This window comes from Cervus elaphus, chromosome 5 (genome assembly GCF_910594005.1).
Source record: "Cervus elaphus chromosome 5, mCerEla1.1, whole genome shotgun sequence".
NCBI lineage: Eukaryota > Metazoa > Chordata > Mammalia > Artiodactyla > Cervidae > Cervus > Cervus elaphus.
The window spans coordinates 55,601,054-55,856,277 of NC_057819.1; the positions used below are offsets into that span (position 1 = coordinate 55,601,054).

The window sequence follows — 255,224 nt, forward strand, 5'->3', positions numbered from 1 at the left end:
TTTCTATCTTTAAGAATGTTAGTTAAATCCGGAGGTTTTAATTAAGTCATCCCTAAAAGCAGGCGTTCCTGGTCGCTCAGACGGTAAAGAATCGGCCTGCAATGCAGGAGATGTGGGTTTGATCCCTGGGTCAGGAAGATCCCCTGGAGAAGGGAATGGCCACCCACTCCAGTATTCTTGCCTGAGAAATCCCATGGACAGAGGCGCCTGGTGGGCTACAGTCCATGGGATTGCAAAGAGTCAGACATGACTTAGCCACTGAACAATAACAACAATATATAGAAAAGCACTAAATTCCTTAACTTGAGATATCTGCTTTTCTTTTAATAGTAATCTTTTGGATTCTGACTACCTGGTCTTTTGTTGCAAAAAATCCTTATATATCCTGGCTTCCATTTTTCTTCTACAGCACAGTCTTCCAGAATTATCTGAGATGCTTAAGTTCTGAGTTTTTTCCACCAAATAAAACGTAACTCTCAGCTTTCAGGTTGGGCACTATTTTTTCAATGGACAATACCAAGGAAGTATACTTAATCTGGATAAATGAATCCTGAAACTAGATTCAAAATTTCACATTTTTGTTTGTGCAGTTTTCCATGGGGACACTAACAGCTTTCTTTGGATTTCCAGTGGGGTCTGTAATACAGTTAAGATAAACTTTGACTTGATACTAGTCTCTGGATCAGCAGCAGCATCACCTGGGATCTTGTTAAAATTCCAAGTGCTCAAGCCTCACCTGGACCTGCTAAATCAGAAACTTTAAGAGTGGGGCCCAGTGATGCACTTCTTTTTTAGTTTTACCAGTTTATTGCTACCAACCCATCTGCCCCCACCCTCATGCACACGTGCTCAGTCATGTAACCCCATGGACTGCATGCAGCCCACCAGGCTCCTCTGTCCATGGACTTTTTCAGGCAAGAATACTGGAGTGGGTTGCCAATTCCTTCTCCACAGCAATGCATATTTTAACAATCACTCCAAGAGGCATCACTTTGCTGACAAAGGTGCGTATAGTCAAAGCTATGGTTTTTGCAGTGGTCATGCATGGATGTGACAGGCCATAAAGAAGGCTAAGTGCCGAAGAATTGATGCTTTCCCATTGTGGTACTGGGGAAAACTCTTGAGAGTCCCTTTGACAGCAAGGAGATCAAACCAGCCAATCCTAAAGGAAATCAACTCTGAATATTCATTGGAAGGACTGATGCTGAAGCTCCAATACTTTGGCCACCTGATGTGAAGAGCCCACTCACTGGAAAAGACCCTGATGCTGGGAAAGAGTGAAGGCAAAAGAAGGCAGTGGCAGAGTATGAGATGGTTAGACAGCACCACTGACTCAATGGACATGAATTGGAGCAAACTCTGGGAGATTGTGGAGGACAGAGGAGCCTGGCATGCTGCAGTCCATGGGGTTGTAAAGAGTCAGACATGATTTAGCGACTGAACACCACCACCAGGTGACTCTGATGCATACTCAAGTTCAAGTACACGGCTTTCTACTTCCCTTGGATTTGCCTCTAAACCCCACTAGTTCTCATCCTGCTGAAAAAGTTTCCCTTATCTCCTCAGAGAACTCCTCTTTTTTTTGACCTTGTTCAAGCTCATCTTTAATTCTACTTAATGCTGGATGCTTTCCAAGCCTGGAAGAACTAAATTTGATTTCTTTCGTCATCTGAAAAATAGCCACCTCCCCCCACTCCCAGCCTAGCCCAGCACAGGATATTCACATTGTTTCTTCAAAGAAAAATAAATAAATACAGAAAACCAGTATCAAAACTTCAAACAAACCACAAAAAGTACTTGGTATGTGTTTAGATAACATGTGCATAAATATGTGACATGTTTATTTTATTGTTTTAGAACTTAAACTTCTGGACAAAAGGAACTCTCACTTGTATATACTCTTGGGCAACTGAGCAGCTAAATACATTTTTAAAATACTGGAGAATAGCAAAACTGGCCCCAAATCATGACTCTGTCTGATTATCTGCTGTAAACTCAAAGGGCTGGACTGAATCAGTGTTCATGTAATTGCCTGCATTTAAAATGTTCATCAGAGGTTGTGTCCCCATGGTGCGCTAGCTACCGCATGGAATATATGACAGCTCTGACCCTTCTTTCCATGGTCGCTTCCCTGTGGCATTCTGGCTTCTGACTTAGCTTTCCTGGGAAGAAAAACTAAAAACTTTCTTGGTCCTGAGCCATGCTCTCATCTGGGATAAAGATTAAGAAAGAGGAAGGGAGCTTTGTTCAGATTATAAATGCCAGATGCTGCCACATTAATAGCCCGACACATCCCCACATTTGCTTTCTTTAAACATTTGGTTCTCAAATCCTCCTCTCTAAAGAATGTGCTGGTAACTATCACACGTCATGGAGGAGTGACCCCCTGAACGTGTGAACACTTACTCTAAGACTGTCCCCGATAGAACACGGGGAAATCTTCCAGCCTTATTGTGTTCTATCAGCTTTCACGTAGCTCCGGGTTTCCCAGATTGGAGACTTTTATACCCCAGGGAACCAGGAGAACTGTGAAAGGGGCCACCATGGCAACTTCAAGCCAAGAGGACATAAACCACCATCAAGAAAGGCATTTTGCCTCAGAGTGAGTATTGATGATAGGAAACTACCCAGTTATTACAAACGAAAGAGCTCTTGGATTGTTTTCCCTCCAAAAACTGAGGAAGAGTAAATGGGTCAAAGCTGATGTGCAGAAAGAAAGTAACAAAGAGAAATGTGAGTGAGTGATAACAAAACAAAAAAGAGAAAAAAAAAAAAACAGTCCAAGGAGAGAATGTGCAGGAAGTAGGCAACGAAGAAAGGAAAATAGTACAACAGAACCAACTCAGTTGCTAAACCACTGTTTTTAACTACAGGAACAATTTTAGGCATGGCTCCAAGGGAGAAATAGTTTATCAAGGAGTCCAAGTAAGACTTATTGGGTCAGTATTACTGATCTTTCCTTTGGCCTTAAGCTCAAATACAGTTTGGCCAGCACTGTTTCTGATTCTGTCTCTAGGTAAAACTTTGAACTTTTGTTCAGTTGGATTTTGTTCAGATGGATTTTAATTTTTAAAAAAAATATTACATTAAAGTATCATTTATCTTGAGTACTAAGATTTTGGTGCCCTTTAAATTTTTCACCCAAAGCCAGTGTCCTATGTATCTTTCCCTAATGCTGGCCCCATAGGTCACACTGTTCTTCAAAATTTGATTTGATACCATAAAAGAAGAGATAAAGAAACAGAGATACTTCTTTCAAGTGGAAAATCTAATTAAAAAATGTTCCGGGTTCAGGAAAATATAGACCTTGGGAAGGTATTTTCACAAATTATACGGTTGGAGAAACGCTGGTACCTTGAAGAATTAGATGTGATGGCTTATCTGAATAAAGTTTCTTCTGAAGTTTCACTTACAGCATCGAGCGAAAGCCAGGCAAACACTCTTCTCATGGCTCTCTTGCTCTGTCACAAATATGAGGCCCTAAAGTGAAACCAAAGACGCTTGTCCTGCCAAGTCTAATGAGAAAGGCAAACCAGGATGTAGCAACTCCCAGGTTTAAACTGCAATGTGAAGCTGACAAGCTTCTCTCAGAAGCCATATAAGAAGGTTCAAGAAAAACATGCTTTGAGTGTTTGTTTATCTGTTCATGTGAGACAGGAGCTATAGATGTGGTGGGGGGGCATTCATACATACTGAGTCTGGATCTATAGACTGCAGGAGGAGACCACAGAAATGCATTTGGATGAAGAAAATCCCTGTAGAGTTAGAGTGACCAACTTGAAGAACTCTGATCTCATGCTCCCTTTAAAGAAATGTACAATATTATGTTCAAATTGCAAAGACGGGTGACTGAATTTGAGTACATACAATTAACAATAATAGTGTTTATTATCTTGTTATCATTTGTCAAGGGAACAATGACAGAGTATCAAGCATTTTACTTATGTTATTTTTTTATACTCATAATAACCATGAATGAGAGACTAGACTATCTTCATTTTCCACGTGAGGAAACTGAAGCTTAGAAAAGTGATCTGCCTGCAGTCAAATCAAGCAGTGTGTGAACTGTAGGTGGAGCCAGATTTTTAACCAGAGTCAATCTAATTCCAAAGTCACCGTTGTTGTTGTTGTTCAGTCGCCCAGTCGTACCTGAGTGTTTGCAACCCCATAGACTGCAGCATGCCAGGCCTCCCTGTCCCTCACCATCTCTAGAAGTTTGCCCAAGTTCAAGTCCATTTTGTTTCCCTCTAAACCAGGGGTCTGCAGAGTATAGACCACATGTCAAGTCTGCTATGCCACCTCAGTCTGCAAACTAAGAATGGTTTTTACATCTTTAAATGGTTGACAATAATCAGAAGAAGTTTATTTTGTAAAATGTGGAAAATTACATGAAATTCAAATTTCAGCATCCATAAATAAACTTTCATTGGAACACAGCCATACTCATTCATTTTCCTGTTCTCTGTGCCGCATGTAGACTACAATGGCCGAGTTAACTAGTTGCCAAAATATGTACTATCAGGTCCTTTAAGATAGCATCATCCTAATTTAGTAGTAGCATTTTTTTAAAGGTCTTTTTTAAAAAATCCCAGCCCTCCCCCCCCAAAAAAACCCCATCGAAAAATGGACTGAAGAACTAAACAGACATTTCTCCAGTGAAGACATACAGATGGCTAGGCACATGAAAAGAGGTTCATCATTATTAGAGAAATGCCAGTCGAAACTACAATAAGGTACCACTTCACACTGGTCAGAGTGGTCATCAAGAAAAAGTCTGCAAATAATAAATGCTGCAGAAGGTGTGGAGAAAAGGAAACCTCCTACATGGTTGATGGGAATGTAAACTGGTGCAGCCACTATGGAAAACAGTATGGAGTTTCCTTAAAAAAACAAAAAAAATAGAGCTACCATATGATTTAGCAATCCCACTCCTGGGTATATATTTAGATGAACCTATAATTCAAAAAGATACATACACCCGTATGTTCACAGCAACACTATTCAGGATAGCCAAGACATGGAAGCAGCCTAAATGTCTATCAACAGATGAATGAGCAGAGAAGATGTGGTACATAAATACAAAGGAATACTACTCAGCCATAAAAGAGAATGAAATAATGCCATTTGCAGCAACAAGGATGCAACTATCCTACTAAGTGAAGTAAGTCAGAAAGAGAAAGATAAATACCATATGACATCACGTACATGTGGAATCCAAAATATGACACAAATGACCTTATCTATGAAACAGACATAGAGAGCAGACTTGTGGCTGTCAAGGCAGAGGGAGAGCAGGGAAGGAGTGGATTGGGAGTGTGGGGTTAGCAGACCCTTTCTTTCCTCATCATAGAGATAACCACATCCCTGTTCTGCTCCTATAAGAGTTAAACCTCCCTGCTCACACCTCTAGCCTGCAAGGGAAATTTCATTCCTGCTTAATTATTCTACCTATCAAGTTTCTTACTTTCTTCTTTAATTCCAGTCTACACAGAAGAGAAAAATCTAAACAAGCACATAGATGTGACCGCTGGTTTCTTGATAAGTCGTGAATTTTTGCCAATCCCGTGACTGATTATAGGAATTATAATGAAGCCAAGAGCAATCACACTTAAGTAGCAGTGAGAGAATATTTTTTTCAAGCTATATAGTTCTATGAATAAAAAATAACAAAATTAAGGCAAGGTAAACACTACCACACCACAACGCAAACGAGACGAAGATGCTATTGCAAAATTCTGTTTAAATACCTAGTCTTGAACATCTTCTTCCAATGGATTTCTGCTGCTTACATTTCTTATGACAGTCACTCTGCTGACATGGCATCCCAGACATTGTGCAAAATGTTCGGGGAAACCAAGAGTCAGTTCTCAGCATCCTAGGTCTAGCCCCTAAGCATTATTCATAATGCTAGTGTCATCATCAGGAGCCAATTGTCTTCCCATAATCCCCTTCAAAGAGTGGAATGAAGGAAAGCAGAGAAATGTGGATCCCAGGGACATCAAAGGCAAGGCTGCGAGCAAAGCTGCAGTCCACAATGACCACCGCGAGGGAATCTGTTTCTCTCGCTCTTTCCCTGACTCTCAGAGCATCCTCCTTGGATCTTCCTTCACTTCTTTCCAGTGCTGCCCTCCAGCTCACATTTTTTTTTTAATGATTCTTGCCATACACTAAAGGAACTGACTGAACAATAATGAAGTATTATTAACAGAGCTGGTAGAATGCTCCTCCTTGGATAATGAAATAGAAGTTTATGGGCCAAAATAAGTTTTCTTAGGTAGAAATTCTACTCGTTTGCCTAATCTTCAGTGGTTTAATTTTTTCCCCTAATCTGCAGCCTTCATTCAAATCATCGTTTCGCAGGGAAAATATTCTCAGCAACCTAAGTACACAACCAACTTTCCATGAAAAAAAACTCCATTTCTCCATTCCCCTGGCCTCCCCAGATTTCTGACACATTTGATGTTTTCTAGAGTCTGCCAAAGTCCAGGGAGTGCCAAAAATACCTCATGTGCCAGTCTGGTTTTCAGACTGACCTGATAGGATGCAGCTGAATTTTGACAGGCTAGCAGAAAGGAAATGACTTAAATCAGAAGCAGGCTTGGTTTAAAATTGTCTTGTCTGGCTGTTTTCTTTTTTTCCTAGATGGTTCCAGAAAAAATAAATACGATTCTTGTGACCGTCTACTCTGGAAATTGTTTTTTCCCTTCTTTGTCATTCTCTATGTGAATCCCACCGGACCGCTGAAGAGAATTTTCCAGGAGTGAAGGGAAGAGAAGAGCCAATGAAAAGACTCAGTTTGCTCTTACTAACCTAACTGTTTGGCTGTTGGGTTAGACAGTAATAGGATCATTGTTGAAGGCTCACTAGGTTCCTTGACCTCAGGAAAAGAAGTCTCTTTTCGTCTAGAACCAAGACCAGTTTGCAAAGTTCTCATTAAGGCTCTTCAGGACCAATCCTTTAAAAGTTAAAGGACTTAGGAAGAAAAACGAGCTTTTAAAAAAAAGACAAATCCCAATGAGAGCAAAGATAACCCTTTAAAATGTTGAGAAGGAGCTGAGTCAGGCCCTGTCAGCAAGCTTCACGGAGGCCTAGGGACTTGTAACAACACGATTTCTTTCTTTTTTTTTTTTTTTTAACTTACACAGCAACTTTGATCCAAGGATCTCAAAGTCTTCTACAAATCGCCTAACGCTGCATGGGGTAGGGGTTGTGGTTCAAGGGGCTTGTTTCTCTAAAGTGGGGTTTCTCCTTCTTGGCACTACTAACATTTTGAACTGGATAATTCTTTGCTGTGGGGGCCACCCTAGGCTATAAGGGTTGTTTAGCAACCTCTCTGACCTCTACCCACTAGATGTCAGGAGTACCACTATCCTTCCCCTGCTGGTGCCAACCGAAAAACTGTCTCCACTCATTGCCATGTGGTCTGCAGGGGGGCAAAACGGTCCCAGTTGAGAACCACTGTCCCAAGCGAACAAACCAAGGCATAAAGCAGTCAATGAGCTTACATAATAGTGTCCAGCCACAGTGAGAGTGTTAATTGCTCAGTTGTATCTGACTATTTTGGGACCCCATGGACTACAAGCTTCTCTGTCCATGGAATTCTCCAGGCAAAAATACTGGAGTGGGTTGCCATTGCCTTCTCCAGAGGAGCCTTCTGACCCAGGGATTGAACCTGGGTCTCCAGCATTGCAGGCAGATTCTTTACCTTCTGAGCCACCAGGGAACACCTAAAAAAGCAGTCGCTAAACTGCAAAAAGAAAATGATGACTCCCGAGTGCCAAGCCTGTGACCCTGACTGCCACTGTGCCCACCTCGGTGGAAACTTCACAAGTCCCTAACTTATTCCCCTGAGACCCTAATTTATTCCTCGAATTGGTTAGTTCTGAAAATACATCCACTAAGACTGAATTATCATGATCAATTTTCCCTTGTGCTGCGCTAAATCCCTGAGTGGACTGCTTCTGTCTGATTGGTCTTCTCCTCCCTGGTGTCACTAAGTCATTTCTGAAACTAACTCACACTCAAAGAGAGCAAGTCTGTACAGCATGAAATGAACCAGAAACAACCCTATAACTGAACATGCAAAATCACTGATAGTTTAAATCCATCATTAAGAGCAGAGCTGCTTGCGCACAGGATCAGGTGGGATGAGGAGCCTGCAGGATGACTGAGCCGAGCAGACAAGTACTTTTCAATGTTATTATCTGATAAGTCCCACAACTTCATTAATTTTTGCCACAGCACTGCTTGAAAATGATTGCAACATGGACTTCTGTTAACTGATTTATTAAACAGAACATATTTGCATAGACGTCCTTTGCTGTGTCAGTGCCTGTGTCTTGATAATTTACAAAAAGCCTGTCCCCTCCCTCTTCCTCACTCACATTGGTGTGTGAACTTGTTGCTCTCCCCAGGTGAGTCAGCGAAGTCAGGTACAGATTAATTGGAGCAATAAACCACCTCAAGCAGTTTGATACCAGAGACAGGTGTAAGAAATTATTTTTAAACCAAACTCTGCAAGACACGCAAGAGAAACAGGCTGGCAAGCTGGTGTAACTATTACACAAAGCTGGGTGTAAGTCTCCATCACTCAGCTCGATATTATTCAGTGAATATACATTGAGGACACACTGGCTCCAAGGTCCTGTGTTGATTCTATGGAGAATACGAGACCACCCACAGTTAGGCTCTGCTTCGACTTTTTTTTTTTTTTTTTTGCATAGGCTAACAGATAAGCTATTGCATATGCATAAGTAATTATCCTGTGAGGCAGAAGGTAATCAGTGCTTTAAAGAGGCACATGCATCTGTTTTTGGCATTCACAATTTTGGGTCTCATTGTACCACAGAGAATTAAGTTTTTATCATGAGAGGGCAGCTGGGATGGTGTAAAAGGAGCTGTAAATTTAGGGTCCCAAAAAATCTGGGCTGAATCCTGGTTTTTTTTCTCTCTAGATTCACACCTCTGATCATATTACTTCACCTCTCTGGGCCTCCATTCCTTGTGTACAAAAGGAGAAGAATGCCTCAAGGGTAATGGTGAAGCTGTTCAGTCACTCAGTCATGTCCAACTCTTTGGACTGCAGCATGCCAGATTTCCCTGTAATCCACCATCTCCCAGAGTTTGCTCAAATTCATGTCCATTGGGTCGACGATGCCATCCAACCATCTCGTCCTCTGTCATCTCCTTCTCCTGCCTTCTCTCTTTCCCAGCATCAGGGTCGTTCCAATCAATCAGCTCTTTCACATCAGGTGGCCGAAGTATTGGAGCTTCAACATCAGTCCTTCCAATGAATATTCAGGGTTGATTTCCTTTAGGACTGACTGGTGAAGAGCTCAACTTTTGTTAAAATTTCAGCGGAGACTTCCCGGGTGGCTGAGTGGATAAGAATCTGTCTATCAATGCAGGGGACATGGGTTCAAACCCTGGTCCGGAAAGATTCCATATTCCACAGAGCAAGTAAGACCGTGGACCACAATTACTGAACTTGTGCTTAGAGCCCACTGGCTGCAACTACTGAGCCCCTGTGCCCAACTATAGAAGCCCGCGCGCCGAGAGCCTGTGCCCTGCAACGAGAGAAGCCACGGCAACGAGTAGCTCCCGCTCACAAGTAAAGAAAGCCCACGTGAAGCAACCAAGAACTAGCAATGAAAAATAAATAAAAATTTAAAAAACTTTCAGAGGAATGTTATCATCTCCAGGGCTAGGATTTCGTCACAGCTATCCTGTTTATTGCTCACCTTGTGCAAAGTCCTTTAGCCATCTTAACAGAGACAACGTCCTATGAAATAGGCGTCCTTTATTTTCTTCCTTTTATAGATAAGGGAATTAAAGGTCAGAGAGGTTAAGTGATTTGTCTGAAATCACAGGTAACATTCAGACTTTTGAGTCAACTGAACCCAGGCCTACTGAACTTGAGAGCATGTGGAATTTCCTCATCACCATGCTGCCATTTCACCATAGTCTCTAGTTTGTGTGAAAGAACAGAAAGTATAAAGAAGCAAGTTAACATGGCACTGGCTGAAAAACAACCATCAAGGAAAATCTTGATTTAATATGTTTTAAGAAAAAAAAAAACAAAGTTACCCTCAACAAAATTAAGAGAATGACTGAGAAAAAAAAAACAAAAAACAGGTGTGAGGATGTTTGCAGAGGTCCTGATGCTACCCTTTCTCTGTTTCAACACTGGAGCAGAATGAGGGCCTGAAAACCTTGGGAGTTTTCCTGGGTTCATGACTGTATTCAGAATCTAGCATGCCTCAAAAGAATGAGAGAGAGAAACAGAGAAAGAAAGGGAGAGAGAAAGAGAGAGAAAGGAAGACCAGGCTATTGCTGTGCTCTGGAGTATGAAGATGAGAAAGTATTTAGCTAGTTCCCCTAGCCAATAAAGATATTTTCTTTTTGGCAGATCATAGTGTGACATATCAGATGGAAATCACCTATTCTTACGCTTTACAGATTGAAAATGGTGCTTTTCTGGGAGAAAATAGGGAGACACCAAATCATGAAAAATACTGAAGGCCAGTAGGATTGAGAGACTCTGGTAGAAAGTAGTCTATCATGGGCTGGCTATATAAATTCATCTCATTTAATTCTCAGGGCAATGTGATGCAAGGCCCAGGCTATATCACTATTTTGCAGATGAAAAAATCAAGGTGCAACAACCCTTGTGTTTTACCCAAGGTGTCTCTGGAGTAGTCACTGGTGTAGCTTTATCAGAACCAGCCTCCATCAAGGCAAGGGAGTCCTCTCTGCCCCACCTCCCAAGCTGGGCCTGCCTTGTTGCCTGAGCACAGACTTATCTCCCAGTCACTCTGCGTTGCTCTGCTTGCCCTCCATCAAGTACGCAGAGTGCACCTAGAACTGGTACATAAACAAGTATACACATGATTTCCAGCTTCCCAGGTGGCTCAGTGGTAAAGAATCCTCCTGCCAATGCAGGAGATGTGGCTTCAAACTCTGGATCAGGAAGATTCCCTGGAGGAGGAAATGGCAACCCTGTCCAGTATTCTTGCCTGGGAAATTCCATGGACGGTGGGCTACAGTCCATGGGGTCGAAAAGAATCAGACGTCACTGAGCACACATGCGCAGTATTTCCAATGACTTATGACCTTGGAACAGACCAACATTTAGCAGCCAACTCCCTGCTGCTGCTGCTGCTAAGTCGCTTCAGTCGTGTCCGACTCCATGCGACCCCATAGACAGTAGCCCACCAGGCTCCTCTGTCCCTGGGATTCTCCAGGCAAAAACACTAGAGTGGGTTGCCATTTCCTTCTCTAATGCATGAAAGTGAAAAGTAAAAGTGAAGTCGCACAGTCGTATCTGACTCTTTGTGACCCCATGAACTGCAGCCTACCAGGTTCCTCTGTCCATGGGATTCTCCAGGCGAGAATACTGGAGTGGGGTGCCATGTCCTTCTCCAAGCCAACTCCCAGTCATCTGCAAAAGGCTGGCATGTCTCCTTGGCAAACTCCAGCCACAAAGGTTCATTCCCACATACAACGGAATCCTTCCTACCATAGAAGGGAATCTTCATCTCGGTTTAAGCAAAGAATTAGGAAGATGAATCTTTAAGAAGAAAGGAAACACAGGATGCCTCCAAAGCCAAAGAGAAATCCATTCTTTCTGGGTGATCTATTGACCCGCCTTCATTAAGGCATATCAGTGGGGTTACCTGGAATCTCTAACCTTATACCAGTGCTGAGAACTCTGTATTAATCTATTTCATACACAATGAAAATAAGTCTCAGAGGTTAAGCAACTTGCTTCAGGCCATATAGATGGTAGGTGCCAGCACTGAGTCCCTTCAACCTCGCTTACCTTTGTAGGCCTCCCCGCCCCATAAAACAAACAACAGCGTGCAATGAACAAGAAATACTCCTTCTCTTTGAAAACACGACTAAAAATAATGAAAACTTTGGCCTCCATTATCCAGCCTTATCCCTTGTTGGCTACCTATGGTGAATGTTACATTTTATTTAGGCCTATTTATCCAGTAACTTTCAGGCCCTGTCAATGTACCAGCTCATTAACTAATATTAGCTCCAATATTCAAGAAGCAGGTTGATTCAAAAACCTGATTCCTCAAAGGTACTTACAGTTGCTGCAGGTCCAACAGGACAGAGTCATTCGGACCCACGTGCTCTATAAGCTACGGGGCTTCTGACTCCGGATCTGTCCTTCTCCATGAGCCCGGCAGGCAAAGCCCCTTCCAGCTGTGCCTAGTTAAGACTTAGCCTGGAAATAGGCTTTCCAAGGCCAGCAGTCTCCAATTTTAATCTGAACTAGGAAAACCTTGAGGGCTTTTTACGACCTGGGTTACTGGGCTCTTATTGTTGTTGTTTAGTCGCTCAGCTGTATACGACTCTTTGCGACCCCATGGACTGTAGCCCGCCAGGCTCCTCTGTTCATAGGATTTCCCAGGCAAGAATACGGGAGTGGGTTGCCATTTCCTTCTCCAAGGGATCTTCCCGACCCAAGGATCGAACCCACGTCTCCTGCGTTGGCAGGCAGGTTCTTTACCACTGAGCCACATGGGAAACCCTCCTGGGCTCTACGCACGTAGATTCTGATTCAGCAGATCTGGGGGCGGGGGGTGGGGGGCCTGAGGACTCTGGCCTTTCTTTCAAGCTCCCAAGTGATGCTGAGGTACCTGGTCTGGACACCACATTTTGAGGATCACTCTGATAGACCCCCTCAAACCTTGTCCCCAGGATTCTCCATTTCCAGAACAGGAGGAGACAAGATAAATTTGAGGCAAGAGTGTGTTTTTGCACCAGAACAAGAACCAGGCCTGTGCCTCCCTTTCCCAGGGACTTTTATCCCAGAACTTCCAAAGGCCCAAGGGGCCTTTCCAATGACCGGCTAACTCAGTCCCATCTCTTTAAACACGCCACACAGGGGGAGAAAAGGAAAATAAAATTGAAAAGACCATCTGAAGAGCAGAGTAAGTCCTCCTTGCCTCTTAAAGGGGACTCTGCAAGTGTTAATTGCTCAGTCATGTCCTACGCTTTATAATCCCATGGACTGTAGCCTCTGTCCATGGGATTCTCCAGGCAAGGGAGGATTGCCATTCCCTTCTTGAGTGGATCTTCTCCAAGTGGATCTTCTCCGAATCTTCCCAATTCAGGTATCGAATCTATGTCTCCTGCATTGCAGGCAGATTCTTTACCATCTGAGCCACCAGGGAAATCCTAAGGGGACTTTGAGCAGTAAGAAGAAAATGCTAACCTCCTAGCCCCTCCCCCAGAAACTCCACTCCTTAGCGTGAAGGCCCAGTGACTGTTCTTCCTTTTTGTGGGGGAGCCAGATTAAGTTTAGATGTGTCACTCTCAAGGTTCATAGTCTCCTATGTCAGACAAACTACATTTTGCAAATTACCATAAACTATTCTTTCAGAAGTTTTATTTCACCCTTCCAGAGAATCAGGCACAAAAACAAATCAACACACGCACACATGGTACCTCCCCAGTTATTTTTTCTCTTTAGGCCTACAGTTTCCGAAAGTACTTTCACCACGCAGATAAGAGAGGCTGGGGTTAATTCTACAACTTAGTGGATGGTTGCTGGGCTAATGATTGATTTTTTTCACCTCAAATGACATTCAATTAAGAAACATGTATAAATTATCAACTGTTTCCAGCTTGAACAGTAATTTATAAAGTTGTAGGGACGAGAACTTGTAAAATATTTTGAGCCTGGAAGATGTGTTCCAGGCTGGAATGTCTGTGGGAAACAGCCTCTCCATGAAGATTTCCTGCTCCAAAATGCCTTGATTAATTACCGTAAACAGCTTTGAGGGAAAAGGGTGCAGCATCTCATGTCTGGCAGGACACTGGTAGGGTTCGTTGGAAACTCGAATGCAAGCCAAACGCAGCAAAGCCAGGCCCCTTCCATTCAGCGCTGGTCCGGCTCCAGGGAAACGCCTTGGGCTTGGGACAGCTCTGGAAAGGCTCTGCTCTAGTTGGCACTGAACCCAAGTCCATTTCTTCTTCTGCTCCCAGGTCCCCTGAGAGAATGAGTCAGCTTCAGCCTGGGAGGTGTGGGCTGTAGCTGAGAGCTGGAGGACCCTATCAAGAATAACCCAGTGCAAGGATTTCCCTGGTGGCCCAGGGGTTAAGATGCCAATGCAGGGGGCACAGGTGAGATCCTTGGTCGGGGAACTAAGATCCCACATGCTCCTCAGCACAGCAAAAAAAAAAAAAAGACATTAAAAAAAGAATAACCCAGTGCCCTGCCAGCTCTTCACTGAGAGACTGTCCTTCCAGAATTCCAAAATGAAATGAAGCACTATGGAAAAGAAATATAGTATGTATATAGTATGTACTGACAGTATCCTGCACAGATTTTTTTAACATATATTTTCTTATTTAGTTCTCATGTTAAACCTGCAAGACAGAGACTATTGCCTCTTCTGTTACACATAGGGGAAAAGGGTGCTCAGAGAGGTCAAGTAATATGCCCAGCATTTCACAGCACATGATTGACAGAACTAGGATAAGGACCAGAGACTGTTTCACTCCAAAGTAATGAGTTGCCTACTAGATCCCTCTAATTATCTACAGGGAGAGGAAAAATTCAAAACAGGTCTACAATATTTATTTAAAGCAATTCATACATTGAGTAGAAAACAGGCAGTAAGCAGGTTTTTATCAATGTCAAGGAGTGATTCCTACTACTAGGTCCTTGGGCAATATTTTGAAGTAGGTAATATTAGGTTTACAACCTTCCCATCTCCCAGCCTCCCTCTCCTTCCACCCAGGGCCTGCATCATCTCCTCTACCAGAGCTCCCTTCCAGCTCCTGGAGTTTTCCAGAACTCTGATGAGGTCTCACATTCAGTCATAAAGACCAGGAAATACTACTAGGGTCTCCTCTACAAGAAAAACAGAACAAAATCATCTAGGGACTTTGCTGGTGGTCCAGTGGCTAAGACTGTGCTCCCAATGCAGGGAGCCCAGGTTGAATCCCTGGTCAGGGAACTAGACCCCCACATGCCACAACTAAGACTTCATGTGCCCCAACTAAAAACTCACCTGCTGCAACTAGAAAAGGTTTCTCATCCTGCAACTAAAACCAGGCTCAGCCAAGTACGTACATAAGAGAGGCCAACATCTCAGAGAGACAAACATCTTAAAAATGAATCCTTCCCTTCCAAACATCAACCTCTTACCAATATTTCCAATGCCTCCACATACCCTGGCTCAACTTGTGAAATGAGAGTACAATGCATCTGAGCAATTTGTACCGCTTGAATGACAAATGAGGTCAACTCTTCCAAGAGAGATCTGTATTTTAGAGCTTTCGGTGAATTTCTAATGTTACATGGGGAATTCTATGAGCTGGGAGAGATTTTCCTTCCCGACTCACCCACTTTTCACATTTCCCAAGCAGTTAGGGGACTGCTTGCCCAGACATCAACCATATGAAAGTCTGTCAAATCTGGTTAATGTGACCAGGTTTTGACTCAGTGAACCTTCCCGCTGCTGTTGTTTTCACTCAAATAAACAGATTAAATCTTTTCATGAACACTTCCACCTAGGAATGACATCATGCCAAGTAAACCCTCTGGAGTCAGGATAGCCATGAGACTTCCTCAAATTCTAGAAGAGTTGAATGGTGTTGTTTCTGCCCCCAAATATTTCATTAAATATCAATATTTATGTAACCAAAATATTAGGTCACCAAACTTTTAATTTTTTATGCAAAGTAGTCAAAATATGTTCTGTTCAGACATGTTACTTGCTTGGGATTGTTGAATAGCTGGTAAGACCTGTCTTGCTTATTAGCATCAGAGCACACACAGCTAGACAGCCAGAGCAATTTTGAGAAACTGAAATGTTAAACTGAGTGTTTACTTGTGAAGCCAAAGCTACACCAGGTTTTCTTTCACTTATTATTAAGGAAAAATTGCCTGTGTGTTTAAAAATTCAATGCTATATCTTCTGAAGCAGAATGGATGCCTTTACTGTTGTGGAAGGCCAAATTTGCTTCCTATAATAGCTGGGAATAAAAGGAGGGAGAAATATAAATAGTGGGAAGAGGAAACATAGATATATGTTGGTAGAACATAGGAAACACAGATAGGAAACTCTGCCATTTGCCCTTTATCACCTAATATATATTCTGTTCAATCACTGGTTCTGAAAGACCTCTGCTCTAGGGATGTGGTATGCTGTTGTTGTTGTTGTTGTTGAGTTGCTGAGTCATGTCTGACTCTTTGCGACCCCGTGGATTGCAGCACACTAGGCTTCCCTGCCCTTCACCATCTCCCGGAGTTTACTCAAACTCATGTGCATTGAGTCAGTGATGCCATCCAACCATCTCATCCTTTGTCACCCCCTTCCCCTCCTGTCCTCAATCTTTCACAGCATCAGGGTCTTTTCCAATGAGTTGACTCTTTGTATCAGATGGTCAAAGTATTGAAGCTTCAGTACTATATCAGTGATATCAGAAGAACAGAGTATTGCTCCTAGGCCTCTTCTGTACATGTCATACACTTTAGCACATGCACGCACACGCGCTCGCGCACACACACACACACCCACACACACACACCATGCTCCTACCTACCTACCTCTGAGTCCTTACCAGGTCCCCTGTCCTTGGGCCTTTGCTCGACTGTTTCCTCCTCCAGATACACTCATCCAACCCTCAATTTTCCTCCCACTAATTAAATGCTACTCATTTCTCAGGGCCCATTGCAAATGTTGCTTTCTTCAAAATGTCTTTCCTGACCCTTCTCAAGGGGGACACATTTCTCCCTATTTGAGCCACTCAAGCACTATCTTTGGATTTACCAAATGGGCCTTCTATCACAGTTATTTGTGTCAAGAACTGTCATTGGCCCCCTCCTAGAACTCCCACCAGAAAGGGATCTATGGCTCACCCATCCTTGCATCTGTAGTGATGCTTGGCACAATGTCTTGAGCACAGAAGCTATTCAACTGGTGTGATACTGAATGAAAGTGAGAAGAAAACTGAGGAAGGGTGAAGATGAGACATAAACCTGGAATATTCTCTAATTTCCCCCTTAGAAAAGAGGAGCCTTTTATTTTTAGGCTTTTTTTTTCTTTTTTAATTGGAGGATAATTGCTTTACAATGTTGTGTTGGTTTCTGCCATACATCAACATGAATCAGCTGCACGTAAACACACGTCCCCTCCTTCGAGAACCGCCCTCCCACCTCCCACTCCAACCCTTCTAGGTTGTCTCAGAGCACAGGGTTTAGGCACCCTGCATCATACAGAAAATTCCCACTGGCTATCCATTTTACAGATGATAATGTATATGTTTCAATGCTACTCTCTCAGTTCATCCCACTCTCTCCTTCCCCCACTGTGTCCACAGGTCTGCATCTCCATTGCCGCCCTGCAAATAGGTTCATCAGTACCATCCTAAAGAAGGATCCTTTTTAAATACTTCCCATCTTCCAGGGCCTTTCCAGCCTTGCTTTGAGTATGAAATTCAGCGGATCATTCTTACCCATTCCCTGTAGTTATTTGTGATCCTGAATAGAGGTGAGAATGCTGGTCTAGAGAAGTAAGAGTGGGCAGAGGCCACTGCTCACCATGCAGAACAAGAAGTACCAGGAGGCTAGAATTTCAATAACTGGAACTGTTTGCTCATCCCCCACATATACTTGCATTGTGGCCTTGAAGGTCAATCTCTACATCATGTCTTTATGTCTAGTCCAAAACAATGACAGTTCATTTGTGACTTTTTCACAGTGGGGAGCTCCAGCAACAGACTCTAGTATCCTGTGGCTTTGTAGTCTCCTCTAAGCAATGGTATATAGACAGACCTAATTTTTTAACCCCAATCTGGGCTCGACTCCACAGAGCAGCATCTCAGACATGTTGGGAAAGATGTTTTGATCCCTAAAATAATGAGGGAAAAGGCCTGAGAGATGTTCTGAACAAGTTTAATATTTCACTAAATGTTGCAAGGTCTCTGGAATCCTTATGGCAGTAAAACGCCAGAAAGAAAATTCTGCATTGCAAGAATGTCTAACCGCTAATGGCTGATCCAGCCATTTATGAAGAGTGCAAAATGGAATACCTGAAAGAAAGGGAAGAATTTAGAAAAACTGGACTTACTACCAAGAAAAGGCTACAGAAGCTTCCCACAAGCATGCAGGCAAATATTCAAATGATACTCAGGATTTCCAATGTTCATGGAAATCATAATCACCTAAAATAATGGACCCAAGGAAATATGTTTGCTTTACCCTTAATTATGGAAATAATTTAATCCGAAATAAAGATTAAAAAAACAAACAAACATTGACTTAGGTAGCAATCAGGAAAGATTCTCTTTGTTCAGCTTATTAACAGTGCCTGATTACCCTTGGGACATTTTAATTCTACTGAGTAACTTGTTATTTATGACATGACTTATTGCTAAGTCTTATCCGATCAAGACCCCATGGACTGGGCTCCATCAGGCTCCTCTGGTCATGGAATTCTCCAGGCAAGAATACTGGAGTGGGTTGCCATTCCCTCCTCCAGGGGACCTTCCCAGCCCAGGAATGGAGCCCAGGTCTCCTGCATTGGCAGGCGAATTCTTTACCACTGAGCCAATTTAGAAGCTCTGGTTGCAATGCAGACATTCCCCTACCAGGCAGCCTCACCCAAGTCCTGCTGCTGTGGCTGTTCTTCCCACAAGTACCACTGCCCAGCGGGGGTCAGGGGCCAAGCCTGCTGTACCCAGAGGGCGAGAGCTCCCAAATGGCCTGACCCACGGAGCAGGAGGAGAAGTCAGCGCGAGGCTTCCAGCAGACTTCGGCCCCTGTCCAGGAGCGATGTGAGGTTAAGGAAAGGCTCACCCTTGGCTTCCCTGCTTCTATCCTGGACATTTCTGTGTAGTGTGTTCCAACCCTACCACCCTTCTCTTCCTTCACCCCCCTCCCACCATCCTGTGAGCTTCACCAACCTTGGCTCCAGCCAAGTAACTCTCTTCCAGTCCCCCTCTTTGTTAAGGCATAAATGCTAGGGTCGTTGGGCTTCCCTGGTAGCTCAATGGGTAAAGAATCCGCCTGCAATGCAGGACACCCTGGTTTGATTCCTTGGTCGGGAAGATCTGCCGGAGAAGGGATAGGCTACCCACGCCAGTATTCTTGGGCTTCCCCTGTGGTTCAGCTGGTAAAGAATCCGCCTGCAATGCGGGAGACCTGGGTTCCATCCCTGGAATTGAACCCAGAGAAATGTTCTTAAATGATACAAAGGGAAAGGCTATCCACTCTAGTATCCTGGCCTGAAGAATTCCATGGATTATGTAGTCCATGAGTTCACAAAGAGTGGGACCCGACTGAGCGATTTTCACTTTTTCACTTCGATTTCATTATCTAAGATCTAGCTTGGAAATAGAGAATTGGATGGTATCTATTTCTTCTTCTTCAGCTTCTCTAATTGGTCCAGATTTTGGTAGAATCACAACTTGTTAGTTTTCCCAGGGAAAAGGTCAACTAGAGGTTTAGGATGCAGACCTGGGAGACCCCCACAACAGGGTCAGTGCTCTCAGACCAGAGGAAGAATCTTTATCCAACCAGGCATCCTCAGGGGCGGCTTCTAGATAAATCAAACCCAAGAGAGGAGAAATCATTTTCTTTTTAGCTAGTCCACAGGTGTGCCCCTCTGGCAGCCCTGCACCCTCACCCCACAACACCATCTGGCTCAGGACTGAATTTCCCAACCTCAACATGAGCCCCTCTTCCCATGCGCCCCCTGCCTTTGTTACCTGGCAACAAACGCCTGTACAGCATCATGGACCTACTAAACAGCACAGGAAACTCTGCTCAAGACTCTGTAAGAATCTCAATGGGAAAAGAATTTAAAGAACAGACACATGTATATGGATAGCTCAATCACTCTGCTGTGTACCTGAAACTAACACAACACTGTTAATCAGCTAAGTTCCAATATAAAATAAGACTTTTTAAAAAAGCCTTTACAACACACTCTGCCACTTTCTTACCATGAGTGAGAAAATGCCCCAGCCCCCCCACATCAATGTGCTTTCACCTATGAAAAAGGGGGTGTTCCCCAAGTGATAGTGGCTGGAAGAGAAGCCAAAGGGCCCCAAGACCATGTTAAGTTGCTTCAGTTTCCCCAGGGGCCACCCTATACGATCCTTAGTTCTTCCAAAGTACCTTCAGTTCTTCTCCAATAATAAGAGCTGTTCACAAAGGTACCATGCCCACACATCACACCCCATGGCAGGCGGCATGCTGGCTGGTACGCCTGGAAGTGTCAATGCCCAGAAGCTCCTCAGACACATCTGGGAATTCTTCCCTAGGATGGGAGGAAGGATAATAGACCTTGTCCCCATCTGTTCCCCTACCCTGATCTTCTTTGGCAAATTAGCGAGTTGCTTAGTCACTGCTGCTGCTGCTGCTAAGTCACTTCAGTCGTATCCAACTCTGTGCGACCCCATAGACGGCAGCCCACCAGGCTCCCCCGTCCCTGGGATTCTCCAGGCAGGAACACTGGAGTGGGTTGCCATTTCCTTCTCCAATGCATGAAAGTGAAAAGTGAAAGTGAAGTTGCTCAGTCGTGTCCAACTCTTAGCGACCCCATGGACTGCAGCCTACCAGGCTCCTCCATCCATGGGATTTTCCCGGCAAGAGGACTGGAGTGGGGTGGCACTGCCTTCTCCGGTTTAGTCACTAAGTCATATCTAACTCTTTTGAGAGCCCTTAGACTGTGACTGCCAGGTTCCTCTGTCCATGGAATTTCCCAGACTAAGAATACTGGAGTGGGTTGCCATTTCCTTCTCCAGGGGATCTTCTCCACCCAGGGATCGAACCCACATTTCCTGTGTCGGCAGGCAGATTCTTTCCCACTGAGCCACCTGGGAAGCCCAAATTAGCAAGTACAAAGGAAAAAAGACAAGTGCAGTAGTTAAGGGCAGGGTCTTGAAGTCAGGAAAGCCTGAGCTCAAACTGACAGTGAGAACTCAACAGTGGCGGTCATTACCACTATCGTATGAGGACTCCGCTCAGCGTTGTCATATGTGTGCGTGGCGCCCCCTGGAGCTGCTCACATCAGTGCCTGCAAGGACATTTTACCCCATAGCTCTGGAGAGGCTATGGAGAGGCTCCTTAATTTAAAAGTCCACATGAAGAAGGTAGACAGCTAGTGGGCAATTCTCAGCAGCAGCAATTCCATTTCCAATTTTGCCCATGTATAAATTTGTTTCAGAGCAATTTTAGAGCTACAGAGGAAGTAATTCTCCTTTATAATTTTTTTCTGTATCAAGGGAATATAATGACACTTTCCAGAACTTACTTAAAAGGAGACTTGCATTTTAATTTTTATTTATTATTCATTTTTTAGCTACACTGCCGGGGCATGTGGGATATTAGTTCTGCAACCATGGATTGAACCCACACCCCTTGCAGTGGAAGCATGAAGTCTTAACCACTGGACCACCAGGGAAGTCCCAAGATTTGTATTTTTAATCTAATAAATACTTCGTATGTTTTCAATGAATACTGTAAAAAATAGAAAGGAGCTTTATTACTGTAAGTTCATGTCAGGAGACACTAACTAGAATTTCTGAGTATGAAACGGGGTGTTAGGCATGAATAGAAGAGATGTTATGCAGATTAGATATAATTAGACATAACGATTAGACATAATCGTTATCATCAAGGAGCTTCTAGTGTCAAAAGCAGAGATTCTTAACTGAGGGTTATGGATGAACCTCGGAGGACCCATAAAGCTTCTGAAATTGTATATATAATTGTGTGTGTGTTTGTGGACAATTTCTGGTCAGAAGGCCCAAAGCTTTCTTTAGATTCTCAAAGGGATCCACAAAAAAATGTATGTCTAAAAAAATAAAAAGGTTAAGAACCACAGACCAAGACAAAAGAATCATTAAACTGGAGGAACGTTTCTATGGAATGACACAAAAATAGACTATTCACAGTCATCTAATTTTGGGTTTTGCCTACTGGTATAGATAAAAGACAAGCTTAATTCTTGGCTTGCTGAATTTAAAGATAGCCTGAGTCTTTCATTCCTCTGTAAACATGTGATTTTTCAATACATTTGGATTTCTCAGAATTTGTTCACAAAACCTGTGCCAAGATCTATGGCCCCCTTGGTATCCCATTTGGGCTGCCCTGAGCCTCACAATAATTTATGACACAGCCCGCTGTGTTGAGCCCTCCTCCCTGGATGACTAACAGGAAGAGAACTTTGGCAGCAACACAGCCTTAATGAATGAAAAATGCAAACCTTGCAAATCCCTTTGCATTGAAATCCCCTGGAGTCTGGATGCAGACACAGTTCCAAAAAGCCTGCCTTTCCAAAGATGCAATTTACCGCCCTTAGAGGTTTGCTGTGGGCCACCCAAAGCACATAGGCCTGATTCAAACAGATTTTATCAGCCAAGCAGATATGGGGCTCTTTATGGTCAAATGGGGAGATCTGTTGACATGAGAAGTTTCATGATAAGTCGCATATTATCACTACACACTTCAGTTTGATTTGCACAGGGTCAGCGACAGAACTGATCTCTGCCTCCACATAGCTCCAGTGCATTCCTCCACCATATGTTGAAGAAGGAAGGAGACTTTTAGCTAGTTATACCCTTGTATGGGGTTTTCTTCATAAAAACAAATGTATATTGAGGAAGAAGCCACCACTGAATTCTCACGGGGAGTAGCCAGGAATTTCCTTCCTTTCATAGACTTGAGCTCAGTGAGGTGAAGACTCTGGGGAGATGCTGCAAACAGAAAGGCTGCCTCTTTGTTAGCATATGAAAAATAGGCTTTCCTGGGGCGTGGGGGTACTACTCACCCTAGAAATGGGATTTTTATTTCCCCATGCAGGATAGAGATTATAGTGCAGGTATGGAATCTATTATCCAAAACCCTTGAGGCCAGATGTCTTTCAGGATTTGGAATCATTTAGATTTTCTAAAAGTTAATAGGGAGGAATATACATAGACTAGATAAACAATAAGGTCCTACTGTATAGCACAGGGAACTATAGTCAATATTCTGTGATAAACTATAATGGAAAAGAATATATATATGTATATATATATATATATATATGGATAACTGAATCACTTTCTTGTATAGCAGAAATTAACACAATGCTGTAAATCAATTATACTTCAATAAAATAAAATTTTTAAAAAGTTAATATGGAGGATATACTCTACACCACAGGATGGGACAGCACCCCATAATCAGATAAACTTCAGTTTTTCTTTCTGCCACCATCAAAATATTGATCATGTCTCCCCTCGTGCTACCAGGATGGGTACAAGAACTATAAAAATATTATTCTTGTACAAGGACAAACAAGAGAGGGAAGAGAAGGAAACTGATTTCTCCTCATGTCTCTCTTTCTTACCATGGAGAAAAAGTCTTTCCTAAATGCCCCAAGATGACTTTGTCCAAACACTACTGCCCAGAACTGGGTCTGAGATGTCATCTAGTACAAATTCTTGGTAAAAATTCATTCCCTACATTTTGAAGGGATTATATCCTCCCTAAGTATGCTGCAGCTATAGCTGAAGCTACTCGGGGAATACGTCAGGAATAGTATTGGAGACCCTGATGCTGGGAAAGATTGAAGGCAGGAGGAGAAGGGGATGACAGAAGATGAGATGGTTGGGTGGCATCACTGACACAACGGACATGAGTTTGAGTAGGCTCCGGGAGTTGGTGATGGACAGGGAGGCCTGGCATGCTGCAGTCCATGGGGCTGCAGAGAGTCAGACACGACTGAGCGACTGAACTGAACTGAACTGAATATTATTAGTAGATATTGGACAACACTGGATATTATTAGTGACTAATATTAGTCACTTAGAAGAGTGACTAAGATCACTAATGGTACTACCACCCAGATTATATAAGATAAGCAAAGGCACGGTCCTAGTTCCTAGAAAAGGAACAGCAGAAACTGCCTAAACAGCATCTGATTAAAGTATGAACCATCTCTGACCCTAATCTATGTGCCTCCTCTAAGAAGCATCTGTGGACACTGAAATTTAGACTTGCTACTCAAGTACACAAACTAATTTTTATTTATATAACCAGTGGCAAATAGAGTCCTATCTTAGAACTTGATATTAAGGCATGGTGCTCTACTTGCAACAATATAAGGGAGGAGGAGGATGGTACAGGAAAAAGGGGAAAGAAAGTGGAAAATGAGGTAATAAAGAGACAAGCTATAGACCAGACTAGGTGATCAGCAAACTATGCCCCTTGGGCCAAATCCAACCCATTACCTGTTCTTATAAATAAAGATTTATTGGTATACAATCATGCCCATTGGTTCACAACAGTAGAGTTGAGTGATTGCAACAGAAACCATACAGCTTGCAAAGCCTAAACATTTGCTATATAGTCTTTCCCAGAAAAAGTTTGATAATCCTTGAGCTGGATCAACTCACCAAAGCCAGGTATAAGAGAACAAATATAAGAAGAAGATGCTCTCCATTCTCAGATCAAGAACAAGTCCTGGAGGAACTAACAGGAATTCCAATAGATGAGGTCACACGGCAACAGGGAATCTAGGTTAAGTGCCCTAAACTAGTCACAGCATAGCCACAGATGCCATAGCATCTTAGAACTCACATGGCCCTGGTCATTAGGAAGAGGGAAATAGCCAGGAAAAAGCTGGGTCCCAGAGTTGACTACAGGACCAAAGGATTAAATAAATGACTTGGGTAGGAACTCACAGTGAAAGCCAAGATAGATGCATCGTTCTTCCAAATGGGTTTATAAAGGAGGGAGGAGTGGGAAGCATATGTGTGTGTTGTGGGGGGCGGGGAGGGGCATAAATTCAACTCTGAAGGCAATATCCCCATACTGAGGGTGAGAGCCCCTTGGATGAGCAACTACAAACCAGGAAAATGAGTGGTCAGCTCAGATGTGCAGCGCAGAGCCGGAGCTTGGATATTATATTTGCAATAAACCTGCAAGAGAGCTGAATCGCAATCCTTCGCTGGTTACAGGGAAATCTGGGGCTATTGAAATGATTCCTGCCTCAAGTTAGAACCATTCTGGGGAGTATCTGGGACCGAGTGAGCCACATGGGGAGAGCTCAGCAGCTCAGCTGAGAGTCACTGGGAGCAGAAGCGGCAGGGACACTGGGAAGAATAAACCTAACTACTTCCATTGGGGGCAATGACTTGACACTGTTGACCTAGAAATACCACCCTCTACTTAGACAGCATTAAAGAAAAACCAATTATTTTTCAACTCTGTATTTTCAAGATTCCCTTCTACTCGTGCAAGTACAAATCCATCAGCTATATTGTTCTTCCCAACTCTGTATTTTAATGATGTTGTTGTAACACGATGCAAAATGATATTTAGCTTAATGTTTCCTGGTGGCAGCTGGAAAGGCACCTTAACATCAATATTAAAAAAAAAATACTTGGAAATTGCATTGTGAGATGGGCTTCCGGCACACAGAGAATCCACCCTATGGGGTGAGGATTCTTACAGCTCCATCAAAGAGGGTGTTCCCTTCCGGCAGGCAGTGTCCTTGACTCTTCCTGTTCTTCTGCAGTCCAGATCTCATAGGAAAGCTGCCCTAATCCTTGGAGATTTAGGTAAACTTGGTTTGAACTCCCAGAGTTATAGCTTGTATGAGTTCAGGGCCTCCGAAAGTTTTCCCGAGAATTCCTGGCCTTTTAACCTTCTGGTTCCTTCTGTCTTTGCTCCTACATCTGTTTCTCTAATCTGAATTCCATCCTGTTGTGGGTTGAATTATGTCTCCCAAAAAAATGTGTTAAAGTTCTAACTTCCAGTAACTCAGAATGTGACCTTGTTTGGAGAAAGTCTTTGCAGAAGTAGTCAAGTTAAGATGAAGCCATAAAGGTGGACATTAATCCAATATGACTGGTGTCCTTCTAAAAAGGGGAAATTTGGACACAGGGGCAGACCATCAGAGAGGGTTAATGAAGTGGAGAGATTCAAGGAAAAGATGGCCATTCTCAAGACAAGGAATACCTAAGGTACCAGAAGCCAGGAGAGAGCCTTCTCCAGAGACTTCAGAGGGCGAAAAGCCCTGCTGACAATTTAATCTCCAACTCCTGGCCTCCATATCTGTGAGACAATGCAATTCTGCTGTTTTAAGCAGTCTGACGTGTGGTCCTGTTTTACAGGAGCCAGAGGAACCCAACGGGGATCTTCCCGACCCAGGGATGGAACCCAGGCTTCTTGTGTTACAGGCAGATTCTCTATTGTCTGAGCCACCAGGGAAGTCCAGAAAACTAAAACACATGTCTTATATGCCTGGACTCAGAGCTCTGCCCCTTGCCTTGAGGCGCCAGCAAATCTGCTCAGACAGGCCTCTCTTGGATTTACCACTGAGGTTCCCCAGAACACTGCAGCCTGTCCCTCACACTCCTTCAGAGACATTTCACTCTACAGGAAACCTCCTGGGAACTAGGCGGTTTGGGACCCTGACCAGGCCCATCTGCCATCTCAAAAACTCCTAGAGGGACCTGGTGGGCTGGTGGTTAACAAACTACCTTGCAATGCAGGGGATGTGGATTTGATCACTTCTCAGGGAAATAAGATCCCACATGTCTCTGGGCAACTAGACCCAAGAGCCGTAACTAGGGAGCCTGTGCGCCTCAACTACTGAGTCCACGTGCTCTAGAGCCCATACTCCACAACTAGTGAAGACCACGTACACATACCACATCCCCCGCCACCCCCCCGCAAAAAAACCTCCTGGAGTTTTAGAAAAGAAAACCTCTCCCTTTCATTTCAGTATCATAAGGTTTAATCCTAGGGTTTAGGTTTCTGTTTAGATTTGCACCTACAAGCTGTTGTCACTCTCAAAACAATGGTGCAGCAAGATCTCAGTGTTCTAGTGAGGAGGTGGAAAGGGAAGAAAGTCTAGGACCTTTCCTTTAACTCAGACTTGGACTGACCAGATGGAGGAGCTGGTCCTCAGCTCTCTTTACAATAAACTCTCAGCATGATCAGGAGGGCATAAACCAAGTGGCTAATCAAAAGGGTCTACTTAATCTGTATGAAATACAATGGTCAAACATGCCGGGTCATCTCTTAAGACAAGTTGTCTTTTCTTCTCCTTGATCTAGATTAATGATAAATATCAAAGCAAGATCTTTGACGGTAGCACACCCCTGGTTATAGAGATCAAAGCATGAGCTCTAGGGATTTCCCTGGTGGTCCAGTCTGTTAAAATCCACCTTCCAATGAAGGGGACATGAGTTTAATCCTGGTTGGGGAACTAAGATCCCACATGCCACAGGGCACCTAAGCCCGAGCACCACAACTAGAGAAGCCTGTGTGCTGCAGTGAAGACCTAGTACAGCCAAATTTTTTTTAAAGTAATACAATTTAAAATTAAAAACACAAAAACAAAAACATGAGCTCTAGGAGCAGACAGAACTGATTTTGAATCACAGCTCTACCACTTTTTGACTCTATAACCTTGGACAAGTTCCACAGCCTCTGTTTCTTTATCTGTAAAATGAAAATAATAATAAAAATCATAGGATTATTACAAAAATTACACAAGCTAATCATGCCACATAATATGCAACAAAGGTACATCTAGTCAAAGCTATGGTTTTTCCAGTGGTCATGTATGGATGTGAGAGTTGGACCATAAAGAAGGCTGAGTGCCAAAGAGTTGATACTTTTGAATTGTGGTGCTGGAGAAGACTCTTGAGAGTACCTTGGACTGCAAGGAGATCAAATCAGTCAATCCTAAAAGAAATCAGTCCTGAATATTCATTGGAAGGACTGATGCTGAAGTTGAAGCTCCAATATTTTGGCCACCTGATGCGAACAGCCCACTCATTGGAATAAACTCTGATGCTGGGAAAGACTGAGGATGAGGGAAGAAGGGGGCAAGAGAGGATGAGATGGTTGGATGGCATCACTGACTCAGTGGACATGAGTCTGAGCAAACTCATGGAGACAGTGAAGGACAGGGAAGCCTGGCGTGCTGCTGTTCACGGGGTCCCAAAGAGTTGGACACAGCTTAGTGACTGAACGACAACAACAATCATGCCAAGGGTTTAGCAGAGTGCCTGCCTAATCCTTCCAGAAGTTGTCTCTTACATATTTAAAAGGGCCATCTTGGGACTTCCCTGGTGGTCCAGTGGTTAAGACTTCATGCTTCCACATAGAGGGCACAAGTTCCATACCTGGTCAAGGAATTAAGATCCCACAGGCCTCAAGGCAAAAAAAAAAAAAAAAAGGCCATCTCTCTAGGCTAAGTGGTTGGAGGCTTGGGGGAGGCCTCCTAACTGTTGTTAGGAATTTTGTTTGGTTGTTGATAATAGGGATTTGAAATAATGGTTTAAACAAAATAGAAGATATATCCTCTTTGTTTTTCTTGCTCCATCTCTCACTTCCTCTCCCCTTTCCCCTCCCTATTTCCCTCCCTCTCCCTTTCAGAGAAATAGAGGGCAGCCCAGGGCAAATATGGAGGCTCACAATCACCAGGGAATCAGGATCTCTACTCCTCTCCTCTTTGCTTGGTCCTCCTCATCACATTGTTTCCTTCCTCATGGTCACTTCGTAAGAAAAGATGGAACTCAGCCATTATATGCGCATCACAGACAGCTGTCTGTCTTCTGGAAGGAATCTTCTCAGAGTCTCAACTAACAATTTCTGTTCACACTTCATTAGCTGAACCATCAGTCACATGATCACAGCCAGGTGCCAAATGCGCTAGGAAAGGTAGGCTTTTAGCCAGGCACTTTGCCTTTCCAAATAAAATCAGAATTCTCTTTCTAAGGAGGATGAGGGGAATGGATTTCTACAAGCTGCTCTGGTCTCTGGAGCCCTTGTTCCCTAATTTAACCTTCACACAGGCTTGAAGATGGAAAGGACCTAGGGCTCAGAGAAAAAGAACAATCACCCAGAGGGGCCAAGAGATGTCAGATCTTAGTTCCCCAACCAGGGAGTGAACCTGTGCCTCCTGCAGTGGCAGGGCGGAGTCTAACCATTGGGCTGCCAGGGAAAGCCCCTACTGTTCCTCATATTAAAACTGTTCTCCTTACCTGGGATTCAAAGCTCTGCAGAATCTTTCCAGACTTCCTTGTCAATGGTCCCTATCCTCATCTTCCTGCATCTGGGCCTTGAGGATAATTATTCTCTCCACCTAGAATGTAGGATTCTGATCTCTTATCTGCCCACATTGTAACCATCCATCAAAGTCCAGCTTAGATTCTACCTCTTCCATGAAGCCTATGCCCACTCTATGGAAAATGTTAGTCGCTCAGTTGTATCTGACTCTTTGTAACCCCATGGACCATAGACCCCCAGGCTTCTCTGTCCATGGAATTCTCCAGGCAAGAATACTGGAGTGGGTAGCCATTCCCTTCTCCAGGGAATCTTCCCGACCCAGGGATCGAACCCAGGTCTCACACGGCAGGCAGATTCTTTACCATCTGAGCCACCCGGGGAGCCCACACCCCCTCTATAGTTAATACTAATTTCTCCCTTTCTCTGAACACTTCTTAGAACATAAAAGCTTGTCCTGGTCTTTCTGCAGTTGGTCTTTATGGCCTTCCTGTCTTACAGTTGCAGTTTTCAAACCTCAACTACTATTTTACCTCTGGGTTTTCCTACTTCTTTCCTCCCCCCACCTCATTTAAGCACACAGTCAGACCTGGCCACAGGAAAGGAAGCAGAAACAAAAGAAATCTCTGGTTTTGTGTCCCACTGATGAAATTTCCAGAGTGATTTTTAAAATGAGATCAAAGTGAGGAAAGACTAACAGAGGATCCCCCGGGACTGGGTGGGGAGAGGAGGAGGAAGCAGTCCTCAGCCAAAAGACATCAGGCAAGTCAGAGTGTTTCTCCACCTGTTTTCAGGCAGAAGCCTGGGGAGGGAGCGAGACCTCTGAGAGGTGTGGGGTCTGGAAGCCACAGGCATCTGTGGTATGCTCACTGCACAGGGCTCCAGGGAGAAGTAAGCCCCCAGAGAAGCTCTCTGAAGACGGGCCTGAGTGGATAAGGACCAGAACATCACACTTTTAATCTCAGGTTGGCAAGAAGGAAGCTAAATAATTCCAGGGCTTTCCAGGCACAGCATGGGAGTATCCAAGAGATTTACAGGACCTAAAGGAACCAGGCAGACCTTTAGAAATGAAGGACATCTTAGTGGCCATCTCTATGCAAAAGCGACAAGCATGGTGGACACCACATGAACACATCACTCAAGGAGCAGATGGACCTCTCCCAACACTTGCCCACTATTTATACCCTTTAAATCTTAGATGACTTACAGATGAACTCTACTGGACTCTAAGCTTCTGCATGGCAGAGATAGCAAAAGCTAAACTGTGTTTCCTAGAAATTTGAGTTGGAATCTCCAAGTGGTATATTCCTCTAAACCAACCCACTAATAACCTGAAGCCTGGGCTACTACACTTTGAACTTGGGAGAAAAATAAAAACTACCTTATCCCCTGCAGGCAATGGCCTGCCGCAGGGTCTAGCAATGCCTGCATGGGACTTTATGAAGGAGGTCGCCATTATGTCATTAACTCCACCAAAATTTGGCCCCAGGTAAACAACAGGGAGGGAACATAGCTCCACCCTTCAACAGAAAATTGGATTGAAGATTTACTGAGCATGGCTCCGCCCATCAGAACAAAACCAGTTTCCCCCTCAGTCAGTCTTTCCCATCAGGAAGCTTCCATAAGCTTCTTAATCCTTCTCCATCAGAGGGCAAACACACTGAAAACTCAGTCACGGAAAACTAACCAGTTTGATCACATGGATCACAGCCTTGTCTAACTCAATGAAACTATGAGCCATGCCTTGTAGGGCCAACCAGGACAGACGGGTCATGGTGGAGAATTCTGACAAAACATGGTCCACAGGAGAAGGGAATGGCAAACCACTGCAGTATTCTTGCCTTGAGAATCCCATGAACAGTATGAAAAGACAAAAAGATAGGACACTGAAAGATGAACTCCCCAGGTCGGTAGGTGCCCAATATGCTACTGGAAATCAGTGGAGAAATAACTCCAGAAAGAATGAAGAGACGGAGCCAAAGCAAAAACAACACCCAGCTGTGGATGTGACTGGTGATGGAAGTAAAGTCCGATGCTGTAAAGAGCAATACTGCATAGGAAACTGGAATGTTAGGTCGAGGAATCAAGGCAAATTGGAAGTGGTCAAACTGGAGATGGCAAGAGTAAACGTCAACGTTTTAAGAATCAGTGAACTAAAATGGACTGGAATGGGTGAATTTAACTCAGATGACCATTATATCTAATACTGTGGGCAAGAATCCCTTAGAAGAAATGAAGTAGCCATCATAGTCAACAAAAATGAGTCTGAAATGCAATACTTGGGTGCAATCTCAAAAACGACAGAATTATCTCTGTTCGTTTCCAAGGCAAACCATTCAATATCACAGTAATCCAAGTCTATGCCCCAACCAGTAATGATGAAGGAGCTGAAGTTGAACAGTTCTATCAAGACCTACAAGACCTTCTAGAACTAACACCCTAAAAAGATGTTCTTTTCATTATAGGGGACTGGGATGCAAAAGTAGGAAGTCAAGAAATACCTGGAGTGCATGCTTAGTCACTCCAGTCGTGTCCAATTCTCTGCGACCCCATGGACCATGGCCCACCAGGCTGCTCTGTCCATGGGATTCTCCAGGCAAGAATACTGGAGTGGGTTGCCATTTCCTTCTCCAGTGAAAAAATATGAAGTGAGTGAAGTCGCTCAGTTGTGTCTGACTCTTTGCGACCCCATAGACTGTAGCCTACCAGGCTCCTCTGTCCATGGGATTTTCGAGGCAAGAGTACTGGAGTGGGTTGCCATTTCTTTCTCCAAATACCTGGAGTAACAGGCAAATTTGGCCTTGGAGTACAAAACGAAGCAGGGCAAAGGCTAACAGAGCTTTGCCAGGAGAACGCACTGCTCATAGCAAACACCCTCTTCCAATAACACAAAAGAAGACTCTACACATGGACATCACCAGATGGTCAATACCGAAATCAGATTGACTACATTATTTCCAGAAAAATACAGAGAAGCTCTATACAGTCAGCAAAAACAAGACCAGGAGCTGACTGTGGCTCAGATCATGAATTCCTTATTGCCAAATTCAGATTTAAATTGAAGAAAGTACAGAAAACCACTAGACCATTCAGGTATGACTTAAATCAAATCTCTATACAATGGAACTGAGAAAGATTCAAGGGATTAGATCTGATAGACAGAATGCCTGAAGAACTATGGACGGAGGTTCATGACATTGTACAGGAGACAGGGATGAAGATCATCCCCAAGAAAAAGAAGTGCAAAAAGGCAAAGTGGTTGTCTGAGAAGACCTTACAAATAGCTGTGAAAAGAAGAGAAGCTAAAGGCAAAGGAGAAAAGGAAAGATATTCCCATTTGAATGCAGAGTTCCAAAGAATAGCAAGAAGAGATAAGAAAGCCTTCCTCAGTGATCAGTGCAAAGAAATAGAGGAAAACAATAGCATGGGAAAGACTAGAGATCTCTTCAAGAAAATTAGAGATACCAAGGGAAGATTTCATGCAAAGATGGGTTCAATAAAGGACAGAAATGGTATGGACCTAACAGAAGCAGAGGATATTAAGAAGAGGTGGCAAGAACACACAGAAGAACTATACAAAAAAGATCTTCACAACACAGATAATCACGATGGTGTGATCACTCACCTAGAGCCAGACATCCTGGAATGTGAAGCCAAATGGGCCTTAGGAAGCATCACTATGAACAAAGCTAGTGGGGGTGATGGAATTCCAGTTGAGCTACTTCAAATCCTAAAAGATGATGCTGTGAAAGTGCTGCACTCAACATGCCAGCAAATTTGGAAAACTCAGCAGTGGCCACAGGACTGGAGAAGGTCGGTTTTCATTCCAATCTCAAAGAAAGGCAATGCCAAAGAACGCTCAAAGTATTTCACAATTACACTCATCTCACATGTTAGTAAAGTAATGCTCAAAATTCTCCAAGCCAGTGCAATCAAAAAGTCTACAAACAATAAATGCTGGAGAGGGTGCAGAGGAAAAGGAACCCTCTTACACTGTTGGTGGGAATGCAAACTAGTACAGCCACTATGGAGAACAGTGTGGAGATTCCTTAAAAAACTGGAAATAGAACTGCCATATGACCCAGCAATCCCTCTGCTGGGCATACACACCGAGGAAACCAGATCTGAAAGAGACACGTGCACCCCGTTGTTCATCGTAGCACTGTTTATAATAGCCAGGACGTGGAAGCAACCTAGATGTCCATCGGCAGATGAATGGATAAGAAAGCCGTGGTACATATACACAATGGAATATTACTCAACTATTAAAAAGAATGCATTTGAATCAGTTCTAATGAGGTGGATGAAACTGGAGCCTATTATACAGAGTGAAGTAAGTCAGAAAGAAAAATACCAATACAGTATATTTACGCATATATATGGAATTTAGAAAGATGGTAACGATGACCCTATATGCGAGACAGCAAAAGAGACACAAATGTAAAGAACAGACTTTTGGACTCAGTGGGAGAACGCGAGGATGGGATGATTTGAGAGAATAGCATTGAAACATGTATATTATCATATGTGAAATAGATCACCAGTCCAGGTTTGATGCATGAGACAGGGTGCTCAGGGCTGGTACACTGGAATGACCCTGACGGATGGGACAGGGAGGGAGGGGGAGGAGGGTTCAGGATGGGGGACACATGTACAACCATGACTGATTCATGTGAATGTATGGCAATAACCACCACAATACTGTAAAGTAATTAGCCTACAATTAAAATAAATTTTAAAAAAAAGAAATTAAAAAAAATTCTCCAAGCCAGGCTTCAACAGTATGTGAACCATGAACTTCCAGATGTTCAAGCCAGATTTAGAAAAGGCAAAGGAATCAGAGAACAAATTGCCAGCATCCACTGGATCACTGAAAAAGCAAGGGAGTTCCAGAAAAACATCTACTTCTGCTTTATTGACTGTGCCAAAGTCTTTGACTGTGTGGATCACAACAAACTGTGGAAAATTTTTTAAGAGATGGGAATACCAGACCACCTTACCTGCCTCCTGAGAAATCTGTATGCAGGTCAGGAAACAACAGTTAGAACTGGACATGGAACAACAAACTGGTTCCAAATCAGGAAAGGAGTACGTGAAGGATGTATATTGTCACCCTGATTATTTAACTTATATGCAGAGTACATCATAAGAAATGCTCAGCTGGATGAAGCACAAGCTGGAATCAAGATTGTCGGGAGAAGTATCAATAACCTCAGATATGCAGATGACACCACCCTTATGGCAGAAAGTGAAGAAGAGCTAAAGTGCCTCTTGATGAAAGTGAAAGAGGAGAGTGAAAAAGTTGGCTTAAAACTCAACATTCCGAAAACGAAGATCATGGCATTTGGTCCCATCACTTCATGGCAAATAGATGGGGCAACAATGGAAACAGTGACAGGCTTTATTTTGGGGGGCTCCAAGATCACTGCAGCTGGTGACTGCAACCATGAAATTAAAAGACGCTTACTCCTTGGAAGAAAAGTCATGACCAACCTAGACAGCATATTAAAAAGCAGAGACATTACTTTGACAGCAAATGTCCATCTAGTCAAAGGTATGGTTTTCCCAGTAATCATGTACAGATGTGAGGGTTGGACTGTAAAGAGAGCTGAGAGCAGAAGAATTGATGCTTTTGAACTGTGGTGTTGGAGAAGACTCTTTTGAGTATCCCTTGGACTGCAAGGAAATCCAACCAGTCCATCCTAAAGGAAATCAGTCCTGAATATTCATTGGAAGAACTGATGCTGAAGCTGAAACTCCAATAATTTGCCCATCTGATGGGAAGAACTGACTCATCTGGGAAGACCCTGATGCTGGGAAAGATTGAAGGTGGGAGGAGAAGGGGACAACAGAGGATGAGATGGTTGGCTGGAATCACTGACTCAATGGACATGAGTCTGAGTATGCTCCAGGAGTTGGTGATTGACAGGGAGGCCTGGCGTACTGCAGTCCATGGGGTTGCAAAGAGTTGGACATGACTGAGCGACTGAACTGAACAATCCCACTGCAGGGAGAGAAAATGATGTCAGCACTGTAAAGGCCCCCTGGTTTCTCTAAGGAACAGGGGCTGCTGAATGGGTGTACAGTGGCCACATCTCACCTTATCACAGTAGGGCATGTGGTTCTTTGCAGTGACGACCATCTCAACCAGGCCTCAGAGCTCCCACTTCTGCACCAGAGAAAGTGGACTAAGGGTCTTCACTGAATGTTCTCTTTTTATACTGTTGTTAATGTATAAGTTTCTATCAATTTACTGATATTTTTTAAGTATCTAAAATTGAAAGTGTTGGTCAGTCAGTCATGTCCAACTCTTACCCCATGGTCTGTAGCCCATCAGGCTCCTCTGTCCATGGAATTCTCTGGGCAAGAATACTGGAGCGGGTTGTTAATCCCTTCTCCAGGGATCTACCCAATCCAGGGATCAAACCCAGGTCTCTTGCATTGCAGACGGGCTCTTTACTGTCTGAACCACCAGGGGAGTTAAGGGCAGGATAAAAGAAAGGGGACAAAGAAGTTTCTTGGTTGGAATACAAATATGTGTGTGCTCAGTCACTTTAACCATGTCTGACTCTTTGTGACCCTTATGGACTATAGCCTGCCAGACTCCTCTATCCACGGGATTCTCCAGGCAAGAATATTGGAGTGGGTTGCCATTCCCTTCTCCAGGGGACCTTCTTGACCCAGGAATCAAACATGCATCTCCTGCATTGTAGGTGGAGACATGCTAAACATGCTCTTTACCCACTGAGCAATCTGGGAAGTCAGAATAATACATTAGTGCTTATATTTAAATGACATTAGAAAAAAATATGTAAAAAAACTCTGTAAAAGTATGCATGGGTTATAATAGTTTCATTCTCCAGTACAAAACTGCATACATTTTTACAATAATTGTATGAAAATTCTTAAGGTATGAAATAAGAGGAAAAAACATTGGCTAGAAAGCAGTGCCATTTTTGGAAACTGCCAAGTTGTATACAGATTTTAAACATTTTAACTTCATTTTTATTGATTCAAAATGGCCCACAATTATAATAAGATAGTAACTATGGTTTTTGTTTCAGCCTCTGCTCATGGCCAACTTCAACTTTTTGTCATGCAACTAATAATTTGAAGATCATTAATCCCTTACCCAGGAATTCAAAGCTGTAAATGTTTCCAGATAAATACATCATTGTTTATCATTGAGAAAATCTCTGGAGTTAACATTCTCATAAAAAATGAAAGAAAGTCCACAATAAAACATATGGCTAAATTATCAGCTATAACTTGCACAAAAATAATTTTGACAATGAACATAGATAGACATTGGGCTTCTCTGGTGGCTCAGAAGATAAAGAATCTGCCTGCAATGCAGGAGACGTGGGTTCAATCCCTGGGTTGGGACAATCCCCTGGAGAAGGGAATGGCAACCCACTCCAGTATTCTTGCCTGGAGAACTTCATGAACAGAGGAGCCTGGCTGGCCATAGTCCACGGAGTCAAAAAAGAGTTGGACACAACTGAGCAACTAACATTCTCATAGCTAGGCACTGGGTTTCAGAAATCACACTTTTTAAACCAGGGAGTTTGGAAGTCTGAGGTGAAAGAGCTGACAAGCATCTCCATGGCAACCAAACACTGTTGGGGTCTTCTGTGCACCCCCTTACCAGACTTGCACTTTGGATTCTAGTTGCTATTTAGATTTGGCATCTCCTTTTCTTTCATGCTTCCTGAGCCTGGCTCTTTGCAGATTTATAGATCTAGTAATAACCTAGTCTTTAGTGGCTCTGTCTTTGGTGCTATCTGGATCAGCATTTTTATTTTATTAATTCATTTCTTTTAAAAATATTTATTTGGTTGCACTGTCTTAGTTGTGGTACATAGGACCTAGTTTCCTGACCAGAGATTGAACCTGGGTCCCCTGCATTGGGAGTGCATAGTCTTAGCCACTGAACCACCAGGTAAGTCCCTCAGTATTTCTACCAAGAAGTTTGGAGGAAGGTGGAGGTGAGGGAGAGGCTTTCTCCAAGGTAACGAGGTCAATGAGGACAATCAGGCAGCAAAAGTCATTCATTCATGCAGACAAAAGCCGTTCTAGGCTGAGTACTCTGTAAAGAAAACTGGATTCTCCAAACTTCCCTCCTGTTTTACTGAAATTTCTATCTGTAGTTGCCCCAAGTTCCAGTTATTCCATGTGGTTTGTGATTCAGTTTTGTCCCTGGCTACAAATTTCTAACATTCCCATCTCAGTACCTTTTACAAAAATATCTGCTGCTGACTCGGCTGTCTGACCACAGTCCAGCCTTCTAGAAACTGGGCAACATATGATACCCAGTTGAAACTCTAGTCACTGGCTATGCTCCCCAGACTGAGCTTCAGACAAGCCTAAGCATGCTAGAGTACAATAGAACAATGTTTTCAAATGTGTGGATGACACAAATCGAGGAGGGATGGCGAATGTGATGGAGACTTTAAAAAGCTCTTGAGAGGCTGGAAGGCTGATTCGAGAGCAACAGAATGAGATTTAACAGCCATGAGTTTGAATTCCAAATACCATCTCATTAATATAGATGATGGAAAAAATGGCTTGACTATTTTATGTGAAGATACGGGGTGTTTTGTGGATCTTAAGTTCAGTGTGACGTGACTTAGCTGCTCTAAAAGCTAATCTTCTTGTGGGCTGCATTAATAGGATTGTGTCCAAATCACGCCAGGCAATAATCTCCGTAGACTCAGCTTCAACTGGTCAGGCAACAGCTGACTACTCTTGTTGTGACCTCCGTTCTACAAGGGGGTCATTACCAACCACAGATAATTCCAGGAAAGCAGACCAGCATGGGGAGATCTGGGCTGTCCACTGCACAGGGAACTGTTGCACCAACTGTTAAGCCTGAGCAGTGGCTCTCTTATCTGTTAAAACTTTTAAAAAATTATTTATTTATTTATTTGGCTACACCAGGTCTTAGTTGTGGCATGTGGGATCTAGTTCCCTGCCCAAGGATCAAACCCAGGCCCCCCTGCATTGGGAGCTCAGAGTCCTAGCCACTGGACTACCAGTTTTAGGGACATCCCTAAAACTCCTTTGGCTCATCAGAAAACTCAGCTGGCTTAGGCAAGAGGAGGGTCACAAATCCTAATGATAGACAGGGCTGCCATTCAGATGAGAGACACAGGTACAGCTCTGCTAGTTGTTTATCTCTGGCATCTGCTCTGATTCATAGGTTCCCATAGCATACTGGCTTTAAATATTTTGAATATCACCCCTAGAAACAGAAGAGCCTCAGAAAATCCAGGGCTAGGGATACCAGCTGAGCTTTAGGAAGGGCTCAGGCCAGGAAACGAAATGTCACTGGAAGGCTTGGCAGTACCAGCTCTCTGCTCCTCCGTCTGTTTCATTCTTCTCTGTCTGTATGAGACAACTTTCTCCAATCTCTCTAGTCTACTTGTCAGAAACTGACTTTGTCTCCATCCCAGCTCCATGTTCCCAGCAGAACTTGGCTTAGCGTGGAATGCCTACCATCCCTATCAACTGTGGTCAAGGGCATGGAGTATCAACACGTCAGACAAACATGGCTGCTAGAAACCCATGCCTATGGGAAATTCCCTAGTGGTCCAGTGGTTAGGATGCCGCAATTTCACTGCCAACCCAGGTTTGATCCCTGGTCAGGAAACTGAGATTCCCCCAAGCCATGTGGAACAGGCAATAAATAAATAAAGAAACCGTCCTCTATGGACTGAGATGGGGCAGGCAAATACTCAAAATGTTTTGTATCACTTTTTAACTTACTGTGATGTCAAAGCCCCTTTGAAAAGTTGGAGAAACATGTTTTCCTTTACACAAACACACACACAACTTTGCTTATGCTTTCAAGAGATTTCTAGAACCTTGGAATACATTGATGAACCCCAAAATAAGATACCCTGGCCTGGAAATGAAATACTTAAGGAAAAAATATGAATGTCTTCCTTCAAATTGCTGGAGAATTATTGGGGGAAGCAATTAAAATTATGTAAACCTGCCTGCCAATATAGGAGATGTAAGAGACGGTTCAAGCCCTGGGTGGGGAAGATACCCTGGAGGAGGACATGGCAATCCTCTCCAGTATTCTTGCCTGGAGAATCCCACCATGGTCAGAGGAGCCTGGTGGGCTACAGGTTGCAAAGAGTCAGACAGCACTAAAGTGACTTGGCAAGAGTGCACAGTGGAAAGCTTAGAATGCTATATAAAAACGAAAATGTGGTTCCATTTGGAGGTAATATACTGGGTGATTCTTTTTTGTGAGTTTCCCAATTATCCTGCCAGGAACATAATATGTTTAGTTTTTCTTTCTTTTTTTCTTCTTTTGATCTTTCAGCTGTGCCATAAAGCATGTGGGATCTTTGTTTCCTGATCAGGGATCAAACTTATGCCCCCTGCCTTGGTGACAAGGAGTCTTAACCACTGGACCACCAGGGAAGTCTCTATATGGTTAGTTTTATAACCAGATAAAGCATTTTCAAAAAGAAACAGAATCAAATTTTCAAATGCTTCAGACAGAGTTGAGAACAGTGGGTAAAACTGATAAGAACACAGATTTTAATTCAGTAATATTGGCTGCCTTAAAAGTAATCACAATGTCCCTGAATCTAGCCTTTTCCCTCCTATAATCTGTTCTCAAAACAGAAGCCAGAGTATGTCTTTAACTTGTGTTAAAACATAAGTCAGAGTATGTCTGTCTGCTCAGCATCCAGCAACATTTCCCCCGCCAGTTCAAAGAGTCAAAATCCTTGAGTCTGGGGATTCTGGAGTGAGCTGCCATGCCCTTCTCCAGGGGACAGGGAGCAAACTCAGGTCTCCTGTGCCTCCTGCACTGAAGGTGGATTCTTTACCGACTGAGCCACCAAGGAAGCCCCACAATGGACCTACTCACTCTCTTTTTCTCATAGGAGATATCACCTTCTAAAATATTACGTAAAAGTTTTACCTTCTGTTGCTCCTCATTTGAATGTAAGCTCCTTGAAGACAGAGGATTTTGCTGTTTATTAATTTTTTTTTTTTTGGTTTGCTTAATCCCAAGTACCCACAGCAGTGCCTGGCCAACAGTGGATACTCAGTAGACACCTGTTGGAGGAAGGCAGGAAAGGAGGAGTAAAAAAAGACTTGTGGTGGTCAAGCAGAGACAGAGTGGGTTTCTCAGGAGGAATTCCTGATATGGAGAAGCTTGGACCACTTGGAAGTTTCACTGCCACAACTTGGAAGATTCTATATGATCCGACTCTTCCCTTCTGCCACCACAAACCAGATTTTTACTGAGATTACTTGCCACGTGTCTTAGACAGGAATCCTCTGGATACAAGGAAGAGAAACCACTCAGGTTATATTAAATATTAATTTAAAAAAAAGGAAAGTTTTAATTTAATGCATAGAATCTAATGGATTCCAAGGGCAAGAACTCCAGGGTGGCCCTGGAGAAGCTGAAACCAGAATTATCTCTCCCTTTCTCGTACTTCTGAGGGAGATTTAATCTCTCCCTCAATAGACATCTCATTTCTCCTTCCTGGAGAGTGGCTAGACCTCCCAGCTTCAGGAACCTTTAACTAATTAAAGTCTCAGTCTCCAATCCAAATTCTTCAAGAGTGAATCTGATTGGCTTATCGATTGTTTTTCCATACATCAAGTGGTACCATCAGCTGTCATCCCAGGCAAGAGCATCAGAGAGTGCAACCACAACCAAAGAATCTACCCTGGTGGGCTTGGGAAGGCAGGCAGTTCTCAGAGAAGAAGCACAAGAGCTGAACAGGCAAATTGGCCAGCACTCCAAGGCTCCACCCCACTGGAATCTAACTGCACTAACATTCTCAACAATCTAATTTCATTTCCCCAGCAATTTCCTGTCTGGAAGAGGTTGCTGATTTCTTTGAAGCTAAAATCGGCACATCCTTCACTTATAAAAATAATAAACAGCTTTCTGAGAAACTTCTGAGGACATTTTTCTACCACCTGCACAATGAGAGGACTCATCCCTAGCTAAGAGTGGCAGAGACTTTACCCTGAAAGAGAGCTGCAACCTGTCACAAAGTTCTGCACCGTGAACACAGATGTATATATAACTGCTTTTCATAAGCTTTTTCTAAAAAAAAAAACAAGAAAAGAAAAAAAGGAGGCAATAACACAAATACAGAAATATGCACAAATCACAAGTGTTCCACTGAATGAATTTCCAACAGTAAACACACTCTTGAAGCCAGCACCCAAATTGAGAAATCAACATTATCACCCAACTTCCCATTGCCCCTCACACACACTATTTCCTGACTTCCATAGTTTAGTTTTGCCTAAGTTTATAGCCTCTGGCCCTTTTTTTCCCTAATGGATTGGCTATCTTCTATTTTTAAAGCAACTTTATTGAGGTATGATTGATGTGCAATACAGTAGATATATTGAAAGTACACGGGTTGACAAATTTAGGTCTATGTACACATCAAGAAACCATCACCACAGTCAATCCCACTGGCTCTAGACAACCACTGATTCATCTATGGTTGGATCAATGATGTCATATCAGTCTGTTTATATTTCTAGAATTTTTTATAAATAAAATCACATTCAAAAACCACTACAATATTGTAAAGTAATTAGCCTCCAACTAATAAAAATGGGAAAAAAAATCACATTCAGTTCAGTTCAATTCCTCAGTCGTGTCCGACTCTTTGTGACTCCATGGTCTGCAACATGCCAGGCTCACCTGTCCATCACCAACTCCCGGAGCTTGCTCTAACTCATGTCTATTGAGTCGGTGATGCCATCCAACCATCTCATCCTCTGTCATCCCCTTCTCCTCCCGCCCTCAATATTTCCCAGCAATCAGGGTCTTTTCCAATGTGTCAGTTCTTTGCATCAGGTGGCCAAAGTATTGGAGTTTCAGCTTCAGCATCAGTCCTTCCAATGAACACCCAGGACTGATCTCCTTTAGGATGGACTGGTTGGATCTCCTTGCAGTCCAAGGGACTCTCAAGAGTCTTCTCCAACACCACAGTTCAAAAGTGTCAATTCTACGGCACTCAGCTTTCTTTATAATCCAATTCTCACATCCATACATGACTACTGGAAAAACCAGAGCCTTGACTAGACTAACCTTTATTGGCAAAGTAATGTCTCTGCTTTTCAATATGCTGTCTAGGTTGGTCATAACTTTTCTCCCAAGGAGTAAGCATCTCTTAATTTCATGGCTGCAGTCAACATCTGCAGTGATTTTGGAGCCCAAGGAAATAAAGTAATAAAGTCTGCTACTGTTTCCTCATCTATTTGCCACGAAGTGATGGGACCAGATGCCACGATCTTAATTTTCTGACTGTTGAGTTTTAAGCCAATTTTTTCACTCTCCTCTTTCACCTTCATCATCAAGAGGCTCTTTAGTTCTTCTTTCCTTTCTACCATAAAGGTGGCATCATCTGCATATCCAAGGTTATTGATATTTCTCCCGGCAATCTTGATTCCAGCTTGTGCTTCATCCAGCCTGGCATTTCACATGATGTACATACACTTTTATTTGGCTCTCGCTTCTTTTACTCAGAATAATTATTCTGAGATTCATCCATGTCATTACACGTATCTCTAGTCCATCCCTTTCTATCGCTAAGTAGTAACCCACTGTACGATATATGACACTTTTTGTATCCATTAAACATTAAGGCATTCAAGTAGTTTCCAGTTTGGGGCTATTTAAAATAAAGGGGCTGAGAACATTGGCACAAAAGTTTGAGTGAACATATTATTTCATTTATCCCGGGTATTTAGGAGTGGAATGTTGGGGTCATATGTTACATGTATGCTTAATTTTATAAGAAACTGCCAGAATGTCTTCCATTTTACATTCTCATAAGCTGTGCATGAGAGTGTCAGTTGTTCAATCATCTTAACTCTTCAAACTTTGTTGTTGCTATTCAGTTGCTCAGTAATGTCCAACTCTTTGTGACCCCACAGACTGCAGCACACCAGGCTTCCCTGTCCTTCACCATCTCCCAGAGTTTACTCAAACTCATGTCCACTGAGTCAGTGATGCCATCCAACCATCTCATCCTCTGTTGTCCCCTTCTCTTCCTACCTTCAATCTTTCCTAGCATCAGGGTCTCTTCTAATGAGTCAGCTCTTCACAGCAATTGGCCAAAGTATCGGAGCTTCAACTTCCGCATCAGTCCTTCTAATGACTAACAATCACAGAAAACTAACCAAACTGATCACATGGATCACAGCCTTGTCTCATTCAACAAAACTACGTAGTATGTGCCATGTGGGGCCACCCAAGATAGATGGGTCATGGTGGAAAGTTCTAACAAAATGTGGTCCACTGGAGAAGGGAATGGCAAACCACTTCAGTATTCTTGCCTGGAGAAACCCATGAACAGTATGAAAAGGCAAAAAGATATGACAGTGAAAGATAAACTTTCCAGGTCAGTATGGGCCAATATGCTACTCGAGAAGAGTGCAGAAATAACTCCAGAAAGAATAAAGAGTTGGAGCCAAACCAAAAACAATGCCCAGTTGTAGATGTGACTGGTGATGGAAGTAAAGCCCGATGCTATAAAGAACAATATTGCATAGGAACCTGGAATATTAGTTCCATGAATCAAGGTAAATTGGTCAAACAGGAGATGGTAAGATTGAAATTGATATTTTAGGAATCAATGAAGTAAAATGGACCGGAATGGGCGAATTTTTTTTTTCCCCAGGTTCTTTTTCCTTTTTTTTTTTTTTTCATTTATTTTTATTAGTTGGAGGCTAATTACTTTACAATATTGTAGTGGCTTTTGCCATACATTGACATGAATCAGCCATGGATTTACATGTGTTCCCCATCCCGATCCCCCCTCCCACCTCCCTCCCCATCCCATCCCTCTGGGTCTTCCCAGTGCACCAGCCCCAAGCACTTGTCTCATGCATCCAACCTGGACTGGCGATCTGTTTCACACTTGATAATATACATGTTTCAATGCTGTTCTCTCAGATCATCCCACCCTCGCCTTCTCCCATAGAGTCCAAAAGTCTGTTCTATACATCTGTATCTCTTTTTCTGTTTTGCATATAGGGTTATCGTTACCATCTTTCTAAATTCCATATATATGCATTAGTATACTGTATTGGTGTTTATCTTTCTGCTTACTTCACTCTGTATAATGGGCTCCAGTTTCATCCATATCATTAGAACTGATTCAAATGAATTCTTTTTAATGACTGAGTAATATTCCATTGTGTATATGTACCATAGCTTTCTTATCCATTCATCTGCTGATGGGTATCTAGGTTGCTTCCATGTCCTGGCTATTATAAAATAGTGCTGCAATGAACATTGGGGTATACATGTCTCTTTCAGTTCTGCTTTCCTCGGTGTGTATGCCCAGGAGTGGGATTGCTGGGTCATATGGCAGTTCTATCAGAACAGGCGAATTTAATTCAGATCAACATTATATCTACTACCCTGGGCAAGAATCCCTTGGAAGAAATGAAGTATCCATCATAGTCAATAAAAGAGTTTGAAATGCACTACTTGGGTGCAATCTCATAAATGACAGAATGATCTCAGTATATTTCCAAGGCAAACCATTCAATATCACAGTAATTCAAGTCTATGCCCCAACCACTAATTCCAAAGAAGCTGAAGTTGAACAGTTTTATGATGACCTATAAGACCTTCTAGAACTAATACCAAAAAAAAAAAGGTCTTTTTCATCATAGGGGACTGGAAAGCAAAAGTAGAAAGTCAAGAGATACCTGGAGTAACAGGCAAATTTGGCCTTGGAGTACAGAATGAAGCAGGGCAAAGGCTAACAGAGTTTTGCCAAGAGAACACACTGGTCATAGCAAACACCCTCTTCCAACAACACAAGAGACAACTCTACACATGCACATCACCAGATGGTCAACACCAAAATCACATTGATTATATTCTTTGCAGCCGAAGATGGAGAAGCTCTTCATAGTCAGCAAAAACAAGACCAGAAGCTGACTGGCTCAGATCATGAACTCCTTATTGCCAAATTCAGATTGAAATTGAAGAAAGTAGGGAAAACCATTAGACCATTCAGGCATGACTTAAGTCAAATCCCTTACAACTATACAGTAGAAGTGACAAATAGATTCAAGGGATTAGATCTGATAGACAGAGTGCCTGAAGAAGTATGGACAGTTCATGAAATTGTACAGGAGGCAGTGATCAAGACCATCCCCAAGAAAAAGAAGTGCAAAAAGGCAAAGTGGTTGTCTGAGAAGACCTTACAAATAGCTGTGAAAAGAAGAGAAGCTAAAGGCAAAGGAGAAAAGGAAAGATATTCCCATCTGAATGAACAGTTCCAAAGAACAGCAAGAAGAGATGAGAAAGCTTTCCTCAGTGATCAATGCAAAGAACTAGAGAAAAAAAAAAATAGAATGGAAAAGACCAGAGATCTCTTCAAGAAAATTAGAGATACCAAGGGAACATTTCATGCAAAGATGAACACAATAAAGGACAGAAATGGTATGGACCTAACAGAAGCAGAAGATATTAAGAAGAGGTGGCAAGAATACACAGAAGAACTGTACAAAAAAGATCTTCATGATCCAGATAATCACAATGGTGTGATCACCCACCTAGAGCCAGACATGCTGGAATGAGAAGCCAAACGGGCCTTAGGAAGCATCACTATGAACAAAGCTAGTGGAGGTGATGGAATTCCAGTTGAGCTATTTCAAATCCTAAAAGATGATGCTATTGGCACTCAATATGCCAACAAATTAGGAAAACTCAGCAGTGGCCACAAGACTGGAAAAGCTCAGTTTTCATTCCAATCCCAAAGAAAGGCAATGCCAAAGAACGCTCAAACTATCGCACAATTACATTCATCTCACAAGCTAGCAAAGTAATACTCAAAATTCTCCAAGCCAGGCTTCAACAGTACATGAACTATGAACTTCTAGATGTTCAAGCTGAATTTAGAAAAGGCAGAGGAACTAGAGATCAAATTGCCAACATCCATTGGATCACTGAAAAAGCAGGAGAATTCCAGAAAAACATCTATTTCTGTTTTACTGACAATGCCAGAGCCTTTGACTGTGTGGATCACAACAAACTGTAGAAAATTCTTTAAGAGATGGAATACCAGACCACCTTACCTGCATCCTGAGAAATCTGTATGACAGCCAAGAAGCAACAGTCAGAACCAGACATGGAACTACAGACTCGTTCCAAATCGGGAAAGGAGAACGTCAAGGCTGTATATTGTCACCATGCTTATTTAACTTATAAGCAGAGTACATCATGCATAATTCTGGGCTGGATGAAGCACAAGAAGGAATCAAGATTGCCGGGAGAAATATCAATAACCTCAGATAAACAGATGATACCACCCTTATGGTAGAAAGCAAAGAGGAACTAAATAGCCTCTTGATGAAAGTGAAAGAGTAGAGTGAAAAAGCTGGCTTAAAACTTAACAATCAAAAAACGAAGATCATGGCATCCAGTACCATCACATCATGGCAAACAGATGGGGAAACAATGGAAACAGTGACAGACTATTTTTCTTGGGCTCCAAAATCACTGCAGATGGTGACTGCAGCCGTGAAATTGAAAGATGCTTGTTCCTTGGAGCAAAAGCTATGACCAACCTAGACAGTATATTAAAAAGCAGAGACATTACTTTGATGATAAAGATCTGTCCAGTCAAGGCTATGGTTTTTCCAGTAGTCATGTATGGATGTGAGAGCTGGACCATAAAGAAGGCTGAGTGCCAAAGAATTGATGCTTTTGAACTGTGGTGTTGGAAAAGACTTTTGAGAGCTCCTTGGACTGCAAGGAGATCAAACCAGTCAATCCAATCAAACTACTCCTAAAGGAAATCAGTCCTGAATATTCACTGGAGAAACTGATGTTAAAGATGAAGCTCCAATACCTTGGCCACTTGATGTGAAGAACTGACTCACTGTAAAAGACCCTGATGCTAGGAAAGATTGAAGGTGGGAGAAGAAGGGAAGGAATGACAGCGGATGAGATGCTTGGATGGCATCACCGACTCCATGGACATGAGTTTGAGCAAGCTCCGGGAGTTGGTGGTGGACGGGGAGGCCTGGCGTGCTGCAGTCCATGGGGTTGCAAAGAGTTGGACAAGACTGAGCAACGGCGTTGAAGTGAACTGAATGAATATTGAAGATTGATTTCCTTTAGGATTGACTGGTATGATATCCTTGCAGAACAAGGGATTCTCAAGAGTCTTTTCCAACATCACAGTTCAAAGCATCAGTTCTTCAGCATTCAGCCTTCTTTATGGTCCAACACTAACATCCATACATGACTACTGGAAAAACCATAGCTTTGAGTGTTCGGATCTTTGTCGGCAAAGTAATGTCTCTGCTTTTTAATATACTGCCTAGGTTTGTCATAGTTTTCTTCCAAGGAGCAAGTGTCTTTTAATTTTGTTGCTGCAGTCACCATTTGCAGTGATTTTGGAGGCCAAGAAAATAAATTCTGTCACTGTTTCCATTGTTTCCCCATCTAGGTGCCATGTAGTGATGGGACCAGATGTGATGATCTCCTTTTTTTGAATGTTTTCAATCTTAAGCGTTTTAATATGTGTGTCCATGGGGCTTCAAAGAGCCAGATACGACTTAGTGACTGAGCACAGTAGGTATGTAGTGGTACCTACTTGTGATATTAATTTATGTTTCCCTAATGACTAACGATGTTGAGTACATCTTTTAATATGGCTTACTTGTCATCTGTGAGTCTTTTTTGGTTAAATATATATACATACAAATCTTTTGCCCATGTTTTAATTAGGCTGTCTATTTCTTATTATTAATTTTTGTATAGTGCTTTATTTTGGAGACAAGCCATTTATCAAATATGTGATTTGCAAATATTTCCTCCCCCAACTTGTGGCTTGTCTTTTCATTCTCTCAATGGTCTTTCAAAGAGCAGAGATTCTTACTTTTGATAAAAGACCAATTTACCATTTTTTTTCCTTTTTAGATCATGCTTTGGGCATCATATCTAAGAGATATTTGCACAACTCAGTCACACAGATTTTCTCCAGAAGACAAAATCTTTCTGCTTGTTCCAGAAGTTTTCTTTTTATCAGGTTTTACTTTTATTATTTATAATCTATTCTGAGGTATATCTGTACATGTGCTGCAAGGTATGGTTTGAATTTGTTGTTGTTGTTCTTGCATTTTGATATCCAATTGCTTCAGCATCAATTATTGAAAAGACTATTCTTTCTTCTTTGAAATGCCTGTGCACCTTTGTCAAAAATCAATTGACCATATATGTGTATGTCTATTTCTGGACTGTTCTCTGTTCCATTAATCCATTTATCTATCTTTTTTCTTTTCTTTTCCATTATGGTTTATTATAAGATATTGAATATAGTTCCCTGTGCTATGCGGTAGGACTTTGTTGCTTATTTTATATATAGTAATTTGTATCTGCTAACCAAACTCCTAATTTATCCTTCACCCCAACTTCCCAATCCGGTAACTGTAAGTTTGTTTTCTATGTCTGTGAGTCTGTTTCTGTTTTGTATATAAGTTCAGTTGTATCATTTTCTTAGATTCCATATATAAATGATATCATAAGATGTTTGTCTTTGTCTCACTTAATTCACTGTATGATAATTCCCAAGTCCATCCATGTTGGTGCAAATGGCATTGGTTCATTCTTTTTTATGGTTGAGTAATATTCCACTGTGTGTGTGTGTGTGTGTGTGTGTGTGTGTGTGTATAACACATCTTCTTTATATATTCATCTGTTGATGGACATTTAGGTTGCTTCCATGCCTTGGCCATTGTAAAGGTACTGCTATGAATATTGGGGTACATGTATCTTTCCAAATTAAGGGTTTTCATCATTTCTACATACATGTCTAATAGTGGGATTACTGGATCATATGGTAACTCCAGTCCCAATTTTTTCACATTTCTCTATCTTGATGCCAGTACTACCAAAGACAGTACTACACTGTCTTTATTAAGGTGGGTTTCTATGTCTTCAAGTCAAGTAGCACAAGTTCTCTAACTTTGTTCCTTTCCAAAGTTGTAGCTACTTCGGTCCTTTGCACTTCCATATGATTTTCAGAATCAGCTTATCAATTTTGGAAAAAAATGCTTGCTGAGGTAGTGATTGGAATTGGTGTTAAATTTACAGATTATTCTGGGAGAAAACTAACAACTTAATAATATTGACTTTCTATTCATGAACTAAGTATATCTTACTTAGGTCTTCTTTAATTTCTCTCAGTGATGCTATGTCTTGAATCTATGGATTTACAGTTGCAACAAATTTGGATAATTTTCAGCCATTATCTTTTCAAATATTCTTCTGTGCTTCCCACTTTGGAGACTCCAACTATATGTATATAGATTCTTCAAGCTGGTCCCATTTTCAATGATGCTTTGTGCAATTTTTTCAATCTTTTTTTTCTTTCTCTGTTCCTATTTCTCTAGGTCTAAATTCACTAAAACTTTCTTCTGTGATGTCTTATCTGCTATTAATTGCATGTAGTATGTTTTTCCTCTCGGTCATTATAATTTTCATCTATAAAAGTTTGATTTAGGTCTTTTTAATATCTTCCATGTCTCTATTTAACATATTAAATCATTGCTCTAACTTACTGAACATATAATATACATCTGTAACACCTATTATATGTTTGTCAAATAATTTTACCATCTATATCACTACTGGGTTGGCTTCAGCTGAGTTTCCTCCTCATTTGTGAGTTATATTTGTCTGCTTCTTTGTAATTTCTGATCAATGTCAAATCCAGAATTTTTGATTATCAAATCAGATGTTATAAACAGTGAAAGAAGCCTGCACTTAAGGCACACTAATCAGACTTTGACAAATTTTACAAAAATAGGTGATATATATTTATACTAAAATGAAATTACCTTTAGATTTAGGAGAGCAGTCAGTTAACATTTTTAGCAGACTAAAGGTATATTAAATAGTGGGACAAGCTGTAAATGGAGAAAACTGTGGGCACAACTGTAGAAAATGAGTTGGTGTTAGATATTTTTGCTTTCCTATGAATATCCCGAGCTGTGATTTAGGACAGAGTTAAGTTTCTTGGGAGCAGTTTGAACCTACGGCATCTTGCTATCAAGTTTTCTTAGGCAGAGTCACAGCAGCATTTAGTCTAGAGATACTTTTGCCCCACGCCTGAGACGAAAATCCTATAGTACTTTGTGAATTATGATGTTTTCCCCTCTGGCCGGGAGGACAGGAACCATTTCCACCCTGGATGGTTCCCTGGGGATTGTTCCCTAGCGTCCTTTCCAGTGACTCCCGCTCTAGTGCCAGGGAGTTTCTTTACCTGCATCTACGGATCCATATTCAGTTGGAGATGTTTGGGGACGCCCCGAGTGGGGATCTTGAGTGCTGTCTCTGTGTAGCTCTTTCCTATCTGGTCTAGTGTCCTGCGGCTTCAAACTGCATTAGCCTCCCTGAACTCCCAGATCCATCTCCTCAACTCAGACAGGACTCCAAGCGCCCTGTGCAGTGGCCTAGAAAGTAAAGCAGTAAAGGATGATGACTGTGGTGCTCACCTTGTGTGTTTCATATATTTTGTATCTTTTTATAAAGTTGTCTCAGTAGGGTGGGGAACTCTATTCTCTTTTACTCCAGCTGGGTTGCAAGCTGAAGTCATGGATTGTTTACCATCTTATTGATTCTGAAGCATGTGTGTGCGCTTAGCTGCTCAGCTGTGTCTGACTCTTTGCAATGCCCTGGACAGTATACCACCAGGCTCCTCTGTCCATGGATCTCCCAGGCAAGAATACTGGAGTGGGTTGCCATTTCCTCCTCCAGGGGATCTTCCTGACCCAGTGATTCAACTCACGTCTCCTGTGTCCCCTGCATTGCAGGCGGATTCTTTACCTGCTGAGCCATTGAGGAAATCAGTGCTGAGCATTGATTCTAGGATTATTTATATATTCCAACTACAAGCCCTTTGACAAATACAGGAATTAAAATATCTTCTTCCACTCCATGACTTGTTTCTGTATTCTCTTAAACATGATTTTTTTTCATTTATTTTTATTAGTTGGAGGCTAATTACTTTACAATATTGTAGTGGTTTTTGTCATACATTGACATGAATCAGCCATGGATTTACATGTATTCCCCATCCCGATCCCCCCTCCCACCTCCCTCTCCACCCGATCCCTCTGGGTCTTCCCCGTGCACCAGGCCCGAGCACTTGTCTCATGCATCCAACCTGGGCTGGTGATCTGTTTCACCATAGATAATATACATGTTTTGATGCTGTTCTCTTGAAACATCCCACCTTCGCCTTCTCCCACAGAGTCCAATAAACATGATTTTTGATGAAGAGATGTTGTCAATTTTAACACTGCCTAGTAGATTACTTTTAAACTCTAAGATTAGTGCTTTCTGTGTCTGTTTATTTTTCCCAAAGTTAAGAAGATAGTTCTCTGTGTTTTTGTTTGGAAATGTCCTAGTATTTTTTTTTAATTTTAATTTTAAAATCTATAATGCATTTGGCATTGATTTTTGCATATGCTGTGAGATAGGAAGCAAGACTCATTTTTTTTTTTTTTTACGTGAGTATCCAATTTACCCAGAACCAACCACTTACTGAAAAGTCTATCATTGTCTCACTATAGTGCAGTCTCAATTTTGTCATCCATTTAACGACCATACACGCGTGGGTCTGTTTCTTGGTTCTCTGTACATACAGATTTAACCTTGGCCTGGTAAACAGCATTGAGATGAAGCAGTCATTTCATAATTTTTAGTTTAAAGGAAAACTGAGTTAGTTTTTCTCCTTTTTTTAAAACAAATTTTGTTTTTGTTATTTATTTTTTTTGATGCCTGGACAGGGACTTGAACCCTAGGCCCTCAGATTAAAAGTCTGATGCTCTACCAACTAGGCTATCCAGGCACTCTCCAGCTTTTTTTAATTTAACTTAAGTATACGTAAGTTTTAACTTAGTAGACAATTGTTTTTCATCCAAAATAATTTGAACATAAGAACTGAGTAAATGTAATTATATTAAGTAACTCTAACACTACTAAATATAATGTTTTTATGTCATAATTACCAAGGGATTTTGGTTTACAAATTTATAAAATAAAAACTCGCAATAAGTAACCTAAATTTTGAAATAATAAGTTTGATACAAAATTATGCAATTCAGGCAGTGTTATCACAATATTTTAATTATCATAGCTCCTAATAAATTATAACTGAAATATCCTAAAACAAACTATGTTATTCCTTTGTGAAAAGACCATTTTCTCACTGTATCTATATAAATCTTATTTCAAGGATATTTTCATTCCAAATTGTTTCAAGACAACTTCCTTAGAAATATTTAGATGTGTGAAAATTTCAATGCATAAAGTTATTTATTAATTTAAAAGTACAGCCTCACTTGTTTTTTAAAACTTAAAATGTCCTCTTACTAAAGGAATATATTTTTGTTGTAGAAAAATCATCAAATATACATAAGTGGAAAATTTTAAAACAATCCCATCTTTAGGTAATAATATAAAGTTTGGTTTATCACTTTTTGGAGTCTGGTTATTGGGAGGCAATTCCTACCTGTCTTAGCCCATTTGGGCTTCTATAACAATAAAACCATAAACTGGGTAGCTTATGAAAAATAGAAATTAATTTCTCACAGTTATGCAGTCTGAGAAGGTCAATATCAAAGGTGCCAGCAGGCTCCTCCTGTGGAAAAAGCTCAACGTCTGGTTCATGGTTGGCATCTTCTTGTTGTGACCTCACATGGTGGAAGGGAGCAAGTGACCTTTCTTCCCCTCTTTTACAGAGTCAATAACCCCAGTCATGGGGGCTCCATCCTTATCACTGAGATCACCTCTGCAAAGACCCACCTCCTAATATCTTCACCTTGAGGGTTAGGATTTCAACATATGGACTGTGCTGTTGTTCAGCCGCTAATCCGTGTGCAACTCTTTGCGACCCCATGGACAGCAGCACACTGGGCTTCTTTGTCCTTCACTATCTCCTGGAGTCTGCTCAAATTCATGTCCTTTGAGTCAGTGATGCTATTTAACCATCTCATTCTCTGCCACTCCCTTTTCCTTTTGCCTTCAGTCTTTCCCAGCATCAGGGCCTTTTGCAATGAGTTGGCTCTTCACATCAGGTGGTCAAAGTATTGGAGCTTCAGCATCAGTCCTTCCAATGAATATTCAGGACTGACTTCCTTTAGGATTGACTAGTTTCATCTCCTTGCAGTCCAAGGGACTCTCAACAGTCTTCTCCAAAAGCACAATTTGAAAGCGTCAATTCTTCGAGGCTCAGCCTTCTTAATGGTCCAACTCTCACATCTGTACATGACTACTGGAGAAACCATAGCTTTGACTTTTGTAGGCAAAGTGATGTCTCAGCTTTTTAATACACAGTCTGGATTTGTCATAGCTTTCCCTGCAAGGAGCCAGTGTCTTTTAATTTCATGGCTGCAGTCACAATCCACGGTGATTTTGGAGCCCAAGGAAAGAAAATCTGTCACTTCTTCCTCTTGTATTTGCCATTAAGTGATAGGACTGGATGTCATGATCTTAGTTTTCCTAATATTGAGTTTTTAGCCAGTTTTTTCACTTTCCTCTTTCGTGTTCCATCTGCTTATCTGAGGTTGTTGATATTTCTCCCAGAAATCTTGATTCCAGCCTGTGATTCATCCAACCTAGTATTTCACATGATGTAATCTGCAAAGAAGTTAAATAAGCAGGGTGACGATATACAGCCTTGATGTACTCCTTTCCCAATTTGGAACCAGTCCATTGTTCCATGTCCAGTTCTAACTGTTGCTTCCTGATCTGCATATAGGTTTCTCAGGAGAAACTTACCTAGGTGGTCTGATATTTCTATCTCTTTAAGAATTTCCCATAGTTTGTTGTGACTCACACAAAGGCTTTGGCATAGTCAATGAAGCAGAAGTAGATGCTTTTCTGCAATTCCTTTGCTTTCTCTATGATCCAATGGATGTTGGCAATTTGACTTCTGGTTCCTCTAACTTTTCTAAACCCAGCTTGTACATCTGGAATTTATTGGCTCACGTACTGCTGAAGCCTAGCTTGAAGGATTTTGAGCATAACCTTGATAGCATGTCAAATGAGTGCGACTGTATGGTAATTTGAACATTCTTTGGCATTGCCCTCTTTGGGATTAGAACAAAAACTGACCTTTTCCAGTTCTGTGGCCACTGCTGAATTTTCCAAATTTGCTGGCATGTTGAGTGCAGCACTTTCACAGCATCATCTTTTAGGATTTGAAATAGCACAGCTGGAATTCCTCCACTAGCTTTGTTCACGTAATGCATCCTAAGCCACTTGACTTTATACCCCAGGATGTCTGGCTGTAGGCGAGTGACCATCCCACTATGGTTATCTGGGTCATTAAGATGTTTTCTGTATAGTTCTTCTGTGTATTCTTACCACCACTCCTTAATCTCTTCTGTTTCTGTTAGCTTACCATTTCTGTCCTTTATCGTGCCCATCCTTGCATGAGATGTTCCCTAGATATCTCCAATTTTCTTGAAGAGATCTCTAGTCTTTCCCATTCTGTTGTTTTCTTCTATTTTTTTGCATTATTCATCTAAGAAGGCTTTCTTATTGCTCCTTGCTATTGTCTGGAACTCCACATTCAGTTGGGTGTGTCTGTCCCTTTGTCCCTTGCTTTTCACTTCTTTCCTCAGCTATTTGTAAAGCCTCCTCAAATAACTACTTTGCCTACTTGCATTTCTTTTTCTTGGAGATGGTTTTGGTCACTGCCTCCTGTACAATGTTATGAATCTCCTTCCATAGTTCTTCAGGCACTCTGTCTACCAGATCTAATCCCTTGAATCTATTTGTCACTTCCACTGAATAATCATAAGGAATTTGATTTAGGTCATACCTGAATGGCCTAGTCATTTTCCCTACTTTTAAAAAATTTAAGACTGAATTTTGTGATAAAGAGCTCATAATCTAACCCACAGACAGCTTCAGGTCTTGTTTTTGCTGACTGTATAGAGTTTTTCCATCTTCAGCTGCAAAGAATAAAATCAATCTGATTTTGGTATTGATTATTTGGTGATGTCCATGTGTAGACTCGTCTCTTGGGTTGTTGGAAAAGGGTGTTTGCTACAGCCTGTGTGTTCTCTTGACAAAACTGTTAGCCTTTGCCCGTCTTCATTTTGTACTGCAAGGCCAAACTTGCCTGTTAATCCAGGTATCCCTTAACTTCTTACTTTCGCATTCCAATCCCTTATGATGAAAAGGACATCTTTTTTGGTGTTAGTTCTAGAAGGTCTTGTAGGTCTCCATAGAGCCAGTCAACTTTAGCTTCTTCTCCATTAATGGCTGGAGAATAGAGTTGGATTACTGTGATGATGAATGGTTTGCCTTGGAAATATACTGATAATTCTGTCATTTTTGAGACTGCACCCAAGTACCACATTTCAGATTCCTTTGTTGACTATGAGGACAACTCCATTTCTTCTAAGGGAGTCTTGCCCCCAGAATCCATTATAGTAAATATAACGGTCATCTGAATTAAATTTATCTATTCCTGTCCATTTTAGTTTACTGATTCCTAAGATGTTGATGTTCACTTTTGCCATCTCCTGCTTGACCATGCCCAGTTTACCTTGATTCATGGACCTAACATTCCAGGTTCCTATGCAATATTGTTCTTTACAGCATCCAACTTTACTTTCTCTTTACTTTCACATCCACAACGAAAGTCCTCTCCACTTTGGCCCAGCCACTTCATCCTTTCTGGAGCTACTAGTAACTGCCCTCTGATCTTCCCCAGTAGCATACTGGACACCTCCTGACCAGGAGGGTTCATTTTCCGGTGTCATATCTTTTCACTTTTTCATACTGTTCATGGGTTTCTCCAGGCAACAATACTGCAGTGGGTTGCCATTTCCTTCTCGAGTGGACCGTGTTTTGTCAGAACTCTTCATTATGACCCGTCCGCCTTGGGGAGCCCTGCACAGCCCCTTCATCATGACAAGGCTGTGATCCATGAAGGAATTTAAGGGACAGAAACATTCCAACTGTAGCAATACCCAAGCATCTTGACTTGAGCACCATCCTGTAACCATGTCAGCAGCAAGCAAACATCTAGGTCATCAGCCACCTGATCAAAGCCTTTCACATCCTTCCACTCATTCCACAAATATGTGTTAAGAATTGCTTATATGCCAGGTACCCTGGTAGGTGTTAGGGGTAAAAATAAAGTGACTAAACAAAACAGACATGGTCCTTTTCCTTAATGGCATCCAACATCTAGTGAGAGGAGTCAATACCAATAAAATAATCTCACAAAATGATGTGAGACAACAACTATGATATCAATTTCTTTTAACAGGACCATAAGACTAAGTAGGGAGTATGGTGCAACCTGAGTCTGAGAAAAGTCTTCCTGTGGCAGAGATGGGTGACCCAAGATCTGAAGGGTGGGCAGGAATGAACCAGTCCCAATAAAATGAAATGAGAGGCACATAAAGGTGAGGGCAGCATGCCAGGCACAGAACAGTAAGAACACAGGCTTTGGAGGGGGAAGGAAGATGAATGTGTTTGAGGAAATAGAAGTGGAAGAATGCCTGAGTGACTGAGCGCAGGAAGAGACAAGAAAGTGGTCCAGATGAGGCAGGATAGATACCTGCAGACAGCAGAGCCCATGCACATCATGTTGGCCATGTTAAGGATTTAAAAATATATATACAATTGATTCTTCCTTTATTTATTTACTTGGCTATACCAGGTCTTAGTTGCAGCATGCTGGATCTTTGATCTTCATTTGTGGCATGCAGGCCTTTAGTTATGGCATGTGAACTCTCAGTTGCAGCATGTGAGATCCAGTTGTCTGGCCAGGGGTCAAACCCAGGCCCCCTGAATTGGGAACACAGAGTCTTAGCCACTGGACCACCAGGGAAGTCCCCAGGATGTTGGTTTTTATCCTATGCTCAGTTGATAGCCATTGAAATGATTTTATTTGTGCTTTTTGAAGATGTCTTTGGCTGAAAAGTGGAGAATCTGTAGAGCAGGGGTAAAGAAGATACATTAAGCATATGCCCCAAAATCCAAGAGAGAAATGAAGTAGCTTGGAAAGGAGTGGTAGTACAGAAATGGATAAAATGGAAAAATAATCCACAGGCAAGCTTATCTACCTCTGGTAATGGGTTGGTGATAGAAGACGAGAAAGTAAAGTACAGAGAATGACTCCCAGAGAAATAAAAAGACAGAGTTGATCCGGTGAGAGCTGAGGAGGAGATCATGACTCTGATTTGGTTGACATTGTGGAGCTGAGTGGTATGTAAAGAAGGCAGTTGTATTTACAGGTTCATGATTCAGAAGAGAGAACCCAGCTGGGGATGGAACTGTCAAATACTACCCACATGAGAAAGCAGTAGATGAGAAGAGTGGTGGGCTAGACTTCAACATGCCAAGGGCCAGTAGAAGAGCCTTCCAAGAAATCAGAGTGGAACAAGGGGACAGGAATATCCAAAACCATGATGTCTCAAGGGTCAAGGTACTGAGAGTTTTAGGAAGGTGTGACTGAAAAATATGAAGTCTGAAAATTCTCATCTGATTTAGCAATGTGGGGGTCATGAGTGACCTTGGCAAATATAAGAGTGAAATTGGAATGGTAGCCAAAAAGAAACAGATTGAGGAGGAATGGAGGATGAGCTAGAGAGAAACTATAGCAACACTCAATAGAAGTCTGGCTGTGAAAGAGAGAGAAAGGCTGTTAGAAAAAAATGTAGCTAAAAAGCAATATATGATATAGAGGATTTTTTACATTGTCTTAACAGAAGAGATGTGAAGATATTTAAAATGGGACGGATAATTTAACTTGGGTTCCAATAAAAACTAAAGAGAACTGTAATCTGTTGTCTACAATCCTTTTGTCAAATACAGTGCAGCCAACTTTCATTTTAATGATATGGTAGTTTATTCAGAGGAATGGTGCTAACATTCTGGAAGAATTAAATAATCTGCAACTGCATGCTATTGGCAATTTCATGTAAGAATCCTTTCACAACAACTATTTTAAAAGGCTTCATACTAATGGCTCCCTTTCATTTAAAAAAAAGAGGTGTGTGTGTGTGTGTGTGTGAATGTACGCCCAATCAAATCATGGTGGTATAAAGCAAAGGTTGGTAAATTATGGCCCTTTGGCTAAATCCGGCCTGCTACTTGTTTTTAAGTTGTATTGCAACATACACAATGACACAAAAAATTACATGGAGATTACAGTATTTAGCTATAGAGAGAAGAGATCATTGATAGGGTTATGTTCTTGAAAAGATGTAATGGGATGAAATTCAAAGCATAAGTGGAGGGACTGACCTTTCAGAAGAGGAAAGTAATGCCTTTGATTTGATATGGGAAGGAGGGGGTGGGAGGAGTAAAGCTGCCATGTGGGTTTTTACGTCTGATGGCTAGTGGTTGAATAAGTTTCTGTCTGAGCACTTTGCTTTTCTGATGAAACTATAAGATTTTTGTTTGATGGGGAAAGTGGAAGGTTTGGACACTTGAGATATCTGAAAATGGTTTAAGCACTAATGCAAGCATCATTCATAACAGGCAAAAAGTAAAAACAATCCACATGTCCATTATCTGATAAATGGATAAACAAAATGTGATACATCCACATAATGGAATATTATTTAACATTATAAAGCAATGAAGTACTTGATGCATACACAACATGGATAAGCCTGGACATTATGCAGAGTGAAAGAAACCAGTTACAAAAGTCACCTACTGTATGATTCCATTTATATGAAATGTCCAAAAGAGGCAAATCCACAGAAACAGAAAGATTAGTGGTTGTCAGGGATGCAGAGGGAGGGGGAACAGGGTTTCTTTTGGGGTGATGAAATATTCTGAAAGTATATAGAGAGGCTGAAGAATTTTGTGAATATATTAAAAACCACTGAATTCTACACTTTAAAAATGTGAATTTTATGGTAGGTGAATTATTATCTTGATAAAGCTGTTATTTAAAAAGAAAGAAAATTTTGTAGAGTCGAGTACACTGTCCTGATAAAGGAGTGGGATTGCCAGTAGCAGAGACATGGATGAAGATAAGGAAGCTTGTTGCACAGGCCCACATGTGAGTAGGGAGCTGCTGGAAGAGGTAGCGTCTCTGGGTTGGGAGGGGAATTCAGGGTGCACTCAGGAGGCATAGCCACATAAGTGAAACGGAAAGTTGCTCAGTCCTGTCTGACTCTTTGGTGACCCCATTGACTAAGAAAGTGAAAGTGAAAGTCACTCAGGTGTGTCCAAATCTTTGCCACCCCATGGACAGAGGGGTAGCCATTCCCTTCTCCAGGCCATCTTCCCAACCCAGGGATTGAACCCAGGTCTCCCGCATTGCAGGCGGATTCTTTACCAGCTGAGCCACAATAGAAACCCCCATGGACTATACAGTCCATGGAACTCTCCAGGCCAGAATACTGAAGTGGGTAGCCTTTCCCTTCTCCAGGGAATCTTCCCAACCCAGGAATCGAACTAGGGTTTCCTGCATTGCAGACAGATTCTTTACCAGCTGAGCCACCAGGGAAGCCCAGGAATACTGGAATGAGCTACCGGGGATGGGAAAATCACCGTGTATGGGTGCGTGCTAAGTCGCTTCAGTCGTGTCTGATTCTTTGCAGCCCTATGGACTGTAGCCAGCAAGGCTCCTCTGCCCATGGGATTCTCCAGGCAAGAATACTGGAGTGGGTTGCCATTTCCTCCTCCAGAGGATCTTCCCAAACCCTGGATCCGGAAGATCCTCATAAGAGACATGTTTTCATGTCTCCTGCATTGGCAGGAGGGTTCCTTACCACTAGCGCCACCTGGGAAGCCCAAATCACCATAGAGATCTCAAAGGAAAGGCAGCTCTATCTCCAAGGCTCCAGTAATCTGTTCCTCATTCATTTCCTCATTCTAGATTCATATTCACATTTTTATTTGTAATTGTATATTCTTTCCCTTTAAAATGACTCCTCAAAATGAATATGGACCTCCCTGGTGTCTCAGCAGTAAAGAATCTACCTGCCAATGCTGGAGAAGCAGGTACAATCAGGAAGATCCTCTGGAGAAGGAAATGACAACCCACTCCAGTCTTCTGGCGGGCTACAGCCTGTAGAGTCACAAAGAGTTGGACACAACTTAGCGACTAAAGAACAACAACAAAACTGTATGTGCTTCAGGTTCCAGAAAACAAAGATCTGCCCCTGCAGATAGCTGAGGATCTATTTGAGGTCACTGAATCTGAATTTATGGTGACATTGCTCATTCTGTTGCTTAACTTGCTCCAACCACGCTCGGCTGTTTCGGTGTCAGAGGAAGTACAGTCGGGTTCACCCAGGGTTGGGGTTTTGTGGGTTGGAAGCATGATATTTGGACAACATGTTATGTGGATGACAAGATTCAACCTGGAAAAGGGGGTGAGTGTGAGACGGAGGGGTCTGGTGGGTCATGGAAAAGCAGAAGTATCAGCAGGCTAGAAAGCTGCTGGAGAAGATTTATAGAGGAAGAACTTGAAAGATCAAGTTGGAAAATGGAGTGACTGGGAAGTCTGCTGCTGGAGGTGAGACAGAGTCCACGAAGGGGTGATAGTCTAAGGTGATTTGAAGATCACAGAAGGTGATAACTGTCATTTGCTCCGAGGAAAAAATCTATACCCTAAGACCATCTCCAAGCATCTGCACACTCTGTCTCCTGCCCGTGTCTGTCCCCTCACCCAGTGCAACGTCCCTCTCACTTGCCTCCCTACTGCCTTCCTTCAGGTTCTCAGGCGTTTCTTCCAGCCTGAAGACCTGGGCATCTGACAGCTTCTCTGTTGTCTGGAATACTCTTCTCTGCTGCTTGGCTAGGCCACTTCTACTCATCTTGAAGATCAGAGTTAAGTCCATTTCTCAGGGAAGTCTTTCCCCCTACTCACCCGTCTCCCAGAGGGTAGAGCCCCGTTCAGACTCTTGGCTTTTCATTCACGGCATTTATCAACTGTATTATAGAAGTTAAGGGGCTGATTACTAGCAAAATGTTCTTCTCTAGGACAAAGGGGTGAGGTAATAGGTTTGGTAACCTCTCTTTGTATCCTGGGTCCTCAAGAACTTGTACTCACAAAGACATTCCATGAGTATGTGTTGTATGCATGAAATTTAAGACACTGATGTGTAATACTGTTTCCCAGCATACTTTTTTCCCCCAGCATACTTTTTAACATATAAAGATGTAAAATGCAATTTAACAAAAGAATCTAAAAATGGCGTATCATGTAAAGATAAAGCCAATTTCCTGTTTAACACACATACTTGAAGACATATTTACCTTCAACCTCTTCTCATTTATTTGATATCTAGAAATAACATAAATGAAGATAAGGAAAGATACTTAATGATTTATTTTTCTTAAATATATATATATATATATATATTTGCCTCTGCTGGGTCTCAGCTGCAGCATGCGGGCTCTTTTCAGTTGCAGCTCTTAGTTGAGGCATGTTGGATTTAGTTGCCTAACCAGGGATTGAGCCCGGGGGCCCCCTGCATTGGGAATGAGGAGTCTTAGCCACTGGACCACCAGGGAAGTCCTTGGTTTCTTACATGGAAATGAGTTAATTCAATCCCTTATTTGAAATAATGAAAAAAATTATTGGAACACTCCAAATTGGTACACAATATACATACAGTTGACCTTCTAGATCTTTGGGTTCCTCAACCAACATTGGGTAGGAAATATTTGGGAAAAAATCTAGAAAGTTCCAAAAAGCAGCACTTGTATTTGCTGTATGATAGCAACTATTTACACAGCATGTACCTTGTATTAGGTCTCATAAGTAATCTAGAAATGATTTAAAGTATATGGAAAGATATGTTTAGGTTACATGCAAAGATTATACCATTTTGTACAAGGGACTTGAGCATCAAAAAATTTTGGTATGGGAGGGGTCCTGGAACCAATTCCCCAAGGATACAGAGAGATGACTGTATCACAACTTTTCATTAAAAAGAATATGAATACACACACACACACACACACATACATATGTATAACTGAATCACTGTGCTATACACCTGAAACTAACACAACATTGTAAATAAATTGTTTTGTTGTTGTTTAGAGGCTTAGTTGTGTCCCACTCTTTTGCAACCCTGTGGACTGTAGCCTGCCAGGCTCCTCTGTCCATGGGATTTTCCAGGCAAGAATACTGGAGTAGATCGCCATTTCCTTCTCTATACTTCAATTTTTAAAAACGAACTTTAAAATAATAGGAGTGGTAGATTATCTAGCAAACAGTTAACTATGAAAGAGAGGACCAGTCTCTGCAATGCTAATTTTAAATACTTTGACTCAGTACACAGACACACTGCTTGTGGTAGAAGTGGAAAACAAATTTAATGATTTATTTTCATATGGATGGTTTGTGGTAAAACCCGAGTTCACATAAAAATTGCTTTGGTTTATTAGCTGCCATAAAAATTACACTCACTTGTATTCTAACATTTAAGAAAAACAATGACCTCCTGACTTGTTTTTTCTCTCTCAGTCCTCCTTATGGTTATCCCTTTGATCTTTTCACAAGACAACATCTTTACAACATCTTTCACATCTCTGGCTAGCTGCCTCTTTAAGGAAGACTTCTCCCCTAGTATCTGACCCAGTTCCACCCTTATTATTCTTCCAATTTCTCCCAGGGCACATTTATCACAATCTGTACTTGGGTTGACCCGTTAACTGTCTTATGCCACCACAGAAATGTCACTGCTCTGAGTGCAGGGACCTTTATTTGTCACCACCCCAGCACCTAACTTCCTACTACAATTGTATAACATTTTCAAACTCAAGAGGAACTCCAGAATATGAATGTTGTATTAACAAGAACACGCCTGAGGTTATTTTTTCCAGAAACGTTTGGCACTTTTATCTGATTATTTACATCACGTTCCAACATCTGTCTGGGGGCTTTGTTTCTCATAAATACATTGGAAAAGATATTTCTCTTACAGGATCGTGTTAATCTCAGGACCAGGTATCATAGCCATTGTAAAACACACGCAAGAAAACAAAATAGAATTAGGACAGCCAGTAAGTTTCCCTTTTCTGGTCCAACACCCCAAGGGTTGATTTTAAATAAAAGCCAAGGCAAATGGAAGAAACTGGCAACAAACGGAGGGAGTGTAAGACTTCAAAATGCCCCAGGGATAGATCCAACTGAATCCTTTGGGTCCACTAAGTGCTCCCACCACTCAGGCAAGGCTGCTCCGGGGACCAGCACACACCAGTCCGGGAGGGTCCCCTTCTACCTCCCCTGCAGGCTGGTCGCCTTGGCGCGCTCCCAGCGACCTCGCCCTCCGGATCTCTGCCCTTCAGTCTTGCGGGCAGAAACCCCGGGATCGCAGACTCTCCAGGGCGCGCGGTCCTCCTCCAGGCTGTTTCGCTTTCCACGCTGTCAAGTACCCGCCCCCAACTCGCGATCTCCCGCACAGAACAAACTCCGAACTGACACTCGGCTGAGCCAAGATGGCAATCCACAGACTTGAACCTTCCAATGTTCCTCGGTCGCCCGGGAACCCGAGATGGCGTGGCGTTACCCTGGGCGAGGCCTCGCCGCCTTCCTCGGGGACCAGCCCGCCGGGGGCTCCGGGATCCAGGGCCGCCGGGGAGCCGAGGACCCCTCTCCAGCGTCCCGAACTACAGATCCCAGGGTGCCTCTCGGACACCCGCGCCCTCCCTCCCTCGCTCCCTCCCTCCGCGCGTCTCCTCCTCCCTGGCCCTTGTTGTTTTGGCTGGAAGCGCTCCGGCGGAGTTTCAGAGAAAGTCTGGGCAGAAACCGGAGCCGGCCCGAACGTGGGAAGGGGAGGAGGAAAGAGAGGAAGAGGGAGCCGGGAGGCCGGGAGAGGGAGGGATCGGGGCCGGGGGCCGGGCCGCCCAGAACCTGCCGCGCGCCCTGGGGTGGGGGAGGCGGCGCAGGAGCAGAGCTAGGGGACGGGACGGTGGGCTTGGTCCCCGCAGCCGAGCAGCCCAGCGCCTCGTTCTTCTGCCGCCCTCTGCTTTCCCTCTCCCGCGGCGGCGGCCGCCAGCGCGGACCCACCCTTCGGCGGGACCTGCGCTCTGCCCAGCGACGCCTAGCCGGCGGCTCCCTCCGTGGCCCGGGACCAGCCCTGCGCCCGCTGACCACGGGACCCTCGCGGCTTTCCCTTTCCTCGCCGCGGTCCGGGCGCCTCGGGGAAGTGACCCACCCTCCCTCCAGAAGGAGGAAGGAGGGGATAGCGCCAAGCGCAGCGAAACCTAGAGCCGGCCAGTCGGAGTGGGCACTGCGCGGGGGCATTGTGTGTGTATGAGCGTGTGAGACTGTGTGTGTGCGCGCGTGCAGCGTCGTGTCTGTCTCGGAGTGCGCTCTGGGAGGTCCCGTCCCGAGGGGGCGGAGCGCAGGGGGCCGAGGCTCGGGCTCCGCGCCGGGGCAGAGTCCCGTGGAGCCCGAGCGCAGAGGAGGCGGCCGGCGGGACGGCGCGCCTGGCGGCCGGGCGGGCGCACTGAAGGGAGGCCTGGGCATCTTCGGCCCGGCCGCGGCCCCTGCCCCGAGGTGTCGGCCTCGGCGGCTCTGCCCGCTTCTACTCACCTCCGCGGACCTGCCTGCGGGGAAGAAACTCGAACGCCAAGAGCCAGAGCGCCGCGGAGCCGGTCCGCCCCGTCCGCCTGGGGTGCGCCGCGGCAGAGCTAGGTCCCAGCTGCTGCACGGCCGTCCGGCGTCGAAGGTGTCGGGAGCGCGCCGGGCCCGGAGCCCGAAAGGCGCGCACCATGAGCGGCGGCGAAGTGGTCTGCTCGGGATGGCTCCGCAAGTCCCCCCCGGAGAAAAAGTTGAAGCGTTATGTAAGTAGAGCTCGGCCGCCGTTACCCTCCCCGGGCGGCTCGCGTGCCGACTGCTCCTCTATAGTCGCCATCCCTTCTCTGTAGGCCCCTTCCCCGGCAGGCTGGGGACCCAGGCTGGACACTCGTGCCGGGCCTCCGCTTGGCCGGGCATCTTTCTTTCTCCGGATTGCAGACTGGAGAAATCTCTTTCTCCATCGGCCCTTAGGAAGGCCTGGTATGGCCAGCTGAGCGCCTGCTGCGTGCTTTTATTGTTCCTTTTAGCAGGGGCGAGGGGGAGAGCATTCTCCTTTCTTTAGACCTGCACCGAATTCTCTGGGGCTGCTGTGTAGTCAATTTCCTGCACTGGGAAAACCACGAAGGTATTAAAACTCACCAGCCCTCTCTTTGGTCCCCTCTCCCTCCCTCCTTCCCCACGGGATGGTTGCGGAAAGCGGACGGGAGACCTGGGAAGTTGGCATTAGAGCCGAGCATCTCCAATCCGCTCCACAGAAAAGAAAAAAAAAAGTTATTACGCACCCTACCGTTTGCTTAGCGGGGTTCACACTTTTTCGGTTTTGAATCGAGGGACGTTGGAGTTTGGCCCGAGAGCGTTGGCAGTTTGCTGCGAGTGGAGGGCGCTGGGGGGAGCCTGATGGCTGGTGTTCGGGCGCCTTGGACACGCTGTCAAACCCCGTGGGAGGGGACAGCCGAGGCCAGTTAGGAGTTCTGCGTGTTATGGTCCTTTCCCAGGCCACCAGAGTTGCTTCGTGGTATTTGTGTAATTGATACAAGATGCTGATTATGTGTTAAACCGTTTTAGCCGTTAGGGGAAATATTCCTTGAAAGAACCAGCGTTACTTCAGCGGAAGTCTGTGTCCTCTTTGGGGAGTCTGGGATCTTATCCCCTTCTCCCCCATTGATTCTTCTGTCGCTGCCCCCTGCAGAGCAAAGAAATGACACCTATGCCCTGGCTTATGGAGCAAATATTTGTCTAGTAAAGTATGTTTCAAAAGCACAATGTGTGCCCCCTTAAATATAAATTTGCTAACGGGGGAGCCTAATAATGGACCCTGTTTCTTGTGGAAGGATTTCTACACCCAATGCGAAAGCTCGAGGTAACCCTGTTAGTCACTGTTTGCTTGCATAGAACGGAGTGAAGTGCAATATTTAACTTCGCCCACAACTCACCAGTGAGTTTCTGGTTTACTTGCTGCCAGGATTTGCTATAGGCAAGTAGTTCTCCTTTAAGGATTTGATGCCACAAATCCTAAGGATGTTCTAAAGAGATTTTTTTTTTTAATTCTTCCAAATCCCGTCTCTCCATCTATCACAGTTTGCCCAAGTATTCTGGTAAATGCGGTAACTTTATTCTAAAAGTTGGGGCGAGAGGCAGTGTTTTTTTCAGCTGGGAGTTCTATGTGTATGTGTTGTATGTATGTGGGGAGAGGGTGTGGTTTGATAGATGTATTTGTTTTGAGAAGGCACTGTTTAGGAAATGATTGATCTTGGGCAAACTAAAGAACACTAAGGTAGCTGGAATAGGTAGTGGTAATAGGGATTTAATGCCTTCTTTCACGTGTTTGGTTTATGGCTCTCTCAAAAGGTGCCATACACTGAACTAGGGACCATAAAACTAAAAAACAACAACAACAACAAAAAAAAAAACAGTAGGAAAGAAGCCTTGTCTCTTGGGCTTGCAATATATTGTACTACAAAAATTCAGCCCAAACTATTAGGTCTTAACTGGGACCAAGAAAATAGAAATTCTAAATTTAAGAATTTTAATATTTCATTTGATCATTACAACAGTTTTATGAGGCAGTTATTATCTAACAAATGAGAACACAGTCTACAGAACCAGAGTGTACCAGAAGCAGGATTTGAACCCAGATCTGCCTGCCTGACTGGGCTTTAAAAGGTTAACGCCTCTTATCAAGTTTAAGTGGCGCTCAGGCTGGGTCATGTGGATAGGACCTTTCAGGTTATGCCTTTCTGTGAGTCTGTGAATATAACGTGCAAGGAAGAGTGGACTGTGGGTCAGAGGTGCAGTGCTGAAGAAACTCAGGATGAGCATATGTAGAAAAGGAAGCCAGATTCATGTCAATGTATGGCAAAAACCACCACAATATTGTAAAGTAATTAGCCTCCAATTAAAATAAATAAATTAATTTTTAAAAAAGGAAAAGGAAGCCAGCCACTCCACATGGTTTTTAATTGTGTACCCAAGCTGAGCCCTATGGCCACTTCATAGATGTTTTCAGGGACAAGCTCATGTAGACTGAAATCATAGGATACTTCAGAGGAACAGTGGGCTCGCTCAATTGTTGTCGACTGAGGGCAGAATATGCGTAACAGCTGAGAGAGGCAGGGCACTAGGGTTTTCTTTCCACACTAATCAGTCCATGGAGACAGCCCAGGAAGACTGGGGAGAATGGCTGCCAAAATTGAGGGGTCCAAGAGAGTTACTGGAGTCTTATAAGCTAAATTGAGGCTTGTCTTATATTTGCACTGTCAAGCTGATTGCCCAAAAGATTTGACATTTCCCAGTGATTGCTGTTTGGCTTGATATTCAGTATAGATAGTTTTGGCTAATACACCTTTACCCCTCAAAGATATAGGCATATATATATATACATGCATCTCCTGTGCTGGGTTTGGTTTTCATGTAAAATCTTTATTTTCTGGATGAAAGGAAACATTGTTAACCACCCAATAGGCAAAATGTTGCTTGATAATGGTTTTGAATGAACAAATTCTCTGTGATAAGATATCTTGGCTGCCTGGTACTATAATCGCTAAACAAGACTTCAGAGAGTTTGGGCATTGATTTTGGGAGGGAACACTTGGCTCAGAGGACTTTGATAGTTGTCTCACTGTTTTCCAGTGTTTATAAGAGTAGTTCAAGCATTGATTAAGAGAATCCATCAGGGCTTTTAAGTGACAAAATATTGTTTTAGTCTTATCTCCAAAGTCATCTCAAGTTATGGCCCCAATGCATTCTGCTTACAACTCCATTTTATGTTTGCTTTTTTTTTTTAATTAGCAGCATTGTTTTTGTATATTAGTATGTCCATCTGCTATGGAAGTTTTTCTTGAATTTCCTAAAGAGTGTGAAAGTAGCATAAAAGATAGTAAGAGAAAGCCTAGTGAGCGGATTCTCCAGCCATATTTTTAAAATCATTGTATTGGTTTGTTTATTTGGGGCTGTGTTGGGTCTTTTCGGCCCTTGCTGCAGGGGCTTTCTCTTCTTGCAGAGTGTTGGGGCAACCCCCCAGTTGTGGCACGGGGGCTTCTTACTGTGGCAGCTTCTCTTATTGCAGAACATAGGCTCTAGGGGCACAGACTTCAGGAGCTGCAGCACATCGGCTCAGTAGTTGAGACTCTTGGGCTCCAGAGCGCAGGCTCGATAGTTGTGGTATGCGGGCTTAGTCGCTCTGTGGCATGTGGGATCTTCCTGGATCAGGGATTGAACCTGTGTCTCCTACACTGATAGATGGATTCTTGTCCACTGCGCCATCCAGGTATCCCTCTCCAGCCTTTTTGTCTCTCTCTCTTTTTCTTTCTATATTTATTTGCAAAAGGGTAAGAACCTCTTGTATGTGTTTCGCCCTCTGTATTTTTTAAATATAGAATGGAAGTGAAGATTTTCCTGCTTTCTGTCAGTTTTGCTGCTGCTGTGTTGCTGTTTTTTCCTGTGTTATATATTAAACAGCTGTTTTCTTCCTCTGCTGGGGACCTGCGTAGAATCACACGCAGATCAATGTCACCAAGGTTATAGAAACCAAGTAAAATCTTGATAGTATACACTCAACAGCGGCACTCAGATTTTTAAAGAGCTGTTTAAAGACAAATCAACCATTTGAACTAATGATGAGTTTTTATCAGCAGTTGAAATTGTTGCTGAGATAAAAGGTAAGTCTTGAAAACAAAGGACGGCTTCAAGCCAGCTGGCCATCCCCCTGTCTCTGCAGGGGGAGCTTCCCTGTGGCCCGCCTCAAGCCTGGACACCAAGGTTGGGCTCCTCCACAGCCCAGCTGTCCACCTTAGGCTGGTGCGTGCTCTCAGCAAGAGAGCCTGCATCTGGCCAGGGTGAGGTGGCCTGCTAGGGGCCCGCCAGCTGGGCAGCAGGACCTCAGCTGGTTCTTGGGTGTGTAATCCATACCCAGCTTGGACTCCGCTCTTCAGCTGTCAGTTTGTAGGATGGCTTCTGTCTGGACATGTGGTTCTGGGAAGGGGCTTAGAAACAGAAATAGCATCTTCCTCCGGGTGGGCACCTGCCATCTTACATGGAAGAGAGAGGCATGAAGAAGGCAAAATAGCAGCATCTGCTTGTTCTGGGACAACCCAGGAGCTGGGCTAAGGTCTCTGCTCAGGACTGTCACCACCACAGAGAGGACCGTGATGTCTGGGAGCTCTTCCTGTCCTTTTTTGGCAATCCCCAGTAGCAGTCAGCCGATTCTGAAGTCTTTGCCTACAGTGACTGAAGGAGCATCATGGTTCTTTTGAAGGGAATTTTTTCCTGCAGTCCTCACGTTAGTGAACATTCAGATTTTGAGTGTTTTCTTTTTACCTTTTTCAGTAAGGCAGGAACTTTGTTTCTCGTAACAAAGATCATCAACTAGCAGTTACATTAAGTCTTTATGAAAGTTGCTGTGGTTTTCGTCTCTCAGTCCTGTCCGACTCTTCGCGACCCCATGGACTGTAGCCGCCAGGCTCCTCTGTCCATGGGATTCTCCAGACAAGAATATTGGACTGAGTTGCCATTTCCTTTTCCAGGGGATCTTCCCGACCCAGGGATCAAACCTGAGTCTCCTGCACTGGCAAACAGATTCTTTACTGCTGAGCCATCAGGGAAGCCTTATGAAAGTTAATGATAGTTAATTCTTTGTGGTGCCTGGATTAGTGATAAGAGTTGCCGAATCCTTAAATCTGATTGTTGTCTTTTGGGATTCAAAATTACTCTTAGGAAGGTGTATCCATGTGGAGGATAGTTTTAGAAGTCTGTTTTTAATTTTTTTAAATTGATCATCTTTGAACAGATACAACAACGTGGCAAGAATTATACTTGGATAATCTGGTTGACGGGAGAATTGGTTATTTCAGTGTGGTTTGCCATAATAGGTCTGCATAAAGAACATGAAATAAAATGACAAAGCGGTTTTAAGACTAAGTAAATTTCCATATTTTGGAGAGGACATAAAAAGTATGTAGATAAAGTCTTGATGATTTTCAGGGTGAGGAGGTCTAAGAGTAAGTGCCAGCACTCTTTATTTTCTTATAGAGACTAACACACGAGAAGGCACATCTTAGCAGGTGGATTACTACTTTATTTTTGAAAGGTTTTGGGTAAATTGTGCTATGGTAAAAGGAACCCTTGACTGAGTATCAGGACCCAGAATTCGCCAGGGTTTTGCCACTGTTCACAAGACCTTTGGATGCTCATGTGAGCTTCTGATTCTCAGTTTCCTTATCTGTAAAATGGAGAAGGAGTGGGCAACACATCTATTCATTCTAAATTCTCTTAACATCTAATGTTCCTCTTCTCAGACGTTTCCTTGGGAGGAAGGGGTAGATGCGGAGCTTCTCAATAGACCTCCTTTTTGGGGGGAAATAAATCTTAATTTCCTGTTCATCTTAAATGGTCCAGTGAATATATTAGACCTGCAGAAGCAGAATTCTCTGGGAACCCTCCAGCCCTTCCCTTAATGGAGTGAAGGCCTCCTGAGCCCAAGGCTGCCGAGTGCAGGTGCTGGGCGCTGTGTCTGTTCAGAGTGGAGGCTCACCAAGTGTCTGTTGACTGAATTAATAAAGAGGTGTCTCTGGAGCTTTTGTAAATCTGCCCATTGTGGCATCCAGCAGAGGGAAAGGCCCTGTCCCTTCCCGTAAGGAGTTCCTAATCTTGGTGAAGTCAAGCTGTAAATGCACGTTCCTTTCAGTCGTTTTACAGGAGCTGTGTTTATGAGGCCATGTAGGATGAATTGTCAAGTGGTTGATACAGACAATAAATGCTTAAGAGTTCAGAGTAGAGGGGAGGGAGGTGGAGCCAGTCAGGGAAGACGGCAGGAGTGAATTTCAGGCTCTATTCTTGGAAGAATCCAGGTGCTGCTGACAGAAATAGCAAAATCAGAAGGGAAGCCTGGTTTGAAAGGAAGAATAGGGACTTGGTTTGGAGTTCAGACATCCCAGCGAGAAGGACGGAGCACCTCCGTTTCATGTGTGGAGTTTGGACGTCAGCTGTAACTTGCAGTTTGAGAAGGTTCAGTTTCTGCCATGACCTCATGCTGCTGATGGGCTCCTGACCACCAGTGAATTTTCTATCCCAGGCGAGAAACAAACCAAACAGCTCCACTTGTCTGTCACCTGAACCTATTAAAATTCCAAGGGACGTGTGTTATTTAAGATTTCTTTATGTCTGTTTGGAACTAAATAATTCATGCTGGCAAGCATTTCGTTTACAACAGAGAGGGAGCATGTTCTGGTGGGAGGGAGAATAAAAGAGCCTTTGATTCATTTGCCTCAGGGTTCCCGCGGGAGGGCCCAGGCTGCCTTGGGCTAGCATCTTATTTTGGACTTTGGAAGCCATCTTAGCTCAGCTGCGTGAGTGCCAGCCAGCGCTGGAGGAAAAGAGAATAACCCCGTTGGATCATATGAAACCCCCTCCTGACTGCGGATGGAAGGGTTTCTCCCATTTCACATTCCTTGCATTAATATGGTGGCTCACTTCCCCCAAGTGAGAGCTCCATGTGAATCTGCCACTTGCACTTGGATTGAAGTCACAAGGCTTCAGGGACTCTGTCTCAGTCCACGAAAGTACAAGAAACTTACCAAGACCCGGGTCTCTTTCTGCTCCCCGTCTTAGGCAACAGGCACAAATAAAATCAGCGTTCTTTTCTTCTTTAGATTACTGCTGGGGAAAAGTGGCTCATTATACCATGGATTTCCCCGGTCCTTAAATAAGTAGCCTCTTCATTTGCCAATGCTGGGGGAGCCCTAAAGAATCGGAGATGGAGATGCAGGCCTGTGGAATTACTGGGGAAAGGCATTTTAGGAACTGGAAAACTTTTTCCCATTCTAGGCTTGTCTGTGTAAGCACCTCACCTCCTACAAGAATGCATTAGCTGGAAAAGAATCTTGTCTATTTTAAGCAATTCTTTTATTCATGGAAGCAAAATGCTTCCTTACTGAAAAGTTCTCATTGCTGAATGCATATGAAGTAGAACCCAGTAACTTTTGACCCTCCCACAGCCTGCTATTAAAAAAAAAAAAGTTAAGACTCTGCACCGAAATGCATGCTTGGTCGTTATCTGGGTTACATTAGCCCTTGAAGCATTCTGATTACAACTTGTAGCTGCCAAGCCCTGTCCTGCAGTGTTATCTGGTACAAAAATTTTCCATGTGGTTGTTTTTAGCAGAGCTACTATATGCAAACTGCACGTGAAGATGTGAGTTGCAAAGAAATAGAGCTTCTAGGAGGGGAAATGTGAGTGATCTTACATTGTTTTTTCTACTCTTTAACTATTCTTTCTCTGTGTTTCGGAGATTTTTATCATATTTCCAAACTGAGTTTTATTTTTATACACTGGAAAGAATGCCAGATTTACCACGAGTTTTTCGTTTGGTGGTAGTTTTTTTTCTCCCAGCTTTTTTCTTTGAATTCATACTTGGCCTAGGTAATTCCCTCTATGTTCAAAACAAAACAATGTCCTAAAAGGAAAAAAACAAATGGCTACATTGTTCCATGAATTAAAAACAATATACCGACAGTCCAAACATTTCTCTTCAATGTAAAACTCTTTAGTCATTTTTTTAAGGAAGAAAAATACCAAACTTTGCTTTAACTATCCTGCTTCATTGTTTTTCTTTTCCCTTTTTATTTATTTTCCTTTGTCTTGACTAATGTTTAAATTTTTTGGAAAAGTTTTAGTTCTTTAAGAATATCACACATGGAGAAAGAAAACATTAAAATTGCATTTTACTTTTTCATCCTCTGGTTGGAAGAGAGGGGGAAATGTTAATTAATAATAGGGTTTGTAACTGACTTTCTTGTTGCTTGGTTAAATTGAATATTTGTCGTTATTGCCTAGAGATATTTAGCTGTTATATGTGAAATAAGCAGGTAAATATAATTTTAGTTGAGGCTTGCTTTTGTGAAATACAAAATGCTGGGTAGTAGCATCAGGGCATGGAGAACTCTGTTGTTGTTTTTATTGCATTTAATATTCTGTAAGTAGTATTTCGTATTCAGTATTTATTGTAATTAATACATCAGTTACCCATTGCTGTAGAACTATACCTGCTAATTTTTTTAAGTAGGCATGAGGTAGAAAGCACTCTTTTCCCCAGGAATCCCAACCCTCTTGCTCTCTTCCCCTTCGTTTCCACTTTTCCTCTGTAGTAGAAGCCTCACCACCAACATCACAAAGTTTTCAGGTGAAAACCCTTACACACACGTTCTTTTACCTTTTCCCTGAAATGGGGGAGAGTTATTTATGTCCTGTTACGTGGTAGTCAAGACTGGGAATCAGTGTTCCAGCCAGCAGGTTGATTGTTTTTCTCTCCCGAAATGCACTTTTTAGTTACCACTGTTGGGAAATGTAGGCTACTTTCTGACTAGCCAGACTCCTCGCTGAAATGACTACCTAGTTCAAGAATGAAGCACCTGCTGCGCTTTCCCACCCCAGCCGGTCACACATTCCCATCGGTGCCCAAGCCAGAGTCATCGTAGCCAAGAGAAAGTGCTTCTGATTGGGGATGACCGCTTGATTTGGGGGAAAGACGTGCTTTAATCTTCGCTTCTTAGAGGAGAGACGCTTGGTAAAATACTACCCCAAATGTTTTGAATTTCGTTGGTGTTACCTAGAACTTGATGAAGAAGGCTCACCTCTTGGGCTAGGGAAGTAGTACTTGCAGTGGTCTTCTCTGGTGGCTGAGACGGTAAAGAATCAGCCAACAGTGTAGGAGACCCGGGTCTGATCCCTGGGTCGGGAAGATCTCCTGGAGAAGGGAATGGCAACCCACTCCAGTATTCTTGCCTGGAGAATTCTATGGAGAGAGGAGCCTGGCAGGCTACAGTCCATGGGGTCGCCCAGGGTAGGAAATGACTGAGCAATTCACACACACACGCTCACTCACTCTCTGGCAAGGTTATAATTGACCCCAAAGTTGTGTAGGAGGATTGGATTTTACAAGTTCTCCCTGACAATTTCAGATTTAAATGGCTGAAGTGTTGGGAAAAGGTAAAAAGAAATACTGAGCTAGTAAGAATGTGGAATATTTGAGAATTAATTTGTTCCTGGTGATGCTGTTGTGCTTGCGTGCTCAGTCGTGTCTGATTCTTTTGGGACCCCATGGACTGTAGCCCATGAGGCTCCTCTGTCCGTGAGACTTTCCAGATTCCAGACGAGAAAATGAGTGGATTGCCATTTCCTACACTAGGGATCTTCCCAACCCAGGGATCGAACCTGGGTCTCCCACATTGCAGGCAGACACTTTACCATCTGAGCCACCTGGGAAACTGGTGATGCTGTTACATAAAACCAAAGCCATTTGAGTAATCTTCCCAGGGCATCTAGGTCATTTACCTCTGAACAAAAGTGCACAAAATTTAATTCATGCTATTGGACAGTATTCTTTCTTCCTTCTCTTCATTTAAGCAGTGAAATAGTCCGAATGGGAAAAGCATACCTGGTGTATTTATAGTTTTAGCATATTTTTTTCTGGTTTTTTTTTTTTCATAATGACCCATAGTATACACAGTAGAAGATGTGTACACATGATCTATTTACAAAGCAAATTATGGCTTCATCTGTCATTCTTTGGTGTTTGAAATAGGATATTAATTTCCAGAGGACAAAGATGGCATTTGTTCTCTGCTTCTGAAATGTACAGTGTGGTACCTGGCACAGTCTTTTGAATAGCATGACTGAGTGATTGTCAAATTTTAAGCCTGAAATTATAAATCATCTCAATGTTTCTCAATCTTTTCTAGCCTGTTTTTCTATCACGTTATTTGAGTGTCCAGCAGTTTTTAATCCAGTTTTATTTTCTATGATTTGAATTACAAAAACAATCACCATATCGAGTATCTTTCCCAATTACACTTATCTCCTTCTTCCCTAGCGGAGAGTTCAGCCTCCTCTTTTTACAGGAATTGGCCTCCGGGAGACTTCATTGATTTGTCCAAGGTCATACAAGTTAACCAGCTGTTCTGGCAGGGCCAGATCTCTTCCTTCAGAGGTCAGGCCCTGCAGTCCTTGATGGAATGCTGGCTGAGAATAAGGCCTTGGGAGGAATTCAGGAGAGGCCCAAGAGGGCAGGCACTGCCTCCACCTTACAGGAGTCCACGGGCTGCTGGGGACATAGAAGTTGCTGGGTAACGCAGATTATGCTATGATCAGTGGTGTGTGGTGCCAGGCTCTAGAAGAATTCAGCCAAGGGAGGTGAGTTCAAGGACTCGAGGAAAGTTTTATGAAGGGCTCAAGAGAGATTTCACCAGGACGGTAAAAGGTGGATTCGGTTTTCAAAGACAGGGCTAGGGTGAGACTCCGTCTGTTCCTCCCTTTCCCAGCCAGACTCATAGGTGGGTTGTGTCCACTTGCCCGCTGCCTCTTCCTTACCGGCTGCTTATCTTGTCATGGAATACAACCCGGGTCTTTTTCCTCCCTTCTCATCTAACTGATTCCCACAAAGGTCCCCCATGGTTGCCCAGTCTAGCAGGACTAGATCTGAACGTTTCATTTTTATTTACTTACTTACTGGCTGCTCTGGGTCTTGGTTGCTGCACGCGGGCTTTCTCCGGCGGTGGTGAGCAGGGGCTACTCTCTGTTGTGGAGCGCCGGCTCTGGGGCTTCAGGAGTTTCGGTCTGTAGGCTCAGCAGTTGTGGCACATGGGCTTAGTTACCCCTCGGCGTGTGGCATCTTCCTGGACCAGGGATTGAACTCACGGTCCCCTGAATTGGCAGACGGATTCTCAACCACTGGGCCACCAGGGTAGTCCGATCTGAACTTGTTAATTCTTATTTTTCATGGCACTCTTGACTCCACTGTTGGAGATGGTCAGTCTCAAAGTACGCTCTGCCCTGTGCCTTCCTGATGTCAGGCTCTGGTTTCTGGAGGTGTTAGTGCTCCTAAGGGGTCTAGTGCCCGCCAGCCCTGGCTGGTCTCTTCTCTCATGTCACGCTGGTAGTAGCTCTTCATCCTTTGGGAGTTTATGAACCTTTTTAAACATTTGTTAATAGCTCTGTGTTCTTCATTTTCACAGAATTCTTTTTTTTTTTTTCCTGCCTGACTTGTCCCCACATCATGGTGGTGGTTCAGTATTTTTTTTAATGAAGTGTAGTTGATTTACAGTTTTGTAATTTTCAGGGATACAGCAGAGTGATTCAGCTATACATATTGAATATATATGTGTGTGTATATGTATATTCTTTTTCAAATTATTTCCCATTATAGGTTATTACAAGATATTGATGTTAAGTATCGTTGCCCATACTATACAGTAGGTTCTTCTTGGTTATCTATTTTATATATAATAGTTTCCATAAGAATTGATGCTTTCGAATTGTGGTGCTGGAGAAGACTCTTGAGAGTCCCTTGGACAGCAAGGAGATCAATCTTAAAGGAAATCAATTCTGAATATTCATTGGAAGGATTGATGCTGAAGCTGAAGTTCCGATATTTTGGCCACCCGATGTGAAGAGCCCACTCACTGGAAAAGACCCTGATGCTGGGAAAGATTGAAGGCGGGAGGAGAAGGGGACGACAGAGGATGAGCTGGTTGGATGGCATCATCGACTCAATGGACATGAGTTTGGGCAAACTCCAGGAGACAGTGAAGGACAGGGAAGCCTGGTGTGCTGCAGTCCATGGGATCACAAAGAGTCGGACACGACTTAGCAACTGAACAGAAGTGTCCCTAGAATTCTTCCAAACCGATGCACAAACCTTATTGTCTTCTTGCATGTTTCCTAACCTTATAAAGTCCATCTATGGATCTTAAAGTCCAGTGAAATGCCCCTGAATTATATGCTGATGATTCAAAGATACACTTTCAGCCCATTTCTCACTCCTCATCCATGGCTCTGACGGGTTAGTAGATCCCTCACTGCTTCGACCCCCATGGCAACGCAGAGCCGTGCTCACCATCCTCTCCCTAAATCTGTCCGCTTGTCCTCCTGCTGTTCCCCTCTCTCTATAGTCAGTCACCACCTCCCCTGCAACCCTCCTCTCCCCTCTGGCTTAAACCAGATGGTTTTCTTTGTTTTCTCCTTCTCCACACCCAGTGACCAAATCCTGTCTGTTTTATCTTCCAAAGATCTCTTGACTTCTTGACCTGTGTGTTGCCTAAGCTGTCTTTTTGCCTTTATGCGGGATTTTTGCAATAGCGAGTCCACTGCCTGGCTCCATCCTTCCTGAGTTGCTTCAGTTGTGTCTGATTCTTTGCGACCCCAGGGTCTGTAGCCCACCAGGCTCCTCTATCCATGGAATTCTCCAGGTAAGAATACTGGAGAGGTTGCCATGCCCTCCTCTAGGGGTCCTTCCCAACCCAGGATTCAAACCCATGTCTTTTGCATCTCCTGCATTGCAGGTATATTCTTTACCACTGAGCCACTGAGGAAGCCCATCTCTACCAATGCATAGATATTAATATAGTGATATCTATTGACATATAGATGTTTGTTGTTTAGTCAGTAAGTCCTATCTGACTCTTTGCAACCCCACAGACTGTAACCCTCCAGGCTCCTCTGCCCATGGAATTCTCCAGGCAAGAATACTGGAGTGGGTTGATAGTTCCTCCTCCAGGGGATCTTCCCGGCCCAGGGATCAAATCTGTGTCCCTTACATCTCCTGCACTGGCAGGTGGGTTCTTTACCACTAGTGCCACCTGGGAAGCCCATCCTGTGTCCATCCAAACTGTCTTCATCAGGGCAGCCAGCACAGCCTTTCTGAAACCCAGATCTGACCGTCCCAGTTTGAGGCTGCCCTGCAGGGTTCCTTTGCTCGGAGGAATGCCCACACCCCCTCTCTCTCGCCTGGCAGGGCTCCCTGAGATGTGGCCCCTGCAGGTACTTCCTCCTCTTTCACGTGCTCCGCTTCAGTTGTTCTGAACTCCAGGTCCCCACTTGGCCTCGTGATCGGTCACTCTGTCCTTGACCTGCACTGTGTGCTTCTCTCTGCCGGGAATTCCTGGCCCCACCCTCTGTGCCTCCACTCCCAGGCTACCCCTGGAGCCTCCCCTGACCTCCCCCCACCAGCATCGCTCACTCATGCGGACCCCGTGGACCCAAAGTATCTGTTTTGTTCTCCTTGGATGCTTGGTCATTCCTGCGGCACAGCGCCCATCACCACAGATTGCACTTGTTTGTTTAAATCCTTGCTTCCCATTTAGAGGTCAGGTCCATGTGATTATTCCTGAGCCCCTGGTACTTTTGCCCTTGTGGGTTCTCTTCCCCCCCCACAAAAAGATAAAAATTTTATTTTACAATCATGTCCAGATAAAGATGAATATATTCCAAGCTGGATTTATTAGTAGGTAGCTGTTATTCTTATGATCATTTTTTATTCCAATTTTTTAAAAAATATCTTATTAAAACACTTTTCATGGTCTCCTTAAAGTCTTATGGGCTCTAACACTTGGTGACCTGTGCCCGATGGATACCTTGGCTCTGTTAGGCGAACAGAAATCCTCTGGTGATAAAGTAGACAGCTGATTGATTGTGACTAGGACAGGTGAGAAGCCCCCTCAGTTATTTTCCTATGTGGCATGTTTGTGGTGGTTTGAATAGCTCCCTAATGTATTACGATTGTGTATTATAGTCCCTGGTAATCAAAAAATATATTTTAAAAACTAGATTCGTGGACTTAAGAGTCACATATGTGTGTATGTATGTGTGTGTTATTTAACTTACATGTAGAGTCTAGGTTGGTCATAGCTTTTCTCAAAAGCTTTGACACCATATTAAAAAGCAGAGAGAGTACTTTGCCAGCAAAGGTCCATCTAGTCAAAGCTATGGTTTTTCCAGTAGTCATCTATGGAATGGATGTGAGAGTTGGACCATAAAGAAAGCTAAGCACTGAATAATTGATGCTTTTGAACTGTGGTGTTGGAGAAGACTCTTGAGAGTCGCTTGGACCGCAAGGAGATCAAACCAGTCCATCCTAAAGGTAATCAGTCCGAATATTCATTGGAAGGACTGATGTTGAAGCTGAAACTCCAATACTTTGGCCACCTGATGTGAAGAATGGACTCAGTGGAAAAGACCCTGATGCTGGGAGGGATTGGGGGAGATCTTTATGATGTAAAAAATATGGTCCTCAAGCTAACTCACTAATACGAACATTTCCCCATGATGTGTCTGTGTGCAGCAATGACTTTCAGTGCTAGTGGGATGGTGATTTTGCCCCACTGGGAACATTCAGCAATTTATGGAGATGTTTTTTGGTTGACGCCACTGGGGGTGCTACTGGTGGCTGATAGCTTGAGGCTGTAGGGTATGGTATGTGTGCTCAGTCATGTTTGACTCTTTGTGACCCCGTGGACCGTAGCCCACCAGGCCCCTCTGTCCATGGGATTTCCGGGCAAGAATACTCGCCTGGGTTGCATTCCCTCCTCCAGGGGATCTTCCCAACCCAGGGACTGAACCCAAACCTCCTGTGTCTCTCTGAGCCACCGGGGAAGCCCTGGTTGAGGGAGAGATGCTGCTAAACATCCGGCAGTGCCTGGGACAGCCATTGCAACCAGGAATGCCCCAGCCCCAGATGCCAGCAGGGCTGAAGTTGGGAAACGCTCACGTAGAGATATCCTTCATAAAACCTGGTTCCGACAACTGTGTAATTCATTTGCTTTATTTCCCCATGTTTCCTTTAAAAGCCGTAATTCAGATGCAGGACTGTGTTGCAGCCCCGGACCCAGGCACTTCCTTTCCTGGCTTTAATAATATTGAGAGAGAGCCATTTAGACGGCTGAGCTGTAGAACCCCAGAGTTTGGGTCTGGAACAAGGGTTGCAGTGAGAGACATAAATCTTTCTCCCATGGTACATGGTCTGTTATCATTTATATCATTCCCCCAAATACAGGTTTTTTTTTTTCTTTCTGTGCTGCTCCTAGCTGGAATACAACCAATTGTTGTCTGGGTGGGGAGGGGGATGCTGAGTCATTTATTCATGCTTTTTATTACCTCTTGGCTTGAATATCACCCTTCATTGTTCACAAGCCGCTCAGCTTGTTTACTTTTTATAAATTACATGTAATCAGTCCCCTTGCAGGTCTGGCTACTGTAATTGGCAGCAGCCACGGAGCAGGGCTGACGAGCCTGCATTTGTGCTGATGTCTCAGTTCAGTCTCCACACTTCCTTGCCGCTTCCATCTGTATTTCGAAAGGAAGGTGATCAGAGCTACCACGCTGCTCTGTCTTCTTGGCCGCTGGGATGGCACTTGTTTATATAGTCCCATAGAGTCCCTGTGTCCTTTGGTGCAGGAAGAATCAAGGATTTTGGGGCAGTGGTCCTCAAGCTTTCGTATGCAGACCAATCACCTGGGTGACTTCTGAAATAAAAATTCTGCACCCCACCCCTCTTTTGAAACTTTTAGTAAATTTCGGTAGAGGCCCAGAAAACTGTACTTCTGATTCAAATCCCTGCTGATTCTGATGTAGTGGTCTTTAACTGATACTCCGAGAAATGCTGAGTTAGCATGGAGAAAAAAATGCCAGAAGAAAGAAAATCCCATGGAAGTAAATGTGTATAGAGTGGGATAGACAGGCAAGAATCGAAACTCAGAAAGGAGTTTTCTGTGAGATGAGGGCAATATGCCTGATGCTTTTTTCAAATATGCTTAAAAAAATAAAATAATAAAAGAAAAAATATGTGCTTAGTGTTTTCCTGCAGTGATTTTGATCAAACTCTTCTTGATGACAAAAGTGAAAGGGCATTTTTGGAAAGGTTAGAATATGAGAAAGTACCTAACCATTGCCAAGAAACTCAAAGATGTTACGAAATCAAGGAAGCTATTGTGTAGGTATCGATTTGAAAAAGAATGTGCATTCCTGAATTGAGTTTTCTGAATGGCTTAGAGACTAAGAGGAGAGGTGACAGAGGATTAACTCCTTGCCAGAAGTTCTGGTTTTTCTGGTTATTGGATCTGAAAGCATATTATTAAAATATAGTCCAGATTTTCTGGGATAGTTCTAATTTCAGATATTTTTTCCCATTGTCATTATAGTACATGTCTGATTTGCCCCAATTTTTGATTAGTTGAGATGTGGTTGGTTTGTAAAAGGGCCTTAAAATAGTTCTGCTTGACTACAGTTCTGTTTTCAAATTTCTGTCTGTCTCTCTCTCTCGCTGTGTGTAATGTATATATTCTAATCTATTTCTTTGAACCTAAACTTGACCATCATCAGCTTTTGTTAAATCCTTCCTACCTCTGCTCTGTCTCTTCTTCAAGGTGTTCGTCTTTGCATTTACTTTACCCTAACCAGCTCTGTGTCAAAGTGCTCGTGTTTCCACTCTGGGAACCCAGATGGTGCTGCAGTCTTTTCACCACCCTGAGCTGGCTGACCTTTCCTCCTTCCTTTCTTTCCCCCCAACCTTCTTACTCTCTTCCTTCCCCTCATTTCCTTACTCAGGAACCCTTCAGCCTCTTAGATACGCTGTTCATCTGCCCACAAGATCTTAGAGAATCTTCCCATCTGCTTTGTAAGTGTTTAGTATCATTATTGTTATTAAATGAAGTGTCTGCCACACCCTTTCATTGCACTGAGAGTTCAAGTTCAAGTACGTAGAGTTAGTAGATCACTTTGTTCCCGAAGTGAATAGAAGGACTGTGGCTGACTGGTGGTGGGGTCCTGGAACCAGTTTCTACCAAGAAAAGCTAGACTACTGTGACTTCTGTCCCGCGTGAAGAATCGAAGGCTGGGCTTCCAACTTGTTCTTTTTATTCCAGGTGACCTTACTGTCTTGCTTTTCTGAGTTTTAAATCTATATACTTGGAAGACCTCTTTTCTTAGGAGTCTCTTGATATTTCTAGTTATTTTTTCTAGAATTTATTCTAACCCATATGTTGTTTAACATAGTGGTAGATGTTTCCAATGAATATTTAACTTTGCTGAAAACAAGTATAAATGCTCTTAGGGAGAACCACAACATTAAGTAGTCATCCAAGTGCAGTGTAAAAACATACATAGCTTATAAATTTTCAGTGGGAGTCTTTTAACTTAAAAATTTCTGGTTTGGGTTCAGCATATAGGAAAAAAAAGTTATAGAGTATTTATTAAAAAGTTATGAAATATTAGCAGAAGTTGTAAAATATTAGGTAAATAGAGGTTTTGCTCTTTGCTTAAGTTACTAAAGGGAGATGTCTTTCTCAGAATTAAATAAGACAGTATTAAACTAAATATACATATTTAACTTCTAATGATTTTATATTTACTTATATTTAAATAGAAAATGCTTAGATTAACTTAAAATTCATAGGATGTTGGTATTTTGTTTCTGTGTTTTAAGACATCATTTTTATTTAGTGCTCAGGTGTATTTAAAATTTAGTGTCTCCTTACTGATTTTAGTGATTCTTAAACAACTAAAAGATAAATCTTTTATGGTAGGTTTTATGTACACTAAATATTTTAGCAAGTGTGATTTTTATTCCTAAGCTAGAGAAATGGTTGTATGTTGAGAAACCCATGTTCTTATTAACTAAGGGATATTGGAACATGGATATGGAAGTATTTTTAATGTTTCAGATAAAGCTCTAGACTTGCAAACATTCCTGTTTGTAGAGAGTCTGTTGTGTTTCTAAACCATAATTTTCCAAAGCAGAACAAATTTTATAACTTTGAGATCTTTATTGAAATACTTAAGGAGAAGAAAATGGCTCACGGATGGTAACTAAAAGTAGTGAAAGGAGAAAAACCTAACTACTGATCCCATTCTCAGTGAGAAAAATGAGGACCTAAGGAATTGCGGCCACGGAAATAGCCCAGGTTGAAGGCCAGTTGGTTTCAGGAGGCAGGGGAAGTCATGGACACAGACTTCCTGACACCCAGCCCGGGGCCAATCCCAAGCAGCCACATCTGCATCTTCAGTGCGCTGTTGTCTTTCCAAAATTCGAGCATTTTAGCTGCCCTGGAGAGCTGTGACTATGTGATAGGTTCAGCCCAATTTCTTACTTTTTTTAAAAAATTATTTTTAATTGTAAAAAAAGTGCCCACATAACGTAAAATTTACCCTCTTACTAATTTTTAAGTGCACCGTGCGGCAATGGTAAGTGTATTGGCATGGTCGTGCCACCCCAGTCTGTTTTTGCTTCTCTCTCTTGTCTCTGGAGCCTTGAAAACATCTGAAGGGCCTTTAGACCGGCACCGTTTGGGAAGGCCTGCATCTCACCTGCCTTTGCTCCTTTTTTGTACTGACTGTGTGCTCAGGCGTGTCCGACTCCTTGTGACCCCATGGACTGTAGTCCACCAGGCTCCTCTGTCCATGGAATTTTTCAGGCAAGAATACTGGCATGTCTGCATGCTAAGTCGCTTCAGTCATGTCCAACTCTCTTCCACCCTATGGACTGTAGCTCATCAGGCTCCTCTGTCCAGGGGATTCTCCAGGCCAGAATACTGGAATGGGCTGCCATTTCCTCCTCCGAGGAATCTTCCCGACCCAGGGATTTCACACGAGTCTCCTGTGGCTCCTGCATTGGCAGGTGGATTCTTTTACCACTGAGCCAGTTGGGAAGCCCTCCTTCCTTGTAGTAGGAAGTTAATTGTGTGGAATTTGCTCACCTGATCCCCACAGATGATCCTACTTCATTGCCCATTGGAAATCCCACACCCCTTTCTGCCCCGGAGGAAAAATTCCTTCCTGATTGTAGAGTCTGTGCTCAGTTTAACCTTCAGCATATGAGCGTGAGTCACCCTGGGTAAGCATGTAATCCCATTTATACCTTTCTTCCAACCTCCCTTTAATTTTTAACTTAAGATACTGGATCCTGATTTCCTGTGTAAGGCGCAGTGATTTGGGAACTAATTTAGGGACCAGGCGATGTTGAGATTTTTTTGGAACTGGCACTTTCCATTCTGCTGACAGTGAAGCTGCCTGGCCTGTTTTAATATTCAGACTATGTGTGGAATGTCTGTGTGGATGAAGAAACAAGTTGAAGCTTTTTGGGAGGCAGGAAGAAAGGGGAGTGAAACTTTTTAGGTAGTCTGATTTTGTGGGGGAAATGTTGAGGTTTTTAGAATACAGGCTAACTAAAAGTAAGTGGCTGTTTGGCTTTATGATTTCTTTGAGTATGCAAAGGAAATACTTGATATTGGGCTAAAGAGCTAGCATTGATTAAGTTTATTAACTGATAAATTAACAAATTAGTAAAACTGCCTGTGATTTGCAGTTATTATCGTTCCCAATGTGTAATCACCAATTCTGTTTCTTCATTTGTGGAATCAAACATATGTCACTGGGAAGTAGTTTTTCTTTTTTTCAAATTGATTTTCATTGGAGTATAGTTGCTTTTCAATGTTGTGTGAGTTTCTATGGTACAGCAAAGTGAATCAGCTATGTATACATATATCCCCTCCTGCTTTTGGATTTTGGAGAGTTGCTTTTAAAAGACTACTCATAAAGCACCTTGGAATCTTTAAGATACTTTGAATATGGTACTGAAAGAATGTAAATCATTAATGCTTATATTTTTATACTCAAAAATACTTATATTTTTATACTCAAGATGAATATGGAAGTGGGAGTGAATTGAACATTCAAAATATTCCTTTTGAAAGACAACATACATTTGAGCAAAGCCATTCTCCCTAAGTGCTTATTTTAAATTGGCAGTCACTTAGCCAACAGTCAGTAATCTCACTTAGCAAGTGTTTGGCACGCCTGTTTTAACCTGCACAGGTTCAGTTCACACAAAGAAAGGGAGGGTGGGGTGATGTGATGGGAGCATCCTGGTAGCCTCATTAACATATCTGGAATGACTATTTGAATATATGCCAGCTGAGCCAGGCAACCTGGAGGCCTGCCAGGTGAGCCAAGGGAATTTCTGGGAGGAGTGTGGAGATTGGAGCCTATCAAATGTTTTTCTTTTTGGAGGGGAAACATCTTAGAAGATGCCGTTTAGGATACTTCCCTTACCCTCTGAACAAAATAACTCTTTTTTCCTCCCCTTCAAATTCTGCAAAAACTTCTCTTTCCACCACCTTTTTTGTACTTTTTCAGAATAGTACAGTAGGACTTGTCTCACAGATAGCTTTTGGTAATCTCTCTGGGGTGAGTTTGAGTTCCTGCTCTGCCAGGATTTTTGTTTCTGCAGAATTAGTCCCGAAGCTGTTTCCGTGAGCCTCGCTGGGGCAACTCCTCTGCAAACTTATCATGTGGACACAAATGATGGGAACAGGACAGACAGGATAAACTAGGGCGTCTGCGGAGTCAACTCCTACCCAGTAGATGCTCAGATCATGAAGATGGCAGCCTGGCTCAGCTCTGGGCAGCAGAGAAGTGGTCTTTACAAGGTTCTCTCTGGGGGGCCTGTATCACATTTGACTTTGCATTGATACCTGTCTGGCTGCAACCACAACTGTGGGCTCTAAAACTAGTCAGTAGAGTAGTCAGTTGAAACCAGAGGTTCTCAGGTATCTGGATGTAGTACGTTTAAAGGTGAGATGAGGCAGGGCTCCGTTCTCTAGCTCTCATTTAGGGGAGAAGTATATTGGGTTCCCACCAAGACTTCCCTGGTGGCTCAGACGGTATAGAATCTGCCTACAACGCTGGAGACCCGGGTTCCATCCCTGGGTCAGGAAGATCCCCTGGAGAAGGGAATGGCTACCTGCTCTAGTATTTTCACCTAGAAGTTCCGTTCATAGAGGAGTCGGGCTGGCTACAATCCATAGGTGCTGCAGAGAGTCAGACATGACTGAGCAACCATCGCTCACTCGCATGCTGATGCTCAGGAGTATACTCGGGAGCATCAGAATCACTAGGGAGCTTTTCCAAAAACCATTTACTTTGATTTTTTTTCCCCCCGTATTGCACTGAAGGGTGGGTAGGGATGACCAGGAAAGGTGGCATTTAAATCTGCAATCAGTTGAAGCTGTGGGTGCTTGCCACAGTGTGGTCATTTCCATAGTTCAGGCCAGTTTGCTACCCTGCGTCCTCCGTACGCGGTGGAAAGATACAGCCTAATGACTCTAGTGCTCACTCCTCCTGCGACAGGATTTGCAATCCTGTGTTAAATGTACATTTAATAGGCTTGTCAGAAAAGGTGGTTTTTTTTTTTTTTTCGCCTCCTGATTGGAGCTGTGTGTGTGTGTGTTTAATCTCTTCAAAGTTAGTCCTTAAGACTGATTTTTTAAAAATATTTATTTATTCGGCTGCAGTGGGTCTTGGTCATGGCATGTGAACTTTTATTTGCACCATGTGGGATCTAGTTTCCTGACCAGGGACCAAACTCAGGCCCCTTGCATTTGGAGCACAGAGTCTTAGCTACTAGACCACCAGGGAAGTCCAGACTGACTTTTTAAAATCACAAATATGGAGTGTCAAAACCAGGAAAGAACAAATTTGATCATAGCTATCAAAAAAAAAAAAGAAACTCAAAAAAATGTGAACCTGAAAAAGAACTCTGGTGCATTAAACTGAGCCCTAAATTTTTTACAGATATTATAGTGAGCCTATATATTTACATTTTGTATGCCAGTCATTTATAAATATATATGCTTTTAAATGTCTATACCACAGTTATTAAATTTCAGTCACCTTTTGTTGAACTTCACTAATTTCTTTGTAGTTTTTTCAGTGTTGTATGTGATTTTTATATTTACACAATCACCATCTACTCATAACTAATTATAAAGATAAAACTTTGATTCTTTTTTTTTAGTATAATATTTTTTTTGGCCCTGCCACTTGGCATGCAGAATCTTAACCCTGGCTCTTGACAGTGAGAGCATGGAGTCCTAACCACTGGACTGCCAAGGAATTCCTAACTTTGAGTCTTCATAGCTTTTTTTTTCCAGTTGATTCCTAACAGCCTGTTTAAAAGAAAAATATTTATAGATGATTGTAATCATGTAATTCATGAAGCAATGTAGGGTTAAAATGAATAACTGTTAGTTCAGTGTTTTTCTTTTTTATTATAAAATGTTAAATCTTATATTCTTGAGGCTTCTCTATTGTGTCAGTTTCTCATATTATAGAATTAATACAACATGCAATCTTACCAGTTTCACCATTTAGTACATCTTCAACGTCTCTGAGGATGGTAGATATATAAGATGTTTTTTTAAACAAGTACATGTCTGAAATTATAGTACAGTTTATTCAAGTCATAGAACACATTGGTAAAACTTGAGTTCTGGCACTTGGCCCACATTTAAATTGATAACATATGTGTGTGGGAAAAAGCTACTAGGTACTGGTGATCTCTTTAGAATGTGTTAATATTGTTAGGTCCAAATATGAGTTATTTGGTAGGTTTACCAGCTTAAAAAAAAAACTAAATGAAATCTAATATTACTTTTGTGTCCCTTTTAATTGATTTTAGTGACTTGTTTAGTTGCTAAGTCTTGTCCAACTCTTTGTAATCCATGGACAGATGGAGCCCACGAGATTCCTCTATCCATAGGATTCTTCAGGCAGGAATACTGGAGTGGGTTGCCATGCCCTCCTCCAGGGAATTTTCCCACCCCAGGGATCAAGCCCTGGTCTCCTGCATTAGCCGGCAGATTTTTTACCATTGAGCCACCAGGGAAGCCCTTTAGTGACTTATTAGTCAGTATTTGTGGGGATACATATGATAAACTTTGGGGGGTTGGTTTTTGTCTTCTCCTTATTCTACACGTGAAGTTCTAGGCGGGAGCAGTGAGTGGAATGGCTGTCTTCAGGTGTCATGAGGTGGAACCAGTTTAACCATCACTGCAGCTCATCCCTTGTAAGCTCCCTCCTCAGCGCCCTGGCTTATTTACATGTTATATAATCCAGACTGGCTTGTCCTGTTTGGTGAGTTTGTTATAAACTGCCGGGCTAAGTAAACGTGGGCTAACATTTTAAATGGATTAAAAGTTAACCAGTACTTAAGGAGGGACGTAGCAGAGGGGCCCAGCTGTCAGGGGGCCCAGGTTCTGCCTCCTGGGGTGGGGGTGGGTCCATTTCCGCTTCCCCTTAGGAATGGGAAATCCACGTGAAACTATAGCAACGCCTGGCCAGAGGACCACTCTTCAGTGCAGATGACAACCAGCATGCTTTGTCCGATACTAGAAACGTCAGATCCTGAAAGCAGGTGTTAATGGTGTCCGTTAATGAGCTGTGTACACAAGCACAAACGGACACACCATACCAGTGGGACCATTTTCATCCATCTGTGCCCAGTATGAAAACAACGAAGGAGGAAGCGACTAGATGACTGAGTCTTGTCCCCTTCCGAGTTCAGTGCACGGTGAGAGAACGTGTCCACATGCTCTGTGTTGAACGTTTTAGGTGCCTGCGCCTGGCAGGGTTATGCTGATCTATGGTGTGTAACTCACCCCCAATTATAGGGTTATTGCATCCTTGGACCTTGTCTGTCGAACTTTCTGGCAGATGTGCACGGTCTCTTGTGTGACTTCTCTGAACCCTCTGTAGGGCTGCGTGTCCCATTCCATGTTAAGTGTGTCTTTTTCATACTCAAGAGATGCTGGTTCCATCCCTGGGTCAGGAAGATCCGTGGCCTGGGAAATGGCACCCCACTCCAGTCTTCTTGCCTGGAAAATTCCATGGGCAGAGGAGCCCAGAGGGCTACAGTCTGCTGCTGCTAAGTCGCTTCAGTCGTGTCCAACTCTGTGCGACCCCATAGACGGCAGCCCACCAGGCTCCCCCATCCCTGGGATTCTCCAGGCAAGAACACTGGAGTGGGTTACCATTTCCTTCTCCAATGCATGAAAGTGAAAAGTGAAAGTGAAGCTGCTCAGTCGTGTCCGACTCGTAGTGACCCCATGAACTACAGCCCACCAGACTCCTCCATCCATGAGATTTTCCAGGCAAGAGTACTGGAGTGGGGTGCCATTGGTCTTCTCTGGGCTACAGTCCAGGGGGCCACAAAGAGTTGGACACGACGGAGCGACTGAGCACACACACATCCCACCTGGAAGTTGGAATCCCCTCGTGGATATTCTTAAAGTCTTCCTTGAATGCCTCTCCCTTCCATACAGGGCCTTTCTGAGGTTTGCAGGGCTTCCCAGAGCCAAGAGAGTTTGTCAGCCTAAAGTGATGGAGATGACCTCCACCTGCCCTGGTACAGCCTCTCCCTCTCACATGTGCCCATCTAGGCACTTCTCTCTGAGCAAAAAGACCAGGGAATGCTAACTCAAGATTTCAGTTAACAGCAACCCACTCACCCGCCATGAGTCACTCTTAGTTTGAAATATCCTAAAAAGAGGTTCTTATTTCTTAAGGTCAGGAGGGTTGCAGCATGCTTGATTTTTCAATATCTCTGGTTAATAATGATTTTAGATAGTAGAAGAGGAAATGGTTCTTTTATGAGTGTAGCATAAAACTGTATGGCCTCGTGCAAATGATCTAACTTCATATGAATCCTGTCTTATAGACAGAAGCTTCCTTTGTATAACTAGATTCACCACTCTGTCCTTCTCTGAAATACTGAGAGGAGAATAATCTCATATATATCACATACATTTTTTTTTAAAAATCAGTATTGAGAGGCAGGAAAATTACCAAACAGTCCACATTCTTCCAATTCTGATTTTTTTTACATCATTTTTGGTGTTTTAAATCAAAAATACATTTTTCTGTCCTTTTTATTTTTTGAATTGAAACCTACATCCATGGAATTATCATCTTTATAATGGTTGACTACTGGAGTTTATAATCAGAAGATTGTGAGACCTTTGGAGAACAAAATAGAAAATAAAATTAAGTTTAGGAAATAAATTTTTGTTGGACATTGCAAAAATAGCAAAAAAAAAAAAATGTGGGTGAATAACTGGCAACACAAACTTTTTCCTGTAAGTTCCTTTTTCCCAAACTCTTGCCATCATACTAAAAAAAGTTTTCTTGTGCATTGCTTTTTTTTCTCAGAATCCTGCTGCTTACTGTTAGAATTTTTTCATATGCCAAAGTTTTGTTTTTCATGTGATTTCTACTCATGAAATCACATGAGTCTTATTGGAAAAAAAACATGTTTTTTTTCAAAGTACAGTGGTAAGGGACTTCCCTTGCAGTCTAGTTAAGACTAGTTAAGACTTAACTAGTTAAGTCTAGTTAAGACTCCAAGCTCCCAATGCAGGGAGGGGCATGGGTTTGATTCCTGGTTGGAAAGCTAAGATCCCACATGCCTCATGGCTAGGCCAAATTTTTTTTTTTTAAGAAGCAGTGGTAAAAGTTGTTGATAATAAGCCAAAAGGAAAATGAAATATGAACTTCTATACAGTTTATAGTGAGTAAGGGAAATTATTAATAAATGCAGTATCCAAGGTGAATGAAGTTAGATTATTGTCGGGGACATATCAATTCTAATTAAAGATAAAGGATATAAGTACATTTTTCTAGTTTCAAAAATTACACTTTTCATTTCCTATCTGGCCTTTTCCCCAAGGAGGTGTGTTCTTAAGACTTTTCTATCAGTCTAATAAAGGTGATGCTATCGCCTGAGCTAGTTTAATGGAATGGTATCATAGTTTCTTTGGAATAATCAAGCAGGGAGATAAAAATTCAAGTCTTTGGAGGAAGCAACTGGGATTCCTGAGCAATAGGATACCTTAAGCTTGTGAGAAAGGAACTGAATGCTTTTTAGGAGATGGCCAGTGTTCTGTATCTCTCAGTCTGATTGGAAAAAAGAAAAAAAAAAACAAAACACCATATTTTAGGTACTACTATTAAAACGGCATGCTGATGCATTCCTCCTGTCATTCCTTGTAAGAAATGACTTCAGAAATGTTCAATAGCATCTTGTTCAGCCTCTCACTTTGATTGCCTGACGTACTGGTAGGATCTCACTGTATTTGTTTGCTCTGTAAATCTTACGGTGGCCTTTGACCCAAAGCAATAAAGTGTCACGTGACTCGGTATATCAGACAGGATCTTCAGTTGTAAGGAACAGAAACCTCTGGCTGATTTCATCAGGAAAAAAAGTTTCTTCAGGCCTTTAGGTAGCTCACAGCTTCCTTGGGAAAGCCGAGAACCTAGCTCTGTGGAACCTTGTCAACCAGGAACAATGCCACTGCATCAGCTTTTCAGTTGTTCATTCTGTCCCTCCTCTCCTCCACCCCAATGAGGAAATGAATGCAGATGGAAGCTCAAAGAGGAAATGACCCCTCGTGCGTCTAAATACTCTTCCTTTTCGTCTCTCTCTGCTCCCCACTCAGCCTTGCCCCACTCGCCTTTCTGATCCTTCAGTGTCCGTCTTCCCTACTAGACTGTAAGCTCTGGAAGGATAAAAACCTGTGGATTTTGGTCTCTGCTGTGTCACCCAGGGCTCTCATAGTGCCAGACATACAGAAGATGCACCAGATAGGCATGCTTAGTGGCTGAGTGAAGGACGGGGGCGAGTTTGGGGTGGCGGGGGAGAGTAAACCATCATTTCTCTCTGTCATTCCTGACGACTTTGCCCTGATCTGAGTTCTTGCTCATCCCCGAATTGCTAATCTTTTCTTTTTTTCTTTTTGACCACACCCATGTCACCCACCACACCTTAGTTCCCCAATCAGGGATCGAACTCGTGCCCCTTGCATTGGAAGGCCAGGTCTTAACCACAGGACCTCTGGGGAAGTCCCCCCACATCTCTCATCTTGAAGGAGCCTGCCTTCTGGGCAGCGGCAGGATGGTTCCTGCAGAGGGGTGCTGGACGCTTTGCCATGGCATGGTTTTTTGCACAGTGGTCAGTCTGTTGGAACTATATACTTAAGGAAGTTTTTGTGGGCTGGCCAGAGACATGAGCCATTATGTACCACGTTGTTTCTATGGGAAAATGCATTCTGAGCTCAAGTGAAGCTACTTACAAACTTTTGAATACACCCTTCCATTAGTAGAGGACTATCATTGCATGATCTCATGTACAGGCTTTTATTCATTACTAGTATATAAATGAACAGTAAGCCATTTCTTTGTCAGAGGAGCAGAGCCAGAAGTCTTTCCTTCTGAGAGGATAAACGACTACATTAAAATGGATTTCCTTCATCCAACAAACATGATAGTTCGTTTCAAATGTATTTAGAGTGCCTGGCACATCCCGAGCTTTGTAAGAAGGACACACAGGTGAATCAAATAGGGATTGTCTCCTGGTGAGTTCACAGTCAGGTTTCCATTTAAATAGGAATTGCCCTCCTATAGCACCCAAGGTCACTTCCAGCCCTGATATTCAGTAATTCTGTAGTTTTGAATTGCTATATTCATTTGCCCATTTTTCTTGTCACACATGATTCTGTTATAAAATGTATTTGTAGTTAATAATGGAGAAAGCATAATGACATTCATGTTACAACTTTTAAGTCATTTTGAATTTGCTGTTGAGAATGAAAAATCCAGGAGTAGACCATTTATTTATTTTAAATATTTTTATTTATTTCTTTATTTGGCTGCTCTGGGTCTTCATTGCAGCTTGTGTGTTCTTTAGTTGCAGCTTGCAAATTCTTAGTTGCAGCATGTGGGATCTAGTTCCCTGACCAGGGATCCAGCTGGGCCCCCTGCATTGGGAATGTGGCATCTTAGCCAGTGGACCACCAGGGAGGTCCCAAACTGTTTATTTTTATTCCAAGTTTTTATCATGGAAAGAATGAAGCTGGATGTATCATGAAATTGACATAAAACTAGAGCAGTGGGGCTTTATTTTGAAACTATACATATTTCTTGAGGATAATATGTATGGGTCTCAGGTTTAACAGATATTCTTAAAATGCTCTCCTGTAATTTTCAGAATTTTTGCAGCAAGTATGTATTCCTCCTCCATTGTCACCATCACACACATACACACTTACACTTGCATACAGCACAGCGTCTCTTCAGATCCGTGAAAATATTTCAATGTGATGTCCTCCTTTCCCTGAGTCATTTACCCACACAGCTTAATAAATACTTGATGAATGGAATCTAGTTTCTGGGAACTGGAATGTGGGAAATCTTGATGTTTATATAAAAAATTCTACAGATATTTGTAAAAAATACTTGGAACTCCCTGGAGTAAAAAATAATTGGGTTGTGTGGAAATAGTCTTGGCCTGCCCTAACACTTGGAAAAGTTACCTGGTAGGTAGTTTCAGATGATTTGAACCATTAACTTCTTTGATCTCTTATTTTGAATTAAATCTTATAATTCAGGTAATATATTAATTATTTCTGGCAAGTGAATTAATGACTGTTTTCTCTCAGGATCTAGAGAGAAACAGGTACTATGTCTAATTCCAGGAATTCCATTTAGTGATCAGGGTTACAGGACAATCCCTGACTTAATGCTTAAACTTGAATTTATCTGTACAGTTTAGAGTGTTATTTTTTCGTCTCTACAATAACTACTAACAAATTACATATTTCCTTGCCTTGTTGGTTTCTTATTCATCATTTTGGCAGTTTTTCTTAATGTAAAAGTCAATCTTTAGCTAAAATCTGGTCCCCATAGTTATGAGAAATTGAAAACGCACATTTGAGGAGAGTTCAGTTTTAGTGATAGAACAGTTCATAAATTATTCAGCAGTTTGCTTCTGTAAGCCTTTCAGTTTTCTCTGCTGTGCTGTTTAATACAGAATGTTAATTCATGCAGGTATACATCCCACTGTTCCTACTGACAAAAAGAGATCGTTATCTAACGTGGGCAAGAACCTTGAATTATTAAACTGGATGTATATTAACTTGGTTTAATCAATACTTATTATTCTTTCACCATTATAGAAATGAAAGGTAGAGACACTTCTGCCAGTTTATTGGAAGATTGCTTTTAACTAAAGTTCCCCTTGCAGGAGAAGGTCAGATTATTGCAGAGTAGTGAACCAACTTTGAAATGAGGGAAATGCTGTTCTTGACAACTGGCACATAACAGGCACACAGTGAGTGATCCTGTCGCTTGTGCCGCGTTCAGGCTCAGAAGTTCAGGCCACTTCACAGTCTACAAGTTGGCCCATTGTGAGACATTTTCCTTCCATCTGTGCCTTCCATAAGTACATGCCATGGTGTAAAATTGGTAAGCCTTTTTTTATCATTTTATGTGCTTCTGTATTATCTTTTTCACCTTCATTTCCTTTTACTTATGAAATGGACATTTAGCTAGACTTGTGATGAGTCAAATTTGGCTTCTCCTAAGTTCATTGTGTATATCGCAAAGCACAAAATCAGGAGATTATGGTACATATGACCCAGAAGAGGAAACTGTTATCAATAGCTTTCTAAAGTTTTTGAGTCTTTCTCGGAGGAAGACAGAATAAATTAAACACCAGGGATTTCCCTGGAAAGTCCAGTGGTTAAGAGTGGTTAAGTTAAGTGGTTAAGTTAAGACTCCATGCTTCCACCACAGGGGATGTGGGTTCAATCCCTGGTTGGGCAACAAAGATCCCACATGCTGCACAGTGTCACCAAAAAGCAATAAAAATTATAAAAAAAAAAATTAAATTCCAATATCAGGCCACTTTCTATAATGAAGAACAAAAAAAATGAACCATCAACACACACAAAACTGGCATCTGAAAGTTTATGATCGGTCTTTTTTATTTGGTCTTAGAAAACATATAATGGAATACAGTCCCCGAGTTTCAATAAAAATGGCGTTTGAAAATTAAACCTGATGCTATATAAAGGACACTGATTTCTTACAGTAACTACTTTGTGCTCATATTAAAAAACTTGGTCGAAAGAAAAAAAGAAAAAAAAAAAAAAACTTTGCGTAGCTTAGTTTATCATTTATTTTCTAGTACCCGAAATGCATCTGATTTGGAAAGTTAAGATAGATTCATTTCTTCTAGGAAAGTTTTAAGACAGTGAACCTTACTTAAAAATTTCAACCTGCTGTTATGTTTTGTGTTATATAAGTATGTGGTATTCCTCTGTACATCATTGATACATATGTCAAAGTGAAAATACGTATAGGGCACTAGCCTAGGCATTAAATTCTATATAAACATGAATATTAAATGAATTGATTTTATTTTCTATTACAGCTCTATTGAGGTATAAGTCACATACTATAAAGTTCACCTTTTTATGTAAGGGCGCAGTTCACTGGGTTTTAGTAGATTCACAGAGCTATATATCCGTCACCACTATCTGACTCCCGAACATTTTCATCACCTTAAAAAAAGAAATCCCATAACATTATCAGTAATTCCCATCTCCCTGCAACACACCTCCCTCCAGCCTTAGGCAACCGCTAATCTACTTTCTGTCTATATGGATTTGCCTATTCTGGCTGTTACATATAATGGGATTATATAATATGTGGCCTCTTGTAGTATCTGGCTTCTTTCACTTGCCTAATGTTTTTAATGTTCATCCCTGTTGTTGGCATATATCAGAACATTACGCCTTGTTGTTGCCAAATAATCTTATGCTGTATAGCTATTTCACAGTTGGTTTATCCCAAGTGGGTTAAATTTACTTTTTAATTGAAAATTTTGTGATCCTCAAGACCCTCTGCAATTCTCCAAGGCTGTTTTCTCTTCCCTCCCTGTGTTCACATCCCATCCTTTTCATGGCTGGGCTCTCACTATATTGTTTCCTGGCTTGGAGACTGCCTCCAGGGCTGCTTCCTTGTGTCCACAGTCTGTTCTCTATGTCTGCATGTCCATGCCTCCCCCGCATATAGGTTCATTACTACGGTTCGCCAGGTTTCCATACATAGGCATTAATATACAGTATTTGTTTTTCTCTTTCTGACTTACTTCACTCTTTGTAACAGGTTCTGCGTTCATCCACCTCATTAAAACTGACTCAGATTCATTCCTCTCTTGGCTGAGTAATATTCCACTGTGTGTATGGACCACGTCTTCTTGACCCATTTGTCTGTTGTTGGACATCTAGGTTGATTCCATGTTCCAGCTGTTGTAAATAGCAGTGCTGTGAACACTGGGGTACATGTGTCTTTTTCGATTATGGTTTTCTCAGGGTATGTTCCCAGCAGTGGGATTGCCGGGTCAGGTGGTTGTTTCAGACACGACCGTGTGTGAAATAGACAGCTGGTGAGAAGTTGCCATATAACACGAGGAGCCCAGCTTGGTGCTGTGTGATGACTCAGAGGGCTGGGGCGGAGGGAGGGCAGGGAGGCCCAGGAAGGTGATGGATGTATAATTATGACTGATTTGCATTGTTACATGGCAGAAACCAGCACAACATTGGAAAGCAGTTTTCCTCCAATTAAAAAATACATGAAAAAAGAAGCTACTTCCTCTTAGAATGTTTTTTCCTTGATCCCTTGAGTAATAAATAACCTCTCTTCCTTCAGATCGTCACAGTTCCTTGTGCCATAGTTTCAGCGTGTGCTTTTCTTTACTTCAGTTTAGCCCCTCAGTTGCGGCTGACTCTTTGTGACCCCCCCGGTTACTTACTTTCCCTCATTTCAAATTTTAGTGCCTGAGACAGGAACATTTCTGTTGCTATTAGAAATAACCTTGCAAAAAAAAAAAAGAAACAACCTTGCAAGTAGCCAAAAGTCAGTAAATATGGGCTTTCCTGCTAGCTCAGATGGTAAAGAATCTGCCTGCAGTGCAGGACACCCAGGTTCAATCCCTGGATTGGGAAGATCCCAGTAACCCACTCCAGTATTCTTGCCTGGAGAATTCCAAAGAAAGAGGAGCCTGGTGGGCTGCAGTCTGTGGGATTACAAAGACTTGGACATGACTGAGCGACTGACAACCAGTTTTTAAATTGGTGAGTTAAATCATTGGCGATCGCCTGAGTGTCATAAGACTAAGGCCATAATTGATAATTACTCTTTCTAGTCAGGATGCCAAAAAACTGAACCAGGAATTAAGGAGGATACCTACATTTTTGGAAATAGCTGTGTTCTCATTATTAGCACAGTGACCCGGTGCTTAGCATATAACTGGAACTCAATACATGTTTGTTGGACTGAATCCAGGGTCTGGTAGGAGGACTGGGGAAATCGTCACTGTCTCTAGAAAGGAAATTCTATACTTTGTCAATATACTTAGAAGCCCCAAATTGAAATGGGAGAGAGCAAGAGTGAGAACATACGTTGGTCCAGTGAGGAAAATGTTTGGAGTGTGTCTCTTTACAGGAGAGCCCCAGAGCAGTTGCTTTTCACTTTGATATTATATGTGTCATGTTTGGATATGTCCTTAAATGTTTGCTTTTTCCCTCTTCCCTTCCAGAGGAGTAAGTTCTAGGAACCAGTTACCACTGAAGCCTCAATAAAACAGGCTGTCATAAATTTCCCCCTAAGAGCAAGGGCTTGAGGGCCCATCTTTCAGCTTTTTTTTGAAGCTATGTTTAGACTAACATTACATCAGGGCTTGAGCTGCAAATTCTGAAGTGGTGGTGGTTTAGTTGCTCAGTCCTGTATGACTCTTTGCGACCCCATGGACTGTAGTCTGCCAGGCTCTTCTGTCCATGGAATTCTCCAGGCAAGAATACTGGAGCAGGTGGCCATTCCTTCTCTAGGGGATCTTTCCAACCCAGGGATCAAGCCTGGGTCTCCTGCTTTGCAGGTGAATTCTTAACCGACTGAGCCAGTTCTGTGGCAGATCTAAGTTCTGCTGATGAGGCCATTCACAGAGGCTCCCCTCGGGTGTAACAGGGGAGGGACTCTGCTTCTAGGCTAGTGTTTTCAGCTCCATCCACAGGACTTTGAACAGGAAGAAAGATGTTACTGGTAGGTCCTGTTTTTTTGAAGGAAGGAAAAAAAAAAAAAAAAAGACAGAGGTTCCTGCCAGTGTAGCAAAGAATGTCATATTCTAGTGCCAATTACTTTACGTGGTCAAAGGTCAGTGAAAGGGAGCCCCAGGCAGAACAGGACAGCTGCACGCTGTTGGAAGAAGTAAGCACCTCAACTCTTAGGATTCACTTAGTTTCTGTTTTCTTTTAATAACAGTGTTTTCCCCCCGCCGGCCCCCAAATAGGACTGTACTGTTTCTGGAGTAGATGATGCTACCCCATCATCCTATGATTTTCCAAAACTTAGATATTTGAGCAGTTTGAAAACTTGTTGCAGGAGGAATTATAATGAAAGTTTTAAGGCTTTTATTTTTTTTTTAAGGCTTGTATTTTATAAAAAAAAATTTTTCATATTTTCTTCATATGAATCTTATACTTCTTTTGTTTATTTTTGACGGTGCTGGGTCTCTGTTGCTGGGCACAGGCTCTTTGCACGGGCTTCAGTAGTTGAGGCTCACGTACTTAGTCACTCCACTGCCTGTGGCATCTTCGCTGACCAGGGACTGATCCCATGTCTCCTGCGTTGGCAGGTGGCTTCCCATCCACTCTACCCCCAGAGAAGTCCTATGGCTTTCATTTTTATCTTCTCCATTTCTGCCTGTCTTAAGTTGCCACAGATGCCAAATTTCTATAAATATGTACAATTAAAAATAATTATGATATGCAAGTCATCGTTTTCGGCAGTAGATTCCTATGGAGGTTTTTCTTCATCTTTTGGGCAGTTCTCAAGATTTTGCTCCTCATTATTTAATAACTTAAAAAGCAGTCTTTATCTTCTTTTGTCTAAATCCATCTGGGTTTATGTGCTGTTTTCCCACCTGATGTTTTGTTTGCTTAATGCTTGCTGTGACACTAGGCCATGAAAAGAAATACTGGTTCTTACCAAATATTTTCATTCATTTTGTACTACTCCGTTGGCAGTAAGAAAAGACACTTATTTCCCTACTGGATACATTCCTTATAAGATAAAAATCAACGCAGGTGAAAACATGCTATTATTCTAATTCCCACAGAAGGGCAGCCTCCATAAAAAGAGATGAAGAAGAGACGTTTGGTGGTGTTTGCTCATTTTCATAAACTCGTTTTTGGAGGAAGAACATAATATATACATGATTTCCTGTTAACGGCTGTTGGTGTCCAAAGTCTGATACTGTTGTGTGACAGCCTGCCACGGCTTCCTTTTTCTGAAGGAGGGATTGACTGTGAAGCCAGTGTGCTTGCTTCACGGGGAAGCTGCTGTTACAGAATGCAGAGGAAATCTAACCGCTTAAGTGGTTGTGCTGAGACACGAGACGGGCTGTAAGCTGTTGCAGGCTGCACTGCCTTCCCAGTGTCGTGACTGGCTTTGAAAGCTGGATTCAAAGCCGTGAAAAGCCTAGTGTTATCATAGCAGCACTGAATGAATGGATGAGATGATGGAGTTGGCTGAATAGAAAGGAGGCATGTCTGACAATTAGAACAGTGAACCAGAGCCCTCCAGAACCCGCCCGTCCCTGGGAGCATTCAGACAGACCCTGGGTGAGTCCCCGTCCCGCCGGTACGTGGGTCAGGCCTTGGTGGGAAGCAAGTGGCACGCTCCAGTTAGATAATCTGAGGCACACTGGATCAAAAGACTGCTTACCCAAAGGCGAGCATATACAGATGAGTAGGAGCGTTGGGCAAGGGCCAGTGCCCGCACCTGAAGAGGAAAGAGGAAGGAATATTCCCAAACCCCAGGAGGGATGGCTGTGCTGAGATGGATGCCTTGCAGGGGCTGAGGTCTCTGGTCAAGGGACGCATAGGCCTGCAGCCAGAGGTTCAGTCCCTTGCCCTCCGCCTTCTCTCTCTCTTATCCCCGTTGACCAAATTCATCCCAAAGCCAGAGAACCAGCCGTGACACAGGATGTAGTCTTAAGTTCGCCTCCCCCAGCTCAGAGCAGGACAGGCAGGACCAGGTGGAGGGTGGATCTAGTGGAGGGTGGATCTAGTGGAGTGGGCTGGAAAGTGTCCAGCCCAGATGTTAAAGGGGATATCCCAGTCATCCTCACTGATGCCATGTAACTTGTTTCTATGAAGAATTTCAAGTCTCAGAAGTATTTGAGGTTACCCAGTTCCGGCATCGAGAACTGGATAGGAATAGGAAGTGCAGACTTCCTATTCATCTAGTTTAGTAGATGAATAGACATCTAGTTTAGTAGATGAATAGACATCTAGTGTAATATTTGCGGCTATAGAGAACAAAACCTTACTTGAAGGAGCAGCTTGTTCTGTTGTGGAACAGTCCTAATGATCAGGGAGGTTTTTCTTGGATTGAAAGTCCCTTCCTGTAACTTAGAGTGGTTGTTTGTTCTCTCTTTGGGAGCTGCTTAGAACCAGGCTGCTGTCTTGCCCTTTATCTCTTGTCCCCATTATAGTTTTTTTGTTGGTTGTTGTTTAATGGTCATTCATTTGTTCAGTATGTATTAACTGGATGTCCACTAGGGGCCAGGACTTGTTCTAGGTGTGGGATATTCAGCTGTGAACAGCACAGAACTCCTCCTGCATTCATGAAACTTGTGTTCTAGTGGATTGAAGTGGACACTGAGCACAGAAATGTACAATGTGATGACCGACCAGTGGTGCTAATTGCTGGGCCTGAAAGCTGTTCACTTGGTTCACGTGAGAAACCTAAGTTCGTTATGAGTTAACTGTTGCCAAAAAGCCCCATTCCGTCTTAGGCTGTGTAAACAGAGTGCAGACACAGAGGTTGTGTTTCCTTTGCTTTCTGATTGTCCTCCTGGACCTGGAGTGTTGCCTTTACATTCTAGAAAGTCATTGGCGAACCTGAACTCTTTCAGGGGATGTTCCCAGGATAAGTCTTTTTTTTTTTTTTTTTAAATTCAAGTATAGTTGATTTACAATGTTGTGTTAATTTCTGTTGTATAGCCAAATAGCTCAGTTATACATTTTTTCTTCATATTCTTTTCCATTGTGGTTTATCACGGGCTTTGAATATAGTTCCCTGTGCTCCCGAAATAGCCTTTCAGTACTTGAAGAAAGCCATCATCTCCCCTAGAGAGTGTTCTTTAGGCCAGACCTTCCCAGTTTTGTCAACAGTTTCTCAGATGCTATGATTTCTGTACTCTTAACCATTCTGGGCTTTCTCTAGATAATCAATTTCCTCTTGAAAAACTGCTCCCAGGGTTTACCTCCATTCCCTAGATGTGTTTTCAACTTGGGTGTCACCTGATAGACTGTCTCTTCCCTTGATCTGCTTATTTAATTTTTGTAATGCAGCCATGGATTGAATTTGCTTTTCTTTTTAAACAACTGTGTTACTTCTGACTGTCACTGTTAAAATACTGTTAAGTCTCCGGTGTTTCTTTTGGTACAACTGATATTGTACTTAAATGTGGGGCTCTTATCTATCTCTATTAAAATGTCATCTCATTGCTGTCCATGCAGTCTTCTGCATTCAGATTCTTTTGAATATTATCTTTCATCTGACTTCATGCCATCTTTAAAATTGATAAGGATATTCTCAGACTTTTTCTAAGTGATTAATATAAGTATTCAGTTAAAAAAGAATAATGACACAAGGCCATTCCTTCGGGTTACAGCAGTTCAATAATTAATATTCTTTGAGGATGGTATTTCAAATAATTGTCACTACCCTTAACTATGATGGGCTTCCCAGGTGGCTTAATAGTAAAGAATCTGCCTGCCAAGCAGGAGACACAGAAGACATGAGTTTGATCCTGGGGTCAGGAAGATCCCCTGGAGGAGGAAAGGGCAATCCACCCCAGTATTCTTCCCTGGAAAATTCCATGGGCAGAGGAGCCTGGAGGGCTGCAGTCCATGCGGTGGCCAAAGAGTCAGACATGACCGAGTGACTGAACAACAATCCTTAACTATGTCACCCAGCTCATATATCTTCATTTTATTCAGACCTTTTGGAAAAATGCAGACATTTTCTTCATGGCATTTCTCTCTGACACCAGGCAGGCTTACCAAACAACGTATTAGGGTAATTTGACATGACACTGGAAATACACTAAGCTACCAATGTTCCCTTTTACCCCGAGTCTTTGACATCTGTCCGTAGGATTGTATTTGAATTGATACCAGGCTTCCTTGTCTGTGCTTTCGTTTTTTTGTATGTGTCCTTTTTTCTGGAACCTCTGCCTTCATGTGTGGTGAGCTTGCCTGTAGTGACTCACTTGGTTCCTAAGGATGAAAAGTGGCCTCTGCTCCCTCTTTTCAAAATGGGCCCCAGTTGCCAGTTTTAAGTCTCTCCCTTGATCAAATCTAGGACATTGGGGTCAAATAGAAGTTGAATAATTGAGCCTTCTGACTTTGGTGAAGGTTGTATCATCTTTCCCAGGATTATTATTATTATTTTTAATCTTGCTTCTGATGAAGCTTAAAGACAGTGAGAGGAGACGTGATGGAGCCAGGATTGCTGCCGCTTCTGGCTCTCCCTGGGGTCTCCCGGGCCCGCTCGCAGGGGCAGCTCGCACACACAGCCTGAGTTCTCGTGCCCAGAGCATTATGACATGGTTATGGTTTGGCTGTTAATTCACAAGCTCCCTGTAAGATTATAAGGTTTTCTTAAGAGGTTACCTTTGTTGATAGGTTAGAAGAAAGGCAAACTTGACTTTACCGATCCTGGGAATATTTTTATTTCCCAAAGCATAAGGTATCCTGTTTTCTGGGAGTTTCTAGATTTTAGTGTAGAACATCTTCATTGACTGGTGATTTTAGTCACTAAGTTGTGTCTTACTTTGTGACCCCATGGACTGCAGCCCACCAGACTCCTCGGTCCATGGGATTTCCCAGGCAAGAATACTGGAGTGGGCTTCCATTTCCTTCTCCAGGGAATCTTCCAGACCCAGGTATTGAACCTGGGTCTCCTGCTTGGCAGGCAGATTCTTTACCACTGAGCCACCTGGGAAGCCCTAGAACATTTAGGCTTCACTCAAATGTCCACCTTGCTGGTCATGTGACTTTAAAGGGGAGAGTTACTGAGACTGTCCCTTGCCTCCTATGGGCCAGAGTGGGCCAGAGTGTGGTTAAACTCACCAAACTTGCCAAGTCACAAGACTTTTAGCGGAAGACTAGCCTTGATTACAAGTACCAGAAATGCACTTGCGCTTATTGGAGGGTCGGTGTGTTACAAGGATCAGTATACCATCTAAGTTGATAGACTAGAAACTGTTTCACAGTTTTTGTTGCCTTTCACAAGCTCCAGAGAAAAGACTGTGTTCATCTGGACCACACTGGTGGGAATCTTATACTTTAGATTCACAGCGTGTGTTTGGATTTTCCAGATTTGACTGTGTCAACTTTGTCCTGGGTATCATATTTCTTTTCCTTTTGACCATCGCTGATGGTTAGTTGACTAAGAAAGTGGAAGTGACACTTTTGCTCAGTGCCCAAGGCTATCCTGAGGTTCCTGTGGGCATCGTCTTCCATCAGACATTCAGAAGGGCCACCACAGCCTAGCAGTCACGGCTTCGGTGAACACTGATCCTGTTTTATACTGTGTCCTGGCGTAACTCGCTCTCAGAAGTGCCTTGGTTTGGAAGAAAAATTGTATGGTTCCCTTGGGTACATCCCAGAGTATCCTAGAAAGCAGTGGTTCCCAAGCTATAGTCACAGCTGTGACCTCTGGACCTTCCTTACTCACCTTTTCCCACAAAAAGATGCCAGGATGAACTTGTAGGACCAGAGCACCCAGCAGTCCTTGGAATACTGTTGGTTTCCCTGGAGGCACATTTGATCGTATGTTCCTTTAGAAAGATAAAGCTGCTCTTCATGGCTGAGAAACAACTTTCATCATTTTGATAGATGGAAAAACATCTTCTCAATGGAACTGAGTGTTCTAGTTGAATTTATCTGTTTAAAAACTTGCCACTGAAAGCTCCTTGGTAAATCTGCTGATTAAATGAAGATTTGATACCTCATGGGTCTTTGAAAGAACCTATGTGCTTTCGCAAGCCGCATCACGTCTTGCTACATCCAGAGCACTGGCCACTGTTCATTTTCTGTCTCCTTCACTTGGTGGTAGCACCAGGAAGGCAGGGACTAGGGCTTATCCATCCTGCCTCTAGCATGGATCATTCTGTGGGTTTGGATGAGAGGAAGAGAGAAATAGGGGGAGAAAGGGAGAAATAGAGGAAGAAAGGAAGAAATAAACCCAGTTGCTTTCTGCTTCCCTGTTAGGAGGTGAAGCATGCAAACTGTCTGTCTAGGAATAGGAAAGGTAGTAACTATTCTAGGAAGTGGCTTCCACAACTTTCTGAATATGATGACCATTTAGTTTCCCGAGTTTGTAACCCTACAACTCTAGCACTACTGATGGTGCTGGCCTAGATGACTCTTGGTTGTAGGGCTACCTGCCCATGGTAGGTTGTTTAGGTAGCAGCATCCTTGGTGTCTACCCATTCGATGCCAGTAGCACACCACACTCCCAGCTGAAACAAAAATATCTGCAGACGTTGCCAAACATCTGGCAGGCGGCAAAATAGTCCCCTCTCTGCCCGCCCCCCCCCCCCCCCACTGAGAACCACTGCTCTATGGGAGCTCATGTCTAGGATAAATGCAGACCAGAGAAACCCAGCAAATAATAAAACTCTGGAATTGGAAGGGAACTTCGAAATCATAAAGCTTATTTCCCCACTTCTCCCGATACCCCCCACCCCCACTCCAACATATACCACCATTTTGTACCTGAGAAAACTGTAGCCCAGGGCAATAGGTGAATAGAAAAAAGAATACAAGTATGAGTGATAATACTGATTTATACTGGAGGCTTATTTAAGATTGTTTACAGATTGTGAAAGTGTATCTTCTTTCAAGCAACTCATAAGAAAACATAAGCTTATAGAAATAGATAAGAAAGCTGAATAAAGATTCACATCACAGAAAATTGAAAGGCTAGCACCACGCAAAAAAGAACTTAAAGTATTTATGGAATATTTTTTAGATTAAAAAAAGAGCAGAGCAAACCCACTAGCATGTGACTGGATTTCTGGCACAGCCCTGTGAAGTTGTATAGGATTCATATTAGACTGTTTTAAGCACATATATATATATAAAGAAGCAGAAGAGTATTTAAAGTAACAGTAATTGGGCTTTTTCATAAAGTGAGTTGCTTTTAGATCTAGATAAGCTAGACAGTGGTCTCCCCCATGAGCTATTTCCACTGTAGGTTAATTTGTGTTTTATAAGGGCATTTGCTGTCTTACTGAGAATTCTCACAGAAAAGCAAGAACACTGAATTAAGTGTTAGCTGCTGTGGTTATTTTAAGACTCATCTCAATAACCAAGAGGATTCAGTTCTCACACTTTGTACCTTTTGACTACAAACAGCTTTAAAGAGGTTTATGTTGTACTTCATCAAAAATTATAGAGGATCAGCCGACTGAGACGCTCGGGGACTGAAATTGGGCAATTCAGAGTTTCTCATGCGTGTAAGCTGCCTTTTGTTTCAATCCCTATCATTCTTAGTCTGTCTTTTTCAAGTTTCTGCTGGAAGGACTGTCCTGAGTGAGGGCAGAAGAGAAATGGCAGGATCCTGAGGCATGGGTCCGCACATTCCCTCCTATCTGAGGTAGGGTGAAATGCGACTGAGATTGTTGCCTGAACTTTTGGTTGAGAGTATTATGTTTAGACTCCACCTGATTGCGCTTTCTTGTGGTTTCAATTTGGTTTAAGCATATTCCACATCTGAACCCACGCAGCAGAAACTTTTCTGAGAAATCGTGGATAAATCCATCTTTAAAGAATCAAAAAGCATCAGGTAAACCTGTTAATGGAATTTATCCCAATGTTCTGGTCATCTGTGTCCTTGAATAGACCCAGTGGTCCCAAGCCTGTTCTGATTTATCTTTTTATATATGCTAGACTTGTAAAAAATCTTCTTAAATCGGCACCTTGATTCTTGATGAGAGAACTTTCAACCATGTAATATGTTGGGTCATTTGCTGAAAATTCAGCACTGGAAACTTACCCTTCTGCTTTTAGCATTTGAACTCCTTGGCAGGGAAACATTTTTCTCAGAACAGATCTTTTGAGGGGCTGTAAAGCAGTTCTCCTGGCAAGAAGTCCTTTCTGAACTTTTTGGATCATTATAATATTATGCTGATTTATCTAAAACATGGATTCCAACTGTAGACTCCTGGCAGATATGTGCATGTCAGATGTCTTGGCACAGTTCTAGGGTAGAACGGGACTTTCCCATTTCTTTATGTAATCCACACTTGTCACATGTGGGAGTATTTGGTGAAATCTCTTCTTTTATGCTGAAATTCTTAGCTTTTCATACCGGACATGATGCTCCATGAAAACAGGTTCTGTGTATGCCTGTATACGTTTAAATGAAATGGAAAATAAAAGTTAAATCCAAGAAAATGCCTTTAGTTTGCAGGGGTGATTATTTTTAGGCTGTGTTCATATGCTCCAAAAGCTCTCTTTTATTTTAAGTCAGGTGACTGGAGCTTGGAACAGAACTTCCCATAGAAACAATAGGATAGCATGTGTGGTGCTAAAGTTTCCAGACTAGCCCTCAAAGCTTAGTTAACCCATCGTACGCTAACATGCTTTGCAGCAAAGGGACAGTCCTATGCAGTGTATCAAAACACTGTTTAAGTATAGGGAACAAAAAAAATAAATAAAATTAAAAAAATAAATATAGGGAACGGACTTGTGGTTGTCAGGGGGAGGAGAGGTGGGGAAGCAGAGGATTGGGAGTTTGGGAATAACTGATGCAAACTATTCTATACAAAACAGATATACAGCAAAGTCCTAGCATATAGCACAGGGAACTATCTTCAGTGGTTTATAATAAACCATAATGGAAAGGAATGTGGAAAAGAATATCGATGTATGTATAACTTCCTTTGCTTTAGAGCAGAAATTAACACAACTTTGTAGATCAGCTATACTTCAATAAGATAAATTAAAAAAGCAAATGCTGTTTCATGATTTTCAACCTCCAGCCTGTTTCAGTGCTAGACATTAAAACTGGGGGAAAAAAATTAATGCGTAAGAATATGTTTGTTTTCTCTTCAAATGTGGGTTTTGAGGAAAAGTAGTTCTAAAGAGTCTTGGCATGGTGGAAGAGCCCCAGGTGAACCTAAAGACCTTTTCTGTAGCAGTTTGAACCTCTTAGCAGTAAGTCAGCCTCTTGGACTTCAGTTTATTCAAATGCCGTGAAGTAGTTGTAGGGATCAGAAGGGATCAGAGCAGAAAGCGCACAGGAAAGTGATTTGTAAGCTGTAGAGTTCTGTTCACACACACAGACACAGTGTAAGTTCTACTGTTCTTTTCTTTAACTGTGAGAGTGCTGTGACCAGGCTCTTTCTTTCTCCTGACACCCTTGTGTCGGTAGCAACTCTCCTGATGTTTAATGACGAATGAGATCCCAGGTAGCTCACAGACACAATAAGTAGACATTCTTTTAAGGTCTTTGGGAGACAATAGCATTTGCTTTCTGAGACGGTTAGTTGGAATTTCCTAAGTAGTCGCTCTCTCATGCTCTCAATTTTCTAGGCTGCAAACCGCTCCATTTTCTCCGTGTCTGAGTATGTCTTTCTTAATCACCTTCTCAAGTTTCAGGTTACATAGCCGGGCTCCCACTCCAGGCTGGCCTCCCAGTGGCCCTGGCCTCTCTGTGACCCGCGCCTCTGGACTCAGACCAGCTCTGCAGTGTCGGCAGCCCCTGCCGTTGACCAGCTTGCGTGAGGGGCCCCCTTCTGCCCAAAGCTTCGCTGGACACCAAACAGGGGCGGCCTGGCTGGAGGGACCACAGCCTGGCGAACATATTTTTGATGGTACAAACCTGGTCCTAGACTCTGATCCTAGAGGTAAAACTCCAAGTGCTGTGGGCCTCATCCCCCACCCAGGAGCTTTTCTGGGGGAAGTGGTATTAGGAAAGGAAATGGGGGCTCAGTGGCCCTTGCAAAGCCAATCTTTCCCATCCCCCACCTCATTCACTGGGCCAGGTCAGGTGGGACTACTTGTAATGTGTAAAATTCACAGTACCCCACCAAACAGGCACATTAAAAGGGGTTAGTAAAATATTGTTTTTTGTGTCAAAGTTATAAATTTCAGACTTAAACAGAATAACATTTAATGTTGGAAGCAGTCATAGAGGTCAGGAGCAGAGAAACCTTGAGCTGGACCAGTAAACCAATGTGCAGATGTTTCATGGCTTCAGATCTTGAGCCCTTTCAAAGGATGTCCTTAAGGCACTACATCTGGGCCTCCCTGGGTAGGGAAGATCTCCTGAAGAAGGGCATGGCAATGCACTCCAGTACTCTTGCCTGGAAAATCCCATGGACAGGGGAGCCAGACAAGCTTCAGTTCATGGGGTCGCAAAGAGCTGGACACAACAGAAACAACTTATTAGCACACTCACACATTCTCTGTTCTGTGTGCAAGATTGGCACTCACGTGCCCAGCTGTTCATTGAAATCCCAGAATCTGCCTAACAGTCTATACAGATCAGAAAGGAAGTAGCAGGTAGTCTTACCATACCACCTCTGATTCCCTTCTCCCACTGTAGACAGAATTACTACTATTTATTAAGCAGAACAGTTTGTAGGAGCTGCAGAAACCAGACACAGACACACTTTCTGCTCTGTTAGAACTTGCAATGCTATGTTATCTCACATCATTAAGGGAGCCCATTCGGGACCACGCAGCACCACTTAATTGGATATTAGTGTTTCTCCTACTGATTCTAGCGAAGATTTAGAAAAGATCCTTTACTTCTTGGGCCTTCGTTTTCTTATCCATAAAGTGAGGATCTCGAAATCTGAAGCCTTCATATCTGTACATTTTGTGAGTCACAGTCTCCTGCTACTTTTAATCATCAATCTTTTGATTCCTTTTATTCTTTTCATTTCAAGAAACTCTTCGCTAAGATATAGATCTTCATTTATATGCTGATATGTGACTGGCAACTTGAACTTTAGAGAACCACAGGCTGGGGAAAGTGGGGAAATGTATAATGGTCCAATTCTTCCATTTTAAGGCAGAATACAAAGTAATTTGGATTATTGTACACCTCATGAGTAAAATAGACTGTGCCTGCTTTTGAATATCAGAGATTTAGAGCAGCAGTTCCCTGCCTTTTGGGCACCAGGGACCAGGTTTGTGGAGGACATTTTTTCCACGGGTTGGGGGAGGGGCCTGGTTTGGGGATGGTACAGGCCCATTACTTTTCTAGTGCACTTTATTTCTATTATTATGACATCAGCTCTACCTCAGATCATCAGGCATTAGATCCTGGAGGTTGGGGACCCCTGACTTAGAGAATGTAAAAAAGTTTTTGACTTTACAGAGGGATTTGATCACAGAATCCTTTTCTATAGCAAGTTCCTCCAGTGCATTTAAAATGTAATATGATTTGCAGAGGTTATGTGCACCAGAAATATCCAGTTCTGTACATTGATAATTCACTCTTCAGCAGTGCTGAGTATGTACACAGAAAATGTGCTTTCTGCTAATTAATTGGAATTTTCTGCAGTGTAAGAGGGTTTCTTTTTTTGGCTGCTGTGTTGGAATTTTACTGCCGTTTTTTTCCCCTTGGTGTTCCTCCTGATCATCCAGGCAGCATTCATTTGTGAAACAATTAGCTAAAATCAGGGAGTTCACCTGTGGCTGTTGGGTGCATCCCCCAGTTAAGGGATGAATCTGTGACTGAGGCAGGAGACGCCTTCTGTAGTGGCGGGAACACGGAACAGGTAAAAAACAGATTTAGGTTCAGATGCCAGCACTGCTTCTCAGTAGCCTCATGCAGGATACTTAACCTCAGAATCTGATTTTCATCTGTACAATGGGAATTACAATAACAATCCTGAGATCATAGGATATGCGTGTGTGTGCGCGCGCTTAGTCGCTCAGTCATGTCCAACTCTTTGCAACCCCATAGGCTGCCAGGCTTCTCTGTCCGTGGGATTCTCCAGGCAAGAATACTGGAGTGGGTTGCCATTGCCTTCTCCAGGGAATCTTCCCAACCCAAGGATCGAACCCAGGTCTCTTGCATTGCAAGCAGATTCTTTACCAGCTGAGCCACTCGCAGGATAGAAGAGAACATTCCTCTTTTCTGAAGGGGCTGACATAAAGTAGTGCACTCCATGGAAGGTAGCTCTCTGCCTTTCCCCTCCAGCCCCTGGAGCAGCCAGAAAGCAGCAGCAAAATTGCGGCCTGTGGAGTAGCAGTGTCTGAGAGCTCAGCGGTCCCCAACCTTTTTTGGCACCAGGGACTGGTTTCGTGGAAGACACAATTTTTCCACAGACCAGGGAGGGGGAGGATAGTTTCGGGATGACTCAAGCACTTTATGTTTATTGTGAACTTGATTATTATTACATTAACTCCACCTCAGATCATCAGCCATTATTAGATCCCAGAGGTTGGGTATCCCAGGGTTAAGGTCCAGAGGGCTGGAGGCACTAGCAGAATTAGCACAGGGTAGCCCGGTGTCATGGTTAAGTCATTGGCCAAGCAGAGCCTAAGGGCCTGGGTTCAACTATACTAGCACTGTGATCTTCGGGAAAGTCACTCAGCATTTCAGTGCCTCAGTTCTCAGATCTGTAAACTAAGGCTAGGAGCACTTACGTCAGAGAGATATCACGTGTTAATTTGTGTGCAGTGTACACAACAGTTTCTGGCACATAACAAGTGCATGTTTACTACAGTCTATTACCATGAAAATCTTTTGTTGTTGTTCTTAAGAGTATCATGCAGACTTTCAAACCGTTGCATGAAATGACTGTAGGTTTTCCAAAGAGAGCAGATTATTTTCCATCAAGGAGGATCAGGGCTTGGCCAGCAACTTGCATAGCAGATAGACTTGCTCTTAGAAGTCTGCTCTGGTCTTTCGTCTCTCTCCCCGCCTGTCCACTCTGTACGGCTTTTGTTATTAATGTGGAGCAGTTGAAGTCACTGACTTGGGTGCGGGCCAGGCCAGTGTTTCTGAGGGCGTATATTACTTTCCTGGGCTGGTCCTGAATAGGATAATGGATATCAGAGGTACGGCGAAGCTGTCCTTCTAGGCACGAAAGGTGTGTTTGCCATTTTCCTCGTAACTGATGCTGATGGACCAGAATCTTATGTAGTATCTTAGTAATTTTTTTTTTCTCTTACCCTGCAAACCTCTATCTCTTTTTTTAGTGGTCATTTTACTTGTTTTCGATTTAGACAGACTAACGCTGATCTGCTGTACATCTTTCTCCATTGTTGTTCTATGGTTGAAAATCTTCTCTTCAGTTAACTGAATGTTTATTGAAGGCAGGTAAAATTTCTCCCTGAAGCTGTATATGTCTGGAGTGTTTGTGTATATATAAATAGATGTGACCTTTGGGGACTGTTCACTCTATATTGTCTTTTTCTTTCTCTGTAAGTAATGTAACCCTGTGGGGAAAATATTCATTGAAATAGCGAGTGAAAGTGTGTTTTTCTCACGTATCATGTTGCTTGAGAACACGCTTTTATTTTCTGTTCTGCTTTTGTGTTAGGGGCTTGGGAAACGATGTTTTTGTTGTTTTGGAAAAGCAGTGGAATTTTATCAGACATTTTCCTGAGCCTCCCTACCTTCACTTTTCCTGAAATATTTCTCTCAAAGTCCTGTTTTCCTCTGTTAAGAGGTGCCGTCATTTAAAACGTACTGGAGCTTGCTTGGCCTAGGCCTTTCTGGTGATTCGTTGACTTTATAAAAGAAGAGACTGTTTGTCTGAGAAACAGCACTTGAGGGATCATATGACCATTAGTGTGAAACTTGGGGCAATGATTTGTTAGCTGGAGCCATGACAATCCTTTTTTTCTCTTTTCATATCTACAAACAAATGTGTGTCTCTGGGCCCTCAGCGTTGCGACGAGGGGTGGGAGATAACATCCTCCAGGGTTAGACTTGATTCTGACTTTTGTTGCCTAATTGTGGGGGTTTTATGTGGTTTTAGTAACTCCCATTGTGAAATAGAAACTGATTTCTAGTTGGTCTTAGCAATGGCTAAATTGTGACAGGCACGTCTTTCTTGTCAGTTTCACAGTTGTTTTTCTGCCGTTTCCTCAATCTGTAAAGCAGTACTTGGGAATTTGAATTCCTGGAAATATTTTTCTTCCATAATGATATGTCACAGGTGTCTGAGTGCTATACGCACTGCCTACTCCATTTTTAATGTCAATTTAGTGGAGATAAAACATGGATAATAGCTGTGGGTGTAATGAATCTGGTCCCTCTCCCCAGTGGCTTCCTACCTCCATATGTTACGGTGCCCCTCTGATCTTGCTGAAATGTTTACTGTTACGGCACTGCGATTTGGTCTTTCATATGGGAGTTTCTGAGATTTTTCTATATGGTTTGGACATGAAATAGCTTGCGTAAGCCATATTCTGCATCTTTTCCAGAATGCAGTAAAAGGAGAAAGCTTTGCTTTTAGTGTCATGTTATTCTTTATATAGTCCAACTTTTTTAAAAACATATTTTTATGATATGTTGGAAAATCTTGAAAATGCTCAGATGACAATAAAAATTACTTACAATTTTACCACTCAGAGAAAAACTGCTATGAAAATATTGAGGTATTTACTTCCAGACTAATTTTCTATGCTTATTTATATGGATAGGTAGTTATTCTTCTGCAAGATTGTCTGTAAACCTTTTTGAAACCTGCTTTTAAAAAAAAAAACAAAACACTTAACAATATATGTAAGAACTTTTTTCACATCCCAAAAATATTCTTTGAAAACATGGTTTTAAATAGCTGCACAGTTTGTCTTCCATTGTAGTTTGGTTCTGAAAATACTTGTTAAAGATGTGCCAAAGAAAAAAGTGCATTAAAAAAGTAATTGAGAACATGTTAATTTTGTGCTTTACTCATGATAAACATTTCTGTAACAAAACATTTTCTTTATGTAGTTCTTGGTATAGTAACAACTAATTATAGTGCTTAACTTTTGATTGGCCATTCACAGCTGATTAAACAAGTGAAGTTTTGTCAAATGAACTTATCCTATTTAAAAAAAAAATCAGACTAGGGTCGTCCCTAGCAGTCCAGTAGTTAAGACTCTACAGTTCCATCAAGGGGCACAGGTTCGATCCCTGATCAGGGAACTAAGATCTCACATGCCACATGGTGAGACTGAAAAAAAAAAAAAAAGAATTTTGAAATAGTTCTTCCTTTTAAACTTGAAATAAGATTAAAATCTTCTTCACCTGAATTTCGGGTTCACCTGCCATTGACTAGGCTGTAATTTGGGGGTGAACTTGACTTTCCCTGGGCCTCCTGGCTGCACAGGTCCGGAACGGCTGAGCAGGCAGGGAAACAGAGCCAGATGGTCCCCACGGCGGGTGCCAAGCCCCCAGCAGAAGCGGCTGCTCCACCTGACAGCTCGGGGTCAACAGCAGGCGTCGGCGGCCTTGCTCACCCTTTCCTGGAGAGAAAAGAAGCTCTTCCCCTCCTCTGGCATATTTTGAAATGGCTTTGCAGGCTCCCTTCAGCCTGGGGTAGCAGGTGTCGAGACAGTTAACTTCTAATAGTCAATGAAGGAGGAGGTGGTGGCAGAGCTGGAGCCGAGTTGGCAGCCTCTGTGGCTGTCTCCTGAAATCCACAGCCTGACATTCTCAAACTGTATCGGAAGAATCTGGGTAAGTCATGTAACCTTGTGCCATGCTGGCATACTTGGCTTGTGGAGGGGAGTAGTGATGAAACCAAATGGAGATCTTCGTGGCACTTTTCAGTTTGAGTACTGAAGCCTGTAGTCCCAGAGCCACCTCTAAAAATCACCCTGGATTTGACTACTATGACCTGTCCTGGACACGAGGGAGCTGCTGATGTGAGCAAAAGAGTGTGCCGGAGAATCGTGTATCCCCAAGTTTATATATCTGTGCAGCTACTTAGGAGTAGTGTGGCTACGAGCATATGTTGTAATCTCTCTGAGCCTCGTCTATAAAAACTGATGAGAAGAAGAATTGCTTTCAAGTGAGCTTTGTATTTTGTAAGTGCATGGCACAGAGTAAGCTTTTGCTCAGCATTGGTTCCCATGATGAGGATAGATGTGTGCTTTGATGATTGATAGATTTGTTCCGAGTCATCCAACCACTGTGTGGGCTCTTGACTGATGATTGATCATTCAGTAGCCCAGCCCTGCTGAATGCAGCCTCTTTGTGCACTGAGCTAAACTTGACTATGCAAAGCTTTATAAAGAGATGCCTCAAAATACAGTGACATAAGTTAAAAGGCTTGGGGGCTTTTTCCTTTTCTATCTCAAAACAGTCCACATGGTCCATCCTGGAGGACTGGCAGGGAACCTCAACAGACAGATTCCTTCCGTCTTGTTTCTCTGCCCTTCTGTGGGAGTCCCCCCTCTTCATAGTCAAGGTGACTCAGCCTGACCTCTTTTTAGCCCTGAGAAGGGACATGATGTAGATGTGGTACAGATCATTTTCACTCACATCCTATTACCAAACTGTCATGCCACCACAGCTAGCTGTAAGAGAGGCTGGAAAATGTCATCTTTAGCAAGCCAGACACCCTGCGAAAGCTTCTGGTACTATAGAACGGGAGCTGGCCAAAAATTTCCTGAGCATCAAATCGGCCAGCTACCAGTTATCGTAAATAAAATTGTGTAGGCTTATGGGTACCAAAGGGGATGGTGGAGGGTACAGAGGAAAATTAGAAATTTAGAATTAACATACACATATTGTTGTACATATAACAGCTAAACATCAAGGTCCTGCTGGAGAGCACAGAGAATTATATTCAGTATCCTATAGTAACCCATAATGGAAAAGAGTTTGAAAAAGAATATGTATACATATATGTACATATGGATAAATTAATCACTTTACATTTGAAACTAATATAACATTGTATATACCTCAGTCTACCTAACTATACCTCAGTAAAAATCAATAAGGCTTTGAAAACAAACTGTACAGGAACCTAGCCACACCCATTCATTTATGAATTGTCAGCAGCTGCTTTCATATTACCACGGAAGAGGTGAGGAGTTGTGAGAGAGATCTTAATTGCCTGCAAAGCCTAAAGTATTTTAAAAATCATTTCGTTCATTTATTTTTGGCTGTGCTGGGTCTTGGTTGATGTGCGGGCTCTTCTCGAGTGTGGTATGTGAGCTTCTCATTGCAGTGGCTTCTCTTGTCGCAGAGCTGGGCTCTGGGGCACTTGGGCTCCGTAGTTGTGGCGCATGGGGTTAATTGCTTGGCAGGAGGTGGGATCTTCCCAGACCAGGGATGGAACCTGCATTGGCAGGCGAATTCTTCACCACTGAGCCACCGAGGAAGCCCCAAGGCTAAAGTATTGACTACCTGGTGCTGTCCAGAGGTTTGCTGACCTCCACTACAGAAAAGGGTGAAATGACTGTTAGGGGAGCAACATGTAGGCTCTGGTAAGCAGGTAAGTCACTGCCTTGGAGATGCAGAGTTAGGAGCTGAATCTTATGAAGACTGATGACCCCTGGGAGAGTGGGTGGCTGTGCAGGTAGTCGTTAAAGAAGCAGTATTGGGAAAGCTATAAGGAGCCAGGTGTGAAGGAGCCTGGTGGAGGTGAAGGGCGTGAAGACAGGAGACGGCTTCCTGAAGTCAGCTTCCATCTTTAGAGCAGAGCCTCGGATTTCAAGTACCCCCTGCTCCCTTCCTGCAGCCCACTCCTTTGTCTTCTTTTTTTTTTTTTCCACTGCAGCACGTGGGATCTTAGTTCCTTGACCAGGGATTGAACCTGTGCCCCCTGCATTGGAAGGCAGAGTCTTAACCCCTCCTCTGTCTTGCACGTGATGCTTGCTGCATTCCCAGTGCCGCTACCAAGACGGCTCTTCTTTTCCCGTAGTCTCTTCACTAGTTCCCCTGCACAGAGCCTCAGCCTCCAAACATCCAAGGGAACTCCTTTCAATGTGGCTTTTATGTTCCTCCCCATTAAAGGACTTCCAGGGGGTACCACTAGCTACTCAATACAGACCCAGCTCCTTGGTTGGTCACTCCAGATCTTTCCACTCTTTGGCCCTAGTCCTGATCTCCTATCCTATTTTCCTTACAGCCTTACACACACACTCCAGTCTCCAGCCTCCCAGAACTACCTCGTGCCCAGTCTGCACTTGGCCATCTCCATGAACTTGCTCCCGTTGTCATCGTCGTCTTTTTAAAAATAAGTATTTATTTATTTATTTGAGTCAGTTCTTGGTTACCGCACTTGGGATCTTTACTTCCAGCATGTGGGATCTACTTCCCCGACCAGGGATCGAGCCTGGGCCCCCTGCTTTGGGAGTGCAGTCTTAGCCACTGGGCCACCCAGGAAGTCCCGCTCCTGTTGTTTCCTCAGCCTCACACTGTTGAAAGGCTGGCTTTGGGGACCAAGGCCATGGCTGGTATGGGGTAGGCATGTTCACAGCTGGGCAGATGTAGGGGCTGTCTTCCTTTCGATGCTTTTCATGTTTAAATTTGCTTTCCAGCTGGGCCCTGTCTCCCACCCTGAGGAGAAACTCTCCCGCCTCTAATGCTTCTAGCGCTTCCATGATCTCTCCCAGCATGGCATTTGCTGCTTCTGTGCAGGATTCAGAGTCATCCCGTCTGTGTTTCTGGTCTCGCAGAAGCTGTCAGCTCTCTGAGCCAGGGTTCAGATTTACCTGAGCCCTGCCATTTCACTTTTGCCCAGTAGGTGCCAGTCAGCGGTCCACTGATGCTCTTTACAAGTGAATGCCTCGCACGAAAGAGAGAACTGACTGACCTGGAGGAATTTAGGTGCAAATGAAAATAGGGCTCTAATTATTCTGTGGAACCTAAGTGCCACTTAAGATCTTCAAAACTCAGAGCAGTTTTGTAGCGAGTTTTTAGAGAAAGGTCACTACATTGTGAAAGTGTTTTCTTCAGACCTGAAGTAGTATTTGAATGCGTTCTTTTTTTTTTTTTTTTTTTTTAACCTGAGCCATGTGGCTTGAGGGGTCTTAGTTCCCTGACCGGTAATCAAGCCCCGGCCCTTGACAGTGAAAGCCAGAGTCCTAACCACTGGACCACCAGAAACGTCCCAAGAGCTGATGCTTGAAGCACCCCTGCAGATAGTGCTGGTAGCCCCCTCTGATGGACGGATGTTGGCAAGGATGGAAGGGAGGGGCCTTCCTTTCTTATAATCTATGCATTTTGCAATTCTTAAGGAATGAAATAACTTATTCTGTAATTTTTACTCAAGCTTAAGTTAGGATTAAAAAAACCACCTTCTGTCTCCTAACTTGTCTTGTACTTAACTATTCTGTGTCCAGGGCCTGGCACAGTCGTCAACACACAGTAAGTATTCAATACGTACATGCTGAAGGAATAAATAAGTCGACTCTGGCACTTAGTCATAAGAGCTTTCTGGAAGATGAAATGGATTCTAAAGCAAATTGATTTTTTTCCGGGGGTGACATGGAAAGACAAGAGGCTTATCCTTCCAATATCCCTCGTGCCCTCATCCTGCCAACCTCTTCCAGTATACACGTCCCTGGCATGTCTCCTGGTTATAGTTTTAAAAGTTTTGTGAGGAATGAAGGTGTGTGGCCTTATTATTACTAAAAGGAGCACTCCAGTGTTGGGTAAGGGCTTCATGGCCCCTTTCATAATAAGCAAGATATTAAACATAGCTAAAGTGCTTTCATTATGAATTTTTCCTATGTGGGAGCACTTGAGTGTAGGTACAGATCTGGGCTTTGTGGGTCAGATCCTAGAATTTTGGAAAGGAAGTAAAGTTTCAACCAGAAGCCTCTTTCAACTTGGCCTTCTGTCTGATTCCTTTGAAGTTGGTGGGGGGGGCGGTGTTTCTACAAATTTTAATCTTCAACAGGCAGTATAAATTAATAGCATCTGTGAGCACACCAGATATAATTGATACCCCTTCATTTTGAGCTGATAATGTATCTGTTCTGGTTATGTAAGAGATAACAGAGCAAAAAATCTCTGAGTGAGATGATTTACAAAAGGATCTGTAGTGGACACCGTAGTGTCGTGGGTGGGCGTTTGCATCGAACAGACCTGCAGTTTTGATCAGTGCACCATGCTTTTGTCCTTGGAAGAAGTCCCTTAGTCCCCCAAGTCTGTGTTTCTTCACGTGGAAACGGGGAACAGTGACTTTATTTACCTCAGAGGAAAATGTACCGCTGTGTAGCAGTGCTGTGGCGATTGTGATAAAACCCATGCTGTTGGAACAAAGAGACCCCAAAATGCAGTGAATTAAAGAAGATACAACTTTAGTTAGTGCATCCAGGCCTGCAAGGAAAGGCAGTCATGCTCCTTGCGGAAATTGTTCCACCAGACCCAGTTTTTTCTACTTTGTGACTCCATCCTCCCCCACATCGTAGAGTCTATCTGCATGGTCAGAGCAAGGTAATTAGCACTTCTGTGTCCAAGCTTGGGGGGAGGGGAAAGAGTGTGGAGACACCATGCCCCATATCTTCAGGCTCAGCCCCAGGAAAGGTATACACCCCTGAGATCACTCTCCCTTTGGGAGAATTAAGTCACCTGGCCACATCTGGCTGCCTGAGTGGGTTGGAAGTGGGATTTCTAACCAGGTGGCATGGATCCAGGCATTCATAATAGAAGGATGGAAAAACATACCTGGGGGAACAGGGCTTAATCAATGCAACCATTATTTATTTATTGAAAAATAATCGGGTTGGCCAAAAATTTGTCCGGGTTTTCCTATACGATGTTAAAACCTGAAGGAACTTTATAACTTCTCAAAGAAGGGTTTCAATATCCTTGCTCTAGGGGAAGAGGAATGAAAAAGCTGTTGCAGCACAGAATTTGTGTGTCCCCTAAGAGGTTAGCCCTAATGGGGTTCCCTGGTGGCCCAGTTGGTAAAGAATCCGCCTGCAGTGCAGGAATCAATCCCTGTGTCAGGAAGATGCCCTGGAGAAGGAAAATGAAACCCACTTCAGTATTCTTGCTTGGGAAATCCCACGGACAGAGGAGCCTGACTGGTTTCAATCCATGGGGTCGCCAAAGTTGGACACCACTTGGCAACTAAACCACCACTAAGTGGTTAGCTGCTTTTTGAAGGAAGGGATCCTTTAAACTACAAATCTAGGTGAGCCTTGAGGGAGAGTAGCAAGGGTGGAAAGAAAGATGCAGAAGGGGTAGAGATGTGATGAAAGGGAGGGAAGGCTGATTAGCTGTGCTCTTCTTGAAAGGCCCGCTCTGTGAATTAAACTGAACCCCTTAGCTTACCAGGCAAGGGCAAAGGACAGTAGCTTGTAGAGAGACGTTTTCTAGGAGCAAGAAGTTATTTCAAAGCACAGAGAAAAGAGTTGCACAGAGAAGCCTTATTCATCTTGAGTTTTCTCTTTCAAAGACATACTTTGTGTTCCTGTGTCCATGGGATTCTCCAGACAAGAACAGTGGAGTGGGTGGCCATGCCCTTTTCCAGGGGATCTTCGCAATAGAAACCCAGGGATCAAACCCAGGTCTCCTCCACTACAGGCAGATTCTTTACCATCTGAGCCACCAGGGAAGCCCTTGTGCTATGTAAAGGAAAAAATTACATAAATATTCTCTGAGGTTCTCTCTGACTTGTCACTGTTGCCAAAGAAAAGACAAAGTTGAAATACAGGAGTTTCTGCATTTTAAAGAAAGTAATTCAAACCAAATTCAAAGTAATTCAAAATCCGTACCAGTTTCTAGGTTCTACATATATGCATTAATATGTGATATTTATTTTTCTGTTTCTGACTTCACTCTGTATGACAGCCTCTGGGTCCATCCATGTCTCCACATTGTAAAGCAACTATTTTGTTATTGTTTAGTCACTAAGTTGTGTCCAACCCTTTTGCCATCCCAGGGACTGTAGCCCACCAGGGTCCTCTGTCCCTGGCATTTCCCAGGCAAGAATACTGGAGCGGATTGCCATGCCCTTCTCCATGGGGTCTTCCCCACCCAGGGACTGAACCTGTGTCTCAGATTCTTTGCCACTGAACCACCTGGGATGCCTACTATGCTCCAATTTAAAAAAAAAAAAAAAGTACTTAAGGGAAAAGAAATGAACTATTAAGTAAACAACTTTTCTCAACAGAAGAAATGCACAGATTCTTCAACACAGCCAAGTTGGGAGTAAAGATCTCATGTTAGAGCAAGTGTTTTTAAATGCTTAGAAAAATGATCTCCATGTTCTTTTATTCTTGTGCATTTACCAGTTGTTAAGAAACAATTAGAAGGAATGAAATAATGGCCCAAGTCTCTCCATAATATTTTTAAAAACTTACAATTTTAGACTTGACAAATAACTTACTTTAGACTCTTTTGTACTCAAGTAATGCTCATATGTGAGTTGGCATTGGTTTTTGTTTTTATAAGTAACCCTTTGCCTAACCACTGAAAATTGCTGCATTTATTTTAAGCCAATGGTCCAAAGTTGATAGCAAAGAAAGTAGAAGTGAGACTGTTTTCTCAGTTTTTATTTTTCCCCCACCAAAATGACAAAAATAAATAACAGCTTATACCTGGAACCAACTTTCATGTGTTTACTTCTAAGGAAGTAACTTTTCTGTGAGGTGGGGTTCTGTAGATTGACCTGTTTGACCTGACTTGGAGAGTCAGAAAAAGGGCTTAAATTCTTAGTTTCTGATTTCATTTAGCAAAATGATTACTGCACTGTCGAAATAGAGCTTTTGTTTTTTAATTAATTTATTTATTTTAATTGGAGGATACTTCCTTTACATTATTGTGGTGGTTTCTTGCCTTTCATCGACATGAATCAGTGCACATGTGAACAAAAATAAATAGAGCTTTTGTTTTTTAAAGGAAAATTAAGTTGTAGTGAAATATATGGAACCTATAAATCTTATTTCAAAAATTCTGAAATCTTAAGAGGGTGGTAGGTAGTGATGACGTGTTAATATTTTATGTGAGTAGGATCTTGCCGGAGGCCCAGGAAGAATTCCAGTAGATGAAGTTCAGATTCTCAACAATTTCCAAATTCCACAGGGGTCTTGAGCTAGGCGTTAATTAGCTGCCCTTCTTTAGTTTCTGACATTGAAAATAATGAATATTTTGATAATTCAACAATAAACTAGGGATGAAAGACTTTGAAAAAGAAGGCATTTCTTTAATATGCAGATGCCAGGGACTTCCCTGGAGGTCCAGTGGTTAAGACTCCACACTTCCAACTCTGGGGGTGGGGGTTCGATCCCTGGTCAGGGAACTAAGAACTCAACATGCCATGTGCTACGGCCACAAATAAATGCAGATGCTTTTGCTGGGTGTCAGAAAGCAGAGTATGATAGTAGTTTTGTCCAACAGATAATGGGAGGGATATCCAGAGTTTTCTACTTGTGAAATACTAGGTTGCTGAGGCTCACTTCAATTTTTTTTTTTTTTTTTTGGTAAGTTCCCATCAGTGATAACTGTACATTCATGTCCATAAGCTCTGTGTCCTTCCTGTGTTCACAGTCAGTTCAGTTCAGTTCAGTCGCTCAGTCGTGTCCCAACTCTTTGCGACCCCATGAATCGCAGCACGCCGGGCATCCCTGTCCATCACCAACTCCCGGAGTTTACTCAAACTCATGTCCATCGGGTCAGTGATGCCATCCAACCATCTCATCCTCTGTCGTCCCCTTCTCCTCCTGCCCCCAATCCCTCCCAGCATCAGGGTCTTTTCCAATGAGTCAGCTCTTTGCATGAGGTGGCCAAAGTACTGGAGTTTCAGCTTCAGTATCAGTCCTTCCAATGAATATTCAGGACTGATCTCCTTTAGGATGGACTGGTTGGATCTCCTTTCAGTCCAAGGGACTCTCAAGAGTCTTCTCCAACACCACAGTTCAAAAGCATCAATTTTTCAGCGCTCAGCTTTCTTCACAGTCAGCTCTCATATCCATACATGACCACTGGAAAAACCATAGCCTTGACCAGACGGACCTTTGTTGGCAAAGTAATGTCTCTGCTTTTTAATATGCTGTCCCTCAAACCCCCTACAATTCTTTGATTCTGATGTTGTTTACATTTTCTTTTTTTTTCAAGTTGAACTATAGTTGCTGTACCATATTATGTAAGTTATAAGTGTACAGTATAGTGACCCATAAGTTTTAAAGGGTATGCTCCATTTATAGTCATTATAAAATATTGGATATATTCCTTGTTTTGTACAGTATATCTTTGTAGCTTATTTTATACTCATCATTGTACTTCTTAATCCTATACCCCTGTGTTGTCACACCCCCTTCCCTCTCCCCACCGGTAACCACTAGTTTCTTCTCTGTATCTGTGAGTCTGCTACTTTTTTGGTATATTCACTAGTTCATTGTGTATAAGTGATATCATACAGTATTTTTCTTTCTCTGTCTGACTTATTTCTGTTAGCATGATACCCTCCAAATCCATCCATGGCTCTGCAAATGGCAAAATTTTATTCTTTTTTAATGGCTGAGTAGTATTCCATTGTATATACCACATCTGCTTCATCTGTTTGTCTGTTGATGGACAGTTAGGTTGCTTTGAAGATGTTTGCATTTTCTTTTCCTTTCCTGTTTTACAGTCCATGGAGTTGAAAAGAGCTGGATATGACTGAGTGACTAACACTTTCACTTTCACTTACTGTTTTAATGGCATCCCATCATCAGTAGCTATTGGACATTCACGGACTACAGATTATGAACCACCTGTCTGAAACCTTTCACCTTTGCTTCTATCTGAGTTTGTCTAAATGAAAAGTAGTGACTCATATGAATTAATAAAGTCATATCCCAGGGGTCAGCAAACTCTAACCTGTAGGTCTGATTGTTTCTGAGAAGGCTTCTTAACCTGTGTGTGTGTGTGTGCACGTGCGTGCACATGTGTTACTCACTCCTTTGTGTCTAACTGTTTGCAACCTAATAGATTGTAGCCCGCCAGTCTGTTCCTCTGTTCATGGACTTCTCCAGGCAGGAATACTGGGGTGAGTTGCCATTTGCTTCTCCAGGGGATCTTCCCAACCCAGGGATGAAACCTGGGTCTCCTGCGTTGCAGGTGGATTCTCTACTGTCTCAGCCACCAAAGAAGACCTTTACATTTTTTTTTAAATTGTAAAAAAAATAAAAATAAAAAGAAGTAGAATATGAGACAAGACCATGTGTAGCCTGCAGTGCCTAAAATATCTGCTGTCTGACCCATCACAAAAAAAGTTTGCTGCCTCCTGTATCATGTTAAGTGGTTAAGGTATAGACTCTAGGGTCAGGGAGACATTGGTTCAAACCCTGGCTTTACCATTTGCAGCAAGTTAATTTCTCTGTGATGCATTTTCTCTTCTATAAGTGGGAATCGTTACAGTGCCAGCCTCACAGAGTTGTGGCGAGAACTGTGTTAATGTTTAGTGTTTAGTACAGTGCCTGGGTTTTCCCGAGTAGCTTGGCCGTAAAGAAACTGCCTGCAATGCATGAGACCCGGGTTCAATCCCTGGGTCAGGAAGATCCCCTGGGGAAGGGAATGGCAACCCACTCCAGTATACTTGCCTGGAGAATTCCATGGACAGAGGAGCCTGGAGGGCTGCAGTTCATGGGGTCGCTAAGAGTTGAACACATGACTGAGCAACTCACACACACACAATGCCTAGTACTTAGTACTCCATAAATGTCAGCGATTATTAGTACTGTTGTGGTGGGAACTCACCTAGATTAGCCTTTGCTTTCGGCTGGTGAACAAGCAAATTATCCAAGACCATTTTCAGCTTAAGACCTATTTTATTTCTGATAGTGCCGACTTAACTGAAAAAAGACATCAAGACAGACCCATGCTCAGATGTTAAAAAAAAATGCTTAAAAGCATACAAGGAAATAATAAAGATACCTTCTTTTTAGTTTCAGAAAAGAACATTAAACATGACACTTCAAAACAAAGCAAACAGACTTTCTTCGATGTTACTTATGACAAGCTTGAGAAGAACTCAAGTGGAAATGCGAGCAGTCAGAGAGAGGATGATGGTTAGAGAGAGAAAAAAGAGGAAGCGGGAACAGGAAAGGCTGTCAGCAGAAGAAGAGAAAGGTTATATCAGAAGGGGAAGGCTGGCGGGCTTTCTTCTGGATGACCAGTGTTACTATGTCTCCTTCCCCTGGGAGCCCACCTTCCTTATTCTGTGTATCCAGTTTAATTGCTCCTGTTTGAAGGAAAGCCTGTCGCCTTGTGTTTGATCATTTTCCTCTGCAGAAGTAAATTTTCAGCTTCAAGTCAAGGACTGTTTACAGAACACACATTGTATGTAAGGTATGTTCCCTCATCAAACTTGTCACATGTATATGCAAAATCATCATATTTTGTATATTTATTTGTGAAGCCAAGTAGTTGTACTACCCTTAGCCAGTTGCCTTCATCACCATCATTCTTATTCTTAACATTTGTTGAATTTCTAAATACTTTTCTTCATCCTCTCTAGTGCCCCTTGATTCGCTCCCAAGTTGGGGAAGAACAAACTTTTTCTTACAGAAAGTAGAAAGTGTTAAAAGAAACACACCAAAAAAAAATGATTGAAGTAAAATTCATTCTTTTTCCTTCTGTTTTACTTGAGTTGTTTATTCTGTTTGTGGATATGGCAGCAGAGAGATGAGTGGTCCAGAATTGGTATTTGATGATGTCAGGAGACTAGAGTAATGGCCTCGCACGGAGATAACATAGCAAAGTCTTGCGTTGATTATTACCTCATCTTATTAGCTGATGGAGACCTTTGAAAAGACGAGATCGCAGAGCTTTTTAAGCATGCAGCTTCCAGGATCCAATCCCGAGAGCTTGATAATCGTCACTGCCCAGTGGGACTGTATTAGGAATAGTGGTGGCTTCCTATACTAAACTACATTTTATGGGAGAGCTATAATCACCTCCCGTCTCTCATTCAGATTGTTCAGATAACGTTATCACTTTCAGATTGACTTTGGTTTTCCTTTGTAGCAGTTACAGAATTAAAATCAGTCCTGCTCATTTGCTTGGGTTTGTCCTCCTCTGCTAGGATTTACATTTGCTGAGGTAGGTGAATTTTTGTTTTTTGTGTTGCTTTGGTTTTTTCGGCCAAGCCGCATGGCGTGCATGTGAAGGATCCTAGTTCCCTGATCAGTGTTGAAACCTGTGCCTCTTGCAGTGGAAGTTCAGTGTCTTAACCCTTGTACCACCAGGGAAGTCCCAGTTTTTGTTTTGTAAACTACTAAATGTTTCTCCAGGAGCCAAAATAGTGGCACCTGAAGTTACTCAGTAAATATTTTTGGATGAGTGAATCAATGAATGAATAAATTAAATAGTTATTTGCCATTTCCAGGCACATGGAGGTTGTCAGCTGGCGTGATTTCTAGCCGTTTTTGTGCTGAGAAGGATATTTTAAGAATAAATTTTGAATGAATTCTGTTTTAAACCCGTGAACAGTTGAGCACAGAAAAGAAGCAACATAAAATCCATGTTTTCAAGGGTTAATAATATTGTAACAGCTTCAGTTGCTCAGTCATGTCCGACTCTTGTGACCCCATGAACTGTAGCCCACCAGGCTCCTCTGTCCATGGGATTCTCCAGGCAAGAATACTGGAGTGGGTTGCCATTCCCTTCTCCAGGGGATCTTCCTGATCCAGGGATCAAACCCAGGTCTCCTGCATTGCAGGCAGTTTCTTTACTATCTGAGCTGCCAGGGAAGCCCAAATAACATTGTAAATGGTGAGGTGTAAGACTGCTAGATACTCATGACTCAGGCAGTTAAAGCCTTTAGTTGTCACTAAAAATGTTTGAGAGGGGTTTTAAAATACAGTTGTCCCTTGGTATCTGAGGGGGAGGTGTTCAGGACCCACCTCGAATACCACAATCCATGGATGCTCAAGTTCTTTATATAAAATGGCTTATTGCACATCCTCCTGTAGACTTTTTGAAAAAAATATTTATTTAACTTTCGGCTGTGCTGTGTGTTCTTGGCTTTCCCGTGGGCTTGCTCTAGGTGCAGCAAGCAGCAGCTGCTCTTGGTTTTGGAGCTTGGGCTTCTCGTTGCAGTGGCTTCTCTCACTGTGGAGCACAGGCCCGAGGGGTACAGGCTTCAGTCGTTGTAGCTCCAGGGCCCTGCAGTGCAGGCTCAGTAGTTGTGGCACATGGACTCAGCTGCCCCACGGCGAGTGGAATCCCATCCAGGGGTGGAACCCGTGTCCCCTGCATTGGCAGGCGTGTTCTTACCGACGAGTGCCGCCAGGGAATTCCCCTCCTATAGACTTTTAAGTCATCTCTGGATTATCTGTGATACCTAGTACAATCTAGATGTTGTGTAAATAGTTGCTGGAACAAATTGAAGTTTCACTCTTTGGAACTTTCTGGAGTTTATTTTTTCCAAATATTTTTGATCTGAGATTGGTTGAAACTATGAATGGGCAACATACAGATATGGAGAGCAGACTGTATTATTTTCCCCTTTCTTCGAAGAGAATAGCCTAATAAGTACCCATATTTAAAACAGTGTTCTTTCCAGGAGCAGTTGATTATACAATGTTATTAACCACTATGCTCTGCTGCCATTTTTAAAAATCAGTTAATTTAAGAATTGCTTTTTATTGAAGTATAGCTGGTTTACAGTATTAGTTTCAGGTGTAAAGCAAAGTGATGCAGTTATACAAATGTGTGTGTGTGTGTGTGTTTATTTTCAGATTTTTTTCCATGATAGGTTATTGTGAGATATCAAATACAGTTCCTTGTGCTATACAGTAGGTCCTTTTTTTTAATCTGTTTTATACATAGTAGCATGTGTCTGTTCATCCTAAACTTCCAAACTATTCCTCCCCCATGCTCCTCCCCTCTTGGCCACCCCGAGTCTGTTCTTAATGTCTGTAAATCTGTTTCTGTTTTGTAGATAAGTTCATTTGTATCATATTTTAGATTTCACATGTAAGTGCTATCATACTGTATTTGTCCTTCTTTTTCTGACCTCACTTAGTGTGATAATTTCTAGGCCCACCCATGTTGCTGCAAATAACATTCTTTTTGGCGGCTAAGTTATATTCCACTGTGTGTATATATGTGTGTGTGTACATATATATGCCATACCTCCTTTGTCCATTCATCTGTCAATGGACATTTCGGTTGCTTCCATGTCTTGGGTATTATAAATTGTGCTGCCATGAACAGTGGAGTGCATACATCTTTTTTGCTGTCATCTTCTAAAGCATACCTTCCATATACCCTTTCTTAGGGTTTGGCTGTAACAAAATGAGGAGTAAACCAAGACGGAGGAAAGCATGGCCTGCGGGGCCTGGTGGACCCACCCTGGGAAAATACAGCGGGAAATCACAGAAGGAATTGCTGTTGAAGCAGAAGGTTGGGGCAAGGGAGGACTCAAGTAGAGTGGACCTAGGAAAGGAGAGGATTGATGAAACAGGCGTTACAGTGGGAGGCTTGGGAAAGGTTGATGATCTGATAAAGGGAATTGATGAAGTAGAAAGCAGAGACTCCATTAAACCTTAACCCGAGGAGCATGCTTCGTTGTATGGCCTGGGGCTAATGATGCTGACCCTGCACACGCTGAGAAGCCAATGCAATCCTAGTCCCAGGGGCCGTGGGGAGCAGCATATCCACGGTCACAAGAGTATAAATGCCCAACACTAGAAAATTGAGGTGGTTATAGGACAGAATGTGTTATCAGCCTTGATAGTGTGAGAGTATGTGGATAGCAGATGAAAATTAGGCAGTAGGAGGTCATTGAGGAAAGATGGAGGAGGGGATGAAAACAAGTTTTTCCTAGAAAATTACACCCTATGCCTGATAAAGCACAATGGTGGCTTAGTATGTGGTACAGAATCCATCTGGTCGAGGGGCTGAACTGGGGTTATCACTACTTCGGGAGGAAGGGGGGAAGAGGCAGTAGGGGAAAGTGAGCTGTCAAGGCTAGACCTCCATAGATCATGTCTGAAAATGAGAAGTCATGTAGAAGCATAGTATTTGCAAATAGGATGTATCTTTTATATACTAGGAAGAGACTCAGTTCAGATGGTTCAGATGCAGACCTTAATGAAGGAACTGTTTATGGTGCTGTGGGTTGGGCTTACATGAGGGTCCTGATACCCTTAGGGCTGGAGGGACAGGAGAGGAAATAATAAATGCTAATTTAAAAAGCTGTATATACCAAACCCCTGAGCCCTGAAACAATGAGGAGTAACCACCCAGGGGCTCTGTGCTCAGGAATTAGGTAAAGCTGGGAGAGAGGGAGATAAATACACTCACCTCTTCCCCAGACACAGAGACAGGTGGAGAATGGATCTGTGGTGAGGGGTTAAACCAGGAATAACCAACCCAGGGTAACCACCAAGAGAAGCCCAAACCAGGACTAGCTTCTCTTTTGAGTCCAGCTCAGGGTGAGGATGCCGGCAGTGGGATTATAGTATGGTGTGATAAGCTCTTCTGTACAGCTTGATGTTTGACCTTCTGCAGATGTGAATTTAATAGAACATTTTAATATACATACCTTTATTCAGCACCTATCATATCATCCGATGTGCTAGAAGCTTGGTGGACTGGAGAGACTCAGTCTCCTCTTAATTCCTTATTGTCTCCTTGGAGAGAGAAGATGCTAAACCAACCATCAAACAAAATAATCAGTATGATTACAAATTATGATGAATGCTGTAAGTTTAATTTCATAGCATGCAGAAAGTTAGCGCTACTTGTATGAACTTAAGTCTTTAATAGGGATACTGCACTGATTTTTAAAATATAATTATTTGAGAATAAGAACAGTTCTTTTCTTGAGTAGCTTGTTGAGCTCAAACAGCATGCTGCAATTCACATCTACAAACACAACAGCTGTCTCATTTGTTCCCTTGTTACTCATTTTAATGAATCACTTGAACAGACTTCAAAACGTTAAATTAGATATATAAGCATGCCTGAAGAATTATATCATAATATCATATTTCAAATTTAGTAGTGATATCATTGTCTAAACATAGTAAGTTTTAAGAAAGTCAGTTTTTTAGCTACTTTGCCCTCTATAAATAACGTGGTAGTAAAACACACAGCAGATAAAAATTAACCGAAGAATCCATAACATCCAAGTATAGAGAGCTGGGGAAGTTCCCCCACATCCCTTCTTCCTGACATAGGAACCTTGATGCTTGGAGTAAATCTTTTGAGGGTCCTCAGAGGTGGACATTTGCTGTTCCTCGCCTTTGTAGTAAGGGATCTGAGCAACAAGGAAGTTGGGAAGGCATTACCAGCACAGAGTTTTCCTCTGTGTTCTTCATACTCCCTGTTGCCGAGGGTTTGTCCAAAGGGGAAAGGTAAAGGAACAGAGGAAGATGTCTGTCAGCTGTCTTCTCATTCCTCTTGCCTTTCATAGCATTCACAGCAGGCTGAGAACAGAAAAAAAAAAATGTTACCTCTTGTGTTCCTCTACCCTGACCATTTGCTTATTAAAATAAACCTTGACTACTCCGTCTCCCCTGATTTAGGCCTCTCTGTTTCCTCCATGAAAAAGCTGGTGAGGGTGTTTAAAGCTGATAACTGTGTCACATATAAGATATAGTCATAAATCACTGGAAATGAACTGTTTTTAGAACCTGCCACAACTGTCACACTAATGCACTTCTACAAAGGGCGGTAAATGTGATAATTAAGGGAACTGTTTATCTTAGTCCCTTTGTTCATCTCTGAATGTTTTTTTGGTATGAATCCTCTTATTTGTTTTATATACAGTTCTGGGAAACAGATCTTACCAGTGCAGGAGTTTTAGATGTGCAAGTCCGTACATACGGGAGAAAAATCTAGTATCACATCTCTGGAGATTATTTTATTTAAAATAATCATAAGTTATTTAGCATTCTGATTCTTTCAGAGGTTAAGAAGTGGAACCACTGGGTCACTGACACCCCGAAACACTGAAGACTTGTATCTCCCCTTCAGGAGTGATTGCCGGGTGTTTCGTTCAGTGAGTGAAGTTTGTGTAGCTCTGGCCGGTGGGCTTGCAGAGGTGTGTCACCAGTCAGAAGGAGCGGAGGGGCTCACGTGACTGGTTGTTTACATAAGTCAGTAGCAGCGTCTGTCATCTTCATATTTAAAGAACTGTACATGTTAGTGCGAAACTCGGGTATAAAATGGGCCGCCGGTTTGGAGGCGAGTCGGCTGCTGCAGCAGATGAGATCATAGACAAAACCCACACCCCTCTCCAGACAGAAAGATCCCCATGGAGATAAGCCTGCTTTCTGGGAGGAGTCATCAGCCACGTCTGCCATCCCTGTTAAGCGTCTCTGTTTCACTTTACCTGTCCCTCGATTTGAAGTGCAGTGAAAATGAATACAGAGCTTGCCAGAGGCATCTTTGTGGAAGTGATTCTGTTTTAGCCACTCATGTCAAAGGCACCTGAAAAACACCTGAGGTTAAAGCAGGCTGACCAGGTGAACTTAGAAAGTAGCAGTTAGTAAATTGTCTTCTTAAATATCCAGAAACCCATATGCCACCTGGGTGCAATCTAGAGATGCCAACTTTTCCTTAAAAGGTAATGATGAAAGGTCCAAAGGTGCATAAGGAAACAGTGAACCTACCTAAGCTGATACAAGAGTTTTGTCTTCGGAGCAAAAGTGTTGAATACGAATTTAGAAGTTAGCTTTCTGTCCTTGAGGAACTGATTCGTAGAAGTCCAAAGTAATCTCCTTGTGCCTTGCACTTTGGGTTCTATTTGGGGTTTTCCTGATTTCTGAAGTGCCTGCCTCTTTTATGTTTTCTCTGCTCACGAGGGCTCCACTAGGGGGCAGAAAACAGAACGGAATACAGAGGAAACCAGTGCGCTGCCTCTGCTGTAATGCGATGCCCTGTGTCTGCTGCTCTTTCTGGATACCTTGGGGAAGGTCTTTCTGTTTTGTGTATTTCACATAATAGCATCTATCATGCTATATATTTAAAGTGTAAATGCTTATTCAGGCTTAATGATAGTTTCTCAATTAATTCATTATCACAGTATATTTCTTTTGCTTTTCTAGCATGTTTCTGGCATCGAACCTCAAACCACTAATTATTATTTATGGACGACCATAATGATGGTCCCTGTGAGGTTCACCTTATCCATGAATACTGTTCTTCATTCATTCACTCAGTAACCACTCATTGGGTTCCTACTTTTGTCAAGCCTTGTGTGTGTTAGGTTTTGAGACGAGAGCAGTGAAGAGAGAGTTCTTAGGAGGCTGCACATGGCAAATGTTTATGTGCAACTGCTCCCCAAGCCATTTGGTGAAAGGACTAGGCTGAGAGGACAAAGAAGGGATTCTTTTTTTTTTTCTTTCAATTCTTTTATAATTTTTTAATAAAATTTTTGAAGATTATACTTCATTTGCAGTTATTATAAAGTATTGATTATATTCCCCATGTTGTACAGTACATCCTGGTAGCCTATTTTACAGCCAGTAGTTTGTACCTCCCACCCCCCAACCCCCACTTCTGCAAGGAATTGTCCTCCTCCCTGGAAGGATACGTGATGGCTACAATGCTGGGTAGTCTTTATTTCTGATTATTCTTTCTCAACTGCTCCTAAAGATTAGAAAACCATATGGGGTTGGTGTGGGGACCTCAGTGACAGGTCTAGGAGACTAGCTAAAGGTCTTTTTTTTTTTCTTTCTTTCTTTCTTTGTCTTTGCTCCACCAAAAATTAGATCTAGTTACCTGAAACTCATTAACCTCTGCCAGCCTAGGGTTACAGAATATTAATCTTTAAGTGAAAACCTCGTTAATTTGTCTTTTCATGGTCAATTATTCAACAAAATATAGAACCGGTGCTTTTGATTTGATTTTCTTTTTTTTTTTAAAGCTAGTCAGATCTTAACTGGAGATAACTCTTGTTGTTGTATAGTGGCTAAGTCGTGTCAGATGCATTGCGACCCCGTGGACTGTAGGCCACCAAGCTCCTCTGTCCATGGGATTCTCCAGGCAAGAATACTGCAGTAGGTCACCATTTACCTCTCCGGGGATCTGTCTACCCAGGGCTCAAACCCTGGGTCCCCTGCATTGGCAGGTGGATTCTTTACCACTGAGCCACCAGGGAAGCCCAGAGATACTTGGTTTCTCCTCAGCTTCTCTATTTTTGGACCGAACTACCCTCTGTTCATTGTAGATAATGTATTGCCTAATCTTTTAATCTTAAGGTATAAACATTTATTCTGAGAATATCTTCAGTTTACAATGCCTAACGTTAAGTTGAAGTATCAAAAAGTCTTTTTTATTGGAATAAATTCTTTTTCTGTTAGATTTAATAAATCATTCTATACAGAATGTGATTGCCATTATTGGTAAACAAATGCTACCACTTCTTTCAAGAAGATAATACATGTTTATTTTCATCATTATGTGCTTAGAGCATCAACTGCATACTGTACAAAATTAGACAAGGCCCAGTAGGACATCCTTTGAGTTATAATTAAATATCTTAATTGCTAGAGTGTATCTGGGATTCTATGCTAAGGAAGCCCATGGTGAATAAATGTCCTGTGTTTTTATAGTCCTTGGGTGTGTTTTCTTTATCAGGTTTCAGAAAGCATTTCAGTGAGGGCTTCACCTTTATTTCTGTAAATCCTAGCATGATAAGCAACACCTGGAAAAATTAATGACTCTTAGTGAATGTTAGTGAAATATTAATGAATTAAAATTTTAAACCCAAGAATTTTAAGCTTCTGAAAGTTAGAAGTGTGGCTCAGGAAAGCAAAAACACACCATCTGTGTTTTAAAAGTTAGCTGCTTAGCACTGACACATACACACTGCCAAGTGTAAAATACATAGCCGTTGAGATGCTACCGGAGAGCACAGAGGCCTCAGCTTGGTGCTCTGTGATGACGGGAGGGGGATGACGGCGGTGGGGTCACGGGAGGGAGGGGACGCACAGGAGGGAGGAGAATATCTGAAGATATTCTCAGAATAAATTGTAAAGCAATTATCCTCCAGTTTTTTAGAAGAAGTTAGCTGCTTTGAAAGTATGTATGTACATGAATAAAAATTAGATGAAAATATGGAAAAATGTATTTTTGATGGTGGTAGGATTATATATAATTTCCTCCAGTTTTTCTGTTGAATTTGTCGTTGATTGTAGTTTATTTTGTTAAGAAAATGCCTGTACAATTTACACAGTTTTATTCTGGAGAACACTTCTCTTGGATCTCGGATAACCTCCAGAAATATGGATTCTACATGTAAAGTTTATAATACACTCGTATAGGGCTAAGTCTGTTGCTATAGGTTTTTCTTTTCTTACTTCTTTTAATAGCTGAGTTTTTAGAATTAAATGCAGAGGATAAAATCTAAATATTCTATCCAGCAATTAATAACAAAAAATAATTTTTCATAACTTAGACTGAATATTTTTTCCTACACTAATAGCGTACTCCTTTGAATTTTTTATAGTCTTAGCACACCCTTCCCCTCCTACCAGCAATCCCAGTTGATAGAGCATTGTGGGTTTTAGCTAGAAATTTCCCCCTGTGTTTGAGCTAGAATGACTTCACTTTTTAGGAACAGGACAAGAATTAGAACTATTGCCTTTGGGAATTTCCTGGCAGTCCAGTGGTTAGGACTCTGTGTTTCCACTGCCAAGGACACAGGTTCGATCCCTGGTCGGGGAACTATTAATAAGCTCCCACAAGCCATGTAGCACACAGCCAAAGAATTGTTGCCTTTAACATGCCTACACTACTCATGGACCAAGTGGGGTGCAGGGACTTTTACACACATGTACATATCCCATCTGACTCCCTGTCTACATGTATCTACTTCAGTAGCACCTACAGCCTTAGGAACGGGGCAGGGACTAGATCAGAGAGTGGACATACTGGGTGGAAAAATATAGGCAGGATATCCTCTTTCAGAATTTTATGACAGGCTGATCCCACCATAAGGGTTTGTGGTCTTCTGAAGCCCTCTAATTAAACAGAGGAAGCGATACCATTTTTTTTTCCTACTTGTCCTCTCCCTTCCAGATCTACACCACCTTCACTCTAGTTAAATACCACCAATTATATATTTAAAGTAAAAGCCTGAAATGTGGATTTCTGTGGCCAAGTGTGGGATGTCCCAGTGACGTCTCTGCAAACCCAGAGCCAATCCCTGTGCTTCGGGCTCAAGGTCTATATTTAGAAAACAGTGTGGATCCTGTATTTTCACAGTGTTGTAAACATGTTTGTGTGGCTATTTTTAGCTTCTGCAGACTTTAGTGAACTTCCAAGTTGGCAAGTCAGACACAGTCAGTTGCCGTCTGTTACCTCAGATGCCAGCACTTTGTGAATGACTGATTGTCTTGGGTTTCTAACATATTTAAAGCAGAGACGTGTGTAAGTTATCTTGTGTCAACTGCATGTGACATGTTTATATGTTTTATTATACATATGGTCTTTTTTTAAAAGCTTTTATGAACTGTATAACTTCAGTAACAGTTTTTCTTGGAGTTTAGGATGAGTTGGGTCCTGCCAGATGGGGCCAGCAGAAATAGCTAGTCTTTTTCTCTTTCCCCCAGCCCTTCTCTCCCAGTCCTCAGCGTTAATTCATGTACTTGTAGATCCTTCCAGTCACGGTTCTTTCCAGTCCAGTGTCACTCAGTTCAGTCGCTCAGTCGTGTCCGACTCTTTGCGACCCCATGAACCGCAGCACGCCAGGCCTCCCTGTCCATCACCAACTCCCGGAGTTTACTCAAACTCATGTCCATTGAGTAGGTGATGCCATCCAACCATCTCATCCTCTGTCGTCCCCTCCTCCTCCCACCCTAAGTCTTTGCTAGCATCAGGGTCTTTTCAAATGAGTCAGCTCTTCACATCAGGTGGCTAAAGTATTGGAGTTTCAGCTTCAACATCAGCCCTTCCGGTGAACACCCAGGACTGATCTGCTTTAGGATGGACTGGTTGAATCTCCTTGCAGTCCAAGGGACTCTCAAGACTCTTCTTCAACACCACAGTTCAAAAGCATCAATTCTTTGGCACTCAGCTTTCTTTAGAGTCCAACTCTTACATCCATACATGACTACTGGAAAAACCATAGCCTTGACCAGACGGACCTTTGTTGGCAAAGTAATGTCTCTGCTTTTTAATATGCTGTCTAGGTTGGTCATAACTTTCCTTCCAAGGAGCAAGCGTCTTTTAATTTCATGGCTGCAGTCACCATCTGCAGTGATTTTGGAGCCCAAAAAAATAAAGCCTGTCACTGTTTCCATTGTTTCCCCATCTATTTACCATGAAGTGATGGGACCAGATGCCATGATCTTTGTTTTCTGAATGTTGAGTTTTAAGCCAACTTTTTCACTCTCCTCTTTCACTTTCATCAAGAGGCTTTTTAGTTCCTCTTCACTTTCTGCCATAAGGGTGGTGTCATCTGCATATCTGAGGTTATTGATATTTCTCCTGGCAATCTTGATCGCAGCTTGTGCTTCCTCCAGCCCAGCGTTTCTCATGATGTACTCTGCATATAAGTTAAATAAGCAAGGTGACAGTATACAGCCTTGATGTACTCGTTTCCCGATTTGGAACCAGTCTGTTGTTCCATGTCCAGGTCTAACTGTTGTTTCCTGACCTGCATACAGATTTCTCAGGAGGCAGGTCAGGTGGTCTGGTATTTCCATCTCTTTCAGAATTTTCCACAGTTTATTGTGATCCACACAGTCAAAGGCTTTGGCATAGTCAATAAAGCAGAAGTAGATGTTTTTCTGGAACTCTCTTGCTTTTTTGATGATCCAGCGGATGTTGGCCATTTGATTTCTGGTTCCTCTGCCTTTTCTAAATACAGCTTGAATATCTGGAAGTTCTCCGTTCACATACTGTTGAAGCCTGGCTTGGAGAATTTTGATCATTACTTTACTAGCATGTGAGATGAGTGCAAATGTGTGGTAGTTTGAGCATTCTTTGGCATTGCCTTTCTTAGGGATTGGAATGAAAACTGACCTTTTCCAGTCCTGTGGCCACTGCTGAGTTTTCCAAATTTACTGGCATATTGAGTGCAGCACTTTCACAGCATCATCTTTTAGGATTTGAAATAGCTCAACTGGAATTCCATCACATCTACTAGCTTTGATTGTAGTGATGCTTCCTAAGGCCCACTTGACTTCACATTCCAGGATGTCTGGCTCTAGGTGAGTGATCACACCATTGTGATTATCTGGGTCATGAAGATCTTTTTTGTATAGTTCTTCTGTGTATTCTTGCCACCTCTTCTTAATATCTTCTGCTTCTGTTAGGTCCCTACCATTTCTGCCCTTTATTGAGCCCATCTTTGCCTGAATCATTCCCTTAGTATCTCTAATTTTCTTGAAGAGATCTCTAGTCTTTCCCTTTTTACTTCCTATTGCTCAAAGGTTATAAGACTTGGGTGGTGTAGAGGGAAATGGAAAGTTGACAGAAAAAAGAAAGCCGGGCTCTTTTTAGGGCCAAGACAGCATAGAATGGGCAAGATGGTGCTGATTAGTTGAAAAAGAGAGCTGAAAATTAGTTGAAAATTAGTTGATCATTAGTTGAAAAATGATCAGCAGCTTTTTTTATAGGGTGAGATGATTATCTGGATGTCACGTGAATGAAAGTGTTTCCCCCAAAGAATCACGTCTTTACAAAGGATAATGCTCCCCTCTTTCATTGAAGGGGGGCGGGGGTGGGGGGAGCATCCCTGTCAGCACTCGGGCTTAGTCTTCTATGGTCCCACCAAAGATCCTCTTCATTCATTGTCTGTGGAGTAATTTTTGTGTCATGTTCGGCTTTGTGCTTACTTCTCTTGGGTGAGATTCTTCTTCCTTGCCTCTTGAACTTAATGTGCTTTACAGTCAATGACTCCAGAATGCATAATTCATCTCTTTGGAAGTATATCTTTCCAAGGAAGCCTTTCATTGCCACATACCTTTTGTTCCGGAAGCTTTAGATTGAGTTTCATGTCAAGAAGAAAATTATACAAAGCATTATTCTGGCTCATTCAAGATAAATGTAATTATGGAAATTGAAATTTTGTTTTGTACCACTTTATGCTTCTCCTCTACTTCTTAATGTGAAAGTGTTGTTTCCAAAGTGTCATCCAGATAGCAGTGTTTTACTTTATTGTGAATTGTGAATGTTCAGTACAAAACGGGAGAAAAGGAAAATGTTTTTCTATGTTTTGCTGGAAACTAAAAATGGTAGCTTTATTCCAGAATTAATTATTAATTTTGAATTGAATAGCTAAACAAGAAAGAGTTTAGACCCTTGTTGGGTTTATCAAAGTAAGTTTTTTTTAATTTCAAAGTGTTATTTGTGTTATATTTTTTAAAATGTCACTATTTAAGCAAGCATGTTCTTTTCCCAAGGATAATATTAATGAAAACAGTGCAGGGGACATGCATTTGTGGGGCACAGTAAAATTAGGAAACATATTCACATAATCGTCAGCATCTCAGGCACAGCAGCCTACAGTAACATTTCACAATTTTAAACATTCGTTGTGGGTTTTCTTATTTAGAACTGTAACCTCTTTAGCAATTGGTATTGCCTCTTGCTCAAGCCGAAGAAATAGACTTTAAAGCAGCACTGTCCAATGATAGCAACTACACGCATGTGGCTAAATTAAATGAACTGGAAAATCCACTCCTGAGTGGCACCAGACACATCTGAAGTTCTCTGTAGCTGCATGTGACTTGTAGCTGCTGTGATGGTCAACATAGCCATTTGCACCATGCCAGAAAGGTCTGTTGGACAGCGTTGCTCTGAAACTGCGCTTAGAATTTGTTCCTGTGCTAGAAATTATGGTGATTTTTCAGATGTGATAGCAATTTCCTACCACTGAAACAACAAAATTTAAAGTTCTCACATCTTATTCTTCACTTAAACATGTCCCTTGACACTGTACTTCTTCATAGTACATGCCTTGTTGCCTTTATTCTCCTAATGATATTACATCCTGCCCTCAGAGACAGGAATGTCATTACACACACACACCCCAAAGTTGAATATATAGGAGAATAGTTGTCTATATAATTAAATATACTAACATAAATGTTTTATAACTAAAATATGTAGATGTCCCGATACTGTAGGGACTTGTCAGGTCTGAAACTGTCATTCCAGGATTGTAGCACACTGGCTTGGTTCCATATGGTTTCGTATTGACTTGTATCTTGACTGAGTAGTTTCACTTTTTGTTGACTGAACCTTGCAGAGGAGGAGATTTGACGGGATTTGTAGCTGAACTCTTAGAGCAACCAGAAGACCCACTGTCGGTTTGGCATAGCATTGATTTACACAGAGACTAGGTTCGTAAAGAGCAGAGACGGCATCTTCAGGGTCACCCGGAGGCATTGATTCATTCATTCATTTGCTCAGGTAACAGCTGTCACACTTGTCTTTTAAGGCACCACGTCCTTGCCTGCTCGGCACTCTGCTGAGCGCTCAGATGGAAGAGAAATGAGACAAGGTCTCGGGTAGGAAACCGCTGTTCAAAGGACTTCATGACAGTCAGGAGAAGCATACTCAGATAGAAATTTGCACAGGTGCTCTGGATACCCTGGAGCAGTCAGCTTTACCTGGAGCAGGTCACGGAGCGCCAGAGAAGGTGTTGATGGACAGGAAGGAGTTGCAGTTTCCCTTCACAGCAGATCCCAGTTACTCCAAAGTGGAAAACATTAGTTCCTGGCCAAGCCCTCTCAGTGTTTGGAAATTTTTCAAACCATGGGGGAGGGGGATCTTTAAAATGCCATTCAAAGGCATCATTTTAATGACTGTGTCAGACTCCTTCATAGAAACGTATCTTAATTTATTTCCTCAATTTCTTACTGTCACCAGTTTGCTTCCTGGTTTGCTTAGGACTGAGGAGTTTCCCAGGACGTAGAATTTTGACTTGTAAAAATAGGGATGGTCCTGGGGAAACTGGAATGGTTGGTCACCTTACCTATTGTTGCATATTTAGATTGTTTCAAATATTTACTCATATAACCAACATTGTACTGAGTGCTTGAATGCCCTATGTATTTAGCTGTCTTTCGGATTATTGCCTTTAGTGAGACTCGTAGAGATGAAATGAATGGTTTGATGACTCTGGACCTGTGTAAAGCTCACAGCCCTTTATGGTACTTTTGCTGTTTTCAGCTAAATTGGGAGGAATCTGTCTGGACATTTGTGCTACCTCTGCTTCCACGGGTTCTTAGGGAGATATGCAAAAGACACAGCCAGGTACACACTTGCTCCGGAGGTCACTACAGCTGCCGTCCTAAATCTCCAGCTAACCAGATAACATAGGACTCCCAAATACCTTTCATCTAGGCCAAAGGCAGGCTGAAGGCTGATTCCTGAAGTTGAGGTGGACTCGCTGACGCAACCGTCCTGTGATCACATGCTGACGTGAGCACACTGACTCTTGGAGTACTTGGTCACAGGCCAGGGGTGAGATGACATGAAACCCAAGGCAGGCGGTCTTTCTTCCCAGTGCAGGTTCACTATGAAATCACCCCAAGCCTTCATCCCCAGCCTCACAGGATGTTGCAAGTTTATCTTGCATCCATGTTAGCCAGTCTCTTGCCTCTTAGCTTCCTCCTCGTCAGGGTGAGGAAACCTTGGAAATTCACAGGGTTAGTGTGTCCCATAACCCTCACACTTGGAAATATGATGAGAGATGAACTTGTATTCACAAGTGAAAATATATATTCAACCTGCCCCACCATGCTGTGTTGAGAGGTGACCTACCTTCCTGAGGAATTTTAGGAATGAATGTGCCTAGTTGGGGTCCAGAGTCTCATATTAAACTCTTCTTTGTAGTAAGAAGTAAAGGCAAGTCCTGTTTCAAGCATTCTTATCATGTGCCCCCAGGAGTCCTGTGAACCCCTGAAACTGTGATATTATTTATGTGCCTTTTTGAAAGAAAAGGTTATATTGCTTTTGTAAGATTCACAGAGCGGTCTAATGATCCCAAAAGGTGTGAGAACTAGTTTGTGTATGTAAAATATCAGGGAGGTTTTGTCATTGCTGTTTTGTTTATTCCTTTGATACAGGACTTCCACCAGAGTTTTGAGGTAGGCATCAGTTTAGCAATGATTTCAACAAGTAAATGAGATGCACTTTCATTAATCATTTAAAATTCCCTGAAATTTTTTTTCCAGCTACCATAGTGTTTGAGTTAAATTTGATTTTTGTTATTTTTGCTAGCTTTGCTATTATGAAACTGCTTTAGGTCCAGCTAATTTGCTTTTGTCCAGACACTGTATGTAAACCCCTATTTAAGAAGTTTGTGGCACAGTTGTTAGCCTACCTCTAGGCATTGTCTTGCATTATTTTTGGTGTATTCTTTTGTTTATATTACTAAGCTAAAGTTAGCACAGATAACACTGGGCTAGAAGATGGTGACAATAGTTTGAAAACAGGAAATTTTAGGCTTGTGTGTGTTTGGAACAGATGATCTTAATGACAGAGCCAATGGAGTGGAAACTTCCACTGAGCCTGTTTTTTCCTTATTTTGCTCTATGAGAAAAGATGGTGCTTCCTGGAAAACAACTCAAGTATTTTAAAGCAAATGGTTTTCTTTTGTCCCTGCTTCATGGCTAATTTGTTTTTCTTTATTTTATTTACCCTAGTTGTATTATTATTCTGGAAAGTTAATGTTTTTAATAGGAAAAGTAATTCCCAAAGAGCTTATTTTAGATATTTAAATATCTAAGTATATGACCGTTTACTGACATGGAATGTTAAGACCACCAGACTTTGGGAGAAGAAATTTGTTTCTCTATTTTAAGTGCTTCCAACTTTCCTTTTTTTTTTTTTTAACCCTCTAAATTCCAGTTTTTAAAACAAAGTAGTTATACTTTGTCTAAGCTGTTTCCTGACTAAGACTCAGTCTCTCCAGATGTATCCTGGAATTCTATATTTAAAAGAAAGGCTAAATTTATTCACTAACTGCAGAATATGAAGAGGAATATGCATTTCCATACAGATGTAAGCTCTTTTGTCTTGTGTACATCATTCCTAGATTTTAAAATATTAATTAATAGGCATCCTTTTTTAGAGCATTTTGAAGCATAAGCTTTTTAAAAATGTAATATTTTTAAAATTATAACAGTACTGAATGGAAAGTCCTTGAAAAAATATCAGACACAAAATTATATAAAATAAAAATATGAAACTGGTCTGACCCTCCCAACCCTATTCCTGGAATGACCGCAGTTAACACTTCCGATGTGTCTCCTTCCAGACCTGCCCTCTAAACGCAGTTTATACATACACACAAGATCATTTCAGACAAAATGGAATCATGCAATTCTGTAGCTTTTTTTTTTAAGTTTAACAATTATCTTGTGAGTATTTTTCATATATGTGCTTCCCAGGTGGCTCAGTGATAAAGAATTCGCCTGCAAGAGACGGAGGTTCGATCCCTGGGTTGGAAAAATCCTCTAGAAAAGGAAATGGTAGCCCACTCCAGTATTCTTGCCTGAAATATCCCATGGACAGAGGAGCCTGGCGGGCTACAGTCCATGGGGTCACAAGAGTTGGAGAAAACTTAACAACTGAACATGCATGCATTTTTCATATATACGGATTTGTCTCATTTTTTAAATGTTTTGCATCAATTTATTATTGTATTTATATCTCGAGATTTATTTAAATTTAATCATTACCCTGCTGGTGAAGTTTAGATTAAAACCTCCCTTATTAAAAAATAGCATTTTCATTTAGTGAAACACCTATCTTTGTTAACATTTTACAGATTTCCAAGATTGTACATAAATTTTGAATTCACAGTTGTGACCTTCTTTCCTTAAATTTCAGTCGTGAAATACCTTTTAAGAGATTTCAGAATAAGAAAGTTCCACTCTTTTTTTCCACCAATTTCCTAGGATAATAGTGGGTTAGTAAAATTACAGTGGTGATGTTTCATGATGGAAGGGCGGTTGACTCAAGAATATAGAAAGTGCTATTCTTCAGCTTGTCCGGTCAAGGTCAAGTTGAGGATTCAGCGACTATGACAGACCTGCAGACCTGGATGGAGTCATTAGAGGTTTTTCTGAACCACCCGAAGGGAACATACTACCTAGGACCTGTGTGCTGAGATCTCAGAGAAGCAGGAGCAAGTAGGTTAGGTGCCTTAGCTCAGAGGAAGCTGAGGGAAGTTGCAAAGAAGAGTCTCAAGCTAACTCTTGAAGGCAGAGTAGGGTCGTTGGGTGAGAGTAAGAGGATGTGTTAGACTGAAAACAACAAAATGTGTGTGTTGCCTGGAGAGGCAGGGAGGGTAGGTATTGTTTTGATGTATAATAAGTATGGTTTTGTACACCGACCTGTGAGTTTGGGCTACCCTAGTAACAACAGTGGACTTCTTATTTTCTCTCCCTGAGGTCTTTTCATTTAAGTTCACTGGCTGTCCGCAGCAGACACAAAAAAATTTAAGGAATGGTCTCAGCTTTCAAAGAACTGGATGTCAGGTTGGGAAAATAATTCATGAGTATTTGGAACGTTTGGAAATGTACATAGTAAGATAACTGTAGCCCACCAGGCTCCTGTGTCCGTGGGTCTCTCCAGGCAAGCATACTGGAATGGGCTGCCATTTCCTCCTTCAGAGGATCTGTCCAACCTAGGGATGGAACTCAGGTCTCCTCATTGCAGGCAGACTCTTTATCGTCTGAGCCACCAGTGAAAATGACAAAATAACAGATGGTTCTAAGCTGTCCATAGCCATGCAGAAGACTTTTGCGAAGACTCCAGAGAGCAGGTGTGGCAAGACAAGGGAAAGACTTGAACAGAACTTTGAAGAATGGTTAGGTTTCCAATAGTAGAAAGGAGTTCAAATATACTCTCTAGTGGGGTAAATACTGTGGACAAAATTGAGGAGAGAACAGATAAACTGCTTTGGTGGCAGCAGAAGGCTTGAGAAGAGAAGGATTTAGATAAAATCTTAAAAGAACCTCTATACTTGTTTGTTTGCTTAATTCTTTTTTGAAAACCAGCCTAATTCTGTCTGAGCACATTTGAATCACCTGGTGAGCATTTGAAATGCCCTATGCTGAGACATCCCTTTTGGTGCAGTGGTTAAGACTTTACACTTCCAATGCAGAGGCTTTTGGTTCGATCCCTGGTCAGGAAACTAAGATCCCACATGCTGCATGGTGTGGCCAAAAATTTAAAAAAAAAAAAAAAAACAAGAAAACCTCTCATAGCTGTAGAGTTTTAAAACAGATGAATTTATGGTTTATGCACCTCTGTCTTTCCTGAATAATTCTTCTCAGCCCAGTTGTTAATGGACTGGGAAGATTGCAGTCATGTCAGTATCCCTATAATGCATAGAGAGTGTGAGAACTTCCATATTTTCATCCGTGTCTCCCTTGACATATTCAGCATTGCCTGAGCACCAGCCTAAGACTAGGAGAAGATGAAAGGTGAAAAGACATGGCTCCAAGTCCTCAAGAAGCTCACTTGTAGGGATGTCAAACTCTGTAACCGGAAATGAGGGGGAAACGGAGAGCTTGAAGGGGGCCATTCAGGGATGGTTTCCCAAAGTCTGAGCTAAATCTAGGAATGGATTATGTGCTAAGGGCCAGAATGTATCAGGGCCAGAGGCAGTACAGAAGCAGAGTATTAAGGGACCTGCATGTATTTCCAATACAGTTGAAAGACTGAGCAGCAAAAAGTGGGGCTGGAGAGATAGCAGAAGCTGGAGAGCCCCGTGTTCTTGCCAGAGAGAGTTTGGCTTATCCTGCAGGCAGCAGGCAGTCACCGAATATAGGGGATAGGTAAAAGCAATAATGCAAATACTCTAAGCATTGTAGATATTTAGTTTCACTGTCTGATGTAAATATATGTCCATTGGGATTTGTGCACTCTCTGTGGCTGTTCTCTTTTGACTTTCATATAGTAGCCAAATTTAATCTTGAAGCCCTGAGATGGGACACGGGCATCAGACTGTGGTGCTTTTAAGCTGCTTCAAAATGCAGACCTGCTGGTGCAATCTTATTTTAACGCATCATTTATTCAACTTCAGGTTGAACTGACTGTTGCATGTAGGCAATGACAGCAAAATAAATGTTTGCATAGCTCCCTTAACCACACCTGCTCTTTAGCCAGTGGGTAAAATGATTTTTCACATGTATTTTGTTTAAAATGGCTTTGAGTGTTTCCTAAAAAAATGTGTCCTTGTTTGGTCCGTTCCTGCAGTGTAGAACTGGTAAGGCAATGTACAGCTTTCTCTGGGGCTACCAAGGCAGCAAGGATAAAAATAGGGCAGACTTTAAGAATCCCAGATATTTTCGGATAACAAAGACTGATTTATGTGGACCGAGTTTGTGCTCAGACAAAACATAGAGAAGCTTTTGTGCTGCGATTAGTGAGGGTGCTGAGGTCAGTTCTCTTGTTGAGCATCAAGCTTTATTCTGTGGCTAAATCGCGCTTTGTACCCTAATCCAGAGAACCTTTGTATCTGCCTTATTAAAGTGTGTAGTTTATGTAATTGCTTTTGTTTTCCCGTTTAAGCTGTGCCAGATTCAATGAGAGTGACTCATTTTGTGACTGAGACAAACACTCGCATTTGGACCATGTTAAAAATAAATAAATAAGTGGCAGGTGCTGCTGGGCTAAATTCTGTGTTTTCATGTTGTAATTTCCTGCTGCAAGGGTTCATCTCTTAGATAATGTCTTCTCGGCCTCTGTCATTGCTAGCCCCAATCTGCCCAGTGCCCACGATTCATTGCTGCTCGTTTCTTGGCTGTTTATTTTCATTTCCAAGGGTCTTTTACATGTTAACAGTATCATTTCAAGAGGGAAACATAGAGATGGATGGGGGAGCTACAGTCAGCCGGATGACCAAGAGTGACATGAGAACTGTAGCAAAGGGACGTATTGCATTGTTCTCTCTTTTTGTTGTTTTCCCAGGGGGTTTTGTGCATGTGTTTTCGCAAAGCTCGCTTGTGTCTACTTTATTATATATGCATTCGGCATTGGAGCTCTTTTTCTCAGGTGGAAGAGGTTTTGAAAGCATGCCTTTCTATTCAGGGTGGCCCATGTATCTAATCTAATAACCTGAAAATTGTGACGACTTCACAGTCTTACGGGAATTCTGTTTATTGTATAAATATTTCTATGTACTTGGCCCTGGGCTATGCATTGAGTATGTAATGGCAAGTAAAATAGACATGGCCACTGTCTACTCAGACTTTACGATCTGCTTGGGAAGTTAGATACTAAATAAAGAAATACAAAGAAAATTTGGATCACAGGATTATAAAAATCAATACATAGGTAAGTGATGAGATCCCTAAAATCATGCCCTACTCTACACTGGGGAGTGATGGGTTGAGGGTGGTCAAGAAAGAGAAACCTAAAGGTCAAAGTCTGCCTGGCAAAGAGAGGAAGGAACATTCTGGACTTAGGAAGCAGCATGTGCAAAGTTCCCGAGACAGGAGACAGTTTGACATCCTATAAATCATATGATTAGCAGGAGAAGGGACAGCTGATTAAACTTAAGAGAAAAAAAATGACTGTATTTAAGAATTTAGAGATGAACTATACAAGCACAACAATATGGTAGCATTTAGTATAGGGGCAGATAACCTTGCATACTGGCTTCCCTGGTCGCTCCAATGGTAGAGAATCTACTTGCGATGCAGGAGACCCAGGTTTGATCTTTGGATTGGGAAGATCTCCTGGAGAAGAGAAAGGCAACCCACTCCAGTGTTCTTGCCTGGAGAATTCCATGGACAGAGGAGTCCGACGGGCTACAGTCTGTGGGGTTGCAAAGAGTTGGACACGACTGAGCAAATAACACACAACCCTGCATACATCTTACAGCCTGAGAGCTGCACTGAAGGACAGGATAGAAATTGATGCCTGTAATATTTAGTCTGAGTCATAGGGGGATGCATGAATTATGTTCAATGAATTATGTAGTAAGGCATTTTAGAAAGATTTCCTTGCACCAACCACATTAAAGTTTTAAAAAGTCATTTCTGTATTTAAAGACAGAACTTTCACCATCTGGAGAAATCACTTACAAAAAGATAATGATTCCTTGATGGCCCTGGATAAGTGACATAATACTGTGTTTTCCTTTTTCTTTACTTGTCTATTCCTTTTTAAAGCTTACTGCTTGATAAGGAGGTAGCCATGAGGGCATGATTTTTACTAAGAGATGATATTTATTTATTTTGAAATAAATAGACTTATGAACGGATTTTTATAATCCAGAATCCAGTGCTAAATTCATGTGGATTTAACACTTTATAACTTTTCAGTATTATCTAAAGCATCTGTAGAACTCCAACAGTGCCTTCTTCTGGACACTAATCATTTGCTTTTAACTTTGAGCTGCAGTCAGACTGAGAAATTAATTGAAAATCTTGATGATAGGGTCTTCCCTGGTGGTCCAGTGGTTAAGAATCCAGCTTGCAATACAGGGGACACAGGTTCAGTTCCTGGGCAGAGAACTAATATCCCACATGCAGCGGAACACCTGACCCCATGCACCACGCTAGAGAGTCTGTGCTCCACAACCAAAGATCCTGCATGCCACAGCTAAGACCCAGTGCAGCCAAATAGATATTTTTTAAAATCTTGTCGATATTTAAGAAGTACATATATAATATTTTAGGTCTTTGTGATTTTTCTACTTGATCTTCTCATTAAAGGATTGCATAAGTTTTTCCATGAAGGAATACCAGTCCATTTGACAGTTTGTTGTTATTGAGTCACTAAGTCACGGAGTCCGACTCTTTTGCAACCACTTGAACTGTAGCCTGCCAGACTCCTCTGTCTGTAGTCCTGCATATATTTTACTAGGGTTGCTATATTCTCAAATATTTGCAAGTATGACCAGTGTTTTCTTCATAGCCAGTAGATTCTTGGAGAGAAGAAATCATGAATTTCCTATCATTTCTTCACACAAATAACCTAGCATGTCATTTATAGTATAATCAATAACTTATGAACTGATTATTTCATTGATTTAGTTCTTAATATATCTAAATTTTCATGGGTGAATTCAATTTAAAGAATCTTTTAAAATGTGAAACCTGAAGTTATAACCCTGGTTGATTCAGTTATTGGAACAGTTGTCCGAATTATTATAGACCACATGAACTGGTTTTTGCACCACTCCAGTCCCTTAATTTTCATTTTCTCTGCCTCAGAGAATTGTCACAGCTTCCTAGCTGTGACTCCATCAATGAACTACAAGTCAAAATTAATTCGTGTCAGAATTTATTTAAAAAGGTGGTCATTATGGAGGCTGAGGCTAAACACCTATTGGAGAAGTGTATGTGGGTTTTAGTTAGTCCTCCTCTCGGTTTACATGTATTTTTCAGGATAAAATAAAGCAGGTTTTAGTGGATACTGCCATGCCTTTTGTGTTACAGATGCCAAGTTCTGCAAAAGAAAAAAAAAATAGAGACCCTATCATGTCACTACATGTAGTAGTCCTTTCAGTGATTATAAATTTTGTAGATTTTTTTAAATAAAGGGATCAATATGTTAATGAAGAAACAGAAGTACTATTTGGGGAAGGGGGATTGGCCTACGTTATGGTACCAGCGTCATGAACATTCTTTGTCTGATTAGACTGTTGTGTGTGTGCACTCAGTCATGTCTGATTCTTTGCCACCCCATGGACTGCAGCCCACCATGCTCCTCTGTCCATGGAATTTTCCAGGCCAGAACACTGTAGTGGGTTGCCATTTGCTTCTCCAGGGGATCTTCCTGACCCAGGGATCGAATCCATGTCTCCTGTACTCTCAGGCATATTCTTTACTACTGCACCACCTGGGAAGCCTGAATAGACTATAGGTGGAGCACCAAACTCATATACTGCTCTGAAGAAAATTTCTGAACATGCTATAAGCATAAAGCTGTCAGTGCCCCCCCCCACCCAAGTTATCACTGGAAGAGACATACTCTGTCTTGTTACACTTTTCCAAAATTAGGGGACTGAGATGTGACTGATGCTCCATCATGTTCTCCAGATGGGCTGAAGTGGACAATGTCCATGAAGAAGATTTGATTCCCTTGGGGTGCATATGTTACTGTTTCTCAGTTCTTCCACTTCCTGGTGGTCTGACCTTGTATGTTGAGTCTAGAGCAGAGAATGACTCTTAGTAGGTAACTTGAATCTTGCTAAAATGGGCCCTTTTTGGTCTGACTGCCCACTCAGGAAGACCCTCACAGAAGAGTAAAGCTTCATTTTGTCTCTGGACAGAGATGTCGGGTTTAAAAACTGATGAAGTCAACTGTTTCAGACAATTGGTTGCATTTTTTTTTTTTTTTTTTGATCAATGTTGAGGTTAAAGAGGATAATAGTGAAAGACTTTCTAGGCTTCTTTATGTATAATATGAAAGTCCTTTGCCCTTTCTTGAACTGAGTTGTATATTTCTGTTGTTACCATTAAGTTGTAGGAGTTCTGTGTATATTCGGTACATTAATGTCTTATCAGATATATGATTTGCAAGTGTTTTCTCCCCTCCTGTGAGTTGTGTTTTCACCCTTTGATCATGTCCTTCTTTAAAATATAGAAGTTTTAAATTTTGATGCAGTCCAGTTTATCTGGTTTTTTTTTTTGTTTCCTATGCTCTTAGTGTCATATTCAAGTAATCATTGTCAAATTTAACATTGTGAAGCGTTCCCCTATGTGCTTTTCTAAGAGTTTTATAGTTTTAGCTCTTACATTTAGGTTTTTGATCCATTTTGAGTTAATCTCTGTATAATGTAAGGTGAGGGTCTAATTTAATTCTTTTGCAAGTGGATATCTGGTTTTTCCAGCACCATTTACTTTTTTATATTTAATGAAAACTAAATCTTCCTTGATTTGTTGACTTGATAGTACAGTCAGTATAATGTCTTCTAATATCAAGCAATGTCTTCTGATACTTTATCAGATGATAGAGAATAATAAGTGTGTATACACACACATTATTGAGTTAATTGACTAGACACCAGTAAACTTGGCAGGAATGGTAGATTATTCTATGAAAACAAAACATCATATGTGACTTTCTCTAGTCAATGATTTTGTAAATTTGATTTGACAAATGTGCATCTGAAAAACTTCTCTCAGCTTAACACTGGGTGGATATTTTTGTTTTTTTCCTAGGCATGGAAGAGGAGATGGTTTGTGTTACGCAGTGGCCGTTTAACTGGAGACCCAGATGTCTTGGAATATTACAAAAATGATCACGCCAAGAAGCCTATCCGTATTATTGATTTAAATTTATGTCAGCAAGTTGATGCTGGATTGACATTTAACAAAAAAGAGTTTGAAAACAGCTACATTTTTGATATCAACACCATTGACCGGATTTTCTACTTGGTAGCCGACAGCGAGGAGGAAATGAATAAGTGGGTTCGTTGTATTTGTGACATCTGTGGGTTTAATCCTACAGAAGAAGGTAAGTTCAGGATTTTGTGATTCACCCTGAGTTCTCCTTTATTACTGCATTTTAAAAGCCATTATAAAATTCATTGTTATTTCAGTTACACAATATATTTTTTATAATAGTAACAACATGTAGAAAAAGCACACCTCTCAATGTCTAGAGAGAAACTTTATGTAAATTTTAGAAGGAAAGACTATCATTGTGGGGCAATGTCTAAATAAGGTCCTGAAGATGACAAGAAGGCATACTTAAGATTTAAGAGTGTTTCTTGAGTTCCAGTGTAAATACTAAGTTAAACCTTAACACTGCTGATACTTGATATTTCAACCTATTAAAATAACATTTTCATGCAACTTAATTCTTCAGAAGTTTTCTGAACTGAAGTATAGTTGCTATACAGTATTATATGTCACAGCTGTACAATATAATGGTTCACGGTTTTTAAAGGGTGTGCTCTTTATAAATAAAATATTGGCTATATACTCTGTGTTGTACAATATATCCTTACAGCTTTTTTAATGCATAATAGCTTGAATCTCTTAATCCCCTTTGAATCTCTTAATGCCCTTATCTTGAGGTCCCTTAACTTTATCTTGCCCCTCTTCCTCCCCACTCCCTACTGGTAATCACTAATTTCATCTCTGTATCTGAGTCTGCTTCTTTTTTGTTGTATTCACTAGTCTGTAACATTTTTTAAATGCCACATTTGAGTGATATCATAAGGTGTTTGTATTTTTTTTGTCTGACTTATTTCACTTAACATAACACCCTCCAGGTCTATTTATGTTGTTGCAAGTGGCAACGTGACTTTTTCATGACCAAGTATTATTCCATTATTTATATTATATTGATGGTATATATTACAGTATATCATATCACATCATGATATAATACATTATATTCCATTATATGTATATATATAAACACCACACCCTCTTTATCCATTCGTCTAATAATGGACACAGGGCTTATTTTTAAACTCTATTGGGTTGTGGAGTTATGAAATAGCCAAGGTGACTATCAATACCTATGAAAAGAAAATTGAGAATCAGTCACAAAACATGATAAAAAAGGAAAAACATCTCAATTTACTCAACACAGATGCCCTATAAAGCATGTGGAGGAAGAAGGGACCTGAGTTTGGAAAGAGGTAGTGAAGAAAAGCTTCTTAGAGAAGACCAATTGTGAACTGTAGGCTTTTGAAGGAAGTAGTATTCTGTCTACATGAATGAAAGGAGGGATGCAGAACCTGCAGGCTTAGGGGCTAGGGAAGGATGCAATGGTGAAGTAGACTCCTCCTTGGTTGGAGAAAAGGACTGTGAATGATAGAGGCAAGGGAAGAGTTTCTTAAGTATCTAATATTTGAGTGCCTGTCCTGGAAGAACCGATGGCAAAAGTCATGTACGGATGTGAGAATTGGACCATAAAGAAGGCTGAGTGCCAAAGAATTGTTGCTTTCAAACTGTGGTGTTGGAGAAGACTCTTGAGAGTCCCTTGAACAGCAAGGAGATCAAAACAGTCAATCCTAAAGGCAATCAGCCGTAAATATTCATTGGAAGGACTGATGCTGAAGCTGAAACTCCAATACTTTGGTCACCTATAGTGAAGAGTCAAATCTCTGGAAAAGACCCTGATGCTGGGAACAATTGAGGGCACGAGGAGAAGGGGGAGACAGAGGATGAGATGGTTGGATGGTATCACCAACTCAGTGGACATGAGTTTGAGCAAACCCAGGAGACAGTGAAGGACAGGGAAGCCTGGAGTGCTGCAGTCCATGGGGTTGCAAAAAGTTGGATGTGACTGAGCAGTTGAACAACAACCTGGAAGAATTGAGTGATTAAAGACCTCAAGAAGAATTTTACAGGTGGAATTCCTCTTACAAATAGCTGTGAAAAGAAGAGAAGTGAAAAGCAAAGGAGAAAAGGAAAGACATTCCCATTTGAATGCAGAGTTCCAAAGAATAGCCAGGAGAGATAAGAAAGCTTTCTTCAGCTATCTGTGCAAAGAAATAGAGGAAAACAACAGAATGGGAAAGACTAGAGATCTCTTCAAGAAAATTAGAGATACCAAGGGAACATGGGTTCGCTAAAGGACAGAAATGGTATGGACCTAACAGAAGCAGAAGATATTAAGAAGAGGTGGCAAGAATACACAGAGGAACTGTACAAAAAAGATCTTCATGACCCAGATAATCATGATGGTGTGATCACTCACCTAGAGCCAGACATCCTGGAATGTGAAGTCAAGTGGGCCTTAGAAAGCATCACTACGAACAAAGCTAGTGGAGGTGATGGAATTCCAGTTGAGCTACTTCAAATCCTAAAAGATGATGCTGTGAAAGTGCTGCACTCAACATGCCAGCAAATTTGGAAAGCTCAGCAGTGGCCACAGGACTGGAAAAGGTCAGTTTTCATTCCAATCCCAAAGAAAGGCAATCCCAAAGAATGCTCAAACTACAGCACAATTGCACTCATCTCACAGGCTAGTAAAGTAATGCTCAAAATTCTCCAAGCCAGGCTTCAGCAATACGTGAACTGTTAACTTCCAGATGTTCAAGCTGGATTTAGAAAAGGCAGAGGAACCAGAGATCAAATTGCCAACATTCACTGGATCATCGAAAAAGCAAGAGAGTTCCAGAAAAACTTATATTTCTGCTTCATTGACTATGCCAAAGTGTTCGACTCAGTGGATCACAATAAACTGTGGAAAATTCTAAAAGAGATGGGAATACCAGACCATCTGACCTGCCTCTTGAGAAACCTGTATGCAGGTCAGGAAGCAACAGTTAGAACTGGACATGGAACAACAGACTGGTTCCAAATAGGAAAAGGAGTTCGTCAAGGCTGTATACTGTCACCCTGCTTATTTAACTTATATGCAGAGTACATCATGAGAAATGCTGGGCTGGAAGAAGCACAAGCTGGAATCAAGATTGCGGGGAGAAATATCAATAACCTCAGATATGCAGATGACACCACCCTTATGGCAGAAAGTGAAGAGGAACTGAAAAGCCTCTTGATGAAAGAGGAGAGTGAAAAAATTGGCTTGAAGCTCAACATTCAGAAAACTAAGATCATCGCATCTGGTCCCATCACTTCATGGGAAATAGATGGGGAAATACTGGAAACAGTGTCAGACTTTATTTTTTTTGGCTCCAAAATCACTGCAGATGGTGATTGTAGCCATGAAATTAAAAGACACTTACTCCTTGGAAGGAAAGTTATGACCAACCTAGGAAGCATATTAAAAAGCAGAGACATTAACTTTGCCAACAAAGGTCCGTCTAGTCAAGACTATGGTTTTTCCAGTGGTCATGTATGGATGTGAGAGTTGGACGTAAAGAAAGCTAAGCGCCGAAGAATTGATGCTTTTGAACTGTGGTGTTGGAGAAGACTCTTGAGAGTCTCTTGGACTGCAAGGAGATCCAACCAGTCCATCCTAAAGCAGATCAGTCCTTGGTGCTCATTGGAAGGACTGATGTTGAGGCTGAAACTCCAATACTTTGGCTACCTCACGCAAAGAGTTAACTCATTGGAAAAGACCCTGATGCTGGGAGGGATTGGGGGCAGGAGGAGAAGGGGTCGACAGAGGATGAGATGGCTGGATGGCATCACCGACTCTATGGACATGAGTTTGAGTAAACCCCGGGAGTTGGTGATGGACAGGGAGGCCTGGCATGCTGCGATTCATGGAGTCGCAAAGAGTCGCACACAACTGAGCGACTGGACTGGACTGAACTGAACTGATGGAGCTGTCCTGACCTTTTAGATTCCTTGTCTGCTTCTCCACTTCTCTTCTTTTTAAAACAAACACTAAGAATCTGTGTAGGGGACTCCAGTATTAATATAGGTTTGCAGAGCCAAAAAGTAGAAATAAAGGTGGCCCGAGGTCTTTGACCCTGTCATCTTCATGGTTACACTCACATCGACAAGTGTGCATTTCCAAATATATGTACTTAGGAGCACTGGAGATTTGGTGAGGGGTGGAAAAATTGTATTAACAATCAACATCAAGATTTGGATTGAAGTGAAACAGTCATCATCTCTAATTAGCTCAGGTCAGCACACCGTTTCCTCTCTGGCCAGGCAGCCCCCAGGAGAAGGAGGCTTCTAGGACTGGGATTGGCCCAGTGGGGAGGGGGGAGCCCCTGCTGAGGGACTCCAGAATGCTCAAGGGAAAACAGCACTGAGAAAGGGAAGGAGGTGACTGATTTAGACAGGAGGCTAATGACAGAGCACTTCAACAGAGTTCTCCTGATTAAAAGCCTCAAGAAATTGTTGGGCATAAGGAATTAAAGCTTTGGTTGTTTTTGTAAAGTTACTAAATATGTTCCCAGTTCAAGTGGACCTGTGGGTATTATTTCTTAATCCAGTTAAACTCCTTTCTTGCTTACATACATGGTCTGTAGTTGAGTGCAGTGGAGGATTTTTAAGTTGAAGTCACAAATGAGATGGCTCTTTTTTTTAATTTTTTATTCAATGTATCTTTTATTTTTTAATTTTATTTATTTTTTAAAACTTTTTATTTTATATTGGAATACGATTAACAGTGTTGTGTTTCAGGTCTGCAACAAAGTGATTCAGTTATATATATACATGTGTCTATTCTTTTTCAAATTCTGTTTTGTGTATATATATTTTTTATTTTTCATTGAAGGATAATGGCTTTACAATATTGTGTTGGTTTCTGCCATACATCAACATCAATCAGCCATGCGCTGTGCTGTGTTTAGTCACTCAGTCATGTCTGACTCTTTGCGCCCACCAGGCTCCTCTGTCCACGGGGATTCTCCAGGCAAGAATCCTGGAGTGGGTTGCCATGCCCTCCTCCAGGGGGTCTTCCCAACCCAGGGATCAACCCATGTCGCCCACATTGCAGGCAGATTTTTTACCGTCTGAGCTACCAGGGAAGCATAAATCAGCCATAGGTATATATACATGTGTCCCCTCCCTCTTGAGTCTCCCTCCCACCTCCCGTCCCATCCCACCCGTCTTAAGTTGTCTCAGAGCACTGCCTTGAGCTCCCTGGGTCACACGGCCAATTCCCACTGGCTCTCTACTTTACGTATGGTAATGTGCATGTTTCCACGCTGTTCTCTCCTTTCATCCCACCCTCTCCTTCCCCATCGTGTCCACAGGTCCGCTCTCTATGTCTGTGTCTCCATTGCTGCCCTGCAAGTAGGTTCATCAGTCCCATCTTTCTAGATTCCATAAATATGCATTTGTATATGACACTCTTTTTCTTTCTGCCTTATTTCACTCTGTATAATAGGCTCTAGGTTCATCCACCTCATTAGAACAGACTCAAATGTATTCCTTTTTATGGCTGAGTAATATTCCATTGTATATATGTAACACAGCTTCTTTATCCACTCATCTGTCAACGGACAACATGGCTCTCTTTTTAATGGTTATTTAACAGCCAGTCAGTAATGATAATGATTTATTTAGACACTGTATAATGAATGGATTGTCAGCTAAAATAATTTAAGTATTTGTATAGTCTTTGTGTCAGTGTTGTTCTTTTACCTGCTACCTTTTCAGTTTAGAATTTGTTTGGGGGGGTATGAAGTCAGACTTGTGTTTCCATTGGTACAGATTCAGCTGATCTGAAGACTCCAGTAGGTGTTCTTCTGTCTCTCTGTCTGTTTTCTTTATAATTCTCCTAGTTAACAAAGGATATTATGTGCCCTCTTGGTACATTCTTCGGTCAACGAATGTGAGTGTGTGATTTTTTAGAAGCACTTTCATAGGGTGGTTAGAGTTGACAACCCCCCAGATGAGAATGTCTAATGCTCAGATATCCCAAATTAGCTTTATAAGTGTTAAGGCATAGAGTCTGGTTCATTTGTCCACTGTAGAATGGTTCTTATCATCTGGGAACTTGATGAACACCCACCCAGTCAGCTCTAGGAAGTAGGTAAGTTTTGTCTGCTTTAGAAAACTGATTCATTAATCTACCCAATTATTTGAGTTTGCCAGGGATCTGCTAGGCTTTGGGCATTCATTCAACCAATATATGTTAGGTGACTAGTTAGGGAGACAGATGAAGTATTACAGGCAGAGAACTGAGCATCTTATGAGAGAATATTCATACCCAGAATAATTCATTACAGTTAATAAATATTCTTGCCTAGAGAATCCCATAGACAGAGGAGCCTAGTGGGCTACAGTCCATAGGGTCAGAGAGTCAGACACAACTGAAATGACTTAGTGTGGCATGACACAAGTTATACGCATATGTGTCTGTGTGTGTATACATATGTTTATATTTATTTATATGTCATACTTCAGTATATATTAAAATATTAATATGTAACCTATATTAGTATAGTTGGTATAATTAGTATAATCTATATAATTAATATAATGTATTATATAATATATAATATAAAAGTATACATATATATTAAAGTGTGATACCATGAGAGTGTGTAAATACACTTCTTACCTTCATAGAGTTTACAGTAGTGCATGCATGCTAAATCACTTCAGCTGTGTCCAACTCTTTGTGACTGCAAGGACTGTAGCCCACCAGGCTCCTCTCTCCATGGGGTTTCCTAGGCAAGAATCTGGAGTGGGTTGCCATTCCCTACTGCAGGGGATCTTCCCAACCAGGGCATCAAACCCACGTCTCTTAAGTCTCCTGCATTGGCAGGCAGGGTCTTTACCACTTGCACCATCTCAGAAGCCCAGTCTAGTAGTAGAGGGGCAAATGCTAGGAAATATGATGCAGGTTGATAGGTGCTCTGCTAAACGGGAAAAAAAGCATAGAGAGCAGCTGATTTTTGTCTCAGGAGGGCCAGGAAAAGCCTCGGTAGTTTTAAATGGCTCTGTGACTATAACTGGCACTGTACTGAGAGCTTAATTTTTGTCCTTAACGGAGCGGTTTCAGGGGCATTAGTAGTCAGAATCGATTACAATGCCTGTTTTCACTTCGTAAACTTCCTAGCATGGGGAGGGGGAAGTTTCAAAACTTGAAAGCCACCTTTCCAGTAGCAAAACTCAGATCCTTATAAAACAGATCAGAAGTGTATCTGTCTTGAGTGAAGCTCTCAGTTTGTGAACTTGTAATCTTCACAGTATCCATGAAGCGAGCGGTCATAAGAAAATGTACGATTAATCAAATTCAGTATGATTAATCAAATTTGATGTATATATGCTGAGTTGGTTACCAAGAATAGCTACGCTAATCACAAATGACTTTTCTGTTCATTAAAGCAAGTCCCTAAGAGTTTCAATTTGCCAATACTTTTCGATTTTTGATCCTGAGCTAACTCTGAATTCAACTGTGTTTATTTTTTCAATTCTGCAGTTTAGATATTTTACAAATTCATCTTGGCCATCTCCCAAATAACCACAGTTAGAAAGGTCTTACTAGGCTGTGTTAGAGACCTGAGTTTCTTGGAATAAATCAGTGAAAGATGAGCAGTCTTCATTGTGTCCTATCAGGGATCCACACAAATAGTTTATTTTGCTCCATAGTTTTGGTTTTTGATGCACAGGACAAAAACTGCAAAAAGGCTTTAAAGCCAACCACTGCATTTCCCTATTCATTTGTAGTAACTGACTTTGCTAGATGCCTTTTTAAAAATTCTGCATCTTTAAAGATTTGTATCAAATTCTAAACTACAGAGAACTGCTGTTATCCTTTGTGATCACATTTATACAGTTGAATATGACAAGGCAAATATCAAAATGTCTTTGTTCTTCCATTAACTTTACTACCTGCTTTATACTCTCATGCTTCCAGATAGATCTCACCCCGACTCATGAAATAATAGGTGCTTTTGTCTTTACCTAGATCTGTCCCCTGAGCCCTGGGCTCTTCCCTTTCCAGACAGCCAAACTTGCTTCCACTCTTGGCTTAAAATTAATAACACAAAATGATTTTTCACTGTAACTAGTTTCAGTAGACATGAAAAGAAATAGACTATGCTTGGCATTACAGTCTGAGAACATAACTATCCCCGATCCCTAGGAGAATAACTAATTTTCTCCTGAAAACAAAAGGAAAGGGGAAAAATCTGACCTGTGTTTTGATTCCAGGAACCTCTCAAAATATCGTTACCATGTTATTTCCGCCGCCCCAGGTGACCATTGCTATTATTGAATACTCAGAATGCTGGCAGGCTGAATCTGTTTTTCAATTCTAGCTCATTGCACTGTGTGTGGTTCCTATGAATGCTTTTATTTAGTAGTCTGGAGACTTAGAAACTAATTTCTTTTGTTTTTCTTGGAAATGTGCAGTTTTATTTTTGTTTCTACACTGAGGTGGAAGCTATAAAATCTGCTAAACAAGTGCCAGGAAACTCAGCCTTAGGGCCGAACACAACTTGGTGCAAAGGCTCCTGGTCTCATTTCAGGTGCACGTTTAAAAAATTGCCTCTTAATCAGTTGAGTTGCTTTTCTCAAAATGCCTGGGTAATACTGGCTTTAAAAAAAATAATGTCGAAAAAAATAATGTGATTCTCTGATATTCCTCCTTTTAGAAAAGTAGATAAACTAATGTGTGAGAATATGCACCTGCTCCCATTTCTGCAAAGCACTGCTTCTTAATTGGGGAACTTAAATTTCCTTTTATTTACTCTTTTACTCAGCTATAACTTAATTACTGTGAAAGGTACAGTTCAATACAGTGTACAGTTCAATACAGTTTTATTTATCCATTCTGTATCTATATGTAGAAATAGAAATCTGTGAAACTGGACACTCAAACCAAGAAATGGAACAAATCCAATCCCCCACAAGGTTTTCTCATGCGTCTTCCTTGTAAAAACACAGAAAAAAGTTCAAAGCAACCATTATTTTGCTTCTCTCACTACAGTTTTGCCGATGCTTGAACTCAATAAAACCATTGAGGCTGACTTTTTTCCAGTAGTAAGTCTGTGAGACCCATCCATGTTCCATGTGGCATTCTACATCCTATGTAGCCCTCCACTGTGTGAATATATTGTAAATTATTTTATTACCACATGCTTGGGCCTCCCAGGTGGTGCTCGTAAAACCTGTCTGCGAATGCAGGAGACATAAGAGACAAGAGTTTGATCCCTGGGTCGGGAAGATCCCGTGGAGGAGGACATGGCAATCCACTCTAGTATTCTTGCCTGGGGAATCCCATGGATCCCATGTAGCCTGGCGGGGCTGGAGTCCACGGGGTTGCCAAGAGTCAGACACGGCTGAAGTGACTTAGCCTGTAAGCACCACTTGCTCAGGTGGGGTGTGTCAGTAGTTTCAAAATCAGAGGGTCTTGTCATGTCATTTTTGTAACAGTCTCCCTTACCAATAAGAAAGAGTGTCATTGCTTCCCTGGGCTTAAGCACATGCTCCATTTGGTTAAAAAATATATTATTTTGAATATTTCAAGGCATTATCTGGGCACCCCATCCCATCTTGTGGGAGGGACACTTACTCCAGAGGATTATGGTTCCAGAAACCATAATGTGCACAAAGGTAAAAAAAAAAAAAACCTGTGCATTAAGGTAGGGATCCTGTGACCCAATCTATTATTTGTGGTTCTCCTCAAGAAGAATCTACTCCTGTTCACTGAAAACTTGTTAAGACTTAGCAGTCCTTATGAGCTTTCTAAGTAAAATTCAACTAAGAGTTTGCTACAGTAGCTTATTGGGCCTTTACTACATGCTAATGATTCTCGTCATGGCTTCTGAATTAAGAGACAGGAAATAATTTTACACACAGAAGCACACCCTATGCTGATGTTTGATTCCCAGAAACATGATACTGGTATTACTTAGAAAGATCAGTAAGTCAGAAACCCAAGTGAGGCAGAAAGTGATAAACACAGTCTGCTCAACTACTCATAGGGTCGAATGGGGGCTAATGCCATGTCTTTATAAGGTCAAAGAGAAGGTTCTTCTTTCAGACCAGTTGGTTAACTTTGGCTAGAAATCTTCTGTTATAGAATATCTAGACACCATGTCATACTGGCATTGAAATGTACAGAGTTGAGTATGTAGTCAAATTACTATGAGTAAAATCATCCCAAACACTAAATGTTGAAGATGGTCCATTATCTGAGTCCCAAGTTATTAATGCTTTTGGAACGATTGGGATTGCTGTTCACGGCTGTTTGAAGGTCTTTTCTTCCGTAAGCTTGCTAATGAACATAATGGAAGTTTCTCTCTGATTCTTGCCACTTAGAAGTATACCCAAGTCTTCCCATATCATGAACAAGATAGTAAAACAATCCCCATCCCTTTTTTTTTTTCCCTCCTTCCAGAAAATTGAGAGACTCTTGCATCATTCACAGGTGGCAGAAATGGAAGTTTAAAAATGAAACAGTCCCATTGTGTTAATAAAAACAAGGCAAGACAAAACTGATTGCTTAGATGGGTGACTGTTTTCCCACTTAAGATGAATCACTCCGTTCATGTAGTATACAGCCATCCAGTGTGGTTTCTGCTATAGGAAAAGTGTATCCATGAAAGCAACCACCTGGAAGAGTTATTTTAGGAATTACTGTGGAAAACTAGAATTCATACTGTTTTCTACAGTAATGTTTTTGCTGTGTTTGGTTTGATTTTGTTTGGTCAGAAGTAAACACTGAACTGGATTGTACAATTTCACCAAATCTCTGTGGTAGAAGAAAGAAGTATGTGAAATATACTTGTAAACACACCCTTATAGGGTACATGGGATGCAGCAGCTACTCTGATCTCTCTGCTGCTTTTCTCGCCTCAGTGTTGTATGTATTTTTCTTAAGCTCTTTAAAGGTAAATATTTTTCATAGTTTTCTGAAGTTGAACACTGCACAAGGATTTACTCTGATTCACTGAAAAATCTGTGGCATTTTAAATCCCCTTGAATAAATGTCTTTATATTTGTAACAGAATCAAAGCAGTAAAAATTTCATGAGGTTTGTTATAAACACTATAACCAACATCAGACATGATGAGGTTCATGTGAGTTCTCGTGAAATTATGGCATTATCTCATATAAATGTTGGAAAGTTTTATTGTTCCACCATCTTCTGTTCTGGCCTTTCATAAATAAGAATGAATGAATGAATTCCTGTCATAAGTGAACGTCACTTAGTCATGTCTGACTCTTTGCGACCCCATGGACCGTAGCCCACCAGACTTCTGTATCCATGAGATTTCCTCTCAGGCAAGAATACTGAAGTGGGTTGCCATGTCCTTCTCCAGGGGATCTTCCCAACCCAGGGCTTGAACCCACGTCTCCCACTGAGCTGCTGGGAAGCCCAAAGATGACGATGAAGTGAAGTGAAAGTCACTCAGTCATGTCCAACTCTTTGCGACTCCATGGACTATATAGTCCATGGAATTCTCCAGGCCAGAATACTGGAGTGGGTAGCCTTTCCCTTCTCCAGGGGATCTTCCCAACCCAGGGACTGAACCCAGGTCTCCCACATTGCAAGCGGATTCTTTACCAGCTGAGCCACAAGGGAAGCCCAAGAATACTGGAGTGGGTAGTCTATCCCTTCTCAAGCAGATCTTCCCTACCCAAGAATTGAACGGGGTCTCCTGCACTGCAGGCGGATTCTTTACCAACTGAGCTATCCGGGGTGAAAGATACAATACTCGAATGTTATTATTCAGGCTTTACCATTAGGATATGAGCTTCTCTGCCTAGGAAGAAGAGTTTTGAAATAAGTTACTTAATCCTGGCTGTAGTGCATATGTGGATGTTAATGTTGAATACATAAAGACCTCATCAAAAGCATGTGGGCTTATTCTATAGAATTCAAAGAAGATAGAACGGAGGTGTAGCCCTTCCCTAGGGAATTGACAGACCAAATGACCTGCCTGTTATTCTATTCTGTAGAACATTTTAAGTCTTCTTACCATGTTTTAGCATCTTTAGGTAATGTTCTGTTGTGAAAAATCTGTTTCAACCCAACCTTTTCTGTTCAAATATAAACAGATTTGTATATTTGAATATGAGCATTTATCCTTTTTCCCTGGATTTATAGCCTCTTATTGCTAACCAGACTAACAGAGTTTTTCTCCTGGGTCCTCAATAATTTCCTTGGTTGTCAGTGAATACAGTGAGATTTTTTTCTAGGCTTTCCAGTTGTTTTCAGATTACTTCATATTACACAGTTTAGCTCTTTTCTTATGTCTTCTCAGAATGCAGTTAAGTGTTTAATAAATTACTACTTTCTCTGTCGAATGCTTTTGCATGAAAATACTACAGAAATCCAGTAAATGGAAAATAAGGCTATGAGCTGAGGGAAGAGGTGATACCTTAAAGAAAAGCTGTTTCCTTAAATGTGAGTCCTGGAACAAGACTGGTCAGTTGAGAGGTACAAAGAAAAGAATGAACAGCAGAATAAACATGGGAGAAGAGCTGGCCCTGGTGTACACAGCATCATGTGCCTGTAGATACCATACAATAAAGTGGGTCTCCTTAGAAGGCTGGCTTGGCTTAGAAAGGTTGGCTTTTCCACTTGATTATCATGGGGAAAAAAATCTACTGCTACTTGTGCTAACATCTCCATTCCCAATAGCCTCAAAATCAAAGTTTTCAAGGCAATGTTAACCATGGCTTTTTTTTGGTGGCATATGGAATCTTAGCTGCCTGACCAGGGATTGAACCCAGGCCCCAGCAGTGAAAGGACTGCCAGGGAATTCCCCACTGTGGCTTTTTTTTTTTTTTTTTAAGAGCATCTGGAAGAAAGACCCCTATCTTCAGATCTCTTTTAATGAGAACCAATAGTTTTCTGTATCAGCATTACCATTTACATGGTACAAATTTTAACTGACCTTGTCCTAGTTTATCCAGGTTCTCTGTGTTTCAGCGATTTATCTCCGAACTTTCAAGTAGCTGTGTTAAAGAAACCTTAAAATGGGATGGACAGTGATGGCCACACTTGGGTTTTGCAGATCCTGTGAAGCCACCTGGCAGCTCCTTACAGGCACCAGCCGATTTACCATTGGCCATAAGTGCAGCACCACCGTCCTCCCAGGGGGATGCCTCCTCTGCTGCTGCGCCGCCTCCCTATCAGCTCATCAGCCTTCCACCACACCTGGAAACCCTTGGCATCCAGGAGGATCCTCAAGACTACCTCTTGCTAATCAACTGTCAAAGCAAGAAGCCTGAACCCAGCAGGTAAACCATACGTGGTGTGCGTGCATCACTTAGGCCCCTTTCCTTGAAACGTTTTTAACCCTGATGTGAAGGCTTAAAAGAAACCATCTATAGAAGGTCATCTCTTAGGCTTACACTTCAGGGTGATGTTCCTCTGCTAATGATTTCTGATATTCAGGAGATTTTATTGAAGAAACACATTGTTGATCATTTTTTGGCTAAGAACACTCATGCCTTCATGGCTTTTTTGGAAATCTGTCTCCTGGGTCTTAGTCTTTGTTACGGACTCACAGTGTTACTTGCTTAACAGATGTCACTGATTTATAAATGGTGATCTTGCTCCATTTCTTATGTGATTGTAAACCAGCCAAGGGTCATCTTTTGTTTCTGAAGAAGGAGAGGAATACCTACTGCTAGAAGATTTTGAAAGCAAAACGATTCCATTGCAGTGAGTGTGTTGTGGTTGCTTTGAATCTGTGTGAGAAATTAATCACACAGGTAAAATCCCAATACAGCAAATTCTATGGATTAAACAAATCAGATGTTACTAAAATTTGGCAAAATCAAATATATTGCTAAAAACTTTGAAACTTTCAAATCTTCACACCTGGCAATGAAGCAGAGCTTACCACATGCCTTGACTTAACAGATTTTTTAGTAGAATGAAGTATATGGGTTTCAGTGCTTGACCAAAAGTATAAAACCTTTCCCCAAGCCCAAACTGTCACCCTTTTTTTTAATTTTAATGTGCCCCATTTTTTAAAGTCTTTATTGAACTTGTTACAATGTTGTTTCTGTTTTTTATTTTGGTTTTTTGGCCACTAGGCATGTGGGATCTTGGTTCCCTAACTAGGAATTGAACCCGCACCCCCTGCGTTGGAAGGTAAAGTCCACCACTGGACCACCAGGGAAGTCCCTCCCTGTCATCTTTATCTCTGCTCCCAGACCCCTCTCTTCTTCTAAGCTAATTATATTTTAATTGATTATTCTTCTTAGTTGATGTTGATAACTGGAAGGCTGGAAGTAGTAATAAGGTTTGAGCCAGAAACAGATGATCATGATGCCTGTGATACCATCAGCAGCTGTATGACAGCTCGTAAGGCTGCTGTTGTTCAGTTGCTAAGTCCTGTCCTTCTCTTTGCGACCCTGTGAACTGCAGCACCCCAGGCTTCCCTGTCCTTCACTATCTCCCCGAGTTTGCTCAAACTCATGACCATTTGAGTCAGTGATGCCACCCAACCATCTCATTCTCTGTCATGCCTTTCTCCTTTTGCCCTCAGTCTATCCCAGAACTAGTAATATTGGGTACATTTCTTGTCTTAATTTGCATTATGTAAGGAGGATGTGAATTGCATTGAAATATGAAAGATATTCTTTAAACATTAGATTCCAGAATTATTTTTTTTTTTAGATTCCAGAATTATTTTTATAACAAAAGAAAGATTTTTTTTTTCATGTAGGAAATGACTGCTATTGGACCCTAGGATCATACAAACTCCTTATTCAAAAAATTTTACGTAGCATTTGTTAAGAGCCATAAATTAGTTTCTAAGAACCATTCCCTGGGATAGCGGAAGAAGCTCACAAAACTTCCAAAGATAAGTTTCTATATATTTGTTATAATGGGATTTTACCTGTAAAAGTAAAAAAAAAAAAAATTATAAATCACAAGTTAATAATATAAAATTCTAACTTGATTTTGCTTGTTTGCTGTGAGAATTTAAAATTATACACTCGCAACTTTGTTGCATATGCTACTAACTAAGATTTTATTTTAGGGGAACTCTACAATTATTTTTCCATATCTGCCTTTTTAAAAGCCAACAGCTAAGTGACAGATTTCAGTACATTTTCTTTTTATGTAGCGTCTTTCATCAGTCTCACTGGTATCACGGCGTTCCCATTGTCACAGACGTTATGCTCAAAATCATTACTCAGATATATTTTGTATCTGTATTTTGCAAAAGTGACAGTTTAATAGCAAATATTTGTGAAGTATCCACTATGGGCTCACCGTTTGGCTAGGTTCTACAAAGGTACAAACTAATGACATAAGATACAGCGCCCTCAGGTGCAGTCACCTTCAGAGTTGAAAAGTAAAGCATGAAGTACTTATAGATGAAGGCAAGATGTGAGCATTGCCTTGAGAACTATGTTTGTCCTGCAGGACTGAGCTCAGACTTCTGCTCCTCTAGGAGACCTTCCCCCAAACACCCAGGCAGGATTACATGTCTGGGTTTTCACAGCATCATAGTTGTGCCTCCGTGTCTCCAAGAATCGGAAGTAACTTGCTAATTGCATTTATTCTCCATTAAACTCTAAACCAGTCAAGGACAGGGAACTTAGTACTCATTGTATTTCTAGCTTCCTCTTCACGTTTGAATTAAATGAAGTGCACATTTTAGAATATGTGTTAGAAATTCCTAGAAAGGACAGCGCATGTGTTTTCGAGATGGAGGGTGAGACACTTCATAGGAGGAGTAGGCTTTGAACCATACCTGGTTGGTGGGAGGAGACCGTCATTAAAAATTTATGTTAAAATAGCCTAGGGGCAAGGGAAAGTGAAGATGAGAGCCCCCAGGGGAAGACAATAAGGAAGAGCGCATGCTTGGAGTAAAGGGTTCCATTGAGCAACCAGCAGGTCGTAAGATTGGATGTATAAGGTGGAAGCAGGCTATTAATAATAGTAGCCTCAGTGCCAAGTAGAGTAGTTTGTGGGCTTTTTGTAGTTCCCGTAGACTGTAGGAACTCTTAACAGGATTTTCTCTGAATTAGATGAGTGACATGAAAACCAGGTTTTGAAAATATTGATCTTCTAACAGTCTTGGTCCTGCAGATGGTACCATGGATATATTGGAAGAGGGAGAAACTAGAGGAAAGAAGTTTACTGAGGAGGATCCAGTGTTGTAGATTTCAGCAGAGACCCAGACCTGAACTTGGGTGATGACAATGGGAACAGAGAAGGGGAATAGATAACTTGGGTAGAGAGGGACTTTGTGCCCAAGCGATGGTGGTGATCAAAGAGAATAAATCAAAGCCGATGGGGTTCCCAGTTTAGACAATTCAGATAAAGACATTTCTTGTCAAGGCAAGTCAGAAAGGGCCACCAATTTGAGAGGTACATTGAGTTTGATTTGGTACACATGAGCACGGGAACTCTGGGATAAGCAAGTGAAAATAAATTTGAGCCGTTTGCAGATATGGGACTCGGAGTTTGGTGAGAAGATGGGAGTTGTCAGCATTCAGTAGGGATGAAGTTACGGGAAAGGAGGATTTCTTAATGGTGTATGCAGTAAAGACTTAGAGGACTGTTTTCTGATAGTCACTTCCAGGTGGGGAGAGAGGAAGACAGGCTTGGTCAGTGAAGCAAGGGCATAATCAGTGAGGAAGAAGGAAAGCCAGGATATTGCAGTCAAGTCCCTGTGATACCAGCCAGGAGGGGAGAGTTTCAGTGAATAAATGCAATACCCAATGCCAGACGTTACCAAGATGTTGGGAAGGTATGACCTTGAAAAGAACTATCACAAGTTACTATTTTTTAAATATTGAGTTTAAGTTCCTCCAGGACTTTGAACAACACACATAGGTAGTTAAGGGATCTAGTTTAGCATTAAGGAAGGAAAAGCACTCTGATATTGGTAGCTGCATCTTGACTTACTCCCAAATTTTGTGATACCACAAAATACAGACTGAAAACACTCCCAAAGTATAAAAGACACTCTAATGAAATTTCTCAAGGTGAATTATTGTTTGGAGTTGGCTAACCCCATGGCTTGTATTTTGATCCTTTGGTCCTATGACATTGGCTAAATATTTGTTAAAGAAAATTAGTAGAAAGGAAGATACACAGAACCTATTGAGTTGACACCTTGTATATCACACTGAATTCATTCAATACCAGATCATCATTAGATTTGACAACAGAGTGCCACAGGTGAGCTAAAGAGCTAAGGATCACCTTGATAAGCTATTGGTATGAAGTTTTTGCATGCTCTTCAGAGGAAATGCTTTTCCCAGTGTCGTGTGCCTTAATCATTGACCTTCCTCCGAGTTTTGTACCTTTCTAATTCCAGTGCTTCAGGAATTGTGATTTTATGTGTGGAATTCATAGGTGGAGTTGAGGGTGTGGGCAGGTACAGAACAGGAATTAGGGAGAATGCTTTTGGTTTTGCGGTGGCGGTATTGTTCTCTGGTGCATAATCCTTTAAAACTCAGGGACATTCGTGCTTTCAATCTGATGGATCACACAGACGAAAAAATCGAATGAGAAAAAGCCATGGATTTTGATTGCTAAGCTAGAAGTATATTTACTAAAATGTAGTCCTAGGTCTTCACCGTGTTTTCTTTTCTGTCATTAACCATTTTTATTTAGAACGCATGCTGAATCTGCAAAATCCACCTCTTCGGAAACCGACTGCAATGATAACGTCCCTTCTCATAAAAACCCCGCTTCCTCCCAGAGCAAACATGGAGTGAACGGCTTTTTCCAGCAGCACATGATGTACGACTCTCCACCGTCTCGCGCTGCATCCCTCTCCGTAGACTCCAGCCTTTATAACCTGCCCCGCAGTTACTCCCACGACGTTTTACCAAAGGTGTCTCCATCGAGTACCGAAGCAGACGGAGAACTGTACGTTTTTAACACCCCGTCTGGGACCTCGGCCGTGGAGCCTCAAATGAGGCATGTATCTATTAGTTATGACATTCCTCCAACACCTGGTAATACTTACCAGATTCCACGAACATTTCCAGAAGGCGCCTTGGGGCAGACGTCAAAGCTAGACACTATTCCAGATATTCCTCCGCCTCGGCCACCGAAACCGCATCCGGCTCATGACCGATCTCCTGTGGACACGTGTAGCATCACACGCACGGCCTCGGACACTGATAGCAGTTACTGTATCCCAACAGCCGGCCTGCCGCCCTCACGTAGCAATACCATTTCCACTGTGGATCTGAACAAATTGCGAAAAGGTCAGCACCGATTGGCTTCTCCCGGGTTAGAGGTTAATGATAGAAAATCTCTCTCTCTTTTTTTTTTTTTTAACATTTTCTCCTGCAGTTTTTCTTTTTTTTTTTTTAAGATGTTTTATTTGTTTTGTTTATTTATTTTTTAATTTTGCTGCGCTTTGCAGCAGGTGGGATCTTAGTTCCCCCACCAGGGGTCGAACCTGTGGTCCATGCACTGGAAGCCTGGAACCTTAACCGCTGGACCACCAGAAAAGTCCCCAAAACCTCTTTTTGTTCTTGGAAGCAGAGTGTGATGTTAAAGGGACAGTCCGTTTTTCCTTCAGCGCTGCAGGTATCCCCTGAGATAGCAAAGGTGTCAGAGTCTCAGTAAATCCTGGGAAGTGTGTGTGTGTTCGGCGTGTGCCTGTGTGGGTGTTCTGCTGTGAGGGAAGAAGAGGAGGAGTTTTACAGCCCTGCAGAAGTGTGGCCTTAGTAATACTTTGGGCATCAGGAAGCCTGCGCCTCTGTTTCTCCCTCTCTCCGCATCCTGGGTGAGCAGACCGGGGGCAGAGGAACAGGAAATGAACCAGCCACAAAGCCTTGCCGGTCGTGCCCCTTCCTGTATTTGTGTCCCATTTCGGCCACTTCTGTGCCACATCTGTTCGGCTCTGTTTCCTTCCTTCCCAGATCAACAGTTTTCACACTGTGTCTGCCAGGTGGTACTCAGGGCTCCGTTCGTTTCCTTCCCAGATAACAGTTTTTACATTATGTCTGCCAGTTGGTACTCAGTTCCAATCAAGTCATTCTGCTTATTGTTTATTTGGCTTTATTTATTTTTAAAGCTGTGAATCTTCTCTCTCCCCTTACCCCTAGTCATTTTACCAATTTCTGTACCGTTGAGTCTGGGTTAGATTCTGAGGTTCTTAGAGATCTGAAAATTTTAAAAAAAAAAAAGCAAGTTTAAAAGGCACAGACCCTAAAAAGTATGTGCTGACACTTTGGGATTTCGTGATAGCGTTATCCAGTTGTTTTAAAGATGATGAAGATCTGATGTGTTGTGAATGATGCTTGTACCAATACTTGTCTAGCCATTCAGTACCAATTTCTGACTTAGTCCTTGAAGTGGCTATAATGTATCTTGAGGTAGTTATAAGTTAGTGAGATGTAAGCTGGACCCAAGGGTGCAAAAGATGAGGAAATAGAAGTATTTCTTTTTCCGTCTTTAGATAACCTGTCTCAGTGTCATAGCCAAATACTACTACTAGTTAGCCTATAAGTGTCTGTATTTTCTAGTTATTTAATGTTTCAATTTAAGATATTTTTCTTTGAGCATCCTTTTTAAAATTTATGTGTGTGAAGTGTGAATATATGAAAAGAGAGAGAGAAGGTCATGCCTGATTACCCTGAGAACTGGCAAAGATGGGGAGAAAATTGATAGTTTGTTCTCTGTTTTAGATGCTAGTTCTCAAGACTGCTATGATATTCCACGAACATTTCCAAGTGATAGATCTAGTTCCCTCGAAGGCTTCCACAACCATTTTGTAAGTATAATTGACCTTGGCATCATCAAATGTATTTCATCATCAAAACCTTTACACTTAGGGCCCTGAGACTAAATGAGATCCTGAAATAAAAGTCCCTTCAGATCCACATGAATAGGCATGACTTACAGTTGTATTTTCCTGTTTGACAATAGTTCTTGCTTATTAAAAGAAATGTATGTGTGTTTTAGAAAATCAAAAACATATTGACAGCGGGAAGTGTATCAAGTGAAGAACTGGATGAAAATTACGTGCCCATGAATCCCAACTCTCCACCACGACAACATTCCAGCAGTTTTACAGAACCAATTCAGGAAGCAAATTATGTTCCAATGACTCCAGGGACATTTGACTTTTCTTCATTTGGAATGCAAGTGCCTCCTCCCGCTCATATGGGCTTCAGGTCCAGCCCCAAGACTCCTCCCAGAAGGCCAGTTCCTGTTGCAGACTGTGAACCACCCCCCGTGGATCGGAACCTCAAACCAGACAGAAAAGGTAAGGAGAGCATGGCATGGCAAAAGGACCAGGGGTTGCCAGTTTAGATACGCATTTAACTGTCATTAAATCCAAAACAGAATCGGGACTAGTAATTCAGAAGTGTTTCACATTATCTTAGTCATCCACTTGTTTTATGGTGGTATTCCTTTTTAGAGATTAATAATTGTTATGTCATATGTTGATGCTGTATGTTTTTAAGTCTCCTATCTCTAGAGCAGAGGTTACAAACCAAAATATTCACCAGGATTGGCAAGCCGTGGAAGATAATTAGGAAAAACTGAAAAGCCCTTGCCCCATCCAAATGGAGTAATTAACCATTGCCTGGCGGCAGCGCTTTATAAACTTGTGAAATTAACATAGCTCCTAGAGGAAAATATTCTGATTATCAAAAGAAGTCCAAAGTTGGGGGTCCTACTTATATTATCTTTTGATTTCTAAGCTGTACTAGCTAATTTAATTATTTGAAACAACAGAACATTGCAGACCACACCACATACACTTTTACAAGCCAGATATGGTCTTTTCTTCCCTTTGGTAACCTCTTCTCCAGAGTATTTGATATCAAAGCAAACTTGAGATCATTAATGCCCTTGACGTCATTCTTTAAGACGTACAAGGTTGCTTGTATACTCTTTCTATTCTGTCCGTATAACAAACTTCTGAAAAATGATTCTACCTTGGCTGGGGTATAAGCAAATGCTTCTGGTCTGTTCTTTTGTCCTGGGCTTCATAAGTAACATTAAATTCTATGGTGGCATGGTTTGTCAAGAACTCGATGTAAAAGAAACTTTTCAGCCAAATTGGTCATATATACCCATGCTTTTACAATTTGGATTCGAGTTGTTAAAACCAGCGTGCTGCTGGTGTGATTTAATCTTGGCAACCAAATAGGTTAGTATGTTGGCGGTGGGATGCAGGGCACCGTCTCTGGGGCATCCAGCACATTTGAAAAGTCTCATGTGCTGTATGTAGATTTTTTAAAAGCATGTTTGTGTAAATTTCTCATTAACCTGGTCTTGGCTCTTTAATAGTTACTCTAGTTAAGTTCCCTGTGTGAGACTGAGAGTAGGAATATCTTCAAGAGAATGAGCTTTATTTTGTTCTGCTAAGTAAATGAACAGAGAGCAGCTGAGACTTTGTCCTGCCTTCCCTGCATTTCTGTCCTCTGGAAGGTCTTTGATCCTGCTTGCTTCTCCCTCACATTCTTCCCTTCTTTCTTGTTTTCTTTGATGCTGTCTCCTCTACTTTCTGTGCTTTCTGCTGTCAGAGAACTTCCGCCTCCGATGTGCATCTGTGGCCACGATGCTGCCCCGTGGCTGCTTTTTATGGGCCCTCACAGCTTCCACGCCCCCTGCTAATTGCCTTGTTCGTTACTGACCTACCAGTTCGCTCAGCCACCATCGTATGGGTCTCAGTTGTCCGTCCGCACTGTAGATTGGAGGCCAGCCCACGTGCGGGCTGCCTGTGGGTCTGTGCCCATCTTCGGTTAGACAGCTGGGCAGTCGGTCATGTCACACTTCTGGCCATCCACACGGCCCTGGCAGCAGGGCCCTGATCGGGGCTGGCTACTTTAGAAAGGGCATGAGCATCCCAGGCTTTTTCTGTGATAACTTCTCTTCTTGTTTCTCTTGGTCTTCATTTGCTTTAAAATCTATTTAGACATCACCAGTCATTTTATTCTTTGCCTACAACAAACAAACGTACGTTTGGGCATGGGAAGATTTATAATTGAGCCCACAGATGGTGGAAGGATTAAGATGGAAGTGTTATGAACTCTGTGAAAGAGATCTTCATTTTAACGCTCAGCTGGTTTCTTGTTTTCCTCTAAATTATTGCTCATGAGCAGCAGATCGCTAGCCTTTGACACCAAACGTAACAGTTTTACATCCTGAGGTCCCTGCACCTCTATGGAGGTGGAGCGGTTTGGGTGAGGGACAGAGCCCTGAGTCCTTCAGGCTTTGTTCCCCTCTGGCTCGACAGAGCACAGCTTGAAAATTCCCTGTGTATTTCACAGTTCGTGGTTCCATGTGGTAAGCACAACTCAGAATCAGAAAAGATTCCTATTGATATGGAAAAGTTGCAGGATCATAGTTATACACTTTTAGTATCATCTAGGTCTGACAGAGTTCATGGACCCTGTATTATGGTATATATTATTTTATGTACAGAGCATAATAATATGGCATGTGCACTATACATCATATGTATTGCATATTATACCTTCCTATGTATGTAGTGAAAGTACTGTATGTTCTAGTACATGAGAGATTATCCTAGTGCTCTGAACCAACCTATGGTGACTCTACTATAGTTACTTTTGAAGATTCTGTTTCATCTTTAAAAAATTAGCAGAGGGACTTCCCTTGTGGCCCTGTGGTTAGTACACTGTGCTTTCACCGCTGAAGGCCTGAGTTCAGTCTCTGGTAGGGGAACTAAGATCCCACAAGTTACAGGGCGCAGCAGGGAAAAAAAATAAACAATTATTGAAAGACCATCCTGAGCTCATGGGTCAGATGACTGATTTGGCATCATTGCTTGGATACGAAATGAACTGAAAAAGCACCCAGAATAAAATTTCCACTTAGTTTTTGGCAAAGAAAATTAAAAAGAAAGGAGAACAGGTTTAGCAAAACAGTAAAGAGGTTACTAGAGTCATAGTAATTTAAAAAAATAAGAAGTGTTTTTTGGGTACCAGTTCTGTCAGTCCCCAGCTGTGAGCCTTGGTCAAGTCCCTTGGCCCTCAGGGACTTGGTTTCCTCATCTGTAAAATGGGGATAACAAATCGACCTTGCTTACCTCAGAAAGTTTCCATGATAACTAGTAAATGTGCACGTGCTGTGGTAAGTCGCTTTGGTCATCTCTGACTCTGGGAGCCCATGGACTGTAGTCTGCCAGGCTCCTCTGTCCATGGGATTCTCCAGGCAAGAATATTGAAGTGGATTGCCATGCCCTCCTCCAGGGGATCTCCCCATCCAGGAAGACTGTCCTGCATTGGCAGGAGGGTTCTTTACCTCTAGTACCACCTGGAAATACTGCATGCAAATAGAAAAAAAAAAGTGTGTTTTGCTGTTCTTTAGCACTGCTCTACTTTTGAAAATTAATATATGATATGAGAGGAAGCATGAGAAAGTATTTAATACTGCAGGGCACATGTTATCAACTCACTTTAGAAAGTTATAGCTATTTGAGAAAAACATTTTAATATTCAGATCTTAGAGAAAAGTTTATCCTTAAAATCTTAAACTATAGGGATTTCCTTGGTGGTCCAGTGGTTAAGACTTCACTTTTCCAACGCAGGGGTGTGGGTTCAATCCCTGGTTGGGAAACTAAGATTTCATATGCCTCAGGGCTAAAAATAAAAATAAAAACAGAAGCAATATTGTAACAAATTCAATAAAGACTTTAAAATACTTTTTTTTAAGTTAATTGGCATACATTTAAAAACAAAAAACTTAATAACCTATAAAACGGTCCTGAAATTTTTCTCACTGTGCATAGTATCTGATGAGTCTGTTTTCATTTCAGATTTTGTGACATCAGATACATGACTCAATCTGCTATTCTAGTATCTCTTGTTAACTAAACCTCATAATAAGCAAACCTAGCACTATAAAATATGGCTTCGTTAGTTTCAAAACTCAGTATAACCGATTCAACGCCCAGTATAACCAGTTTCTGTGATTGTGGTTTTGGGAAGGGTCTACAGTGGATGAGTGACATTCTAGTCTTGTTTATACCGCCCATTATGGATGTCAGCTGCTGTAATTAGTAGTTAGCAGATGAGTTTTTCAAATACTTCCGAGTAATTGAAGCTACAGAAATACATACATGTTTGAAACACTTATATTTAATGTATTTTCATGGATCCTTTATCTATCACCCAACTGTAGTAGCTATATTTTCACCCATACTATTTCTGTCACAAGAGTATTTGTTCTGAGCCATGCCTTATGTATATTAATAGAGGAGAAAATCATAATTTACATGTATTAAGTATTAGGAAAGCAGAGGAGTCATTGGAAATGCAGGACAAATTCTGTTTTGATTGCTTCAATTGAAACTTTCATATTTTAATGGAAAAGCAGTTTTGTAAAGTTTGGGAAATTTCTGTGAAATATTGTGATTTCTCTTAAAGTAAGTCCTTACATAAACCTACCAGCTTTCATCCCTGCACTTCACTAGACTCATTCAGTCTCTAACATGAAATATTAATAGCAGCTGTTCAAGCCTCAGATATGCTGTCTTTTTATTTTGTTTCATTTGGCTTTGTCCATTTGTGGCTTTCTACAGTAGTTCTGACCACTAGTTGTTGTGCTGGTTTTTTCATAAAAGCAGTGTGAGGTTTTTTCTGGTGTTTCTATACATTAGTTTGGTTAAAGTATCTTCATGTCTGGCTAGATCTCCACTTTGGTGTAGGAAGCACCCAGAAGACGTACCGAGCAGCTTCCCTAGGTGGATCCTTTTGGCATACTGGTATCTTAGATAAAAATATTTTTCAAGGAAGCTTCTAAAGAAGTTTTTTGAATGTTGTTAAAAAGTAACATGCTCTTTTAAAGATCGTGTTTGTACTATAATACATATTTGAAAGATGGATAAATGACACCAGTAAATATAAGCAAGTATTAAAGTTTGACTCAAGTCAGATTTGTGGATTGATGGTTACAGTTTAAAGGACATGAGTATAGAGGGCATATTTACAGTACAGCCTCTGCCTTTGGGCTTTTTTTCCTTTTCCTGACCTTCCATTATGATGCCTCAGCAGGTAAATGCATCTCCATCTGCAATGCAGGAGACCCAAGTTCGATCTCTGGGTTGGGAAGATCCTCTGGAGGAGGAAATGGCAACCCACTCCAGTATTCTTGCCTGGGAAATCCCATAAACAAAGAAGCCTGGCGGGCTGCAGTTCGTGGGGTCCCGAAAGAGTCGGACACAACTGAGCAACTAATGCTCTCCAATATAATTACCACAATCATAGTCCCCTTTGTATAAGACCACTCAAACAAGTGTAGAAGTTTTCCAGTGTGCTACCGTGATTACTTCTTGGAATTAACAGAGACGACTAATGTTATGAATTAGTTTTCTTCTTTCTTGGTTTTTGAGATGCCTACTGGAAATAATAGCATCATCTTTGAAACTTCAGATGAGTAAACAGGCTAAGTTAAACCTATAATGATAGAGAAAATAAATTTTCCACTTTGAGTTGAATCTATGTAAGTAAAAATAATACTTGAGTTTTCTCTGGGAGTCCAGTGGTTAAGACTCTTTGCTCCCAACGCAAGGGACACAGGTTTGATCCCTGGTTGGGAAACTAATATCCCGCATACCCTGCAATACAATGAAAAAAAATTAATAAAAAGCATTTTAAAATAAAATAATACTTAATCGTGTGTGGACTTTTCAAAAAGTATTGCATCTGCTTCTTTGAAGCTTGACACCTCGTATGACTGACAGCCTTGACCGTATTTGGAATGATCCACTTTTGAAACAACATTCAGTTGCTGTTTGTTTTTGCCTCTTCAGAGACAAACACAAAATTATAACATTGATCAGATTAAACACAACTATCAGATTAAGCTTTAAGAGATCGACAGTTCATCAGAACAGATTGAAGGGTCTCCCAGTGATAGAATATACCTTCGGATAGGTTTGAGGTCTTGAAGCCGAGGAAGAAAAGGTAATTTAGAAGCTCCCAGCTTACTGGAGGAGGTAGAAAAGTAAACACATTATCATAATTAGCACAAAAGACACTGTGGTTGAGGTAAGCTCCTGGCACTGCTAGCTCCCTCCTCTGAGGAAAGTCTGAGAGGATGAATGGCAATTAAACAATGATAGAAGATCTTCTAGTTAGAATCAACAGCGTACCCAGGGGAACACAGGACTGGCTTGGGTGGGAGGGAGGAAGTTAAGAATGCAGGAAAGAATGCCAAAGGCCTGGCGTGTGCTGGCTCCTGGTGGTTCTAATAGTCCATGCTAATGAGTTTGGGCTTTATTCTGAGAACACAACTGAAAGGTTTTATGGAGGCAAGTAACATACTCAGATTAGCCTCTAAAAAGTTCATTCTAAGATTTAAGGCTGTGATAGGGAAAAAATGGTATTTTTTTTTAATGTAAAATTTTATGCAATCATACTTCTTCTTCAGCATCTTCTTTGAAGAGTGCTTTGCCAGGGTTTCAAAACCCAGGGTTCTAGAAGCCTCACTTTAGAGATGATCAGACAGGAACGCATTAACCAAAGTCCCTTTTGTGGTTCTCATTGCTGCCTCGAGTCAGGGACCTAGAGTGATTTTTTTACAAGCTTGGAGGGCACTTGAAGTATAGATGGAGGTCGTTTAGCCATACGATGTGAGTTCATCATTTTCTGAAAAACAAACCAAGTAAGTAAACAAAGTGCACATTAAAAATGGAAAGAAGAGCTTCAGACTTCAGATTTTGTCATTTTCTTGGCTGAAGGAAAACAAACTATTGTCATTACAAATAGAAATTTAAATTGATATAGAGAGATTAGAGAGAAAGTGAAATCTATAGTAACTCCTAAGAGATCTGCCTTAGCAAGTGGGGAGAGGGAAAACAAAGCAGATACGTGGTGGGTTGGAGAAGCTAAATTCCATTTTTGAACATGTAGTGTGAAAGCCTACAGAACCTCCACGTGGGGGCGGCTTTGTCGATATGCAAATAAGGATCCTGCAGTAGATCTGAATCAGAGGTTAAGACTTATCAGATTGTGTTACCCATGAGGGAGCCGATCACATGATCCAGAGATTGACAATCCTGGGTGAGATTGCTCTTATCTATAAGGGTTACAGTGCAATGGGGATTTCACCACTAGTCAGTACTGTTTGCTAAACAAAATGTGTCATGTCACTTTCTTTGTTCAAAACTAATCTAGCTAAAAAAAAAAATAAAACTAATCTAGCTACAGCCCACTTGTAATTGCCTTGGATTTAAAGGCTGAGGCTCACATGAGTTGTTATTATTAACCCTCAGAATTTGAGAAGAGTGTATCCTCAAAGTTGGTTCATTCTTTTGCCTTTACTTTAGTATTCTTATTTCTTACTCTTTATTTTCACTTTTCTTAAGTAATCAGAGAAACATTCAAATAAATGTTTGCCTCCAGGCTGTAGAGGAGAAGTACATATACTTTGGATTTTTCTCCTTTCTCTCCTCGTAAGTATTGGGTTGACCAAAAGGTGCATAACCTGAATTAACCTCTTGGCCAACCCAATCATATTGAGCCATCATTTGAGTATCACTTTCATTTTCATTTCAGTCTGCCTGCCAGTGCAGGAGATGAGGGTTTATCCCTGGGTCGGGAAGATCCCCTGGCGAAGGGAATGGCAGCCCACTCCAGTATTCTTGCCTGGAAAATCCCGTGGACAGGGGAGCCTGGCAAGCTAGAGTCCATGAGGTCGCAAAGAGTGGGAGATGACTGAGAGACTAATACTTGGATTTCTGTCTGGAATGTAAATGTCAGATTGAGCCGGGCAATAAAAATACAAAGAAATGAAGCCACCAAAATGCCTAAGTGACTAGGTTCAATTCAGGACCTTTTCACCTTTAGACATTTGTCCTAAAAGCAACCTGAACTGTTGCATAGAGTAGAAAATACATGTAAATTTTATAAATGCTCTGTAAAAAAAAAAAATTCACTTAATAAAGTATTCTTCTATGAAGACAACTAAAGAGTATCTTTGAGAGTACCTGTGAATTAGGGAATTTTCCTGTTTTATAAGCTAGAAAATCATATTTTCAAAAATTTGTAGATTTCGGTCAGTGAGGTGCTTAGCTATCAATGTTGAATCAGCAAACTAATTTTGCCATCTAATATAATAGATGTCGACTCAGTTTTGTAAATGCCAAGAAAAAAGAGAATTTGGTATTGTTGAGAATAAAGTAGTTTAAATTCCTGATTGAAATGACATTGCTACTCCAGCATCTCCAGGCTTTCAGTGGGGAAAAGTGTAAGGCCAGTTGCTGGATGGTAAACCTGTACTTCTCATAAGGCTTTTCAGCAGTACTTGTGCATGGCAGAGATTGGGGGCGGGGGGAGGGGGGCAGCCCGTTGCGGGGGTGGGGCAGGGAGATAGCAACTGAATTTATGCTCCCCAATTCTCAAATTAAAACTTGGGAATTCGCTGGTGATCCGGTGGTTAGGACCCTGTGCCTTCCTCGCCAAGGGCATGGATTCAGTCCCTGCTTGGGGAACTGCAAGCTGCATGGTGCATGACCAAAAAACAAAACAAAACAATTCTCACATTAAGTCAGATAATCAGCGGTTCTGGAATCTAGACATCTAATCCTTACAAAATGGCATCACAGGGAGCCACCGAGTATCCAGAGGAAATGAATGCTGCTCTTGGTTTTGACTTTGGATTTGCAGACGTTGTAGCATTGCTTCTCTAGAAGAGTACTTTCAGGAGATGAAGGAGTAGTCAGATTAAGGTTTTTAAAACACCTCCATCAAATTAAGAGAGTAGGCCTTGGTACTTTCGTATGAGACACCAGACTTCAAAGAAAAGATGTACTTGCTGCCTCACTGTGGAGTTTTATCATTTTTTCTTCAATCCGATTTTCTAAGACATGTTAGAAGGAAAACTAACATGGCACATGTTTTTCCTCCATTCCTCCAAATAAAGATAACAACTAACTAAGGTGGTTATGTCACTAAAACCCTACCATCTTTTATAACAGTTTGCTTATGACATTGTTGCATGCAACTTTCTGGTTCCTGTGGTTTTAAGCATGAATGATATGCAGTAGCAAGACTGAAATAGTCTACACAAACAAACTTTGTTGATGCTTTTGAGATGTAATGTTTCTGCTCAGGGCTCTGTTGCTTTTTTACAGAATCCATTTTTTTTTTCCAATTAAAAAAATAACATTATATTAAGAGAGTCTTCTTTTTACCAATTAGGTCAAAGTCCTAAAATTTTAAGACCCAAACCCCATGGTTTAGAGCGAACTGATTCACAAACCATAGGTGACTTTGCTACAAGAAGAAAGGGTATGTACTTTAGCACCGCATGCTGGATGGGGTGTTGGGAATTTATTTATTCTGTGATTTTTTTTTTTTCCTTTAAAAGTAAAGAAGAGTCTTAAATTCTATTGCTGTTGGAAATAAAACTTACCAGCATATACTTTCTAAAGTGAATGCTTCCCATAATATACAACGAGTCTATTTGTTATGCCATTAACAGCAGCATGTTAAATATTTGATCATGTGTGGTGTTGTCTTATCCTTTCGCATTATTCTTTTAACCTTTTAGACATCAGTACAGTGATTTCTTTAAGCTTGTGAACTGCTAGTGAGTTCCAACCATCTCCTGTATTTATGTATAATGTATATATTCTGTTCTGAGACAATATACAATCATTTCCATGGATTCACTATTTTATGCCATTACTTAGAATTTGACAGCTAAACTGCTATTTGTCTTTGGGCTTTAAAAAAATGAAACATCAGAGTTAAATGCTTTCAGTATAAGCACAGTATTCTTGTACATGTCCATCTTAAGAGTATAGATGAACAAAATTATTTTAACTTGAACTGAAGTCAGTGTAGCCTTCAGAAAAATACATTGAATTTTTTTGTATTTGAGTTGACAAGAATACTTTGGCAGAAGCCTCATTGAATCTACATAATCCTTTAAAATGGCTACCTGTTTTATAGTTTGAAGATGATTATAACTTGGTGTTTCAAAGTACATACATATGGACAAAGGCTGGAGGAGGGATACCGAGAAAAAAAATGAAAAATTTTTTTCTTTAGAGTGGTAGGATGAAATGTAACTATAAAATGTTTACCTAATATGTTTAAATAGTCTCCTAAATTATAATGAATACTAACAGATGATGTTGTAGTTCTTTTGCTCATTTTCTGATTCTGGAATCTGAGTCTTACTTTCAGGGCAAAGAGCTCTGTGGTATGTACTAGCAGAGTAATTAATTCTTGCAGTAATTAATTGCAATAATGGGGTAAGTTAGTGAAGACCTCTTACAAATAAAGCTAATGAGAATATTAGCACTTATTTTTACTTAATTTGATAGAGGACGTTGTTGGTTAAAGGAAGCGAAAAATTTGAGGTAGTTGTTTAATTTTATGGCCTTTCTCAGATCTGAGTTTGAGTATAAAGATGTAATTACTGCTTTGTTCTATTTGATTCCAGACTGGACCTGAATTAATTTCAAAAATTTAATCATTGATTCCTTTTTCAGTTTTTGGTTTTAACAAAGTGTGTTTATCACTTTCTAAACATCATTTTGTATGTAAAGTTGTACACCTCATGCTTCGGTGTGGATAATGAGGAACATTTTTACATAGAAAATTAAACCTCTGTGTTTGATGATAGCATTAGTAGAAAAATAAAATAAGGAAATAATGAAAATTATAAATCAAATAACTATGAAGGAATTGTGCCACATTACTCTTTCTTGTTCTCATTAAGTTTATAGTCATAAAATATTTACTTCAATTAAGAAGCAACATATAATAATAGAGCTTTATTTAGACTTTCAGTAAACAGTCAGGAAATTATCTAATTTAGCGATTGTCACTAATTTTTTTAGCTGTGTAACCTTGGAGAAATCACATAACATCTGTGAATTTCTTTTCATGTGAAAACTAGCTGGTCCTAGGTGTACTCTGGCTATAATAGAGGTGTAGAAAGAAGGTCATGTTTTCCAAATTTCTGTGTACTAAAATCTCATTTTTTCTCTCTTGTTTCAGTCAAGCCAGCACCTTTAGAAATAAAACCTTTGCCAGAATGGGAAGAATTACAAGCCCCAGTTAGATCTCCCATCACTAGGAGTTTTGCTCGAGAGTAAGTCTTTGTATAAAATACATAGCTCAATTGTTCTTTATAACGGAAAGTACCTAAAACAGTGGTTCCCAAAGGATGGTCTGGGGAACCCCCCCCTTTTGGGTTTCTGTGAAGTCAAAGCTATTTTCTTTAATATATTAAGATGCCATTTGCTTTTCCACTCTTCTCTCATGAGTGTACACTGGCGTTTTCCAGAGGTGGCTAAAACTGGGCGATATCGTTGTGACAGCTAGTAGAGTATGCCTTTGTGTATGCTTACGTTTAAATTTTTTTCTTTTATTTGTAATATGGTGAATATCAATAGATATCACCCTATAAACAAAAGTTCCTTGGGGTTCTCAATAATTTTTTAAGAGTGTGAAAGGTTCATGAGGCTAGAAATTTCTGAGAACTACTGATCTGGGAACTATGGTAGTTTCTAGTAAGGATTATTTAATAAAGATTCATTTAAATATATATGTGGAAATAAAAAGAATGTACACAATTAAAAACCTTTATTGATGTGTTCATATTTTATATGTATGAACAAATTTTTTTAAAAAATAGGAATTCTAAATCTCCCTTTTTAAAGCTGTGACTTTCTATTTATCCCCCATATCACTAGCAATACTTTTTTTTTTTGCTCTGCACAAGGCTATTAGATGCTCAGAAACATCCCTTTGTAGGGAGATGTGAGTTCAATCCCTGAGTTGGGAAGACCCCCTGGGAGGAGGGCATTGCAACCCACTCCAGTGTCCTTGCCCTAGAGAATCCCATGGACAGAGGAGCCTGGTGGGCTACAGTCCAGAGGGTCGCAAAGAGTTGGACGTGGCTGACACGGCTTAACATCCCTTTACAGAGGCATACTTGCAGATGTAGAGAGTAAACTAGGGTACCAGACAGGGTGGGGGAGAGGAATAGGGAAAGGGAAGTAGGAGGTACACACTCCTGGGTGTAAGTAACATAGGCTCAAGAATGTGTTGTACAACATGGAGAATATAGCCAATGTTTTGTAATAACTCTAAATGGAAAGTAACCTTTCAAAGTTTTTTTTTTAAATATCTGTAAGTTTTTTTTTAAATATGTTTACAAATAGCTATAAATACTAGTTGTGTGTTTGAACATCTGCAATGAAGTATACTGTAATAAATATGGATAGTAAACGATTGCAAGCTTCCCTATTTCCGGGAGGAACGCGCCCTCTCACTGACTCTCGCCGTGGAAGCGAGCTGAGAGACCTGGGCCGGGGCGTGTGTGTGTGACGACCCTCTCTGCCGTCAGCTCCTCCAGGTTTCCGCTGTCTCCCCGGCCGGACTCTGTGCACAGCACAACTTCCAGCAGCGACTCGCACGACAGTGAGGAGAATTACGTCCCCATGAACCCCAACCTGTCCAGCGAGGACTCCGTAAGTAGCCTCTTCTCTGCGCATCTCTCTTCCTCAGCTCAGCCTTTCTCCCAGTTCGTACATGTTACCCATCCACCTTTCTTGATTTACTTCAGGAAAAAGGACACCTTTTTTTTTTTTTTTTTTTTTGCTTTGTATATATTTTAATTCATTCCACACTGGAGAGTGAGGAATTTGAATAAGAAGTTAAGGAGAGTTTTAAAAATGCTTTTGAAAAGCAGATCATAAAGTCGAAAACAAATATAGGGTCAGAGTGTGATACTATATCTATAAAGTACATATAAGTTAGGTAAAAATGATAAAACAAATTTTCCAGTTATAGTTCTTTTCATATGTACTTGATGTTTGAAACCATTCAAAAAAATGCTTTATACTGCAAGCATTTTATAACGCATTTCTCCAGACTCACATCAAGGAGCTCAGGGTGCTTTGTGTATTCACTTACACAAAGATCTAAAATCAAGCATTCATGCAATGAACTCTTAATGTTCATTACGGGTTGAAAATTAAGTTATGAAATTCAGTTAATTAAGCACCTGAAATTCAAGTTATGGTACATCATTACTAAAGACATATACATTGTAACAGTAACAAAAATATGCTTAATACTTGTATGTATTTTTTTTCAAGAATTTTAGAAAAAGCACTAGTATTTTTTTTTTTTTTTTTTGGCCATAACACATGGCATGCGTGATCTTAGTTCCCTGACTAAGGAACCAAACGCTTGCTCTCTGCAGTGGAAGTGCAAAGTCTTAACCATTGGGCCACCAGGGAAGTCCCAGCTTTTTTTTTTGTTTCTCTTTTAATTCACAGAACACTTCACAATAACTCCTAGAATCTTAGGGTTTTTCTAAACTCTTTTGGGAAAACACTGCGTTAAAAACTAGAAGGCAGACACAGGCTGTTCCCAGTTGAGATTAGATAGAGAGCAAACAGACTTTTTTGTTGGGACGTAGATTTTAACAATACTTAAGGATGAAAAAAATTCCACTTCTATGAATTATTAGACAGAATACAATTTAAGTAGCAATTCTGAGAAATTCACTTTAGGAACAACTTAGATTAAATGTGCACATCACATGGACTCAAGGGTTCCGTTCATAGCATGCAACACTGTGAATAATTCTGTATGTTTTCAGTTAGGGAAATTCCAGGTATGAGCTCTGTTGTTGCATTTGAATACAAAATTTCACATACTCCCACACACAGTCCAGCTTGGTTTTTTTATATGAGCATGAGATATGGAGTCATTTAGAGAAAAAAATTTCAGTTTTTCATGAGTTAAGATAAAGGCTGGGTTCGGGGGGAGAATACCTATTTATACTAACTGAGGAGTAATATTTGCTTTTGCATTTTTTGTGCCCTGCATGTTACTGTCAGTGCTTTTCTAATGTTTTATTAGCAGTAGTTGATCCGTTTGGTTTAAAAACCTACTCCTACAAATAGGTCCGTGACATTCAGTAATGCAGATTGTCTACTGCATACACATGCCAGCAAACCACACACACACACTGCATTTGAGTACATGCAACCCAGACCGTGTCCTGCTCCCTAGGCTGTGGGTCCTGGGGGCAGAACTTTGTTGCCCCAGAAAGGAGCACCGTTTCCTGATTCATAAAAATGTTTCACACAGGCTCTTGGCAGCTCTGTTTACAAATGAGTGAATAAACTCTGTTTTCCTAGCAATCATCCTTTGCCTAAACCACGTTTTACTATGTTTAACCCAAAAGAAAGGGAGGAGCAGTATGAAAGAATCAACAGAAGCAGATTTATGCAGCGTTCCAATTGTGTTGGTCATTCAAACAAGTATAAAATTGTCAAGTAGCTTACATCAATTACGGTTTTCTTCAAAAGTATGAGCCAACATGTGAACAATAGTATCTGTGTGATAGAGGGTACAAGGTGAAAGCCCCTAGTATGTAGTGTCACCTAGGAGAAGTCAGGAACCTTCTTAGTTCAGGTTAAAAGCAGCAAGGCCTGGGAACAAATCATTTATTGGAGCACATTTGAAGACTGTCGTAATCAGAGTAGAGGGTGTATGCAGGGATATAAATTCACATCATCCTTTCCTTTTTACTTAGCATTGATCGTCATGTTCCTAATAGCCTATTTCTTCTCTTCATTTTTCTGCCTCAGGCTTTTTTGTTCTTGTCGTTTAGTGCTTCCTCTGTCTTCCCTTTTTCTTTTTCTTTTCTTAGACAGTAGCCCTTCTATTGTACAGCCCCTGTTAGGGACAGAAAGATATGGCTAAGAGAAGGCAGAAACAAGTGATAAAAATTCCAGATGGTTGGAAAATAGTCTTTGCCAATAGAGTCAGTATTCATAGCCTTTAGTTACCATACTTTGGCATGAAAGCCTTTAAATAAAATGTAGAACTTTAAGAGAAAATTTTAATTTAAGAAGATGTGAGCTCAGGTCCTTTCCACCATCTTGGTCAATCCCTAAAAAAAAAAAAAATCAGAAAACATGGACTAAAGGATCCTATAGTTAAAGAATGTAATTGAGTTCAGATAGCATTGAGGTAGAACTATTCCAACTAACTATAGCTTGACGTCCCAGGCTTAGTCTGAGCCAAGTGTTACTCTTCAAACTACTTTTAGCTCGCTTACCTAAGCTTTTTTTTTTTTTTTTTGGTGGTTGTTGTTTTTAAATTTTATTTATTTTTGGCCGCCCTGGGTCCTCGTTCTGCCCGTGGGCTCTCTAGTTGAGGTGCAAGGGCTTCTCGTTGTGGCGGCTTCTCTCATTGTGCACCGTGGGCTCTAGGGTACATGGGCTTCAGTAGCTGAGGTATGCGGGCTCAGTAGTTGCAACGCATGGGCTTGATTGCCCCAGGACATGTGGAATCCTCCCAGACCCGCAATCGAACCCATGTCCCCTGCATTGGCAGGCAGATTCCCAACCACCGAACCACCAGGAAAGTCCCAAAACTGTTTTAATCACTTTTTAAAATATTACTTATCTTTCCCCATCCCAAAATACTATCTTCTATGGAGACATTTCTTCAAGCTGTGTTCTCCTAAAATTAATATTTAGGCTTATATAGATGGCAGACAAGGTAAAGAGCAGCATGTCTCATGAGTGTTTGACAGTTGATTTTACCATATTGTACTTTCAGAATCTTTTTGGCAGTAATAGTCTTGATGGAGGAAACAGCCCAATGATCAAGCCCAAAGGAGACAAACAAGTGGAATACCTAGATCTAGATTTAGATTCTGGGAAATCCACACCACCACGTAAGGTAAGTGAAACCTCTTTCTATAAGTGTACTTAGCTCACGTGTGAAACCTGAAGAACTGTGTCCTTTGAGTGAATTCTATTAGTATATTTAATTTAAATTTAGAAAAGTCTGTTACTTAATGCCTTTTTATAAATCACAAACAACAGTTTTGCAGATTAATTTATTTTTTCATGTCTAATGGCATGGAAGTTACATACTTTGTACTGTCTTGGGGATTATCATTAAAATGCTTGCTTAGAAAATTCTGAAGTTCCACAGTTAATCATGGTCTTCACTCTCTTTCCAATGTTAGTTTACTCAAATTACTCCCTTACTGACTTTGTCCAAAAGTTTTAAGTTTTTTGTTGGTATTGTTATACTCACAAAGTAGACATTATTAGTTGTATTCTTATGATATCATGGAGGAGGAAATGGCAACCCACTCCAGTATCCTTACCTGGAGAATTCCATGAACAGGGGAGTCTGGTGGGCTGCCCATGGGGTTGCAGAGAGTCGGACACGACTTAGCGACTAACACATACACACATTCTTCTTATACAGACACTGTCTATTTACACTTTCCTGCATTAGGAGCACGGAGTCTTAGCCACTGGATCACAAGGGAAGTCCCTAATTCTTAAATATAAGAATTCTAAAATTAGTGGGAAAGCAGAGTACAGTTAGGATAGCGATATTATCATTAAATTGCAGTAGTTGGTGTTATTTTTTTGGTGAACCAGAAGAATTGCAGAAGTTATTCACAGTGTGTATGTGCTCATGTTTTAAGACTGGAGTTCATGCAGAAGCACTCCTTCTTCTGTGGGAACTTACGGGACTTTTCCTTTGCTTTTTAGCAAAAGAGCAGCGGCTCAGGCAGTAGTGTAGCCGACGAGAGAGTGGACTATGTGGTGGTTGACCAACAGAAGACCCTCGCTCTGAAAAGCACCCGGGAAGCCTGGACCGATGGGCGGCAATCCACAGAGTCTGAAACACCAGCCAAGAATGTGAAATGAAAAGACTGCTTTGATGTGTCTGAACAAAAGAGGACTGAACTGTAAAGAGAAATCCTGCTTGACCCGAGATAACTTGACCCTTCTACTCTAGGTAGATCCTCAACTAAGTAGAGTCAAAGTCAGAGGACCTTTCAGGCTTAATCAAGCTGTCAAGACTGTAAATGGTGCTTTGTGGTATCTGAACAATTCATCACATGTAAATAATGTGGGAAAATACTATTGTTTGGCTCCCAGAGAAACATTTGTTCTGTAGTTAACACACTTGTAGTATTACTGTATTTATGCACTTTTTCATTTGAAGCATTGGTTTGGGTATTCCCAAGTGGACCTTAACATGATTCTGTTGGGAGTTCTTGTTTTTTTCTCACACTACTCTTAAGAGCGATGCTGAGTAAACTAAGCTACTTTCCCATTGAGAAACTGCTCTTTCACCTGCAGGATAACAACATGGCCCGAGAAGTACCTTCACAATCTGCCATTCTACCTGAAACTTCGTGGGGTAATCGTTAGCTTAAAATACAAAGTAGAGTTGAACTCATCATTCAATGCCTTTCAAAGTGCTGAATGAACATCGTGTCCATACTGGTGTCAGGACTTAGTTCTCTGGTTCATGGACATTTAGTTTTCAGCGGTGGAACCTTATTATATTTTGTTAATTATAGTGTTTTTGGTTCACTGAGTGAAGATTCTGCCAGGTGGGCTCTTACACCTTGGAAAGAGTGAATAATGACACTAACAAGTAAGTGTACAAATCACTCATGGCATGTGGTAAGGATGTGCTTTCACACTTGTTACCATGTATTAAAATTTGCAAAGTGTAGATTATACAGCTAATCAGGTACGTACCAGGCACTGATGTGCTAATACACTGATCAGGTTTATGCAACAAGCTTTAGTTGTGTTCTTGTTAATCCTCTAACGTTGTTGGTTTCCAGTTTGGAATTAATGACACAGTTGATATTCACTGTTAGTTATAGCAACATACTGTGACTTTTAATTAGACAGTCATGCAGATTTATTGCTCTAAGAATGAAATTCTATCTTTTGACGCCATAGTGCCCTTTCTATGGTTTTTTTTAAAACTTAATATTCTTCTTGGCCTTATCCTATTTAAATCCCTATGCAATTAATGTTTTATATCTGCATTGTTTTTTTTAAATAGATGTTATATAAGTGATTCTCATATGTAGCACCTATATTGCTTTTCCAGTAAAAAAAAAACATTAACGATTTTGTACTGTGATTTATATTCACCGTCCCAATTCAAGAAATAGTGGAGCCTTGCTATAATGTGAAATCTTATAGCCATGGACTTCTTCCAACTAGATTTCTGAAACCACCAGAGGTATCATATAATTCTGTCTCACCTATAACATGGTCCTGTGACATGGAAATCAAGACCATACATTATATATAGTGAGGCTATAATTTATCTGTCTTGGCTTTGCAATGTAATTTAGAAAGCAGATATACTTGTTGGTTTGGTTGGGTTTTAAATACATTACATACAATCTCTTATGTACTGATTTGAGACTTACTAACAGTTTTTGGAGGGGGCATAGAGATCGGAGAGCCTACAGCTGAGTCACGTTCCCCCACCCCACTTCGGACCTCTACCTGTTGCCTGAGAACACAGATGTGCCCTGATTTCTGGCCTTTTGGCCACTGTATGGTGCCTGACTTATGTAATGGGTTTATGTCCCCTCCATGAACTAAAAAAACATTCATAACAAGATGAATTGTAGACGAATAACATTTGATGCTTTTAAATGTTTGCTTCTTTTTAAACAGAAACTAAACCCAGAACTGAATTTTGAGGTGGGTTTTTAAATAAAAAAGATTGTTTGAGTTTGGTGTGTGCAAGCTGTTTTATAATGAAACCACAAAATAAAGTAAAAAATCATTGAAATGTTCAACTATCAAAACACACAACACAGTTTTTAGTGTGAGGATACTTACTTGTGTCGCATGGAGGATAAACATGTTTTGAGATTTAGAACATAACAATAGATATGTGACTAATTCAAAGTTAGAAATATTGTTTTAAAAGTGACCTATCAGAAAAGCCTAAGGCAATTATGAATTTTTTAGTGGAATTCCTCAATATTTTACAAGTTATCATTTTTGAAGACCCGCAACACTAATTTGTAGAAATTTCCCCATTAGGCTGAGTAATTTAAGAACTGAAATGTATTAGGCAGTATGTTAAAGTAAATCGCATTAAATACTGGATTAACAAATTAAATGGAAAGACAGTCTCTTACAGAACAGTATCTCCCAAACATTTTTTAGCACTAGAATCTTTTTTAAGTAAACTTTGTATAAGCCCAATACATAAAGCCTGAAAAGTCCGTTTAATCAGTGTAATCATATCTTGAGTCCACATGTATGTCTGCTTGTCTTAGTCCATTACTAAGAATCTAACATTGATCTCTAAGTAACACAAATGTGAAGTTGAGATTATAGTTGGTGAAGCCTCAGCTGCCAGTCTGTTTCTTTGCCTTATTATTTAAGTACTATCAAGAGAATTTTGGTTCATGCAAATGTAAGTAAGTAAAATAATAGGGTTTAAACACACATTACAGGAGATTCTTTAACTAGAGAGAGTTACAGTCGTATTCCCAGTTTATACAAAAGTAAATTATCCTGGTAGTAGGAATTTATACGTAAGCGGTCTCCAGTGTGGTAGAATTTTTAGTAAGTTTTTAAACTATGCACTTTTATAAAAACCAAATTTGAATCAAACATTTTTAATACCTATATGTGTGTGTGTATGTGTATATATATATACACACATATGCGAGCATGCTCAAGTTGTGTCTGACTCTTTGCAACTCCATGGACTGTAGCCCCGCCACACTCCTCTGTCCATGGAATTTTCCAGGCAAGAATACTGGAGTGGGTTGTCATTTCCTTCTCCAGGGGATCTGCCTGACCCAGGGATCGAACCCAGGTCTCTTGTGCCTCCTGCATTGCAGGCAGATTCTATACCATTAAGCCATTGGGGGAACAGACCCCTTAATACCCTTAATCCCTACAAGAAGCTGAGTTCTGGCCAGACGTGTGTTGAACACCACTTGTTAACCATGTAACAGTTGAGTTATAAATCAGAAGTCTTTTTCAACGTTTATGCTCTCTCCCTTCTAGTCTTTCTTTTGAAAAACTGTACAATTTCATGAAAGTTTGAATCCCACTGTGCAGTGCCACTTTAAAAAATCAAAATTCAAATAATTTAAGCTACTTAACCCACAGGAGGTATCACTCAGTAAGCTATAAAAATGGTTTTTATCTACATGCCATACATTTTCATCTTTATGTTTCATCAATACTGTATAAGCCACTGTAGGCATTTTAGAGACTTCCATGAAGGTACTATGAGTGTGTGTATGTATATATAGCATTGTGTTTAATCATAGACTAATTAGATACAGAAATACTACCATGCTTACACAGTGATGTCGTAAGTCATAGTTCCCTCTGAACTCTTTATATTTAATTCATGGGCGCTTATAATCTTCATATTCATAAACTCACTCAAACTGGAAATTGAACCCAGTGTTTGTTTTGCTAGTAGTGGGAAGTTGCCTGCATTCCCCCTTTAGCAAAAATAGTATTTTTTGTCTTGTTGAGCTACTCACTATTTTATGCCTGTACACTGTACCTTAGGCATAATGCTTAGATACTCCCAGACACTCTTAGTACCTCTTTATTTGACCCATTGGAAGCATCAGTGTTAGTATTTCAAGTGAATTATCTTTTTAAAAATTTTAGAAACAGCAATGTGGGCCAATTCTTTTTATTCCTATCTTCGGGTCATTGTGGTTGGTCTTATCCTCCATTGTTAGATAAGCAGTCAGCTTTTTAACAGGATTGACATAACATGACCAAACCAAGTGGATCCAGAGAGAGGGGGTCATACTCCAGAAAAACATTAACATCTGCTTTATGTAAATCTGTACATAATTTAAAATACTAACAACTGTGAGATGAAAAGCCATGGTACAAATGAATATTTTAGACATCATGGGCTTGTGATGATGAGAAATCACTTGTCAGGTTTTGAGATGATTGGTTTTAATCTGATAAATATGTTTATATATTACTGCAACTTGAAATAATTCATCCTCCATAGGTCTATCTTTCCTTAGGTTCAGTATGGTGTATATTATGAGTTTCAACAGTCTGTTTCATCAAGGGATTAACCTAGCTTCTTGCTTCCTTTACTAAAAAGACATGACTTTGTGTGAGTTCTTGTAACCTAAATCGATTGTTGCTAACCATCCCAAATTTCCACAGCAGAATCTTATGTATAAATTTATTTCTCCCTTCTTTTGTAAAGATCCAGTTGTCGATATTTTCTGCTACCAAATAAAACTTTTCAAACAACTTGGTTTCAAGACCTTAAATACTTAATTTGGATTCTGAGACTGTGAACCAATAAGGATGTGTAAATTTCTATTTTCAACCCTTCCTTAGAATCTTTATCTAAATCAAAAACATGATTCTGCCGTTAACTATGCTTCCCAGTTCTGCTTCTAGAGGGTCACTCACTTTCTACAATAAAGATCCCACTGACTGAATGAGTGTTAGTTACTCAGTCGTGTCCAACTCTTTGCAACCCCATGGACTGTAGCCCACCAGGCTCCTCTGTCCATGGAATTCTCCAGGCAAGAATGCTGGAATAGGTTGCCATTTCCTTCTCCGGGGGATCTTCCCGACCCAGGGATCAAATTCAGGTCTCCTGCATTGCAGGAAATGTGGATTCTTTACCATCTGAGCCACCAGGGAAACCCCAAATATCCCACTAAACTATGCTAAGATGTTACAGTCATGCTCTAACTAAATACAAAAACCTCCTGAGACTGTTGCCCCATGCATATACCCTTTATTTCTTCATCTGCTCAGTCCTAGTTGCACTTTGTTGAGTAAAAGGCCAGTGAGTGAGAACCTTTGGGTCAGGAAATACATTTCCAACATGACTCGGGAAATTGTAACAGGATCGACCTTTCCATATCTAGGAACATTTTTAGGCACCTCCAGTGCTTCATTAGACCTCAAGAATTACCGTAAGTTGTGGCAGTGTGCAATTCTGTGTCATTAGATCATATTTGGGAAGTTCGAGAGGGTGACATTTCTGAGATCATTCTTCCCCATCTGTCTGTCACCCTGTACATGGTGAAATCTCTGGATATTTGCATATACCTTCTTTGGGGGGAAAGCTGCTTCTCTGATACCAGTATATGTTTTGAATTAGAGTTTTGTTAGAGTTTTCTGGAGAATACTTTGGCCATTCTGTGAATGCATATCATTGCATATTTAAAAGCTGAGTCAGTAGCAGAAGGCATTTTATTAGCTCTCGTGGTGAGTCACATTCTCCCCTTAGATTCTGTTTTAATATTATACAGTTATTTATTAATAAACACCTATAGAAAATTATGTTTCTGAAGTTTGTTCCTATAATTCACTAAACAGGATTTATTCCAACTAATCATGGTTGTGTTGGTGATTCACTCATGGCTCAGTGTGTCTCTGATTTTGTGCGTGATTCCCAAAGTATTTGGAGGACTCAGTATGTGATGGTACAGAAAACAAAAAAGTCAAATAAATGTTTTAAAAGCCTACATTCTCAGGTAGGGTATCAAATGATTAATGTTTCAACTTGACTAAGCTGTGGTGCCCAAGTGTTTGTTCAAACACTGGTATAGATGTTGCTGCAAAAATGCTGTGTAGATGTGTTTAACATTACAATCAATTTAGGCAAAGCCCATCACCTTTCAGAGAGTGGGTGGTCCTCATCCAATTAGTTGAAGGCCTTCAAAGCAAAAACTGAAGTTTTCTACCAAAGAAGGAATTTTTGCCTCAAGACTGTAACATAGAAATCCTGTGTGAATTTGCAGCCTACTGCTTTACCCTACGAATTTCAAACTTGCCACCTCACAATTGTATGAGCCAGTTCCTTAAAATCTCTTGAGGAGATGGACAGAGAGATAGACAAATAGATAATATTGGTTCTATCTCAGTAGTTAAATAGATACAGGGATGGATGGATAGGTAGATTCTTTCTCCAGAAACCCCTGTTAATTCATTATTCTGAGATATCTATGTATTTATAGAAAGAGCAAGCAATGATTTTGAGGTTTAATTTGAAATGCAAGTTACAAAAACAATTTGAATATGTTGACAATCTACTCCAAAAATGTTTTCTGAAATTAAAGTGTTGAATTTCTGAAGCCATTTACTTACAGTGAAACAGATTTCCACTTCTGTGGACCATAATTTTTTTCTTTCTTTCAGGAATCATTATATTTACATCCCAAAGGAGAGAGAACAGAATGCTAAGAGGAACAGAAAGATTACTGGATTCTTGTTGGATGGTATACAGGATCCTATTACGAACACAAGTTCATTTGCTGCACTTTTTTTGTAGTCTTGGCCCTTGTCATATGCTATGGCTTTAATATGCTTATTTAATTATCCTTGCTTTAAACTTCCCTTTTGTATGTAGAACATAAACCCTATATACCTAAAACTGTCTGAAAATTGCTTATTTCAATCTTTAAATCAATAACTTTGGAATTCAGACTAAGACAGAAGTACTGTTTTTCCAGATTTTGATTGGGCTGGATTGATGGTCTGTTAAAAATTAAATCATTTCACCAGAGTAGCTGCTACTTGTGTAGCATTATGCTAGGTGCTGTGGGAGACGCAGAAGAAATCTGCATCAGTCTTATCTTTACAAGGATATGTGTAAAATAAATGATACAGGATGGTCAGTAGTTACTTCTGAAGTACCAACAGTGAGGTACTGAGGCAAAGACCGTTAAAATATAGTAGGTCAAAAGCTTCATAGAAGTGGAGATTGAGCCAAATTTTGGATGACTGGCAAGAAGAAAAAAGAAGTCATTTTATACAAAGATGAACAATATGGACAATTCATGTATCAGTTTGCTATCAGTTTCATTTTCTGAGAAGAGGGGTGTAAAAAGAGAAGAAAAGAAGTAGAATGCGGAGAACTGTGTTGTGTATTAGCTGTGTGTGCTCAGTCATGTCTGACTCTTTACGGCCCCATGGACTGTGTAGCCCATCAGGCTCCTCTGTGGGATTCTCCAGGCAAGAATACTGGAGCGGGTTGCCATGCCCTCCTCCAGGGCATCTTCTCGACCCGGGGACTGAACCCACATCTCCTGTGTCTTTTGCACTGCAGGCAGATTCTTTTACCACTGAGCCACCTGGGAAGCCCCTGTGTGTTAGATGGAAGGTTATAAATATTGTGTTAATTGTCCAATGCTATGTAATAAACCAAAATGGAGTGGCTTAAAAAGTAATCATCATCATCCATTCTCACAGTTTCCCACAGTCAGAAGTTAAGGAGTATCTTGGTGTGGCAATTCTGGCTCAGTCTCTGGTGAAATGAAGTCGAATCAGTTGAGACTGCAGTACTCTTGAGATGAAGGATGTGTTCCCAAGGAGGTTAAACCACATGGCAGGGAAGTGGCAGCAGGCCTGTGTCCTCTTCACGTGGACTTCTTCCAGAGCTGCTTGAGTGTCCTCATGGCATGGCTGCTGGCTCCACCCAAGCTAGTGATCCCCGAGACCCAGCAGAGGCTTCCATGCCTTTTGTGACCTAGGTTTGGAAGCCTTACAATGTCATGTGCTCTACTGGGTCATCTGGTCTACTCCCTATTCATTGTAGGAGGAGACATACAAGGATGTGAATACCAGAAACTGGGATTACTGGAAGCATCTTAGAGGCTAGTTTTCACAGAGTTGAGTGTTAAGAGATGACACCAAAAGTAGATGGCCTTAAGGACCAAGGAACTCCAAGTTTATTGAGAGTTAAGAACTTTAAGATGGTAGAACATCTTACTGCTCCACTGGAAAGAGTAGGCCACAGGAAGTCAGGAAATAGCCCTGAAACTGCATCTGTGAGTTTAGCTGTGGGTCCTTGTAAATTATAAAGCTATTCAACAGATATTGAGACACTTAATATTTTTTAATATTTATTATTTATGTGTTTACTTGCACTGGGTCTTAGTTGCAGCATGTTGAATCTTTAGTTGCAGTATGCGAACTCTTTAGTTACAGGATATGGGATTTAGTTCCCTGACCAGGAATCAAACCTGGGCCCCCTGCATTGGGAACACAGAGTCTTAGCCACTGGCCCAACGGGGAAGTCTTGAGATGCTGTGTTTTATATTTACACTTACTTAATCCCCATGACACTGCAAAGTAGTTATTCTCTCCAACCTTGAAGTTCCAGCAAAAACAATTCCACAAGGCCTTCCCTTAACTCCCCCACCCAGAGATGCTGCTCCTCCCCTTGAAAGGCTCAATACTGGTAAGTCTCTTCTGTTTTTCATATTTGGCTTTTGTGATGGGATATTAAGTTGCTAGGGCTGCTATCTCAAAGTACCACAGACTGGGGAGCTTAAATAATGGATTTATTTTTTCACAGTTCTGGAGGCTGGAAGTTCAAGGTCAAGGTGTAGGCAGATTTAGTTTCTTCTGAAGCATCTTTCCTTGGTTTATAGATGGCTGCCTTCTCACTTGGCCTTTTCACTTGGCCTTTGGAACCCTGGTGTCACATTCTCCTATTATAAGGACACCAGCCATATTGAATGAGACCCCCCCATCTTTATGACTCATTTAACCTTAACTATTTCTTTAAAGGTCCCATCTCCAAAAACATATTCTTAGGTATGGGGGTTGAGTCTTCAATATGAATTTTGGGACACAGTTCAGTTCATAATCATTAGCTATGTTTAGCTCATCAACCTAGCTGTATGCACCTTAGAATAAAAACTATGTTTTATTTAATATCTGTCTCATCCATCACATCCCCAGCAAGAAAAGATGGCACACTCTTAGGAGTAACTGAAGAGAGTTGAATGAAGAAACAATTGCAAATCTGTGCATTGGGTGAAGGGAAGTTAAAAACCCTTAGTGACCGTAACTAGCCATCACCACTTTTAGATCTAAGGGGCAGATGGAAGGTGATGCTACTGCCATCCAGCAAGAGCTGTCCACACTTGAGTCTTAGGTAGAAGGACACAACCACTCCCAAATGCAAACCAGCTGCAAGGGAGTGAGGTTACCTCTCCTATGACTTGCCAGTGGCTAAAAGCAACCAGCAGCCCCAGGAGATGTATAATACACAGAGGTCATCTTCTCAGGGCAAATGGCAAGGCAGAGAAGGCTAAAAGCCGACAGAGAAAATCCTTCACAATCTTCATATTTTCATGGTTTCATATTCACATATCAAACCATCAAAGAAATAAAGGGTCTGTGGAAGATTAGCTTGCTTAAACACCTGATCAAAACTCTTTTTAGACAAAGGTCTGTAATAGTCAGAGCTATAGCTTTTCCAGTAATCATGTACAGATGTGACAGTTGGACCATTAAGGTCGAGCACCAAAGAATTGATACTTTCAAATTGTTGTGTTGGAGAAGACTCTTGGGTGTCCCTTGGACAGCATCCTAAAAGCAATCAACCCTGAATATTCACTGGAGGGACTGATGCTGAAGTTGAAGCTCCAATACTTTGACCACCTGATGTGAAGAGTCAACTAACTGGAAAAGACCCTGATGCTGGGAAAGATTGAGGGCAGGAGGAGAAAGGGGTGACAGAGGATGAGAGGGTTGGATGGCATCACCGACTCAATAGACATGAGTTTGAGCAAACTCCAGGAGACAGTGAAGGGCAGGGAAGCATGGTGTGCTGCAGTCCGTGGATTTGCAGAGTCAGACATGACTTAGGGACTGAACAGCAACAACGTGTACTTCAGAAGCTGTAAGAATAAAAACTACATTTCCCAGACTTCCTTGCAGCTAGCACTCTGCCCATCAGCCACTTTCCACCAGTAACAATCACTTAAATTCAGAAACAGTTCAGTGGAGAGGGAGGCAGAACTCTGCAATGCATCATTACTGTTAAATCTAGCCACTTACATTTGGTAGATGAAGCAGTGTGTTCCTGATCCTTGGCTGACAGCTAAGATGGTGAATTCTGGGAGCCATCATCTGTGGTGGCTCCCTGCACCCTCATGGAACCATGGGCAAGTGACCCTGGAATCAGCCACTAGTGAAGTGGTTTCCTGAATCCAGATTTCTGATTGTTTCCAAGTCTGGCCCTTTGATGGCATTGTCCTGAGAATCATTGCTAAAGGCCATACACACCTGCCAGTGATTGTAAATTCTTTATTCTCTGTATTAAATCCCATTTTGTTTAAAATTGCTAGAGTGGCTTGCCTCTGTTGAAAATTACATTGGAGTCATTTTCTGCCCCTTGCATTCTGGAATATTTTTCCTATTCTCATATTGCAAAACTGTATAATTAAAATTGAGGGGGAGGGGCAGGAGTAAGAGGAAAACACTCAAGCTGTGTTACTTCCCTTTCTTTGCCTGCAAATGTGCAGCTGGATTCTGCTTTCTGCACCAACTGCTGTTATAAATATCTTCCCAGGTGTTAAACATGTATCTGAATCGTCATCTTTAAAGACTGCATAATATTGTTTTCAGTATTTTAAAATACTCAATGAAAAGATCCAATTTGGATACAGGCGTGGGAAGTGAAACACTAGCATATACTACCACTGGGAACATAAATCGGTACAACTGTTTTTAAAGAGCAGTTTATTATTACAATTTTAATGTCTTGAAAGTATATTTAACCATATAGCAACCATATAGTAACTGAATATCAAGTAATTAACCCTGAAGATTGGTGGCTCAGTGGTAAAGAATCTGCCTGCAATGCAAAAGACTGCCTGCAAAACGCAGGAGACATGGGCTCAATGCCCAGGTCAGAAAGATTCCCTGGAGAAGGGAATGGCAACCCACTTCGGTATGCTTGCCTGGGAAATCCCATGGACAGAGGAGCCTGGCGGGGTACAGTTCGTGGGGTCACAAGAGTTGGAGGTGACTTAGCGACTAAACCACCACCACCAACCCTGAAGAATTAAACATGTGCACAATAATTTATCTCCAAACTGGAAGTGTATCCAACATTGGAGGGTTGGTTAAATTGTGCATACATATGTATGTAGTCATTTACAATATACAACAATAATTTTCAAGTGTGTTCCTCAATAAGAGAAACCTCTGAAATAAAAGGGAGTCCAAGTTTGTGAGATCCAATGCCTTTTCACCTTGCTTTAATTAGGGTGCTTCTGTTTCCATGTTGGAAGGTAAGTGTAAGATTCTATTTGAAAACTAGTTTCTGCTACTGGAAAACATTCTAACCACTGTAATAAAAGAATATTTGATGTCATCAGTGGTTTTTCAACATATACTGCTATGTAAAAATTGTCTACGTAACTAAGCATAATATAAGTCTATGTTTGTATGTAACTAACAGGATTAAAATAGCCAGACAGCCCTACAGATATTAGACATTAAAATAACAATAAAAAGATATTATGGGCAACCTTAGGCAAATTAATTTGAAAATTTTATAAAATGAGCAAATTGCTATTAAAAAAATACTACAGCTGAGAAAAGAAAAAATTTTGAATAGTCCTATATCAACTAAAATGAATTATCAACTAAAATGAATTTTATAGTTAAAAACCTTTTTTACAAAGAGAATTCTGGGCTAAGATAAAATCTCCAATAGATACTACCATATATTTAAGAAAGAATGCCAATCCTACATGAGTTCAAGAATACAAGGCAATACAGCACATTAGTAAAATAAAGGGGAAAATACACATAGTCATTTTAACTAATGCAGAAAACCTGTTGATAATTTCAATCTCTATGCTTAGTTTCATATATACTGAAAACAAAACTCTTAGTAACATGAAAAAAAAGAAATGTATTACCAAGAAAAGAATATCTATTTTAAAATCCATCATCAAACATGATACTTCATAAGATGAAATATTGACAACTTTCTCCTTGAGACCTAAAGCAAGACCAGTATGTCCACTATTAGCATTTTCATTCATTATGAACTAAGGGACCCTACCAGAGAGAAGTAGGGAATTTGAAGAAAATAAATAAAACTGCTATTATTCAAATGATATGATTATGCATGTAGAAAATTCAAGCAAATCTATAGATAAAAGATTGCTAGAGACAAATAGCCAAAAATGAACGTTAATATATACTATTTTAAATATATTATATTTGCCAGGAAGTGATGGGACCAGATGCCATGATCTTCGTTTTTTGAATGTTGAGTTTTGAACCAGCTTTCTCACTCTCCTCTGTTGCTCTAGGTTAACTATAGAATTGTCACAGTGGCCCCTTGGCCGTATGGAGTGCAGCCATGAATGCTTTGGGATCACTGTCCACCCAGTCCCACCCTGAAAGTAAGTTACCCTAGAATACACTGATCCACTGATTATATGGAACTGTCTCATTTTTTTGGTCTCAGGAGGTCTTCTTAACTCAGTGGGCACTTTTCATTCCCTCTGTCCTTGGACTGCAAGGAGATCCAACCAGTCCATGCTAAAGGAGATCAGTCCCGGGTGCTCATTGGAAGGACTGATGCTGAAGCTGAAACTCCAGTACTCTGGCTACCTCATGCGAAGAGTTGACTCATTGGAAAAGACCCTGATGCTGGGAGGGATTGGGGGCAGGAGGAGAAGGGGACGACAGAGGATGAGATGGCTGGATGGCATCACCGACTCGATGGACATGAGTTTGAGTAAACTTTGGGAGTTTGTGATGGACAGGGAGGCCTGGAGTGCTGCGATTCATGGGGTCGCAAAGAGTCGGACACGACTGAGCGACTGAACTGAACTGAACTGTCTTCCAACGCATAACAACCACCACACCATGTGTAAACCTTGAATGGAGGGGAAAAGCTGTATAAAACGTTTTAGGTACAAATAGAAAATTGTAAGTGGGCTAGAAGCTAAGCAATATTGAGGAATTAGTCAATATTCTCAGGTGTATTAATAGTATTATGGTACTGTAGTTGAAGTTGGATAACCTTCATCAAATATACGCATTTTGAAATACTTAAAGTGAGAGCATCTAAAAAAAAAATCCTGAAACAAATCTGAAAAAATTGCTCACAATATATACATTTGTAGAGAAACAGATTTAAATAAAGCAAAATATTAATAATTGTTGTCAAGGGATTGAGTACTTTCTGCAGTATTCTTTAACCTTTCTGTTGAAGACTTTCGTTGTAGAAAATTGAAAAATAATTGAAAAGCTAATAGATATTTCCTGTAGAAAAAGAGATAGAGAGAAAGAAAAAAGTGAGAAAGAAAGGGAGAAAGAAAGAAAGGAAAGAAGGAAGAGAGAGACAACAGAATGGTAAGAATAAAACCTTAAATTCACTGGAATATGTTTTTAAGTTATTAGTATGAATTGCCCATCTCTGAAAATACTTTTTAAATAATGTCTACAATTTGCATATATTCTTTACATCCCTTTTAAAAAGTTAATATTTTAATCTGAATAAGAGCACAAAACAATCTTCCTTATGAATTATTTTTCTATATAATATTTTGAACAAAGAACACAATGACATAGTTCAAAACACAGAAAGCAAACAATATTATGCACCAAAAAGTATTCCTTTCACATTATTTGTTTACCCAGATGTATACTCATAAGCAAATTCATATGTATTAATGGAACTAATAAATTTCTGTTGTTCTTAATGATACTTTGTTTTTCCCCTAAGATTGTATTTGCGTATTTCCAGCCGCTTGAGCATTTGTTATTTAGTGGACATCGCCCCCTTGTGCATAAAACTGAATCTGCAAGGCAAATCCAGACAATGGAATAAACTTATGACTTCTCCCACAGAATTACAAATATAAAAGTTCCTTGAAGCCATATAGTCTGTCGTCACACCTTCAATTACGCAGTTATGACCAGCCCCCAAATTTTAACCCTCTCTTGATGCTCTCAAGGAAGGTATCCCCACACTTGCCTTAGCAATCTCATAGGTACTTTGTACTTTTTGGTCTCTAAAGAATTCTCACATCCATATTTTGTTTGATTAGAACAGGAGTTATTGCCCTCCTTTTCTATTGAGATATAATTCACATACCGTACACCTCACTCATTTAAAGTGTACAACTCAGCAGTTTTTAGTACATTCAGAATTGTGCAACTGTCATCACAATTTATTTTAGAACACTTTCATCACTCCAAAGAGAAACTTCTTACCTGTTAGCAGTCACTACCCATTTCCCCAACCCTACCCATAAACCCTAGGCAACCGCTGATCTATTGTGTCTCTGTAGAGTCCCCTTTTCTAGGCATTTAACATACATAGAACCATACAGTATGATAGGTGGTCTTCTGTGACTTTCTTTTTTCACTAGGCTTAGCATGTACAAGGTCCACCCATGTTGTAGCATGTATCAGCATTTCCTTCCTTTTTACAGCTGAGTAATATTCCACTCAGCAACATTTAATTATCTATTCATCAGTTGACGGGCATTTGGATCATTTCCACTCTGACTGTTATGCATTATGCCGCTACAAACACTCAATTAGCCTCCTTTTACAGCTGCAAAAATGGAAAACTTCTGAGCTGAGATGATCCCTCAGAGGCTTACAATAGGAGAGAAGGATGGTCCTGCTCTGGACTGTTCTTTGTCCATCACCAACACTACTCCAACCACAGTACCAGCCATCGCACTTGAGGGCTCCCCTCATTCTCCATCTTCCCAACTTTCCCTGAATTCCTGTTACTAGCATCTCCAACCCCCAAATGATCATTCCATCAGCTACCATCTCCCACCCCTTTCCTTTGGCCAAGCCTTTCCTCTGGTTCTGTAAAAACTTTATCTCCACTTCATGCCCAATTTGCCTTGATGGGATGTGGGCTACCCTGAGAATATCATGTTCCCAGCTCTTTTAAATGGAACTATTTCCTGTCAGAGCCCCAGCCCTGGGAGCAGGAAGTAAGTTCCCTTCCTGGCCAACAGTGCTTCGGACAAGACTCCCTCCTCCTCCCAGATCTCTAGCAATTTAGTTTAAGAAACCACTGCACTTGTTGCTACGATCTAGTGACTCCTGGTCACCCGTCTCATTCGGTGGTCATGCCATCTTGCCCCCCACCCTCACCCCATAGATCGCTGTCTTCTCCTCTTCCCCCATTTCTTCAGGTCTCTGTGTGACTTTAATAGCCTCCTGAGCAGCACATACAGAACACTAGCTTCTCTCGGCTCCTTGAGCTCTAATGACCTTTTCCCTCCACCTCCTTCAGCCATCCAGTGCCAAGTTTCCACCCTAGGGCTCACGGAATCAGACCAATTTACCAAACGAACAATTGGCAGAATTGACTTAATTCCCATTGCTATTAATAAAGTTTACAATCATGTGCCATATTGGATGCGGTAGATTGAATAGCCTTTGATGATTTCCTGTGACATTTTAGTTTTACTCAGCTTTAACTCTGTTCTAACTCCCTGTTTTTGTAGCTGCAGGAAGGCAGAGCAGAGAAAAGATGGAGAAAAGATGGAGAAGGGACTGGGCGGCATGTGAAGACTAAATGGCAGGGAGTTAGGGGGGCTGGGAAATAGACTCAGGAGGAGAAAGTGCTACTGACACCTTCGTTTCATCAACGCACGTGCTGTGATGTTCTGATTCTGAGGAATTCTTCTCAAACATTTCACAACCCCTCAGTCTTTTCTCTCTACTCAATATACTAAATTCTCCTCTGTCTTTAGTCTATTCTCTTCTCTTCTGCTCCTGCCTTTATTTACTCCCGTGTTTTCTCTCACCTGGCCCCTCTTAACTCTAGATAGGGCTCTACTCAGCCTATCTGTCTGGAGAAGGCAATGGCAACCCACTCCCGTGTTCTTGCCTGGAAAATCCCCGGGACAGAGGAGCCTGGTGGGCTGCCGTCTATAGGGTCGCACAGAGTCGGACACGACTGGCATGACTTAGCAGCAGCCTATCTGTCCGGTGCCTTATGTTTGCTTTTATGTTTTTGTCCTGAAGTATAGTTTTTGTGGGCTTCCCAGATGGCCCTAGTGGTAAAGAACCCACCTGCCAATGCAGGAAACATAAGAGACTCAGGTTCAATCCCTGGGTTGGGAAGAGCCCCTGGAAGAGGGCATGGCAACCCACTCCAGTATTCTCGGCTGGAGAATCCCATGGACAGAGGAGCCTGGTGGGCTCCAGCCCATAGAGTCACAAAGAGTCGGAAATGACTGAAGCAATTTAGCAAGCACACATAGTCTGTGTACAATATGGTGTACAGCATAGTGATTCATAATGTTTTAAGGTTATATTGTATTTATAGTTATCCTAAAATATTAGCTATGTTCCCTGTGCAATACTGTACATCCTTGAAGCTTATTTATTTTATACATAATTGTATCTCTGAATCTCTTACCCCTATGTTGCATCTTTCTGCTTCCTCTCTCCACTGGTAACCACTAGTTTGTTCTCTATATTTGGGAATCTATTTCTTTTTCATTGCATTTGCTAGTTTATTGTATCTTTTTAGGGGGCTTCCCTGGTGGCTCAGATGGTAAATCGTCTGCCTATAATGTGGGAGACCCAGGTTCGATCCCTGAGTCGGGAAGATACCCTGGAGAAGGAAACGGCAACCCACTCCAGTACTCTTGCCTGGAAAATCCCATGGATGGAGGAGCCTGGTAGGCTATAGTCCATGGGGTGGCAAAGAGTCGGACACAACTGAGTGACTTCACTTTCACTTTCACTTTCACTTTGTATCTTTCTGATTCCATATAAATGACATCATACAGAGTTTGTCTTATTCTGTCTGGCTTATTTCACTTAGCATAATACTCTATGGGTATATCCATGTTGTTCCAAATGGCAAAATTTCATTCTTTTTTATGGCTGAGAAGTAGTCCATTGCATATAGATATATATCAATCACATCTTTATCCCTTCATCTGTCAATGAACACCTAGGTTGCTTCCATATCTTGGCAACTGTAAATAATGCTGCCATAAGCATTGGGGTGCATGTATCATTTCAAATTGGTGTTTTTTATGTTTTACAGATATATACCCAGGAGTGGAATTACTCCACACCATATAACTTTGGGTCATATGGTAGTTTTAATTTTAGTTTTTTTGAGAAGACTCCATACTGTTTTCTGCTGTGTTTGCACCAATTTACATCCCAGCAACAGTGTACAAGGGTTTCCTTTTCTCCACATGCTTACCAACATTTGCTATTTGTCGTCTTTTCGATGATGTCCATTCTGATGTGAAGTGTATCTCATTGTGATGGACAGTCTATTGAATGTGATAAAATCTCAGGGAGTGGATAAAAGATATATATGGGCTTCCCAGGTGGCTCAGTGGTAAAGAATCAGCCTGCCAATGTAGGAGACACAAAAGACTCAGGTTGGATACCTGGGTTGGGAAGACGGACTGGAGAAGGAAGTGGTAACCCACAGCAGTTCTCACCTGGGAAATCCCATGGACAGAGGAGCCCGGCAGGCTACAGCACGTGGTCTCACAAAGAGTCTGACACGACAGCACACACACACACACACACACACACACACACACACGCACACACACAGATATATAGTAGGGAGTCCTCACAGTATAGACGCGTACAAAATCCTGGAAATGGATGAATACCTAGGGAGAATGTGCAGTTAGAAAAGGGAGTTGATTGCATGGCTCAGTCCAACACGGAGAAATCGAGCAGAGGACAAGGAGTCAGCAAAGGAGACTGAGAAAGAATGGGTACTAAAGCAGGAAGGAAACCAGGAGTTTGTAGTCTTATGAACACAGAGTATTTCAGGAAAAAGGGAGTAATCAAAAATGTGAAATCCTACTGAGAGGTGAAAGAAGAGAGAAACAGCCATTTGATTTGATGCCATGAATATCACTGATTGACACAAGCACTTTCAGTACGGTGCTGGAGACAGAGTGTGGTTAGGGCAGTCCAGATGGTGCCCAAGTACAGACTTCAATCCGTGTAACAGCCCTTTCAAGAAATTTTTCTATGAAAACATTGAAAAAAAATATTGAGGGATGTGATATCAAAGATATTAGAGGGGTTAGTCGTGTGTGTGGGGGCGGGGAGGTGTGTTTAGAGTATCAGACACTAACCCATGTTCACATGCTGGTGGCAAAGATCTAATAGAGAAGGAAAAAAAAAAAATCTATGATACAGAGAAGAGAAGGTTTAACTGGGGACCTCCCTGGTAGTCCTGGAGGTGTAGCTAAGACTCCTTCCAATGCAGGGAGCACAGGTTCAATCCCTGGTCAGGGAATTAGGCTCCACATGCCGCAACTAAGAGTTTACATGCTGCAACTAAAGATCCTTCGTGCTGCAGTGAAGATTAAGGATCCCAAGTGCCGAAACTAAGGCTCAGCGCAACCAAATAAATACATAATTAAAAAATAAAAAAGGACTAACTGTAGGCATAAACTCCTTGAAATGGCTACAGATGGAATTCAGAGCCCAGGAAGACTTTGATGGAAACAGGAATACTTCACACAAACAGAAAACTATTCAAAATTTCCATTTGTCCTTTTGTCAGTTTTGGATTTCATATTTTTCTAGAAATTTGTCCTTTTCAAAAAAATTCAAATTCTTAGAAAAATGTTCATAATAGGCTTTTATTGTCTTTTAAATGCCAGGAGACTGTAGTAATGCTGTTTGTCTTTTTTTTTTTTTTTTCAGTAATGCTGTTTTTCATTCTTGTTATTTTACTGTGCTTTCACTTTTCTTACCTGGCCTTTCTGGGGGTTTGTTAATTTTATTAGTCTTTGCAAAGAGGTAGTTTTTGGCAATGCTGATACTTATTGTACATCTCTTTTCTCTTTCATTAATGTCTAACATTACTTTCACCATATCCTTCCTTTCAGTATGAATTTCCTTTGTTGAGTTTTTTGTAATTTACAGAGATGAATACTTGGACTATTGATTCTGGCTTTAGCTATTATTCTAAAATTTTGGAATTTCGTATTTTTACCACCATTTAGTTCAAAATATTTTGTAATTTCCATTTTTACTTTTTAAGAGTTATACTGACTAATTACTGAACATGAGAGACTTATAGTAATTTTTAAATTACTGATTTCTAGCTAAATTCCTGTATGATCAGAGAAAATGCTCTTGATTTCAAGTATTTGAAACTTATTAACAGTTGCTTTATGACTCAGCATAGCCTTAAATTTGGCAAATGTGTTCCTGAAAAGAATGAGTACCTACAGTTGGCAGGTGCAATTTTATACATGTTAATTAGGTCAAGCTTGATATCAGTTTTACATCTATCCATACTGACTTCTTTTTGCTGTTTGTTGTATCAGTTTCTCAGAAAACAACGTGAAATTTCCCACTTGATGATAGATTTTTCTAATTATTTTGCTTTGTGTATTTTGAGGCTTTGTCAGTAGATGCATACAAGCAGAATTTTTATGTTTTCCTGCTAAATTGCTTCTTTCATCTCCATGAAGTATCGCTTTTTATTTCTAGTAATGCTTCTTGTTATTATAATGATAATAGTTTGCTCTGGGTTAAGTATTTGCAAGGACTATCTTTTTCTATCTCTATTTTCAACCTTCAAGAATCCTTATTTTAACATGTGTCTCTTATGAGTGGCATTTAGACTAGTTATGTTGCGTTATCCAATCTGACAATCTTTTTTTTCCATTGGAATATTTAGTCTCTTTCTTGATATCTGCCTTGGAGCTGAGTTGACATGCCTCTGGGGATATGCTTGGCTTTGAGTATTACTTTTCTGAAACTGTATTTTCCATCTCCTCTTTCCTGTGTTTGAATTTTTCCCTCACCAGAGAGCTGGGCACACAGGTTCCCTTTTATTTTTAGGTGGTGCTGTGTAGCAGGCAGGGTAAGAACGTACCACTATAAAGCTTTCCCGCTCCTCCTAGAGCAAGTGATGGCTGTGAACTGCCGTGGTATAGTCAGCTCTGAATAAATAACTTCTTTTTGTTCTCATTTGCGTAGTCTTCACTGATTTCCACATTCATAATAAGCTACCAGCCTTGAACCATAGGATTTCTCGTCTTTTACTCAAACGTAATTTGGTCTAACTTATCTGCTGTATCACACACTGGCTATACAATGTATAAACCACTTTACCTTCTCTGTCTGTTTCTCTCTATGCAGAATGGGAACAAATGTTACCCTTTTCTCAAGGGCTAATGGGATCCCATGGACAGAGGGGCCTGAGGGGCTACAGTCTATAACTCAGCAACTAAACAACAATAACAATGCGAGGGCCAAATAAGTTAACACTGTATTAATAAAACACTTGGACCAGCACTTGGCATGATACATGTAGCTAACAAATAAGCGTTAGGTATCACCTTCATCAAAGTGCAAACCTCCTTTCATCTAGATTTTACCTTCCTCTGAGTACCTGTGAGCTTTGTAAGTCCAAACTAAAGGTTCAAGAATAAGTTGATGTTTTATTTTTCTACACTGAAGGTTGTGAGTGTTTGTGTATGTGTTTGTGCTTTGATGGAAGATTGTAGGCGTGCTAAGTCTCCTTAGTTGTGTTCGACTTTGTGGCCCTATGGACTGTAGCTCACCAGGCTCCCCTGTCCAGGGGATTCTCCAGGCAAGAATACTGGAGTGGGTTGGTTGCCATGCCCTCCTCCAGGGGATCTTCCCAACCCAGGGATTGAAACCCCGTGTCTCTTGGGTCTCCTGCATTGGCAGGTGAATTCTTTACCACTAGTGCCAGCTGGGAAGCCCTACGTGTGTGTATATTTGTGTGTATAAATTCATTTGAAATTAATTAAGTAAAACTGGAAGACAAATTTATTAAAAGTGTATCTTTCTCTTGCTAAAACATGTCATATATGTTTGTGGCCTTGCTAGGGAAAAAAAAAAATGTTCTTTCTACCATCCGAAGTTCCTTGTCTGGGGCCCTACAATAGTAGACTGACAAAAGCTTAACAAGAGAAAAACCATAGAGCTTATTAATGTGCTGTGTACAAACGGCAGGAGAAACCTCAATGAAGAGTAATTTAAAGGGAGTGCTTAGAACTTGAGCTTCTACAGTATCTTAACAAAAGGACAATAAATTTGCTGAGCAGTGACAAGACAAAGGACTAGATTTTAGGCTTTCGAGGGCTGCAAAATGTAGGAAGGTAAATATATGCAGGAAAAGAATGGACTAGGGTTTGTGTAGGTTCATCTTGGTGCTGACTTTCTATTTTATTTTTTTAAATTTTTACTGGAGTATAGTTGCTTTACAATGTTGTGTTTGTTTCTACTATACAGGAAAGTGAATCAGTCACGCGTATACACATTTCTCCTCTGTTTTGGATTTCCTTCCCATTGAGGTCACCACAGAGCCTTCCCTGCACTAGGGTAAGTTGTCATTAGTTATCTATTTTGTCAATATACATAGTATCAGTGGTGTGTATATGTCGACTTTCTGTCTTCCTCATAGCTATAAAACTTCCCCAGGAGAGGGAAATCATGGCTTTCTTCATTTTTCAGAAGTTTCTGCTTTTAGCTCTAGAAAGGCTTCTTTCTGCATCTGTTGGTTCTGATTCTCATTTGCCTCCAGATCACAATAATAATCATGCCAAACCAGCATATTTTGGAGTGACAGCTTCTGGTTCAACATCATGAAACTACCACGTGCTACAATGGTAGCCTCAGTGACTGTCCATCTGGGCCCACCTTCCTGACCCCCAGCTTATTACCCCCAGCCCTCAAAACACCCCCAAACTACTGACCCTGTACTGCTGTGTACTCTTCCAGTCTGTCCAGGCAGGCACTGGTATTAGAATAGGAGCATTAGCATGCAACATGGCACTGATCTCACAGGAGACTGTGGCTTAAAAACTCCCCATCAGCCTGGCCGCCATCTTTCTTAGAGCTCTGCTGAAAGCTGAGCGTCTTCCTTCCCAGTCCTCCGTTCACAAGTGTTCACAAGTGTTCCCCCTTTTGTTCACAAGTGTTCCTCCTGCATCTCTGAAGGTACTCCCTGCCTCCTCCTGCTTTCCCCCTTTATCCTTAACAGGTGTTTCCACCCAGTAAACCTTTCATACGTGTCTACTGCTGTAAGGACATGACTACCATATGTAAACAAAATGCCAACCATCTGGAAGATACAATTACAATCACTATTTCCACCTTAAGGTTCTGAGTTGGAATTGAAGTTGCATAAGATTTACCAGTTTCATAAAGGAAATTACAGCATCATGAAAATAAGCACTTCATTGAGAGTTTAATCCAGAATTAAAATTTGGACTATTAATTGGGAGAGTAGCATTGATTATATACAATAACATGTGCAAAATAGTTAGTGGGAACCTGCTATATAGCACAAGGAGCTGTAATTTCCTTTATGAAACTGGTAAATGCTGTTCATCAGGAATTAACACACCATTGTAAAGCCATTATCTTCCAATAATAAAAAGTTTTAAATATTTGCAAAAAAATTCAGACTATTTCCAAATATCAGTGGTTCATCAATTCAAAGTGCTGAAAGGACTATAGAAGAAGACATTTCAGTGGTAAAAGAGTTCAGATTTTAAGTGTGCACCAAAAAGTGATAAAAATGACAAGCAAGAGTGGCCTGCAAAGGTTAGAGAGTCTTACAAACTTCTTGTAAAGTCAAGGTCCCTGCTCCATAATTCCTGCTTCTCTTACAAAATAGTGAATGAATGCCCCCTTTGACTTCCGACCTTCTCTTTAATGTCTGAATGTGAGACTTACATAATCTCCACTTCCTTCCCCTAGCTAGGCTCTGAAGTAGTCCATCTTCCCAGGGCAGAACCAAAAGTGGTGCTATTTTAAGAATGCAACTCAGTGGTCTCTTGACTGGTAACCAAGTGACAGGAATTCCCCCTCCCAAGCCCTCTGGGGCATTTACTGTGGACAGAAGATTACCTTCAACACTTGTGAAGAGCATCTATTTTGAGAGAGGTCGAAAGCTGATGAAGGAAGTTTTAGAATTGACAAGATGCTAAGTTTACATCTGTTTTTATGAAGATTCCCTGGGGAAGGAAATTGGAACCCACTCCAGTATTCTTGCCTGGAAAATTCCATGGACAGAGGAGCCATGGACAGAGGAGCCTGGCGTGCTACAGTCCATGGGGTCACAAAGAGTTGGACACGACTGAGCACACACACACACATATGTACACACATACCTAAAGAGCTCAGATGTGAAATTAAAGCTCTCACAAAACATATTTCAAATACAATTTAGCTGAATGTACTTCAAATGCAATTGAGCTTAGAATTGATATCTTTGACGGAATTTAAACCATGAATGAAAATTTAAAGAATCATAGTGCTTGAATGGGAACACGAGTAGATTTTTTTTTTAATAAAAATTTTAATTTTCTGTGACGCATATAGACTGCAAACCTATGCTGGAGATGCCAGTCAATGCTTTGCATCTCCAACTCTTCTTCGAGAACCTGCCTCCCATCCTGACTCCTGCTCAAGAGGCAGGCCTGGGTAACTATATTCGTATCTAGCAGCCGGACCCCTTTCAACACCTAATAAATCTGGAATGAGCATCCGATCTGAGCTGGGTTGATCCATTTCCCAACACTAGGAATTTGAAATTGAAACATTGATAGTAATCTATGAAGTACTAGAATGCACAGCCAACTGGAAACTGGGACAAAGCAAATACATTGTACTTAATCAAGAGCAGAGGAACCAAGACAAAGTGGAGAAAGCCATTCTAGAGAGACATGCAGGAAAATGAATAAAAATATATCCCACAGTGGTTACCAACAAGGACTTGAATTGAATTCCAGCCAAAATGAATTATTATTCTGATTTTCAATAGAAGCTACATTTTACAGTATGTTAGCTTAAGGATAATTTACTTAGATAACTTAATACCTTAGACTTGTAACAAACTGATTCCCAGATATTCCTTGGATGCCTAAGTCATTTTTAAGACATGACATTGAAACATTGATCACTAAGCATAATATTCAGTGTATATCATTTCACTTTGTATTTTAAATGCTACATAGAGACTATTTCTTTGTGTCTGTTAAATGAACATGCTTACTTTTGCCACTTTGTGAAGCCTTATAAAGGATGTGTGTGGCTGCAGAAAGTTGTGTTCTATGTATTCATAAGCTCTGCTAGTTTGCTAAAATGTAGATCATACAGTTCACAATGACTTACCCTTTAGTTTTCTGGAAAATAAAATTTCTTTGGTTAAAGAAAGTGAAAGTGAAGTCGCTCAGTCGCATCCGACTCTTTGCGAGTCCATGGACTATCGCTTACCAGGCTCCTCAGGCGACAGTCCTTGGAGTTTTTCAAGCAAGAGTACTGGAGCGGGTTGCCACTTGCTTCTCCAGGGGATCTTCCCAACCCAGGGATCGAGCCTGGGTCTCCTGCATTGCTTTACCATCTGAGGCACACGCTTTATCATCTGAGTCATAGGGAAGTTATGATTAAAGCAAATGATTGGGATCACATACTTAGGAGCAATAGTTTCAGAGAAATACAACTATGCACATGCTTTTGTTTTTTGAGGAAAATAGTTTTTTCCTAAAGCACCCATTCTCAGGGTTTTGGGCCTACGAGCTCCTTAGCACCACATTTCCACCAGCAACGTATGAGTGATTCATTTTCTTGGTATACTCACCGGCATTTCATGTTGTCATTGTTTTTAATTTTAGCCATTCTGTTAGGTATGAAGGAATATCTTATTGTGGTCTAAATTTGCATTTTTCTAATGACTAATGCTTTTGAGCATCTTTAATGTGCTAATTTGCCATCTGTATGCCTTTTTCAGCGAAATGTCTCTTCATTTATTTTTCCCATGTTTTACATAGACTGCTTGCTTTTTTTCCTGTTGAATTTTGAGAGTTCTTTATAAAATTCGATACTGGTCCTTTGTTTGACTTGTGTTTGTAAATATTTTTCTCCCACTCTGCAACTTGTCATCTCCTTGACAGTCTCTTGTAGAGCAAAAGCTTTTAATTTTTTATTCAATTTATTAATTTTTCCTTCTACTGATCATGCATTTGGTGTCAAAGATAAATCTACGCCCAACCCTAGATCCTTAGCATTTTCCCCTATTTTTCTCTAAAACTTTTTAGTTTTCTGTTTTACATTAAGTCTACCATCTATTTTGAGTTAATTTTTGCACAGAGTGTGAGGTGTGAGACTTAGGTCAAGGTTGCTTCTCCCACCACCCCCTCACCCCATGGAGATTTCTCCAGGACCATTTGAAAAACCTCTGCACCGAGTTCACTGCACCGAGTTCACATGTTCATTGCTAATTTGTAGAAATACAGTTGATTTTTGAATGCTTATTCTTTACCCTGAAAACTTTCAGAATCCACTTATTAGGCCTTTGGATTTTTCTGGAAGATTTCTTGGGATTTTCTATGTAGATAATCGTGTCATTGGCAAATGGAGACAGTTTTATTTTTCCTTTCCAGCACTCACACAGGGGTGTGAGCAGGATCTTTGCTTGTTTCTGATCTTAGAGGAAAAACATTCAGTCTCACAAAGTATCGTGTTGGGTTGTAGGTATTTTAGATGCTCTTTATCAAGTGGAGGAAGTCTCCATATATACTTTTTTTTCCTGCGAGTTTCTATTATGAAAAGATGTTGAAACTTTGTCAAATGCCTTTTCTGCATTGCTTGATGTAATCAAGTGAGTTTTCTTCTCTAACCTGTTAATATGGCAGATAACATTAATTTTCAAGTACTGAACTACTTTTGCATCTCTGGAATAAATTCTATTTACACAGTTCTTTTTATCCATTGCATAATTGTATTTGCTAATATTTTGTTAAGGATATTTACATCTATATTCATTAAGATATTGGGCTTTCATTTTCTTTTATACAATATCCTTGGTTTGGTATGAGGGTTATAGTAGCTTCATAAAATGATTTGGGAAGTGCATCCTTTCCTATATTTTGGGAGGAGATTGTATAAAATTTGTGTAGAATTGTGTGGAAATAGATGATAGAAATCACCAATGAAACCATCTGGGTTTAGAGATTTCTTTTGAGGAGCTTTTACATTATGAATTTAATTTCCTAAATAGTTATAACAGTATTCAAATTATCTACTTCATATTGTCTGAGTTATTTTTCCAAAAAGTGGTCTATTTAATTTGTCAAATTTATGCTTGTAGTATTCCCTTTATCTTTTTGATGTTTTCAATGTCAGTAACTATGGGTTCTGTTTAATTCCTAATATTGATGATTTGTGTTGTCTTTGTTAGTGTTCCAAACATTTTGTCAATTTTATCCTGTCAAGAACCAGTTCCTTGCCTTATTTTGTCTAAGTTTTTCTGATTTTAATTTCAGCGATTTCTGATCTTGCGTTTATTTTTTCCTTCTGCTTACTTTGGATTTATTTTGCTCTTCTTTTTTTAGGCTTCTGAGATGGAAGCTTTGATTTGAGACTATTCCCCTTTTTGAAAGTAAGCATTCAAGTAAGAAGAAAAAAAATTCTTTTTACAAGGGAGATAATGCACAGAGAACTTGAATTTTTAACTTGTAAATAGTAGGGGGGAAAAGGCAAGTTTAAATGACGGCATAAATACATGTACAAACACCAAGCAGACAGAGTTACCCACTGATATGAGTTGGTCACCAAACATGAGGGAGATCCATTGGGACTTTACTTAATACTTTTCTTTAATTGAAATCCCCTCATATGGCAAATGACCTAAGTAAGAGAATTCTGAAAAAGATGTACATGCGATCATTGGTATCTAGTGTTGGAAACGCCCATTCTTAAGATACTCACAAACTCAATACTGTTTTATTGTTGTCAGGTAGTAACCAGACTTACTTTCCTAGGTTTTCACAAAATAAAATGAGCATGTGATAAAGACAGGCTCAGCATTCCTCCTGTGTTCTTGATAAACTTGATAAAATCCTTTTTGTTACCATTCAAGGCCAAAATGTTGAAAGAGTCCCAGCTCGTTGGCATCTTTTGTCCTCTGGCAGTTATCTCTCTGCTCCATTCTGCTCAGCACAGCACAAACCGTTCTAGCACACTACATCCAGCAGAGAGAATTTTAGGTGTAGACAACATGTATTTGCATATTTGAGATAAAACTATCATGATGTTACATTATAGTATTTATTTCTGGGAACATGTTTAAAGAAGTATTTCTTTCTAGTGTTTTCGTGACACTATTCCCTTTATCCTCCTCCTTATTAATAAAAACAGTAGATGACCCTACTCTGACCCTTACGCTTATGATCCTTCAGTATTAGAACACCTAACACTTGAACCCAGAGCTCAGTATATGTCAGGCACTGTATTAAACACCCTGCATACTCGATCTCATTTAATTCTTATGACATTATTATGTTATAATTAGGTTAATATAACTATTATCTTATGATTATAATTATTATAATTCTTATAACATTATTGTAAGAATGTCATCCAAATATAAAGTTGGAATAATAAAAAGATGAGGAAAAGACTGACTTCAAAGAAGTTAAGCAATTTGCCTGAATTCACACAAATATTAAGTTCTTGTACCTACATGAGATTCCAGACTTGCCTGACTCTCCAACCTACTCTTTTTTTTTTTTTTTTTAATTGGAGGCTAATTACTTTACAATATTATAGTGGTTTTTGTCATACATTGACATGAATCAGCCATGGATTTACATGTATTCCCCATCCCGATCCCCCCTCCCACCTCCCTCTCTACCTGATCCCTCTGGGTCTTCCCCGTGCACCAGGCCCGAGCACTTGTCTCATGCATCCAACCTCTTACTAACTACACTAATCTTATACAATGCTATCAATTTCAGAACTAGCTGGAAGTTTCAGTCTGTCAGCATTTGAAGAACAATAGCCCTTTTTCATTTGGCCACTAAATGGGCACTACTGTCTGCCACTTGGTTTTCAGACATTGTCTTTTCTGTAGCTCCTAGCTCCCTTTCCTATCTGCTTCTAGACCTTGATCAAAATGTTTCTCTGTCCCTGTGGTTGGATTACTGGGTTCAAACATTGTTTCCTCTTCCTCCTGTCTTCTAAGTATCTTTCCTCTGTAATTACCCCCACAGGATTCTCATATAGCTTTCCTATGAGAAATGCAGTCATAGTATGAATGTCTATGTTAAGAAAGACAGGTGTCATTTTGGAGGTAATTTTATTGTTTCTCTTGCTACTTGTTTTTCTTATTGTTAGCCTTCAAGATTCATCCATTTACATATTCAGTGTATTTTTAGGGTTTCCAAACCAAGATCCAAGATATTTACCTGGAGAGTGAAGAAATAGTGAATATTAAATAAATATTAAATACACTTTCTTCTTAATGTCAATATTAAATAAATATCTGTTCCTAAGTATTTGTTGAGTGTATGTCAGTGTCTGTTACCCTAGACACTAACTTTTTACTTCCACATAATCTTTTTCTGGTGAAAGTATTTTTTAAATATTAAAAATAAGTTTGCTCAATATAGTAATACATAGATTCACTTCAGAAAAAAATAAAAATACAAACTGAAAAGAATTAGGAAATAATGCCAACAACAATCAATTTCAATACTTTTATGATTATCCTTCCAATGTTTTATTCATGTTTTTGAACTTAATTTTTTTCAGTTAACGCTATATAATAAACACTTCTACATTAATGGTTGTTAAAGATCAATAATAGTTCACTGTGTGGGTGTACAATAGCTTTAAAACCATACTTTCTGTGTTAGACTCACTACTGCTAGCTTTTTGCAGTAACAGGCGAAGACTACGACAAACATCATTTGTGTATTTTTCTGTTCGTATATCCTTAGATGGTTCTTTATAGTCTCACAAATAGCATTTCTGATGGGCTGGGGGGCATTTTTCCAGATTTCAATTAAAAAGTTATCATTTGATCAGTTAAAAGTTTGCAGGCTTTTGATTCAGAGGAGAGCCCTTCTGTTTGAAATTCAACATAATCAACAGTTTGCTCAAATCTTAACTCTTGAAAAGTGTGTCTCCTCTATTCAATACATACTGATAGAATACTGGATATGGGGATACAAAGATGAGTAAGAGCCTGTGCAGGGCAGATAGCAATTTACAGCAGTACGATTTTCTATTGAGTAGAACACGATGTTCTTGATAATCTGCAGCAGATCCGTGCGCAAAAGACCCACAGGCTGTGTTGAGGACAGCGGAAGGCGTAAACACTGGTGATTATTCGAAATATTTCTTAAGGAGAAAGAAATGTACAGAAGTCTGTACATTTTAATTTAATATTTAGTGGTTGAGGAAAAGATACAACCCATAGCCTCTCTTATCTATAGATTACTCATGATTCTCATTTACATGGTGATGGGCAGTTTGCTTATGTTTAGCATGTAAATTCAGAGAAAATATCGGTTAACTCTGTACCAAAGAGAAGTAGAAGGAATTTATAAATGATTCAAACAGCCAACGTGCGGACAAAAAAAATTACACTAACGGGCCCTTTTGCTTAGACAACTGGGATAACTACACCATCTTCAACACACTGGCGTCACACCAATAAGCGGCGGCAGTGAAAGTGTTAAGGCCTGCACAGGCCTCTATGCTGCAGTAGGCGGCGCAAAACCTGGGCAAGTTTTCAGGGAGTGCCGCAGATCCCTGCCAAGCAGGGCAGACGAGGCGCCGGTGGACCCTGAGCCGTTAAGAACGCCTGGAAGACAGCGCTCGCGTCACACCGGGGAGCCGACGCACAAAACTACGTCTCCAAGCTCTCCCTCGAGGCCCCGCCCACTCCTTACCCAAGAGCCCTGTGGAGGTCTCGGAGGAGGCGTGGCCAAGGGCAAGGAGGGAGAATGCGCATGCGCACTGGGAAACCAGTCTTGTGGCCAACTATCAATCTCGCGAGTGTTGATAGTCGGTGGCGTAGGTAGTAGACCTGAATGCTGGCGAGATAGATGATATCTACCAGAGGAAGAAGAGGAGGCAGCCAAGCCAGTGGCCAGACTCTTCCCCTCTTTTGCCTTCCTTTCTTTTTCCCCCAACCCTCCGCCCTCCTTGAATCGGCCCGCCTTCCCTGACCTCAGTGACCCGAGTGGCCCCGCCCACTCTCGTCGACGTGATTCCCGCCGTGGGGTAAAGCGCCGGTCGAACCCGGAGCCCCGCGGAAGAGGAGGACGACTAGAGGGGGAGGTTGCTGGGCCTGGTCTGGGCTCGTCGCCGAGCCGCGGCGCAGGGGGCTTTCGGGTAGTCCTCTCGCTTCTCCATCTGCTCGTTGCGACGCAGCCACCCAGGCCTAGGCCTCCTCCTCCTCCTCCCTGCCGGGCCCGGCCTCTGGCAGCAGCGGGTGACGCAGACGGAACATCATGTCGTCCGCGGCCGACCCTCCGCCACCCCCGCCTCCCGAGAGCGCGCCTTCCAAGCCCGCAGCCTCGGCCGCCGGCAGCGGGAGCAACAGCAGCAACAAAGGCGGCCCCGAGGGCGTCGCAGCCCAGGCGGCTCCCTCCGTGGCCAGCGCCGGCCCCGCGGACTCGGAGATGGAGGTGAGGGCGGCTCGTGGCGTGGAAAGAGGGCAGGATGGGGAGGAGGAACTGGTTCCCTCGCCTCTGTAGCAGTGATGAGACGCAGAGCCAAACTTCACCCCTTCGCACTCCGACTCGGCCTCAGACCCTTTGGGTCGGAAATGATGCTCTCACCCTTGGGCTTAAGCTATGCAGGCAACCTCAAGTGGATTTCTGGCACGTCACATTTATATTATTTGTCTCTTTGGCGAACCTTGCCAAATCCTCGAACGCTCTTATTAGACACATGTTCTTGATTACTGAGGCCGAGTGAGGAGCTACCCTTTTTTTCTTTTTTTTTTAAGAGCTGGACTCCCATAATTCCCTCGCGCATCTCTGAATCTCGATTTTACTTTCCGCTAAACTTGGGGGGAGGGCGAGGGAAATTTCCCTCTAGGAACGGGGGTAGACAGGCGGAGTGGGGAAGGCATTTAAAAGCAGCGCATCCGAGGACTTGGGCTTCCTTTTCTTCATCCCGTTCTTTGCGGGGGCGGTATCTGTTCCGCAGAAACAATGGCGAGGGCTGGATGGCCGAGGGCGCAGTGGGGATAAGCGGGGCACAGCTGCTCCCTTGGAGGGAGAGGAGGCTCCTCCCAGGCACTGTTCCATGGGGAAGGGAAGCGACCTAGGCGGCAGCAGCTGTCTTGAACCCCCCCCCCCCATTTCATTTTGTGTGTGGGGGGGTGTGGTGGGTGGATGGATGAATGAATTAATTAGTGAGTGAGGGGGCGGGTAGTTTGCTCTCAGACCAGCGCATTTCCTCTTTGGGGGCCTTGGCCTTCTTTTGAAAATTGGTACCGCGCTCTATGGCTCCCTACCTTCTGGCCTGGGGCTGGCGGGTCAGGGAATGGTAACTACTGCGAGGGTGGAGAGATTGGGGAACTGCCAGGCGGGTCTCTTGGGTGTGCTCCAAGGTTTTGCGATGTCTGGGAACAAAGTGTTGGCTTGCTCCTTCCAATTTTATTCTTGGCCTTCGATCTGTTTTGAGATATTTTATAGTCGCAGCCCAGAGATTTCTGGAATTTTTCCATCCTTGGATAGATTGAGCAAAGGTAATACTGCTTTAAAAGGGAATGTTGCTGCAGAATTAACACAATAAGGAAATGGTAGGGCAGTTTACCATAGAGCATTTGGCTCAGTAGTTTTATTTGGGTGCTGTACTAAGTCAGTTCACTCGTGTCCTACTCTCTGCAACCAGCGGCCTTACCTAGGGTGAAGTAACCTGTTATTAGTATTTGAGAGAACTTTTAGGTCAGAGTGGGTTTTGGTGGACTAGGACCTCTGGTATTCTATAGCTTTCAGCGACTTGAAATTTGTTTTCAGTTCATATCAGTGTTGCTTGTTTTCTTTTTCTTTAGGTTTTAAATGATTCTTTTGAATTGCCAGGGTTAACTTGGATTCCCGCTTCCTGGTTTAAGGGGGTTTGAAAGTTTGACACTGAAAGCAGTGGTATGAAACACGCAGCTCTCAGGGCTTCCCAGGTGGCGCTAGTGGTAAAGAACCCGCCTGCCAGTGCAAGAGACAAAAGAGACGCGGGTTCGATCCCTGGGTTGGGAAGATCCCCTGGAGGTGGGGCATGGCAACACACACACTCCAGTGTTCTTGCCTGAAGAATCGCATGGATGGAAGAGCCTGGCGAGCTACAAAGAGCCTGGCGGGATGGCAAAGAGTCAGACAAGGCTGAAGCGACTGAGCACGCACTGCACTTCTCTGCAAATTGCTGTCCACTGTTGTCAGCCTCTCAAGAGGCTGTCATTCAAATTTTGGAGTAGCAACCAAAGTCTCACTAGAAGTGTTAAGGAAATATCAGAAAGCAGAATAATTTAAAGCCTAAACTAAATATTTTGGCTTTCAGTTGCTGTTTTTAAGGTAAAGTGGAATTAGAGTTTAACTATAAATATTAATGTTGTAACAAGTACTGGATGACTGTCAGTAGTATTTTTGCCAGATGGGTAAATTGAGTCTTCTTGTAAGTAGAATCTGTGATAGAACCCACATCTGGCTCTGAAGCTGCTGCTGCTAAGTCGCTTCAGTCGTGTCCGACTCTGTGCGACCCCATAGACAGCAGCCCTCTAGGCTCCCCTGTCCCTGGGATTCTCCAGGCAAGAACACTGGAGTGGGTGGCTCTGAAGCTGACCCTTTCCTAAATATCTTGCCCTGTCATATTTTTACCAAAAATGTGTTGTTTAACAATTCCATTTATTGAAAAATGGCTTCATTATTTTTCCCCTTCTCAGGATAGTAACATCAGTGATTTTATATTTTACCAGTCTTTTCACTGACTAGTTTTTGTTTTTTCCTTCACATTATAGTGTGATTTTTTTTTTTCAAGTTGCAGTTTTCCAAAATCATTTATTTTCTGACAAAGCCCACTTTCCTAGGAATATTAGTTAGCTTTCCTGTGTATTAGATTAATTTTTTCTTTTTGGTTGGTATTGGTAGGCGTTGGGAGCAGTCACATTTTTTTATTAGTGTGATCTTTTTGGCAACCTGAATGGGGCCTGTCTTGGTCATTCTCATTTCTCATACTTACCTGGACTGATACACAGGTACACTATATACTAATAGCCATATGACCTCAAGAGTACTAAATCCAAATCGCTTGCCTGTTTAAGACTGTGAAAGAAATATTCAACTTTTCATGGTATCCCAGTACCACTTTCTGAATTATTCTAGATAGGTGGCTTTGTCACTTTTCCTCTGGAGACCAGAGATTTGTGATGAGCTTAAGGTTACACATGTTCATAAAGGTCTTAGCACTGAAGTTAGACTTGAATTTGGGTCATTTGATTTCGTCATATGAGTGCTGTACCAGGCCCATCCCCTCAGCTTTTTAATCATAGGTAACTTTGTTATAGTATGTAGCACCACAGACCAGTACATCATTAATGAAAACTGTACTTTTCACCAGCTGTTCTTGTGTTCTTTTAATGGATGGGTGGAACTTTGCAGTGAAGATGGTGCTGTTTTTTTGGCTTTTGTGACTTTCTGAATGTCAGGGTGAATAAACTTGCAAAAATAGCACATTTATTATCAATTAATCAAATTATAGTTAAAGTATTCACTTTAGGGTGCATGATGAATTTTTTTAATGTTTTAGATGGAAATACAGGGTGACTGTGACTTCCCAGGTATACATTTGGGTAGTAGTACAGTAGATACTGCAGTTTTATTAAAGGGGAACATTTCCTTCACAATTTATATTGTTCAATTTCGCTTTATAATTTTTGGTTAGAAAACAAAACAGATTTGCTTTAAGTATTTTTGTTCTAGGATGTTGGAGATAATAACCTTGTGCTATAATCTTGGCAGTGGCCATGCGGTTTATGTATTTGGGTTAAGTGAATTGTTATTATTGTCATATTTTGCATCAAGGTTTCCTATGAGATAGGATGGCTGCCATTTAGGTATCTAGGAAATTCAGGACGGGAGTGTATTACTTTGAATGTGTTTTGGGCTGAAATCAGTGTAATAATGGTATGTTGAGTATTCTTGAAGAACAAACCATGGTTTTTCCCTCTTACCAGGAAGTATTTGACAATGCATCTCCTGGAAAGCAAAAAGAAATCCAAGAACCAGATCCCACCTATGAAGAAAAAATGGTATGTTCTAGGTATATGAATAGTCGTCATAGTTTTTTATTAGGTGATTAAATTTACTGAAGTTGAGGCACAGATACCTAAATATGTGTAACATGGAGTACTGTAACTTTTTTATCTTACTCGACTTACTTGATGATGTAAAGCAAATACAGATGTATTTCATGAATTCACATAGTATATAAATATGTGGATTATATTAATACTCCTTTTTAGATTTAGCATTGGGAGTGAGATGAGTTAAAAGACCAGAGAAGTAACTATTCAAGATGTGTTTATTCTGCATCTGTCTAGCATTGTACTCTACTGGTTATAAAGCGAGTAATACATGTATAATATATAATAACATATACACTATATAATGAGCTTCCCAGGTGGTTCAGTGGGTAAAGAATCTACCCACAATGCAGGAGACACACATTCGATCGTTGGTTAGGGAACATCCCCTGGAGGAGAGCATGGCAACCCACTCCAGTGATCTTGCCTGGCAAGTCTCATGGACAGAGGCGCCGACAGTCCTTAGGGTTGCAGAGGCTGACATGACTGAAGCAGCTGAGCACATATGCTTACAACAGAAAATACAAAGACATGTAGTATGTAGAAAAGGAATATTTCTTGCCCACTGCCTTTTTATAATATGGATGAAAGCTTTACAAAAGAGAATATGAATATTATACTTGCAAAAGATCCAGCTCACATTTCACATTCTCTTGGGAATCTTTATTTTACCATGAGTTAACCAGTACCTACAAAGAGCTTTGAATTTAAGTTTAGATTAAATAATAATGACTAACAGTGAATGAATAGTATGTACCGAGCCCTGTTCTATGTGCTTTATATAGATTAAACTTAATTTTTTTTTAATCTTAAAAAGTTAAAATAGCATGTGTAAGAATATCGTCACTACACAATACAGTATCCTCCTTAAGCGTGGAAACAGTGTCTTAGTCTTTCTGTCTTCAGCATCCAGAATAGTATCTGGCACATAGAATACTGATTTTAACAAGTATTACTTTCCCCTTGTTCTTTGACTTTCTCATCAATATCAGCAAATATTTTTGAAATTTCTAAAAATAGCTTCAAAGTCCTAAAAGTTTGCATATATGTATCTGTATACACATATATAATGTGCATAATGCATATTGTAATATGTGCAGTATAAGTGATGTATTACTCTATATGATTTCTGTTACGTTTTGTTTATATACATTTTGTGTATATCTGTAACTGTCCTGTCGCCTTTCTTTGCTGTCAGTCTTATTTGAAGAAAAGATGTTTTTCCATTTTTACTTTTCCCAGTCATTCCTCTAAACCTTCACAACTTAGATTCTGTCATTAACACTATATTAGTGATTCTCTACTTGATCTTAGCCAAAAGGCTAGGAAGTGATATACTAGTAATTTTAATGGCCAATTCTTTGGCTTATTTTTAGTTACATTCTCCTTAATCATACTTGTATTTGACACCATTGGCCACTCCACAAAATTTTTTCTTTCCTTGAGAGACCTTTTTTCTTTGATAATACCTTATTTACTTGATTATTCGTTTGTCCTTCATTACATTTTGAACATTTGTTCTTGGACAGTTTTAGCCTTGTCACTGGTTTTCATCTGCCACGTTTAAATGAGTACTTCTGAATATTTAGCTCAGATGCCGCCAATCATTGTATTTTCATTTGCTTGTTGAACATTTAAATCCCTTTGGTAAGTCTTATTTAGGAATATCCGAAATTGAATTCATTATCTCTTTCCCACGCAGTTATGTAGTGTTCTCTCAATGAATGAAAGTTTTTCATAATAAATACCCAAGCTGTTTATGACAGTGTGTCATAGTTTTAATAGTCTTGGCAGATTTAACTTCACAAATATTTCTTTTATCTTTTCCCCATCACCCTAGTTCATTATTCTCTGTTTCATGAATTATTTCATTGGCATCTTCACTTGGCTCCTTTCTCATGATCTAGCTTCTTCCAGATCTGTTTTTGTGAAGTCTGACACTGATCTGATTATATAATGGAGGTTTTCAGTGATTCTTTACAATGCTTCTCATCTCCACAGCTCCCTTTATTGCAATTTTTTTCTCACTTCCTACGAATTTTTCAGTCTCCTACTTTAATTTCCTTTTTCAAAATCATGACCTTGACAAGCAGTTTTCTTCTGAGCAGACTCCTCATCATCTGCTAGATCCTATTCATAGGTAAGTCTTGATACTCACTTTTTATTCTTGAACCCAAGATGCCAAGTACTGCTTGCGAAAACTAAAGTAATTACTCTGATTGGTACTGGGATAAATTTATGGTTTTCACTTTCTTTGGCTTTCACTGTGTTATTTCTAACAGTCCTTTAGCTATTCTAAGACTTTGCCACTCTGATTTAGTTTCTTCTACTTTTCTGTCATGTTCTCACTTTCAGTCTTCCTCCACAAAGAATTACAGGCCCATTGTCAATTTATTTCCTCTTTATTTCCAAACATGTATGGCTTCTACTATCCTGGTCCTTTTCTTAGAGAAAGATGCTTTTTCCAAGGCTATTGATTTTAACCTTTGGTTTAATTTTACGATTCATTTTTTTTTTAGGTTCTTGATCTTCTTGTTTCTGCTCTTTAGGAAGTAGTTTTTCTCCTTACACCTCTTATTTTAATTGAAGTATAGTTGATTTATAATGTGCCTATCTCTGCTATACAGAAGAGTGATTCAGTTTAACACGTGTATACAATCTTTTAAATATTCTTTTCTGTTGTGGTTTATTTGAGGGAAGTTGGATATAGTTCCCTGTGTTATACAGTAGGACCTTTGATGTTTATTCATTATAAATGTAACACTTTGCAACTGTCAGCTCCAAATTCTCCGTGCATCCCTCTCCTCCCCTCCTCTGCCTTGGCAACCGCAAGTCAGATCTCTTTGTCTGTTTTGTAGATAGGTTCGTTTTCTTTACACCCCTTTTGTCATTTTTATCTTAACGTTTTCATTTTTCAAGCAATGAGGTCTTTGCCCGTTAATCCCCTTAAACCTTTGCTGCAGTTCTACTGAAAGCTTACTCTGTAAATGTTCTAAACTCCTTGTTTTTTTGCAACAGTTTGTAACTCCACCACTACTTGAATCAGTGAGAGGATTTTGGAAATTATATCTTTTGTAGGGCTCTGGTGAAGTTTATACTTCGTTCTTCAAGGTAGTAGTTCTCAGACTTGACCTTGTAGAAGATAACAAAGATTTTGGATATTTCTGATCTAATGGATCATGAACCACAGTTTGAAAAAATACCATCTTAAGACAGCTAGAACCATTAAAAGATCTTGAGCACTAGAGAGGTGTGATAAGGTCTAAGAATTGGGAGGACTCCTCCCTTCTCTGAAACATCATCTCTTGGCATTTTCCTAATCATCCTGCTTAAAATTTGGTGCTATTCCCACTTCCCATGTGTTCTTACTGTGCTTTATTTTTACTTCTGAGTTTTTGTTTTCTGACAGTCTTCATAATTTACTTGTTATGTTTTATTTTCAATATTGTACTATAATGAAAACTTCATAAACAAAATAATTTTTCTGGTCTGCACACAAAAGTATTTTTTGAATTGAGTAGACATTTAAGAAGAAAATGTTGATTTGAAAACGTTTTTAAAGAAGAGAATATATATTCAGTGACTTGAGTACTGTAGAGTAACTTTTGCTTTGAAATATCTTACACTCTGACCTATGTGAATTTATTTCCAGAGCTTATTTATCTTGATCCAAATATAATTACAATAATAGAATAGTCTTTTTAAAATAGCATCATTTTCTCATTGCATGTTTTTGGTTTTTCTTTTACTATATATGTATTAGAAAATAAAATTGTGCAAAATACGTATATATGGATCTCAGTTCATTACTTTAAAACATAAACGACTGAAGCTTGTCGTTGGTAGGACATTACTAAGGAGAAGCATGCTGACAGCCTGTTGTCTGTGTGTGGATTGGCTGCATTTCATCCAGCGACACGCTGTCTGCACATGGCTTCAGTATCAAACTGGGCTTCGGTTTTACATTGGTGTGATGTTTACAATTATGTTTTCATGTAAAAAGCACATCCTTTGGTGGTTGCTAGGTAAAATGTTTTGTGATTCATTGTAAAGTTGACATTTTAAACATTTATAGGTAGAGATACTGAGTAACTAGTTTCTCTGTTTATTGAACTCTTGTCTTCTTGTTTCTCCTTATTTAAAATCAAATTATTGATGTGTCTGTAAAAAGTCTGTTGTCTAAAGGCTCTAGATTTCCATTGTTTATTTTGATAAGAACTTGATTTCAAGGTCTTAAGTTTTTTTGGTCTTCCGTTCTCTTTGTGTGATAATAGGAAACACTCAAATTAGCAGATCTTAGATATGAAAATAAGAAATGGTATTAAGAACTACATAGGGTTAATGAATATTTCATGAATTTAATAGATGTTTTTCAAGCCTGATAGCATTTTAAAATTTAGCACAGCATATCCCCCTCTTCTGAATAAATACACCTGTATTGCAGTGTCTTTATTTTTTTGATATTTTTTCTTCAACTACATTCAAGTATAACTGACACACAGTAGTTTTATGTTTTTAATTCAGTGAGTTTTGGCAAATAGCTGAAGCCATTTAAGCACCGTACAGTCAAGATGTAGAACAGTTCTATCATCCCCGAAACGATTGCTCCTGCTCTCATCCCTTTGACGCTTCGGATCTCCTTTCTGAGAAATCACGATTTAGAATTTCATAGAGAAAATCACTACGTAGAATTTTGGATCATATAATATGTAGTTTCATGTTTGCTTTCTTTCACATAGTATAATACTTTTGAATCTCATCTATATTGTTGCAGTAGTTCCTTTTTATTGCTGGGATTGTTGTATGGAGATGTTGAAATTTTGATTTCTGAATTTTTATTGATATTCTGATAAAATGGTTTTTCACATTTCTTCCAGCAAACTGACCGGGCAAATAGATTTGAGTATTTATTAAAGCAGACAGAACTGTTTGCACATTTCATTCAGCCTGCTGCTCAGAAGACTCCAACCTCACCTTTGAAGATGAAACCAGGGCGTCCACGAATAAAAAAGGATGAGAAACAGAACTTGCTATCAGTTGGCGAGTGAGTAGTAGTTGATAGTTAATAGTTGAACCAGACTTCATTAGAAGCACAAAATCATTTTATTAAAAAAATAGTTATAGTGCTGTTATTTATTTGGCCCAGTTGGCTTGGCAGGATATAGCCATACATGTATAAATAAATATAGGCATAATGGTTTTATTTTTACATGGATTGAGTGGGGAATTCAGATGTTACCTTCTCCTTGGAGTGGAAACAAATGGAGAGGTTAAGTGGCCTACTTAATATCATCTAGAAGGAATTAGAATAATCTGACTTTGAACTTAGATCTGACTTGGGGCATTCTTTAGTCTCCTAAACCATGTATGTGAATTGAGAGTACTGCTATTATCTGAAGTCTGTGTTTGTGTGTAGATGGTATGATGATTTATGTCATGGTAGTCTGCTTAAAATTTTTGTTATATACTTAGTTTCTTTATATAAAGGGAAATGTCAAGTTGTGTGGTGCCATTGTTAGGTGGTGGTGCAAAATTTTTAAAGTACTTCTTACATGTTGAATTATAGATTCTTTCTTAGAATTTGTGCTGGTTGGATAACTAAGATGTTTGGTGGTGATTTAGTTGCTAAGTTGTGTCCGACTCTTGCGACCCCATGGAGTGTAGCCTGCCAGGCTCCTCTCTGTCCATGGGATTTTCCAGGCAAGAATACTGGAGTGGGTTGCCATTTTCTTCTCCAGGGGATCTTCCTGACCCAGGAATTGAACCTGCATCTCCTGTATTGCAGGCGTAGTCTTTACCAATTGAGCTATGAGGGAAGCCCTAACTAAGATGTTTGGTTAGTAATAATAAATTTAGGGCAATCTCATTGCTTGAAAGTAAGCGTTAATTGAAGTAACAAAGCATATGCCAACTTTTATCTTTAGTTTAACAACCATAATAATCAGTCATCTTGATAATACATTATGAAGGAGATTTTATTTTTTAAAAAAAGCAAAGTTAAGATTCTTTTTTAGTTTATGGAGAGTAACTTGGGGGTGAGGGGTAGATCTTTGAATTAAGTTTTCATAAGATTGGAGTGCAGAGAAGCACAAGAAGTAAACACATGTGACAAGCAGGAAGGGACTTCCCAGGTGGTCCAGTGGCTGAGACTCCACACCCCCAATGCAGAGGGCCCGGGGTCCACTCCTGGTTAGGAAACTGTAGATCCCACATGCCGCACCTTAAGAGTTTGCATGCCACAGCAAAGATCAGAGATCCTACATGCCACAGCCAAGATCCGGTGCAGCCAGATAAATATGAAAAAAAAGCGCTGTTAAAAAAAAATTCTTGGATTTTTATTGCCTTCGCTTGCATTTCTGAGGAATGTTTCTCTGGGAAGGCTGATTATCTTTCCCACAAAGCATGTAGTTTTAATAGAAATCAAGCAATAATTTAGATTTAGAGACCCACAAGAGTGGAATATAATCTACTGTTTTCTATTTAAATGAAAATATTTGTTGAAAGTATACAGGTATAATTGGAAATTTGAAAACTGGGGAGTAAGTAGTTTCACTAACAGAGTCCTTTAGAGATTAAGAAATCTGGCAATATTATAGCTACAAAAATTTAGTTTTTAGGAAACTGTATCTGACTCTGTTGGGATGTAAAATCTGGGCATGTGTATTTAACAAGTTTCAAGTAGTTCTGATGAATCTGTAGTTAAAGAGTCACTGCCTAAGCCCTAAGTCTCTGTTCTGCAAATTCTGCAGCTTTTGGTGAATGTAGTTTTTAAAATGTGATTTCTGGGGGAACTATTTTTGGGGTGGGAGCAAAATACTTAACATTAAAATATAAACTATGAGGTTTTTCTTACTGCAGTTTTCATTGAAATTAGATTATCACATTTATGTTTATCAGGTTCTGGTTAACCTAAGGTATTACTCTATAGTCTTCATTTACATGCCTTTTAAGATACTGTGAAATATTGGTCAGCCTGTTGACTATTATGTTGAAAGCTGGTAATTAAAGCCAAGACTCAAATCGCTTGATTTCATTTTAAACTTGGCAGCTATCGACACCGAAGAACAGAGCAAGAAGAAGATGAAGAATTATTAACAGAAAGCTCCAAAGCAACCAATGTTTGCACTCGGTTTGAAGACTCTCCATCATGTATGTTGTATATATTTAATTACTTCATCTTTAAAACATCTCCTTGTAGCCTTTGGTTAATGTTGGGGTTTTTCTTGGCTATAATTTATAAAGGGAATTTTAAGTAATCTTTTGAAATTTATTGATTGTAAAATGAACTTCAGATACTTTTTGGCTAGAAGTGATAGTATATCATTATGATAGTGATGCTATATTTCAGAAGGGCATAAAACACCATTGTGCTTGTTTCCTGAATGTATATGTAAAAATGGGAATGGCATTTGCCGTATGTTTGCCCCAGGAAGAAAGATGTGTAGGAAAAGGTACTTGTTAAAAGACTTTGTTTACTCATCTCCTGATTTTGTATTTGTTTTAAAGTTTATAAATGGTTTTCCAAAAGAAAACATGGTTAACCAGGTTTAGGTTTTACTTACATATAATCTTGGGTTTCCCAAGTGGCATTAGTCGTAAAGAGCCCGCCTGCCAGTGCAAGAGACTGACACATTGGTTCGATCCCTGGGTCAGGAGGTCCCCTGGAGGAGGGCATGGTAACCCACTATAGTATTCTTGCCTGGAGAGTCCCATGGGCAGAGGAGTCTGACAGGCTACAGTCCATGAAGTTGCAAAGAGTAGAATACGACTGAAGCGGCAAAGCATGCATGCATGTATATTCTTGGTTGTCTGGTGGCACAGTTTTCTTTACTGAAGGCCAGTAATTTTTTTCCCTGACCTCCTTTGTCTTTCTCACTTGATGACAAGTTTGTATGATCATAGTGGTTGTGAGAAAAAAAAAAAAAAAAAACTTATAATAGTATAGGATTTATAATTTGGATTGGTTGTTTTAATAATTAACTGTCACCTTGAACTCTTAGCAGACTAAACTTCAGGGAGGATAGGATCTGGTTAGAAATGTATCAGTCTGGTTAAAGTATGTATCTCCAAAATTTTTTTTTTTTTTTCTTTTGGCTACAGAGTACCCAGTTTTCATTTCTTATAATGAAGCTAGAGGCCAGGGCTAGGTTTGTGGTGCAGAGAGAAAGTAAATTTGAAGTATTTGAGTTGTCTCTTCTTCACATTCTCACAGTGTAACCAGTTTTCCTAGTGTTGATTAACATTTCATCTCAGAGCAGTGTTTGTCAAAGGGGATGGAGTATAGAATATATGTTTTTTAAAAGATGTATTTTTTTTTAAAGTTGGGTTATTTGTGATCCATATATTTAGCAATTATTCTGGGATGGGAAATGTATAGTAAACCCTGAAAAAGATATTGTTCCTCTTTGTAGGACCTCTTGGAGAAGGGTAAAGGAAAAAGTCTTTTATTAATAATTTCTATTCATTTCCCCTTTGTTAAAAGAAAAACACAGTCCCCAGTGAACCTCTGCTTTGGTCATCAGGGAAGGTGAAAACACTTGTTCAGAAACACTTGTGCAGACATTGAAAAAGGAACTCGGTCAGAGAGTCCCTAGGACTGATACATGGTAACGTAAGGCCTGAGTGGCCGGGCACTCTGATGCCTTCCGTCGTGTTTCTTGTCTTCCGTATCCATCTGCTCCTTCTCTGCTCCACACCACAGCAGCTGCCTTTCCTAACGTGGGACTTGCAAAACTCCCATTCTTAAAATCTAGTGGAGAAGGCACGGTCAGAATAAAGATATGTAGGCCCACGTTAAACCTGTGTGTATCAAATGAACGAAGGGCTGCCCACTTGTATTTCTTGTCTTTAAAATGTGCATGTCATTTTTCTTTTGTTCTTAGATGTAAAATGGGGTAAACTGAGAGATTATCAGGTCCGAGGATTAAATTGGCTCATTTCTTTGTATGAGAACGGCATCAATGGTATCCTTGCAGATGAAATGGTATGTGTTTGGTAGCTTTTGTAGAGGTCCACATTTTATAATTTAAAACCTTGTACACCATTTAGATTTATAAAAGATTTGTAAGATATAATTTATTGATTATACTATAGGCTGTTAGCAAACTAATCCTGTGTCACACTAATAAAGCTCACTTTAGTTGCCTAAGTGGGATCTATATCTATACTTCAATTGTGAGAAATTACTACCTATGAAAGTGTAATAAATTTAAAAATATACATTTTGAGAAGCATGCCTTTGGTTGACTTTTGTAATATAATGATTTGACCATCTCCCCTTGCTCCCTTCCCCCCACTTCTGAGAGACACAGGGGGGATTAATGGAACATCATCAACAAATATTTTCCCTGTGATGGCACGTTGTACAGTTCTATCTTGTAAAACATTTTATCTTGTTTACTATTGACTAGTTATATAGTGAATGTTTTAAGTTTCTCTATAGCTACAGTGCTAAGACAACTGCTTGGAGAAAGTAATGGAGTCAGAAGAAATAGGTCTCAATTCTAGCTCTGCTGGGTGACCCTGGGAAAGCTTGTATCTGAGCTTTGTGGAGGTGGTAATGGTACATCCTTCACAGACTGGTGAAGGTTAAATGCCATAACGCTTGCACACTTGACACATATCAAGTTCTTGCTATTTGTTAGGTGTGCATATAGCTTTTCTTTTAAATGTTTCTGTACCAGTCAGGAAATATAAATACAGGAGTCTGTTTTGTTCTCTGTTTCATTGCTTTGTGGTTATTTTCTCTTTCAGGGCCTGGGAAAGACACTTCAAACAATTTCTCTTCTTGGGTACATGAAACACTATAGAAACATTCCTGGTCCTCATATGGTTTTGGTGCCTAAGTCTACGTTACACAACTGGATGAGTGAATTCAAGAGATGGGTACCAACACTTAGATCTGTTTGTTTAATAGGAGATAAAGAACAAAGGGTAAGCTTCTCATATTTCATTACATGTTTGCTATTAAAAGAATTTGAATTTAGGTTTGGGGAAAGGGGATAACTAGAGGAGGGATAAAAGAAGAGGAAGGGTCCCAGTAATAAGCTTGGTCTTCATAAATATTAGTAATTTGTAAGTGGAATGTTATCTTGATGGCTAAGATTCATACTGGGGAAAAAGGAATTGTAGACTATAGAAAGCTATAAGAGTATAGTTTGTTTCTCCTGCTCTTTGGGGGTGGTTATAAAGTTGAAGGCTTTATTCCCATTGTAGAGCAATTTCTTCATAATAATGTAAGTGGTAAAAATATAAATAGTAACTTGACAAGTTGGTATCATATTGATCAGAATAAGTTAAAATATTGATCAGTTAACACATCCTTTTTTGGAGCGGAAATGGAAATAATGTGGGCTTCCCTAGTGGCACAGCGGTAAAGAATGTTTGATCCTTGAGTCAGGAAGATCCCCTGGAGAAGGAAATGGCAACACACTCCATATTCTTGCCTTGGACATCCTGTGGACAGAGGAGCCTTGTGGGTTACAGTCCATGGAGTCACAAAATCAGGCAACTTAGCGACTAAAATAGCACCACCAACAATGGAAATAATTGACACTATTAAGAATATAAAATTTGGATTAAAAAATGGACTCATAATGTATTGAAGGACTATATATTAAATTTTGTTTTCCCTTCATTCAGCTATCAGTGATGACTAGATTTCTTTTCTTTTCTCCCTTTTTAACTGCTTCGGGTATTTTAAGTTACAGAATCCTTACTATGCTTTGAAACCCAGTGGTTTAACCAGTCTTTGCTTTAGTTTCCTCAGCTGTAAAATGAGAAAATTCATAGCAATGTCTTAATAGATCTATAAACTTAAAATGAATGAAAATGCTTACTGGAAACTAACCTTTAGTCCTTATCTATCTTTATGTCAGAAAACTCTTTATCCTTTTCTGAACCTGTGTCCAAAAAATTTCAACACTTAGTGGCATTGTGGAAAGAGACATTTTAAGAATTAGTCTATTGACTTTTGCACCAAAGAATTTTGTCAGTTATTTATTACATGGCTGTGACAAGATTAATGAAGTTACTTTGAGCTAGTTCTAGCTGCTTGTGTACTATAGATAACTCTAAATTCTTTTTTCTTTTTTAATATTCCCACGCCCCTTTACATAATAGATTATGTCCTTGTCATCAGTAAATTTAATATATAGTTTATTTCTGCATGATGGAATTTTTTTTCTTTTGTTAAACAGGCTGCTTTTGTCAGAGATGTTTTGTTACCAGGAGAATGGGATGTATGTGTAACTTCTTATGAAATGCTTATTAAAGAAAAGTCTGTTTTCAAAAAATTTAATTGGAGGTACTTAGTTATTGATGAAGCTCACAGGATCAAAAATGAAAAATCCAAGGTAATTTGATATTTAGATTTGAAAATCATTTGTGCCTTAGTTTAGAATTTGATCAGTATGCAGAATATTCATTCTAATGATGAATTTGTTTTTTCAGTTGTCAGAAATAGTGAGGGAATTCAAGACTACAAATCGACTATTATTAACTGGAACACCTCTTCAAAACAACTTGCATGAGCTTTGGTCACTTCTTAATTTTTTGTTACCAGATGTCTTTAATTCAGCTGATGTAAGTATTTCGTATTATTTTCTCGGAGTAATTTTTTGATACTAAATATTTTTGTAATAGAACTGGCCTGCTTCAAGAAACATACAAACTTATATAGAAAGAGATCAGAATTTTGGTTACCAGAGGTGGGAACCAGGGGAGAAGCAGAATTGGATGAAGGCAGTTAAAAGGTACAAAGTTCATTGTACTTATTTATCTTCCATTTATAAGATAATTAAGTACTTGAGATGTACAGCATGATAAATGGAACACTGCTGCATGTTATATATGAAAATTGTTAAGATTAAATAACAATAAATCCTAAAGTTCTCTTCACAATATTTTTTCTATTTATCAAAAATTTTGTATCTATATTAAATGATGGATGTTCTCTAAACATTGTCATTGCGCTCTACACTTTAAACGTCATCCAGAGCTGTCAGTTTATCTCAGTAAAACCAGAAGAATTAAGGAGTTTGGCCTACCTTTTTGTACTGCGGAGTTTGGCCTACCTTTTTGTACTGCGGAGTTTGGCCTACCTTTTTGTACTGCTTGAGATAATCATTACTTTTTCACTCTTTTAGGTAGTTAGCCTCATGTAACCAACCAAGTTTTGTTTGCATCCCGAGAATTTATTTACTTTTGTGCCTTTGATTTCAGTCTCATTTTTGAAGTCATGGCTTGTTCTCTCTGGAATGTCCTAGGTTCGCATTCTTATTGGGTGGTCATGTTGGCCTGACACTGCTCTAGGTGGACTGCTTTTTTCTTAAGGTGGTGCTCAGGATATTCCCCAAGGGAATTTGGGTACTTCCTGTTGCCTGAGTTTTAAGTCCCCAGGATGGCCTCTTCCCAGGGTGGCCTTCAAATTTGGTGAAGTCTGTCTAGCCATATTTTCTTATGGTCTAACAAGCATAGAGACTAATTCTTACCTTTGATAGGTTATTTGTGGTGATAGAAATGGTTGATTGATAATTTGAACTCTTGGTTGCACGTAACAAAATGTACATTATGTCGACAGTCTGTGCAATTAGTAATTTTGGTTTTCTGTCAGGCTTGACTTCATTTTTGAACCTTTGCTCCTGTTTCTGGAGAGAGAGTGTGTGTGTGTGTGTGTGTGTGGCTTTGAAGAGCTTATTCAAATAAGTTCCAAAAAGGTGTTAATTTTGATTGGGTGTGTTATGTAAGGATCATTTTAAGAGTAGATTTTATTATTTTTATTTTTACGTTTTAAAATTTTTTTTGAGAAGATTGTATTCTTGAAAGGCAATTTAATCAGTGTCAGCCAGCTCCTTTAGTTCTGCTTTTACGTATTTTGATTTTTCTTTTTGAGATAATTTTTCTTACCCCATTGACATGTTTATTTGTTTAATAATCTCTGTTAAAACTTTGTTTTAGTTGACACAGTTCTAAGATTATGTTTACTAATATAGCAAATACAGTTAATGCTTGAACAGTAGAAGTGGGTGGGTCCACATGCACGAATTTTTTTTCAGTGGTAAATACTACAGTTCTGCATAATATGCAGTGGTTAACCTGACTATAAGTTAACATGTGGATTTTCAGTTGCATGGAGTGTTGGTGCTCCTAACCTGCGGTGGTCAGGGGCCAACTGTATATAATACACATGCTAAAGAGGTAAAGCTAGGGAAACTGTCCTTTTTAAATCCTACCCAAATACTAATGAAATGTTGGTATTCTCAATTTTACTTTGAGTAAGTTTAACAAAAATTGACGTTGCTCTAGAAACCTTGTGTTTGAGGTATATGAGTGGTCTTAGAGAGCAAACTGTACAGTGGTTTTACCTTTTAAGATTTTCTGAAACAAACTTTTTTTTCAAGAATATTGATTTTCATATATACAAACTGTCTCCAGTTATTTTCTTTTCATTTTGAAACTTGTCATCTTGATGTTTAGGAAATTCATGATTCTAAAATGAATTGCTAACAATAACACACATTAAAAAAAGGAACTAAGTGATTTTTGCAGTTCACAGTTCAAATATTAATTTAGAAGTTGTTATGTGCTATGTAACCTAGCATAATAAGGTATTTGCAGTTACTATTATGGACATGAATTTGAGCAAACGGGGAGGTAGTGAAGGCCCGGAGGCTTGGTGTGCTGCAGTCCATGGGATCGCAAAGACTTGGACATGCCTTAGTGACTGAACACACATAACGTTACTATTATCTCTAATCTAGATGAATTTTTTTGTTTGTTAATCTAGGACTTTGATTCCTGGTTTGATACAAATAATTGCCTTGGGGATCAAAAGCTAGTTGAGAGGCTTCATATGGTAAGTATTTTGGAGTAGGGTTAAAAAAGCATGTTTCTAATGGGAAAAATGATACAGATTAGTAGATTATTTTTCTGTTAACAAAGAGCACAGTGGCTTTACAGTCAGATCTGTTTGAATCTGCCCACTTTCGTTCTTATTCTTATGATGTGAGGAGGGAGTAATGTATGGCAGTTTCAGTCTTAGAACCTAGGGTGAAATTCTAACTTAGTATATTAATTAATTAATCCCTTAGGGTTAACGTACAGTGAGGGGAAGAAGAGTTGCGTAAGAACTTAACATGAACAAGTTTTGGAATCTTTAGTTCTATTTACCTTCCATAGGAGAATCTAACAGATTTGCTTCTGAAAGGCTAAAGGTCCATCTGTTGCTCTTAAATCAATTGATTGTATACAAGCAACTGCTAATAGTGCAGTGTGAACAGAGTTGATGTTTTTACTGTGACATACAGCTTTGTTCCTTCCTGTGAAGATTCACAAGTGAAAGTTGGTAGGAAGATAGAAATTTCTCTAACAGACCCCAGATTATAATACCAGGACCAGCAGGATAAAGCATGTAAGCATGACATACAAGGCCTTTCATGACCTAACTCAGGGTTTCTCAACTTGTGTTGACATTTTGGTGCAGTTTTTGGAGGATGGGAAGGTGGTTTTCTTGTTGAGTAGCAGCATCCTGGACATTTCTGCTCAGTATGTGCCAGTAGTGTGCCCTCACTTGTGACGATCAGAAATGTTTCAAGGCCCTAGAAACATGTCCTGTGGGGCACCATCACTCCTCCTTCAGAGAGCTAATGTTCCTGTTGGCAGTGTTCTCCAGCTGCTGTTTGACTTCTTAGTCAAGCTTTACTTTCCTAAAATTGCTGGCCCCACTGTCGGTTTTCTGTAGCTAATGTGCTAATTTCTGCGTCTCTGCTTATCTTTTCTTCCACATCTAGTATTCTCTTCCCTGCCTTTACGAATAATAACTTGAGCCAGGATTCGGTGGTGATGTCCCCTTCTCCATGAGTACCCAGGCTGAGGCCAGCCTAGAGTCTCCTCTCTAGCCTGTCTTTAATAATCCAACATTCTAACATTATAGGACTTTGCACAGGCTACTGAAATGACTCCTTTACAAATGCTTTCCCTCTGGATTGTAAACACAAAGCCAGTATGTGTCCTCTATTTGCCTTCGTATCCCTAGCATAATGCCTGGCTCAAAGTGGATATTTGATGAAGGGGAAAAAATTTAAAACTTTTGAGTATTCAAATATTTGTGTATAAATTAATTTTAAGGTTCTCTAAAATTCTGTGTACTGAAATTTTATTTTTCTACATGTTTGAAGGTAATGGTCTCCTAGACACCTTTGTTTCAGTTTAGATGGCATTCAAGCATGTAAGCACTCAATTTAGATTTATTTGTTCAGAGGGTTGTGGGGTGTATGCATAGACTTTGCTTAATAAATAGATAGGTACATGTAGGTAAAGCATACTAAAGCACAACAGAATACCAGTTTTGGCATTTGTTTATTTCACTTAGATAGTAGCATGAAGATGCTTCTCAAATCGGGCTGGGGTGGGGGGTACAGGTCCGGTAGCTGCCTCTCCGCGCTGTCCTGAGATTCCCACCGTAGCTCCTGTGTCTTGTAATGAAAGAGTGTGTTCACAATCACATGGTGTACTTGGGCATGAGAGAATTCTTCCTTGATAAAGGAGTTTTCTTTAGTTGTAACCAGTCCCGCACCAGAGCCTAACTTGTGCATGTTAGCCCCAGAAGTCACGAGTCAGCTGAGTGAGTTCTTTGCTGGTTTTGCCCGGCTGCACACACACAGACAGCGCTGGAAGAGGGCTCGTGGGGCCGAAGGTCCTCGCTCACGTGCTGGCAGCTGGTGCCAGCTTCCTTACGGGATGATACTCGAGAGGCGTTGCTTATTTTCTCAACCATTTTTGTTGTTTGATCACATTTTTATAAGCTAGTGGTAAGTAGAACAAAGGAAGATATAAAAGGGTATCTTTTGCTTTATAGCTGTCTTAAAATTATTTTATGAAAATTAATTAGCTATATGCAACAGGGGTATGTCTCACAAATATAATACTGTGTAAAAGAAACCAGGTATAAATTGGGCATATACTGTGAGTCTTTGTATATAAATAAAGTTAAAACCCGGCAAAACTAATGTATGATGTTAAAAACTGAATATTGCTTACCTTTGGGAAGGAAGGCGAGGGGATTGTGACTGGAAAGGTTACAGAAGGATTTATGGGATGTTCTATTTATCTAAGAGATAGTTACATGGCTATGTTTGCTTGATTAAAATGTATTGAACTATATATTTACAATTTGTATACTTTATATTTGCCTACTTCCATGAGAAAAAGATAAGAAATGAGGGAACAGTAACCATGATGACATCATAATGTGGACCTAGCCTTTTCTTAAGTAACTAGTTTTTAAATTTGAAAGGCAGTGAATGTTGAAAATATCATTTTTAAAATTTACTACTTTTTTTACACTTTATGACAAGTGTATCAAGTGTTTACTTATTATATATTGAATAATCCTCAACATACTCTTTAGGAAGTCTGTAATAATAAATTACATATTTAGAAAGAAGTCCTAAGAATCTTTTGATATTCAAGAAGGCACATTTCTGTGTATTTAATGGACACTTTTGAGATCCTGAAATACTACTTATGTTACCAATAAGGTCATCTCCATTTCTTTCTGCTCTTTTAAGGTTTTGCGTCCATTCCTCCTTCGTCGAATTAAGGCTGATGTTGAAAAGAGTTTACCTCCAAAGAAGGAAGTAAAAATCTATGTGGGCCTCAGCAAAATGCAAAGGGAATGGTATGTATTTTGAGATGTTTTTGAAATCATTCTTAATTCTTCACTGACTTTCATTTGTACTTTGCTTTTGTGCTTGTGTCGTCAAGGGATTCAGTCTGCTGGTGTGCGCTCAGCCTGACCAGTTTCCCGGATATAGAACCTAGGACTTCTCATCAAATTTATGATACCAAGTCTTTGTTAAAGATGACAATCAGCTTGGGAAGTTTATGAATTCAAAAGTTAAACTTGGCATTTAACAGAGATGGGTGTAAAGCCCTCTACATGGGTTTTTAAAAAAGAAACTATGGTGGCACGGATGGGAGACGTGGTTAATGTGGTGGGTCATAAATACCGGCCCATGGGCTCCTGCTGGTCCCTGATGAAGTTGGAGATTGTAGAGGTCTGAGAAAAGTTAGGAGCTTTCTCTTATCTCAGAAAGCTATATTTATTTAGTTTATAAGTCCATTTTGAGCTGATGTTTTGTTTTAGGTAAGATTAAAATGTCCTTTTGTGAAGTTACAGTAATGACACATGATAGCTATTTTAAAAGCACCTAAACAGGGCATACTGAGAAAACTGAAAACCTTTTAAGTTTCTGTTGTTTTTGTCTTTTCTGTTTTCCTTTTTTAAAAGTTTTATGGGTGCATGAAATCTTAAAAGGCTAGAAACTGCTGATTTAAGTGTTCAGAGGAGGGAAATAATCTAGCCACTCTGTTCTTACTGCATCTCAAGTATGTTCAGTTCAGTGCTCAGCATTGATGAGTATTTTTAAGGGGCTGGAGTTGTTGGTAAAAGGACAGAAAAGATACAAAGTAAAGAAATGGGCAAAAAGTAGTCCATTCTAAATGTCCTCAAAAATTTTGAAAGGTTTTAATAGAGTAGCAAAGAGTTAGGCTTGTCTTATATGGCTCTAAAATACAGAATTAAGACATGAATCAGTGCTGAGGTAAAGCAAACTTTTTTTTCGTTTATAACCACATTGGTGAATTTTACATTAGAATTGTGATGGAAAGGTCTGCCTTGAATATTTTGTGCCTCCTGATTGGAGTTGTTAAGCATAGATGGCTTTGGTTATTTAAGTTGTTGCTCAGAGAATTCAGGGTCCTGAAACTTTGGTATTTGGACAGATTACTCTTTCCTTTAGGATAGTGTCTAACTCTTTAGTGTCAAGGCTTTTCATAATCCAACCTTAGCCTAACTGCCCCCTTCTCTCCCCTTAGCCCATGCACTTTTAACATTTAAAGCTATTGTATTAATTTTATTTTCATCATCATGCTTATGCTCTCATAATTCTTATTTCCTCCTTACCCAAATGCTATACTGGCTACACTGAATAATAATGGATAGTAGCATTCTTCTTTTGGAAAAGACTACAGATTAAAATTATGTTTAAAACTTAACTTTTAAAGTTTGGCTTTATTACTTAAAAATGTTGTATCATTATAGTTTTGTTTCAGTTCATCCCAAGAAGATGAATTTACTCTTTTGGGCCTCTAGGCCCAGGCATTATAGGTGCACATTAGAACACTGAGAGTGGGGTGGGGGAAGGCAGCAAGGAGAAACAGAAGAAAAAAGAAGTTCGGGTGATACATTCCTCAGCACACATTAGAAGTTGATGTGTTGTTTCGTATTGGTATTTTGGGGTTGAGATGGGATTAAGTATATAAAATGGCGGGGACCTGTCCAGGAACATTTGAGCCATCGTAAAATGTTTTTCTTTTCACTAGGTACACTCGGATATTAATGAAGGATATAGATATACTGAACTCTGCAGGGAAGATGGACAAAATGCGGCTGCTGAACATTCTGATGCAGTTGAGGAAGTGCTGTAATCACCCCTATCTCTTTGATGGGGCTGAGCCGGGTCCACCTTACACAACAGACATGCATCTGGTCACCAACAGTGGCAAAATGGTGGTGCTAGACAAGCTGCTCCCTAAATTAAAGGAACAAGGTACCTCTTGCTGGCATCAAACGGAGAAGCAGTGGAAACTTAAGATTCTGATGTTAAAGTGAGGGAGCTCCCCTACACTGGCACTTTGTAAATTTGAAGTTTGGACATTGAAAAACTCCGATCCATTGATCTGAGCTTCACACCCCACCCTGCCAACCCCCCAGTTTTAAGCCTCAAATTTTTCAGAAAGCGATCTGTAGTTAGGGCAGTCACACTCACTGGATTTTGAGGGAAAATTCTCATTTTCTATACATGTTCCTAGAAATACCATTTTTTTGTTATAATATGTCAAGAGTGCTCTTCCCACTCATACAGTTCACAGAGCCTTTGATAGACAGTGGTGGTGTGTTCACGGTGGTGGTCTTCACTTGTTTATGTGTGTTTTTAATGTAATTAAACATTATATGCATGGACCCAAAGCAATTTTATTTACAGTATGCTGAGTTTTATATGAAAATGAGTATGTGTACAGATTTATTTAAATTACATGAGTGTAGAGCGAATTTTATATGAAGCCAGCTTCAACAACTATAAACTAATGGCAAAACTTGTTTTCATCAGTACTGTACCTATTTCCTCCTTTTGGACTCTTGAACCATATCCTAGACATCAAGGCATTTCATGAACAAATTATTCTATAAAATGAAGTACACCAGTTTCAAATTTCTCCATTTGTGTTTCTCTGTATATTTTTATAAGAATGATAATTGTACCAGTAGATGAATCTGTTTTAGGATATTGACTGTTGAAAACATTATTAGAGTTGTCAGTGAATTTGTTTTCTTTTTATACCTTTCTTGGGAAATGTATTTTCTAAAATGCTTTCTTTAAAAGTTAAGTAATTGAAGAAATTGAGTATGCAGGGAAGAGTGGCAAGAACTTGGTAGGAGACTACTGAACATCCTTACGCATTTCAGGCATGAGAACGTGGAACATGAGCAGATTATCAGCCTCAGATTCTGAGATAAGATAGTTTCATAGTTATTATTTTCGAAAATGATCCACTGGTCTTATATCCTACTGAAGGCATTGTGCAGCTAGCTAAAGAAATGGAAGCATTGGATAATTTGAGTTGTGGCCTAAGTGAAGGATGATGGTGCAGGTGTTAGGCACACCTGAATGGTCCTTCCATCTGGAGTGGGTCTTCAGAGCTAGAGTGAAATCAGGGTACTGGATGTGTGTCGAGGGATGCCTGGGGCCTTGCACAGGGAAGGGTTGTTGTGGTGGAGGGTTATTTTTAAGTATGTGGGATATAAAGATGTCTTTGGGATGGCGAGATTTCCCAGGCCAGAGGCAAATAGCCTTTCTTGTTTACTTTAGTGTGTTTTTATAAATACTACTATTTTCTGTTTGTGCCGTGATGGGAAAAATGTGGGGAGTGACTGACTTGGATAATAAATGATGTGTAGTCTTTTCCTTGTAACTACATTACCTGAAATTAAGGGGTAATTGGTTAGTCTTGGTTTTGGTTAGCCGTAAATTTAAATAAATTTGTTTTACTTCCGAAGCTTCTGATAGTGGTCTGTTACATTTGCCAACAGGTTCGCGAGTACTGATCTTCAGTCAGATGACCAGGGTATTGGATATTTTGGAAGATTATTGCATGTGGAGGAATTATGAGTACTGTAGATTGGATGGACAGACACCCCATGATGAGAGACAAGTGAGTAGAATCTGGGGAGGGAGGGGAGATTACAAAATTGCCAGATAAAATACTTTTCTGACTTTTATTTTGTATCATTAGGAGTCCATCAATGCGTACAATGAACCAAACAGCACGAAGTTTGTTTTCATGTTAAGCACACGAGCTGGCGGCCTTGGCATCAATCTTGCTACTGCTGATGTTGTGATTTTGTATGACTCAGATTGGAATCCCCAAGTAGATCTTCAGGCCATGGTAAGAGATAACAAATACTCTCTGTGCTTAATAGATGTTTTCACTTAAAGTAAGCTAACGAGCAGTCTACAAATGTCAGTGACTGAATCCAATAGAATTGTACTTTCTCTGACTTAATAGTTCAGTGAGGGTATTTTGCAGGTGATCATCCATCTAAATCAGGGTATTTCCATCTTACATCTTTGCCATATCTTAGGACCTTAGAGTCTTATTATATCCTTTGCATCAGGAGAGAAAACTGGGAATTGCCCAGGGAATTTTTTATGGGTCAGAACTGACAGTGTCCCCACTTTCATTGGCCAGCACTTAATCACACAGTATAACTTACTGCATAGGAGTTGGTAACTAATAGTATAGTTGTGTCCTAGGAGGGACGGTAAACAGGTTTGGGGAGCTGCTAAACTGCCTGTCACGTTTGATTTTTAAACCTTTAGACCCATGCATATTGAGTATCTTGGCCAGATCAAGAGAATCGTTCTTATGTTGAGAAAACTTATTGATCTATAGAGTAATACAAAAACATAAAAGTTCGTAAGTTGGTACTGCTAATAGCTTGACCTGTGGTGTCTACATCTTTCTTGACCTGTGGTGCTTACATCTTTCTTGTTGGCCACTTTCATCCTGTGACTCTTTGTAAAGGTGGCTGGGGGAAATCGATAAATTAGAAATAGGGATGCTTTGTAAGAATGTGTTTTCTGAACTTAACAGAAGTGAAACAGAAAATGGAATTCAAATTAGTTTGACTTCTTATATGGAGTTGATTGGGTACTATTTAGACTAGGATTTTTATATTGTTTGTGGAGTTTGTTTATTCATGTCACTTTTTCCCCTTAATTGTGGTGAAAATTTAGATTTAGTAGAAAAACATTTTGAATTTAAACTTGAAATTTTTAAAAAGTTTTATTGTCATACTTAAAGATTATAATTTTGTCTGTGTTGTCTGAAGACAATGTATTTTATTTACAATTTTAAATATGTAAAATTAATATGGTAGTTTCTCACAGATTCAACATGTTCTATACTTCTGGAAGGATTTCTTGTGAGATAACTGATTAATTTGATTGAAATTGAGACTTGAAGAAATGTTAATGAATATGAATTCATCAGTGTTTTGTTTCATATTTCTAAAACCATCTTGTACTTGAGAATATTTTCATTTTGTTTCTCAAGATACACATTCAAGTGTTATTTATGTGAATTTTCAACTGGATTCAGAGTAACCTAGTTATTTTCCTAGGACCGAGCACACAGAATTGGACAGACCAAGACAGTCAGAGTGTTCCGCTTCATAACCGATAACACTGTAGAAGAGAGAATAGTGGAGCGCGCTGAGATGAAGCTCCGGCTGGATTCAATCGTCATCCAGCAGGGTGAGCCTAGGACTTTGAACACTTACCAAGTTGAATTTATAACACTTTCCTCTGGATTTTCTAGTTCAGAATTATTTATTGAACAACCACAGATGCCAGGCGTTGTTCTCAGTGCTGAGAATACAAAGGTGACTTGAAACCAACCAGTGTTCTTACTTTCAAGGCATTTATAATTCAGTGAGAGTGAGATACAGAATAAACATATATGTAAGCAGGACTAGATGGTGAGAGTGGGATTTTATTTTGGATGAACTGAAGGGAACTGCAGGTTCTTGTGCCAGATCAGCTTTCAAGGAAGACATATGTGTTTTCATGAAGCTTAAGATACATCTTTTAGTGATGGGATATGTAAAATGTAAAAATGAAAACAAACCCTCAGCCTCTTGCCCACATTGGTGTCTTTTCCTCCCAAACTCTTGTGACCAAATACATTTTCTGTGTCCCTGAAGTGGAGAGGTATACTGTCCTGTTGTCGTGGCAGTCGCTCGGTCTTGTCCAGCTCTTTGCAACCCCGTGGACTGTAGCCCGCCAGGCTCTCTGCCCTTGGAATCTCCAAGCAAGAATGGTGGAGTGGGTAGACATTCCCTTCTCCAGGGGGTCTTCCCAACCTAGGGATGGAACCTGACTCTCCTGCACTGCAGGCAGATTTTTTACTGTCGGAGCCCCCAGGGAAGCCGCCAGGGGGACGCTGTGGCTTCACGGGGCGGGAACGAACGTGGGCCTCCCACGTGGCAGGCAAGAACTCTCCACTGAACTGCCGGTGCACCACAAGTGTTAGTCGCTCAGTCGTGTCCAGCTCTTTGCTACCCCAAGGACTGTACCCACCAGGCTCCTCTGTCCATGGAATTTTCCAGGCAAGAATACTGGAGTGCGTTGCCTTTCCTTTCTCCATGGCATCTTCCCTCCCCAGGGGTTGAACCTGTGTCTCCCGTATTGCAGGCAAATTCTTTACCGTCTGAGCCACCAGAGCAGTCCAAATGGACTTTGTTGAAATTAGAAAATTCTGTACATCAGAACTTCTTTTTTTTTTTGCCATGTAGTTTGTGGAATCTCAGTTCCCCGACCAGGGGTTGAACCCAGGCTGCAGAAGTGAAAGCCCAGAATCCTAACCTCTGGGCCCCCAGGGAGCTGTCATGTTATCTACTGATTATTCTGTTTGTGTGTTTTGGTTTTGTCAGCCAGTGTCTTAGGTTCCTTGTAAGGAAGGAAATGTTAGATTTCTTTGATATCCCATAATGCGCCATCACTTCATGGCAAATAGATGGAGAAACAGGGGAAACAATGAGAGACTTTATTTTTGGAGGCTCCAAAATCACTGCAGATGGTGACTGAAGCCATGAAATTAAAAGACCCTTGCTCCTTGGAAGAGAAGTTATGACCAACCTAGACAGCATATTAAAAAACAGACATTACTTTGCCAACAAAGGTCCATCTAAGTCAAAGCTGTGGTTTTTCCAGTAGTCCTATATGGATGAGAGAGTTGGACTAGATAAAGAAGGCTGAGCGCTGAGGAATTGATGCTTTTGAACTGTGGTGTTGGAGAAGACTCTTGAGAGTCCTTTGGACTACAAGGAGATCCAACTAGTCCATCCTAAAGGAAATCAGTCCTGAATATTCATTGGAAGGATGAAACTTCCCAATACCTCTGGCCATCTGATAACGAAGAACTGACACATTGGAAAAGACCCTGATGCTGGGAAAGATTGAAGGCAGGAGGAGAAGGGGACGACAGAGGATGAGATGGTTGGATGGCATCAGCGACTCAGTGGACATGAGTTTGAGTAAACTGGGAGTTGGTGATGGACAGGGAGGCCTGGCGTGCTACAGTCGTTGGGGTCCAAAGAGTAGGAGATGACTGAACTGAACTGAATTGAATGCCATCCATAGAGTTAGCCATGTGTCGTATACATAAAGACAATACATGATTGTATACTGTTAGTTATTTTTGTTAATAATTGCTTAACATAATGGGCTTATTTTGTACCAAGTGATGTGCTCAATATTTAAATACAGAGTACTATCTTTAGTCTTCATGGCAGCTGGAGGTTGGCATCAGAGATAGAAGTGAGCTGCTTCTCTGTCATGTATACGGCTAGGAAGTGACTCATCCAGGGCCTCCAAAGCTGTATAAATTATTACAGTGAAATGTCTAATTATGAAAGTCTCTGGGGACTTCTGGGGACTGCCAAACAGTGAAATTTCTCATGAGTGAAGTAATGGTCCTCACACTCATCCATGGTTTTAGAAAGACATCTGCCTTGTGGTTCTTGTCAATTATTTTCATCTCTGAAACAGCCTTTTTTTTTAAAAAAAAAAAAGGTTAAAAAACTAATTCTTTTACAGTCAGCTGAGAAAAAGTCTTTTGACTTTTTTTTTTCTAGGGCAAATTTTGGAACAAATTTGTGCTAATAGCTTTATTAATCCCATTTATAGACATACTAGTCAAACAGCAAGCCTTTGGTGTATGCGTCTGGGTTATGTTTTGTGTACTAAGGGATATAATAAAAAAATATGGGAATATGTAGAAGTACTTACATCTGAAAAATTCCTTCCCACCAAGAGGAAAGTAATTCCTGTAAGCTTAAGAACATTTTTGTAGCATTGAGATAGCTTTCAAGAGTCATGTTCTTTATTTTAAATATGTGTCTTAACTTTGAAAGTCACAAATATTTGATGGTGTATTCTGTGAGGGACCTAAAACCATGATACAAGGATTTAAGATCCCATAAAACAACTTGTACCTTTATCCACTCATTACAAGTTGATTGAAGTAGAAAAATTGAAACACAAGTAAATGTGAATAGCTCTTGTAGTTTGGCAATGTGAAGGTTTTTGTACTTCATTTTCTAAGTAGAAAAGGCTGATTTGGGATTATTAGTAATAATACTAATCAGTTTCTGCTTATCAGAAACTTCCTGTATTTATAATACTCTCATCTAGGTTTTGGTAATTGGATTTTCAGATATCCCAAATTACTGTTATTCTCACACGAGAATAATTTTATTGAGATGGTATTCAGTAGACTTCATTACATAACATGTAAGCTTTAAGAAATATTTTAAATATTAACAACTTAAAATTTGGCATTTTATGTAAAAGTGAAAATTATCAAATGTAAATAAACAGAAATGATTAAGAAATGATTGAGGGCTGATATCTAACATTTAAAATTCCAGAAGTTTGATTAACATTACACAACATCTTTTTTCAGGAAGACTTGTGGATCAGAATCTGAACAAAATTGGGAAAGATGAAATGCTTCAAATGATAAGGCATGGGGCAACACATGTATTTGCTTCAAAGGAGAGTGAGATTACTGATGAGGATATTGATGGTATTTTGGAAAGAGGTGCAAAGAAGGTGAGATGCAGATTAAATGATATTTCTAGTATATAAAATATTTTAAACCAGAACTGAGGAAATGGCTATGTAAGTTATACTTCCACAGAAGTTATAAAGTCCAATTCATTTTGACTACAGTTCTCATGCTTTTTTAAAATTCTCAAACCTAATAAGATGTTTCTTTTGTTTCCTTAGACCGCAGAGATGAATGAAAAGCTCTCCAAGATGGGTGAGAGCTCACTTAGAAATTTTACAATGGATACAGAATCGAGTGTTTATAACTTTGAAGGAGAAGATTATAGAGAAAAACAAAAGGTAATTTAGAAAGAGATTTTGGTTACTTTAAGAATTAGTCTGGAATTTAAGTGGAATATTAAGTCTGGAATATTAAGACTTAATATTTTAGCCTGGAATTTAAGTGTTAGGTGTGATGCCTTATCTCAAATAGCAGTCAATTCTGGTTACTCACATCTAAATTATTTTCATTTGTGTGTTAAATTTAATGCCACATTTTCAGTTGGTAAACGCTGAAATGTTATAAAAATTTATGTATACTGTTACAGTAAAGTATATTGTGTGGGGTGATTATAGTAATTGGGGATATTTGGAAATTAAAACTACTGCCAAAAGTAAAATCTGTCACAACCTTACTAGTTTTGGGTTTTTTTTTTTTAAGCAGAATTGGCTATTAATAATTAAAGGGATGAACTTCTAATTTCTAAATTGCTATTTCCTTCCTAATTGGTATTATATAGTGAAATTAGAAAATACCTGCTGGGCAGAAGGAAAATAATTCTACCTAATGATTTCCCTTTTAACATTTAGACATTTATATCCTTTGAATTTTTCTAGGCTAAATATTTATCTGCATTTCTCTCCTAATTTTGGTTCTAGCATACCGTCAGTAGCATTTCTTTTTTCAGCCAGTTACCATTCATTTGGTCAGGAAATAATCACTGAATGTTTGTGCTGTTCCCTAGACATCCTCTTGTGTGTTGGTTGCACAGTTCCTAGCCTCGTGTAGTCTAGGGTGTGTGAATATCTGCATTCATAGATAGGTCCTATTAATGTACAGTAGGAGGTGCGTTCATGTGAGACTTGTGACTGTGTAATACAAGCTGGTGATCTGAACCGTCTCCCGTGGGCTAGATTGCTTTCACAGAGTGGATCGAACCTCCTAAGCGGGAAAGAAAAGCCAACTATGCTGTCGATGCCTACTTCAGGGAAGCGCTTCGCGTCAGTGAGCCTAAAGCACCCAAGGTGAGTTGACAGAGCACAAATATCTAAAAATATTGGAAGTGCAGATTATTTTTCTTCTTTTATTCTTGCAGTAAAATCAGATTGAGAATTAAATTTTATGTGGTTTCTTCCCAGTGTACCTCCTTCAACTTTAGTTGAAAGTTTTCTAAAAGTTAATTTTAAATGTAAGCATTTAACATTTGCTTGATGTTTGTTAAATTTTATGGAAGATGCATTCAGTTGCTTGGAGAATTGGCTGTCATGGTTTTATAGAGTGCAAAAAGATTTCAGATAGATTTAAAGCAAAATAAGTTTGTGTTTTTCTTTTTTATTTTTACAAACAATGCTTTTTTTTTTTAGGCTCCTCGACCTCCAAAACAACCCAATGTTCAGGATTTCCAGTTCTTTCCTCCACGTCTATTTGAATTATTGGAAAAAGAAATTCTATATTACAGAAAAACAATTGGTTACAAGGTAATAGAAGTAACACTTTGTAACTAATCTCATTTGTTTTTACTTACTAAATGCATGATATCAATATATTTTCTTGGATTAAAACTTATAAAATTTCATGTAGTTGGTTAAGAGTTTAGTTCATCACATATTTCCTGAAATATATTGACTGATGACATAGAAAAAATATGTATATTTTTAGGTCCCTCGAAATCCTGACCTACCAAATGCAGCACAGGCACAGAAGGAAGAACAGCTTAAAATTGATGAAGCTGAACCCCTTAATGATGAAGAGTTAGAGGAGAAAGAGAAGCTTCTGACGCAGGTAGAGCTTTCAATCAAAACCAGATTTAGTAATGGGTATTTTGTAAGGTACCCTGTTAGGGTCTGTGGGGATAAACAAAAGAAGTAAAGTTTCTGCTTTCAGAAGTGGAATAATTGGAGATGATGAGTATGGGCATATGGGTATAAGCTACGTTGTGATTGTCATTAGTTGTGGAGGTAGAAGAGAAGAGGGTAGATTTGCACCAAATCTATTGTTGTGGAGTCAGTATCTTTGATCACCTTTCTTCCAGCGCTCCCACCTCCCCTTTTCCTGGGGATCTTCTCATTTTTACTATGTCGTTGTTCTCAATTACAAGTATCTGCTTGGTGCTTTTTTTTTAAACATCCTTTAAGATTCACTCAAGGCCTTTGAGAATCTAGCTTTAACCTACCTTTAAAGCTTTATTATTACTTTGTTTTGCCGCTTGGTTTATGTTTGCTCTTACATTCATTCTGGCTCTTTACGTTCTTTCCTCCTGACAAACAATTTCTCCTGGAAAACGCAGTGAAAATGTCAGTTTTTTGTGCAGCATTTCTTACTCTCCAACTCAGACTTGGTTGGTTGGCTGTCTAAGTAATGTATTTGATGTATTGCTAAAGTGCACATCTATGTATATGAATAGTTACCACTTTAAAATAACTTAGAACTTGGAGCAACTGAAATTTTTCTATAATACTTAGCAGGATTGGTAAAGTATTAATAGCTTTCCCCCCAAGCTTAGTGACTATATGCTTTGTTTCCTTTGCTTTGAAGGGATTTACCAATTGGAATAAGAGAGATTTTAACCAGTTTATCAAAGCTAATGAGAAGTGGGGTCGTGATGATATTGAAAATATAGCAAGAGAAGTGGAAGGCAAAACTCCAGAAGAAGTCATTGAATACTCAGGTACTTCTGTTATTTTGATAGGTATAAGAATGTTCTCAGGCTTTTGGAGGGTGGTTGGAAAGTTGAGATTTTCCTACTCTGAATGATGTATTTGTTTTCCTAATTTTTAAAAATTTTTGGCATGTGTGGCATGTGGACTTCCTGGTGGCTCAGCTGGTAAAGAATCTGCCTGCAATGCGGGAGGCCTAGTTTCGATCCCTGGGTTGGGAAGATCCCCTGGAGGAGGACATGGCAACCCACTCCAGTATTCTTGCCTGGAGAATCCCCATGGACAGAGCAGCCTGCGGGCTACAGTCCTTGGGGTCACAGAGTCAAGACACGCCTGAGAGGCTGGGCACAGCACACATGTGGCGTGTGAAGTCTTGGCCCCCTGGCCAGGGATTGAGCCCACACCTCCTGGGCTGGAAGCACAGGGTCTGAGCCTCTGAACCACCAGGGGAGTCCGTGAATGGTGTTTTGATAAGCTAAAGTTTGCCACAATGGTGTCTCATTTTGTTTTTTAAAAATTGAGTTAGAAAATCTCCCCTTCTTTAAAATGGCATCATTAATTTTTCTTTTTTTACCCTCGTTAACTAACTGTAGCCAAGAAAACAAGAATGGGCCACTGGATAATTGTGCTTCCTTTTTACTTCGTTTCTCTTTATAACTTTTCAAATACTCTATAATCCTGTTTCCTGAAGTCTGTTGGGTTGACAAGTGGATATGTGGTGATTGCTGAAAATTTCAAAAGAGCAGAGAATTAAGTGTTGGGAGATACTTAAATCATGCAGTTCACCTTTTTTTTTTTTTTTACAGTTAAGGAAAGAGAGATTATTGTGTGACTTACTAGTGTTAGATGTGGGAAGAAGGGAAACATTTCTTAATCCTTAGCAAATAAAATAGGTGAGAGCATTTATAAAAACAAGTTACTTATATTTCTTCCCTTTCTCCACCTATCCCCTCTGCCCAATTTTACTCTTAACAGCTGTGTTCTGGGAAAGATGCAATGAGCTGCAGGACATAGAGAAGATTATGGCTCAGATTGAAAGAGGAGAGGCAAGAATTCAAAGAAGAATTAGCATCAAAAAAGCACTTGACACGAAGGTACTTTGAACATTAATAAGTATTGTAGTTAATAAAGTAACTCCTGTCTGTATGAGTTAAAGTAATTTTTTAAAAGGAAAAGAAATGATTTAAAATTAAAAATTTCTTCAGAGAACAACATTCAAACTTCATGGGGATTCTCAACAGAATTTACCTCAGTATTTCAGTTGTTTTATATGAGTCAGAGTCTCTGTGATTTAGCTCTTTGCTACATAGTACTAGAAAGTCTGAGTCTGTATTTCTTTTTAGAATAATAAAGACCAAAGTTGTTTCAGGACACAGGTTAAGAATGATGGAAGTGCTTTGGATAGAAAATGGATGTGAAATACAACATTTATAGCTAACTCTACTAAAACTGAGTTTGAAATATATAGGTTATGTAGGATTTGTATTTTATATAATGGGAAATCTGATTTTCATAGATTGGACGGTACAAAGCACCTTTTCATCAGCTGAGAATATCTTATGGTACTAACAAAGGAAAAAACTATACTGAAGAGGAAGACCGCTTTCTGATCTGTATGCTTCACAAGCTTGGATTCGACAAAGAAAATGTGTATGATGAATTGCGACAGTGTATTCGCAACTCTCCTCAGTTCAGATTTGACTGGTTTCTAAAGTCCAGAACCGCAATGGTGAGTACTGGGGGCCTTTTTGTGGAATGAAGCAAATAATTCAGAGGAAGTAGATAATGTAATATTGTTTAAGGTAACTTTTAAAATTTTATTAAGAGAAAATTTGTGTATCTTTGAAGTAAATTTTTGTCAGATTTCTGTTTGTATCATAGGTTAAAGTAGTTCTTTAAGAAACAGTTCACCTCCACAGTTATAAACATAATGTTATAAGTCACTTACAAAGTTTTTTTTCCATTGTTTGATAGCACTTCTTTTAACATCACTATATACTTTTTGTGTGAATTTTAATCAAGCTTTAAGTAGAAGGAAAAGTCGCATCAATTAACTTGTGAATAAGATGATCACAATTTAAAATTTGACTTTTGCTTCTGTAAATAATACACATTTTTATAAAGAAAGGACTTCTCATGTATCTGCCCATTGGAATACTGAATTTTCAGTTAATTAAAAAGAGCTTAGTGTGGTAAAACACTACTGTTTTAATGCTAGGTTCTGATCAGCAACTTCCATTTTTATGACCCAAAATTAGAATTCAGAAAAATATAGCTTTGATGAATTGCTCTTCCCTTATGTATTTTACCACCTTTGAATTTTTAGCTTCATCTTTTGTTCTTCAGGATTATATTAATGCCACAAAAAGTTCTGTAGTCTTAATTTTGAGACTTTATTTCTCTCAGTGTATTTAAAATACATTTTTGCTCTTCAAGATGTGATAGTTTGCAGTCTCTAAGTGTTTGACCACTGAAGGGTTTTTTTTTTTTTCCATTAAATGTCATTGGAGGCGGGTGTTTTATGAAACTCTAGGTTGGGAAATGTTGCACTATAAATACATTATAAATATACAGTCAGAGGAGACAGATTCAGTTGCTGTAAGCTCTGTATTGTATCTTTTAAAGTAGGAACAATTTATAGTAAGTGATTTTATATTAAGTGAAGCAAGGTGCAGTGTCACATTAATTTACTGGTATAATACCATGGTCTAACACTGTGTTATTTCCTAACGTGTTTCATGTAAGGCACACATACAAAATGATAATATGTGTATGGCCCCTTCCACTTGTGATGAAACAGTTGAGGCATAATCTTTGTCTGTAAGCCAAGCAGATTCATACCATAGCACATCTGTAAAACATTCTGATGTGTGTATCTCAGTAAATTCAGAACTTGGATGTAGTGTACCTTCTCTCTATATGTACTATTGCAGATATTTCCAAAACTTGTATGGTTGTGTCCTATATGGTATTTTTAAGTGATTTTGCTGTGATTGTTTGTGTAGTAATGTCACAACAAGGGAAACACCAGTTTTACAGTTTATGTTAGTTTTAACCCTCAAATATTAATATTAATTGGCAGTATTTTAAGTTTATATATAGATGACAGTTCTCAGGCATCGATGCTAGTAGCAGTATTGCACATATTAAGAGATGGTCATTTTCACTGCTTCAGTTCCTGAGTGAAGGAAGGATGTATGTGAAATACACAGTAGCATGGCCTTAAATAATGAAGTGAAAGATGTACACGTCTTTTTTTTTATCCTCCTGGCATGGAATGTGTACGAAAATTAGTAGTTTTTTGCTTTTAAAAATTTTAATCTATTGGGGGTGTAAGTGATATTATGCTACTAAAACATACCTTTGGTTTTTAAATTGTATTCATGAAAACTTATAGATGGAGAATACAGATTTATCATGTAAAGTTGTGTTTATAACTTAGGAACTGCAGAGGAGGTGTAACACCTTAATTACCTTGATTGAAAGAGAAAATATGGAACTAGAAGAAAAGGAAAAAGCAGAGAAAAAGAAAAGAGGACCAAAACCTTCAGTAAGTACTGATGAAAAATGTAAATGTTTTCTTGGGAGACTTAACTTTTTTCAAGAATTTGAATATTACTTGGCTTACCACTGATGCATTAATCTTTTTTTTTGGTAGATAGCATAACCTAAATTGCTTAAAAAGTATAAACAAACTTGATTGCATTGTGTGGGGAATATCATGTTATGGTAATTCACAATGTGGGGATTTGTAAAAATTTGGTAAGGTCTGTCTTGTGAATGCCATGAGTCTACCCTTGACTATGAGAATACAGGTTACAATGTTAGAATATTTAAAGAAATATTAGGAAAGCAGTGACCTTTACAACCTTTATTGTTCACTTCTAAACTATGATTTCTTTCCCCAGTGATCTCTCAGCATTGTGAAGACAAAAATTACGAGAGAAAAAGTTTTAATTTTGCTATTTAGTAATAACTTATAGGGTCATGAGTAAATGAACATCTGCAGAAAATCTGGTGTTTATGTAACCTCACGAAGTATTTCTCATTACTGCTTGTTTTAATAAGAAGCATGTGTTGTACATTTGTTTGGTGTATTGACTTACTGTTGCTAATTGTGAATTACTCATTACTTCATTAATAGCAGTAAAATTTTTGTGTTAGTAAAATATGTAGATAAGATTATTTAGAGAATTAAGGTTCTTCAGGTTAAGAAAATTAATACCTTTTGCCAAGTGGCAGTTATTAGTAAAGTGCTATCATGTGTCTTCCAGTGTATTTCATGTTAATATTACTCGTGTGATGAAGGAAATCCTTTTGTTTGTTTCTAGACACAGAAGCGTAAAATGGATGGAGCACCTGATGGCCGAGGAAGAAAAAAGAAGCTGAAGCTATGAATACATATTTGTTTCATAATCACTAACTTTAAACCAGTAGTTCTTTAATTTACGGGTCTTCATAAGATGTACTGTACAATGCTCAATTGTTATGTCATTCAACGACATCAGGTTCATCTGTTTACCGAGCTAGAAACATAGTATGTAGTTTCACTTTTTTAAATGCAACAGCTGTGCTGAAATTTTTTTATCATTAACACTTGAAGTAATAAAATAGGCTTCATTTATTAATAAATGTTTCAGTTGATTTATTTTTCTATTATAGTTCCATTTGTGAGGATTGTGACTTTGTTTATGAGCTATAATTTCTATACTTGTGACGCTTAAAAAGAAGCAAACAAGTTAAAGAAAATTGCAAATAACACTTGTCCCTTCAGTCTTCACTTAGTTGTGTAATTGTTTTAATTCACTTTGCCTTTGCAGAAGTTTGGGTATCTTCTTTGTAGTGCTATTGAGTCTCATCCAGGAAGATTATGTACATTGCATTCTCCTTGCTTGTTATATGGGTAGAATGGGAAAAAAAGGCAAGACAAATTCTCATTAAATTCTATGCATATTTCTGTTGCGCTGTTTCTATAGTTCTGAGGTGAATATGCCCTATTCTGTTTGGAAGAATGGCCTTTTAGTTGTATAGCCAAAGACATTTAGTATTTTCTGGTTCCTTAAGGTGTTATTGTACCATTTTGTAAAAGGAATATTATTATTATTTTTTTTAATTGTTTGGTAAATATTTTTGACAAATTACCTTCTGAAGCAGCCACAACTTGGAAAGATAATGTCAAAACTTAAGATGATTTTTCTTTTTTTAAAAAGACCCAGCCAAAATAAGGTGTCAATTTGTCATACTGTTAAATTGAAATTGGTAACAAAAATGTATCCCCTTCCGGTTTAACCATTTTTGGGTTTTAGAGTAATTGAAAATTTTATTTTATTATATTTAAAATAATTTCTAAGTGTGAACAGCAAGAATGACTTAATTCCAGTTTTTATTTTCTATGGACAGACTTGATAAACTGGAGACCCTGAAGCAGGATTACCCAAATTGTAGTGTCAGGATTTTAGCTGTACCAGAGGCCTTTATGTGCTACACATAATTTGTATAAAGTTTTATATGTGCAAATTGGGTACATAAATAGTTCTCCATTTTTCTAAGGGAATGCAATAAATGTAGCATCGTGAATAAATATAACTTTTATAATCCTTAAGTGGTCTTTTCTTTCCATTTCTTAAATTTTCTTTTCTTATTTGATTTTTATTCACTTTTTTCCCTTGGGATGTTATCTTTTTTCCTTAGATTTCGTCCCCATATCAGTTGCTTTTATCTGCCCACACATAATTGGGATTTCTATTTATAATGCTGATTTCTATAATGTTAGTAATACTGCTTACTTCTAAAAAGCGGGATTGTTGCCGGCGGTGTCAAGCAGAATGCAGTGTTTATAGCAATTTGTGGAGTGATCTGCGTGTGTTTTCTGTCCCCGCCCCCCCCAACCCCCCATTGACTTCTCACCTTGGATTCTAAAAGAACAATTACAGATCTAATGTATGCAAAATTGAGGGATGGTTACTCTTTCTGGAAAAAGCTACTAAGAGTGGTGGCTTTATTCTGGAAGAAATAATTGGGAAAAACAAGGTTGAAGAAAACTTTACAGAGATCACAGGAGAAGTGTTTTCAAGACAAAAACAGCCTAATGCCGGGGGTGGTGGGTGTGTGTGTGTGTGTGTGTGGGTGTGTGTGTGTGTGTTTCAAGACAAAAACAGCCTAATGCCGGGGGTGGTGGGTGTGTGTGTGTTTCAAGACAAAAACAGCCTAATGCCGGGGGTGGGGTGTGTGTGTGTGTTTCAAGACAAAAACAGCCTAATGCCGGGGGTGGGGTGTGTGTGTGTGTGTGTGTGTGTGTGTGTGTGTGTGTCAAGACAAAAACAGCCTAATGCCGGGGGTGGGGTGTGTGTGTGTGTGTGTGTGTTTCAAGACAAAAACAGCCTAATGCCGGGGGTGGGGTGTGTGTGTGTGTGTGTCAAGACAAAAACAGCCTAATGCCAGGGGTGGGGGGTGTGTGTGTGTGTGTGTGTGTTTCAAGACAAAAACAGCCTAATGCCGGGGGTGGGGTGTGTGTGTGTGTGTGTTTCAAGACAAAAACAGCCTAATGCCGGGGGTGGGGTGTGTGTGTGTGTGTCAAGACAAAAACAGCCTAATGCCAGGGGTGGGGTGTGTGTGTGTGTGTGTGTGTGTGTGTCAAGACAAAAACAGCCTAATGCCAGGGGTGGGGTGTGTGTGTGTGTGTGTGTGTTTCAAGACAAAAACAGCCTAATGCCGGGGGTGGGGTGTGTGTGTGTGTGTGTGTGTCAAGACAAAAACAGCCTAATGCCAGGGGTGGGGTGTGTGTGTGTGTGTGTGTGTTTCAAGACAAAAACAGCCTAATGCCGGGGGTGGGGTGTGTGTGTGTGTGTGTTTCAAGACAAAAACAGCCTAATGCCGGGGGTGGGGTGTGTGTGTGTGTGTGTGTGTGTGTTTCAAGACAAAAACAGCCTAATGCCGGGGGTGGGGTGTGTGTGTGTGTGTGTGTGTGTGTGTGTGTGTGTGTGAAGACAAAAACAGCCTAATGCCAGGGGTGGGGTGTGTGTGTGTGTGTGTTTCAAGACAAAAACAGCCTAATGCCGGGGGTGGGGGGGGTGTGTGTGTGTGTGTGTGTGTTTGTTTCAAGACAAAAACAGCCTAATGCCGGGGGTGGGGTGTGTGTGTGTGTGTGTGTGTGTGTTTCAAGACAGAAACAGCCTAATGCCAGGGGTGGTGTGTGTGTAAATTGAAACACTTGAAAAAAGCATGAAAAGAAACAACTTATCAAAGTTTAGCATTGTGGTTCACAGGTCAGTTAGGATATCTCTGTTGCACGTTTATCTAGAATAAAGCCAAGTTTTTATTTATATTCCTAGTTAAGGAAAAATGATGACTAAGCCCAACCAACTATTTTAAAAGAGGAATTGATGGTAGAGGAGACTCAAAATTGGAACCCGTTTGGTTTCCTCAGTTTACAGTTGAGGAATAGGAAGTTTAAATGGGTGAAATGAATGGTCCTAAAGCCAGCTTAGAAGAGGCTGGGTGTTTACCTAGGTGACCACAGGGTCACAGTCAGTTGTTAGACTATTTCATTTAATAAATAGATATTACTCTGTTGGCAAGATTATATTTTATTGGGAAGGTATCTAGTAAAATTAATGTTATTATTTCAACTTCAGTATTTTAAATATTAATGTAACC

General features: G+C 40.7%; 2 protein-coding genes, 1 non-coding gene and 1 pseudogene across 13 annotated transcripts; 3 read left to right on the top strand and 1 right to left on the bottom strand.

The window, feature by feature from the left end:
- The first annotated feature begins 17,821 nt into the window (after positions 1–17,821).
- On the top strand, positions 17,822–63,553 carry LOC122693160 (annotated as a pseudogene).
- On the bottom strand, positions 51,867–51,939 carry TRNAK-UUU. Its single transcript has one exon. It is a non-coding gene; the product is annotated as a tRNA-Lys (tRNA).
- Positions 63,554–64,761: 1,208 nt separating the features above from the next.
- Positions 64,762–189,800, top strand: GAB1 (GRB2 associated binding protein 1). Of its 11 annotated transcripts, XM_043902506.1 has the most exons (13): positions 64,762–64,883; positions 144,291–144,396; positions 148,642–148,936; positions 161,790–162,015; positions 162,362–162,442; positions 166,367–166,968; positions 168,400–168,485; positions 168,677–168,980; positions 177,895–177,984; positions 179,707–179,800; positions 181,061–181,184; positions 184,300–184,422; positions 185,256–189,800. In XM_043902506.1, coding segments are annotated over exons 1-13 (2,292 nt in total). In that variant the 5' UTR covers positions 64,762–64,881; the 3' UTR covers positions 185,415–189,800. The 11 variants fall into 11 exon arrangements, with proteins under 11 accessions (XP_043758441.1, XP_043758444.1, XP_043758443.1 ...); XM_043902509.1 differs by lacking the exon at positions 177,895–177,984; XM_043902508.1 differs by lacking the exon at positions 162,362–162,442.
- A 25,341-nt stretch (positions 189,801–215,141) lies between these two features.
- Positions 215,142–253,170, top strand: SMARCA5 (SWI/SNF related, matrix associated, actin dependent regulator of chromatin, subfamily a, member 5). The gene is made up of 24 exons (XM_043902520.1): positions 215,142–215,782; positions 219,328–219,402; positions 224,334–224,500; positions 226,505–226,605; positions 228,339–228,439; positions 229,210–229,389; positions 230,655–230,810; positions 230,908–231,039; positions 233,243–233,311; positions 236,025–236,134; positions 237,841–238,067; positions 239,609–239,730; positions 239,812–239,964; positions 241,202–241,334; positions 244,546–244,694; positions 244,872–244,991; positions 245,826–245,936; positions 246,276–246,389; positions 246,571–246,693; positions 247,447–247,579; positions 248,544–248,662; positions 249,085–249,297; positions 251,011–251,118; positions 251,900–253,170. The coding sequence occupies exons 1-24, from the start codon at positions 215,606–215,608 to the stop codon at positions 251,963–251,965; spliced, it is 3,159 nt and encodes a 1,052-aa protein (XP_043758455.1). The 5' UTR covers positions 215,142–215,605; the 3' UTR covers positions 251,966–253,170.
- Positions 253,171–255,224: the final 2,054 nt, after the last annotated feature.

Bases quoted from the DNA above. Each gene is read 5' to 3' on its own strand.
- GAB1 (XM_043902506.1), top strand. The intron at 181,185-184,299 runs GTAAGTAGCCTC...TTGTACTTTCAG, and splicing joins ACCTGTCCAGCGAGGACTCC to AATCTTTTTGGCAGTAATAG. The intron at 184,423-185,255 runs GTAAGTGAAACC...TTTGCTTTTTAG, and splicing joins AATCCACACCACCACGTAAG to CAAAAGAGCAGCGGCTCAGG.
- SMARCA5 (XM_043902520.1), top strand. From the start codon at position 215,606: ATGTCGTCCGCGGCCGACCCTCCGCCACCCCCGCCTCCCGAGAGCGCG. The intron at 229,390-230,654 runs GTAAGCTTCTCA...TTTGTTAAACAG, and splicing joins TAGGAGATAAAGAACAAAGG to GCTGCTTTTGTCAGAGATGT. The intron at 236,135-237,840 runs GTATGTATTTTG...TCTTTTCACTAG, and splicing joins AGCAAAATGCAAAGGGAATG to GTACACTCGGATATTAATGA.